The following is a 261921-nucleotide window of genomic DNA, read 5'->3' as shown; positions in this document are numbered from 1 at the left end:
GAAATAACAGGACAAACAAAACCCAGAAAATTGCAGGGCTGTTGAGTACAAGTGTGGGGTGGGCTAGTCAATTGTACTGAATGGCATTGAGGAGTATAGTAAGAGCAGTGCTGAACAGCGTCCCCTGAATTTAGGAATCTGAGGTTATTGGTGACTGATTAGAGCCATTTTATTAGAATGGCGGAAATAAACAGCTGATTGGGGAGGGGGAGGAGTAATCGTGAGTTGAAAATTATAAATAGGAAGTATAGTCAATTCTTGCATAGTTTGCAGAAAACAAAAGCAGACTTATTTATATACAGCAAAAGCCAGGAAAAAGAGGAGGCACAAGAAAAAGACAAAATAAGACGAAGGAAAATAGAATGCACATGCCACTTAAACCTCCTTACTAAAAGTTAGAATCTCAATTTGGATCAAAAGCAATGTCACAGCTCCTCAAGAGGCTGAGGCAGGAGGATGGCTTGAGTCCAGGATTTCAAGGCTGCAATGAGCTGCATCATGCACTGCACTCCAGCCTGAGTGACAGAGAGAGACACTGTCTCTAAAAAAAGATTGCATTTTTTATCACTAGGCAATAAAGTTAGCAATTAATAACAAAAGGATAATTTTGAAAGACTAAAAATAGTAGAGATTAAAATACTGTCTTAAAATAATTTTTAGATCAAAACAGAAAATACAAATTATAATCCATTTAAAACAATAGAAAAAGCAGTATACCCATAATATACCCTATACCCTAAAGCAGTACTTACAGAAAAATTCAGAGCTCATATGCTTCATTATCATCTATGAAAAAATAGAAATAAGCCAAGTGATCAATTTATGTTTGAAAATGAACAGTATCTAGGAAAAGCTTGAGAAAATAATAAAATGAGATTAACATATAAACCCAAGCAGTGGATCTTTGAAAAGACCAATAAAATACACACACTTTTGACAAAGCCAAACAAAAAAAAGAGAAAATCTAAATATATATTACGAATGAGAAGAGAGGTGTAACTATAGATAAAATCAGCTAATAATTTTGGACATCTTGATAAAATGACTCTAAAACCGTCCTAGAAAAGTTTTCATGGGCGGTACAGTTGTATAGACTGAAAACTACTTTTTTAACTGACAAGAGTTTTGATGGGTGGTACAGTTGTATAGACAGAACTAATTTTTTAATTGACAAATATCACAGAACTTCAGCGCCCAGATTATATAGACAACATCTTTCAAAACTTTAAGGAATCAATAATTTCTCTAAATGATTAGAGGCCAGGTGCAGTGGCTCACACCTGTAAGCCCAGCATTTTGGGAGGCTGAGGTGGGAGGATCGCTTGAGGCTAGGAGTTTTAAACTAGCCAACAAAGTGGGATCCTTTCTCTACAAAAAATAAAATAAAATATTAGCTGGGCACATGATTGTAGTTCCATCTACTTGAGAGGCTGAGATAGGAGGATCACTTGAGTCCAGGAGCTTGAGGCTATAGTGAGCTGTGATCACATCACTGCACTCCAGCCTGGGTGACAGAGCAATACCCCATCTCTAAAAATATAAATAAAAAAAAAGTAAATAAATAAATAAATATTTTAAAAAACTGTTAGAACAAAGACCATAGAAAATAATGGAAAACGTCTTGATTCATCCAAATAATGGAAAACATTCTTAATTCATAGTTTAACTCTTGACCTACAAGAACAGTCAGAATATTTTACAAAGGAAAAGTAACTTAGGGGAATGTGCCCGACCAGAAATTATAGTCTATTTTGAAGACATAAGAATGTATAATAATCGGCTGGGCACAGTGGCTCATGCCTGTAATCCCAGCACTTTGGGAGGCTGAGGCAGGCGGATCACGAGGTCAGGAGTTCAAGACCAGCCTGGACAACACGGTGAAACCCCGTCTCTACTAAAAATACAAAAATTAGTTGGGCGTGGTGGTACGTGCCTGTAGTTCCAGCTACGCAGGAGGCTTAGGCAGGAGAATCACTTGAACCCTGGAGGTGGAGGTTGCAGTGAGCCAAGATTGTGCCACTGCACTCCAGCTTGGGCAACAGAGTGAGACTTCGTCTCAAAAAAAAAAAAAAAAAAAGTGTAAAAATTTAATATATTTTATAAAAGTGGTGGCCGGGTGCAGGGCCCATACCTGTACTCCCAGCACTTTGGGAGGCTGAGGTGGGAGGATGGCTTGAAGACAGGAGTTCGAGACCAGTCTAGGCAGCAAAGTGGGCTTGGTGGTGTGGCTTGTAGTCCCAGCTGCTCAGGAGAATGAGGTGGGAGGATAATTTAAACTCAGGAGTGTGAAACTGCAGTGAGCTATAATAGAACTACTCCACTCCAACCTGGGCAACAGAGTGAGACTCCATCTAAAGAAAAAAAAAAGTGGCATTACAAATCAGTGGGGAAATACATGTATTATCTACTAAATTTTGTTTAAATAAAATATTATCTAGGAATAATTCAAATTATATCACACTGTATACCAAAATAAATTCTACATACATTAAAGATGTAAGTAAAATGATAAAAGCACTTAAAATATAGGTGAAGATTAATAAATCATGATTCATAAATCATCATTTGCGCAAAACTAAAGGTAGAAGCTATTAAAGATGTGAAACTATTATAAATGAAAAATTATCCTAAACAAAGTTAAAAAGTATGGATATGGATATGGAAAAATGCCCATTAATAGGATTAATATCTTTATAACTTACAAGTCAATATGAAAAATGAACACATATTTAGAAAAATCTGGCAAATGATATAAATTTACATTTTATAAAATAAGAAATAAAAACAGCCAATAAACTTTTCTTAAATATTTGTTATGCTTTCAAAGAAATGCATTATCAAATAGTGAGGTACAGTTATCTGCCTATGCTGGTACAGATTAAAAAATATAAAACACCCTTTTGGTTAAGAACTGGGGGAAAAGGACATCTTGCTAGTGGGGATCCAAACTGGCACAACTTTTCTAGGACATAATTGGGCCATAAGAATTTAAAAACCATACAAATGTTCATCTACTTTTCAAAGCAATTGCATGCCCAAGGAATTATCATGAAAGTTTGCTAAGATTTAGCTGCACAAAAATGTACATGGTAGCATTTTTTATAGTAGCGAAAACTTGAAAACAAAATCAATGTTCAGTTCTCATGGATGGTTTAAATAACAGTAGGGTCCAGGTGCAGTGGCTCACTCCTGTAATCCCAGCACTTTGGGAGGCCCAGGCAGGTGGATCACCTGAGGTCAGGAGTTTGAGACCAGCCCGGCCAACATGGCAAAACCCCGTCTCTACTAAAAATACAAAAATTAGCTGGGCATGGTGGCATGTGCCTGTAATCCCAGCTACTCTGGAGGCCAAGGCAGGAGTATCACTTGAACCCGGGAGGTGGAGGTTGCAGTGAGCTGAGATCCCTGCACTGAACTCCAGCCTGGGCGATAGAGTAAGACTCCATCTCAAATAAATAAATAAATAAATAAATAAATACCAGTAGAATAGTATGCATCCATTACAAATGATGTAGAATAGCTTTTCACCACGGGTATTCTGTAGTACACATTAATTTTGTAAATGTTACCTTATAGGAGGATCCTATGATTAGGTAAGTGTGGGATACCCAGGCGAAGTGAACCACGTTTCTCTACTGAATTTCTTTGCAGAGTCTTTATTGTGCTCCATTATGCATCACTCATATCCCAGGGGCTGACGTAGCATGCAGAATTGCACAAACTTACTTGACTATGGTCATTTTGCCCTAGTTTGTTTGTTTTTAGAGACATTATGAAAATCAGACTTTGAGAAATGACATAGAAATATGTTCACAATATATTTCTATAAAAAGCAGCTTACCCAGTATAGTCTCACTTTAAAACATGTATATGCGCTCAGAAAAAAAAAAAAAAAAGGCTAGAAGGATTTAAAGGATACTACACAAGAATGTTAACCATGATTATTTTGACACATAAGAGTAGGTATAATTTTAAATTTATACTCCTTATCTATATTATGCTAAGATTTCTACAAAAGGAGTATATGTTACACTTCTAAAAAGAGGGGAGAAAAAAGGACATGCCCAGAAGTCAATGTAAATGTGATATTTTATTCACTTATTTATTCTGCAATACCAATGCAGTCATGCATAAATGCCATATTTTAGAACAGCAATATGAAGCCCCTAGCTCTTGTATGAAAGTTAACCTGCCCAACTATGGGGTCACACCCAGAAGTCAGTTTGGGTTGATTTGGGGTGGCCTCTATGGCTGCTGCCCTGGCAAAGCAGCGAATTCTTGAGATCTCTCATCTGTTCTCTAGTTCATGTGGCCTCTGTTCACCTTGGCAATGAAACAGTTGCTTCTTGAGTTTCAACTCAAGTAAAGAGTTGAATGCAGTTTTTACTCCTGGTTTTCACTGCAAACTCAATTCTTCCTAAGTCAAATGGTATCATTTAGGGTTTTCTCAAAAGACCAACCTGTGTTAGGCCGTTCTCACATTGCATTGCTATAAAGAAATACCTGAGACTGGGTAATTTATAAAGAAAAGATATAATTGGCTCAGGGTCTGCAGGCTGTACAGGAAGCATGGTGCTGGCATCTGCTCAGAAACTTTTTTTTTTTTTTTTGAGATGAGTCTTGATCTGTCGCCCAGACTGGAGTGCAGTGGTGCGATCTCAGCTCACTGCCACCTCCACCTCACGGGTGCAAGCAATTCTCCTGTCTCAGCCTCCCAACAACTGGGTTACAGGCGCCCACCACTACATCTGGCTAATTTTTGTATTTTTTAGTAGAGACAGGATTTCGCCACGTTAGCTAGACTGGTCTCAAACTCCTGACCTCAGGTGACACTCCTGCCTCGGCCTCCCAAAGTGCTGGGATTACAGACGTGAGCCACCATGCCCGGCCAGAAAACTATCAATCATGGTGGAAGGCAAAGGGGGAGCAGCCACATCACATGGCCAGAGCAGGCACCACAGAGAGGGGAGAGATGCTACACTATTTTTTTCTGAGAAGGAGTTTTGCTCTTGCCACCCAGACTGGAGTGCAATGGCATGGTCTTGGCTCACTGCAGCCTCCACCTCCCAAGTTCAAGTGATTCTCAGACTGCCTCAGCCTCCTGAGTAGCTAGGATTACAGGCATCCACCACCATGCCCGGATAATTTTTGTATTCTTAGTAGAGACGGGGTTTTGCCATGTTGGCCTGGCTAGTCTCAAACTCCTGACCTCAGGTGTGATCCTTCTGCCTCAGCCTCCCAAAGTCCTGAGATTACAGGCATGAGCCACCACGCCTGGCCAACTACACACGTTTAAACAACCAGATCTCATGAGAGCTCACTAACCATCACGAGAACACCATGGAGGGGATGGTGCTAAACCATTCTTGAAGCATCCACTCCTGTGATCCAATCACTTCCCACCAGGCCCCACCTCCCTCACTGGGAATTATAATTCAACATGAGATTTGGGTGTGGACACAGATTCAAATCATATCATGACCCATGTTCAAATCCTAGCTGGGTACCAGGTCCAAGCAAGTTATTTAATTTCTCTGAGACTCAGTTTGTGTGGATATGTGTGTGTAATATCCCATAGCATTGTTGTGAAGAGTAAATCAATAAAATACATAAACTGTTAGCTCCATGCCCCTACACAAGGCTAACAGTTTTGAAACACCAGGGGTCTTTTCATTTCTCACATTGAGTGAATATGGCCCTCAATGAATAGTAACAGTTTCAACCCACTTTTTCTTTCTTGAATGGGTGCAGTTTTCTTACATCAGCCTTTGCTTATAGAAATGAGTGTTGGTGTCTGAAGACTACAGCCCCAAGTGAAATCTGGCCTACAGTCTGGTTTTGTAGGGCTAGTGAACTAAGAATGTTTTTATATTTTTAAATGGTTGAAGAAATAAAAATATTTTTAAATAAAAAGATATCTTATGTATTTGTCAAATACATAAAGATTACATGAAATTCAAATTTCGGTGTTCACAAAGTTTTATTGGAATGCAGCTCTTCTTATACACTTACTGCCTGTGGCTGCAGTCACACACACAAATTTTTGGCTCTCAAAGTCTAAAACATTTACTGTCTGGTCCTTTGCAGAAAACAAACAACAACAAAAAACAAAAGGAAAACTAACCTCAGCTCTCGGCAATCTATTATATAAGTGTTTCTTGAAGGCCAGCATTAAAAAGAAGAAAGTTTCTGCTTCCCAGAAATGGAAACAAAGATAAGAAAGATGTTGCTCATTGGATTGCATTTTTTTTTAAAGTATACAAAATAATGTTTTTTGAAGGCTTAATTTTTGAAATCTCAGCCAGGCATGGTGACTCACACCTGTAATCCCCGCACTTTGGGAGGCTGCGGTGGGAGGATCAGTTGAGCCCAGGAGTTCAAAACCAGCCTGGGCAACAGAGCAAGACTCTGTCTCTTAATAAAAATAAATCTCCATTTCCATCACATTTCTTCAACTCCTACGAATTCTGTGATAGGTTTGGGTTCACAAACCTTGGCACAGCTAAGATTGCATGTTTCCTTTTGTATTCTCTGCCTGCCTGTTGGTTAGGAGCCACCACATTGACTGTTAAAATGTTTTTATTATTAAGCTTTTAGGTTGGTTATCTCCATTTTAAAATAATTTTTTATTTGCTTTTGTTCTAAGTTCTCATGATTTTTGTTTTTGTATTTTGCTTCTGTACTGATTGATATTTAATCAGCAGTACTGTAGGATTTATTTTTTTTCTGTCATTAGCCTCCCCTATTTAGTGATTTATAGACAAACACCTGAGAAGACCCTGTGATTCTTTTGTAATGCGAGGATTCTGGTGAAGTGTGGTCGTCTTTACCTTCTCATTTACCTGTAGGTAGGTAAGATGGTCCATACTAATGGCAGGTATTCTGTTTAACACTGCAAAAGGCATCCCCAGGAACAGGGATGTACAGTCCCTTAGGCAGAGCCACTGTAGAAAGATTACTTTTTTCTCCTTTCACCTACGGTAATGAGTATTTTGGTAGAGACTGCAATCGCTGCCAGCTTTGGCTGCATAAATCAGGCTTATGCTGAGTTTAAATAATTGGAGGGCAAATCTAGCACACCATTTATTCCATTATGCTTTTTCTATAAAAGCAAAAAATCTTCCCCCCGCAGGACAGAGTCTCGCTCTGTCACCGAGGCTGGAGTGCAATGGTGCGATCTCCCCTCACTGCAACCTCCGCCTCCCGGGGTCAAGTGATTCTCGGGCCTCCGCCTCCTGAGTATCTGGGATTACAGACATATGCCACCACGCCCAGCTAATTTTTTTTTTTTTTTTTTTTTTTGATATTTTTAGTAGAGACAGGGTTTCACCATGTTGTCCAGGCTGGTCTCCAACTGCTTACCTCAAGTGATCTGCCAGCCTCGGCTTCCCAAAGTGCCTGATTACAGGCATGAGCCACCGCGCCCGGCCAGTAAAAAAGTCTTTATTAAACCCAACTAACTCTAAACAAAGCAGTACACATGAGAAGAGGACATAAGGGGCTGGAGCCACTGAAGTACAAGTGGTACCTCTCTACTGTGTTTTGAGTGCTGATAATCACCACCAAACCCAACTTGATTGGCTTATTTTGAGCGAAACCTTTATGTCATTTTCAGGCTGTCTCAGGCAGAAAAACCACACTCCTTGGAGACTCAGATATGCAGGTTTTCTTCTGATGCCAGCTCTAAACAGCCATATTTACCCACTGTTAGAGCAAGTTTCCTTTCTGTTCATCCTAGGAAAAGCCTTACAGTCTTGTATCTTTGCATTTTTACTAGCTGTCATCTATCCAATGTTGCAGAATTTCCATTTTCCTAAAGCAGCCGGATTCCAGCTCTTCCTAACTCACTGCAGCCCCTCCAGTTTTGGAGCCTCTTCTTGGAGGAGTCTTCTTCCTTAACGGCTCCGAGGGATTTTATACCCCTGCCTAGGCCACTCTTCACTGTTTTGCATATTTAAATCAATTTGACAAATCAGAAGCGTTCTAAAATAGGGATCTTCCCATAGAGGAAGTGCTAAATTGTTTGTAGTTTCTTCAAGCTTTTTTGTTTTGTTTTGTTTCCTAGGATGTATTTAGTAATTTCATTATATCATGTTTATGCTGTCCAAGATTCCAACTACCCTCCACATATTTAGGGGAGCCACGGATAAGTGCATGTTAAATGACTCGTTTCTCCGTCTTTCTGAGTTGAGATCCACACTGATGTGCAATTTGTTGTTCCTAAGTGCATTAGATAATGGCTAAAAATATGTTTTCTTTTTCTATAGAAATCAAAGTAACTTTTTAAAAGCTTGCAATCACCTTCTGTGTTTCTACATTGGTGTTAAGGCAATCAGCTTTGGGCATACTAAAAAATCGTTTTCTGTTATCACCTCCCATTGAAATGCCAATTGGCCTCCAAGGAATTTACCTGAACAAACCAACTTTTATGCATGTTTCATTTGTGTTTATTTTTATTATCAAAATATATCGTTTGTATTTGCTTCAATTCAGAATCCTATGATGGAATGTCTCAACATTTGAATACTTGCTTTTTAAGTGTTCTCCAATTTGAACATCTGAGATTTTTATATATTCTCCAAAAGGCATTTTTGAATGAGACTGCCTAAAGTTTACTTTTGAAATTGGCATTTAGTTAACTTTCCTAGTGCTTTTGCTTTCCTTCAGTCTGACCCCACTCCAGTGCAATTTGCAAAAAAAATTTTTTTTAGATCCTGCATAGAGAGCAAAAACAATTTGCAATCTTAATGATGATAATGTATACATGAACCCAAGGAAAAAATAAACCCAAGGCATTTTTGGGGAACCATACTAAGTAGACAATGTTGCTCATTGTAAAAAGTTAGGATGAGTCTTTCATCTTCTAAGGATAACGAGATAGAGTAAGGCTGAAGTAGGAGACAGTAAGTTGTAGAGCTTTTCACGAGAAACTATTATACTTCAGAGAAATGACGTATAAAGTTCAAAGGATTATATGCATTTACTCAGATGATGAATCATTGATGTTAACCATGGCAGACTGAAACTGTTTTTTTTTTTTGCTAATTATTATTTATCTTTGGTAAATAAAATGTACATATTAATGGTGTATACAGCATGATGTTTTGAAATATGGATACACTGTGGAATGACTAAATCTATTAATTTTTAGAACAAAGGGCCGGGTTCCGTGGCTCACACCTGTAATACTAGCACTTTGGGAGGCCGAGGCAGGTGGATCACCTGAGGTCAGGAGTTCAAGACCAGCCTGGCCAACATGGTGAAATGCTGTCTCTACTAAAAATGCAAACAAAAATTAGCCAGGCATGGTGACAGGAGCCTGTAATCCCAGTTACTTGGGAGGCTGAGGCTGGAGAATAGCTTGAACCCAGGAAGTAGAGGTTGCAGTGACCTGAGATTTCACCGACCTGAGATTTCACCATCGCACTCCAGCCTGGGTGACAAGAGCGAAACTCCATCTCAAAAAAAAAAAAAAGAAAAAAAGGCCGGGTGCGATGGCTCATGCCTGTAATCCCAGCACTTTGGGAGGCCGAGGCGGGCAGATCGCCTGAGGTCAGGAGTTCGAGACCAGCCTGATCAACATGGAGAAACCTCATCTCTACTAAAAATACAAAATTAGCTGGGCGTAGTGGTGCATGCCTGTAATCCCAGCTACTCGGGAGGCTGAGGCAGGAGAATCACTTGAACCTGTGAAGCAGAGGTTGCAGTAAGCTGAGATCGTGTCATTGCACTCCAGCCTGGGCAACAGGAGTGAAACACCGTCTCAAAAAAAAAAAAATTATTTTAGAACAAAAATTCAGCCACTTACTCTTCTGGGCTCCCGTTGCACACAACATTATAAAATTAAAGCAATCTGTTTACTCTTGTCTTTTCCTCTAGGCTCTTGGTTTCTTTTTATCTTTTGAGACAGGGACTTGCACTGTTGCCCAGGCTGGAGGCCATGTGTTGGAGTTGGAGGCAGCACTCATATGGCAGCCCATGAAGGAGAGAGACCAAGACTCCTTCCATGCTAGGGGTTGCAGACACTCTGCGGGAGCAGGATAGACCCTCCACCCAAAATTTGGTTCAGGTGTCAAGATGATGCCACACACATACACTGAGGAGACAGCAATGTTTGCTCCTTAAGTAAGGAGTTTTCTGGGGACAGCAGGGCAGGCCTCCCAAGTGTGTCCAAAATGTCAAGGAAAATAAAGAATTGCATAGAGAGAGAAAGAAAGAAAACAAGGAAAATAAAGGAGAGCAGTGGCGCTGAGCATGGCTCACTGTAGCTTCGACCTCTCGGGCTCAAGCAATCCTCCTACCTCAGCCTCCCAAGTGGGACTACAAGTGTGCGCCATCAGGCATGGTTATTTTTAAAATTTTTTGTAGAGACAAGGTGTCACTCTATTGTCCAGGCTGGTCTCAAACTCCTGGGCTCAAGTGATCCTCCCACTTTAGCCTCCCAAAGTTCTGGGATTCCAGGTGTGAGCCACTGCACTCGGCCCAGTTTCTTGACTGTGTTGCTGATCTCAGTGTACTGTGGCTACTCCTCTCTCTCTAAGGACTCCATATGCTGTCTCCCCCCAGACACTCAGACTGGCCCATCGATGTTGGGAAAGAGAATGTTTTTGTCTGCTACATTTGCTGAGTTGTTTTTTTTGTTTGTTTGTTTTTTTTTTGAGACGGAGTCTTGCTCTGTCCTCCAGGCTGGAGTGCAGTGGCGCAATCTCGGCTCACTGCAAGCTCTGCCTCCCGGGTTCACGCCATTCTCTTGCCTCAGCCTCCTGAGTAGCTGGGACTACAGGCGCCCGCCAACACGCCCGGCTAATTTTTTGTATTTTTAGTAGAGACGGGGTTTCACCATGTTAGCCAGGATGGTCTTGATCTCCTGACCTCGTGATCCGCCCGCCTCGGCCTCCCAAAGTGCTGGGATTACAGGCTTGAGCCACCGCGCCCGGCCTGCTGAGTTGTACTATGTAAGTCTGGAACTGCAAATGGCCATCTTTTGGCACAGAAAACTGTGTGCACAGGAGAAAAAAAGGGCAACATACAGAGAGGAGGAGAACTGACACATGGAACCAGCGTGAGCCTGGAAGGCAGTATTTGAAGTCTTGAATACAGCTGTTCCCGGAGCCCACTGTCATCCCTGGACATCCCAGTTATGTTTTTGTTTTATTTATTATTATTATTTTTTGAGAGATGGAGTCTCATTCTGTCACCCAGGCTGGAGTGCAATGGTGCAATCTCAGCTCACTGCAACCTCTGCCTCCTGGGTTGAAGCAATTCTCCAGCCTCAGCTTCCCAAATAGCTGGTATTACAGGTGCACACCACCACACCCAGCTAATTTTTGTATTTTTAGTATAAGACGGGGTTTCACCAGGTTGGCCATGCTGGGTTCGAACTCCTGACCTCAGGTGATCTGTCTGCTTTAGCCTCCCAAAGTGCTGGGATTACAGGTGTGAGCCACTGTGCCCAGCCCAGTTATGTTTTTAAGTACATGTCCTTTTTCTGCTTAAGCTAGTGTGTTAGACTTCAGTAACTTTCAAGCACAAATCCTGTCACAAATTTGGTATAAATTTCTACCACAAAGTTGGTGGAAAAGTGTTTGTCAAAATAACAAACCAAACGATTATTTCAAATCTCTGATTTCACATTTTAAAAAAATCAATTTTTTTCTTTTTAGTTATTTATTTATTTTTGGAGACAAGGTTTGGCTCTGTTGGCTAGGCTAGAGTGAAGTAGCGCAATCATATCTCACTGCAGCCTCAAACGCCTAGGCTCAAGCAACTCTCCTGCTTCAGCCTCCCTAGTAACTAGGACTACAGGTATGAGCCACCATGCTCAGCTGATTTTGTATTCTTACTGTAGAAAAGGGGTCTTGTTATGTTGCCCAGACTGGTCTCAAATTCCTGGCCTCAAGCAATCCTCCCATCTGGGCATTTGAAACTGCTGGGATTATAGGCATGAGCCACCGTGCCCTGCCAGATATCACATTTTTTTAGGTTGTGGTATCTAATTTATCTATGGCAAGTCAAACAAAAATTGTAGTTTCATTGACCAATAGTCATTTTTGACCATTTTTCTAGAATATAATGTGGGGTGGGGGACTTAGCAATTGTAATGAACCTTGGATTTCTCCCCCCAGACTATTTTGTTCCTTTTAATAGAACGGAATTGTTTTAAATTATTTATACCTATTCTGCTAATTAAGCTAAATTTTCCTCCCTCCCTCCCTCCCTCCCTCCCTCCCTCCCTCCCTCCTCCCTTCCCTTCCCTCCCCTCCCCTCCCCTCCCTTCCCCTCCCCTTCCCTTCCCTTCCTTCTGACATAATCTCGCTCTGTCACCCAGGCTGGAGTGCAGTGTCATGATCTCAGCTCACTGCAACCTCTGCCGCCCAGGCTCAAGCAATTCTCCTGCCTCAGTCTCCTGAGCTGGGACTACAAGTGCCTACCACCACGCCCGGCTAATATATATATATATTTTTTTGTATTTTTAGTAGAGATGGGGTTTCACTATGTTGGCCAGGCTGGTCTCGAACTCCTGACCTTAAGTGATCCGCCCGCCTCGGCCTCCCAAAGTGCTGGGATTACAGGCGTGACCCCCAAGCCCGACCACAACATTTTCATTGTTTAAATTTTTAATCTGTTTTCAAGTAGATTGCCTAAGAGCCAACTGGTAAGAAAAAACAGTCAACATTTTCTACTATTAATTCACATATTGATAACATCTGTTCACTTTTACAGATTTCCATTTTTCTTTTCTTGCTCTGCCACCCAGGCTGGAGTGCAGTGGCACAATCACAGCTCACTGCAGCCTCAGCCTCCTGAGCTCAAGATCTTCCCACCTCAGCATCCTGATAGCTGGCACTACAGGTGTGTGCCACCGTGCCTGGCTAATTTTTTCTTTTTTTTGTAGACACGGGATCTCACTATGTTGCCCAGGCTGGTCTTGCACTACTGTGCTCAAGTGACTCTCCTGCCTCAGCCTCCCAAAGCTCTGGGATTACAGGCATGAGCCACAGCACCCAAACTACAAGTTAAAAAAAAAAATTTTTTTTTTTTAAGCAGCCACTTTGTTCTCTAAGTTACTTAATTTTTTTCAGTCAGAGATGCTACTTTGTCTATTTATCAACACTTCCATTTTCTCTCTCTATCTCTGTCTTCCTTTGTTTTTCCCTTCCTTCCTTCCTTTTTTTTTTCTTTTTCCTTTTTTTTTTTTTTTTTTAGACGGGAGTCTCACTCTGTCGCCCAGGCTGGAGTGCAATGGCACCATCTCGGCTCACTGCAACCCCTGCCTTCAGGGTTCAAATGATTTTCCTGCCTTAGCCTCCTGAGTAGCTGGGATTACAGGCATGTGCCACCATGCCTGGCTAATTATTGTATTTTTAGTAGAGACGGGTTTCACTATGTTGGCCAGTCCGGTCAACACTTATGTATTCATTGTCTCTTAATGTCAAATGACTATATATATATTTTCTACTCAATATAATTCATAAATTCACACAACATGACTATATTCTAAGTCTCAGAGCATGGCATATTCTTTGGATGTACACACAAAATTTATGCCTCCAGCAACCAATCCCAATCCCAGTTTTTCAACAGTTTATGATTTTCCATGCATCTCACAGGTTGCTACGGTATTCTCACTTTAAATTCCTCAATATTTTGTTTCTGAAAAGTCACACATTTGGCATTGAGGAGCAAGGAAGAGAATGTGAAGAGAATATCACAACATGAAAAGAGGAACGGTGCGCCATGATTCCAGATTAATGCAAAGAACAGTCAACCAGCAAAGTCCGTGGGAACAAGCCTTTGGGGTCCACTTCTGCCCTCTGACAGGTTCATCAGCCTTTTGTCATGCTCACTGAGACAGAACTCAGCTCTCTCTTTATTCTCCTCCACTGTGTTCACCTCTATCCAAATCTGACAGATATTGTACTCCATGGTAATACAACCTCTCTATACAGAGCTGTTATCCATTTGGAGTCTATGGCACAGGCTGGAGGTAGGAGGACAGATAACGAACAGAATCTCTCCACCTGGGCCCCCTGAGTTCAAAGGCTTCAGGCTTATTTTTGTAAACTGAATCCAACCTTATACAGAGTAGATTTATATTTCCACATTCTGATAAGAAAGACAAAAAGAAACAGAATTAACTTTCTGATCTCCATCAGGAGACACATGGTAATTAATTCGTTAATCTCAGCATTCTTCTTCCCTGGTTTATATAGTCAGAGAGGAATGATTTGTAAGACTAGACTTTGGCTCTAACCTCACAACAACTATGGGTTATGATCAGCTGAGAAAATTGTTCTCCTCCCTCTACAATGATGACAAATGAGTCATTTAGAATTTTAAAGGCAAGGATATTTTCTAGAGGATTTTTGGGTCTGGGTTTTTGCTTACTCTATATTAAAAGAGCCTTATGATGACTCCCAGGAAATAGTATCAACAAAAGATATTCCGTATAATACACTACTCCAAACTTTCCTCTTTAATGCCAAGAACCATAATGAAGATTTATGATTGTCATCACGGCTGTGCAACCATGCAGTCACACAGGGCCCAGCACAGGCCTTTCTGAACATGAAACCCTGTCTCTACTAAAAATACAAAATTAGCTGGGGGTGGTGGCAGGTGCCTGTAATCCTAGTTACTTGGGAGGCTGAGGCAGGAGAATTGCTTGAGCCTGGGAGGCAGAGGTTGCAGTGAGCTGAGATGGTGCCACTGCACTCCAGCCTGGGCGAGAGAGCAAGACTCCGTCTCAAAAATAAATAAATAATAAAAATAAATAAATAAATATAATAAAATAAAATAGCTCTGCTCCCCCACATTTCTTCTTAATCCGTCTGCCACAAACCAAAGTGATCACTGATCTAGTTTTTGTCACTATAAATTAGTATGCATTTCCTAGAATTGTAGGTATATGAAATGAAACAGCATATTCTGTTTTGGGGGGTGGAAGGGTCTGACTTCTCTTACTGAGCATAATTATTTGAGAGTATCCATGCAATATTCCATTGCATGAATTTACGATAGCTTGCTTATCTCGTCATCTATTAACAGATATTTGGGTTGTTTTCATTTAGGGGTTAACAAATAAAGCTTCTATGAACATCCACGTAAAAATCTTGGCACAGAATTATGCATTCAATTCTCTTGAGTAAATACCTAGGAATAGAAAAAGCTGTATCCTACGATGGGTGTATATTTCACTTTTTAAGGAACTGGCAAATTGTTTTCCAAAATGATTGTATGTATCATTTTACATTCCTACCAACCTTGTATGAGAGTTCCAGTTCCTTCACATCCTTTTCAACACTTGGTACTATTAATCTTTTACAGCTTAGACATTTTAGGGAGTGTGTAGTAATATTGCATTATGGTTTAAATTTGCATTTTTCTAATGACTAATGATGTTGAGTACTTCTTATTGTGTTTATTTGTCATCTGCGTATCTTCTTTGGTGAATTTTCTGTTGAAAATTTTTGCTCACTTAAAAATTGTGTTATTTTCTAAATTATTGAGTTTTGAGAGTACTTTATATATTCTGGATACAGATACATGCTCTGAAACTATTTTCTACCAGTCGGTAGCTCTTTTTTTTAAATTATTATTCTTAATAGTGTCTTTCAATGAGCAGAAGTTTACTTAATTTTGATGAAATACAATTGAACAATCTATTTTATGAATTGTGCTTTTGACATCATATCTAAGAAATCTTTGCAAAGCCAAGGTCACAAAAACTTTCCCGTTTCCTTCTAGGAGTTTTATAGTTTGGTTTCTACATTTAGGTCTATGATCTGAATTATTATTATTGCTTAGAGATGGGATCTTACTATGTTGTCCAGGCTGGAGTGCAATGGCTATTCACAGGCATGATCATAACACAAGATAGCTTCAAACTCCTGAGCTCAAGCCATCCTCCTACCTCAGACTCCCAAGTAGCTGGGAATATAGGCACCTGTCACCACGCCTGGCTTGAGTTAGTTTACACATGTTGCAAAATTTGGATTGAAGCTCATTTTTTTTACATATGGATATCCAGTTGTTCCAGATGAAAAGACTGTCATTTCTCCACTAAATTGTTTTGGCAGTTTTTTTGAAAATTAGTTCTTCACAGGTGTGTGTATCTGTTTCTGGACTCTTTTTTTTTTTTTTTAGACAGTGTCTCAATTGGTTGTCCAGGCTGGAGTGCAATGGCATGATCTTGGCTCACTGCAACCTCCGCTCACTGCCTCCTCCTCCCAGGCTCAAGCAATCCTACTTCCTCAGTCTCACAAGTAGCTGGGACCACAGGCATGTGCCACCATGCCTGGCTAATTCTTGTAGTTTTTGGTAGAGACAGGGTTTTTCCATATTGCCCAGGCTGATCTCAAAACTGCTGGGCTCAAGTGATTCACCTGCCTTGGCCTCCCATAGTACTGGTATTACAGGCATGAGCCATCGTGCCTGGCCTGGACTGTTGGTTCTGTTCTATTATCTATTTTTATTCCAATACCCTTGGTATATTGATTACTTGAGTTTTTACTAATAATTCTTGAAATCTGATAGTGTTAGTCCTCCAACGTTGATTCTTTTTCAAAGTTGTTTTGAATACTCTAGGACTTTTGAATTTCTGTATCAATTTTGGAATCAGCTTGTTGATTTCTGTAACAATGCATGCTAGGATTTTGATTGGATTGCGTTGAATCTAGAGATCATCTTGAGAGAATTGATATCTTAACAGCATTGAGTTTCTGATTTATGAGCAAGGTGTCTCTCTCCATTTACTTAGGTCTTTAATTTCTCTCAATGTTTTGTAGGTTTTGGTGTATAAGTTTTTCCTATCTTTTGTTAGGTTTGTTCCTAATAATTTCATGTTTTTTATGCCATTGCAAATAATATTGTTTTTTATTTTCAATTTCTGATTGTTTATTGCTAGTCTATAGACATACAGTTAATTTTTGTATATTGACCTTGTATCCCACAAAGTCAGTCAACTCACTTATTGGTTCTAGTAGGGTTTTTATAGGTTTCATCAGTTTTTCTACATGAGTTGTTATTAGTTTTTTACTACCTTATTTTATTGAGTTGATGATGTATACTAGAGCATACCATTAAAAAAAAAAAACCCTGAAACTAACTCATATTTACTTAGGTCTTTTTAAATTTCTCTCATGTCATTTAAAAAAAAAAAAGATGGCTTTGTCCCTTCTTTTCCTGAAATGGATTTTTTTTTTCCCTTGCCTGTCACACTGCCTAGAATCTTCATCATTGAAAGTGAGCACCTTGGCAGGGCGCAGTGGCTCATGCCTGTAATCCCAGCACTTTGGGAGGCCGAGGCGAGTGGATCACGAGGTCAGGAGATTGAGACCATCCTGGCTAACATGGTGAAACCCCGTCTCTACTAAAAGTACAAAAAATCAGCTGGGTGCGGTGGTGGGTGCCTGTAGTCCCAGCTATTCAGGAGGCTGAGGCAGGAGAATGGCATGAACCCAGGAGGCGGAGTTTACAGTGAGCCGAGATCATGCCACTGCACTCCAGCCTGGGTGATAGAGCAAGACTCTGTCTCAAAAAAAAAAAAAATAAAAGAAGTGAACATCTTTGTCTTGTTCCTAAGAAAAAAATTTTCAAATTTTCACCATCAAGTATGATGGTACTTATAGGATTTCATGAATGGACTACTAGAAATGAGCTCATATGAGTTAGTTTTTTTATGGTATGCTCCAGTGTACACTATCAATTCAGTAAAATAAATCAGTGAACAACTAATAATCTGTGGTTGGTTGAATCCCCAGTTGCAGAACCCATAGATACAGAGGGCCAACTGGATCTCCCTCATCAAAGATATGGAGGGCAGACAGCTGAGAGGTGAGGCCAGCTGGACTTCCTGGTTTGAGTGAGGACTTGGGGAACTTTCCTGTCTTACAAGAGGATTGTAAAACACACCAATCAGGAATTTTCCAGTCTTACAAGAGGTTTGTAAAATGCACCAATCAGCGCTCTACAAAATGCGCCAATCAGCACTGTAAAACGCATCCATCAGCGGTCTGTAAAATGCACCAGTCAGCAGGATTCTAAAAGTAGCCAATGGTGGAGAGGACTGAAAAAAGGTCATTCTGATAGCACAGAAACAGGACATGGGCGGGGACAAATAAGGGAATAAAAGGTGACCACTTCAGCCAGCAGCTGCAACCCAGTCGGGTCCCCTTCCACGCTGTGGAAGCTTTGTTCTTTCGCTCTTCACAATAAACCTTGCTGATGCTCGCGCGTTAGATCTGCGCCATCTTTAAGAGCTGTAACACTCACCTTTAATAGCTGTAACACTCATCGCGAAGGTCCACGGCTTCATTCTTGAAGTCAGCGAGACCATGAACCCACCGGCAGGAACCAACTGCAGACACACAGCTACCTCCTTCATTGCGTGTTGTACAATGTCACCTTATAGGGGATATCATATATATCTCTTAAAACTTAATCTGAAAAAGTCCCTAGTAGAAAACAGTGGGCACAGGACATTAATAGGCAATTCAGAGAAGAAACATAAATGATCAAGAAACATAAATACAGGCTCAACCTTACTAATAAAAAGTTTAAATTAAGCAAAAATAAAGTACCATTTTTATCAGAGTATGAAAATGAAAAAGGTTGGTAATATCCGATATATGGGAGCATATTTATTACAATATTTCTGCACTACTGAAATAAGAAAGTGGCTTAACAACAATGCGCATTTCTCTTTTTTTTAATACTGCCAGTGTGAGTAGTCCAGATAAATTTGGACTGTTTCTCAAGTGGGTAACTTGCCCTGGGCCCCATGACTCAGTGCCCCTCCCCCTCCTTTGCAGACTTTGTGCTCTGTATCAGGCAGTCCTCCAGGGGTGACCTGGCTGTCTCCTTCTAGGGCTTTGAGGACTTTTGCTGCACAATGCCAACGGGCTCTATCAATTGATGGCTCTATCTTGCAGCTAGCTCAGGCTATGTAGCTAAGTTCTGGACATGAGCTAAAGTAATGTGTGCCTCTTGCAGATCATGCTCTTAGAAGTGGTCACGGTCTCCCTTTGTCCCTCTTTTTTTTTTTTTTTTTTAAAGAGACAGGGTCTTGCCATCTTGCTCAGGCTGGTCTTGAACTCCTGGCCTCGTGATCCTCCTACCTCAGCCTCCGGAATAGCTGGGATTACAGGCATAAGCTACAGTGCCAGCTTTTTATTCCTTTAGATGGTTTGGATACAGATATGCTGGCAAGAACTAAAGCAGTCATCTTGGACTATGAGAGGGAACACACAGGTTCCTGAGGAGAGCAGAGCAACCAACAGAAGTTGAGAGAGGAGTCGGCCTATCAGCCCCAGCATGCTTATGTTCTGTTAATAATAAACTTCTATCTTGTATACATTATATTTTGGTCTTTGTTACAGTAGAAGAAATCTGTACCCTAATTTGGGGGCATACTGGAGAAGCAGTATCTTACCCACAAGGAAGTTAATTACAAAAGTAGGAACTGCTTATGTAATAACTCCAACAACTCAAAAAGCCAAGGTAGTTTGATATTTGATAGCAAGGCATGATGGTATTTTCTAAGAAAAAAAAAATGCATTGGACCTGGTTATTCAGTCTCACCTCTGTCATTTACCAACAGTAAGAACTTGAGCCCGGGCGTGGTGACTCAGGCTTGTAATCTCAGCACTTTGGGAGGCTGAGGCAGGAGGATAGCTTGAGGCCAGGAGTTTGAGGCTAGCCTGGGTAACCAAAGCAATAAACAGTCTTAAAGAAAAAGAATAAAAAAAAGAACTTGAAAGACTCAACATTAAGTCCCTGTTTCTCCACCAACAGTACAAAGTTGTTATATATGACAATGTAGACTTAAATACTTACAAAGCAAAAAAAAAAAAAAAAAATCTCCTTTAGGGGCCGGGTGGTGGCTCACGCCTGTAATCCCGGCACTTTGGGAGGCTGAGGCGGGCGGATCACCTGAGGTCAGGAGTTCAATACCAGCCTGGCAAACATAGTGAAACCCCGTCTCTACTAAAAATACAAAAAATTAGCTGGGCGTGGTGGTGCGCACCTGTAATCCCAGCTACTTGGGAGGCTGAGGTAGGAGAATCGCTTGAACCCAGGAGGAGGTTGCAGTGAACCGAGTTTGCACCATTGCACTCCAGCCTGGGCAACGAGAGCAAGACTCTGTCTCAAAAAAACAAAAAACTTATCAAATAACTTCTTTCCATGATTTCTGACTGAAAAGAAGGGGATGGCCTAAATCACTCAGAAGGTCCCTCCTAAATCTAATAACTCATCTCTGATAGTACAGAATTTCACACTGTCAGAGATCACTGGGACTAAAATTCTAGGCTGGGTGCAGTGCCTCACACCTGCAATCCCAGCACTTTGGGAGGCTGAGAGAGGATTGTTTGAGGCTGGTTTGAGACAAGCCTAGGCAATATACTAACACCTCATCTCTTTTTTAGAATAAATTCTAAGTAATATGAAAGGAATGTAAAACTTACCATTCTATCATAACATTCATTGGGCAGCTTCTCCCAAATCTTTCCTTCACTGGAATTCATTAACCCACTCCTTAAATTTGGCAGAAATGGTCAAGTGGCCCTCTTGGCACCCTTTCCCCTCAACCTTCACTCTAAACGCATGACCCTGAATGCCAAGAGCGTGTAACATTGTCCTCAGGCAAAAGGCAATTAAAGTTTACTAACAAAAGCATGGTCAGACAGGTAAGGTACTATTTGTGGAAGGAGAACATCTTTCAGGTGTTTCTGACCTACCTAAAAATAACTAACCTACGTTGCAGCCTCTCTGATAAAGGCAGGGCCAGGGCCAGGGCCAGAGCTGTTTTTAGGTTGCCCTCAGCTTCACCAAGTCCTCTTAGCACAGCTTAGAATGAAGCTAACCAGAGGAGCCCTGCTCTCTCTCTTTGGGATTATACAAAGCTGGCTTTTTTTGAAAATATCTAAATCTTCCAGCCAATCACCAGTCATTTATTTTGCAGCAATAAACAGTTATAATTCAACATTAAAAAATAAATAGAATCCTCCATACCTAACTTTTTTGGTGGAAATAAAAAGCCCAAATTGTCAACATAGTCATATCTCCCAAATGTGCAAATTCTATTAATTATAAATTTTCCAAATTATGTATCAATATAAAATGAGATAGAATATCTTTAAAGAAGCTCATCTGACTTATATTTGAATTTAACAAGGTAACAAGATCTATAAAAATAACTATCAGCACTCCCCAATGCTCAGTCTGCAGGTATTGGCATCCTTTGAACTATTTATCAATAGACTACAAAATAGTTAATTTCTACTTTCACTTTATTTAGAATTCTCAGACCTGGGTGTATAAAATTCACAGTACATTTTTCAAGATTTAAAATATGAGAAGATACATAAACATTAATAATGTACTCACGTTATGTGTCCCAATAGGCCCTGATCTCATTTACTCCTCTCAACTCTGTGAATTAGGTATGATTCTCATTTCACCAATGATGAGACTATCAAGTAACTTGTAAGTCTGCCTGACTCAAAAATATATTTTAAAAAAATTATATAGTAGCTTAATGTAAGGAGTAATAAGTGAAAATTGGCTATTGGGCATGTTAGCAAACTTAGTGTTTAAACCTAAAAACAGTTAACCTATGTTGCAGCCTCTCTGATGAATACTCGGCCTTGTAACTTGGGTTCTTTAAATGGTTTAAACCTTTTTGTTTTGAGACCGAGTCTTTCTCTGTCTCCCAGGCTGGACTGCAGTGGCGGGATCTCAGCTCACTGCAAGCTCTGTCCCCCGGGTTCATGCCATTCTCCTGCCTCAGCCTCCCAAGTAGCTGGGATTACAGGCGCCCGCCACCATGCCTGGCTAATTTTTTGTTTTTTTTTAGTAGAGACGGAGTTTCACCATGTTAGCCAGGATGGTCTCCATCTCCTGACCTTGTGATCCGCCTGCCTCGGCCTCCCAAAATGCTGGGATTACAGGCGTGAGCCACCGCGCCCAGCCTAAACCATTTTTTCATGAGTGTTTATTGCTTCTATTAGACTGTGATTTCACTGCAGGCAGACAAAGGACTAAATTTTCTACCCTTTTGAACACTAATAGACTGCTGAACACTATTTTGTAAATGTGGGTACTCGACAGACTGGTTTTTAGTAAATCTGAAAACCAAAATGACTCTTAATAAGGTTCAGAGTATAAAAAATAGTTCTCACTTAAAATAACATACACCAAAAGAATATGAAAATATTGATTTATTATCAACGAAGTAGGATTTTCCACAAAGTTTTTTTCAATTACACACACACAAGCACACACAACAGCAGAATGAAATTACATTTTTTCACAGCTAAAGGTTTATACTCCAAAGAAAATAGGCATGTGTCCAAAAGACAATTAGAAAGCAAAAAATCTTTCCTTTTACTTTGAAATATGGAAAACCTTTTAACGGAGACTCTTCCCAGGCAAACCAATGAAGATTTAGGCATAGAAAATGCTTGTCACCTTAAGGTTTTTAAATATAACTGTATTCACCAAATCAAGTTTTTACTAGAAGTTTTTACGATTTCTATGTAATTAAAAATCAACTTTTGACCAGGTGCAGTGGCTCACGCCTATAATCCCAGCACTTTGGGAGGCCGAGGTGGGTGGATCATGAGGGCAGGAGTTCGAGACCAGCCTGGCCAATATGCTGAAACCCCATCTCTACTAAAAGCATAAAAAATTAGCCGAGTGTGGTGGCACGCGCCTGTTGTCCCAGTTACTCGGGAGGCTGAGGCAGGAGAATCGCTTGAACCCGGGAGGCGGAGGTTGCAGTGAGCCAAGATCACACCACTGCACTCCAGCCTGGGCAACAGAGTGAGACTCCATCTCAAACAAACAAACAAAAAAACTTTTGCAGAAAATAAAGTTTTAAGTGGCTGAGCCTATGTGCTAGACTTACTACTATTTAATATGCTAAAATAATTTATTCTTCACAGCTCAAAATTCAATGTAAAGCCAAATATTAATTTTGTCCACTAGAGAAATTAAATGTTTACAAACAAAGTATGGAACAGTTGTTGGCCTATGTAAATTGAAATGTAATTGACCATTTTATTTTCAAACATGCTTAATCTTCACGTTTCTTTTTCACATTGATACTCATTTTGCAGAGAAATAAGATGACTGGTACTAATTTAGACAATAAACAAACTACACCAAGCACATTTTAGTAAAGATATTTTGGTGGAAAGCAAGGTAATTAACAATGAAAACATTTGGTAATATCCATTTACTAATATGTTACCAAGTTCTTCAATGTTTACATGACTTGCTCATACTAGTAAAAATGTCATTTTAAAATATTTTCATACTTCATGCATTGGAGTTAGTTTAAGAAGGGAAGGCTTTTTTAAAATTTTTATAAAGAAGAAAACACCTTTTTAAAGAGAAAATGTCTAAGTGAGAGGACATAAACTTATGGTTCATTATTTTTTGACCTAATAAGAATATAAATTTCAATGGCTACGTAAGAATATACAAAACCCAAACTGAAAGCAATTCTTCAATTTATTCAGGCAAGCAAGTAAAAAAAATAATTTTATCATTACTGGCACAGATCCAATCCACTGTTCAAAGACATGACTTTGGACTGTCTATTTTCCTATAAGATTTATTTTTTAAAAGAAGAGAATTTGTTTGACTCTACTAATTAGTATAACTTAGAGATAAACAAATGATTTTCCCATTTAATTCTTTTGCGGTGTAAGAAAACAGTTTTAGATTTTCTAAGATAATGGGTACATCAACATTGTAAGACAGGCCCTATAGGCTTAAGTTCTAAAAACATTATGGTTTTAAAGAAATCAATGCTTTTCCGTCACTCTTTACATAACACTGAGAAATTTCAAATATAAATTGTAGAAACCAGTATATGAAATTTTAAGAAAAATCTTACTAAAAATAATTATAAAAATGCTTTTAGAAATGTAAGATGTAAAATACAATTGACTTTAAATAAAATAAAAAAAAGCAACCCCTGCCCCCACACTTTACAAGGTTATTCTTTAAAAACGCTTGTCACCTAATTTTATTCTCAATCTTTTGTTTGTATTTTGCATTATCTAGTGGCCACCTTGTAGCATTTCAAAGCAGTTCTGCTACTATTTTTGAACCCCAGTGCTTTTTTCCCTTGAAATAACAATAAAATTACAGCATCAAGTTTCATAAAACTTTCTTTTAAAGGCCCATAAAATTCCATTTCCTACTGGAGATAAGGTAATCTGTTTTAAGAGGAAGAAATGAATAGATCTGTCATAAATTATTACTATACATTAGACATTTTCATGTCAATTTTTAAAAATTAAATATAACACTGGGAGAAACTAGGACTCAGGCTCTAGAGTCATCTTTAGGCTCTAAAAGTAATTAAAGTTACTCTTCAATTAAAGCTCAGGGCTACCATATAAGTAACTTCTTGTGATTCACCCCTCTTCCACTGTACCTTTGATTTGTAATATTAAGTACCTTTTAACATGAGAACTCAATGACTCATGGTCAGAGTGCCAAGGACTCAAGTTCAACCAAGACTGAAGAAGACTTAACTTTTACTATCAGATGATATTTTGGAAAGGTCATTATGGTTTCCATTATCAACCTATTTGTATTTAAAAGCAGGTTTCTAAAAATCACTGCTTTTTGTTTTAATGAATCTCCTAACTTTTATTCAGTTGAGCCATACTTATAAACAGAATTTAACAAAAAAAATTCCCAAGTTCGCTCTCTTTACTTTTATTAAGAAGGTTGAGTGAATGTAATACGGCGCCGCCGCCTTAGGAAAGCCTTTAAATTCCATCTGTTTGGTTCCAGCATATGAGGGCCATTGTAGACAAACAAAACTGTCATCTTTTCAGAATAAGGAAGATTTTGCAGGAGCTGTAAGTATTAAAACAAATTGTCATATAAGCTATATACTGAGAAGTATAGTTTTCCAACCTTACATGTGTACAGTCAAATGTATGATTTTATTTGTAATATTAATAAAACTCTTTTTTCCACTCTGTTGCCCAGGCCGGAGTACAGAGGTGCGATCTCAGCTCGGTGCAACCTCCACCACCCAGATTCAAGAGATTCTCGTGCCTCAGCCAGCCTCTAGAATAGCTAGGTTTACAGGCATGCACCACCAGGCCCAGCTAATTTTTTGTATTTTTAGTAGAGACGGGGTTTCACCATGTTGGCCAGGCTGGTCTCGAACTCCTGACCTCAGGTGATCCGCCCGCCTTGGCCTCCCAAAGTGCTGAGATCACAGGTGTGAGCCACTACGCCCAGCCAATAAGACTCTTAAGAAGCTCTTAAACACCTCTATATAAACCTTGCCAGACTGTAATTCTTACCTAAATTAGCATACCTGTAGCCTGGCCTAAGGAACAATCAAAATAAGGAATAATCGAGCCCTCTAGATTCACAGGATAACTGGGATAATTCAACTTCCTTGGCAGACCTTGGAAAAGAGTATGTCCTCCATAATTTTCCTAGGGTAGATACTTTCACTTTTTATTTATAAACACTTTTCAAGCAACTTCTTTGATAGCCTGGTATCCTGAAAAGTGTGTAACAGGGACATTTGTAGGCTAAAGTATTTGGCAAGCAGTAGGGTATTAACAGATGTGACTATTCCACAAGACTATATGCTGAAAAAAAGAAGACAGATGACACTATTTAATAAAAATTTGAATGTAGGATGGGCAAAAACATTTTTTTTTTTTTTTTTTTTTGGAACAAGGTCTCATTCTGTCACCCAGGCTGCAGTGCAGTGGTGTGATCTCGGCTCACTGAAACCTCCGCCTCCCGGGCTCAAGCAATCCTCATGCCTCAGCCTCCCAAGTAGCTGGGACTATAGGCACATGCTGCCACATCCAGCTAATTTTTGCCTTTTTTTTTGTAGAGATAGGGTTTTGCCATGTTGCCCAGGCTGGTCTTGAACTCCTGGGCTCAAATGATCCACCTGCCTTGGCCTTAAAAAGTAGTGGGATTACAGGTGTGAGCCAGTGCACCTGGCCAAAATTTTTCATGAGTACTTAAAACGGAAAAAATCTGGTTAAATTAAAAACGTATCTTTGAATATATATGCTTTGTAATTTACAACACTAGATTTAGCAAAAGAAAATTTCCCATTGCAATCGTTCTAGATTACAAAAAATTATCTACAAAGATAATTCTGTTTTTATCAGAATTAACCTGTGAGTAGAAGATGTTGGGATACTTAAATTTCCCCTGGGCCAGCATAGTGCTAGTGGCAAATAAAGAGGAAGGGCAGTATATGACAAGAGAGGCTTTTTTGGGAAAATGAAGAGCCAGAGTCTTAAGGGTTGTATTCCCCACTCATCTTTTAGTGCTGCAAGAGTACCTTTTCTAGAAGAGGAATGAGAAAATCTCAATTTTAGAACATAATAATATGCCTCCTACATTTCTTCCTCTGATTAAGCATGACACTGGAACTTGTCCCTTTAATAATGTAAATATTACTGTTAACCTTTTAAATTCCTTTTTTGGGAGTGTTCCTGCTAATATGTACCTGTTGGGACAAAAACTGTATGATTAAGCCACAGGGGATTTCTGAGTATATGACCACTTTTAGGTTATTTTTTACCTACCTTTGGTGTTATGAAAAAGTATTGAGATGTATTTTCTTTACAGGCAGTATTTACAACCATTTCAAACACTCTCCGTTCATTGATTGGGTCCATTCCCTAAACAATGGCAATAATAATGATTACATTTATTCCTATTACAGGATATAAGAAGATCCAAGTAACAGAACAATCACCATACCTGATTGATTTCATCAACTACTCTGAATGGACATCTATTTAGCTCCTGAAGTGCCATCAAGTATAACATGGTAGAAACACTTCTTTCACCTCCACTTTGATGATGAGGAGTTAATTCATGCAGTTGAGTACTACTGCGAAATTTAACTCTAATTCGAATTCCATATTTATCATAATCTTCCTATAAAACATTTAAAAAGTGATGAAAAATGAGATTCTCCTGGTAATGTCATTCTATTATTTGAAAATGGATTGAATTAACTGAGTAAGAGTAAAGAACTCAAAATTTAGTGACACTAGTTTAAATATGTAACAATAAATATATATGTATTTTTAAAAATAATAAATATTAAGCAACCAGTTACTATCTAAAAGCTTTAAGGGTTTTCAAGGATCTATTTAGATAAGGAAACTATTCAGATTAAATTAACATTTTCCTCCTCTATACCATTCTATTCAAGTTTAGTGGGCTTCCCCAAGAGTTTTTAGAAATTACTGAGCGAGGAACTCTGTCCTGGAAAGGCACTATCTATTCTAGTTCCAAAGTGCTAGGTTCTTCAACTGTAGGTGAAAGCATTTAGAACATAATGAAGTGTCATGCTCTCTTGTGCTACAGAAGCAGCTGTGTATGGTAACTGCAGAGGGCCAAGAATCCCCCTAACTTCTTCAGTTGGTTAAGAAGGGAAAAACAAGGCAGGAATTACTTTGAAAACTTAAGTCATACATACACGCAATACTCAGCAAAAAGCAAGCCTGGCACATAATAGGTGCTCAATAAATATTTGTTGTAATGAGTACATTAGTGTCTTATAAATGTTGCCAAAACTGAGGATGCTCTAAGGTTTATTTACTATTCTTATTGATGGCATTTCTATGTCAGGTTCAGATTTACCTTAAAAATGAGATACATAACTTACTAATTAGGCCGGGTGTGGTGGCTCATGCCTATAATCCCAGCAATTTGGGAGGCCGAGGGGGGTGATCACTTCAGGTCAGGAGTTTGAGACCAGCCTGGCCAACATGGGGAAATCCCATCTCTACTAAAAATACAAAAATTAGTCGGGCATGGTGGCAGGCATCTGTAATCCCAGCTACTTGGGAGTCTGAGGCAGAAGAATAGCTTGAATTCAGGAGGTGGAGGTTGCAGTGAGCCAAGATAGCGCCATTGCACTCCAGTCTGGGTGACAGAGCGAGACTTTGTCTCAAAAAACCGAAACAAAAAACATGAAACTTACTAATTAAAGGTTATCTATTAACTGAATAGAGCTTTAAGGTCTAAGATAGTACTGACCAAGAGAAAGATACAATGCAACCCACATACGTAATTTTCAATTTTCTAGTAGTTACTTCTTTTTTTGAGACAGAGTCTCTGTCTCACTCTGTTGCCCGGGCTGGTCTCAAACTCCTGAATTCAAGTGATCCTCCTGCCTTGGCCTCCCAAAGTGGGATTAGGCATAAGCCACAGCACCTGGCCTTTGCCTGTCTTAAAGAAAAATTAATTTTAGCCCAAATTGCAATGCATAAACTTATAGCACAAGAAATTAGTAGCAAATTTCCCAATATTTTCATTCTCATAAATTCTTAAATTCTTTTTTTTTTTTTTTTTTGAGACAAGGTCTGGTTTTGTTGCCCAGGCTGGAGTACAGTGGCACCATTTTGGCTCACTGGAACCTCCACCTTCCAGGCTCAAGCCATCCTTGCACTTCAGCCTCCAGAGCAGCTGGACCACAGGTGCATACCACCACACCCAGCTAATTTTTGTATTTTTACAGAGATGTGGTTTTGCCATGTTGCCCAGGCTGGTCTCAAACCCATGGGCTCAAGCTATCTGCCTGCCTCGGCCTCACAAAGTGCTGAGATTACAGGCATGAGCCACCACACCTGACTATGAATTCTTAAATTTTTTATAAAAAAAAAAGACACTGATAATATACTATATTTCAAACTAACCTGTTTACGGAGTCTTCTAACTCCAGCTGTGGTAGCTTTATAATGTATTTATTCAATACAACTGAATAACCATTACTCAGATGTATAAAAAGAGCTATAAGGTATTAGTCACTAATTCCAAACATAACCAAAAAAAAAAAAAAAAAAAAAGGTGACCCTAATGGAATCCCATAGGTGGTTTTCTCCTTTCTTTCAACATTTTGGTAAACAACACTTTTCACAGATATAACTCGAAAGTAAATAAATAATTAATATGGACTTTAAGCATATAATTAAACTTGCCAGAAACATATTTCAAATGCAATTTTACCTCATTTTCTGTATGGAGATCAACTTCACCAGCACACTGCATGGAACTAAAAAAATTGCTGAATTTTTCATTAATTTTTTCTACCAGCTCTTTCAAAGGATTAAGCCACCTTTCTTTTACCTACAAATAAAGGCAACATAAAAACACAATTTAAAAGCAGTATCACTATATTCTGACACAAAATTTTATGTAAATTTTCTATCAGTATCGGTCTGGGCATAACACACTTCTCTTAGAAGCATGTCATCTCATTTTCCATTATTCTACATTCCCATTTCATTAATAATCACATGATAAAAAGTAAAGATTAAAAACTAAAAAATTACCTGTGAAATGTTTTCCCTGTATTGATCTAGTTCAACCTTCTTTCCCTTTAGTTCCTCAGTTAACTGCTCTATTTCTTCTTCTCTTTTTGTATATTCCTGAACAATCTGGCAGGGGAAGAAAAAACTTCTTTAAGATAAATCTACCAAAGGATAAAACTATATACAATTTTGCAATGATTAAAACATTAACTGAAAATGCCAATTGTGCTACACTGGTTGTATGCAAATAATATATGTTCTTATTACATACTGAAAGTGACATTTTTTATCTTTGAAAAAATAGACATTGCAGTATTTCAGGTTAGCCCAACTATTCTTTTTATAAAGAAAAGGCACAGAACATTGTGTTCCTTAGGAAGAATCTATTTAAAATTCTAATAGATTCAGAATCTGGCATTTAAAGCACATTGTTCCTGCTGTCTAGCTTATTATTACCAAGAGCTCTAGTACAGAGTGGGAGGCAAGTACTGGAGGGAACTCTGCGTGTGTATGTGTGTGTATGGGGAGGGTGGTAGTGGTGGTTGGATGCAGAATGGGAATAGAGAAACAGGCATACTGTAGGATTCAGTCCCGTGAAGCAGGAAGCTCTTGATCTTTCTTCAGTTAATAAAGCATCAATTTCATCCAATGTGTTTGGAAGGTCTTGGAAAACCTAAAGAAAAAAATTGCCTGTCATTATAGATACAATGAAAACAGTTCCATTCAAATAGTTAAAAGGAAAATAATCTGCTGAATAAGTTATCTACTATCTGTTCAACAGCATGCTGGCACACAAGGATACAAAGGAATAATAAACAGGGTAATTTGCCTTCGAAAGCTTGTACTTTAAAGAAAACAAAATGTATGTACTGGATAACACTTTAAGGCAATGTATTGATGTTGAGTATTAAAACAAGCAGTACATAAATAGGCTAGGGAATTTAGAGAAAAGGTATCAGTTCATGCTATAGGAGAGTTAAGAGAATTCAAAGGCCTAGAATTCATTTCCGGGCCTTAAAGCAAATGGCGAGGGCGGAGCAAGGCAGAGGGAAGATAGGAGCTTGAGAAAAAAGAATGAGTACTGCATACCATGGGGAGTGAGGAGTTGTGTCCATTTGGAATGGTGGGTACTTGCTGAATTGGTAGAATGGGTCCAGAATATGTGGGGCATTGAAAGAGAGCAAGAAGTTAGAACTTTATACTGCACTTATGAAGAACTAAAAAAGCATCCTGAGAATCTAATTACTTTGACAGTTGAATTTCACCCGAATACTATCTTCTGAGTCCATGCCATGGGGACAAATTAGAACAGATACTTTTTTTTTGAGGGGAGGCAATCAGTACATTGTTTGGCCTAGCACAACCTGCAAAGGCTATATACTACACGGTACAAAATGAATCCTGAAACCCTGAAAAAGATCTTGACATATTAATCTAATATCTTAAACTTATTATTTTAACCTCTTAGAAAGCAGTTCAACCTCTATAGACCTTCAAATATTCCTTTGTTGAATCTCTGACTTACTGAGATTTAAGCTCATGTGTCCAACATTTATTTACTCGATATCCTCACTTGACTCTAATAGGCATCTTAAATTTAAGATGGTGAAACAGAATCTGGACTTCACCCACCTTCCCTACCACTTTAAGCAACCATGTTTCTCCTTCAATCTTCTCCATTCCAGTAAATGGCACTGTAATTTGTTCAGGTGAAAAATTTAGGGGTTCTCTCTCTCATCCTTCATGTCAAATCCATCAGCAAGTCTTGCTGGCTCTGTCACTAAAAGATATCTAAGATCTGTCAACTTCTCCCTCTCTCTCTTCAGTGCTATCACCCTAATTCATGCCATTATGTATCTCTTGCATGGTCCAAAGAAATGACCTTCTAAATGGTTTCACTGCTTCCATTCTTGTATCCCTACTTTATCCTCCATTTGGAAGAAGAGAAGTTAGAGTGCTCGTTCATAAAAGTAGTAACGTCATTTTTCTGTTTAAGATCCTCCACTGGAGTCCATCCCAAAAGAATATAACCTTAATTCCTTGTATAGTCTACAAGCCCTACATAATCTTGGCTTCTGCCTTCTTCTCTGCTTGGGTAATTTTTAACCCTAATGAGATTCCTTTTATTCTGAAACATCCCAAATATACTTCTGTCTTGGGCGTTGTCTGAGCTGTTTTCTCTGTCTGGAATACTTTTCCTTGACATCTTCACTTGACTATCTGTTCTCTTCATTCAGGACTGTTATAAAATGGTATCTTTTCAAAGGAGGCTTCCCTGACCAAGTTCCCATCCATGTCACTCCATCCCCTCACCCTGTTTTATTTTTCTTAGCATTTCTTGCTATCTGACATTATCTGATTTTTGATTTGTGTTTTCATCTACCCAACCTTCCAGACTAGAATATAAGTTTCAGCTGAGAAGGAAGTATGTCTGTCTTGTACAATGCTTGACATATAAGAGGTAATTAATACATTTTAATGAATATCTTCTAATTTTGATTCAAAAACAGTATGACTTATCAAGAATAGAATCATGCTTTTTCTGAAAGAAAAAATTAGTACAGATTGTACTTATATTTGTAACAACACAATGTATTCTGAAGACATTCTACTGTTTTTAGAAACAAGCTTCTCAATTTGTTTTAAAGATATCTACTGAGCTCCTAGTATGTATCCAAATAGTCGAATCCATTCTCTGGGATTTGTGTGTCTGATATCATAAAATAAATCAATTGAGGATTTGAAAATTATAATCCATTAATATTTTTCCAGTTGTTTATATCTGTAGTAGCCATTTCATTATCTATTGAAATAGATGGCATTTGAAATGAAGAATTTTAAAGACACACCAATTCTAGATATTTTAAAACTTATTTTCTAATTTCATTTTGACATTATTCTGAATAGGTATGAAGGCAAAGTATCATCCCCACTTGTCACAGAGGTATATAATTAACGGTGGAATGTGACTAAAGGGCAGCATCTCCTAATTTTACTGAGTGGTATGTCAGCATAAAAAATATAATGGAAATAAGACCTCTTTTTTCCTTTTCTTACTGGCAGATGTTAGCCCTAAATATTCAGCTCCTACTGAACCCTAAACACCCCAATTTCCAGGGAAACATTTTCATTTTCCCTTTATTTTTAAAATATCCTATTTATTATTTCTGATATACCAATTACTGGTACAATGTTTCCATGAAAAACTGTATATGTTCCAACTGTACCCGTTAAAAGGCATTTGTATTGGAAGAATAAATGTTATAGTACCAATAACATTGATCTGTTAAGTGACATTATTTTATATATATATATTCAGTTTAAAAATGTGGAAAAACTCCCTATTTTTTACGACACATCATGTTTTTTCACGGCCTGTTACAATGCCTAAGATCCTATAATCTTAAAAATATGTTAAATATGGCAATTGTAGCATTATATACTTTTTATACTTACTGTCTGGTATTCTTGAGGAAGAGTCTGCTCTGCACCCAGGTTACATACTTGCCTAGCTCTCTTCATAAGTTCCTTGCATTTCTGCAATAATCTCTGTCTATTTTCATCCAATTCAATGAAATGTTGCTATTAAAAAAATTTATTTTGAAAATTTGAATGTTACTGTTAAAGCAGAGGAATGTTTTATTAAACTACCACATATTAAATACATTGTTGAATTCTGATTATAATGATAATCAAATTATCTGAAACCCTTATCTTAAATAATGACTCTTTCTATTATAAAGGTTAAATTTGAACTTAAACTTTTTTTTTTTTTTGAGACGGAGTCTCGCTCTGTCACCCAGGCTGGAGTGCAGTGGCGCAGTCTCGGCTCACTGCAAGCTCCGCCCCCCGGGTACACGCCATTCTCCTGCCTCAGCCTCTCCGAGTAGCTGGGACTACAGGCACCCACCATCACGCCCGGCTAATTTTTTTGTATTTTTAGTAGAGACGGTGTTTCACCGTGGTCTCGATCTCCTGACCTCGTGATCCGCCCGCCTCGGCCTCCCAAAGTGCTGGGATTACAAGTGTGAGCCACTGTGCCCGGCCGAACTTAAACTTTAAAATACATCAGCACATCAACAACCTGGCATTTCTCTAATCCATAAGAGGTGTAAAATTTAAATTTTACCGCCTTTTTCTGAAAGTGTAGCTTAGCTCCATGTAATTATATTTTATTTATTTATTTATTTATTTATTTATTTATTTTTTTGAGACAGGCTTGCTCTGTCACCCAGGCTGGAGTGCAGTGACATGACGTGATCTCAGCTCACTGCAACCTCCGCCTCCCAGATTCAAGTGATTATCACGCCTCAGCCTCCCGAGTAGCTGAGATTACAGATGTGTACCACCATGCCTGGCTAATTTTTGTGTTTTTAGTAGAGCCAAGGTTTCACCATGTTGGGCAGGCTGGTCTCCAACTCCTGGCCTCAAGTGATCCATCCGCCTTGGGCTCTCAAAAGTGCTGGGATTACAGGCGTGAGCCACCAGGCCCGGTCATGTAATTATATTATAATCAGATTTGAGATACACAGTACACAGGCTTCATATCAGAAAACTCAGCACTCAAATGTAGTTAGAACCTTTAAATCACGCTTGATAGTTTTCCAAGTACCTTCCATATAGTTATTTATTCATGGACCTATTCATTCCTTCACCAAATAATTACTGAGAACCTATTAAATGCCAGTATTATAATCTGCATTGGTCACAGAAAGGTGAATAAGGAGAAAGAGACACAGAATCATTATCATAACAGAAACAGGTACTCTTTACTGAATGCTTATGTGCTAGGCCCTTGGCTAGGTGCTTCGCATACATGATTCCCTTTATTTCTCACAAACACTGCACAGTAATATTATCGTCATTTAGTGCATGGAAAAAAAAAAAAAAAAAAAGAGACTGAAAGGAATTAAGTAACTTGCCCAAGCCCACACATTTACTTAGAGACTGTCATGATTCAGATCCCTGTCTGCTTACAGGACACATGCTCTTTTCATTACAGCATGGCACCTCTCAGCAGGAGCAGATTATGTAGGGAAGGTCAGAGTGGTCACAGAAGCTATGACAACTTAACAGCCTTAAATGACAAGAAATAAGGAACAGCAGCAGATGACATTCCAAGGATAGGTGATTATGAATTTTAAGGCATATGAGCCTCAAAGACCTGCTTATTTAAGAAACAAGTAATCTAATGTGGTTGGAGGAGAGGAATTTGTAAGGATGTAAAAAGATCAGAGTTGGTAAAATGGACAAGGGCCAGACTGCAAAAATTTCAGATGTAACAGGGAAGGTATCTCATCTACTAAATGTCTTCTGTAGGTCAAGCACTGTTACAACCACTATCCTGTTAATTGTTCTAATCCCAATTATGATCTTAAATAAAAGGGTTATCTCTATTTGTAGATGTGGCTCAGACACATTAAGAAACTTGCCCAAGGTTATGGAACTAGCAGATTTCTGAGAAATAAAACAGGTCTGGTTTGCTCTTTTCACTAACCCTCAAACTCTGGTTGGCACAAAAAACAGTTGGGGGTGGGGGATCTGGAATGGCCTAAGCACATTCCAGATCTATTTGATTAGTATCTCTGGGGCTGAGGTCTGGACACCTGTATTATTAAGGGGGCCCTCAGGTGACTTTTACGCACACGGGTTTGATGGCAAATAAACTAAACCAAGACAATAGTTATGAAAAGTAAAAGGATATATACTGGACCAAACTGAAAATACAAGCAATCCTTTATACTAACCACTTAGTACTATGGTTTCCTTGAATAAATTCCTCAGTCCCTATAGCTTGAGAGAAATAAAAGAAAATGTTAAAGACTCCCAATCACCCCTACTCTGCTAAGGACCATTGTAATCAGGCAAATGCAAAACAAGAAACAGCTGGATAGAAACTAAATACTCCTAATTTCTTCTATTCCTGATTCCTGTTCCTCTGGACTTTGCTAAAATAAAGTATTAGACCATTATGGAAAAGAAATATCAATGAGTTGATAATTTGAAGCTCTGGACTTAGAAAGACAAAACCTCATTTAATAGTTTCTGTTTGGTGGCATATGTGTAATAAAATATTTAACTGAGAAAATATTCTATAAATACGTGTTTGTGATACAGATCTTCACACAGCACCTGTTTTGCTTTTTGTTTTTAAAACCACAATTCTTGCTGAGCTTTTTAAGGGTGGAAGTGGGAAGGCATATATAATTATATCAGATAATGCTGTAAAGTCAGACTAGCGAAAAGGCTTTATCTACATTTCTGCTTAGAGTCTAGCCTTTAATAGTTAATAGAGAATAGAAAACACTCCATCTGTTTAAGAGATGAGTGAAATGTACAAAATATCCCCCACTAACATCTCAAAAAAGATTACTTTGTAGTTATATACCCTAGAAAAAATTTGTAAGTATTATCTTTTTTTCTAAAATTCTTTTTGTGAAAATTCACTTGTCACGGAAATTGTACAGAAATACCTCGACATTGAACAAGAAAAAGCTTTTCTAAGAAGGCCCTCTTGTGGAAGAAGTAAGAATTATTCACAGAATTTCTTATGAAAACCGTATATGTTAAAACTGTTATTTTAGTAACAGTTCATTAGAATAAGAATCAAATAAAATGAAAACCATTTTCTATATGAATAAAATTAAGTCCTAGGTATCAACTTTTACTAAAACATTAGCTGTAAATTAACACATTTCTTCCTCAATTTTCCCTTAATAAAATGTCATTCCAATTTAGTTCATTTCAAATTCAAATGTTAACCATTTGTTTTAGTTACCAGACAGAATACACACTTAAAAATATAAAATTCATTCATTTTTTTAGAAAGTCAACTTTAAATTTTAATGTAATACTAGAAATTTAGAATAATAATCTTAACTTTTAATACACAAGACCATAAATTCTACTTAATCATAAACAATAAAATAATGGGAATAATACTATTTCCTTGTAAAATGTTTTCTTCAAAATTATACACATCTCATTTAAGTAAAAAAAAAAAAAGTCTCCTATGAAACAGTTCTTTTTTGAGGGAGTGGCAAGCAGGTAGGCAGAAGAGAGGTCAAATGAAAAGCACAGAACTCCTAAATTTGGTATTAGAATAAGCAAATAAATGTAACAACTTTCCATTTTTATAACTAATATTAATTCTGATGTAAATTTATACTTTTAAAGGAAACACTGGCTTCATGCTAAGCAGCACACTAGGCATTCTGATGTATATCATTAAACTGAATATCATAATATCCCTCCAAATTAGGTATCATACTTATGGCTGCAGATAATGATTAAGCTTGGAGTGGTTAGGAAACCTGCCCATGGTCAAAAACAAAATAACAGAAATTTTTATCGACCTCTGTATTTGGATTCACACACAGCTTACTAACTTGTCCTAAAAATAGTCCATAAGTTAGTGACATTACCAAAGAGAGGCTTCCCACCATCTGCCTTTCTCAGGGGGTTTTATAGGTCTGTTGCCCTATTTACCTTCCAAAAATCTGAGAAAGTATCAAACTCCATGGTGGTTAGTTACCTCTAAGTCCCCTCATAAATACAATCTCCACTGAAATTCTGTGTCAATCTTCTTTTGTGAATTTATTTTCATGACAGAAAAAAGGACAAAACCAAGTGGTAGCAACAGTTCCTCAGAGCAACCTGCCATGTGTTCAAAGGGACAAGTAGGAAAAAAAAATTTCTCTTTGGTTCAAATGAAGCTGCATAGCAGGAACAGATTAGATAAAATCATGTGCAGGTAAATGGCAGCAAACATGAGAAGAAAACAAGAGTAGGTAAAAGAGAAAGTGAACTACCATACACCTATTCTACTACGTACTTTTAGTCATCATTCTTGACTCTTTCAAACGTGTGGCTAATGACTATGATCAGACAGCAACAAACATTTATTAAGCATGCACAAGAAGAAATGAAAGAACCTTACAAAAGGGCTGGTAAAGCATTTATAAATGAAAAGCATTTAAAATTTTTATTTTATTTTATTTTTTTTAGAGATAAGGTCTTACAATGTTGCCCAGGATGGACTTGAACTCCTGGACTCAAGTGATCCTCCTATCTCAGCCTCCAAAGTAGTTGGGACAATAGGTACACTCAGATCATTTAAGAACTTTCAAATCAACATATGAATAAGAAAAACAGAGTGGTGTAAAATATTGCTGAGGAAATGCAAAATAAAGTCAGAGGTAGTATTAAGGTTACTTATGTGTGTCAAAGAAGAGTTCTGGTCTTAAAAGCAGCAACAGACTCAGAATGAAAAAGGTGAACGAACAATACGGGAAAGATACAGAGGTTATGAACAATGGTAGGAACACTGGAACAGCCAACCAAGGTAAAAAAGGCTAGAAGTTGGAAGTAGACATTAGAAGACTACTGTAAAGCTTTGGATGATGTATAATATTATAAAGCTGTAGATTTCTGCAGCAGAATATAAAAATGAGCACAATTTTTTTTTCTGGCAGTTAAATGAGTGCAAAATTCGTAAAGAGTGAGGCCACAGCTATTAGGACTTAATGTCTAGACAGGGCGGTAGCCATGATAGTTAGAAAGAGGTGAATTAGTAATGTGGTAATGTCTAAATTGGGCAAAGGGCAAGGAAAAGGAACAAGAACAAAAAGAGAATCAAAATGTGCTAAGTAAAGTTTCTCCAGTTAATTTTAAAATTATGCAAATGGCTGGGCATGGTGGCACATGCCTGTAATCCCAGTACTTTAGGAGGCAGAGGTGGGAAGATTGCTTGAGGTTAGGAGTTTGAGACCAGCCAGGGCAACATAGTGAGAACTATCTCTACAAATACAAAATAATTAGCCAGGTGTGTGGCATGCACCTGTAGTCCTAAATACCAGGAAAGGCTGAGGCAGGAGGATTGCTTGAGCCAAGGATTTTCAGGCTGCAGGAAGCTGTTGACCGTGCCACCGCACCTCAGCCTGGGTAAGACAGTAAGATCCCGTTCTCAAGGAAACAAAACAAAACAGCAAATGTGTTGAGAAATTATGCACTATTAAAATATAATCAAAATAATACATAACGAGTTACGTTGGCTATTTGTGCTTTCTGAATAACCAAAATGCAGTCAACTACAGGAATTTTAACTTTAAATTTGAAAGTGGCTGTCTTGGTAAAAAAAAAAAAAAAAAAAAAAAAAAAAAATTAGTAATTCACTGATTAAAAACAAAACCCCCTCCCCCAAAACTTTCCTACTTTCCAGAAACACAGCAGTCAGCTCTACTCAAAACAGTATTTCTTGGCCAGGTGTAGTGGCTCACACCTGTAATCCTAGCACTTTGGGAGGCCGAGGCGGGTGGATCATTTGATGTCAGGAGTTTGAGGCCAGGCATGGTGAAACACCATCTCTACTAAAAATGCAAAAATTAGCCGATTAGCCGGGTGTGGTGGCGCTCGCCTGTAGTCCCAGCTACTTAGGAGGCTGAGGCAGGAGAATCGCTTGAACCCAGGAGACCGAGGTTGCAGTGAGCTGAGATCATGCCACTGCACTCCAGCCTGGGTGACAGAGCAAGACTGTCTCCAAAAAAAAAAAAACCGCAAAACACAGTATTTATCCTATTTACTAATAAAATGGATCAGGAGAGAACACCCTGCCAACTTGTACTAATCTCAGTCCATCTATAAGGGCTACTGGAAGAGTATCTCTCACTGTGTCAAGTGTGGGTTAAAGTTTAAGAGCATACTTACTCCAAAGCCATTGATTTCATACTTCTGTAAACATGACACAAACAAATAATTTTCTTCAATTCTCATCAATACTGATGTAAAACTTCAGGCACCAGAATCAAATATTGTATTGTTGATATGGTTTGGCTGTGTCCCCACCCAAATCTCATCTTGAATTCCCACGTGTTGTGGCAGGGACCTGGTGAGAGGCAACTGAATCATGGGGGCAGGTCCTTCCTGTGCTGTTCTCATGATAGTAAGTCTCACGAGATCTGATGGTTCTATAAGGGGGAGTTTCCCTGTACAAGCTCTCTCTTTGCCTGCCACCATCCATTTAAGATGTGACTTGCTCCTCCTTGTCTTCCGCCATGATTGTGAGGCCTCCCCCGCCATATGGAACTGTAAGTCCATTAAACCTCTTTCTTTTGTGAACTGCCCAGTCTAGGGTATGTCTTTATCAGCAGCATGAAAACGGACTAATACAATTGTGTTATTGGATATGACACACAATATGACTACACATATTAATAGTATCTGCCTGATAGGTCAACTTCTTCATGAAACCTCTTTTATAACAACATTTCCTATATGGAACAACCACATTCATAAGCTCAATCAATGAAGTAACTTCAGTATGGACTCTACAATTACTTACCAATAGAACAGATGAAAAAGTAGCAGATGACATTCCCCACATGCCCAGGAAATAAGCCCTGATGAGGCTCTCCTCTGGTAGCTAGTTCAGTTTCTTCACTCCCCACTCCCATTTGGGACTTACCTTTGATTGCTTTTTGCTGGACACTGACTACCTATTTAGAATACTATTGCCATTCATTCTGCCATCCTTTCCTTCCTTTGTTCTTGGTGAAGGTGGGGAGTTGGGGAGAGGACTTTCCTGTCTTCCACATCTCTGGCTTTTGCCCAGTCCTAGCATATCAAACCTAATCTTCAGCTTCGTTTGGCTATGTGTGTTTGTGCCTGCATGCTCCTAGTTGCTTATCTGCTAGCAAAACTGTTTTTCTTAAGTCAAAGGGTTTGAAGAGGTTGGCTTCAGAATAATAAAGCTGCTCCTTTACTCTGATCTAACGTTTCCATTCACCTGTGCAGTCCTATGTCTACATTTCCCAAAATCTACCCTCTGTGGATGCTTTCCACGAAAAGGCACTCCTATATAGCTCACATTTATGTAACAAATACATTTATGCAGTTAAGTTACGGTGAATCATGTACATAACCCTGCTGGAGAGTGACAGACCCTGGTGAAGTAGAAGAATAGATGGGGAAGGGTAAAAACAGACTCTGAATACATGAATAGGTTTAAAAATCTACAACAAATATGGCAAGGGTTAACATTTGTTAAAGAGGGGTAGTGGACACATGGATGTTATGTTACTCTTCATATTCTTGTATGTGTTTAAAGTTACGTAATAAAAATACTAGTAAAAAGACAAGTGAAATAAATGATAAAACTCTAACTTAATTTTTTTTGTAACTCATTTCAGTTTTCTTCCCTAACTTTTGGGGTGTAACCAAGGAATCATAAACAGCAATATTTAAAGGAGACAACTTGATGAATTCTGACAAATATACACACCTGTAAAGCTATTACCATGAAGATAATAAACATATCTATCACCTTCAAAAGTTCTGAAATTATATAGCGTACGCTCTCTTTTGGTCTGGTTTCTTCCACTCAGCTTCACTGAGATTCATTTATGTGTGTATCAGTAATTCATTTCTTATTGTGGCAGAGTAATATTCCACATACCATAATTTGTTGAATCATTCAGGTGTTGCTGGGCATTAACCTCCATGTTTTTTGTTGCTGTTTTTTTTTTTTTTTTTTTTTTTTTTAAGACAGGGTCTTGCTCTACTGCCTAGGCTAGAGTGCAGTGACATGATCACTGCTCACTGAAGCCTCAACCTCCCAGGCTCAAGTGATTCTCCAACCTCAGCCTCTCGAGTAGCTGGGACTACAGGCATTCACCATCGTGCCTGGCAAATTTTTAATTTTTTGTAGAAACAGGGTCTTGCTATGTTGCCCAGGCTGGTCTCAAACTCCTGGGCATGATTCTCCCGCCTTGGCCTCCTAAAGTGCTGGCATTATAGGCATGAGCCACTGCACTTAGCCTTAATTCCAGTTTTTAGCTATTACAAAGACAGCTGTTACACATTTGTGTACCAGTCTTTCATAGACATATCCTTTCATTTCATGTTAGGTATATGTTTAGCCCTTAAACTCCCAAATGATTTTCCACAGTGATTATATACATTTTAAATTCCCACCAGCAGTGTTTGACAGTTCCAGTTGCTCCAAATTCTCAGCAATTTAGGATGATCAGTCTTTTAAAATTTTAGCAATTCTAGTGAGTCTATGGTGTAACTCATGCCTTTAATATAAACTTCCCTATGGACTAATAAGGTTGGGCATCTTTTTTTTTATATATATATATATATTTTCTTTTCTACCCAAGATCAGTAAAGTCAGGTTGGGCATCTTTTCACGTGCTTATTTACTATTCATATACTTCCTTTAGTATGGTGAAATTCTTTGCCCATTTTTTCACTGGGTTGTTGGTCTTCTTTGTATTGATAGTTGAAATTAGTTTTATAGCATCCATCAGGGGTCAGCAAACTTTAAAGGCCAGTAAGGAAATTAGGCTTTGAGGGCCATATAAAGTCTCTGTCACATTACACACACACACATAGACACACACACACTCTCTCTCTCTTTAAAAAATATGAAAACTATTCTTAGCTCACAGGGACTTTACAAAAACAAGACCTTGGGCTAGATTTGGCCCACAGGCATAGTCCTCTTGGTCTAGATACAAGTCCTCTGTGAGGTGTATTGCAAATATATTCTCCCAGTTTGTAGCTTGCCTTTTTGTAACAGCATCTACCGAAAACAAGTTACTCATTGTGATGAATGCAATGATTCTTTTTCTAATTTGTGCTTTTTCTATTTTATCTAAGAAATCCTTGCCAAAACTAAGGTCACTAAGATTTTCTCTTACATTTTCTTCAAGAAGTTTTATAATTTTAGCTCTTACATTTAAGTCTGTGACTCATTTGTATATGATACGAGGTAAGGGTATGGTTCATTTTTTACATATGACCATATGACTATGCAATTGTTCCAGCACTATTTGTTACAAAGATTACTCTTTCCCGATTGAAATCCCTGGGCATCTTTGTCAAAAAAAAAAAACAAAACAACTGACCATAAATATGTGGATGTATTTCTAGATTCTCTATTCGGTTCCATTGATCCATATATATCTACTTTTATACAGATACAATGTCTTGATTGTTGTAACATCATAATAAATTTTAAAATCAGTGGGAGTCCTGAAACTTATTATTCAAAGTTGTTTTTGCTCTTCTAAGTCCATTGCATTTTAGAATAAGTCAATTTCTATAATCCGGCTGGGAGTTTTATTGAATTTATAGATTTGGAAGAGAAATGACATTTTAAGAAATCCTGAATTTTTGATCCATGAACACAATGTATTTAATTTCTCTCAGCAAAGTTGTCTCTCATCAAAGTTTCATAGTTTTCAGGATACAAGTCTTTTAAATATATTTATTTATTTTTTTCCTTTCTTTTTTTGGGACTGAGTCTTACTCTGTCACCCAGGCTGGAGTGCAGTGACATGATCTCGGCTCACTGCAACCTCTGCCTTCTGGGTTCAAGTGATCCTCTTGTCTCAGCCTCCCGAGTAGCTGGGATTACAGGCGTGTACCACCATGCCCAGCTAATTTTTGTATTTTTAGTAGAGACAGGGTTTCGCCATGTTGGCTAGGCTGGTCTTGAACTCCTGACCTCTGATTATCTGGCCACCTTGGCCTCCCAAAGCCTTTCTTTTTAATGACAGGGTTTTATCCCCTCGTCCAGGAGGCTGAAGTGCAGTGGTGAAATCACAGCTCATGGCAGCCTTGACCTTCCGAGCTCAAGCCATCCTCCAGCCTCGGCCTCCCAAAGTGCTAGGATTATAGGTATGAGCCACCATGACCAGCCAGGTATTTCATTTTTGATGCTATTGTAAATAGCACTGTTTTAAAATTGCAATTGCCAATTGTTCATTGTTTGTAGGTGGGGCTGCAATGAATTTCTATATATTGAACTTATCTCCTACAATCTTGCTAAATTTTCATTGATGGTTCTAGTAGCATTTTTGTAGATTCCTTAAGATTTTCCATAGAGATGATCATGTTTGGAGGTTTTTTTTTACATTCAATACATGTAATTTTTCTAGCCTTACTGCACTGACTAGAACTTCCAGTACAATGTGGACTAGAAGTGGTGAGGGTGGGCATTTTCCTTGTCCCCAATCGTAAGGGGACAGTTTTCCACCAAGATTGATATGAGCTGTTGGTTTTCAGATATCCTTTATCAGAATGATGAAGTCTTCGATTCCTAGTTGCAAAAAGTTTTTATAATGAAGGGATGCTGAATTTTGACATTTTTCTGTATATATTGAAATGATCATCTAGTTTTTCAGTTTTGGTCTGTTAATATGGTGAATTATATTGATGAATATCCAAATATTAAACCAACCTTATATATCTGAGATAAAACTTAATTGGTTACAATGTATTACTTTTTACATATTGTTGGATTTGACCTGCTAACATTATATTAAGAATTTTTGGGTCTATGTTCATGATAGGTATTAGTCTGTAGTTCTCTTGTCTTTAGTATCAGGTAATGCTGGCCTCATATAATGCTTCAAGAAGTATTCTCTCCTCTTCACCTTCTGGAAAATCTTAAGTAGAACTGGTATTAATTCTTTTTTTTTTTTTTTTTGAGACAGGGTCTCACTCTGTCGCCCAGGCTGAAGTACACTAGTCCAATCACACCTTAGTGTAGCCTTGACCTCCCAGGCTCAACTGAGCCTTCCACCTCAACCTCCTGAGTAGCTAGCTGAGATTACAGGTGCATTCCATCATGCCTGGATAATTTTTGTATTTTTTGTAGAGACAGGGTTTTGCCACGTTGCCCAGACTGGTCTTGAACTCCTGACTCAAGGGCTCCACCTGCCTCGGCCTCCCAAAGTGCTGGGATTACAGTGTGAGCCACTACACTCAGCTGGGATTAATTCTTTCATAAATGCTTGGTAGAATTAACCAGTGAAGATTTTGGGACTGAAGTTCTCTTAGTGGTAAAATTTTGAATCGGAAATTCAATTTTTAAAATAAATATAAGGTTAGTCTAGTTACGTATTATCTTCTTGAGTGACCTTTGGTAGTTTTGTGTCTTTTAAGAAATGTGTCCATTTCATCAAAGTTGTCAAATTTATTGGCATGAGGTTTTTAATCATATTCTCTTAATATCCTTTAATGTCTATAGGATCTGTAGTGTTATTCTGTCATGCTCCCTGCACTGTGGTGTGGAAACTCTTTCCAAGCAGTAAGATGAGGGAATCATAGGGCTCACTTTGTTTTCTACCCCTTCTCTCAAGGATCACTGTCCTGTGCTGCCCGTTGTCCAATGTCTGAAAACCTCTATTTGACATAGTCACATCTTTTAGTGGTTTCAAGTGAGACAGTAAATATGGTTCCGGTTACTTCATCATCACTAAGAATGGAAGCTTTACTTTTTATAATGAAAAATTTCAAACATATACAAAAGTAGAGAGAATGGTATAAACTTTCACATATCTATTATCCAGCTTCAACAATTATCAAATCATAACCAATATTGTTTCATGTATACTCTCTTCCTAAATGGCCCTCTCTCTGGAATATTTTGAAGCAACCCCAGACAGCCTATCCTTTCCTTCGTAAATATTGTGGAAATGTATGTTTAAAAGACAAAGACTTAAAAAAAAACCCCATAACCATAATACCACTATCAAACCTAAAAATATTATCAATAAATTCTATTATCAAGTACTGAGTCAGTATTCAAATCTCCCTTTTTTCTACCTTTTAAAAGTAGTTGATTTGTTTAAATCAGAATCAAAATAAGGTGTACACATTATATTTGGTTAATACATTTCTTAAGTCCTTTTAAACTTTTAGGTTTCCCCTTCCATTTTTCCTTGAAAGTATTTTAGAAACTGTACTGTCTAATAAAATAGAAACTAGTCATGTGTGGCTATAAAGCACTAAAATGTGGCTAAAGCGACTGAGAAACTGAATTTTAAATTCGAACCTAAATTTAAAATTAAAAACTGATACTTGTTCCTAGCTATTGGAAAATGGAACAGCTTGGGTATGTGAACCTAACTTTTTCAACTATCAGTTTGAGAAAATCAAAATACAGATCAAGTATTTCTGATGAAAATTTACTATCTGACTTGAGATGTGTTTTAAGTATAAAGTATTTTGAAGACTATGAGATACAAAATAGCTTATTAGTAAATTTTCAATATTGCTTATAAGTTGAAATGACAATATTTTGGATATACTGGGTAAAATATATTATTGTAATTCATTTAACTCATTTCTTTTTGCTTTTTAAAATCTGGCTACTACAAAGTTACATGTAGGCTGGGTGCGGTGGCTCACGCCTATAAACCCAGCCTTTGGGAGGCTGAGGTGGGTGGATAACCTGAGGTCAGGAGTTTGAGACCAGCCTGGCCAACAAAGTGAAACCCCGTCTCTATCAAAAATACAAAAAAATTAGCAGGGCATAGTGGTATGCCTGTAGTCCCAGCTACTTGGGAGGCTGAGGCAGGAAAATCGCTTGAACTCAGAAGGCGGAGGTTGCAGTGAGCTGAGACTGCACTCCAGCCTGGGCGACAGAGTGAAGACTCTGTCTCAAAAAAAAAAAAAAAGTTACATGTAGAACTTAAACACTGTATTTCTACTGGACAGTGCTGAAGTAAATTATTTGTCCTACAGAGTTCCTTATATTCTAGGTTTTGCTGACTGTATTCCTCAGTGTCATTTAATATATTTCTTCCTGTCCTGAATTTATTGTAACCTGGTAATTTTAAACCAGTGGTTCTCAACCGGGGGTACTTTTGCTCCCCAGGGGGCAAATGTCTGGAGACATTTTTGATTGTAACAACTGGGGGGAAGTATGTGTGTGTGTATACTACTGACATCTAACAGGCAGGGGCTAGGGATGCTGTTAAACATTCTAAAAAGCACAAAAAAATTTATCCACTCTAAAATGTCAATAATGCTGAGGTGAGAAACCCTGTTGTAGCGACTTAGACTGCAATTTGATTTTTTTAATAAGACTATTTGATATGGTTTGGCTCTGTGTCCCAACCCAAATCTCATGTTGAACCGTAATTCCCAATGTTGGGGGAGGAATCTAGTGGGAGGTGACTGGCTCATGAGGGTGGATTTCCTCCTTGCTGATCTCATGATATTGAGTTCTCACAAGATCTGGTTGTTTAAAAGTGTGCAGCACGTCCCCCCTTCTCTCTCTCGCGCCGCCATGGTAAGACGTGCCTGATTCCTCTTCACCTTCCCTATGATTTTAAGTTTCCTGAGGCCTCCCGGCCATGCATCTTGTACAGCCTGAAGAACTGTGATTCAATTAAACCCTTTCTTTATAAATTACCCAGTCTCAGGTAGTTCTTTATAGAAGTGTGAGAATGTACTAATACAGAAAATTGATACAAGAGAAGTGGCAGCATTGCTGTAAAGATACCTGAAAATGTGGAAACAACTTTGGAACTGGGTAATAAGCAGAGGTTGGACAGTTTGGAGGGCTCAGAAGAAGACAGGAAGATGAGGGAAAGTTTGGAACTTCGAGACTTGTTGAGCGGTTGTGATCAAAATGCTGACAAGGATATGGACAGTGAAGTCCAGGTTGAGGTGGTCTCAGATGGAGATGAGGAACTTATTGGAAACTGGAGTAAAGGTCACTCTTGCTATGTTTTAGCAAAGAGACTGGCAGCACTGTGACCCTGCTCAAGAGATCTGTGGAACTCTGAACTTGAGAGAGATGATTTAGGGCATCCAGTGGAAGAAATTTCTAGGCAGCAAAGCATTCAAGGTGTGGCCTGGCTGCTTCTAACAGCCTATGCTCATTTGCATAAACAAAAATGACCTGAAACTAGAACTTTAAAAGGAAAGCAGAGCATGAAAGTTTGGAAAACTTGCAGCCCAACCATGCAGTAGAAAAGAAAAACTCATTTCCCGGAGAAGGAATTCAAGGCTGCAGAAACTTGCAGAAGTAAAGAAGAGCCAAACGTTAATAGCCAAGACAATGGGGAAAATGCCTCCAGGGCATGTCAGAAGCAGCCCCTCCCATCACAGGCCTGGTGGTCTAGGAGGGAAAACTTGTTTCTTGGGCCAGGTCCAGTGCCCTGCTGCTCTGTGCAGCCTTAGGGCATGGTGCCCTACATCCTAGCCACTCCAGGTGTGGCTAAAAGGGGCCGAGATACAGCTCGGGCCATTACTTCAGGGGGTGTAAGCCCCAAGCCTTGGCAGTTTCCACAAGGTGCTGGTCCTGTGGGTGTGCAGAAGGCAAGAGTTGAGGTTTGGGGGAGACTCTGCTTAGGTTTCAAAGGATGTATGGAAATGCCTGGATGTCCAGGCAGAAGTCTGCTGCAGGGGCTAGGCCCTCATGGAGAACCCCTACTAGGGCAGTATGGAAGGCAAATGTGGGGTTGCAGCCCCCACACAGAGTCCCCACTGGGGCACTGCCTAGTGGAGCTGTGAGAAGAGGGCCACCATCCTCCAGACCCCAGAATGGGAGATCCACTGACAGCTTGCACCGTGTGCCTAGAAAAGCTGCAGGCATTCAATGTCAGCCCATGAAAGCAGCTGTGGGGACTGTACCCTGCACAGCCACAGGGGTGGAGCTGCCCAAAGCCTTGGGAGCCCACTCCTTGCATCAGTGTGGCCTTGATGTGAGACATGGAGTCAAAGACTTTTTTGGGGTATTAAGACTTAAATGTTTGCCCTGCAGGGTTTCAGACATGTGTGGGGCCTGTAGTACCTTCGTTTTGGTTGATTTCTCCCTTTTTAAAAGGGGGTATTTACCCAATGCCTGCGCCCCCATTATATATTGGAAGTAACTAGCTTGTTTTTGATTTTACAGGTTCATAGGTGGAAAGGGCTTGCCTTGTCTCAGATTCAACTTGTACTTAGACTTTTGAGTTAATGCTAGAATGAGTTAAGACTTTGGGGGACTGCTGGGAGAGGCATGATTGTGTTCTGAAATATGAAAAGGACACAAGATTTCAGAAGGGCCAGGGGCAGAATGGTATGGTTGGCTCTGTGTCCCCGGCCAAATCAAATGTTGAATTGTAATTCCCAATGTTGAGGGAGGATCTTGGTGGGAGATGATTGGATAATGAGGGTGGATTCCCCTTGTAGTTCTTGTGATAGTGTGTTCTCACAAGATCTGGTTGCTTAAAAGTGTGTAGCATTTCCCCCTCATCCTCTCTCCTACTCTGCCATGGTAAGAACGTGCTTGCTTCCCCTTCACCTTACACCATAATTGTTAAGTTTCCTGAGGTCTCCCAGCCACGCTTCCTATACAGCCTGTGGAACTGAGTCAACTAAACCTCTTCATAAACTACCCAGTCTCAGGTAGTTCCTTTTAGCAGTGTGAGAAGAGATACCCTATTCCATAGTGGTGGTATGTCCTTTCATTAGGATACATGTAAATATCTGGCTATCTTTTTGTGATGCTGGAAACTAATGTAATCCGATTCATAAGCAGCTGCAAAGTAGTAACAGCCTAATTCCTTTCTTGTTTATAAATTACTTCTTTAAAGATAAACTTCTCTTCATCATGTATTTGTTATTTTCAGGATAAATGCAAAATTCTCTATTTAACCATTTTTCAAAGTCACAAGCCAGTTTCCCAGTATCCTCCAAAGTGACCAATATTATTTTATTTTAGCATCATTATAAACTTGTGCATTTAGACATATTTTCAGGATAAATGCAAAATTCTCTATTTAACCATTTTTCAAAGTCATGAGCCAGTTCCCCAGTATCCTCCAAAGTGACCAATATTATTTTATTTTAGCATCATTATAAACTTGTGCATTTAGACATTTTTGATAAGTTTCCATCTATTATCTCTTCATGTATGGCGGGTAAACGATTCTTCATGTAGGCTCCTGGGTCCTGTTGATAACCAAGTCATCTCTGATAATTTCTTTGACTTTTGTTATGACAAGATGATCATGGCTAATCTTATATAAACATTTCTTCTCCTGGACCTGAAATCAGCCATATCTCCAATGGGCCACTTTGGTGGAAAATAGTATTTAGAAGTCATAATCTAGGTCTTTTTAGTAGACAAAGCTAGGAAATGTTTGTTTTTTTTGAGAAAACACATTGTGAGTTTATTCTGATATTTACATTCAAATTAAAAGCTTTAAGGTTTTATTACTTATCTTCTTTTATATCTGAATCCCTTTTCTCTTATGCTGAAAAACTGTAATTACATTAACGTAACTACTTATTTGCTTTACTCTATAATATTTTCAGAATAACATTACAAATATTAACATTATGATTACTGAAAACAGTACATGATTTTTTTTTGCAATTTTTTTTTGCCCTTAGAATCATTACAGTGTTTTATAGTCATTTGGAATAATTTTTCTCTGTTAGGCTATGTTGCTAACTCAAAACAAAGTTAGATGCATTTGTTTCATTGTGCTTTTACTAAGCTTGTCTTTTTGGAAAATTTCATTTAATTTTGCTGGCAGATGGTTCCAAAGTGGAAAAAATATAAGATCTATTTAGATGAGTGTAGCTTTTAACCTTGTCTTTTCCTACCCCCAGTTTAAAAAAAAAAAAAAAAAAGATTCTGGTTTATCATTGTAATTTTTAAATAAGCCAACATAAAGGCATAGTAATCACTTTCCCTGATCCTTTCCTTGATAATAACATACTAGAAAGTTTTCTCTCCTTTCTTTTTTAGACCTAAGAATATATATATCACTGCATAGCGGCATATTGAGATATTTAAGCTTTTTAAAATTTGTATTTCCATTTGCCTGGTACACCTTTGCTCATCCATTTACTTAAGTTTTCAAATTCGCTCATTTGAAGTGTACAATTCAATGACTGTTAGTAAATTTACATAGCTATGTAAACATCACCACAGTCCAATTTTACATTTCCATCACCCAAAAAGATCCCTTGCAGCCATCCATCCTTTTATTTTAAAGCTTTCTCAATCTCTTTCTTTCAGATGTACCTTTCACATTCTGCACAGTGTTGGAATTTACTTCCAAAAAATATTTTAATAGGTGAATTATATCCATTTGCATTTAATAATATGACTGATGTTTGGCCTTAGCTCTGCCACTGTTTTATGTCATATTTGTTTTTATGTCTCTTATATCTGTAAATAAAATATCTAGTCTTTAGTTATGTGATTTTCTTGCCCTGCCAGTCTCTTGTTTTTGTATATCTTTTTGGTATTTAGGAAGGCTTTTATTTTTATTCTAAAGTTTATTATTATGCAAATATCTTATATAATATCCTTATGTCCTTAATAGTTTTGGGGGATACTATCTATTGGCTCCCTACTATAAATAATTTTGATTATATCTCCCTTATTTTCCTCTCCCAAAACCTCTAATTTGAAGTAATAACTTTTTATTTCCTGAAAATACCTATAGGACAATCAGTAAATATATTCTATTTTACTTGCATTATTTCCCTTCTTGCATTTTCAGAGAAATATGCTTTAGTTACATTGTCAGACTTATAACCATAGAATATATATTTTATGATCTCCTTTATCATGTAGCTCTAGTTCTCTTCAGTAAGAAGTTTTGTTCTGCAAAGGAGTTTCAGTTAGAGAGTTCACAGGGCTAGATCACCCCAGCACTATCTAACCTTTCTGAAGTCTATAAAGTTGCCTCCCAGTTTTAGCTGCTCTCAAATTGATCTCTAAGTGTTCTACAACTAACGAGACCTTTAGAGATGATCAGGATGCTGGCAGTCTGATACTTGGATTCTCTGAGCCCTCCCTTGCTGATACCATGCTAGTCTTGATGCTGCTGATTTATTTTACCTACTTGTATTCTGGAGTTCACAGGTGTTATAAAATAAAGAATTTGACTGGGCTTTGTTGCTGGTTCCTCTAAAGTTCTTGGAATTGAGCAATAGGAAAGTCTGTATTACTCATGAGCCCCTTAGATCACTCCTGAGTTAATGCTAAGAATATGACTCAGGATGGGGGTAGAAAATGCCACAAAGATCAACTGTATGATTTGAGCAATATACATGTATTTGAGCCACATGATTTTAGTCCAAATTCCCAAACTCCAAGGAAGAGGGCTGATGATCAAGCTCAACCACATGGCCAACGATTCAATCAACCATGTCTATATAATGAAACGCCAATAAGAAACCTGAGTACTGAAGCTTGGTAGAGCCTACTGGTTAGTGAACCAGGAGATGTGTGAGGAGGGTGATGTACCCTAATTGCACATGAAAAGAGTAAAGAAACTTTTGAGTTTAGGACCCTCCAAGAAGTTGGTTGCCCTGTGTCTCTTAATTTTGCTAGCCCTGATTGTATCTTTTATAATAAAATTATAATCGTTAAGAATAGTGTTTTCTCGAATTCTGAGTTGTTTTATCAAATTATTGAACCTGAGTGGGGGTCATAGGAATTCTTGAATGTGTAGCTAGTTGGTCAGAAATACAAGTGACCTGGAGACCCCTAAACTTGAAGACAGTGTCTGAAGTAAAGGTGGTCTTTTTGGGAACCAAGCCCCTATGGTATACAGTTTGATAGTGACTCAGGATGGTTAGCGTCAGAATAGTACTGCAGTACGCCCATATGGATATCTTGAAACTTAGCTTTGTTATACGTGTTGTCCATAGGTTTGTTGTTATATTATTCTAGCTGCTCTTCTATTTTTGGGAAGGGATTTTGGAGATTCAACAACTATGCCACTGTCACTACCATCTTATTGTCAGCTCTCCTTCAGGTTTTAAGTTAATATGGTGTATCACATGTTCTCCCCTCCACCTAGTATTTCTGTGTTTAACATTTCACAGTCAGATATTAACAAAAGATTAAATTGATGAAGTTACTCAACCAGTCTTAAGTATTTTAAGTATTGCTTCCTCATCAACATGATGCATTAAATTTGTAAGTTAAATAGCATAAAACAACAAACTATATATTGCTAGTGATGACACATGATATATATTTTCAAACCAGTCTGAGGTTAGAACCTCAAAATATAAAGTAAAGGCAAAAATTTTACCTCTGTAAGACGGAGTTGTGAAGATGCGGCCATATAATCTGATTCTAACTTGTTCTTCTCGGAGATCACTGTAGTATTTTGAAGAATTAAATCTACTTTTTGTATATGCAAAGAAGTACAAATCTAGGAACAAAAACCCCTAAGAGTTAATTTTTATGTTACCTATGTTTTAGAACTAAAAAATGTATAGTTTTTTAAAACAAACTTATAAACCATGAAAAAATGATTTTCCTATTGTGCCTGACATCTCTCTCAAACAGTTCTTGTAACAATTTTTTAGAAAGTGTTTTCCTTTAAGAGTCATCTGGAATACACACATTTAGCTTAATGAGTGCTTTTATCCTATTTATTATCTCTAAAGAAAATGTCAAGCAACTAAGCAAGCTGAAACTGATGATAAAGATCTCTTGCTTATATAACTAAAATGTCAAGAACCTTAATCAAAACCTTCCCTCCCTCTAAAGATTTTACTATCTTATCTACCCGCTATTTTCTTTAAAAAATGACTAAAATTGCCGGGCGTGGTGGCTCACGCTTGTAATCCCAGCACTTTGGGAGGCCGAGGCGGGCGGATCACGAGGTCAGGAGATCGAGACCACAGTGAAACCCCGTCTCTACTAAAAAATACAAAAAAATTAGCCGGGCGTGGTGGCGGGCGCCTGTAGTCCCAGCTACTCGGAGAGGCTGGGCAGGAGAATGGCGTGAACCCGGGAGGCGGAGCTTGCAGTGAGCCGAGATTGCGCCACTGCACTCCAGCCTGGGCGACAGAGCAAGACTCCGTCTCAAAAAAAAAAAAAAAAAAAAAAAAAAAAAGACTAAAATTAAAACAATACCTTACCTTTATTAGGTTTGTTAATTCGGTAACAAGTTTTGCTTTCTGAACATTTATTTCTTTGATTTTGGTACTTGCTTTTCGCTCTTCCTCTTCAAGGTTGCAAGTATCCTGTTCCATCAGCTTTAAACTGTATGACACATATAATGATGAAGAAATCAGGGTTAAACACAAGAATTGAGCCCAAATTCTTAGGTCTCCCTCAGTTTTCTGGGATATATATATTTAGCAATACTTTTCAGATATATAAACTGCTAGCTCCTAGATTAAACAATCATTTTGTGTGATCAGTCAGGATTAAAAAATATTTGTTGAGATATATTATGTGCCCCAGCATAGTCCAGGTGATGCCTGTGTTAATAGTTTAGGATCTGGAATCAGAAAAATGGCTTTGTTTCCTCTTTGCCATTCACTAATGAGCAGTTTAACTCTGGACAAGTTAACTCTTCTGAGCCTCAGTTTCCTCATCTATAAATTATAGACAATAACAGTACTTCATAGAGCTGTGGTGAAGCTTAAAAAAGGTAATACATTGTTTCCTTATGTATGCAGCGGGGGTAACACATGTAACACACTAAATACAGTGCCTGGCCCATAACCGATCAATCAATATAAGTTGTTTCTGTTGCTATTAATATTGTTTATAAAACAGCTGCTTCCCTTAAAGAGCTTAACTGGGCAGAGTTAATAGCTAAAAAACAGAAACAGAAAAACACAACACAATAATACTAAAAGTTAATAGTATGTTCTCAATTTTAAAGATGAAGAAACTAAGGCTCAGGTAAGTGAAGTAAATTGCCTAAAATCACAGATATTAAGTGTTAAGATGTGTTTGGTACCAAAGTCCATGTTCTTTCCACTACACCATGTTGCCTCCAAGAGAAAAGAACAAAGGATGGAAGCAACAATAAACAAATTCAGCGGGTGCGGTAGAGAGTGGCCAGAATAGTACAAGGAAGGGTATGTTGGGGAGGGGAAGGAGATAAGTTGGAATGGGTAGAGCAAAACAACATTTTGAATAATCATAAAAGCTTGCCTAAAGGAGAGTAGTGTTTAATTAAATTTCATGTAGTAACTGTAGAAAGTCGTTATTTTTTTTTTTTTTTTTGAGATAGGAGTCTTATTCTTTTGCCTAGGCTGGAGTGCAGCAGCACAATCTCAGCTCACTGCAACTTCTGCTTCCCAGCTCAAGCAATTCTCCTGCCTCAGCCTCCCAAGTAGCTGGGATTACAGGCGCCCACCACCATGCCTGGATAATTTTTGTATTTTTGGTAGAGACACGGTTTTACCACGTTGGCCAGGCTGGTCTCAAACTCCTGACCTCAAGTGATCCACCCACCTCGGCCTCCCAAAGTGCTGGGATTACAGGCGTGAGCCACCGCGCCTGGCCTCATAATGAATATTCTTGAATGGGGTAGGAACATGCAAAGAAAACAAATACTGCAACAGTCTTTTGGATGAATTAAATACAGAAGTGACTAGTCAGGCAGAGACCACTAACTAGGTCACCACTGCAGTAGTCCAAAGTGAACAGAAGTAGGAGATAGTAGGCTAGTAACACGTATGAAAAGTCATCTTACTGTGAAAAATCAACATTACTTTATGAGGAGAAAGTTTAGTTTTAGACAATGGGTTCAATACAGCAATTGCACAATAAAGGTCGAGCATTTTGCAGAAGGTTGAATAGGAATGAAGGAAAGGGTTAAAAAGTTTAAAAAAAAGGTTTAAAGTTGAAACAAATTCTAGGAAGCTAGACTAAATAGATATATCTTGCTTTAAACAACCAAGGCACATTACCAATTTTAAAAATAGAAGTTAATGGACAATTGTTTGCTTTAAAAAAACATAAACAACAAAGAACAAATCTTCCTAATACATTTCAAATATGACTCAATTTATAAATGTGTTTAGGAATACAAACTATATTAAGTCAAGGTAAACATACCTTATTCAAGACAATAAGCTGTTACTTATTATTAAAGATTATGTCACTAATATCTATCTTTAGTCTATAGACAAGAAGTCAGAACAACAACAACAAAAAGCTGTGGGCTGTGTTATAGTAGGATACGGAAAAAACCTTGAAACTGGAACTGTGTGCCTTTTCCCCAGACTTGATACCCTAATAGCTGTTATCCTACCTTATATATTCTGGTTTCTACAAAAGATCTAAATTCAAAATAAAAGTCACAATTGTTCTGAGAATGGGTGACTGGGTTTTCACAATAAGTCAGTAGTTTTCTGTTTAGAAAAGACTTTTGGCTGTGTGTGGTGGCTCATGCCTGTAATCCTAGCACTTTGGGAGGCCGAGGCAGGAGGACTGACTGAGGTCTGGTGTTCAAGACCAGCCTCAGCAATATAGCAAGACCCCATCTCTACAAATAAGTTGGGCATAGTGGTGCACACCTGTGGTCCCAGCTACTCAGGAGGCTGAGGCATGAGGATCGCTTGAGCCCAAGAGTTCAAAGCTGCAATGAGCTGTGATCATGCCACTGCACTCCAGCCTGGGTAACAGAGCAAGACCCTATGTCAAAAAAAAAAAAAAAAAAAAAGACATTTGACAATATTATATTTACATTTTGTACAGAATTCTGTGGAATATATAACCCATTAAGGCCAAGCAGACATAATTCTAATTGTCACAAGGAAGACTGCAACTAAATGAGTGAGATAAACCCTCAGGTGCCCAATCTATTCTGTAAAACTCAATATAACCTCTTCCTTCCCTATTACTCTCTTTCAGAACTAGAGAGAAAACAGCCTAGTTTGACAATTTTTCTGCCTAAACCTTCCCCTCCCCTCTCCTACCATTTAGAACTCAAGGGACATACTGTTTTGGATAATCATGTAGGGCAGTGGTTCTCAAAGTCTGGTCCACAGACTCCTGGGGATACCTGAAACTATTTGAGGAGTCTGTAAGTTAAAAACTATTTTCATGGTAATAACAGGACATCATTTACCTTTCTCACCATGCTGTCATTTGCAGTGATGGTGTAAAAGCAATGGAAAGTAAAAATGCTAGTGCTTTAGAATAAATCAAGGTAGTGTACCAAAACTAGTGCACCAAAGTATACTAGTCCTTAGATTCTTCACTGCTATGCATTTGAAATTTTTAAAAACGCCAAATTCCCTTAAGAATATCCTTAACGAAGCAGTAAAATTCGTAAATTTTATTAAAACTCAAAATCTTAAGTATACATATTTTTAATATTCAATGTCATGACATAGGAAGTACATAATATAGTTGTCCCCCAGTATCCATCAGGGACTGGTTTCAGGACTCCCCAAGGATTCCAAAATCCACAGATCCTTAAGTCCCTTATATAAAATGATGTAGTATTTGCATATGGCCTATGTACATCCTCCCATATATTTTATATTATCCATAGATTAGTTATAATACCTAACACAACATAAATAATATGTAAATAGTTGTTATATTGTATTGCTGAAGGAATAATTACAAGAAAAAAGTCTGTATGTGTTCCATACAGACATAACCATCCATTTTTGTCCCCATGAATATTTTTCTTTCTTCCCTCCTCCCTGCCCTGCCTAAAGAGATGAGGTCTTGCCATGTTGCCCAGGCTGGTCTCAAACTCCTGGACTCAAGTGATCCTTCTGCCTTGGCCTCACAAAGTGTTGGGGTTGCAAGTATGAGACACTCTACCTGGCCTCTTGAATATTTTTGATCTGTGGTTGGTTGAATCCATGGATGTGGAACCCACGAATATGGAGGGCAGGCTGTGCTTATTAAACATTTGTAGTATATTCAAAAGTATAAATGTTGTTTCAAGGAAAAGCACTTGTGTGACTGTTTAGGTTTGGAGTTACACTAGACATTTTTTTCATGGAATATCATTTTTATTTAAAAAATGACAAACTATAATTATTTGGACTTGGCTATTTGGTCATTTTTCTTTTTCCAAACAGGAATAAAGTGAGCTTGTCATTTCAAGGAAAATAACTGACAATATTTGTTGCCAATGATAAAGTTCAAACTTTCAAATGAAAATTAGAATTTTAGAAAATCTGTATCCACCGGCAAGCTTGACAACTTCCCAATTCTTAACAGCTTTTCTGATGGAATCAGTCATCAGTGTGATTTTTTTAAAATATTACATAATAAAATATGTCAACATTTGAAATATCTATGTGACTTGATGAACCAGTATTTTCCCAATGACCAATGCATGCTATAACTAAATCATTCATAAGTAAAAGCGCCATCTAAAGTGCAATGGATTTTAATGTAGCAGAGTACACAAGCTCACTGATACAGTTTCAGATTCCACACTGCAATTAAACTTTAATAAACTACACTTTGGCAAGTTTTGATGTAGTATTAAAGAATAATATCCACAATTATCTGAAAAGTCTAAAATACTCCTCCTTTTCCAACTGCGTATTTATGGGAAGCTGGATTTCCTTCATATACTTCAACTCAAACATCTCACCACAAACTCAATATACAGAATTAAGTAGGGAAAAACCTACTGACTTCAACTAAAGAAATCTGCAAAAATGTAAAACACCACCACTCTTCTCACTAAATGTATTTTGTCTGGAAAATAGCTATCTTTTAGTTCATTTTTATGTTAATATATAATGGGTTTGTTATTTCTAAAATAAATTACTGCCCCATCTCTACCTAAAAAAAAAAAAAATTAATTAATGAATATTTTAAACATTCTCAGTTTTAATTTCTAATATCGTAAATATCAATAAATACAATCCATGTAAACAAAACCTCTTCAAGGTCCTCATTAATTTTTAAGCATATAAAGGAGTCCAGAGACTGGAAGTACAGAAGAACTTGCAACACTCAAGAATCAGCTCCTTTTGCCCTGTGGAATAAAATTGTGTTTTATGTAGTAAGATTAAAGATTAAAGAGAAATTACTACAAAGTGCTTGTGGAAATGGTGTTGTTATTACAGTGTATAATTAATATTCTCCCATATAGTAATTTGTGCTCTCCCCGCTGAATAGGCTAAAAGATACCTTCCTAGTTTGGAACTGATTTTTTGTTCCAGTTGCCTTTTCTTGGTTTTTCTCTCAAGAAGCTCCTTCTTCTTTTGTCTAAGTTCATTGTCTTTGTGCTCCAGATGTTTGCTTGTTTCACGTAAGGCAGTCAACCCTGAATCCACTGCTTGCAATTTTCTATGAATTTCCTATAAAATATTTAAAAATTGTTAACATATTTAAAAAACTGTTTCAGTGAAAGTATTAAAAATCCAGTTAATATTCTTTTCTAACATTCAGATCAAATTAACCAACCTTTAGCTGTTCTTCTAAGTGTCTTCTCTGCTCTAGGTCCACAGTGACAGTGAGAAACTGCGCTACTTTTAGAGATGTGTTACTAGAAATAACTTTGTTTGAATAAAAAGAAGTTTTCACCACATACTTTTCTTCTGCTGTATAAATCTGTTTTAATCGGGTTTCTTGTATTACCTATAACGTAAAACAATGATTAGTGCACATCTAATATAAATTATATGTTTTAAAGTACTAAATAATTAGAAATACAGACCAAGCGAATTTTGGGAGATCAAAATATACCAGATATACATTTTTTTTTTTTTTGAGACAGGGTCTCGCTCTGTTACCCAGGCTGGAATGCAGTGGCACGAACTCAGCTTACTCCAGCCTCAACCTCCCAGGCTCAAGTGATCCTGCCACTTCAGCCTCCTGAGTAGCTGGGACTACAGGCATGTGCCACCACTCCTGGTTAATTAAAAAAAAATTTTGGAGAGTTGGAGTTTTTCCATGCTTCCTATCGGCACACTGGTCTCGAATTCTTGCCTCTGAGATTCTCCCACTTGGGTCTTCCAAAGTGCTGGGATTACAGGTGTGAGCTACTGTGTCTAGCAATTTTTTTTTAACCTATCCAACAAAATTTCAAAAAAGGTGGCCCATACAACTAGCAAAGTCAGCTGTACTTCTACACTACTATATGACTCTCCCAAGTAGTTCTGGAGCTTTGTTACATCTAAAGAAGAGATACCAGGAGAGAAGGGTGCTCAGTACATTGAACTATGTTATCTTGGGTAAGTCATTTACTCTCCCCTCCTCTCAGTTATACTGTTCAAAGATACATAATCTTATATTTAGTTCCTGTATATTTGGGAAGAATAATCAAATGAAACATTTTTCATAGATTTCAAAGCCTTTTCTTATTTTTAAATTTTTTTTAGAACTTTTCTCTCAAGAATTTATACATGGATTTCATAAACTAAAATATATTATAAATACCATAACCATACCATTATTTGATCTATTTCTGTAGATTTATAGAGTAGGCTGCTGCAATGCAGAACATTTTTAGAGGTTGTTTCCAATCTCTAAAAACCTTCAGATACTATTGTAATACTACTGTGGCTTGTTTCCTTCCAGAAGTTTATAGTCTAAGTGAAGAAGTAAGACATATTTAAGCACACTAGGTCAACAGGGCATAAATCCTAAATCCTGACTAATCTGAAAAAAAGGGATAGACTGGATGACTTTAGCCTAAGTTTCCCAAAAATGAGTTTTAAACTGGATTTGAACTGACAGAGTTAGAGAAGGAAGAGTACTTCCCATAAAAGTGACATCTCAAGCTAAAGAAGTCAGCAGACAATTTAACCAAAGGGAGAATCTTAGAAATTAATGAGAGAACAATTCCGTAAATAGGGTATACTGTTAGAGAACCTAAAATGTTAAGAGTTAATAATAAAGGAAAACATAAAGAATATATTTTTATTCTGAGGAAGAGATACAGCCATTATTGCCATTATCTAGCCATTATTGTCTCAAACAGAAGGATTGAGGATATAAAGGTAGTAAATTTCCTCAATAAAGGTTTATATCTTCTGAAAGATAGCTAAGATAATCTTTACTAGGTACTTGAAATACTTTCTGACTTGGTTTTCTTGTACATACACGTCTGAAAAGTATATCATCATAAATTATTTATATACAACATAGAACTGAGTTAGGCATTGGGACAATAAGGTATTTGATGTGTTTGAGAATTTAAAAAATACAGTATGTAAAACCAAAGAGTTTAAGATTAATGAAAACACCTGAAAAAGAAATGGGAAGAAAAGAATTTCACTTTTAATATAAATTATATGAATTCCAAAGCTATTTCTCTAGTACAAACAGCAGTGTCAAAGCTCCCTAGGTGACTTAAACAAAATGTTAAAAGTAAAGTACATGAAAATAACTCAACTTGAAGCAATGTTCAAAAAAGAAAAAAATTTCCAAATGAAGTAATTGCTCCTTTCTGCCCCAAAGTGAAGTTTAAAAAGTCCTTATCAACCTTTCTATTGTCTTTCCGCATTAGTAAAGAAGTCCCACTAATCTTCCTTTCAGAGAGAGCCCTACCTACCCCGAAAGCTTTGACAAAAATTGGTTTGGTCTATGCATATGGTCTTGTCCTCTTTTCTAAACCTCAGTGAATTAAGAAAAAAGAGTAGTATACCCACATAGAGACTTCTACTTTTGGTTTTCACAAATGATTACCATAATATGATATAATTCTAATCAAAGGCAGGCAACTTACTATAAGTAACTTGTTTTTGCAAAATGAGTTGGTAATGAGCTCTCATTTTTCTATCTTCTGTTAATGAAGTATAGTAAGCCCCCAAATGAATCATCTTAGGAATATTTATATACTGGTTAGAAATGTAAAACATATTTTTTAATAAATATTATAAGTAGCAGGTAGGTCTATAATTGGTTACCAGATGCTTATAAGCAGTAATACAGCAACTTGGTATTAATACTGGAAAAACCTGTTCCAGGAGAGATTTCCTCTCTGTTTCTGCCTGTGATAAAAGTGCATATGGTTTGGAGTCACGGAGATTGCTTTAAAGAATAAAATTCCAAACAGCACTAGCAGAATACAGAAACTAGGAGTTTCTGTGGCTGTATGTACTAGCTGAACAAATCCTATGAGGAGTGGTCATTCATATCTGAGATAATCTTAAGTACAAGTTTTAAGAAAAGGAAGGCTGACCAAAAACAGTTTTATACCCCAGCCTACCATTCTAAAGTATAATTTGTCTTAAAAATAATCTCAAATATAAGAATTTAAAAGACTAAACTATTAATACAATGTTTGAACATAGGTTTACCAAGCAAGGCAGAATCAGGTTAGTGTACCAGGTATCTCTTTTCAGGTTTTAACTACTGAATTACCCTAAATGTATTAAGTATTTATTCTAGTTAATTCCACATCACTCCTCTCATAATGTATTAGTTAACAGTCAATGTTTTATGTCATATGGAAAATAATTAATACAAAGATAATTTCTGCATGGTTAAAAACAACAGACTTACTTAAATTCTGACACGTTTTGCTTGCCTTTAGCTAAGAAGTTTTAACAAAACTACATTTTTGGTACATGATTCAGTACATAATTCACTACTTTCCTACCCGTTCAATTCTTTCTCTGGTCTTTTCAGTTCCTACAGGAACTTCATGAATATGATACTGACAGCAAAGGTAACTCATTACAGGATCAGGTGCATCAAATAATTCTCTCAAATAAGAGAAAAATCCATATTGTCTGAAAGGAAAAGTACTGATTAGATTTTTCTTCTTAAAATATCGTTAAAAAAATCTGGGAGTTGATAAGCCACCAATAAACAATAAGTAAAACATACATTATTTCAACAATGACACAGGACAAGTCTTTTTTCTTTTTTTTATATTTTAAGATCACGTATGACTTATTCACTTACCAGAAAAGCTTAAGCTTTTTATGATTACAAACTACTCTTTTTAAATTTCTTCTATTATGTTTAGAATGCTTACTTATATTCCAAGTTAAGATATTTACTTATAATTATTTTATAATTAAACTTTTTTACATTTAGTCCTTTTGGAAATTGTTTCTGCATTATGAAGTGATAATTTATCATTTCATTTTCCCAATAACTAACCAACTACTTTAGCAACTTTTATTAAATAGTTCAGTATTGTTCTGCAGACTTGAAAAATCACATCGCATCACACTCACTGTGTGCTAACTATATCATGGTCCTGTGCCTAAATTTTTCCTTATATTCGACTTAAGGAGAGATCTCAAAAGGAAATAATACAGCTTGTAATAGCTTATTTATGTAACAATAAATGTTGAATAATTCAATATTTAAATAAATCTTAATAATATTTTCAAGACTTACTTAAGTTCATTCAAAGATCTTGAAGGTGCTTTGTCTGCATATGAACTCTTGGGAGCAATAACAGCATTTACTCTTAATTTTTTATTGTCACGAACCTGAATAGGGAAAAGAAAATATTATTTTAATTACCATATATTCTCTACTGAAATGATTTAGTTACCATACTCCTACTGGCATTTGTGGGATGGATAAGAAACTCGAACACAGCATATTAGATGTTACTTAGTATAAATTTTTTTACTGTGATAATACTGTAGTTATGTGTTTTTATAAAAAGAGTCCAATTCTTTTAGAGATACATACCAAAATATTTTCAGGTAAAATAGAATGTCTGGGAATTACTTCAAAATGATACAGAAGGGAGATAGTTATGCTTACGTTATTGGCAGATTATCTTGTATTGGACTAACTTTTCTACAAACAATGATTGTAAACTCTGGCCAAAATTTTAAAAACAATTATTTTGAGGCACTGGAGAAGGACAAAATAAAGAAGTTGGAAGGGAGTTGACATCTGAAAGAATAGCACTAGGTGAGATTTGTGTTTATGTGGCTCGTGGCTTGGGGGCATTCCCCAATCTGGAGCATCAGGAATGGGGAAAGAATTCTGGTAGAAAGCTGCAGTCTTTCTGGCTGGAGGGATCATAGGATGGAAGGATGGAGTTTGGGGTGACTAGAATGACTGTAAACTGAGAGGGTAAATTCTTGGAAGAAGGGAGCTGCAAAGGGAGAAGCCTCAAAATCTGCATATAAACGCCCATCTAAATCCTTGGCTGCCCCATGAACTATGAGTGCACAGGAAAATTCCAGGCGATTGCAGGAAAGCAACAAGTGGAAGGCTAAAACAACAACAACAATCCCCACTGAATGGAGATTTTCAGTTGCTGTCCATTGCTTGAGAGACAGAGTTTGGAGTTTAAATCCAGCTAAGTTAACTGCCTTCTAGTCTCTTTGGAAGAAGATAATTGATAATTGAATCCAGTCTCTACGTTATTACCCACGATTCCAGAATATAATAAAAAATTACTGGCCGGGCACGGTGGCTCACACCTGTAACCACAGCACTTTGAGAGGCCGAGACGGGCGGATCAACTGAGGTCAGGAGTTCAAGACCAGCCTGACCAACATGGTGAAAGCCCATCTCTACTAAAAATACAAAAAAATTAGCTGGGTATGGTGTGGGGCGCCTGTAATCTCAGCTACTTGGGAGGTTGAAGCAGGAGAATTGCTTGAACCCAGGAGGCGACGGTTGCAGTGAGCCAAGATCACGCCATTGCACTCCAGCCTGGGCGACAAGAGCGAAACTGCGTCTCAAAACAAAAACAAAAACAAAAACAAAAAACAAAAAAAACACCAACTACTATGCATAAGAATAAAATGCCACCATAGTCAAGAGAAAAAGCAACTAAGAGGAACTGATTCCACAAAGGCCTAGATGTTAGAATTAGCAAAGAAGTTTAACGTAGCTATTATATATATATATATACACGTTCAAGAAAACTATGGTTCATTATCAACAGGTGGAGAATCTCAGCAGACAGAATAAAGGGAATTAAATGAAAATTCTAGAACAAAAATATGCAGTATCTGAAATGAAAAATTCACTGATGGGCTTACTGATGAAAGATCCTAAAACATTAAAAAGATAATATCACAAAAAACTTCATGCCAAACACATTAATAACTTAGATGAATTGGAAGAATTCCTTAAAAACACAATTTGCCAAATTTAAAACAAGATGAAAAAGAAGCTGAAATAGCCTTTACATGTAGTAGAGAAACTCAATTTGCTATAAAAATTCTAATGAAGAAAAGTCTATACTAAGATGTTTTCACTGATAAATTTGATAAAACAGTTAAAGAAGCAATAAACAGAAGGATGAAACACTTCCCAAGTCGTTTTATGATACCAACATAACTCTTATACCAAACTCTTGACAAAAACATTACAAAGAAGTCTATAAACCAATAACCCGCAGGAATACAAAAGCAAAAATCCTTTGTAAAATACTGGTAAACAGAATCCAGCAATGTATGAACAGTATACATGACCAAGCGGAGTTTATGCCAGGAATGCCAGACTGATGTAACAGTCAAAAATCAACTGATCTAACTTATCATATTAACAGAATAAAGTGTAAAAGCCATATGATTATCTTAGTAGATGCAGGAAACCATCTGACAAAACTTGACATCCATTTACAATAAAAATTCTCAGTAAAATAGGTAGACAAGGGAACTTCCTCAACCTAATAAAGAGCATTTGTGGAAAATCCACAGCAAACCTCATACCTAACGATTAAACATTAAGTGCTTTCCTCCTAAGGCTGGAAACAAGTAAGGGTGTCCAATCTTGTCATTTGATATAGTTTGGCTCTATGTTCCCGCCCAAATCTCATTCCAAAGTACAATCCCCACATGCTGAGGGAGGGACCTGGTGGGAGGCGAGTGGATCATGGGGGCGGTTTCCCCCATGCTGTTTCGTGATAGTGAGTTCTCACACAATCTGATGGTTTAAAAGTCTGTTGCAGTCCCCTGCCCACTCTCTCTTTCCTGCTGCCATGTAAGATGTGCCTTACTTCTTCTTTGCCTTCCGCCATGATTGTAAGCTTCTTGAGGCCTCCTCAGACATGCAGAACTGTGAGTCAATTAAATCTCTTTTGTTTATAAATTACCCAGTCTCAGTAAGTTTTTTTTGTTTTTTTTTTTTTTTTTTTTGAGATAGTGTCTCACTCTGTCACCCAGGCTGGAGTGCAGTGGCACGATCTCAGCTCGTTGCAACCTCCGCCTCCCAGATTCAAGTGATTCTCCTGTCTCAGCCTCTTGCACAGCTGGGATTACAGGTGTCTGCCACCATGCTCGGCTAATAAAGGTAGTTCTTTATAGCAGTGTGAAAATGGACTAATACATCATTTCTCTTCAACATTGCCTGGAGGTATCAGTAAATGTAATAATGCACAAGAAAGAAATAAAAGATTGGGAAAAAAAAGAAAGTAAAATGACCTATTTGCAAAAGACAGGACTTTCTACATAGAAAGTCCCATGGACTCTACAAAGCAACTATAGGCATACCTTATTTTATTGTGCTTTGCTTTACTGACTTCAAAGATATTGCGTTAAAAAACATTTTTTTTTTTTTTGGCTGGTCCAATGGTAGTGGGTAATCAGAAGTTATTAACACAGTGTCATTGAAGTTGGTATACAACCCCCCACTGCTAAATTTGACTGGTTTAAAAACAATTTTTTTAACACATTCAAAGTTTGCAGCAACCCTATATCAAAAAATTTCTAAAGTGCCATTTTTCCAATAGCATGTGCTCATCTCGTTGTGTCTCTGTGTCATATTTTGGTAATTCTCCCAACTTTTTTATTATTGTTGTATATGTTACAGTGATCTATGATCTTTGATACTGCCATTGTCACTGGAGTGCCACATATCACACCTAGGTAAGATAGTGAACTTAATCGATAAATGCTGTATATGTTCTGACTGCTCCACTGGCCATCTGTTCTCCAGTCACTCTCCCCCTCCTTGGGTCTCCCTATTCCCTGACACACGACAATACTGAAATCAGAACAATTAATAACCCTACAATGGCCTCTAAGTGTTCAGGTGAAAAGAAGAGTCACATGTTTCTCACTTTAAATCAAAAGCTAAAAATAAAGCTTAGTGAGGAAGGCAAGACAAAAGCTGAGCTAGGCGAAAGCTAGCCAAGATGTGAATACAAAGGAAGAGCTCTTGAAGGAAATTAGAAGTGCTACTCCAGTGTACGCACAAATAAGAAAGCAAAATTGCCTTATTGCTGATCTGAAGAAAAGTTTTAGTGGTCTGACTAGATGATGAAAGCAGCCACAACATCCCTTTAAGCCAAATCCTAATCCAGAGCAAGCCCTCTTTTCAATTATTTGATGGCTGAAAGAGGTGAGAGAAGAAAAGCTTGAAGCTAGCAGAGGTTGGTTCATGATGTTTAAGGGAAGAAGCCATTTCCATAACACGAAAGTGCAAGGTGAAACAGCAAATGCTGATGTAGAAGCTGCAGCAAGTTATCCAGAAGATCTAGCTAAGATCACTGATGAAGGTGGCTACACTAAAGGACAGATTTTCAACGTAGAACCAACAGCCTTCTATTGGAAAGGAATGCCATCCAGGACTTTTATAACTAGAGAAAAGAAATCAATGACTGGATTCAAAACTTTAAAGGAAAGCTGACTCTTGTTAGGGATGAATGTATCTACTGACTTTTAAGTTGAAGCCAATGTTTATTTAACCATTCCAAAAAATCCTAGGGCCCTTTACAATTATGCTAAATCTACTCTGCCCACGCTCTATAAGTTGAACAACAAAGCCTGGATGACAGCACATCTATTTACAGCATGGTTTACTGAGTATTTTAAGCCCACTGTTGAGACCTACTCCTGAGAAAAAAAGACACCTGTCCAAATATTACTGCTCACTGACAATGTACCTAGTCACCCAAGAGCTCTGATGGAGATGTACATGCAAATTAATGTTGTTTTCATGCCTGCTAACACAACATCCAATCTGCAGCCCATGGATCAAGGAGTAATTTTGACTTTCAAGTCTTATTAAGAAACACATTTCATAAGGCTATGTATGGCTGCCACAGATAATGACTCCTCTGATGGATCTGGGCAAATTAAACAAAAAGCCTTCTAAAAAAGATTCATCAGCCAGGTGTGGTGGCTCACACCTGTAATCCCAGCACTTTGGGAGGCTGAGGTGGGCAGATCACCAGAGGTCAGGAGTTTGAGACCAGCCTGGCCAACATGGTGAAACTCCATCTCTACTAAAAAATGCAAAAATCAGCTGGGTGTGGTGGCGCATACCTGTAATCCCAGCTACTCAGGAGGCTGAGGCACAAGAATTGCTTGTACCCAGGAGGTGGAGGTTGCAGTGAGCCAAGATTGTGCCATTGCACTCCAGCCTGGGCGACAGAGCAAGACCGTGTCTCCCCGCCCAAAAAAAAAAAAAGATTCATCATTCTAGATGTCATTAAGAACATTTTTGATTTATGGGAGGTCTCAAGATATCAACAATAACAGAAGTCTGAAAGAATTCCAGCCTTCAGGGATGACTCTGAGAGGTTCAAGACTTCTGTGGAAGAAGTAATGGCAGATGTGGTGGCAACAGCAAGAGAACTAGAAGTGGAGCCCAAAGATGTAACTGAATTGCTGCAATCTCATGATAAAACTTGAATGGAGGAGGAGTAGCTTCTTATGGATGAGCAAAGAAAATGGTTTCTTTACTCCTGGTGAAGATGCTGGGAACACTGTTGAGATTACAACAAATGATTTAGAATATGACATAAATTTAGGTGATAAAGTAGAGGCAGGGTTTGAAAGGACCAACTCCAATTTTGAAAGAAATTCTAGGCTGGGCACGGTGGCTCATGCCTATAATTCCAGCACTTTTGGGAGGCCATTCTGTCTGTGAGACAGAGGAAGACCCTGTCTCAAAAAAAAAAAAAAAAAAAGGAAAAAGAAATTCTGCTATGAGTAAAATGCTATCATATGCTACAGAGAAATCTTTTGTGAAAGGAAGAGTTGATCAATGTGGTAAACTTTATTGTTGTCTTATTTAAGAAATTGCCACTGCCACCCCAACCTTCAGCAACCACCACCTTGATCAGTCAGCAGCTATCAATATGGAAGCAAAATCCTCCACTACCAACAAGATTAAACTCACTGAAGGCTCACATGATTGTTAGTATTTTTTGGCAAGAAAGTGTTTTTAAAGTATGTACATTTTTTAGACATAATGCTATTCACACTTAATAGACATAAATAGTATAAACCTAACTTTTATGTATACCGGGAAGCCAAAAAGTTTGTATGACTTGCTTTATGGCAATATTTGCTTTATAAATCTGTTATATCTCTTGTATATCTGTACTAGAATTCAATGTAAATTCAATAGTGTCACAGGATATAAGGTCAATGTTTAAAAAAATCGGCATGTCTACGTACTAGCAATGTACAATTAGAAAATGCATTTTAGAAATCCATTTATGATAGTGTAAAAAATATATTTTAAAATTAGACAGTGAAATACACATTTAACAAGAGATTATACAATGAAAAAGAAAAAATGTTGAGAGACCTTAATAGAGGCATGGTGGGATGGAGGAATTTCATGGTAGCACAGATTAGTAATTCTTTTTTTTTTTTTTTTTAAAGACAGAGTCTCTGTCGCCCCGGCTGGAATGCAGTAGCGCAATCTCAGCTCACTGCAAGCTCCGCCTCTCGGGTTCACGCCATTCTCCTGCCTCAGCCTCTCCGAGTAGCTAGGACTACATGCACCCGCCACCACGCCCGGCTAATTTTTTGTATTTTTAGTAGAGACAAGGTTTCACCGTAGTCTCGATCTCCTGACCTCGTGATCTGCCCGCCTCGGCCTCCCAAAGTGCTGGGATTACAAGCGTGAGCCACTGTGCCCGGCCACAGATTAGTAATTCTTAAACTATTTTTGGAGGATTCTAGGCTTCAACAAATTACTAAATATACTGATGGTAAGGGGAGCTATGTCTTTCGCTAATACAGAAGAGAATTATAAATATGCAAAGGAGAAAGACTAGAAGGTACACCAAAGTTGGACTGCAATTGTAAGTAGTAGTGTGAATTCATGGTGCACATATTATCTGGTCTCTAGATAAATATGGAAATAAATATAGACATAAGGGTTTGCATGTTAGACTTAGAAGCAACGAGATACCAGCAGCAATGAACACACCTAGTATCCAGAGCTTGGTGTCTAAAAGAAAATAGGAGTTTTGGTTAAAGGAGTGATTGTTAAGGCCCAAAAAGATACATCAAGATGTGCCTGTAACATCTTACTATGGCAAAAAGAAAGAAGTGCTCAAAATACCATGGCAACATATCAAAATAACAGAGGAGTCAACCTGAAAAGGGTCTCACTGGCCAAATATGGGGCAATCTGAGCATTAAAATAGTAATGAATTGGCCGGGCGTGGTGGTTCACGTCTGTAATCCCAGCACTTTGGGAGGCCAAGGCGGGCAGATCACTTGAAGTCAGGAGTTCGAGACCAGCCTGGCCAACATGGTGAAACCCCGTCTTTACTAAAAATACAAAAAATTAGCCGGGCACAGTGGTGGATGCCTGTAATCCCAGCTATGCGAGAGGCTGAGGCAGAGGAATTGCTTGAACCTGGGAAGCGGAGGTCGCAGTGAGCCAAAAGCGCGCCATCGCATTCCAGCCTGGGCAACAAGAGCAAAACCTTGTCTCAAAAAAAAAAAAAAAAAGTAATGAATTAAAATACATAAAACAATTCTATGAATCTATACTGATACAACAAACAAATACATGGAAGAGAAGAAAAAGCTCTTTCTTATAGGTAGAATGCTAACTAATAAACACAGAAGGAATGACAGAGCTAGAATCATTAATGGCTCTTAAACCTACTAGGTAGGGTTTCATGAGGAAAGAATATCTGCAATCTCAAAGTTCTCCACACAAACAATTACAAAGAGAAAAAATAGTGCACACCACCCCACCCAGTTAATTTTTGTATTTGTAGCAGAGATGGGGTTTCACCACATTGGCCAGGCTGGTCTTGAACTTCTGACCTCAAGTGATCTGTCTGCCTTGGCCTCCTAAAGTGCTGGGATTAGAGGCATGAACCACCATGCCTGGCCTATTATTTGTTTTTAACTTGGTAATGATGTATTTCCTTTTAGAAGATTTTGTTTGAGTAACAAAAAGTGAGGTGATTGAAAGAAAAACAAGAAATAAATACTATAGGTAGTGCTCAGGTTTGGCAAAAATTATGATGTTGCACATAATAGTATGTAGAAATAGCAAAAATTGTGAAGATGATTTGTAATTTACTGAAGGATGAGAAATGGTACTCTAGTAGATACAATTACAGGAGAAGGTTATATAGAATAAATTTCACAATTTAAAATATACACACAAAAAGTCATAGGACAAAGTTCTGGTTCTATCTGATGAGCAGCTATGAAAAATTAATTGTTACAATACAAGAAAAAAGAATACAGGTCAAATGATCAGGAATCTATATTGTATCATCAACATATGGTTTAAATCCTTAGTGCAGAGGCAGAATGAGTTTTTGACACCAGGAAAAGTAACAGGCTAAGCTGGTCATTTGCAAAATAGAAATTATTTAATTACACTTGACTGCATGCCCTTTACAATGTATCATGTCTTAAAAGATATGCAACCTAAGCAACTTGACTTCTCCACTGAGCTCTTTCATCAGATCAATAAATCACTGATTAGGCTTAAACAGCTCTAACATACACAAATTTTTAACTTTTTGGAGTCCATTGTATAATTTTATACATCTAACCTTTTTATCCAGTCACCTTTATGTTCACATACCTTGCCAACTCCCAAACCAGAAGCAGGGCAATATAATAAAAGCCAAAGCAAGGTCAAGATTCTTTCCAAGCACTTGTGTACCAGAGAAACAGAGGACCACTTGAGCTGATTCAGAATCCTCTCCTCACTTAGACCAATTAACAAAATTCTTTAAACAAGACATACAAAAAAAATCTAAACCTAACCTTTCTTTATAAGCCTTTTAAAGAAATAGAAGACATGCAAAAGGAGTAAGAAGTCTTACAGACAATACAACATATAGCTAACCATATATATATATATATATATAAGAATGTCATACATAGCTAACAATATATTATACTACGTGTTATGTAGGTTATATAAGAATATATTACAACAATGATGAGTTAATAAGTACTGCTGTAAGTACCTTTACATTTATTAACTGACTTAATCCTTACAATCTTTTGAAGTAGATAACATTACCCTTCATTTTATAGACAAGAAAACTGAAGCATAAAACATTTAGGCAACTTGCCCAAGTTAGAAGCAATGCCAGAATTCAAATCCTGGCAGCTCAGCTACAAAGTATACATTCTTAACTACTAAGACTTACTGTCTTTCAGTGGCTTAGATTCTTGGTCAGTGGCCTTTCTCTAGCCAGATACAGGGTTCTCATTCTTTTTAAAGAAGTTTTATTTATATTAATAAGCAACATTGTACTGATTTTCCTTTCAAAGTAACACTGAGTTCATTCCAATACATTTTCAAAAAAAGGATGTCTAAGACCAAAGGTCCATCATTATGTTTTGTTTTCTTAAAACATGATAGAATTACTTACTCCCCATTAATTTCAAATGATAATTTCAAAATGTTACAGATGGAATATTATGGGCTGGTTTCCTTTTATAAAGCAAATCAACTGACCCACAATGCCATAAATAGGAAAGAAATTAGCAAAACAGTGATTTTGCATGAGAGTGAACTGGTGGTAAAATTAGCTATCACATTTTGCTCTAGTGAAGTTAAAACTTCAAGTGCTGAAAGATAAGTGTCAAGTGAATCAAAGTGTTGTGTTGGTTAGTACTTGCCTCTTTGAGGAAAACCTCCATATCTTCTTGACTTTCAAATACAAAGGCTCTTAAGTCATTTGATGGAATATGATTTTCAATATATTTGGCATTTTTATTATCTTTCATATTGATCTAAACGAACAAACAAAAAAAGGTCGAATTTCAGGAAACCCAACTGATTATTAAAACATGTTTATATTAAAATTGGATTTAGATTGTAATACTTGAGAAAAGAGAAGATAAAAAAAAGAACTTGGTATCAAAGAGTTATTTTAAAACATCTAATCCATTACCCAGAAACAAAGGCCAAGATTCGAACAGTGCATATTGATTCTGATAATATCTAAGAAATAACTTTAGTTCCTTTCTAGTCAACTCATTGAAAATATTTCAAACAGTCTAAGATTGTGACTTGAGTGTAAACATTTCTTATCTTTCCCCACACTTTTCATATTTTCTTAATCTTCAAGAGAACTTCATAGATGGAATAACTAATAGGCACAAAAACACAAAGAACTTTAAACTTCATAAAACTAATGGAAAAAAAAAACCTTGCTACGGCTTATTTGTAACTATTACTGCCCTCCAGAGAAGCATGAAGTTTGCAACATCAGAACATAATCTTATTGATCTATTTTACTTTTTTATTTTTTTGAGACAGAGTCTCTCTCTGTCACTGAGGCTGGAGTGCAATGACACGATCTCAGCTCACTGTAACCTCTGCCTCCCAGGTTCAAGCAATTCCCGTGCCTCAGCCTCCCGAGTAGCTGGGACTACAGGCAACTGTCACCATGCCCAGCTAATTTTTGTATTTTTAGTAGAGACAGGGTTTAATCATGTTGGCCAGGCTGGTCTCGAACTCCTGACCTCAAGTGATTGGCTTGCCTTGGCCTTGCAATGTGCTAGGATTACAAGCATGAGCCACTGTGCCCGACCTACTGATCTATTTTAAAAACATTAACTGGGCCAGGCGTGGTAGCACTGATAACCCCAACACTTTGGGAGGCCAAGATGGGAGGATAACACTGGAAGCCAGAAGTTTGAGAGCAGCCCAGGAAACAAAGTGAGACCCTGTCTCTAAAATAACAATAAAAAATTAGCCAGGTGTGATGGCTCTACCTGGGAGGCTGAAGTGGGAAGATCGCTTAAGCCCAGGAGTTTGAGGTTATAGTGAGGTATGATGGTGACACTGCACTCCATCCTGGGTGATAGAGTGAAACTGTCTCTAAAAAGTAAAATAAAGTAAAAATATGAATTAGACAATTCTGCAAGTGAGGCTCAATGCTATGGAAGATACTAAGACAGGTTAAGGAAAAAGCTACTTCTGGAAGTACATAATCTGTTATTTACTGCAGATGAATAACTATGTTGAAAGTAGAGCATGATAAAACTCCCATTAAGAGAAACGTAAAAATATAAAAAGTACTATCTAGGGAATTTTAGAGATCGATTATTTCCAAAACATGGAAATCAGTTTTCTTGAGAAAATAATAAAAGGGGAGGTATTTGATTATTTCCAAAACATGGAAATCAGCTTTCTTGAAAAGATAATAAAAGGGGAGGTATTTATGTACTATAATCTATTACAAAGCAAACTAGCCAAGAGCTTGGGCTCTGAGGTCAGACAGATGTCCTTTCAAATCATATGCTTGATCTTGCTCAAGTACTACCTAAATCTCAAAAGCTTTCATTACTTTCATCTGTAAGATGGACATAATAAAACAGTTTATACCTCATAGAACTAAATGTGGATTAAGAGATAATATAATTAAAACAATAGTACAGTGCTTGTCACATAAATGTTGGCCAATAGTGCTATTCTAAATTATAGAATATCATTCAGTATAGAAAAATGAGAAAACAGTTACACACAAAAGTTAAAACCACATGAAAACCATCATCCAGGCATAAACGCTATAAACAATGAGCCTATTGTTTCACAATTTGGGGCGGGAGGTACTAAATTACTTTACTGGAAGAAATGATACAAATAAAACTTATGTGGATATTTACAATAACTTATAGAAAGGGTAAAAGTAACCCCAAAATGACCACAGAAAGTCATCTTTTAAAAAAATATATAGTTATAGATAAGCCAGTTTAGGACTTAGCTCTCATGATCACATTCTCCCAGACTGTATTGTTTTTTTTTCTATTTTTTTTTGAGACAGGGTCTCACTCTGTGTTGCCCAGGCTGAGTGCAGTGGTGTGATCACGGCTCACTACGGCCTCGACCTCCCAGGCTCAAGTAATCCTCTCACCTCAGCCTCCTGAGTTGCCAGGAGTACAGGTGCATGCCACCATGCCCAGCTAATTTTTATTTTTGTAGAGACAGGGTCTCACTATGTTGCCTAGGCTGGTATCAAACTCTTGGACTCAAGTGGTCCTCCTGCATTGGCCTCCCAAAATGCTAGAATTATAGGCATGAGCCAACGTGCCTGGCCCCAGGGTGTATTTGTTAGAAATATTCTGCCACGTCAGATTCCAAAGCCTCCAGTATATATAAACTGGTTTACATGGCAATTCAATTCTTTGACGGATTTCACTTGCTCAGGAAGACTCAAGGAAGTCACACAAGTAGGGTCACTGGCCAGTTTGTGTGGTTCCAGTAGTGACTTATTTACACTTTTTCCTAAGTGTAATACACATTCACAGTTTGGAGGTTTCCCTGATATCCTTAAGGAAGATTTATTTATTTGTTTGTTTGTTTATTTATTTTTATAAGATGGAGTCTCACCCTGTCACCCAGGCTGGTGTGCAGTGGCGCAATCTTGGGTGACTGCAACCTCCGCCTCCCGGGTTCAAGCAATTCTCCAGCCTCAGCCTCCCAAGTAGCTGGGACTACAGGCACATGCCACCATGCCCAGCTAATTTTTATATTTTCTTTTTTTTTTTTTTCTTGAGACGGAGTCTAGCTCTGTCGCCAGGCTGGATTGTAGCGGTGTGATCTCAGCACACTGCAACCTCCAACTCCTTGGCTCAAGCGATTCTCCTGCCTCAGCCTCCGAGTAGCTGGGATTACAGGCGCGTGCCACCACGACCAGCTAATTTTTGTATTTTTAGTAGAGATGGGGTTTCACCATGTTGGCCAGGATGGTCTCGATCTTCTGACCTCGTGATCCACCCCCTCAGTCTCTCAAAGTGCTGATTACAGGCATGAGCCACTGTGCCCGACCTATTTTTATATTTTCAGTAGAGACGAGGTTTCACCATGTTAGCCAGGCTAGTCTTGAACTCCTGATGTTAGGTGATCCGCCCACCTCGGCCTCCCAAAGTGCTGGATTACAGGCGTGAGCCATCGTGCCCAGCCCTTAAGGAAGATTTAGACACCTTGTTGGCTCTGCAGGTTCCAGTTTCTTGGGATGTTCCCTCTGTTTGTGAGTTCAGTGAATAAAGTATTTGTCAAAGTCCTTCAAGAACTTCACAGTCATATCACAATCAAAGTAGCAAGATAGAGATAGGTAGATATAGGAGATGCAGCACTCTGTGATGATCTGGTGGTTGATGGCAGCTTTCTGCTTTATGATTTTTTAAACAAAATTTTTCCATACATCCTATTCCATAACCTATTTTATGATTTACTAACGTCATAAATTTATTTTTATATTAGTAAACAGAGACCTACAGCAACATTTTAAGGGCGGCATAATATTCCATTATAAGGATATAAAGTAACTTATTTAACCAGTCAGCATCTTCATAAATTTTCTTTTTTTGCTCCATCATTTTGCTATCATAAACACTACTGTGAGGAGTTCATATGTAAATCTTTGTACATTTCTCCAATTCTAGATTGGAATTGTTAAAAATAAATCATAGAAATAGACTACTAAATGACCATTTATATGACTAAAATTTTAAGTTTGCATATTGCTCACTTGTGTATGATGGTAGCGGCATTTCAACTAGACCTAGAAAGGTGAGTAAACTGCGTGGAAGATGTGAATGTAGGAAGGTGGCAAGAAAGGTGAAAGGTTAGTCTGAAAAGGGTAAAAATGCAGAATATATCTGTTTATCTCAAAGATTCAAATGTAATTTAAAATGGAAATATATGCCAGCTATTAATCTGACTTGGTGATATATGCCACTATTAGAAAATCAAATGACAAGAGGAGACAAATCTAATCCAGTTCTGAAGTATTATTTTGACACTGGCATTTTAGTAAAAATGTTAACAATTACACCTGCATTATAACTTTTATAAGGGTCACAATATTTTTTCTTATACTTTCTTTCACTCCTCATCAGACTAATCAAAACAATGTCTGCATCTAAAATAGAAATTCTCTTCTTGATCTAGCAAAAATATTCTAATAACACATACGTGAATAGGGGAATGTTATGAATATTAACTTTGCTAATGTAAGATACGGTAAAAAATTGAGAACTATATAAAATGATTTTTAATAAAGTATAATACAAACATGAGTTACAGAGAATAGAATTTTTCGCGAATCCTCAAAGTATGTCTTCTTTGCTAAAGAAAAAAAATTATCTAGCAAAAATAATCCTTTTGTAATCTTAGGATAAGCTTTAAGTTTGCTCTAACATATCATTACCAAAGAATGTTAGTTTTTTACTCTTTCATCCTTTTATGTGCCCCAAACTTACTATATTAAATAGTCTGGATGGCAAACATCTTAGTAAATCCATGGCCACACTTCACTAGATGATTTATTAAATATAGCTTCACCTATTCTTGATGACCCGCAATCATCAACAAAAGCTATCAAAATTTTATGATGTCAATAAAGTATTGGTTTCATTTTCAAAATCCTAAGAATGCCCGTTCTTTGTAGCAGGTGATTTTCTTGCCTATCTTAGTTTTTTTCCTTTAATCAACATATTTACAGCAGCATTCTACCTCTTCAGCAGGTTTTAATCTAATCCCTGCTATAATCTAGTAACAAGTGCCAAAAGGAACCAGCTAACCAAACTAATTTTCAACATGATTCTAGGTCAGTAAGTTGTCAGTTTGATACCTCTTTCTAGAAAAAAGCACAGGTTTTATGACAGTTATTACCCTCATTGATCAGGGGACCTTTAAAAAGCTCATGTATAGATTCAGCAGTATGCCAGATGCCACAAGTCTGATAATGTAAAACCAGGGTAATATTGGGACTAAAATGTCTTAAAACAAAAATCTACGATTACAATAATAAAACCAATACTACCAAGATGAACAAAGTTTCTTACCGTGAGCATTATGGGCTCACAGACTCGTTGTTTAAATTTGTCTCTGTTATTTCTTAGCCATAAAACAGCATCATACGTGTCACGGAATCTCTGTCTTAGCTTATCTTCCTTCTGATTCATAAGACTGTCAAAACGTACAATATGATCGTCCACACCTAAAATTGTAAAACAAAACAAACTCTTGTTTCTCTGAAAATTTTAATTAGTGAAATACTCTAATAATAATACAGAAGAATACTCTAGATCTGAAGGTTACAAACACCACTCAGCAAGTACTCCCATAGTGGAAAATATGTGACCTGAACAAATCTTTCTAAAATGTCCAAAAACCTGGGAAAACATAAGATCCTGAAACTATCAAATATAAAAAACAGGTAACCCACAAAAAAAAAAAAAACAAAAAAACCCACAAGGAAAACACTAGATTTCCTATCAAAAGACAAACAGCAGTAGGCCCTCAAAATTCTGGAAGAAAAATTAATATTTTCATTCTAGAATTGTATACACAACAAAACTAAAAAAGTGGGGAGATAATGAAATAAGAATATTTTAAAGGGTGCAAAGATTCTGAAGTTAATTCCCAAACATCTCTTCTTAGAAGGTTAACTGAAAATGTACTCCAACAAAATAAGGGTATGATGGAAGAAAATGAGACATGGAATTCAGGAATAGGTTTATAACACAGAAAAGGCACGAGAAAAATTACAAATGATAACCATGCAGGCCTCAAGAACAACCAGTTTAGATGGAAGGGGAAGGACAGAAGGCTACAGGACTCAGGAGAATGCCTGGTAAGACAGCTTTTTTTTTTCCCTCTTCAATTTAAGAAAATGCTTAAGGAAATCAAAAAAAAAATTAAAAGCTTTTTAAAAGCTATCAATGAAGGGAAATTTAATTATAATGCACAACTTGGTTCAGCCATGAGTAAGTTTAATAAACAATACTTAGTATTTCTAAACTTCTAGAATTAACCCATAAATAAAGCACATAAAACACTAAATGTTTTCGGCCTTGAAAATATAAAAACCAGAGTATAAATGAGAGAATTTAGAATGTGAGAAGGGAGGAAAGTAAAAAGCAAGGGTAGGAGGGAGTACTAGTATTTGTAGCTTATGAAGTGTGGATTGAAGCAATATTGACAATTGTTAAATGACCAAAAAAGATATGTATATTATTTATTATAATACAAATCATTATTAATAATCCCATTTGAAGAATTTATAATAGAGATGTTTTATAAGGTAAAATCTACATCTAGAGTAAATACAAAAAGATAATGTCTAAAGTTGATTAATCAAGCAATAGCTAAATAAGAATATGATATATATGGAAGGATTACTAGAAAAAATCTTCTTAAAGAGTTAAAAGTGCTTACTCTTGATTGGCTTTGGAGGTAAAAAAGGAGTTGTGCCACCCTTCTATCCTTCTAGTTCTTTTTTTTTTTTTTTGTTAGCCATACACATCTAATACTTTGATAAACATATAAAAAAATTTTTTTAAACTGATCTTAGTCATATATATTGAGCAGACAGAATATAAAATCCCTATCCAAATAATACCACAGATCTATTCACATGGTCTACAAAAAAAAACCAAAGATGAAATTGGACAGGTTTCAAGGAACTAAGCTAACAGAAGGTTACGAAGGCTAGAATAAAGAGCTTAAATTTGATATGAGTAATAGTGAGTGACTTTGTCAAGAAAATAAAGCTAGGCATTTATAGAGAATTAAATCAAGTGCCATAATCTGACAGAAGACAGTGGTCAGCTATCATGGCAAATTACAGTACATGACAGATATAGATAATTAAGGTATGAAGTTGGAAGAACTGAGTTGAGCTTCCTCAAGAAGGCAACTTGAACATTTTATAGAAATAATTACCAGAAGCAGAAGAAAGCCCAATCAACAGAGATATATCTACATTTTATAAACATTTCATTCAACTTTATGAAAACTTACTCTTTTTCTCCTTCTCTAGAGTTTCCCTCTCTCTTCGCTTATCAATTATCTCGCCTTCACATAATGCCTTTTCATCCTGAATCCGTCTCAGATCATTTGCAATGGCATCAATCTGGGGCTGAAGATTCTCGCAGTTTTCCGTGGTCTTTAGTTCATTTTGCAAATCCTCTATCATTTTGCGGGTATTATCTATTCTCCTCTGTCGGTCAAGCTCTTCATTTTGCTTTACTATTAAAGCCTGCTGAAGTTCCTCAATCTAATAAAACAAAAGTAGGTTAGTACTTGAGACTGTTTTCCTCTTGGTTTATAAGACTTTTGTAGTAATACAGTTTTTAACATACAAACAATCTAACATAGGTGTTTTCCTCACTAAAAGGTGTCCTGTGAGAATTAGACTAGCACATTACCAGTTCTACCAGACTACCTGTATCTTTGTTTTACACATTCACTAATATATCTCAAATACTTTAAGTGGTGCTCAGTATATAATTAGCACTTATTAAATATTTCCTGAATAAACGAAGTATTTTAAAAGCCCAACGGATTTCTAAATATTTACAGGAAGTACATACTATATGCCATAAGACCAAAATTAAAACAGTCATGTGGCATATGTGATACAGTTTCCATAATAAAAATGGTAATAAAGATTACAAGTCACCCTATTACAGGCTGAATATCCCCAATCCAAAAATCCCAAATCCAAAATTCTCCAAAATCTGAAATTTTTTTAGTGCTGACAACACAAATTACCCAGAACACATTATTTTTTCACTATATTAGTTGTATGTCAGTTTTTACTGTTAAGTATTTATGCGTGAATAAGTATTTAAAAATGATTGTTTATGAGTAGCATATAAATAGAGTCAGGAATGATGGTGATGCCATCAACCACAGGTGTGGCTGAGACAGTGACACCTTTATTTCCTGATGGTTCAACATACACAAACTTTGGTTCATATACAAAATCATTAAAAACATCATTTAAAATTAAATTCAGGCTATGTGTATAAAGTGTATGTGAAATATAAATGAATTTTGTGTTTGGAATTGGGTTGTATTCTCAAGATACCTCCTTATGTATATGCAAACATTCCAAAAATCTGAAAAACTCTGAAATCCAAACACTTCTGGTCTTAAGTATTTTGGATAAGAGGTACTCAACCTGTAATTTGAAACAGAAATAAACTATTTTCTTCCAATGGAAATATTTCTACCAATACTTCAGACTAATATTGTGAGATTTTAATCATCAATCTATATGCTTAGATTCTCCTTCACTTATATTCAGGGTAAATTATATTTTTAAAACCAGCTATGTAAGTTGCCACTTGATGTCAGTGAAATTTTTATCAAAACTATGGTCTACCTAAGACAGAGTAAAGATTTTCTTTAGGACACACACATATAAACAAATATACATTTATATGCCCAATTTACATTTTACAACTAGAATTTTGCATTAAAATAGATAAATTTAACACATCACATAATCTGTTTTAGCCAGCTTTATTTCCAAGTCAGATTTACTCCCTCTCCTTCCTCAGTATAAAAGTTATAACACATTCATTACTGAAAATACAGAGACTTATAACAAATAAAAATAACTTATAATCTTAATGTCCTTAAATTTTTTTTTTTTTTTGAGATGGACTCTCACTCTGTCGCCCAGGCTGGAGTCCAGTGGTGTGATCTCGGCTCCCTGCAAGCTCTGCCTCCCGGGTTCACACCATTCTCCTGCCTCAGCCTCCTGAGTAGCTGGGACTACAGGCGCCCGCCACCATGCCCAGCTAATTTTTTTGTATTTTTAGCAGAGACAGGGTTTCACCGTGTTAGCCATGATGGTCTCGATCTCCTGACCTTGTGATCCACCCGCCTCGGCCTCCCAAAGTGCTGGGATTACAGGCGTGAGCCACCGCGCCCGGCCAATGTCCTTAAATTTTACTTTTTTTTTTTTTTTTTTTTTTTTTTTGAGACAGAGTCTCACTCTATTGCCCAGGCTGGAGTGTAGTGGTGCGATCTTGGTTCACTGCAACCTGGGTTCAAGTGATTCTTGTGTCTCAGCCTCCCGAGTAGCTGGGACCACAGGCATGTGACACCATGCCTGGTTAATTTTTGTGTATTTAGTAGAACTGGGTTTTCACCATGTTTCACTAAAAATGTATTTAGTAGAACTGGGTTTTCACCATGTTTCACTAAAAATGCATTGAGAGCAGTTTCTCATTATCCCTCATGTCCTTGCAAAATAAAATTTTAACATCTTGTGCATAATATCCTGTGATATGGATATACCACATTTTATCCCATCTCCTGTTGAAATGTGGGTATTGATTTTTCCTTTCTAAAAATTTAGCTTTGGCAGTAACAAAATGCACATATCCCCAAATATATCCTCTCTCCTATAACCAACCATACAGAAGCAAGAGAAAATATATCTGAAAAAATTAAGATACATACATGTCACTGAACATTAACAACGTTCAATGGGCCTAAAAGCAGATAATAGGAAATTCAAGGGATTCAGGAAAACAAATGAGCATATCACAGATGACAATATATAATTAAGAATCACTAAACACTAAAGACGATACAGAATTAAGATTCACTAACAAATAGAACCTCTGCAATCCCAGCAAAACAGGGACCACCAAACTACTGAAAATCACTGGCCTACCATATAAAGTTGTACCAAGAGAAGGTCTTTGTCAGATATTGACCTGAAAAACTGAAAAGCAGCCCAATGATCCCTTACCTTTCAATTAAGTTTTCTGAACACTAACTCATTTGTCACCTTCATGCAAGAAACTACCATGACTAATCACATTAGTCCTACTCTGACTAATATCCACGTTTAGCTCAGGTACAGTAAGTCTAAACCTCTTAGATCACCTACCTTCACTAGGATACTGTCTCCATGCTGCTCTATATCTGCAATTTCTCTGAATGTTCCCTCTTCTTTTTTTTTTTGAGAGAGTCTCGCTCTGTCACCCAGGCTGGAGTGCAGTGGCGCGATCTCAGCTCACTGCAAGCTCCGCCTCCTGGGTTCACACCATTCTCCTGCCTCAGCCTCCCGAGTAGCTGGGACTACAGGTACCCACCACCACGCCCGGCTAATTTTTTTTATTTTTTTATTTTTAGTAGAGACAGGGTTTCACCATGTTGGCCAGGATGGTCTCGATCTCCTAACCTCATGATCTGCCCACCTCGGCCTCCCAAAGTGCTGGGATTACAGGCGTGAGTCATCACGCCCGGCCTGAATGTTCCCTCTTCTTGTTCTAATGGAAACCTGGCTATTTCTGGAAGACACTTGTTCTCCCCAGAGCCCTCTCAAGTGGTGACCTTTTCCTGCCAGAAACCATTATTTCAGGACATGGAGGTGGGGGGGGTGTTCTCATTAATCCCCACTGTACTCCTTCCTCCTTTAATTGAGCCCCACTTTGGTTCCTCTGAAGACCATGGGGTCAGACTTTGTCACCCATTACCCTTGTTGCTATGTTAACTACCTCCCTGAAAATCCTCCCCAACCTTATCCATTCAGGGATGACTTTGGCATCTGATTCACTGTCTTCCTCCTCCATCATTATATCCGTCATCATGTGACTTAAACATATCTACAGAAAATCAATCTAACTCTTTGGCCTCTGTGTTCCCTTACTTCTTCAACTTCAATCATCTTTTCCTTAACCTTTCCTAAGCCACCTGTTTACTGAACAGAGGAAGGTAGCTGAGGAGGGTTATGTTCTAGATCATAAAGCCCCCCAAATCATACCACTTCTGAAAAATGTATTTCCATAATTCTATTCTTTGGTCACTATTTCCTTTTCTTCCATTTTACTTACTCTGGTATTCCTACTCTATCTTTTGACCCCCACAAGGTTGTGCAATCCATTAACCCCACTACCTTTTTACATTTCTTTCCTTAATCAGCTGAGACTCCACAATGCAGCGCCATAACCACTCCCTTGCAAAGATCCCTTGACCTTTCTTCTTTTGTCACACTGGCCAGGAAAAAGCCCAGTTCTAATTAAACCTATCTATATACCTTCTAACTATATCTAAGCAATCGAACTAATGAAAGAAACCCTCAAAAACTGGTCTTACTTTAAATCTATGGCACAAAACTTAAACGGGCACCCAAAACTACCAGATAAACCTATTACACTTTTTCTTTTCTTTTTTTTTTTTTTTGAGATGGAGTCTCGCTGTGTCACCCAGGCTGAAGTGCAGTGGCGCGATCTCGGCTCACTGCAAGCTCCACCTCCCGGGTTCACGCCATTCTGCCTCAGCCTCCCGAGTAGCTGGGACTACAGGTGCCTGCCACCGCGCCCAGCTAATTTTTTGTATTTTTAGTACAGACAGGGTTTCACCGTGTTAGCCAGGATGGTCTCGATCTCCTGACCTCGTGATCCGCCCGCCTCGGCCTCCCAAAGTGCTGGGATTACAGGCGTGAGCCACCGCGCCCAGCCTACACTTTTTAAATAAACTTTTGCTCTCTTTCTGAGATGAGTTCATACCTTTTGCTCATTCAATCCTTTATTGCTACCTTCCTTCTACTCACTCAGCTAATGACCTTGCCTCATATTCATTCCATTAATAGAAGCTATAATTAAAGTACTCCCTCCTTCTCTTGCTTTTAAATCTATCGCTTTACCTACATCCTTACTCATTCTGCTTTACTTTGTACAATGTAAGGAGACTCCATCTAGCTACTTAAATCTAACCCCTCCAAGGCTACTCCAGAGAAATGTTTCTCAAATTACACCTTAAGAAGGTGTAATTTTTCATGAAGGACCATTAAAAACAAAAATTCCAAGCCATTACAATTCAAATTTTATTAATTACAATATACCAAAATTCTGGAAAAGTTTGGCAATTCCTTAAAAAACTGAACGCACACCTATGATATTCTACTCCTAGGAAATTATTCAAGAGAAATAAAAGCAAATGTCCATACAAAAAGCAGTAGAAGAATATCTATGGCAGATCTACTGGCAGTAGCCCAAAACTAGAAACAGTCTAAATGTCTAATACCAGGTTAGTGAATAAACAAATTGTGTGATCTCAAGAAAAATGAAAAGAAAAACATAATAAACCGAATGAAAATAAAAATAGCACATATCAAAATTTGTGGGGCACAGCTAATGCAGTGATAACAGGAAAACGTATAACGCTAAGTGTATACATAAGAGGAAAAGCATCAAATCAATAATCTATGCTTCCACCTCAAGAACCTATAAAAAATGAGCCCATCTACATCAGGCAGAAGGGGAATCATAAAGATAAGAACAGATATTAATGAAATGGAAAAGAGAGAGAAAAATCAATAAAACAAACAGCTGCTTCCTTGAAAAAAAATGAATAAAATTAGCAAATCTTTGGCAAGATTAACTAAAAAAAGAGTGGAGGGATGGGGGATAGGGGGAATTGCCAATATCAGGAATGAAATAGGGTTATCACTACAGATTCTATACATACCAAAGGATAAGAGAATTTATGCATACATAAATTTGACAACTTAGACAAAAGGACCAATTCACCTAATATGAAATAGATTATTTGACTAGTCTAATAGCTATTAAGGAAGTTGAAAACCTAATTTTAAAACTCCCTCCAAGAAGAAATCTCTATACCCAGAGTGTTTCACTTGAGAATTACACATAATGTTTAAAGTATATAAACATCAATTCTATATAATCTCTTTCAGAAAGTAGAAGAGGAAGGATCACTTCCCAATTCGTTTTATGAAACTAGTTATTATCCTAATACCAAAACTAGGCAGAGAACACAAAAAGACTACAAAACAGTATCACTCATGAATACAGATGCAAAAATCCTTTAATCCTTTAACACAGAATTCAGCAATATGTAAAAAGAATTACACACTTATACACCACAACCAAGTGGGGTTTATTTGAGGGATGCAAAATTGATTTGGTAGTCAAAAATCAATCAATATAATCCATCACTTATTAACCACCTAAAAACTTACATAATCATATCAACAGATGCAGAAAAGCATTTGACAAAATTGAGTATGTACTCAACATAAAAATTCCCAGAAACATAGGAATACATGTAAGAATTTCCTGAATCTGACAGAACATACATATTTTTTAAAAAACCTGCTATTATTACATACTGAATAACGAAAAACTGAATGCTTTCCTCCTAAGATCAAGAATAAGGTGAAGATTTCAGTGTTCACCACTCATTCAACAGAGCGCTGAAGTTGTAGCCAATGCAATAAGGCAAGAAAACTAAGTGCATACAAATCAGAAAGAAAGAAATAAAGCTGTCCCCATTTGTAGCTGACATGACTGCCTACGTAGAAACTCCCAAAATATCTACCAAAGAAGAAAGAAAAAGAAATCAAGTCAGAGGTATGAATCTAACAAAACACACAGAGGACTTGTTGCTAAAACTACATAATGCTAACGAAAGAAATAAAAAATCTAAATAAATAGAGACATACCATGTTCATAGATCAGAAGATTCAACATAGTAAAGATTTCAATTCTTCCCAAATGTTTAATGAAATTCCTATTAAAATCCCAGCAACATTTTTCTGTAGATATAGAAAAGATTTGGATGTCATCAGGAATGGTGAAGTAAGGAACTCCAGAAATCTTCTCCTCCATAAAAGTGATGAGAACAGTGACAAAAATCGTCAAAATTAACACTTTCACAGGACTCTGGAATTTAACCAAATGCTTGTAACAATATGGGAAGCTCTTATTCAAGAAAAATGGCTGAATCTCAGTAAAAACAGCAAGCTCTGTAGAATTTTGAACTTGCTTCATTCCTAAACCCCTTGTTCCATTCATGTGGCATCCTTGAAAAGCAACAGCCCACAATCATAGTGAAAACCTGCAGTCTAGCAGCCACTGGAGAGATATGAACAGGTTTGGAGCTCTAATGGCAAAAAAAAATGCAATTACTTTTGCACCAACCTAATAAATCCTCATTCTCGAGAAATGTCATTATCTGATCTACCCAGCAGTTTCCTGGGAAAACTTACTTGTATAAGGCTTGTTTGTATTTGACCTGACTCACAGCTCACCATTGCAAAACAGCCTTTTCCTTGCATGCATTTATCAAAAACAATCAGAAGCAACTGTTTAGCATCACAACTGCCTGAAGCAGATAACAGTTACAGCAAACAATAAGCTAACCAAAAATCTTAAAAGAAAAGGCTGGGGAATGAGCTTCTCCCCAAACCATATGAGGTTTTGGAAATTCCTGGGATTCTAGCAGGTCATGTGCATTAGCAGGACTGTGTGCATGCCCAGGGCTATGTACATGATCCAAAAAGACCTGAGAAGACCCTAAGTTCTCATCTCTGTTTCATTTTGAGGTTGTGTGCAAATAGGAAGTGAAGGCTGAGACAGAGTTAACCAAAGTTTTCAACAATCTTAGGAGCATTTATTCAAGAAAAATGATTGTATCTCAGTAAAGTGTGAATACTGCCTGGCTGAATGTTGAAGGCATGACCCAACATATACACAGAGATCCTCAACAAAGACTGGGAAACACATGGGTTCCAGGCATTTTAGGAAATACAGATTCAGTCATTAGCTAACCACTAAACTAACCTAGTATTGACTTCAGTAGCCACATATGACCAAGAATAAGAACTTTACAGAACTAAGAAAGTCACTAAACAAACAAACACCAACAACATATTCAATGAAACAGCAACAACAACAAGCCCTGGGGAGGGGAAAGGGACTGACTTCCAGAGTTGCTAGAGTATGTTACTTAAACCGTCCAGTTTCAACAAAAACTTGTAACACATTCAAATAAAGGAAAACGTATGGCCCACACTCAGGAAAAAAGCAGTCAACAGAAAAAGTCCCTGAGGAAGTACAGAAATGGACTTACAAGACAAACGGGCTTTAACCATTTTTCTGTTTGCCCTGAGAATACTTGCCGGCGGTGCTTACTTTCACATTGAAAATCAGTCAGATTCGGTTAAGCCTCAGAGTGTGTTTATGTAAAATTAAACGAGTGCTGGCAGTGAGCTGCATGTACTTTTTTTCTAAATAGGAAAAGGATTAAAACAGCTATTTTAAATATGTTCAATAAACTAAAAGAAACCATGTCAAAAAAAAAAAAACTAAAGGAAAGGAAGAGAACAACATCTCACTGAATATGGAGTATCAATAAAAGCACAGAAACTATAAAAAAAAGCCAAAGAGAAAAATTTAGAGTTGAAAAATGCAGTAACTGAAATGAAAGACTAATCAGAGGGTCTTAACAGCAAATTCAAACAGGCAGAAGAAAGAATAAGTGAACTTGAAGACAGGTTGATTGAAATTATCCAGCTTGAGGGACAGGAAGAAAAAAGAAATCAAGAAAAATAATCGGAGGGCCAGGCGTGGTGGCTCATGCCTGCAATCTCAGCACTTTGGGAGGCCGAGGCGGGTGGATCACCTGAGGTCAGGAGTTGGAGACCAGCCTGGCCAACATGGTGAAACCCCGTCTCTACTAAAAATACAAAAAATTAGCTGGGTGTAATGGTGGGCGCCTATAATCCCAGCTACTCAGGAGGCTGAGGTTGCAGTGAGCCAAGATTGTGCCATTGCACTCTGGCCTGGGCAACAAGAGTTAAAGTCCATCTCAGAACAACAACAAAAAAATTAACAGTCTCTGAGATTTGTGGGATACCATCAAGCATATCAAAATATGAAAGTCTCAAAAAAGAAAAGAGACAGAAAGAATATATGAAGAAATACTGAACAATGACTTCCTAACTTTGATGAAAAACATTAATCTGCACATTTAAGAAGCTCAATGAATTCCAAACAGGATAAACTCAAGGAGATTCCCAACTAGATTAGCTATAAGAAAGAGAAAACTTTATAAGTAAGAAAAAAGTGACTCATCACATACCAGAATCCTCAATAAGATTAACAACTGACTCATTAGAAACCATGGAGGCCAGAAGGCAGTGGGACGACATATTCAAAGTGCTGAAAAAAAAACCAAGAATTCTATATCCAGCAAAAACTATCCTTCAAAAACAAACAAAAACTTAAGACATTCCTAGATAAACAAAAAAACAATTTGTCACTAGCAGACCTCCCCTACAAGATACACTAAAAGGCATCTTTAAGGCTGAAATGAAAGGACCCTAGACAGTACTCTGAATCTACACAAGTAAATCAAGAGAACCAGTAAAGGTAATTAAATAGATAAATGTAAAATATAACATAAATGTATTTTGTTGTTTATAACTTTTTTTTCTTCCTATCCAATATAAAAGAACTACTGTGGTATAAACATACATATTTAGTCTTTGTCCTAGGTTCTTGGCACAGAGTTCTTAAAACCCTCGGAATTTTCTGAGTGACAGGAGTGTCTTTTATTATTCATAATAAGCCCCTTTCTGCAATATCTGGTTTTATGCTAATGAGGACAAAAACATCATGGTCCAACTATCTACTGTTTACAAGAGGCACATTTTAGATTCAAAGACACAAACAGGCTTAAAGTAAAAGGATGGAACTTTAGTCAAAAGAGAACTCTTTATTTCTCCTTTCCTAGCAAGTCAGAGGAAGTATAATACAAAAGCAACACGATCAAATAAACCAATAAAACATATCATTAAATCTAAACACAGGCTGATTATCCTTTATCCAAAATGCTTGGGACCAGAAGTGTTTTGGATTTCAAATTTTTTAAGACCTTTGAATATCTGCATTATACTTACAGGTTCAACTTCCCCAATCCAGAAATCCAAAATGCTCTAAAGTGCATTTCCTTTGAGCATCATGTCAATACACTCAAAACAGTTTTGGGTTTTGGAGCATTTTTAGATTTCATATTAGAGATATCCAACATGTCAATACTGGCAGTAAAATAATAATAATAATAATATTTTAAATAACCACAAGTCAAACTTCTGATGATACTGACATGGAAGTACAGGAAGAGAAAGTATAAGCTTGCTAATTTTTTGTTCTTAATTAGGTGGGAGAATAAAGATACTGATGAACTCTTTTGTTAGAAATGTGTCACTTAAAATTTTAAGAATATATGTACACACATATATATACATATATACATAGCTATGTATACCTGCATGTAAACCCACACATTTGTGTATGTGTATATATATACATCTATAAATTTATATATGTATATATGGAAGAAAGGAAGAAACAGGAAGAAACCTCAGCATTCTACCTTCTGCACATTATGACACATTGTAATATTCAGATTCAGAAGATAGACCGTTGAGCTCTCTCCTTTGGTTTTTAAATAGGTGACATGTGATGCTTAAGTCATATGAGTTGTAGCGTGAGTTAGCTCACTTAAAATTTTAAGATAATCACTAGGATAGGACTAAATATAACTTTCAACCTATAGAATAAAAAATAGAATGAGAAAACCTTGGTTAACAGCAACAGAAAATAGAAAGAGAGGAGGAATCAAGTAAAAAGTATAAGTAGAAAACATAACAGTAAATGTGAACTGTTTAAACTTCATCTGTTTAAACTCCTTTATTTCCTATCAAATTGAAAAAAATTTCAAAACAAAACCCAGTATTATTTACAGCACATAAACCAAAACATGGTACAGAAATAAAAACAAAGTAAGAAAGCTTTAAAATCTAGGAAGCAAAAACTGATATAATTACAAGGAAAAACAGACAAACCTATACTCATAGAAGGAGATACTGACACCTTAAAAATAACTAAATCAGGCCAGGTGCGGTGGCTCACACTTGTAATTCTAGCACTTTGGGAGGCTAACGCAGGTGAATTACTTGAGGTCAGGTGTTTGAGACCAGCCTGGTCAACATGGTGAAACTCCGTCTCTATTAAAAATACAAAAATTAGCCAGGCATGGTGGTGCATGCCTGTAGTCCCAGCTACTTGGGTGACTCAGGCAGGAGAATCACTTGAACCCGGGAGGCAGAAGCTGCAGTGAGCCAAGACTGTGCCACTGTACTCCAGCCTCGGAGATAGAGCAAGACTCCGTCTTATAACAATAACAACAACAAAAACTAAATCAAGTAGGTTAACAAAAAAGTAGACTATATGAGTATACATATATGAGTATACATAATTATAGTAAGCCTATTCTAATGTACGTATGTATATGTGTGTATACATATGTCCACACCTGAAGAAAGAATGCACATTCTTTTCAAATACATGAAGAATAGGTACAAAAATCAAATATACAATAAAAGCCAAAAAAAAGTCTCAAAAAATTCTTTAAAAAAGTCGTAAGGCCACATTTGTTGACCATAAAGCAGTATAAGTAGAACTCGACATTTTTTAAAAGCCTAAAAAATTCCATATCCATAGAAATTAAAACAATAAGAACTGCTAGGTAACCTCAAATGAATGAAAACATTTAAACAAAAATTATAATATCTTAAACTGAAACAAAGAGCCTACTAATCAACACATGTGAGATGTAGCCAAATGATGCCCAGAAAAAAATTTATATCCTACAATGCATTTATTAAAATTAGGAAAGATGAAAAATAAAAGAAACACACTTTTTACAATTCAAGAACGTTAAAAAATACTCAAAGCAGAAAGATGAATTAAGAAAGAGGAAATCATTAAATAGTCAACAAAAAATAAAGTTGATTTTTAAAAAAAATTAGTTGAAAAGACTTACAAAGTGACAAGCCCTGGCAAATATGATGAGGGGAAAAAATGGATACACAAATATCAGTGATAGGAAGAGAAGAAATATAAATGATTGAAACTGATCCAAAGAGTATTAAATTATTTACCAGGTCTGCATAAGCCTGAAAACAAAACCAGTTAAGAACAGAACAAACAATAAAATTATAGGCCAATCTCACACAGTTCAAAAAATCCTAAATACAAAATTTTATAGTTGAATACCGCAATGTATTAAAACATCAATTAAAATTTAAGGCAGGAATACAAGGGAAGTTCAACATGAGGCAATCTACCAACTTTGTATTTGTGTCTGGGAATATAGGATTAGTTTTATGTCTTTTTCTGCCTAACCCTAATAAAATAATAGGAGTAGAGTAAAAAGGGATCCATCCTATGAGGATAAAAGAAAGGGAAGAGAGATCACTAAATGGAAAGTTTAATAAATACTTAGAAGATGAAAAAACAAATAACTAATTTAGCAGTATATTATAGGAACCATAGTGTAAAGGGTGAGTGAAAAAGAAAGGGATGTGAAGAACTGATTATTCCTTCTAAAAAATAAAAACAAATAAAAACCCCAGAAATTCTTAGGACAAGGAAATGCCAAGTACAAACAACATCACATAGAATGCAATTATTCATATCTTCCTTCATACCCCAATCCCCTTCTCCCAACATACACAACCCTAAGCACGTAACACTGACAACCAAGCTGCTTCTGTGAACATTTGTGGTTAATTCTTTGGAGAAATTAAATGAGCCGCCTGGGACTTAAAGGGATAGAAAAAGGGGTGAGGCTGAAAACTAGGAGATTAACATAATGCTTCAACCACCAGAAATGCTTGAAGTTACATGTCTACCCCCAAGGCAGGTAATTTCAAAATTTAGTCTCAGAATGGTCCTGAAGAATAGAAACACACATATATTTGGGCATCTGTTAGCAAAAGAGCCCACTTTCTTACCTAATCATCCTAACATAATTTTGTCATCAGGCCCACCCACGCACGAAAAATTTGTAATCAGCCTTTTAATGCCTTACTTTTAACCATAAAGAGAACCAAAGATTCCCAGATAAACAAGGAAAGACTCCAGGAAGAAAGCAAGAAACCAAAATAAGAAAAGAAACAAAAATCTACTAAGAAAAAACAATATTATAAAGGAAAAAAACTTTAAAAACTTTTAATTTATAATCTCAGATTGAGAAGAAGCTGCACATATCAAAAACAACACGATACTACAAACTGAAACAAGATTTTTCCTTAGCAATAAATTACCTGCAGTAGGCTAAAGTTTTACAACGTTAAGTGCCTTCATTTCTAGAAATTGGAGCTATAAACCAAGATTATATCAAAACAGAGTAAAACTCAACAATAAAAATATAATAAAGATAAAAAGTTCTAGCCAGGGGCAGTGGCTCATGCCTGTAATCCCAGCACTTTGGGAAGCCGAGGCAGGTGGATAGCTTGAGCTCAGGCATTTGAGGCCAGCCTGGGCAACACGGCAAAAACCCATCTCTACAAAAATTCAAAAAAGTACCTGAGTGTGGTGGCATGCACCTGTGGCCCCAGCTACTCAGGAGGCTGAGGTGGGAGGATTATTTGAGCCTGGGAGGCAGAGGCTGCAGTGAGCCAAGATCAAGCCACTGTACTCCGACCTGGGTAACAGAGACCCTGTCTCCAAAAAAACAAAAACAAAAACAAAAACAAAAAACAAAAGATGAAAAGTTCCATAGTTTAAGTATACTTTGTCCCATTAATTTCTTTTTTTTTTTTTTTTTTTTTTTTTTATTATACTTTAGGGTTTTAGGGTACATGTGCACAATGTGCAGGTTTGTTACATATGTATCCATGTGCCATGTTGATTTCCTGCACCCATTAACTCGTCATTTAGCATTAGGTGTATCTCCTAATGCTGTCCTTCCCCCCTCCCCCCACCCCACAACAGTCCCCGGAGTGTGATGTTCCCCTTCCTGTGTCCATGAGTTCTCATTGTTCAATTCCCACCTATGAGTGAGAACATGCGGTGTTTGGTTTTTTGTCCTTGCGATAGTTTACTGAGAATGATGTTTTCCAGTTTCATCCATGTCCCTACAAAGGACACGAACTCATCATTTTTTATGGCTGCATAGTATTCCATGGTGTATATGTGCCACAGTTTCTTAATCCAGTCTATCGTTGTTGGACATTTGGGTTGGTTCCAACTCTTTGCTATTGTGAATAGTGCTGCAATAAACATACGTGTGCATGTGTCTTTATAGCAGCATGATTTATAGTCCTTTGGGTATATACCCAGTAATGGGATGGCTGGGTCAAATGGTATTTCTAGTTCGAGATCCCTGAGGAATCGCCACACTGACTTCCACAATGGTTGAACTAGTTTACAGTCCCACCAACAGTGTAAAAGTGTTCCTATTTCTCCACATCCTCTCCAGCACCTATTGTTTCCTGATTTTTTAATGATGGCCATTCTAACTGGTGTGAGATGGTATCTCACTGTGGTTTTGATTTGCATTTCTCTGATGGCCAGTGATGATGAGCATTTCTTCATGTGTTTTTTGGCTGCATAAATGTCTTCTTTTGAGAAGTGTCTGTTCATGTCCTCTGCCCACTTTTTGATGGGGTTGTTTGTTTTTTTCTTGTAAATTTGTTTGAGTTCATTGTAGATTCTGGATATTAGCCCTTTGTCAGATGAGTAGGTTGTGAAAATTTTCTCCCATTCTGTAGGTTGCCTGTTCACTCTGATGGTAGTTTCTTTTGCTGTGCAGAAGCTCTTTAGTTTAATGAGATCCCATTTGTCGATTTTTGCTTTTGTTGCCATTGCTTTTGGTGTTTTAGACATGAAGTCCTTGCCCACGCCTATGTCCTGAATGGTATTGCCTAGGTTTTCTTGTAGGATTTTAATGGTTTTAGGTCTAACATATAAGTCTTTAATCCATCTTCAATTAATTTTTGTATAAGGTGTAAGGAAGGGATCCAGTTTCAGCTTTCTACATATGGCTAGCCAGTTTTCCCAGCACCATTTATTAAATAGGGAATCCTTTCCCCATTTCTTGTTTTTGTCAGGTTTGTCAAAGATCAGATAGTTGTAGCTATGCGGCGTCATTTCTGAGGGCTCTGTTCTGTTCCATTGATCTATGTCTCTGTTGTGGTACCAGTACCATGCTGTTTTGGTTACTGTAGCCTTGTAGTATAGTTTAAAGTCAGGTAGCGTGATGCCTCCAGCTTTGTTCTTTTGGCTTAGGATTGACTTGGCGATGCGGGCTCTTTTTTGGTTCCATATGAACTTTAAAGTAGTTTTTTCCAATTCTGTGAAGAAAGTCATTGGTAGCTTGATGGGGATGGCATTGAATCTATAAATGACCTTGGGCAGTATGGCCATTTTCACGATATTGATTCTTCCAACCCATGAGCATGGAATGTTCTTCCATTTGTTTGTATCCTCTTTGATTTCATTGAGCAGTGGTTTGTAGTTCTCCTTGAAGAGGTCCTTCACATCCCTTGTAAGTTGGATTCCTAGGTATTTTATTCTCTTTGAAGCAATTGTGAATGGGAGTTCACTCATGATTTGGCTCTCTGTTTGTCTGTTATTGGTGTACAAGAATGCTTGTGATTTTTGTACATTAATTTTGTATCCTGAGACTTTGCTGAAGTTGCTAATCAGCTTAAGGAGATTTTGGGCTGAGACAATGGGGTTTTCTAGATATACAATCATGTCATCTGCAAACAGGGACAATTTGACTTCCTCTTTTCCTAGTTGAATACCCTTTATTTCCTTCTCCTGCCTGATTGCTCTGGCCAGAACTTCCAGCACTATGTTGAATAGGAGCGGTGAGAGAGGGCATCCCTGTCTTGTGCCAGTTTTCAGAGGGAATGCTTCCAGTTTTTGCCCATTCAGTATGATATTGGCTGTGGGTTTGTCATAGATAGCTCTTATTATTTTGAGATACGTCCCATCAATACCTAATTTATTGAGAGTTTTTAGCATGAAGGGTTGTTGAATTTTGTCAAAGGCCTTTTCTGCATCTATTGAGATAACCATGTGGTTTTTGTCTTTGGTTCTGTTTATATGCTGGATTACATTTATTGATTTGCGTATGTTGAACCAGCCTTGCATCCCAGGGATGAAGCCCGCTTGATCATGGTGGATAAGCTTTTTGATGTGCTGCTGGATTCGGTTTGCCAGTATTTTATTGAGGATTTTTGCATCAATGTTCATCAAGGATATTGGTCTGAAATTCTCTTTTTTGGTTATGTCTCTGCCAGGTTTTGGTATCAGGACGATGCTGGCTTCATAAAATGTGTTAGGGAGGATTCCCTCTTTTTCTATCGATTGGAATAGTTTCAGAAGGAATGGTACCAGTTCCTCCTTGTACCTCTGGTAGAATTCAGCTGTGAATCCGTCAGGTCCTGGACTCTTTTTGGTTGGTAAGCTATTGATTATTGCCACAATTTCAGAACCTGTTATTGGTCTATTCAGAGATTCAACTTCTTCCTGGTTTAGTCTTGGGAGGGTGTATTTGTCAAGGAATTTATCCATTTCTTCTAGATTTTCTAGTTTATTTGCATAGAGGTGTTTGTAGTATTCTCTGATGGTAGATTGTATTTCTGTGGGATCGGTGGTGATATCCCCTTTTTCGTTTTTTATTGCATCTATTTGATTCTTCTCTCTTTTCTTCTTTATTAGTCTTGCTAGCGGTCCATCAATTTTGTTGATCTTTTCAAAAAACCAGCTCCTGGATTCATTAATTTTTTGAAGGGTTTTTTGTGTCTCTATTTCCTTCAGTTCTGCTCTGATTTTAGTTATTTCTAGCCTTCTGCTAGCTTTTGAATGTGTTTCCTCTTGCTTTTCTAGTTCTTTTAATTGTGATGTTAGGGTGTCAATTTTGGATCTTTCCTGCTTTCTCTTGTGGGCATTTAGTGCTATAAATTTCCCTCTACACACTGCTTTGAATGTGTCCCAGAGATGCTGGTATGTTGTATCTTTGTTCTCGTTGGTTTCAAAGAACATCTTTATTTCTGCCTTCATTTCATTATGTACCCAATAGTCATTCAGGAGCAGGTTGTTCAGTTTCCATGTAGTTGACTGGTTTTGAGTGAATTTCTTAATCCTGAGTTCTAGTTTGATTGCACTGTGGTCTGAGAGACAGTTTGTTCTAATTTCTGTTCTTTTACATTTGCTGAGGAGAGCTTTACTTCCAACTATGTGGTCAATTTTGGAATAGGTGTGGTGTGGTGCTGAAAAAAATGTATATTCTGTTGACTTGGGGTGGAGAGTTCTGTAGATGTCTATTAGGTCCACTTTATGTAGAGCTGAGTTCAATTCCTGGATATCCTTGTTAACTTTCTGTCTCGTTGATCTGTCTAATGTTGACAGTGGGGTGTTAAAATCTCCCATTATTATTGTGTGGGAGTTTAAGTCCCTTTGTAGGTCACTGAGGACTTGCTTTATGAATCTGGGTGCTCCTGTGTTGGGTGCATATATATTTAGGATAGTTAGCTCTTCTTGTTGAATTGATCCCTTTACCATTATGTAATGGCCTTCTTTGTCTCTTTTGATCTTTGTTGGTTTAAAGTCTATTTTATCAGAGACTAGGATTGCAACCCCTGCCTTTTTTTGTTTTCCAGTTGCTTGATAGATCTTCCTCCATCCCTTTATTTTGAGTCTATGTGTGTCTCTGCACGTGAGATGGGTTTCCTGAATACAGCACACTGATGGGTCCTGACTCCTTATCCAGTTTGCCAGTCTGTGTCTTTTGATTGGAGCATTTAGCCCATTTACATTTAACGTTAATATTGTTGTGTGTGAATCTGATCCTGTCATTATGATGTTAGTTGGTTATTTTGCTCGTTAGTTGCTATTGTTTCTTCCTAGCCTCGATGGTCTTTACAATTTGGCATGTTTTTGCAGTGGCTGGTACCGGTTGTTCCTTTCCATGTTTAGTGCTTCCTTCAGGAGCTCTTTTAGGGCAGGCCTGGTGGTGACAAAATCACTCAGCGTTTGCTTGTCTGTGAAGTATTTTATTTCTCCTTCACTTACGAAGCTTAGTTTGGCGGGATAGCAAATTCTGGGTTGAAAATTCTTTTCTTTAAGAATGTTGAATATTGGCCCCCACTCTCTTCTGGCTTGTAGAGTTTCTGCTGAGCGATCAGCTGTTAGTCTGATGGGCTTCCCTTTGTGGGTAACCCGACCTTTCTCTCTGGCTGCCCTTAACATTTTTTCCTTCATTTCAACTTTGGCGAATCTGACAATTATGTGTCTTGGAGTTGCCCTTCTCGAGGAGTATCTTTGTGGGGTTCTCTGTATTTCCTGAATCTGAATGCTGGCCTGCCTTGCTAGATTGGGGAAGTTCTCCTGGATAATATCTTGCAGAGTGTTTTCCAACTTGGTTCCTTTCTCCCCATCATTTTCAGGTACACCAATCAGACGTAGGTTTGGTCTTTTCACATAGTCCCAAATTTCTCGGAGGCTTTGTTCATTTCTTTTTATTCTTTTTTCTCTAAGCTTCCCTTCTCTCTTCATTTCATTCATTTCATCTTCCATCAGCGATACCCTTTCTTCCAGTTGATCGCATCTGCTACTGAGGCTTCTGCAATCTTCGCGTAGTTCTCGAAACTTGGCTTTCAGCTCCATCAGCTCCTTTAAGCCCTTCTCTCCATTGGTTATTCTAGTTATCCATTCTTCTAATATTTTTTCAAAGTTTTTAACTTCTTTGCTATTGTTTTGAATTTCCTCTCGTAGCTCAGAGTAGTTTGATCGTCTGAAGCCTTCTTCTCTCAACTCATCAAAGTCATCCTCCATCCAGCTTTGTTCCGTTGCTGGTGAGGAACTGCGTTCCTTTGGAGGAGGAGAGGTGCTCTGTTTTTTAGAGTTTCCAGTTTTTTTGTTCTGTTTTTTCCCCATCTTTGTGGTTTTATCTACTTTTGGTCTTTGATGATGGTGATGTACAGATGGGTTTTTGGTGTGGATGTCCTTTCTGTTTGTTAGTTTTCCTTCTACCAGACAGGACCCTCAGCTGCAGGTCTGTTGGAGTTTACTAGAGGTCCACTCCAGACCCTGTTTGGCTGGGTGTCAGCAGCGGTGGCTGCAGAACAGCGGATTTTCGTGAGACCACAAATTCAGCTGTCTGATAGTTCGTCTGAAAGTTTTGTCTCAGAGGAGTACCCGGTTGAATGAGGTGTCAGTCTGTCCCTACTGGGGGGGGTGCCTCCCAGTTAGGCTGCTCAGGGATGAGGGACCCACTTTAGGAGGCAGTCTGTCCGTTCTCAGATCTCCAGCTGCGTGCTGGGAGAACCACTACTCTGTTCAAAGCTGTCAGTCAGACAGGGACCTTTAAGTCTGTGGAGGTTCTTGCTGAGTTTTTGTTTGTCTGTGCCCTGCCCCCAGAGGTGGAGCCTATAGAGGCAGGCAGGCCTCCTTGAGCTGTGGTGGGCTCCAGCCAGTTCGAGCTTCCTGGCTGCTTTGTTTACCTAAGCAAGCCTGGGCAATGGCGGGCGCCCCTCCCCCAGCCTCGCTGCCGCCTTGCAGCTTGATCTCAGACTGCTGTGCTAGCAATCAGCAAGACTCCGTGGGCACAGGACCCTCCGAGCCAGGTGTGGGACACAATCTCCTAGTGTGCCGTTTTCCAGGCCCGTTGGAAAAGCACAGTATTGGGGTGGGACTGACCCGATATTCCAGGTGCCGTCTGTTTCCCCTTTCTTTGACTAGGAAAGGGAGCTCCCTGACCCCTTGCGCTTCCCAGGTGAGGTAATGCCTCGCCCTGCTTCGGCTCGCGCACAGTGCGCTTCACCGACTGTCCTGCACCCACTGTTAGGCACTCCCTAGTGAGATGAAACCGGTACCTCAAGCAGAAATGCAGAAATCATCCGTCTTCTGTGTCGCTGGGGCTGGGAGCTAGAGACCGGAGCTGTTCCTATTCGGCCATGAGGGTCCTTCCTGTCCCATTAATTTCAATCATGCATAAACGTACATATGCATTTTCTACATAAGTGTTATCACTGATTTTTCAAAATAAAAGGTCTATTTCTGTGTTTTAAAAAACAACAGAATAAATCCCTTAGAGCTTAATTTTTGCTGTTAAGGTAACCAAATCCACCATTATCCTATTAAAAAACTACAGCCACTCAGCTATAAAGATCGTAAGGCACAGCTGCCAGTAGTTTTGAGAAATTTTTCACAATTGTCCTCTAAGCAACTACTATACTTCCAAATCTTACATTCCCTCGGATTAAGAAATAAGAGAATGCAGAGGATCTTGGCCATTCCCCAACAAGAATCTGTCCCATAATCCGTATTTGAAAACAAAAGTTAGAGCAAACTTTGATGTAATAAAAATTTTAGTATGAAACCTTACATGTTTATCTTTCCTTTCTATAACATCTTGCTTCTGTTTGCATTTTTGAGATGCCTCCTTAATATCTGTCGCCTGTAAAATTAAACCAGAGAGGGGGGGACAGCTAGTTAAAAACTCATGCAAGCAAATTATATGGCCCTGCCCATTCAAATATTGAGTTAACCCACAAAAATTTATTTCAAGCAAAATCCATAATTATCAACAAAATACCAAGAGTTATTTGCAAGTCTATAAAAGGTTATTCCTAATGATATTAATAAACAGTTGCAGTAATACGTATGCATGTTTTTCTCTTTACATTTATCTTCCTATTTCATCTGATCCTAAAAACAACCCTACAGGAAAATCAGGACAAATATTACTGACTGGTAGGGCTCAAAAGAGGCCAAGTAACCTGTATACATAGCTAAAAAATGGAAACTAATTATAAAAAATCAGGTCTGATTTCAAATGCAGAGCTCTATCATACCAAGTATGTTACCTCCTTGATATTTTTCATTAACACATAAAACACATACATGACATATAATAGACATCTTACACATCATTAACAACTATAATATGTAATTCAAACAGTAGAAAACAGGGTTATACAGAAAACAACATTATAGGCTAAGACTACTATTCTTGGAAAGGCTTGTTTGCAAGGTCAGTCCTTGGTTGTTGTCTGGAAATTTGGATTTTGGGAGTGTTTCTACCATTTCCTAACTGATAAGAGTGGCTCACTGTGCGTGTTTGTACAAACAATGTGGCTGATGCAGAACATCTGCTTTCCTTCTTGCATTCTGGAAGTTGAGAACGTGCAGCTAGAATGCCTAGTTGCCTGAAGCCCATAAAAACCTTGGGTGCTGAGTCTGTAATGCACTTCCCCTATAGACAGGACTTTAAAAATGTTGTCATAATTTGATGACAGAAGAATTAAACACATTCTGTGTGACTTCTCTGGGGGAGGACCCTTGGAAGCTTGTGCTTGGTTTCTTCTAGACTTTGTCCTCAGGGCATTTTCCCTTTCCTGACTGTTTTGCATCCTTTTGCTGTAATAAATTTTAGCTGTGAGCCCTCCTAGGCAATCACGTCTCTGGTGGATCTCTGATGCCAAGAGACAATAGTTTCTTCCCATAGAGGAAAACTAATTTTCTGATGCTAGTAACACTGATGTATGCAGGCTTAAATCATACATGCTAATCATGTAAGATAAAGATTACTATTACTATCCTCACCTGACTGAGGAGAATAAAACTCAGAGAGACTAAATGATTTGCTGAAGGTCAGACAGCTGAGTGAGGATTTAAAATACAGGTCTGTGTGACTCAAAAGCCTATGCCCTGTCTGTAACACTTTATCACCTGCCTGGAATTTAAAAAAAAAAAAAAAAAATTACAAGTATTGGAAAAAGTTTCCTGCTGGAACAGAACCAGCAGGAAGAAGAACAGCATGAATATTAAACAAAATTAACCACTGCGTTACTGTTGCAAGGCTATGGGTGCTAATAACTACTTTTACTATAGACTGACATAAGGTACCACTTCAGAATCCAGGATCACTTCTTTAGGAAAATAATTCTGAAACATCTTAGGCCATGCAGATTTTCACATAAATAAATTAGGCTTGTGGATGTTTGACAATGAGCCTAATTTAACAATAGCTGGGCTTCTGTTATAAATACACAAAACAAAGGGTTAAATATGTTTCCTTAATTAAGAGATTTGAAATTTATTATGTACATATTTTCCACTACAAAAGTAGTTTTACAGTAACAGAAAATTCAAGAACAAAAAAAAGCAATTACAAATCCACAACTTAACTACAACCAACCATCATTAACATAACAATGACTGCCAACTATTAGTTTCATATCCTTGAGGAAGTCGTGTTATCACTGGTATTCAGTATCTTTAACAATAAAATGAGGATACTTGTCTAGATAATATCTACAATTCCTTTTCCCCGTAACATTTAAAATGACCAATGGCAGCACTCTTTCAGAATCAGATCTAATCAAGTCCTAAAACCTTTATCTGATCTTAGTAATTGTTTAATTTTCTGGACTTGAGTGCAATAATTTTAACTCACTTCAACCTGTATTAGAATTAAGATATAGTGGAGCTTTTCCAACATGATAGTAGCAAAGTCAAACATTGTTCAACATAGTATCTGGTACAATCTAGCTCAAGAAGTCATTTTTCTGACTTTCAGGTGCCTAAAAAGAGAAAGTACAATCACATCTCGAAATCAAAGAGCTCCACATAACTTCTTTTTTACAAACAAAAGATGAAACTTATATTAGTCAAACCTGTATAAATGGCAATCTCAAATTCAGTAACAAAAAACCTGGAGTAGCATATTCACATGAGAATAAAACACAATCTTTAAAATCTTTAAAAATAGAGACGATGCCTATAAAAAAAATACTGCTAAGTTCGTAATACACTATCTCCTAAATGATCTTTCAATAGCAGAAATCATGTTTCACACAATTTTTTTCCCAGTAGCAGTGCCAGGCTAAGATCCACCCTTTACGATCACTGACACCCATCTTCAAGCACAGTGGCCAAAATCAGGGGTATACAGTAGACAAAGATTATGAATGGTTTTCTGGTTTCATAAAATTAACCTATATATAGCATAAATTCTACTGGTCTAATTACAAATAATTCTACATATTTGAGCCAATTGACAATTTATATCAGAAATTATTTTTTTGATTTATTTTTAAATTTTTATTATCACATATATTTTTTGAGATAGGGCCTCGCTCTGTCATCCACGCTGGAGAGCAGTGGCACGAGCTCAGCTCACTGCAACCTCTGCCTCGTAGTTCAAGTGATCCTCCTGCCTCAGCCTCACAAGTAGCAGGGACCTATAGGCACATACCACCATGCCTGGCTAACTTTTTTGTATTTTTCACAGAGACAGGGTTTCACCATGTTGGCCAAGCTGGTCTTGAACTCCTGAGCTCAACTGATCCGCCCGCCTCAGCCTCCCAAAGTGCTGGGATTACAGGCATGAGCCACTGTGCCCAGCCATATCAGAGGTTCTTAAGTAGGCGTCAATACCTTGACTTCAGTGCATCCATGAATCTCCAAAATCTCATGCACAATTTTGGATCTGCCTATACTGCGTTATTTTAGAAGAAGGAATTTAAACAATTCTGAAATAATCTCTAACTTCAAAATCCACCAAAGGTTAGAAGCTTTGTCATAAAAAATATCTAGTTATACTTTTAAAATACAGGGAATATTATTCTATTATCTATTCCAAAAACATCAGATTTTCTATATTGCCCTCCTTCAAAAGGGTGTATAATTATGAAGCAGATACATAATATATTCACAAAAAGAGCTCGGTGTTTCCAGGAATACCACTATGAATCCTCTTGTACCTAAAAAAAAAAATCATATTTCACTCTTCTCTCTTTATATCTTGGAAGTCCTATAAAGTAGCAACACTTCAACAGTAATAAGTATGTCCTTGAAAATCCTATGGTGGCAGAATTCCTAGTTAAAAAACTTAAGAAATGAAAGATACTGGAAAACCCTTGAAAATATTTTCAAACACCTGCAAAATATTTTTTATATTTGCTAAAATAAAATTCAGATAATCCAAAATTGAACCCAAAAAGTACCTTTTCTTTGATTTGAGCCTCCAAATTGTGACGCTCGTTTTCCATTTCTTCAATTCGACGTGTTATAGGAATCTGCCCTTCTTTAAGTTTTCTGACCTCTTCCTTCACTCGGTCACGAACTAGTTTTACTTCTTCATATTCCTGACGAACATTTTCATATTCCTTGCAAATAATTCAACAAACAGAAGTTAATGCCCTAGCTTAAACACATATACTAAAAATCAAGATACAGGCAGAAACCAAATCTAAGAAAAGATTGTTTTGACATCAAAACAGGTTTATTAATGTAAATTTGTCCTCTGGGACAACTTCAGAAATAGTAAATACCAGTGTAATGATTTAGTAACAGTCTTGATAATCACTGAGCGTTTATTTCTATCACCAGTTCAGATTCTCGGACTTCCACCCTGTTCTCTGAAACATATCCTAATGGCTACGAAAATGTGACTTACCTCTAATCTGTCAATAAAGAAGAGATACAGGGATGCATAAAGAAACAAAAGAAACTCAAGGATAAAGGGTAAAAATGAAAAAAAAAAAAAAAAGAAAAAACAAAAAACAGAACAAAATGAAAATGGGTCAAAAGAAAATAAAAAGCAGCATGTAGGTGAAAGTGATGCCTGTCATGTCATAGGAGTATTTGCTAAAACAAAATTGAGTGGCACACTAAGACAGCATTATATAAGAGTGAATGGAATGATGGTAAGAAAAGAAAAAATAAACATATGAGTAAAGAAGAAAAATGAAAAAAGGCAAATCAATCTTAGAAAAAATAAGCAAAATCAAAAGACACAGTGAGTGAAGCAGTAATAATGGACATAGGAAAAATAAAATTTAGAAAAGCCAAAGAAACGAAAATTTAAGAATCATGAAATGATGGAATAGGGAGAAGGGGGAAGACAGAACAAGAATGTCACAAATACTCTTTTCAAGCAAGTAACAATGATTTCCATTCTAACCTTGGAACAAACACTACAAAACTTTCTTACCTATTTTGTTCTACCAATTATAAAGTAATGCAATGAGGGAATTGAATCTTTAACCCAAACTGTGGTCTTAAATAATAAAATACACATCACACAGTGATTAGAAATAACAGATTAGCTTCAGGAAAATTATAAAACATATGAGTAGAAGATTACAGTTAAGACACATCAGCTACATCTGCAACTGAGGCTGATATTAGTGGCAAACGCCAAGTAAATTCTCAGTGACCTGACTGAGGACACCCAAACATTTACTTTTCTGATCATTAACATCTTTAAAAAAACAATCAAAAACTATCTGTTGAGGACTAAAATCTGGAAGAATTAAGAGCACTGTGTTAATTATTATTTATGAAACAGTAATAACTAGCACACAGCTAAGGTAATAAACTAGTAAAAGAAAGCCTGGCTCGGTGGCTCACGCCCGTAATCAGTATTTTGGGAGGCTGTGGGGGGGGGGGCGGATCACCTGAGGTCAGGAGTTCAAGACCAGCCTGGCCAACATGGTGAGACCCTGTCTCTACTAAAAATACAAAATAAGAGTTAGCCAGGTGTGGTGGCACATGCCTATAATCCCAACTACTGGGAGGCTGAGGCAGGAGAATCGCTTGAACCCAGGAGGCAGAGGTTGCAGTGAGCCGAGATCGTACCACTGAACTCCAAAATGGGAGACACAGCAAGACTCTGTCTCAAAAAAAAGACATGAATTTTATTATGTATAACATATAAAGCCAAAAATGAAAAAGAAGCACCTAACTTGAATACACAGTAACTAATACTTTCATCATAATTACTCTGCTACTTAAAGAAACGCCTATTTTGCCTCTAAAAATTATGACTTACCACCCATGGCCTTTTTGCTTCAAGCATCTCAATTAAATCTAAATGTCGCTTCCGTTCGTAGAACCTCTCCACATCTTGTTTATATCTTTCATTCCTCTGAACCATTTTCTGTAGATACTCAGTTTTCTCTTTGCATGAGGTCTACAATAAATATATGTTGAACAATCAGTTTGACAGAAGAATGACAACAGGTCACATCTTTTAACAATGAAAAATAAACAATGATAGCAAAATTTCACAAAAAAGAATTCACAGGAGTTCTTAAGAACTATGTAGACTCCAGCCTGGGCAACAGTGAGACCCTGTCTCAACAAAACACCTAAAACCTGTGTAAAAGCAACATTCATACCCAATTTCTGGTCTAGGGTCTACAATTTATTAGTCCTAATTGTAAAGAAGCCCTGTCACATCTGAGCCCAGGCTCTTCTTGCCCAAATACCTGCTGCATCCACTTGAAGGGTAGAAGCAATTCACTTAATATAAATGAAAGCTAAACAAAAGCTGTAAAAGTTATATACAAATGAAAAGTAGTATTACTAGGATTAGGATGTTAAATAAACACTCATGACTGAAAGGTCTTAGAAACGAGATGAAAGAAAACTAAGAATTAGCCTTTATGTTGTCAATTAATAAATACAAAGATGTACTCAGAACCTAGTAGAATATATGCTTGTATGCTTGTTTTCTTTCAGCGGATGGTCGAGAGTATCGGTGAGTGTTTCAAGTGAAAGTATTTGATTGTGTGACATACAGAAAGGTAAAAGAACAGAATATCTGAAGCTAAAATAACTATAAAAAGCTCAGAACAACTCCTTTGATTATTCACTTTGATTAAGTATAATAAAAACATTTTTTTCCCTGTCTGGTGGACAAAGGTAAAAAATAACATTTAATTACAGTAAAATACATATTATTAAGTACATAAAGTTACACTTTAAGAGAAAGCAATTGGTTACAAGATTTCTATGCTTATTTCCTGGGTGACACACCAAACCCCTGTGACACAATGTGTCTATATAACAAACCTGCACATGTACCCCTGAACCTAAAATTAAAAACAGATTTCCTTTTTTTTTTGAGACAGAGTTTCGCTCTTGTTGCCCAGGCTGGAGTGAAATGGCATGTTCTCGGCTCACTTCAACTTCCGCCTCCCAGGTTCAAACAATTCTCCTGCCTCAGCCTCCCAAGTAGCTGGGATTACAGGTGCCCACCATCACATCTGGCTAATTTTTGTATTTTTACTAGAGACAGGGTTTCACCATGTTGGCCAGGCTGGTCTCAAACTCCTGACCTCAGGTGATCCACCCGCCTTGGCCTCCTAAAGTGCTGGGATTACAGGCGTGAGACACCACATCCAGCCAGATTTCCTTTTTTTTGAGACAGGGTCTCACTCTGTCACCCAGGCTGGAATGCAGTGGTGCAATCACAGCTCACTGCAACCTTGACCTCCTTGGCTCAAGCAATCCTTCCACCTTAGCTTCCCAAGTGCTGGAAGTACAGGCATGGGCCACCATGCCTGGCTAACTTTTCTCATTTCTTTTCATGTAGAGACAGGGTCTCCCTGTTGCCCAGGCTGGTCTCGAACTCCTGAACTCAAGCGATTTTCCCGAATCAGTCTCCCAAAGTATTGGGATTGGAGGTCTGAGCCACCACACCCAGACTAAAAGATTTCTTATTATGAAAAATTTACTGTATTTATTTTAGTTGCTGGGATGTAGAAAAAAGATCCATTAAATAAAACACCTTTACAAAGGATATGCTATAAAAGTACATTTTTATGTTTATTAATGGTGAAAATAACCAACAACATTCCAAATAAATGTGTAATTCTCTTCCAAAGTTTACCCTCACGTGACTGAAAAAAATACATGAGAGAACTGGTTCAACAGAAGTGCTATATTAAATGGCACATGGTATCTCTTCTATTACTCAAAGCCTTACACAATGCCTGGACATAGTAGGTGTTTAATAGATAACTGAATCAATGAAAGAATAACTTCCTGAGATAATTTTTTTTTATAATACTGTTATTGGTTCCGTAAAAATTCAATTAGTAATATGTATTTGCTGAAATAGTCAACCTTTTTAAACTTCACATTAGATCCATTCGCACTCTGTCACTTTAACTGATATTAGCAGTACAATCCTAAGTGAAAAAAAATCACAAATACGAATTCACTCAATGAATCAATACTACTACTCTCTCTCCCATGTTTTGAGATACAGAAATCAATAAGAAACAATACAAATGAGTTGTCTATTTTAAAGTACCTCGAGCTGTTTTTCTTTCTCTCTGAAGTTTTTGAGTTTACAGTGATATCTGTGCATTTCTGGGGGACCAATTGACTTTTCAGTGGCTTCGAGGAGTTCAATTTTGCTGAGTTTAGCAAATTCTCCAACTTTGTCCTAGAGCACAAAAATTAAATATCAGCAACTATCATTCATTTACATATATCTTCAAAATGTATTTCACTCAATGCTTACACGTGTCAAGGTGAAACTCATTAAAAAAAATCTTTGAGATATAAACCTTTTGTGCATTATTCTTTAGAATAATGAAGATAAACAGGGTATAAATTGTTATCTTTTTGATCGTCTTTAAAAATTTTCTGTGCCAAGATTTCAAGGTTGAAATGTTTACATATGTATAATAAAAGTTTGGGAATAAAAGAACACATAGTCCCAAGATGAAAATGATCACTGCCTATTACATATCAGTTGAAATGTTATAGGGTTTAAAAAGAAAAAAAAGGCAATTTCAAACATCTACTTCTGGAGATAATCTGACATCAGCTGATAAGTGTTAAAATAAATAAAAACCTTTTAAAAATGTTTAAGTTTTGTTTAATTTGCACATTATGAAATCATCATTGTGTTTCTGAACAAAAAAGAAATTAGTATTAGTTAATGCCATCACTAGACAGCATTCGAAGTCAAATTTAAGAAGTAACATGACTTTAACATTTAACATACGTTATTAGCATTTTTTATGTTTAATAAACTATAACAAGATTTTATAAGGTATACTTATAAATATAGGAGTTTTATTATATCAAATATTTTCTAGACTCAAATATATCAAATATTATATATGTATAATGTATACGAACAAAAACTGACTAAAAAGTTCTTCATTAACAACATTTTAAGGGTCTACACATAGAAGCACATAGCTATCTGAGCTACTCTCTGAACTTAAAAAATAATACTTTATTTCAAAATACTCTTAGACTTTTTTACTAATTGAAATTTTCCAAATTACTATAAATTAATAACATTATACTCTAAGTGATGAAATGCTACCTTTACAAAGAACTGTAAGAGTGCTATGTTCAATTTAAATAGCAGTCATTATGATATCCCTTCTATGGCATAAAAAGGAAACACTATACACAAAATTTTCCCATCTTTACATTTATTTCTCTCATACCTGAGGGAGAAACTGGCAAAGATTCCCCACTTGAATATTTAAGGCTGCAACTTGCTCTTCCACTACTTTCTGGGTTGTAGATTTTTTGTTGATGAACCAAAAGGACTGATTTTTTGCCACATCAATCTCACGGGTGATTACAAGGTTTCCAGAAGCCTTGAACCTAATTAAAAAATAATTTAAGAATCTTTATATTCAAAATATATACATTAGTTTAGAGATAAAATTCCCAAAATTCTCTTGCATAACAGGTGCCAGATAGAATTATTATTATGATTTTTACTCCTTTTGATATTTTGGCCCCTCAAGAAGGAAACTTTGGCATTTTATTAGTCATAATACCATAATTGACCACATCAGTTACTTACTCAACATTCAAAATTATTTAAACTGTTAAAATTAAAGCAAATGTGAATACTAATTCATAAACACTACTAGAAGAGTCACATAGCTGGAGTTGTTTATCCTTTAATTATTATGCTATTCTTCAAACACATGCATTGACTGCAATTCAAAATGTTTTAGTATATTAAAGGGTAGAGCAGTTAAACCTTGAAACTCCCCCTGCTCAGAAAACACATGAATGAAAACTGACTCTTAGGCATTTCCAGAAATCAAAACTACCCATACAGGTAGCCCATGGATTCCTCACCATGTACTCCACTCTAAATTCAGAGAGGATTACATCACATAGATATAAAGGAACATTTAGCAATACAGAATCTGAAAGAAGGGTATTTACTTATTTCTCGCTTTTAGAAGTACTACTGCTCCACACCTCCCATCTATTCATCCATCTTCTTTACTGGGATTCAGCAGCACGTGGCAGAAAGATAAATTATTGGTATCCAATTGCTAAATGACAATAATAACTTATGAATGTTGTATATATAGATTATATTGTAATCAGACCACTTGAAACAGTAAGATTTTAGGACTTTAAAGGAAGTAGTTTTAAACTTTCATTTCCAGCAGAATGACTAATAAAGTACCCTTACTGATCCTCCTGCTGTAAACAACTAAAAATAATAAAATATTAAAACATCTTCATAAATGAATTTATCAGTTAGCATGAAAGTAAGGAATTCTGGCTAACATCCTAGTATAGGTGAAAACTCAGAGTGGAAAAATAAAATTGGCTTTCATCTTGAAGGCATTCACCCAATCAAGTGATCTTGAGGATTCATTTTCATGATCTGCTGATAAAGGACAAAAACAGACAAAGCCCACAGCTATCCAAGGTGGAGAGTCCAATAGAAAGCCATATCTAAGCGATATACCCTCACTGTAAGGGTAAACTAGAAATACTTCACTGCTACCACCACAAGCTGAGAATTCTGTACATTGTGATTCTGAATTGAAAGTATTCAATGGCCTCTGGCAGAAGTTAATAATTTCCTCAGCCGGAATCTATGTTATCTTAAAAGAATTAACACAGATAAAGTTCTAAGGAGAAGAGCAGCTCACTACCAACACACACACAAGAGGACAAAGCATCAAGAACACTAGCAGAAATAACATAATGCAGAATCACAAATGAAAAATATGAAAGATATTTGGATGACTAAGAAAGCCTAATATGTCTAACAAGAATTCTAGGATAGGAGACAGAGAATGGGTCAATGGCAATATTTAAAGAGATAATAAAAAAAGAATTTTCCAAAACTGATGAAAGACACCAAACCATAGGTAAGAGTGTCATTAAAACCAAGAAAAGTAAATAAAAAATAAATCCACACCTAAATATATATGAAACTAACATACTTAAAAAAAGAAATGAGTTTATAAGCATCTTCAGAAAAAGAGAATGATTACTATCAAATAAACTAAGATCAGATTCACATCAGAAGACAACGAGAAAAAGAGAATGATTACTATCAAATCAACTAAGATCAGATTCATATCAGAAGACAACAACGAGAAAAAGAGAATGATTACTATCAAATAAACTAAGATCAGATTCACGTTAGAAGACAACAATCGGGCCAGATGTGGTGGCTCACGCCTGTAATCTCAGTATTTTGGAAGGCAAAGGTGGGAGGATCACTTGAGCCTAGAAGTTCAAGACCTGTCTGAGCAACATAGTGAGACCCCATTCTTTAGAAAAAATAAAAAAATTTAAAAAGCTGGGCACGGTGGTGAGTGCCTGTAGGCTGGGGCAGGAGGATCACTTGAACCAAGGAGGTCAAGGATGCAGTGATCATGATCATGACAGGGGGAGACCCTGTCACCAAAACAAAAAAAAAAGGAAGACAACAATGATATTATACTCTGAATATGAGAAAAGAGACCTGTCAATATAGAATGTTATATCCATGAAACACATCTTTCAAGATTTAGAGCAAAATAATATCATTTTCAGATTAAAAACTGAGTGTTCCAACAGAAAACTCTCATAAAAGAAAACTTTAAAGAATATCCTTTTGGCAGAAAGTGATCCCAGAGAGAAAATCAGAAATGGAAGAAGGAGTGAAAAGCAAAACAAACAGAAATATCCGAGGTAATTCTAAACAAACATTGACAGCATAATTAATATAACTATATTAATAATAATGTTTGGAGGAGTTTTAAAAAGATAGAAATTTAAAAGCATGTAAGTTCAGAGAAGTTATTAAGAACAAAGTACTATAAAATCTTTGTTTAGCAGGAAGGCAGATATTAAGTCTGGACTCCAACAAGTATTCCTGCTAAAATTCCAGTAACCACTAAAATAAAAGAGTGCATAATTTCCAAGACAAAAGAGAAGGAAAAATGAAACAAATATCCAACAAAAACAAGAAAGAAATGCTGAAGAGTGTGAAAAATAAAAAGCAGAGAATAAGACAGTAAAAATAAGTTCAAACATATATTTGTAAATTGATTATATGCTTTACTTAAAAGACTCCAGAAAAAATAACACAGCTATATTAGTTTAAATGAGATAACAAAAGATATTAAAAACATGAAATGAATGAAAAAAGACAACTAGAAAAATACTGGGAAAAAAAAAAGCTGCTAACTATATTAATGGCAAACTAAATGGACTTTAAGGCAACAGAAATATAGAGGTCAGTACCTAACAACAGAAAGTTGAATTCACTGCCAGGCACAGTGGCTCATGCCTGCAATCCCAGCACTTTGGGGGGCCGAGGCGGGTGGATCACGAGGTCAGGAGATCGAGACCATCCTGGCTAACATAGTGAAACCCCATCTCTACTAAAAATACAAAAAATTAGCTGGGCGCAGTGTCGGGCGCCTGTAATCCCAGCTACTCGGGAGGCTGAGGCAGGAAAATGGCGTGAACCCGGGAGGCAGAGCCTGCAGTGAGCCGAGATCATGCCACTGTACTCCAGCCTGGGCGACTAAGCGAGAAGATAAACAATTTTAGTCTTAGATGCAACTAATAATGTCTTAGAAATACATAAGGCGAAAATTGACAGGACAAGGAAAATTAACAAATCTTAACAGAGGAATAGTGTAATATACCTTTGTCAGTAATTAAGGTATCAATCTGACAACTGAAATCAGCAAAAATATAGAAGATTTGACAATATAGCTAATAAACTTGCACTAATGCACAAATACAGAACACTGCAGGTATCTACAAAAGAAAACTTATTCTTTTAGCCAAAGAACAATTACAAAAGTTCATTACAAAAAGAAAGACATTTCAAAGGATAAGTAACATAAAACCAGTATCTCTATATATTTAACTGCACTACAATCAAAGTAGAAATCAATACTAAAAAACAAGAAAATCACTACATTAGAATTAGAAACAACTTCTAATTATGAACTCATAAAGAAAATATTCAGAACTGAAAAACAGTAAATACTATATACTAAAATTTAAGAGATGGAGCTAAAGCAGTAAGTGGGACATTTTTAACCTTAACTGTTCATATTAGGGTAAACGAAAGACTAAAAATTAGTGCAATAAATATCCATTTCAAAAAAATGAGAATCAGTAAAGGTAAGAATAGAAATTAATGAAATAGGAAACCATGATATACGACAAATGCAAAAGTCAGTTCATTGAAAAAAACTACTAAAATTGACAAATCAATTTTTAGAAGACATACTGTTTTATATAAAACAATACATATATAGTAAACTCATATAAGAGGATGGTATTCATGTCAATAACATCTAAAACTAAGAAAAATGGGAAAATCCTTTACGAAGTATTAAATAACCACAGTAATCCAAGAATAAACAGAAAAATCTAAGCAACCAATTACTATAAATACATAAAATGAGTAGTTAGAAAAAAAATTATAACAGTATAGTTAGAAAAAAAAAGCCAGATTTTTTTTTGCAAGACACCCTATAATACACATCAGATTATTTAAAACAGTAAGCTTAACCAAACATTCAAACCACAAATATCTTTCACAAACAAAATACGGATGTAAAAATTCTAAATAAAATACTGGAAAACCAATCTAGCAATGCATCAAAAAAACTATGACCAAACTGGGTTATTCTAAGAATGCAAAATTGAGCAAACATCAGGGAATTAATTAATTCTTCAACTTAAATGATATGACCAACTCAATAAATACTGATAACAAACTCTTTGTTCTCAATTTACTTGACCTATCAGCAGTTATCAGACACAGGTGATAGACAACTGACTCCTCCTGAAGTTGTTCCAAGTACTGGTTTCCAAGTACTGTATTCTTCTGACTCACTAGCCAACTCTCAGTTTCCTTTCCTAGTTTTCCCTATGTTCAATCTCTAAATGGTACACTGTAGCAGAAATGTTCTTAGAACTCTTCTTTCCTTTATTTATCTCTGCTTCATTGGTGATTTAATCCATCATAATACTAATGATTTCCCAAATGTGTTTATCTTCAGCCCAGACATCTCCAGGAATGACAGGTTCATATATCTAACTGCCCACTAAAAACATTTCTACCTGAATCTCAGACCTTTTTGTGTGTGTGTGGAGATGGAGTCTCGCTATGTTGCCCAGGTTGGTAGAATTCCTGAGTTCAAGCAATCCTCCCACCTCTGCCTAAGTGCTGGGATTACAGGTATGAGCCACCATGCCCAGCTCTGCCTGAGTATCTACTAGGCATCTCAAACTTTACCATGTTTGATTCTGAAAAGTTCCTTTTTTAAAAAAACATTTTAACATCTCTGAAACCGGGATGCACATTTCAAACTATCTGTGCTAGTTTAATTTTAATTGGAAGCTACAAGTGGTGGCATCTTAGTTCAATGATGTATGAGCTACTCCCAAAACCTTCTGCAGTAGGTCTATCTACCTCACTTAATGGAAACTCTACCCTTAATCATGCCAGACACCTTGGAGTCCTCCCTGATATCTTGCTCCTTCTCCCATACCCAGCATATAATTCATAAGCAAATCATAAGCTACTATCATCTCTCATAGGGTTGTCCTACAAGTCACTTAACTGATATTCTTGCTTTTGCCTTTGCTCTCTTAAAGTTTACTTTCCACACAGCAACCCAATCTGGTTAAACTTTTTAAGTTACATCACATCATTCCTCTGCTAAAAACCAGGCGGCTTCACAGCTTATGCAAAATAAATGCCAAGTCCTTACAATGAATACAGGCTTGACTTCCTGGTATTTTCACAGCTTATCTTTTACTATTCTCCTTCTTTAATGTGATCCAGTCACTGTGGGTACCATTTTAGAGCCTTAGCATTTGCAAATCTCTATACCTGAAATATTATTTCCCCAATTATCTCCATGCTCATTACCTTCCCTCCTTCAGGTCTTTGCTTAAATCCTATCTTCTCAGTGAGATCTTTCCTGATCAGGCTATTTAAAAACTGTAAAACTCCACTCTGTCACTCCTATCCTCCTTTTCTGTTTATTTTTCTATGTAGCACTTATCACCACCTAACATAATATATATTTTACTTATCTAACTGTCCCTCCTTATGCCCCTAACTATAAATTCCATGAGGGAAGAATATCCCCAGTGTATAGGTACTCAATAAATATTTGGAAAATGACTACATAAATACATGCCAGAGATTATTCTACCCACCATTCTACTCAAGGAAAACATGGCCAGTTAGTACACTTGTTTAATGGCAATAATTTCAACAACTAATGATGAGCTGTTTTACATTTGGTACTCTCAAGGCCATGTGAACCTTTGTGGAAAAAGTGCTTGACGTTTATATACTTAAATTTTATTTATGTGTAGGGTGTTAGGTAAAGCTCTAAACTTATCTTTAAAATATTAACTTTAAAGTTATATAAGATAATAAGATAATTATCACAGCTCAATTTGAATAATTTACAGTATGATACTGTGATACACAGGTTGAGTATCCCTAGTCCAAAAATCCGAAATGCTCCAAAATCCAAAACTTCTTGTGTGCCAACATGACATTCAATGGTAATGGTCATTGGGGTGTTTCATATTTCAGATTTTCAGATTGGGGATGTTGAACCGATAAGTATAATGCAAATATTCTAAACTCAAAACAAATCCAAAATCCAAAACACTTCTGGTACCCAAGCATTGCAGATAAGGGATACTTAACCTGTATTAAGAAATATGTAGGCCGGGTACGGTGGCTCACGCCTGTAATCCCAGCACTTTGGGAGGCCAAGGAGGGTGGATAACTTGAGGTCAGGAGTTCAAGACCAGCCTGGCCAACATGGCGAAACCCCGTCTCTACTAAAAATACAAAAATTAGCCAGGTGTGGTGGTGGGTGCTTGTAATCTCAGCTACTTGGAAGGCTGAAGTGGAAGAATCAATTCAGCTCGGGAGACAGAGGTTGCAGTGAGCCGAGATGGCGCCACTGCACTCCAGCCTGGGCGACAGTGACACTCCGTCTCAAAAAGAAAAAAAAAAAAAGTATTTAATCTCTGTCCTCAATTCCTGACGCAGAACTCCTAATCCCTTGGAATTTCCTAGGTGACAAGTGTGTCTTTTTCTAATGAGGCAACTCTTGGTGGGCTCCTGGATGTGGGCTGGTCACCAGAAAGATAAAGCCGTGAATAGAAACTTAGAACCTTCAGCCCCACCAACCTATCCCCCATCCTCTGGGAAGGGAAGCAGGGCTAGAGATTGAGTTTCTTATATCCATGTGATGAAGCCTCCATAAAATTCCCTGAACCATGGGTTTCAGAGAGCTCTTAGATTGAGGAACACATCCATATGCTGGGAAAGTGGGGAAAGAAGTTCCTGCACTCCGGACCCTTCCAGACCTCGCCCTGTATTTTGCTAATCATCTGCACCTTCTGTAGTATCCTTTATAATACATGGGTAAACCTAAGTGTTTCCCATCCTAGCAAATAACTGAACCAAGAAAGGGGTCCTGAGAACCTCAATTTACAGCTGGTTAGTCAGAAGTACAGGGCACAACCTAAGACTTACAAATGGCATATAAAGTGGAGGGCAGTCCTGTGTGACTGAGCCCCTAAACTATGGGTCCTGCACTAATTTTTGGTGTCAGAATTGAACTGAATTGCAGGGTGTGGGGAAAAAACCCCACACATCTGGTGTAGAAGTGTTCTGTGCTGTGTTGAGTTTGAGAATAGCAAAAACAAGTTTGGTTTTACCTATCTCTTAAAATATCCCACACTTAATTAAACTGCCACTTTTATAATAAGTTCTCATGTACATTTAGATCTGTTCCTGGTTTCTACATTTTGCTCCTCTCATCTTCTATACTAGTATCACACTTATTTTAAATCAACAACTTTACAGTATACTTCAACATGTGGTAGACAAAAATCTTATTTACAACTTCGCTTTTTCAAAATCTCCTTGGGTTTTCTGGCATATTTATTCTTCAAGATGAAGTTTGGAATCAACTTGTAAACTTACCTGTTGAGACTCTCATTGTAATTGTATCAAATGTATGTATTAATTTACAAAGGATTGACTTTTTTTGTTTTTATTTTTTTGCAGAGTCTCACTCTGTCACCCAGGCTGGAGTGCGGCAGCACAATCACGGCTCACTACATCCTCTACCTCCCCAGGCTCAGGTGATCCTCTCACCTCAGTTTCCTTAGTAGCTAGGACTACAGGTGCGCAGCCAGGCCTGGCTAATTTTGTATTTTTTTGGAGAGATGGGGTTTTGCCATGTTGCTCAGGCTGGTCTCCAACTGCAGGACTCAAGCAATCACTTGCCTTGGCCTCCCATAGTGCTGGATTACATGCATGAGCCACTGCACCTGGTCTGACATGTTAATAATGACATTAACTTTATGTTTCTAGGAACATATCACGTGTCTCCATTTCTTCAGGTCTTGATTTTATACTCATCAATAAAATTCTATCATTATATTTTAATAAGTTGGGTATTTCAAAATTTATTTTCTTTTTACTTCCATGTGTATCTTTCTCATCTCTATATAAATAAAAATTTTCTGAGTAATTTTTTATAAAAGATCGTTTCCTCATCTCATATCAAATAGTAGGGCTATCAGATAATCTTTAAAGGCTTTTCAGCTCAAAAATGCCACAACTTTCCACTAATATTCCAAAAGCAATAGTCTCTAAAAATCACCTAAACAATAGGCATATTTATGTGTAAAGGATTAAAATTATATATACCAAGGATGGTCAACTGGTTTCATCATAAACATCAACTCTAGTCTATCAAAAATAGTTGCCAAGAATGGCCAATTGAGAATATCCAAGCTCAAGGGAAAAGCATACCATGATGAATTACTGGTGTCATAAGGGAGAAGATAAAAAATGGTAACAGAAGTACCAAGTCCTGTCATACATGAGATTCACCAAACTATTAATAGTAGTTATTTACAGAATTAGGAATGATGGCAAGAAGGCTTTTATTTTCAACATTATACACTTCTACATTGTTTGCATTTTTTAAAAACAAGCAAGTATTACTTTCAAGATCAGCAAAAAAAAAAAAAACCCAGATACTTTAAATTTGTGAAAAATATTGCAACTTCATCACGACTACTTAATAGTAGTATAGTTCTATTTCATTACCTGCTATAAACGTATCATTTCCTTGATAATTTTTTTAAAATAAAATTTCCACAAGTTTTTTTGGGGGGTGGGGGGAGGGGCAGAGTCTAGCTGTCTCCCAGGCTGGAGTGCAGTGGCGCCATCTCGGCTCACTGCAACCTTTGCCTCCCAGGTTCCAGCAATTCTCCTGCCTCAGACTCCCCAGGAGCTGGGATTACAGGCATGTGCCACCATGCCTGGATAATTTTTCTATTTTTAGTAGAGACGGGGCTTCCTCATGTTGGCCAGGCTGGTCTCCAACTCCTGATCTCAGGTGATCTGCCCGCCTCGGCCTCCCCAAAGTGCTCGGATTACAGGCATGAACCACCATGGCTGGCCTATAATTGAAGTTTTAAAAATATATTTTTTAAACCCCTTACTTATCTGGATTAAGTATTCTTTAAGTATTATTTCCAATATTTATGCCATAATACTATATTAATACCCTTTTCTAATCATCACGAAAACATGAATATAAACTAAGAATTTTATAGGAAAAAGGAATTTTAGCACTTTTAACACTTACAATTCAATTTCAACCATGCCTCTAGAACATCCTCTCTTCACAAAAAACCCAACCTAAGACGAAAAAAAGAAAAAGTGAGCTGTGTAATGACATTCCCAGGTTAACAATCAGAGATTTAGCAGTCATTATTATTTGTCAAATCAAGATTTTTTTCAGGTACCACTTCTATGTTCGCTCCTGTCACTTTCTAAGGTATCCCTCCCAGATCTGGGTTCCTCCACTGTTCCCTCCCAAAAATAACAATAATAATAATATTAGGTAAAATTTATTGAACTCCTATGCACTCCATAGCCTCTTACAAACCTCGTGACAAAGCCAGTAAGTGCCAGAAAAAGGATCTGAACCCAGGAAATCTGGCTCCAGAGCCTGTGTACTTGTCCACTATATTAAACACCCAGAGAGAAGAGAAAATGCCTGTGGGAAAACAGGTCCTATAGTATAACCACTAAGCACTCAAACCTTCTTATTACCATTGAAGACTTCCTACAGTCGCGCAGGTTAAATATTAACAATCACGCTAATATTACCTACCCTGTTAATGATGTAATTACCACCAATCATCGTTTTAAAAGGAGCAATATATTTGAAATTTACGTGATAAAACAGACAACTCTGTGCTAGTTTCTATATGCTTATGAGTCTAAGCCCCAAAACAAAGTCTGAGCCTAAAAAAATCAGACTGGATCTTAAATCAGGCTATAAATAAGTGATAAATATTAAAAAAGGTAGAAAATATACCTTACAAATAGTAATCTTTTTAATAGTGATAATGACAGTGATGACAACAGCTAACATTTATCAAGCATTTACTATATACTGTTGTGCTAAGCACTAAACATGTATTTTCTCATTTAATACTCATAAGCAACCTTGAAGTATACATTCATTTTATAGACGATAAAGCTGAGTCCCAGAAAGATGAAAAAAAAAAACAAAAAAAAGCCTTATCTTGTAACCACCAAGTATAGCCTAATGCTTAAAAGTACAGGTTTTAACATCTACTATCTAGGTTCAAATCTCAACTCCACCACATACAAGTTGTCAGACATTGGACAGTTACTTAACCTCTCTGTTTCCTCACAGGAAAACCAAGGACATCTATGTAGGAATGTTATCTCTCATTAGCTTGCAAGAATTAAAATACTTGGTACCAATGAGGAGGAAAAAAAAAATCAGGAGGCAGTTCTTATTATAAAGTATCCATACAGATGGTGTTGATTATGTTTTTGTTAAATTTTTATATTAGCGTTTAAACAAAAATACATTAAATATTCTTGCTGAGAACTTGGGCATCCCATAAATACATCTGTGTACCCAAAGGCCTGCAATCGGTCATCTAGGAAACACTGCACTCCATAGCCTCCCTTAAAAATCCTATCACTCAAGGATGAGAAGAGATGTGTTTTCATGACAAAAATCAACATGAGAAAGTTAGTGAAAACTGTTATAGCCAATTAATTCCTACGGTACAGCCCCTGAAGTACAATCCAACAGACCATTACAAAGAGATAGGGATTAAATGATCTGACAATTAAAAAACTATATATCAATATTCATAAAAATCTGAGTTGGTCCTTGGATGCTATCTGTTCAAACTCTCTCATCTTTGAAATGAAGAAAAACTGAAGTCCAGATAATTGCTCAAGGTCACAAGGGTAGTTATTAACAGAGAAAAGTATCTTCTACCTGATAAATGTCTTTCATATAGCACTAAACACACACACACACACACACACACACGCACACACATTTTAAATAATTTATAATCTTAAGGGGAATTTGCTTCCATTTTGTAACCGTCCATTAAATTTTAATTTTTTTTTATTATTTCTATCTTAACAGCATTGTGGTCAGGATATGGTCTACGTGGTGTCCATTTTTCGAAATTTTTTGATACTTGCTTTATGACTCAGTATACAATTAACTTTTAGAAATGTTAACTTGTGCTTGAAAAGAATGCATACTCTCCAGTTGTTGAGTGCACTTTTTATAATATGTCCATTAGTTCAAGCTTAACTTCATTGTTCAAATCTTTTGTAGTCTAATTTTTTTATCTGACTGATCTATTATCGATAGCTCTCCCAGTATGATTATGGATATGTTAACTGCTTGTTAGCATTCTGCAGATTTTGCCTATATATTTTGGAGCTAGATTATAATGTGAATTTGAGTTGGGAATTGAATTATCTTCTAGTGAATTAAAACTTTCGTCAGTGTTTAATGACCACTATTATCTCTAAAAATACTTTTTGCTCTGAAGTCTGTTTTTCCTAGTATTAATCCAGCTACACCTACTTTCTTTTGTATATTTGCCTGGCATGTATTTTTTTTCATCCTTTCACTCTCAACTTTTCTGTAGCACTTTATTTTAAATATGCTTATTAAAAACAAAAGAGAACTAAACATGGTTTCATTTCTCCATTCTAACAGACTTTATAATTTAATGAGAGTTTAGTTTAGATCATTTATAATCATTGTTATTGTATCTGCACATATTTTTACCATCTTATTTTTTGATTTTCATTTTATTTATTTTTCTTGAGACAGAGTCTCACTCTTGTTGTCCAGGCTGGAGTGCAATGGCGCAATCTTGGCTCACTACAACCTCTGCCTCCTGGGTTCAAGCAATTCTCCTGCTTCAGCCTCCCAAGTAGCTGGGATTACAGGCACCCGCCACCATGCCTGGCTAATTTTTGCAGTTTTAGTAGAGGCGGGGTTTCACCATGTTGGCCAGGCTGGTCTGGAACTCCTGACCATGGCCTCCCAAAGTGCTGGGATTACAGGCGTGAGCTACAGCACCCAGCCAATATTTTGTCATTTTTAATGATCTCATTTTTTGTATGTGTTTCTTATCTCCTCCTCCTCCTCCTTTCTCAAGACTCCTTCTGGATTGTTCGGGCAGTATTTTTCCATCCCCCACTCTCATGAATATGGTTAAGTGCCCTACGCAGGTGTATCATTTTTATCTTTTACACTGTATTTTTACTGTACCTTTTTTATATCTAGAGATGTTTACATAAGTACAATGTAGGCTACTGTGTTACAATTGTCCACAGTATTCAGCACAGTAACATGCTCTACAGGAGTGTAGTCTAGGAGCAATAGGCTATACCATATAGCCTAAGTGGATAGTAGGCTATACCATCTAGGTGTAAGTACTCTCTATTATGTTCACACAATGACAAAATTGTCTAATGATGCATTTTCTCAGAATATATCCCCATCATTAAGCAACATATGACTGGATTTTGTTTCTGCCCTTTGTAAGTTTACTTCACTGTTCCACAAGCCAAGTGATGCATTAAAAAAAAGACCTATTACATTATTTCTAGCATTTTAGGTGTAAGAGACTTGGAGAATCCTCTAGTATTATGGTCCAAAATACTTCTAGAAATGAAAATCTCCTTCCAGCTTCTCTACCTGCCAAATTTATTCCTTATATTCACACACAATTAAGTTTGCTATACTCAAGGAACTGAGGTGTAGAAATTGATGTTACTAAAAGCAAGTAATAGTTTTGAATTTTCTTAAAAAGTAATTATGTTAACTCACCTTATCCGCTCGTCCCATGAAAGCAGGTTTCCCAGCTAAACCAAGGCAAATGGCACACACAATGCTCGACTTCCCTGTTCCATTGGCTCCAACGATCATATTCAAGTGGGGTCCAGGAGATACTTCACAAATATCATATGTTCTGAATTATAAAAAGATGAAATAATTAAGGAGAGATACAAAACCGCTTTTCCTTGCTTTACATTATCTACGAGCTTCCTCAAATTCCTTTAAAAACTAGCTAACCTTACAAATTTAATGTTTTTTTATAGGTTTTTAATAAACTACTTTAGAAAGAAAATCTACCAATAGAAGAAATGAAAAGGCAGTAATGCATAACTAAAGAATATAATTTCATATACTTTTTTCAAAAGTCTGCTGAAAAAAGTGAAGTTTGATACCTTGTTTTTTTTTAATAATTACAAAACACTGGACATTATATCAAAGATACTACACAAAGTAACTTTGAAACAAATTTTATAGGAGAGGCCATGGCTTACCTTGAATCCGTGAATTTTACATTCATATTTCTTTTAAATTATAATGCTTAATGGTTATTCATATTTTAATATTTCAAACAATCTAAGCAGATTTTTAATTACAAAACTGAAGATATATCTCAACCCAAAGGTTTCATTTTATTAACTTTCAAAAATTATTTTCCAAGCCAGGCACCATGGTATGTGCCTATAGTCCCAGCTATGAAGGGAGGCTGAGGCCAGAGGACCACTTGAGCTTAGGAGGTCAAGGCCAGCCTAGGCATCATAGAGAGACACTGCCCCACAAAACAAACAAGTTGAAAGCTGTCTAGCACTCTAATTACAGTTAGCATCTAATCTTTATTAGTTGCTAGGGACAGTTATGACAAAAATGTGAAGCAAACTCTGACTCAGACATTCTTTTAACTTGCCTTTGAATACTCTGAATTTGAACCCATAAAAAGTGTCCTTTGTCCACAGCATTTCACTTAGCTCTCAGGTAGCTGCCAACTAATTCCTCATGAATAAATGCTTAGCCTGCTATTCACCTGCTAAGTATATAAATAACCAAGCACACACATTAATATTTTAAGAAATTAATGATTTTGAAATGTCAGGTGGTAATAAAAATACAGGTGGCAAAGAAGTATTTTCTGGCAGGTCTGCTAATCCCACACCTCTACACAGCATCTACTACTTTATCTTTTTAGCTGTTTTGTTCTGCTAGCAGCTGGGTCTCAAAAGAGCCCTTTATAATGGTTACAATAAAACTAGTTTGGGAACTTCAGACATGTAGGAAATCACCTGACATGGAACTTCTTACTCTCAACACATGAAACTCCATTGGATTTCCTGTTGTGAAATCTCTGTGTGAATGTTATACTAAAACAATGATGAAACTGGTATTTACGAAAACAGAACAGGGAAAAGCATGAGAATTTCTGGCCTATAAAATATGCATCGATATTACAAATAGGGACAGTTGCCAAAAACAAAGCCTCTGCATTTTTTTTTTCTTTTTGGTAGGGGTTGGGGGGGGATTTTTCTTGCCTTCAGCTACCCAAATCGAGTCTGTGCACTGTTTAAAATCATTCTTCTGACTCTACGATGTATTTATTGGGAATTCCCTTACCATGAGTTTCCTTTCCTCTGAGCTCCCTCTGAAAGAGCTATTGGTAAAGACCCACCCTCTTATCATTCCATATACTTCACGAGGTATCTCATGTATTCTCTATGGCCTCAAGATTCCTTTTTTCTCCAAGTCTTTGCATACCATCTACATGCTGAAAGTAGTCCAGATGACCTCTATATGCAATGATCACCTCAACAACGCTATTTGAACGTCCCACAACAGTCAATTTAAACTCAACACATTTAAAACGAAACCCACCAGCTTTCCCATCCAAAACCACTCTTGTGATCTCTTAGTGAATGGTATTATCATTTATCCCATTGCCCAAATCAGAAACCTAGGCATTAGTTTTGCATCATCTTTGGTTCTTTCATCTCTTTTGACTCCACCCAAACCACCACTCCATCATCCAATCAATCACCAAGTAATGCTGGTAGAATTGTAAATGTGATGTCACTTGCTAAAAAAGACAAATTAAGGAAAAACCCATCACAGCCGAGTTTCATCTTTTTCTACTTTTTATCTCCTTTCCCTATTCTCTCTTCAGATCTCTAAATTCTACCTATAATGTACTTCTTTCAGTTTTGTGACTATAATTCCTTATTTCTCTGAAGTCTTTGCATACGTTATTCCCTCAGCCTCCAAGTGTCTTCCTCCACTCCTAACTCCATTTGACTTGGTTCACTCACTACGCTCTTCCAGGCCATTTAAATTCTCTGACTACCCATCTTATTTCCTTGCTAATTCTCTAAGCCCACCTTTCTCTACCTCATGCCTAAAACTCAAAATCCCCTCATTAAAAGAAACAATATCTCACCAACCTCTGCACTTCCAGCTACCTTCTCTTTCTTCTCTTTGCATCCAAGTTTTACTTTCTCACCCTCATTCATTCTTCTATGGCCTGCAAAGTTTTCTGCTTCCACCGCTTCATTAAAAGGTCAAAGGTTTCCCAATTGCTAAATGCAGTGGGCTCTTTTCAGTCCCGCTATCTGACTTCAATGTAGCAGGTGATATTTTTGAAACATTCTTTTCCCTTGGCTTCTTTGATAATTGTCTCCCAATGTTTTCATCTTACTTCCCTGAATAGTTCCTTCTGACTTTTGAGTCCTTCTTCAGTTCACCCTTAAATGTAGGTATTCTCCCAAGACTCTGTACACGGTCTTCTAGTCCTTCAATTTATAATTCCTATTGGGCAATCATAACCAGTTCGGCAACTTCATCAATCACCTGTATGCATGACTCCCAAATCTCTCATCTGTTCATATTTTCCTCTAAGCTCTAGACTCTTACATTCTGCCTATAGAACATCTCTCTTAGATGCCCCAAAGGAAACTTTAAGTCACAGGATCTAAGAGGCATTTATTATTCTCCTCAAACTGCTCCCTCTTCTGAATAGCACCTGACCAATCAGCTAAGGCTCTTACACTTGGGAAAAAATGCTGCTTCCTTCCTTTCCTCCATGCCTCACAATTATTCTGTTGCTGGATCCTGTCAAATCTCATTCCTTCAAACTCTGATCATCTCTTGCCTTCGTATTGTCTTTTTGCTTCCAATCTTGCACCCTTTCTAAATCATCCTCTACAGTGCTTCCAGAATAACATAAAACACATGTCATTCCCTGTTGAAAACACACCGTGGCTGCCTACAGGATGATGCCGGAACTTCTTAGCATAGTGAACATACAAGCCCCTCAATGGTTGCTTACCCTTTGTCCAAATACTCACTCACATCCTATATTCTTGCCTTACTAAAATACTTGACGCTTTCTAAATATACCAAACTATTTCAGACAGTTCCTTCTGTCTTCAATGCTCTTCACTTCTTTCAAGACTTTCCTATCTTCTTAGGCGGGTGCAGTGGCTCATGCCTGTAATCCCAGAACTTTGGGAGGCCGAGGTGAGTTGCTGGAGCCCAGAAGTTCGAGACTAGCCTGGGCAACATGGTGAAACCCCATCTCTACAAAAAAAAATTTTAAAACATTAGCCAGGTATGGTACGCGCCTATAGGCCGAGCTACTTGAAGGGCTGAGGTAGAGGATCACTTGAGAAGGGGAGGTCCAGGCTTCACTGATCCCTGATCATGCCACCGAGCTCCAGCGTGGGCAATAGAGCAAGACCAAAGACTTTCATATCTTCTTTACAAAGCCCTTTCTCATACTCGTAGACAAAACTAACCACTTCATCCTTTGTGAAGGATCCTGATATATATGTTGTTATGGTATCTAACTCATTTGATTACATTTATCTTTCCTGATCTGGATTCAAATAGCAATGCAACTACATAACAGCTGTGTAAAACTGGGCAAAATAACCTACTGAGCTGCTTTCAGCAATGGAAATTATCAAGATAGAGTTGTTATGAAGAAAGAATGAGTGCACTGTGTACCTGGCACACAATAGGTGCTTGAAAACAAAAAAAGTAGTATTATTACAATTCTGTTATCCTTATGCCACTATGTGCAAGCTTAAAAAAGACTTCCAGCCGGACACGGTGGCTCACGCCTGTAATCCCAGCACTACAGGAGGCCGAGGCGGGCAGATCATCTGAGGACAAAAGTTCCAGATCGGCCGGGCGCGGTGGCTCACGCTTGTAATCCCAGCACTTTGGGAGGCCGAGGCGGGCGGATCACGAGGTCAGGAGATCGAGACCACGGTGAAACCCCGTCTCTACTAAAAATACAAAAATTTAGCCGGGCGTGGTGGCGGGCGCCTGTAGTCCCAGCTACTCGGAGAGGCTGAGGCAGGAGAATGGCGTGAACCCGGGAGGCGGAGCTTGCAGTGAGCCGAGATTGCGCCACTGCACTCCAGCCTGGGTGACAGAGCGAGACTCCGTCTCAAAAAAAAAAAAAAAAGAAAAAAGAAAAGAAAAGTTCCAGATCAGCCTGGTCAACACGGCGAAACCCCGTGTCTACTAAAAATACAAAAAAAATAGCTGGGCGTGGTGGCGGGTGCCTGTAATCCCAGCTACTCGGGAGGCTGAGGCAGGAGAATGGCGTGAACCCGGGAGACGGAGCTTGCAGTGAGCCGAGATTACGCCACTGCGCTCCAGCCTGGGCGACAGAGCGAGACTCCATCTCAAAAAAAAAAAAAAGAAAAAGAAAGAAACTGGGAGGCGGAGGTTGCAGTGAGCCGAGATTGAGCCACTACCCTCCAGCTCGGACGACAGTATGAGACTCCGTCTCAAAAGCAAAAATTAGCCAGGCGTGGTGGCGCGCGCCTGTAGTCCCAGCTACTCCGGAGGCTGACCGAGGAGAATCACTTGAAACTGAGAGGTGGAAGTTGCAGTGGGCTGAGATCGCGCCACAGCACTCCAACCAGCGTGGGCTACAAGAGCGAAACTCCGTCTCAAAAAAAAAAAAAAAAAAAAAGACCTGGAACAAATGAACTGGGAGGGGCTAGGCAAATACATGATATATTTAAAACCTACTAAATTCTAAAGTGATAACTAGTTGTCTGAAGGGGAGAGGGAGGAACCAGGGAAAAAAGCTGGGTTTAGAGGGGCCAAGGGTTTGTAGGGAGGTCCAACAATTGCCACTAAGGGTTTATTTTTTTTTGTACCTGTAACCTCCCATCCCGAACAACCTTGACCGTCTTATCTGCTCCTCTCTGGCAAATGCCTACCCTAAGAATCCGCCACAGCATCACTACCACGCCGAATTAACTGTTGCCTCCTCTTAAGTTCCCGGGGACAATACTTTGTGAACTCCAGACCAGGGCCACTATGGATCGCGACTCCCAGCGGGCAGAGACCTACTCCCTCGTACAACCACTACCTGCTACGTGACGCCTTTGGAAAACCTTGCTGGACTAAATTTAAAAACCACATCACACAAAGCACACATCTCCTACATCATACACGTCAATCTCCACAGCCTACGTAGAAAAATCCTCAAGGGAACCCCGGCACGAATTTAAGGCCAGACCCACAAGCCAGGTACACACCCACACGCCCACGCCCGCGCGCTGCCGGCGCCCCGGGGCCTGCTGGCCAAGCACACCTCCACACCCGCGGCGCGGCCTCCGGGCAACTTACAGGAAGTTCTCCATCGAGATGCGGACGATAGAGCCTTCCACGAAAGGCCCGGACGACTGCAACAGCGGCAGCTGCAGGGCCGAATTCTTCCTCTTGCTCGGGACCTCCGACGAAGGGTCTCTCGGGAGAGCTCTCTTGGAAGCCTGGGGGCTTGAAGTTGACCTCTTCTTGCTCGGAGTCGCCATCCTGGCTTCCTCAGCGCCCCACAGCGACTTCCGTTCCCACAGTCCGGCAGCCCAGACGCCCAAGCGCCCACGCGCCCCGCTCCCGCGCGAACTGCCGCGAACTGGTACCGCGCGCTCGCTCCCGCGATCTCGCGCCGCGCCTGCGCAGTTCAGGTCCGGCAGCGACAACAGGCCGGCCCCGCCCCTCCCGCGCTCCGCGGCGCCGTGCGAGGCCCAGACTGAGGGCAAAACAGCAGGCAGGACTGGGTGGAGACCTCCGGGGACGTGGCAACGGGAGTTTGTTCTCCATATATTTCGGCATTCAGTTCCCTTTTTTTTTTTAAACTCAGGAAAAAATGTCAATTGCATTTAGTATTTTGAAAGCCACTTTATTGCTTCCCGAGCCTCAGTCATGTGTGGTGGGAGGCTGCTGTGGGTGGCACCTGGGGCGTCCACGGCCGCCAAGGCGGGGGGGACGTCAGGCCCTGCTTGCTCCCACCTCTTCCAGGTACCTGTCTGAGAGCTCCTGGGCACGCCCGTCCTTGGCTCTTCGTCCTCTTGGTTTTCTTCCCTGTTGCTTCAAATCAGGTTCCTGTCTCAAAAACCCGAAAAAGAAAACCTCCCAAATGACTCTGTGCCTGACGCTCCGTTAAGGCATCGTGCTAGGCGTTCTCAAACTCGTGAAACGACTACACTGCACAGGTTATCCTCATTGCTTCTCTTCCCCTTGCCTCCTAATTCTCTGGTTAAACTTCCGCCCCCGGAGGTTTCTAGAAATCCCTGAGCTAGAATGCACTGCCTATTAAGAGGCTGTTCTGCTTCCGTCTGCTCACATTCATCTAGTAAGCTCTCTCGTTAAAGAGGAGGCAGCGCACCGAGGCCTGTCTAGATCTGCTTTCATTCAACTAATAATGAATGTCTAATCTACAAGAAACTGGAGCCGTGGCAGTTTAGGAGCCTGCCAAGGTTGCATCCCTGGGAGCTTATTTTCTATTGTGGGAGACAGGAAAAGAACAAGTGAATCAACTGTGAAATTAAATAATTCAAACTTAAAGCTGTTGAAACTTTAAATTATTCTGAGCCTTGCGAAGAATGTGGCTATGGAGTCTGAGTCCCATGGCGTACGGCTGCAATGTCTGCCTTGTTTTTTCCTGTAAATAGGAAGACCAAACAGAGACAGAGGTAAGACCCCCTCAGATCACTACCCCTCTTCATAAATTAATATAGCTATCTTCCTTGGAATGTAGCTATCTATAACTAATCTAATCGCTGTAATTTATGAACTGCTCTTGTATTGAAAATGTACTCCTGCTGAACCTTCTCTGTTTCTGCCTGTGTAAATGAAACCTTAACTTCACTTTGGAACATTGACCCTATTTGTTTGGAGTTGGTGTTTCCAGGTGGCTGTCCTCAAGCTTTGCGTTAGAATAAACTCTATACTTAATGATATTTTCTGAATTTCACTACTTAAGGTTGACACAACAAATGATTAGGATAATTTCAGACTGTGACAGGTGTTAGGAAGAAAACAAAATGAACCTGATGGGTGGGAGGTACGGAAGGCCTCTTAGAGGTGGTGATGTTTAAGATAAACCCTGAAGGACAAGAAGAAACTGTGTGACTAATCTGAGAAAAGAGCACCCCAGGCAAAATAATTTTGCTTGAACACACCAGTAAGGACAAAAGCTCTGAGGTGGGAAGGCCAGTGTGGCTGCAGAGCAGTGAACAAGGTTTTAGCAGAACCTTGTCCATCGTGGAAAAGCCTGAATTTTATTTTTAAAGCAATGGGAAACCATTGCAAAGTTTTAAGCAGGAGAGGGCCATGATCTGATTAAAGTTTTTAAATTTTTTAATTTTTTATTTGATTTTTTTGAGACAGAGTCTCACCCAGTCGCCCAGGCTGGAGTGCAGTAGTGCCACCTCAGCTCACTGTAACCTGTACTTCCCTGGTTCAAGCGGTTCTTCTGCCTCAGCCTTCCGAGTAGCTGAGATTACAGGTGCACGCCACCACGCCTGGCTAATTTTTGTATTTTTAGTAGAGACGAGGTTTCACGATTTTGGCCAGGCTGGTCTATAACCCCTGACCTCAAGTGATTCGCCCACCTCGGCCTCCCGAAGTGCTGGCACTACAGGCATGAGCCACTGTGCCTGGCCTTAAAGTTTTTAAATAATCATTCTGGTTGCTGTGTGGAAAATGGATTAGAGGGGACCAAATGTGGAAGTGGAAGGCCACTTAGCTATTGCAGTAGAACCCTGATTCCTGACTCCTAGACCAAAGCGCCTTTCCCAGGTCTCTGCTTCTTCCTCTCACACAAGGACTCCACTCCAGAGAAAAGAGTAAGTAAAAAGCATGTGAACTTGTCGTAGTTACTGGAAATTTTCTTAAATGCAAATGAAAATGAGAGAGACAGAAAGGAAAAATTACTGAAAAAATTCAGACTGCAGAAGCAGCCTACCTGAAAAGTCACAGCAACAGGCAAAAAATAAAACAACCCTGGGAAAACCTCAGGTTGCACCTGGACAGATAGACAGCTTTAAGCACAGATAAGCAAGCACAGGAGTGGGAAAGTCTCGACTTCATACTTATACAATGGGCCCCAGTAAAAACTGTGGGACTTAGTAAGTACATTCCTTTTCCTTTAGGCACACTAAGAGGGAAGCTAGACGCTTATGCAGGGAGGGTGGGGGGGATGCCTGCAGCTGCAAGGAAATGTCTGGGAACAGACACAGAAACTTAAGCGACACAAAGCAGCACAGAGCTGCACAAACTAAAAGCCTGCTTATGTGATCAAGGAATTGGGTAAAGGCTGTTAGAAACTATGCCCTATGCCGATAGCACACCTGGTCCCAACTAAATCTTCAGGCCCTGGGAAGATGAGACACCCCCTCCTCAGTAGTCCATTTATAAAAACCCTGACGTTTTTTCTACAACTTGGCAGTCCACTCAGACTCCCCTCTCTAATGCAGAGAGCTTATTTTCTTTCTTCACTTATTAAACTTTTGCTCCAACCCCACCTTTGTGTCCACGTTCCTTAATTTTCTTGGACGTAAGGACAAAGAACCCAGGGTAGTAGTTCAGACAATGAGAAACTGCTACGTTGAGGTGCATTGGTGAGACTGCAACAAAAATAAAGAATAATTTTTAAACTATTCAAATGGCGGTCAGTAACGAAAAAACTCAGTGCTCAGGAGGGCACAATACTGTCCTTCCCTGAGTCGCTAGCATGAATTTTTTGAAAAGTAAAGGCTCTGCTTCAAGAGCTGTAGAAAAGTCCGATTGTTTGATGAAGTTATTACGTTTAGGGGAATCTACCCTGATGAACAAATAAGAATTATAGACATTAGTAATGGGAGCTGAGGGCAGGGAGCTAGTCATCATTTTTGTACAATGATCAGTCCTTTTTTTTCCTTCCCTTTTTTGGCGATCAATAGCAACGTTTATTTCCTAGATCCCCCAGGAGAGGGGCAAAGAGCCAAGAAACCCCGCATTGTAAGACTTGCAGCCTCTGAAGTAGCTGTGTGAATAGCATGATTAAATAATTTCAGATTTTCTATGTCTTCTTGAGTCAGTTTTAATAGGTTGTGCTTTTCAAGTAATTTGTCCTTTTCATCTAAGTTGTCAAATTTATTACATGAAGTTATGTGTTAATATCCATTAACATTTGCAGCATCTGTAGTGGTGCTTCCTCTTTCACACCTGATACTGGTAAATTGTTCATTTCTTCCTCTCATTTCTTTATTAATCTAGTAGAGGTTACATATGTTATATTAATCTTTTTAAAGGAACAACTTGTTGATTTTTGCTATTGTTGGCTTTTGATTTCATAATTTCTACTTATCTTTGTAATTAACTTTCTGTTAAAGTTTAATTTGTTCTTTCCCCTCCAGCTTTTTAAAAGTTGTTCTTTCCCCCTCAGCTTTTTAAAAATTATTTTTTGAATATATATATTTGTACATATTAATGGGGTACATGTGCAATTTTGTTACATGTGTATGATATGTAATGATTAAGTCAGGGTATTTACAATGTCTATGTGATGGGTCCCTTTCAAGTCTTCTAGCTATTTTGAAAAATACAACAGATAATTGTTATCTATAGTCACTCTACTGTTCTATCAAACATTAGAATGTGTTCCTTCTATGTGATTAGTCTTTAGTGAACTAATCAAATTGTGTTTCTAAACTTGAAATTTTAGAATGAGTCCCTGAACTTGTGATGACTTCACAAATGTAGACACTCTACAAGTTTTAAATAGCTACTCAGTCATGCTGTAACACCATCCTTTTAAAAAGGAAATGTTATTGGTTTTAGCTCTGATTACCATAGCAACACATGTTAAACGCAGAAAATTTGGGAAAACACACAGAAAAACAAACATGCAAAGGAAAAACTTATAATTCCTCTACCCAGACTAATCATTGTTAAAATTTTGGTGTATGTTTTGGCATCTTTTTTTCTTGCATACTTTTACATATGGTCTGTGCCTTTTGTTTTAAAAATGGATGATTCTGCACAAATTGTACTATATATACCATATTTACCCCTTTCCCCACTTAATATATTATGAATAACTTTCCATGCCATTAACTATTTTTCTGTGATATAGTTTTAAGTAATCACATAGTATTCCATTAAACAAATGTACCATTCTTGATTTAAATAGTTCTCATTTGTTGGATTCTGTATGACTGGAAGTTAGCATAACCAAAGATACTCTGGCAAACTATACTAGCTCAGTGCTTTTTAACACTTTGAAAATTTCACGCACCTATCAGAGTATACACATTATCTTGCCACATCTCGATTACTTAATTCCACTTTTGCAAACCATCTTGAAAGAGGTGATTTTTAAAAGGCAGAGATTTTTGGAAGTAGAATATCAACCTGAATTTGATGCTAATTAACAAGTGAGCCACAGCAGAGCCAATGCTACTTTTCAGGGCTTAAAGTCAGTCATCAGCTAATAGACATGGCAAAGCAATTGTATTTAACTTTCTACTGACCAAGGAGTAAGTAACCAGGGCCATTTTGAGTGACAGCCTTCCAATTCTGCAGGAACTTTGAAAACTGACACAAATAAAAAGTTGACAGAAATGGGCAGGGTCAAGGATTATACGTATATTTCACCTCACTATCACAATACACTGTTTTAATATATTTGGGTTGGGCTGCTGTAAGAAAATACCATAGACTGTGTAGCTTATAAAAATGGAAATTTATTTCTAGCAGTTCTAGAGCTGGAGAGGTCCGAGATGAACCAGCAGATTTGGTGTCTGGTGAGGGCTTACATCCTCATAGACAGTGCCTTCTCAGTGTGTCCTCCCATGGTGGAGAGGAAGAACTCTCGTCTCTGTAGCCTCCTGTAAGGGCACTGATCCTATTTATAGGGGCTCTGCCCTCATGACCTAATCACTTCCCAAAGCCCCCACCTCCTAATACCATCATAATGGGGGTTAAGTTTCAACATATAAATTTTGAAGGGATGCAAACATTCAGACCATAACAACTATCTTCTATGTTCTCTTTTTTGGCCTCACTCCAAGCTTTTGATAATGGTGCCACAAGAAATTGGAACAAGATGCATGTAATAGAACCCTGTGAGACCGTCTCTAACTGAGGGCATATTACTTTTGCTTTTGGCAAATTCATAAAGTAAATAAGTGAAACTTCATGGCCTGAAAGGGAGGAAAGAAGGCAGATACTGAAACTCAAGTCCTTGGTACCTAGGACCAAGTCCCATTCCATCCCTCCAAACACCGAGCAAAACCACACACTTTCTAATCAATCTTGTTAAAGAATTAGTGGAACAGATCTAGGCAGGGATTAGGGGTCTGAGGAAAACCAGTGCCCCTCCCACGGGGAAAACTAAAACCCCATACAGCAGGCTTCTGCTGGAGATACGAATACCTTCTAAAGTTTTTCATTTTTAAACATTTGTTTCAAACATCATACAAAAGTTTAAAATGATCAAAATGTCTGCTGCTTCTTACTGTAGTAGTATTAACATTGGAACTGTATAGTAGTAGCTGTAGAATTGGTAGTAATAGCTAATACAACAGCATTTACCACATACCAACTATGGTTCTAAGCACCTTTACTGATCTCATTTCTATGTGCTGGATCAATGTCTCGACAGACTGGCCTCTTTCTAAAATTTCTATTTATTGGGTGCAAAAACTGACGGAAAGATTCAAAAAAATAATCAGAATTAATGTAACATTTCAAGTGTTCTTTGTGATGTGTTAAAATAGAGAGCCTAAAGATGAATGGGCCTTCATCTCTTTCAAGGATGTAAAATGAGAAAACAGTATTAAATTGTTCCAGAAGAACTGACCTTCAGTTTCAGAAAGATCATGAATGAGTTGCTAAAGCACTGTGTAATCTCCTTTCCTGGAAGTCTGTGCTTATTGAACTTACAGTCCTTCTTGCCCAGGGAAGGCCAGGAACGTAAGCAGAGCCCTGGGAGGACTTTGGGAGTGGGCGAGTGTTTCTTCTCCTACCCCGTTACTTACCAAAGGAAAGAAAATTGGTAGTTGTCAGAACTGTGGTAAAACTTCAGAAACCAGCTACCTAAATTATAAAATGAGTCTTTTGGTATCAGTCTCCTAGAGTGGCACTTTCATCCTAGCATTGTTCTAACAAGCTGGGATGCTGCCAAACTCCCCCAGAAATGGGCTGGTTTTAAGTTCTCATTTCCCCTCCTTTCATTAGTAGATATAACTTTTTTTTAGAAGTAAAATTATTTTTGTATTTTTGTTATTATTTTAGGAAATTTGAATATCCAAAAAGCACAGAGCAGAAACCAATCACCATTCATCCACATTCCTACAATCAAAAAAAATTAACACATGGCAATTTGACATATCTTCTAGTTTTTTTTCTTTCCTATTATCTACTTTTTAAAAAATTACATGTGGGGCCGGGCACAGTGGCTCATGCCTGTAATCCCAGCACTTTGGGAGGCAGGCAGATCACTTGAGGCAAGGAGTTCAAGACCAGCCTGGCCAACATGGTGAAACCCTGTCTCTACTGAAATTACAAAAAGATTACCTGGGCGTGGTGGTGTGTGCCTATGGTCTCAGCTACTTAGGAGGCTGAGGCATGAGAATTGCTTGAACCCAGAAGGTGGAGGTTGCAGTGAGCCGAGACTGTGCCATTGCACTCCAGCCTGGGCAACAGAGCAAGACTCTGCTTCAAAATAAAAAATAAATTACATGTGAAACATATGATTACATTCCCTTTTTAAAAGTGAGAATAATACAAATAAAATTAGTGTGCATTTGACGTTTATCTCTCTCAGTCTTGTTGCTTTATCCTCCAGAGTTAACTACTCATATGCACTTGTGCAGTGTATAATGTCCTTTCAGGCCATCTTTGTATTTTACATGCATTTTTTTCTATAGAGAATATGTAATAATAGTTTGAGTGCAAATGTATTACATAAACAATATATTAAATACATACATAAATGTATTAATATAAAAATGCACTAAGAATAGTTATACAATTTGATTTTATATTAAAAAGTAGGCCGGGCGCGGTGGCTCACGCTTGTAATCCCAGCACTTTGGGAGGCCGAGGCGGGCGGATCACGAGGTCAGGAGATCGAGACCACAGTGAAACCCCGTCTCTACTAAAAATACAAAAAATTAGCCGGGCGTGGTGGCGGGCGCCTGTAGTCCCAGCTACTCGGAGAGGCTGAGGCAGGAGAATGGCGTGAACCCGGGAGGCGGAGCTTGCAGTGAGCCGAGACTGCGCCACTGCACTCCAGCCTGGGTGACAGAGCAAGACTCCGTCTCAAAAAAAAAAAAAAAAAAAAAAAAAAAAAAAAAAAAGTATATATTTTGAAATGTGTCCATGTTGATACATATAAATCTAGTTCCCTTTTATTGCTGTAGAACTTTTATATGAGTATATGACACTTTATCCATTAGTCTACTGATTTGACATATAGATTGCTTCCAGTTTTTCATTTTTACAGTGTTTCAGGGATATGTCTTTATGTACATGTGCAAGCATTTCTCTAGGATAGATACCAAAGTTTAGAATTGCTAGACTGTATACCACACTTACTACTCTCTTTCAGTTTCTTGATATTGTGGATATTATTGCTTGTGGCAAATTTCTTGGTTACTGATAATTTGAGAATTATGTCAGTACAGGCTTGACTCAGTGGCTCATGCCTGTAATCTTAGTACTTTGGGAGGCCAAGGAGGGTGAATCGCTTGAGCCCAGGATTTGGAGTCCAGCCTGGGTAACATGGCAAAACCTCGTCTCTACTAAAAATGCAAAAACTGTGGCTGGGCACGGTGGCTCACACCTGTAATCCCAGCACTTAGGGAGGCAGAGACCCGAGGATAGCCTGAGCCCAGGAGTTTGAGACCTGCCTGGGCAATACAGCAAGACCCATTCTCCACAAAAAGGAAAAAAACAAAAACTGAGGAAGGAGGATCACCTGAGCCTGGGGAGGTTGAGGCTGCAGTGGGCCATGATGGCACCACTACACTCTAGCCTGGGTGACACAGCAATACCTGGTTTCAAAAAAAAAAAATTATATCAGAACAAAATCTTTCTCATTTCCTCTCTCTACCACTGTCTTTAGTTCATCTCTCTCTTTCTCCCCGTCTCTCTCGCTTCCTCTCTCTACCATTGTATTTAGTTGGTCTCTCTCTCTCTCTGCGTGTATGTGTGTGTCTCTGTCTCTCTTGCCCTCCCATGCACCTGCACATACACCTACAGACACACATATCTCCTTCACAGTGTCCTCTCTTTCCTCCACCATGTTTTGGTTCTATGGGGACTGAAGCTTATATAATTTTTGAAGTATCCTCTGAAAAAATACAAAATTACAAATACAAATTCTGATTATTCAGAATGGGAGAAAATCTCACAGTCTCAGCACTGTTGACATTTGGGGTTAGCTAGAGTTCTTTGTTGGGGGAGGTGAGGCACTGTCGTGTGCATTGGAGGATGTTCAACAGCGTCCCTGACCTCTACTCACTAGATGTCAGTAGCACCTCCCTTATTTTGACAACCCAAAATGTCCCAGATATTTCCAAATGTCCCTTAAGAGGCAAAATTGCCCTCAGTTGAGAACCATTGCTCTAATTCTACCTATTCTTTTGGAGTATAGAAAAAGAACACTCTCCAGTTCCTCTTATGAGTCTAACTTTGTCTAAAATCAGATAAGGAAATTAAAATAAATGAAAATGTTCTGTTAATCTTACTTTATGAACATATGTGAAAATATCCAGCAATGTCCAAAAAAAGCAAATATAACATGACCCGAGTTCACTGGAGGAATTCAAGGTTGATTAAATACAAGTAAGTCAAATCAATTAATGTAATTCTTCATATGAAAAGATTAAAAGAGAAAGATTAAAGGAGAAAAAGCATTCAATAATTTTCTTTTTTTAAATCAAGGCTATTATATACATAATATATATATTCAGAATGGGAGAAGGAGTTGGAGTCCAGCCTGGGCAACATGGCAAAAATATATATATTATATATATTATATAATAACACGCATTACTTATACTATAAATATATATTATTTCAACAGCCTTTGAGGTACAAGTAGCTTTTTATTACATGCAAGTATTGTACAGTGGTGACATCTGAGATTTTAGTGCACTCATCACCCGAGTAGTGTACATTGTATCCAATACGCAGTTTGTCACCAGGCTGGAGTGCAGTGGCAAGATCTCAGCTCACTGTAGCCTCAACCTCCTGGGCTTAAGTAATCCTCCCACCTCAGCCCCCCAAATAGCTAGGACTACAGGCTTGCGCCACCACACCCGGCTAATTTTTTTGTATTTTTTGTAGAGACGGGGTTTTGCCATGTTGCCCAGGCTGATCTCCAGTTCCTAAGTTCAAGCGATCTGCCTGCCTCAGCCTCCCAAAATGCTAAGATTACAGGCGTGAGCCACTGTGCCCAGCCGATCTGCAGCTTTTTATCCCTCACCGATCTCCCACTCTCCTCTTTCTGAGTCTCCAAAGTTCATGTTACCACTCTGCATGCTTTTGCATACCCATAGCTTAGCTCCCACTTATAAGTGAGAACGCTCTGTATTTGATTTTCCATTCCTGGGTTACTTCACTTATAATAATGGCCTCCAGCTTCATCCAAGTTGCTGCAAAAGACATTATTTTGTTCTTATGCTGAATAGTATTCCATGGTGTATACATACCACATTTTATTTTTCCACTTATTGATTGATGGACACTTAGGTTGATTTCGTATCTTTGCAATTGTGAACATTCAATAATTTTCAACACACATTCATGGTTAATATTTCTAGGAAACTATGCATAGAAGAAAACTTTCTTTAACCAATAAAAGGCAACTTCAAAAACATTCAGTAAACTCATATTCAGTGATGAATTTTTTAGAAATATTCTCTTTAGTTTAAGAACATTAAGGACGATACTATCACTACATCTGTTGAGGACTGCATTGAATATCTTAGCCTGCCAAATAAATGAAGAACATAGGATAAAAGAGTTGAAAAGGAAAACCCAGGCCTGGCGCGGTAGCTCACACCTGTAACCTTACACTTTGGGAGGCCAAGGTAGGCGGATCACCTGAGGTCAGGAGTTTGAGACCAGCCTGGCCAACGTGGCAGAGCCACATCTCTGCTAAAAATATATTTATTAGCCGGGCACAGTGACATGCGCCTGTAATCTCAGCTACTTGGGAGGCTGAGTCAGGAGAACTGCTTGAACCCAGGAGGTGGAGGTTGCAGTAAGCCAAGATCTCACCACTGCACTCCAGCCTGGACGACAAAGCGAGACTCTGTCTCAAAAAAAGGAAAACCCAAAACTTGTCTTGCTAAGAAGTCAGATCTAATAGCAAAAGAAAATTGTGGTAAGCAGAATGATGCTCCCCGCAAAGTTGTCCACATCCTAATCTTCTAAACTTATGAATTTTCAGATTGATCTGCATCATTTAAAACAAACAGAAGCATAGTATATGGAATATTAGATAATTCCTATGAATCTGTAAAAAAAAAAAACACAAAACAAAAAGCAAAAAAACTCAAATAACCCAGTAGGCAAATAGACAAAATAAGCATTTTTGCCCAAGGTGAAATGTGAATGGTCATGGAATATATGGAAATATATTCAATTTCATTAATACTTAAATGCAAATTAAAACCTCCATGAAATACATTTTCACAATTATGAGACAGGCAAAAATTAAAAAGTTGGACACTAGCAAGTTTTGGCACTTCGGTATATTGGTAATGGTAGTGTGGATTAGTACAGCCAGTGGGAAACAGTTTTTTATCGTTTGGTAAGGTGTACATACCTTACAAATCAGCAATGTATACACTAGATACATAACCTAAAGAAATTATTTCACATAGGTACCTGGGTACCTATAAAAGTGTATTTTAGCACAATGATTCACAGTAGCAAAAATCTAGAAACAACTCAAATATTTATCAACAGTAGAAAGGATTCATAAACTGCAGTATAATCATTTGATGAAATGCCATATCATAGTGAAAATTAACTACAGCTAGAAATTCAACATAACTGAATCTCAAAAACATAAGCAAAAAAAGATGAGTTATAGATGAATATATATACAATGATTTTATCTGAACGTTTTTTAAAAACCAACACTAAACATTGTATTGTTAGGGTGCATATATAAGAGTTAGGACTACATAAGAAGTTTAAAAAAAGATTAACATGAATTTTAAGAACGTGCTTACCTCTCTGGCAGAGGAAAGGGTATGTGATTGGGGAGTAGTACACAGCTTCTAAATTGTTGGTAATGTTCTGTTTCTCATGCTGTATCAATGTTACATGAGTGCTCATTTGATTACTATTCCTTAAAATATATATACATTTTACCTACACACTTTTACAGTTATGTTTCATGTAAAAAGTAAAACATTTTCAATGGGAAAAAAAGAAAATCTTTAATGTATCTATGTAATTTACCATATTAATGGATCAAAGGGAGGAAATAATTATCTCAATATATGCAAATAAACCTGATAAAGTTGAATGTCTATTTGTAGTAAACTCTTAGAAAACAAGGAATGAGACTGAAGTTTCTTAACTTGATAAGTGCTATATATCAAAAACCTAGAGCATGCATTATAATTAATGAAGATACTTTGCATTCATTCTAATTAAGATCCAAAGAAAGGTATCACTGTCCTCACTACTGACAATCCTAGATAATGCTCTAACATGAGAAAAATCATTAAGAGATTTAAAGATTCTTTGCTGGTTTTTCTCTGCTCACACTTACATATCTCTTGTTCGTCCCTCAACCTGCTCTATGCCCTGGGAGCCTGATTTCTTTGGCCAGTCACATCTAGGCTTGCTTGCCCCTCTGACTGATTGGCTGGTGGGAGACTCTAGCAGGAGACTGGAGGGTGGTTGCATTTTGGTAGTGGCTGAGTTCTACCTCCTATGGCCACAGTCCCCATTACACAACACTTTTTCCACGGCTACAACTCTTCCTGGGCTTGGTAACAACTTCCTTGACTCTTCAGGGCTACCTTCTAACTGCCACATAAAATGCAAATAAAAAACAAGACATGAGAATAGCCTGGAATTCTCAACTCACATCGGAAACTGAGAGCGCTCATAGAATGTTTGAAGCCCCAATAATAGGCTTTTAGGGTAGGGGTCTCCTTTGCATAATATCTAATGCCTGAGATGCTTGCACAAATTATTCTTTCCCTTTTAGATGTTTTTTTTTAAATTTAATGTTCTTTATATTTTCCTTCCTTTTTATTTTCTTTAGATTTTGTGTTCTTTTTCTAATGTTTTGAGTTGGATGCTTGTCTGAATAATTTTCTTTTTTCTGTTTTAATTTTTTTTATTATACTTTAAGTCCTAGGGTACATGTGCACAACGTGCAAGTTTGATACATAGGTATACATGTGCCATATTGGTTTGTTGCACCCATCAACTCATATTTACATTAGGTATTTCTCCTAATGCTATTCCTCCCCAGCCCCCCACCCACTGGCAGGCCCCGGTATGTGATGTTCCCTGCCCTGTGTGCAAGTGATCTCATTGTTCAGTTGCCACCTATGAGTGAGAACATGCAGTGTTTGGTTTTGTGTCCTTGTGTACTTTACTGAGAATGATGGTTTCCAGCTTCATCCATGTCCCTGCAAAGGACATGAAATCATCCTTTTTTATGGCTGCATAGTATTCTATGGTGTGTATGTGCCACATTTTCTTTATCCAGTCTATCATTGAAAGACATTTGGGTTGGTTCCAAGTCTTTGCTATTGTGAACAGTGCCACAATAAACATACGTATGCATGTGTCTTTATAGTAGCATGATTTATAATCCTTTGGGTATATACCTAATAAGATTGCTGGGTCAAATGGTAATTCTAGTTCTAGCTCCTTGAGGAATCACCACACTGTCTTCCACAATGGTTGAACAAATTTACAGTCCCACCAACAGTGCAAAAGTGTTCCTATTTCTCCACATCCTCTCCAGCATCTGTTGTTTCCTGACTTTTTAATGATTGCCATTCTAAGTGGTGTGAGATGGTATCTCATTGTGGTTTTGATTTGCATTTTTCTGATGACCAGGGATGATGAGCATTTTTTCATGTGGCTGCTGGCTGCACAGATGTCTTCTTTTAAGAAGTGTCTGTTTATATCCTTTGCCCACTTTTTGATAGGGTTGTTTTTTTCTTCTAAATTCGTTTAAGTTCTTTGTAGATTCTAGATATTAGCCCTTTGTCAGATGGGTAGATTGCAAAAATTTTCTCCCATTCTGCAGGTTACCTGTTCACTCTGACGGTAGTTTCTTTTGCTATGCAGAAGCTCTTTAGTTTAATTAGATCCCATTTGTCAATTTTGGCTTTTGTTGCCATTGCTTTTGGTGTTTTAGACATGAAGTCCTCGCCCATGCCTATGTCCTGAATGGTACTGCCTAGGTTTTCTTATAGGGTTTTTATGGTTTTAGGTCTAACATTTAAGTCTTTAATCCATCTTGAATTAATTTTTGTACAAGGTGTAAGGAAGGGATCCAGTTTCAGCTTTCTACATATGGCTAGCCAGTTTTACCAACACCATTTATTGAATAGGGAATCCTTTCCCCATTTCTTGGTTATATCAGGTTTATCAAAGTTCAGATGGTTGTAAATGTGTGGTGTTATTTCTGAGGCCTCTGTTCTGTTCCACTGATCTGTATCTCTGTTTTGGTACCAGTACCATGCTGTTTTTGTTACTGTAGCTTGTAGTATAGTTTGAGGTCGGGAAGCGTGATGCCTCCAGGTTTGTTCTTTTGGCTTAGGATTGACTTGGCAATGCGGGCTCTTTTTTGGTTCCATATGAACTTTAAAGTAGTTTTTTCCAATTCTGTGAAGAAAGTCATTGGTAGCTTGATGGGGTTGGCATTGAATCTATGTATTACTTTGGGTAGTATGGCCATTTTCACAATATTAATTTTTCCTATTCATGAGCATGGAATATTCTTCCATTTGTTTGTGTCCTCTTATTTCGTTGAGCAGTGGTTTGTAGTTCTCCTTGAAGAGGTCCTTTACGTCCCTTGTAAGTTGGATTCCTAGGTATTTTATTCTCTTTGTAGCAATTGTGAATGGGAGTTCACTCACTATTTGGCTCTCTGTCTGTTAATGGTGTATAGAAATGCTTGTGAAATGGTGTGTAGGAATGCTTGCGATTTTTGGACATTGATTTTGTATCCTGAGACTTTGCTGAAGTTGCTTATCAGCTTAAGGATATTTTGGGCTGAGACAATGGGGTTTTCTCAATATACAGTCATGTCATCTGCAAACAGGGACAATTTGACTCCCTCATTTCCTAATTGAGTACCCTTTATCTCTTTCTCTTGCCTGATTACCCTGGCCAGAACTTCCAACACTGTGTTGAATAGGAATGGTGAGAGAGGGCATCCTTGGCTTCTGCTGGATTTCAAAGGGAATGCTTCCAGTTTTTGCCCATTCAGTATGATACTGGCTGTGGGTTTGTAATAAATAGCTCTTATTATTTTGAGGTATGTCACATGAATACCTAGTTTGTTGAGAGTTTTTAGCATAAAGCGGTGTCGAATTTTATTGAAGGCCTTTTCTGTATCTATTGAGATAATCATGTGGTTTTTGTCATTGTTTCTGTTTATACGATGGATTACGTTTATTAATTTGCGTATGTTGAACCAGCCTTGCATCCCAGTGACGAAGCCAACTTGATCGTGGTGGATAAGCTTTTTGATGTGCTGCTGGAGTCGGTTTGCCAGTATTTTATTGAGGATTTTTGCATTGATGTTTCTCAGGGATATTACTCTAAAATTCTCTTTTTTTGTTGTGTCTCTGCCAGGCTTTCGTATCAGGATGATGTTGCCCTCATAAAATGAGTTAAGGAGGATTCCCTCTTTTTCTGTTGATTGGAATAGTTTCAGAAGGAATGGTACCAGCTCCTCTTTGTACCTCTGGTAGAATTTGGCTGTGAATCCGTTTGGTCTTGGGCTTTCTTTGATTGGTAGGCTATTAATTATTGCCTCAATTTCAGAGCCTGTTACTGGTCTATTCAGAGATTCCACTTCTTCCTCGTTTAGTCTTGGGAGGGCATATGTGTCCAGGAATTTACCCATTTCTTCTTGAGTTTCTAGTTTATTTGCATAGAGGTGTTTATAGTATTCTCTGATGGTAGTTTGTATTTCTGTGGGATTGGTGGTGATATCCCCTTTATCATTTTTTATTGCGTCTATTTGATTTTTCTGTCTTTTCTTGTTTATTAGTCTTGCTAGAGGTCTATCAATCTTGTTGATCTTTTCAAAAAACCAGCTCCTGGATTCATTGATTTTTTGAAGGGTTTATTGTGTCTCTATCTCCTTCAGTTCTGCTCTGATCTTAGTTGTTTCTTGCCTTCTGCTAGATTTTGAATTTGTTTACTCTTCCTTGTCTAGTTCTTTTAATTGTGATGTTAGGGTATCAATTTTAGATCTTTCCTGCTTTCTCTTGTGGGCATTTAGTGCTATAAATTTCCCTCTACACACTGCTTTAAATGTGTCTCAGAGATTATGATACGTTGTGTCTTTGTTCTCACTGGTTTTAAGGAAGATCTTTATTTCTGCCTTCATTTTGTTACTTACACAGTAGTCATTTAGGAGCAAGTTGTTCAGTTTCCATGTAGTTATGCGGTTTTGAGTGAGTTTCTTAATCCTGAGTTCTAATTTGATTGCATTGTGGTCTGAGAGACAGTTTGTTGTCATTTCTGTTGTTTTACATTTGCTGAGGAGTGCTTTACTTCCAATTATGTGGTCAGTTTTAGAATAAGTGCGGTGTGGTGCTGAGAAGAATGTATATTCTGTTGATTTGGAGTGGAGAGTTCTGTAGGTATCTGTTAGGTCTGCTTGTTTCAGAGCTGAGTTCAAGTCGTGGATATCCTTTTTTAACCTTCTGTCTCATTGATCTGTCTAATACTGACAATGTGTTGTTAAATTCTCCCATTATTATTGTGTGGGAGTCTAAGTCTCTTTGTAGGTCTCTAAGGACTTGCTTTATGAATATGGTAGTTCCTGTATTGGGTGCATATATGTATAGGATAGTTAGCTCTTCTTGTTGAATTGATCCCTTTACCATTATGTAATGGCCTTCTTTGCTTCTTTTGATCTTTGTTGGTTTAAAGTCTGTTTTATCAGAGACTAGGATTGCAACCCCTGGTTTTGTTTGCTTTTGATTTGCTTGGTAAATTTTCCTCTATCCCTTTATTTTGAGCCTATGTGCAACTTTGCATGTGAGATGGGTCTCCTGAACACAGCACACTGATGTCTTGACTCTTTATCCAGTTTTCCAGTCTGTGTCTTTTTATTATTATTATTATTATTATTATACTTTAACTTTTAGGGTACATGTGCACAATGTGGAGGTTTCTTACATAAGTATACATGTGCCATGTTGGTGTGCTGCACCCATTAACTCGTCATTTAGCATTAGGTATATCTCCTAATGCTGTCCCTCCCCCGTCCCCCCACCCCACAACAGTCCCCGGAGTGTGATGTTCCCTTCCTCTGTCCATGTGTTCTCATTGTTCAATTCCCACCTATGAGTGAGAACATGTGGTGTTTGGTTTTTTGTCCTTGCAATAGTTTACTGAGAATGATGGTTTCCAGTTTCATCCATGTCCCTACAAAGGACATGAACTCATCATTTTTTATGGCTGCATAGTATTCCATGGTGGATATGTGCCACATTTTCTTAATCCAGTCTATCGTTGTTGGACATTTGGGTTGGTTCCAGGTCTTTGCTATCGTGAACAGTGCCGCAGTAAACATACGTGTGCATGTGTCTTTATAGCAGCATTATTTATAGTCCTTTGGGTATATACCCAGTAATGGGATGGCTGGGTCAAATGGCATTTCTACTTCTAGATCCCTGAGGAATCGCCACACTGACTTCCACAATGGATGAAATAGTTTGCAGTCCCACCAACAGTGTAAAAGTGTTCCTATTTCTCCACATCCTCTCCAGCACCTGTTGTTTCCTGACTTTTTAATGATGGCCATTCTAACTGGTGTGAGATGGTATCTCATTGTGGTTTTGATTTGCATTTCTCTGATGGCCAGTGATGATGAGCATTTTTTCATGTGTTTTTTGGCTGCATAAATGTCTTCTTTTGAGAAGTGTGTGTTCATGTCCTTCGCCCACTTTTTGATGGGGTTGTTTGTTTTTTTCTTGTAAATTTGTTTGAGTTCAGTGTAGATTCTGGATATTAGCCCTTTGTCAGATGAGTAGGTTGTGAAAATTTTCTCCCATTCTGTAGGTTGCCTGTTCACTCTGATGATAGTTTCTTTTGCTGTGCAGAAGCTCTTTAGTTTAATTAGATCCCATTTGTCAATTTTGGCTTTTGTTGCCATTGCTTTTGGTGTTTTAGACATGAAGTCCTTGCCCATGCCTGTGTCCTGAATGGTATTGCCTAGGTTTTCTTTTAGGGTTTTTATGGTTTTAGGTCTAACATTTAAGTCTTTAATCCATCTTGAATTAATTTTTGTATAAGGTGTAAGGAAGGGATCCAGTTTCAGCTTTCTACATATGGCTAGCCAGTTTTCCCAGCACCATTTATTAAATAGGGAATCCTTTTCCCATTGCTTGTTTTTGTGAGGTTTGTCAAAGATCAGATAGTTGTAGATATGCGGCATTATTTCTGAGGGCTCTGTTCTGTTCCGTTGATCTACGTCTCTGTTGTGGTGCCAGTACCATACTGTTTTGGTTACTGTAGCCTTGTAGTATAGTTTGAAGTCCTGTAGCATGATGCCTCCAGCTTTGTTCTTTTGGCTTAGGATTGACTTGGCGATGCAGGCTCTTTTTTTGGTTCCATATGAACTTTAAAGTAGTTTTTTCCAATTCTGTGAAGAAAGTCATTGGTAGCTTGATGGGGATGGCATTGAATCTATAAATTACCTTGGGCAGTATAGCCATTTTCACGATATTGATTCTTCCAACCCATGAGCATGGAATGTTCTTCCATTTGTTTGTATCCTCTTTTATTTCATTGAGCAGTGGTTTGTAGTTCTCCTTGAAGAGGTCCTTCACATCCCTTGTCAGTTGGATTCCTAGGTATTTTATTCTCTTTGAAGCAATTGTGAATGTGAGTTCACTCATAATTTGGCTCTCTGTTTGTCTGTGATTGGTGTACAAGAATGCCTGTGATTTTTGTACATTGATTTTGTATCCTGAGACTTTGCTGAAGTTGCTTATCAGCTTAAGGAGATTTTGGGCTGAGACAATGGGGTTTTCTAGATATACAATCATATCATCTGCAAACAGGGACAATTTGACTTCCTCTTTTCCTAATTGAATACCCTTTATTTCCTTCTTCTGCCTGATTGCCCTGGCCAGAACTTCCAGCACTATGTTGAATAGGAGTGGTGAGAGAGGGCATCCCTGTCTTGTGCCAGTTTTCAAAGGGAACGCTTCCAGTTTTTGCCCATTCAGTATGATATTGGCTGTGGGTTTGTCATAGATAGCTATTATTTTGAGATACGTCCCATCGATACCTAATTTATTGAGAGTTTTTAGCATGAAGGGTTGTTGAATTTTGTCAAAGGCCTTTTCTGCATCTATTGAGATAATCATGTGGTTTTTGTCTTTGGTTCTGTTTATATGCTGGATTACATTTATTGATTTGCGTATGTTGAACCAGCCTTGCATCCCAGGGATGAAGCCCACTTGATCATGGTGGATAAGCTTTTTGATGTGCTGCTGGATTCGATTTGCCAGTATTTTATTGAGGATTTTTGCATCAATGTTCATCAAGGATATTGGTCTGAAATTCTCTTTTTTGGTTGTGTCTCTGCCCGGCTTTGGTATCAGGATGATGCTGGCCTCATAAAATGTGTTAGGGAGGATTCCCCCTTATTCTATCGATTGGAATAGTTTCAGAAGGAATGCTACCAGTTCCTCCTTGTACCTCTGGTAGAATTCAGCTGTGAATCCATCTGGTCCTGGACTCTTTTTGGTTGGTAAGCTATTGATTATTGCCACAATTTCAGAGCCTGTTATTGGTCTATTCAGAGTTTCAGCTTCTTCCTGGTTTAGTCTTGGGAGGGTGTATTTGTCGAGGAATTTATCCATTTCTTCTAGATTTTCTAGTTTATTTGCATAGAGGTGTTTGTAATATTCTCTGATGGTAGATTGTATTTCTGTGGGATTGGTGGTGATATCCCCTTTATCATTTTTTATTGCATCTATTTGATTCTTCTCTCTTTTCTTCTTTATTAGTCTTGCTAGCGGTCTATCAATTTTGTTGATCTTTTCAAAAAACCAGCTCCTGGATTCATTAATTTTTTGAAGGGTTTTTTGTGTCTCTATTTCCTTCAGTTCTGCTCTGATTTTAGTTATTTCTTGCCTTCTGCTAGCTTTTGAATGTGTTTGCTCTTGCTTTTCTAGTTCTTTTAATTGTGATGTTAGGGTGTCAATTTTGGATCTTTCCTGCTTTCTCTTGTGGGCATTTAGTGCTATAAATTTCCCACTACACACTGCTTTGAGTGTGTCCCAGAGATTCTGGTATGTTGTGTCTTTGTTCTCATCGGTTTCAAAGAACATCTTTATTTCTGCCTTCATTTCGTTATGTACCCAGTAGTCATTCAGGAGCAGGTTGTTCAGTTTCCATGTAGTTGAGCTGTTTTGAGTGAGTTTCTTGATCCTGAGTTCTAGTTTGATTGCACTGTGGTCTGAGAGACAGTTTGTTATAATTTCTGTTCTTTTACATTTGCTGAGGAGAGCTTCCAACTATGTGGTCAATTTTGGAATAGGTGTGGTGTGGTGCTGAAAAAAATTTATATTCTGTTGATTTGGGATGGAGAGTTCTCTAGATGTCTATTAGGTCTGCTTGGTGCAGAGCTGAGTTCAATTCCTGGGTATCCTTGTTAACTTTCTGTCTCGTTGATCTGTCTAATGTTGACAGTGGGGTGTTAAAATCTCCCATTATTATTGTGTGGGAGTTTAAGTCTCTTTGTAGGTCCCTTATGACTTGCTTTATGAATCTGGATACTCCTGTGTTGGGTGCATATATATTTAGGATAGTTAGCTCTTCTTGTTGAATTGATCCCTTTACCATTCTGTAAAGGCCTTCTTTGTCTCTTTTGATCTTTGTTGGTTTAAAGTCTATTTTATCAGAGACTGGGATTGCAACCCTTGCCTTTTTTTTGTTTTCCATTTGCTTGGTAGATCTTCCTCCATCCCTTTATTTTGAGTCTATGTGTGTCTCTGCACATGAGATGGGTTTCCTGAATACAGCACACTGATGGGTCTTGACTCCTTATCCAATTTGCCAGTCTGTGTCTTTTAATTGGAGCATTTAGTCCATTTACATTTAAAGTTAATATTGTTATGTGTGAATCTGATCCTGTCATTATGATGTTAGTTGGTTATTTTGCTCGTTAGTTGATGCAGTTTCTTCCTAGCTTCGATGGTCTTTACAATTTGGCATGTTTTTGCAGTGGCTGGTACTGGTTGTTCCTTTCCATGTTTAGTGCTTCCTTTTGGAGCTCTTGTAGAGCAGGCCTGGTCGTGACAAAATCACTCAGCATTTGCTTGTCTGTAAAGTATTTTATTTCTCCTTCACTTATGAAGCTTAGTTTGGCTGGATATGAAATTCTGGGTTGAAAATTCTTTTCTTTAAGAATGTTGAATATCGGCCCCCACTCTCTTCTGGCTTGTAGAGTTTCTGCCGAGAGATCAGCTGTTAGTCTGATGGGCTTCCCTTTGTGGGTAACCCGACCTTTCTCTGTGGCCGCCCTTAACATTTTTTCCTTCATTTCAACTTTGGTGAATCTGACAATTATGTGTCTTGGAGTTGCTCTTCTCGAGGAGTATCTTTGTGGCGTTCTCTGTATTTCCTGAATCTGAATGCTGGCCTGCCTTGCTAGATTGGGGAAGTTCTCCTGGATAATATCTTGCAGAGTGTTTTCCAACTTGGTTCCTTTCTCCCCGTCAGTTTCAGGTGCACCAATCAAATGTAGGTTTGGTCTTTTCACATAGTCCCATATTTCTTGGAGGCTTTGTTCGTTTCTTTTTATTCTTTTTTCTCTAAACTTCTCTTCTCGCTTCATTTCATTCATTTTATCTTCCATCACTGATACCCTTTCTTCCAGTTGATCGCATCGGCTACCGAGGCTTCTGCAATCTTCACGTAGTTCTCGAAACTTGGCTTTCAGCTCCATCAGCTCCTTTAAGCCCTTCTCTGCATTGGTTATCTTAGTTATACATTCATCTATTTTTTTTCAAAGTTTTCAACTTCTTTGCCATTGGTTTGAATTTCCTCCCGTAGCTCGAAGTAGCTTGATTGTCTGAAGCCTTCTTCTCTCAACTCATCAAAGTCATTCTCCGTCCAGCTTTGTTCCATTGCCAGTGAGGAAGTGTGTTCCTTTGGAGGAGGAGAGGTGCTCTGCTTTTTAGAATTTCCAGTTTTTCTGCTCTGTTTTTTCCCCATCTTTGTGGTTTTATCTACTTTTGGTCTTTGATGATGGTGATGTACAGATGGGTTGTTGGTGTGGGTGTCCTTTCTGTTTGTTAGTTTTCCTTATAACAGACAGGACCCTCAGCTGAAGGTCTGTTGGAGTTTGCTAGAGGTCCACTCCAGACCCTGTTTTGCTGGGTGGCAGCAGTGGTGGCTGCAGAACAGTGGATTTTTGTGGACCGCAAATTCAGCTGTCTGATTGTTCCTCTGGAAGTTTTGTCTCAGAGGAGTACCTGGCCGAGTGAGGTGTCAGTTTGTCCCTACTGGGGGGTGCCTCCCAGTTAGGCTGCTCAGGGGTCAGGGACCCACTTTAGGAGGCAGTCTGTCTGTTCTCAGATCTCCAGCTGCATGCTGGGAGAACCGCTACTCTCTTCAAAGCTGTCAGACAGGGACATTTAAGACTGCAGAGGTTCCTGCTGTCTTTTTGTTTGTCTGTGCCCTGCCCCCAGAGGTGGAGCCTACAGAGGCAGGCAGGCCTCCTTGAGCTGTGGTGGGCTCCACCCAGTTCAAGCTTCCTGGCTGCTTTGTTTACTTAAGCAAGCCTGGGCAATGGCAGGCGCCCCTCTCCCAGCCTTGCTGCCGCCTTGCAGTTTGATCTCAGACTGCTGTGCTAGCAATCAGTGAGACTCCGTGGGCGTAGGACCCTCCGAGCCAGGTGCAGGACACAATCTCCTGGTGTGCCATTTTCCAAGCCCGTTGGAAAAGCGCAGTATTAAGGTGGGAGTGACCCGATTTTCCAGGTGCCGTCTGTCACCCCTTTCTTTGACTAGGAAAGGGAACTCCCTGACCCCTTGCACTTCCAGAGTGAGGCAATGCCTCGCCCTGCTTCGGCTCATGCACGGTGTGCTGCACTGACTGTCCTGCACCCACTGTTTGGCACTCCCTAGTGAGATTAACCCGGTACCTCAGATGGAAATGCAGAAATCACCCGTCTTCTGCATCGCTCATGCTGGGAGCTGTAGACCGGAGCTGTTCCTATTCTGCCATCTTGGCTCCCCAGTCTGTGTCTTTTAACTGGGGCATTCAGCCCATTTACATTTAAGGTTAATATTATGTGTGAATTTGATCCTGTCATTATGATGTTTACTGGTTATTGTGCCCGTTAATTGATGCAGTTTCTTCATAGCATCGATGGTCTTTACAATTTGGCATGGTTTTTCAGTGGCTTGTACCAGTTTCTTTCTATGTTTAGTGCTTCCTTCAGGAGCTCTTATATGACAGGCCTGGTGGTGACAAAATCTCTCAACATTTGCTTGTCTGTAAAGGATTTTATTTCTCCTTCACTTATGAAGCTTAGTTTGGCTGGATATGAAATTCTGGGTTGAAAATTCTTTTCTTTAAGAATGTTGAATATTGGCCCCCACTCTCTTCTGGCTTGTAGGGTTTCTGCCGAGAGATCCGCTGTTTGTTTGATGGGCTTCCCTTTGTGGGTAACCTGAGCTTTCCCTCTGGCTGCCCTTAACACTTTTTCCTTCATTTCAACCTTAGAGAGTCTGCCAATTATGTGTCTTGGAGTTGCTCTTCTCAAGGAGTATCTTTGTGGTGTTCTCTGTATTTCCTGAATTTGAATGTTGGCCTGTCTTGCTAGGTTGAGGAAGTTCTCCTGGATAATATCCTGAAGAGTGTTTTCCAACTTGGTTCCATTCTCCCCATCACTTTCAGGTACACCAATCAAATGTAGATTTGGTCTTTTGACATAGTCCCATATTTCTTGGAGGCTTTGTTCATTTCCTTTTACTCTTTTTTCTCTAACCTTGTCTTCTTGCTTTATTTCATTAATTTGATCTTCAATCACTGATACCCTTTCTTCCACTTGATTGAATTAGCTCTTGCAGCTTCTGCATGTGTCACGAAGTTCCCGTGCCATGGTTTTCATCTCCATCGGATCATTTAAGATCTTCTTTACACTGTTTATTCTAGTTAGCCATTCGTCTAATCTTTTTTCAAGGTTTTTAACTTCTTTGTGATGAGTTCGAACATCCTCCTTTAGCTCCAAGAAGTTTGTTATTACCGACCTTCTGAAGCCTTCTTCTATCAGCTCGTCAAAGTCATTCTCGGTCCAGCTTTGTTCCGTTGCTGGTGAGGAGCTGTGATCATTTGGAGGAGAAGAGGTGCTCTGATTTTTAGAATTTTCAGCTTTTCTGCTGTTTTCTCCCCATCTTTATGATTTTATCTACCTATGGTCTTTTATGTTGGTGACCTACAGATGGGGTTTTGGTGTAGTTGACCTTTTTGTTGATGTTGATGCTATTCTTTTCTGTTTGTTAGTTTTCGTCTAACAGTCAGGTCCCTCAGCTGCAGGTGTGTTGGAGTTTGCTGGAGGTCCACTCCAGACGCTGTTTGCCTGGGTATCAGCAGCGGAGGCTGCAGAACAGCAAATGTTGCTGTCTGATCCTTCCTCTGGAGGTTTCGTCTCAGAGGGGTACACAGCTGTGTGAGGTGTCAGTCTGCCCCTATTGGGGGGTGCCTTCCAGATAGGCTACTGGGAGGTCAGGGACCCACTTGAGGAGGCAGTCTGCCCATTCTCCGATCTCTAACTCTATGCTGGGAGAACCACTACTCTCTTTAAAGCTATCAGACAGGACATTTAAGTCTGCAGAGGTTTCTGCTGCCTTTTGTTCAGCTATGCCCTGCCCCCAGAGGTGGAGTCTACAGAGGCAGGCAGGCCTCCTTGAGCTATGGTGGGCTCCACCCAGTTCGAGCTTCCTGGCTGCTTTGTTTACCTACTCAAGCCTCAGCAATGGCAGGCGCCCCTTCCCTTGCCTCACTGCCACTTTGCAGTTGGATCTCAGACTGCTGTACTAGCAATGAGTGAGGCTCCGTGGGCGTGGGACCCTCCGAGCCAGGCACGGGATATAATCTCCTGGTGTGCCATTTGCTAAGACCATTGGAAAAGCACAGTATTAGGGTGGGAGTGTCCTGATTTTCTAGGTGCTGTCTGTCACAGTTTTGCTTGGCTATGAAAGGGAATTCCCTGACCCCTTGCGCTTTCCAGGTGAGGCGATGTCTTGCCCTGCTTCGGCTCACCCTCAGTGCGCTGCACCCACTGTCCTGCACCCACTGTCCGACACTCCCCAGTGAGATGAATCTGGTACGTCAGTTGGAAATGCAGAAATCACCCGTATTCTGCATCGCTCATGCTGGGAGCTATAGACTGGAGCTGTTCCTATTCAGCCATCTTGGACAGATTTGGTCTTTTCACAGAGTCCCATATTTCTTGGGGCTTTGTTCATTTCTTTTCACTCTTTTTTCTCTAATCTTGTCTTCTTGCTTTATTTCATTGAGTTGATCTTCAATCTCTGGTATCCTTTCTTCCACTTGATTGATTCGGCTATTGATACTTGTGTATGCTTCACAAAGTTCTTGTCCTGTGTTTTTCAGCTCCGTCAGGTCATTCATGTTTTTCTCTAAACTGGTTATTCTAGTTCACAATTTGTCTAACCTTTTTTCAAGGTTCTTAGCTTCCTTGCATTGGGTTAGAACATCCTCCTTTAGCTGGGGGGAGTTTGTTATTACACACCTTCTGAAGCCTACTTCTGTCAACTCGTCAAACTCGTTCTCCGTACAGTTTTTTTCCCTTGCTGGTGAGGAGTTGTGATCCTTTGGAGGAGAAGAGGTATTCTGGGTTTTGGAATTTTCAGCCTTTTTGTGTTGGTTTCTCCCCATCTTCATAGATTTATCTACCTTTGGTCTTTGAAGTTGGTGACCTTCGGCTGGGGTCTCTGAATGGACGTCCTTTTTGTTGATGTTGATACTATTCCTTTCTGTTTGTTAGTTTTCCTTGTAATAGTCAGTCCCCTCTGCTGCAGGTATGCTGGAGTTTGCTGGAGTTCTGCTCCAGAACCTGTCTGCTTGGGTATCACCAACGGAGGCTGTGGAACAGCAAAGATTGCTGCCTGTTCCTTCCTCTGGAAGCTTCGTCCCAGAGGGGCACCTGCCAGATGCCAGCCAGAGCTTTCCTGTTTGAGGTGTCTGTTGGCCCCTACTGGGAGGTGTCTCCCAGTCAGGATACACGGGGGTCATGGACCCACTTGAGGAGGCAGGCTTTCCCTTATCAGAGCTCGAATGCTATCCTGGGAGATCCACTGCTCTCTTCAGAGCTTACAGGTAGGGACGTTTAAGTCTGCTGAAGTTGCACCCACAACCACCCCTTCCCCAACGTGCTCTGTCCCAGGGAGGTGGGGGTTTTATCTATAAGTCCCTGACTGGGGCTGTTGCCTTTTTTTCAGAGATGCCCTGCTCAGAGAGGAGGGAATCTAGAGAGGCAGTCTGGCTGCAGTGGGCTTGCTGAGCTGCGGTGGGCTCCGCCCAGTTCAAACTTCTGGGCAGCTTTCTTTACACTGTGAAGGTAAAACTGCCTACCTAAGCCTGAGCAATGGCAGACGCCCCTCCTCCCACCAAGCTGGAGCATCCCAGGTCGAGCTCATACTGCTGTGCTGGTGCAAGAATTTCAAGCTAGGGGATCTCAGTTTGCTGGGCTCTGTGGGGGCGGGACCTGCTGAGCCAGACCACTTGGCTCCCTGGCTTCAGCCCCCTTTCCAGGGGAGTGTCTCACTGGCATTCCAGGCACCACTGGGGTATGAAAAAAAAAACTCCTGCGACTAGCTTGGTGTCTGCCAAATGGCCACCTGGTTTTGTGCTGTAAACCCAGGGCCCTGGTGGTGTAGGGTGTAGGTACTGGAGGGAATCTCCTGGTCTGCAGGTTGTGAAGAACATGGGAAAAGCGCAGTATCTGGGCCTGAGTGCATGGTACAGTCCCTAATGGCTTTCCTTGGCTAGGAGAGGCAGTTCCCCAATGCCTTGCACTTTCCTGGTGAGGTGATGCCCCACCCTGCTTCTGTTCCCCCAACTTTGACTGCACCCACTGTCCAACCAGTCCCAGTGAGATGACTCAGGTGCCTAAGTTGGAAATGCAGAAAGCACTTGCCTTCTGTATTGATCTCAGTGGGAGCTACAGACCGGAGCTGTTCCTATTCGGCCATCTTGCCAGCAAAAATACCATGATTTCTTTCTTATCTGAAAATGACATTATTTTGTCCTCATTCTGGTTGAATATTATTTCCTCTCAACATTTTAAGGCTTTTATTTTCCTGTCTTCTCACTTGCTTCATTATTGATGGGTTAGATTTTGTTTAATTTTCATTCATTTGTAGTTCATCTGTCTTTTCATTTTGGTTGCATTTTTCTCTTTGATTTTGGTATTCCATAATTTCATAATGTGTTTAGGTATAGATTTATTTTTATTTATATTGCTCAGAATTTACTGAACTTCATGATTTTGAACATTTTTATCTATAATCAATTCTGAAACAGTCTCAAATATTCTCCCTTTGAGCATTATCTCTCCCCCTTTCTCTTTTTCTGTCACTGATTTCAGTACATTGACTCTCATTCCTATTCTTTTTCATATTTTCCATTTCTTCATCTCTCTGTGCTGTACTCTGCTTTATTACCTTGTATTCCAGTTCATCATTCTCTTTCTATTAGATATGCCTCATTGCTTGTTTGCCTTTCACACTGAATTTTAAATTTTTGACTATTATTTATTATATGCAGAAGTTCTATTCGGTTTTTAAAAAAATCTACCTGCTTTTTGCTGAGTGCAGTGCCATGCGCCTATAGTCCCAGCTACTGAAAGGCTGAGGCAGGAGGATCACTTAAGCCCAGAGTTTCAGGCTATAGTGCACATGATTGTGCCTATGGATAGCCGCTGTACTCCAGTCTGGGCAACATAGTAAGACTGTCTCTCAAAACAAAAACAAAAATGAAAACAAAAACTATCTGCATTTTCATAGAGTATTGGCTTCGTTATATCTTTTTCTCTAATCATTTTTAAAAATACTTATTTTAAAGTGTCTACAAACAATTTTCATCTTATGAAGTCTTGGGTATATAATTCTGTTTCTTAGCAGCTGATTTTTGCTGTTAGTGGATTCTTTCACTAAATGTTCTGTAGTTTTGGATTGTGAGTCTTTCTTTAGTGCAGTTTTATATGTGTGAACTGTGCACAGCCTAGGTTGAGTACACAGTCCCCTAAAGAATTTTATATTAATTTCAACCAGGTGCTCCAAGAATATCACTGGCCAGGGACATATTCTCACATTCAACTTTGAGCTTGTGGATTCCCAGATCATGAGGGCAGGGTAATTTTGCACTCTAAATTTGTGTAACGTAATTAGCAATTCTCAAGGAAGAACTCCTATCCCCCATGCCACAGTCTAAATGGAGAAGAGTTGGCATCCTACCAATCTCCCTGTGCTGAAGGAAGATCTCTGTTTTTATTTTATTGTCTGGATTTACCCTTTTAGTAAAAATGTAGCTCTTCAAGAGTCTTGGGCTTATTTGTGAAGTCTCTGTTCTATCCTCCCTACCCTTGGCAGGCTCTTTTCTGATCCCTTTATGGTTTAAGAGCCTAAGCCCCCAGGTTACAAAGACTGACAACCTCCCTCCAGGTAGCTATAGCATCAGCTTATGTACTTATGTCTCTGCTTTTCAGTTCTCTTTTTCAAAGCAGAGGAGGGGTTGCAGAGGGTGTCTGGACATTTCCCTTACTTTTTTACCAGCTTAGGTATTCATTTACAATAAAGGTCATCAAATTTCACCAAGAATTTTTAAATGTTTTGTCCTGTGTGTGTGTACACATGTGTATAGGGGAATGGGGCAGCATTTAGATAATTTATTTTGCCACATAGAATACCTTCATGTTCTTAAGCATATATATCTTGCCATGTTTGTTAATTTTTTGAATAAGCAATATGTTTATATGATATCGATAGGTATACATTGTGATGTTTCACTCACCTGCCTTTATGTATCTGTTTTCCATTTCCCCCCACCCTTTCTTGCCATATTTTTTTTATAGCCAATGGGGCTTCTGATTTGGGTTTGAATTCACCATGTATTTTTAAATATACAAGTATTCACGGTGCAGCCTGGTTCGTTTATGAAATGTTAGAGGCCGGGATTATCTGGGGAGAGTAATGTTGGGACAAATATATTAAAATGACCAATGAAATTGTGATGGGTCAAAGAGCACCATTATATTCCTTGTGATTTTTGAAACCTACATGCATGTTTATACTAAATTAAATGCTTTTTACTAAGCATTTATTTAATCCAGAAATCTTTGTTGAGTATGCTAGGCAGTGGGGGTACAAAACTGAGTAAGTGAGCATGCTTGAGGAGATAAACAAGAAGTTAAGTTTAGCAATGGTACATTTTGCTAGGGGCAAGTGGGATTTTGCTAGGGGCAAGTGGAGTGGGAAGAACACAGGGGAAAGCATTACCCAGCCACTAGTCAAAATGAGTTGTACTGTGAGTAATAAAGAAAAAGATGGTAAAATGACAAGATTATGTTTGCTTTATCCTTAAGATGGCACTATAAACTCACAATTCCTTTGTAGAAAAAGAATACATAAAAATCACCATGATTTATCTGAAATTTCACTGAAACCTTATAAACTAGAATGGCTTTTGTGTGTCTGAGACTGTTATAGGTGCTTATATTATTCTCATTTAATCTTTGCAGCAACCCTAAGAAGCAGGAATAAGTCTTTGCCCCATTTTGCAGACTAAGAAAAGGAGTCAGCGAGGGTGTAAGTGACTTGCCTTCAGTCACATAGCTTGTAAGTGGCAGACCCGAGATTTAAATGGACAGCGTAAATCCAGAAACAGTGTCCTTGATCACTGTGCTGTATTACCTCTTTATAGTAATCCATATGTTGAAAATGCAGTGTCATTAGAATTATTAGTTACAAAAACTCAGGGTTGTTTTTTTTTTTTTCCAGTTCTGGTTAAATCACACAAGTCCCTGGCATGAGACTAAAAAGTCACAGAGCCCAGGTCTTAGCCCTCAGACTGTGAGAGAAGACATGAAGGCATCAGGGACATTGTGCGAGTGGGCGCTGCTGCTTTCCACTGCTTTCCCTAGGCTGCAGCCAAGAGGCTGCCTCTGCCCTGCCAGGTCAGATTCCCCCCAGAGGCCCTCCCATAGCACCCTGGGCATATGGCCATTTTGTACTTAGCACTCCGAACTGTGTTGACTGGTTTATCTGTCTCTCTTCCTCACTAATCTGTGAGCATTTTTGTAACCTCCATGCTCTGTGCAATGCCTGGAGCATAGATTTCTCAAGAAATCTTTGTTGAACCTTTTCTTCCTCTGTATTAAACCAGTCCCTGCATCACAGGCACTATTTTCTCAGTATTCAGTCCTTCACTCCCTTCTATACACAAATAATCTCCATCCTAGACAGGAAATTATAGAAGAGAAGGCAATCTGTGTGAGAAAGCAATTTCTATTTGAAGCACTTGTGTGTTTAGGTGCTGCTGAGAATTGGAATAAAAGCCAACACTGGGCTTAAATTGTTAAGCAGTATCTGTTAGCTAACATTTCTTCTCCCTGGGCATTTCTAAACCTGAGAAACCTATACTGTGCTTACTATCCTTCCATATATTCATCCATGTGAAATATAGTTAAAATAAAGGTGAAATATAGTTGAAATGAATGCCAAGGGCAACCTGGAAAGGGAAAAGAAGCATCAAACAATTGAATTTTGTCAAAGAAGCATAAATGAGGTAAGGTGAGTTAAGCAGCTCACTTTCCACCTCCTTTTTTTCCTCTTAGATTAACTTCAGGTTGTTTCTTAGCAACAACTGGTAAGAATTACCTCCTTTTCTGCCCTAAGCCAATAACCAGTACCCCAACCCCCACCTCTTTTCCCCCAGTTTCCAAAGTTGGCATCCCTAGTAGGATTCCCAGTTTAGCAATCTTAGAGGCAATTTTGGTAGCCAATAAATCCTCTTGAAAGAGGGAAACTTGGAATCTTTGCCTAGAATGTAAATTGACATTGAGGATGGAGCTGGTAGGAGAGCTGGCATGTTGAGGAGGTGAACTTGTAAGGATAAGAACACAGGTGTGTCAGCGAAACAGACCCTTTGAACAATGTCTGAAAATAGTATTCAACAGATGTTAGCTGTGATTATTACTATGGATTTATGTCACCAGCAAGGAGGCTGGTGAATGACTTTAATCACTCACCACATATTATAACCCCCTTACTAGGTACCAGATACTATGTTGAGTCCTGAATATACCATCTTCACTCCTTAATTCAGCAAATATAACTGTAGCTCTGAACAGGAATAATGCTTTGGAGGAATTATGATGCCTGGCCTAGCATGCAGCTGAATAGGTCAACATCTTGAAATCTTCCTTCCCCAATGTTTCAGCTCTGTTTAGGGATTGATCTCCTCCACTATAGGCCATTAATCATAAATAGAATTTGATTTGCAAAATTTTGTTTTATTATAAAATTTTATTTTCTCCATAAACTTCAGAATATTTATTTTGTGTAGCTGAGAATTTTTTGTTTTCTTTGCATTCAGGAAGATAATGCTCTTAATAGATTAATTTATAAGTTTGGACACTCTTGAGTGGGAAACCTTCTCAACTTCAAGAAAACAATGGACTTTTAGCTACACAAAATAGTTAAGAGGTATGAGCCTTTGAATCAGACCAGACTCTTAAATTCCTCCTTTTAACAGATACAAAATCTCGAGTAATTTCTTCACTCTTTTGAGACTCTGTTTCCTTATCTGTGAAAGAGCTAAAATATTTCCATCTCACAGAAGTGGGAAAGACATTCATTCATTCAAGTATTTTTTTGTTGCACACTTACTATACCAGACACTTTCTGGGTACTGAGAATACAAAAGTAAACAAAACAGCAAGAAATGTTGTACTCTATGTTAGGATATAGAGTTTACATTCTAATGAGATAAAAAATTGAGATTGTCTATGTGAAATAAAGCATGCTATAAAAATTATTGTATCAGTGGAGAAAATAGAGGTAAGGGAAAATTAAGAGAAAAAAGTAATAATTATTATATTAATGTATAGAGTGCTTATGTCACTAATAAAAAGGCTTAAGCATTTTGTTGTGGCAGAGTAGAGATCCAAATTAGAATCTGCAGTTATGTAGTGAAGATACTCTGATAAAGACAAATAATGTAGAAATGAGTTAATTGCTAGTGAAAAGATTTTCAAATTATTTTTATTAGGTAATTTTATAATTTCATAGCAGCTGTTAGGATACACAAACATTATATATACAATTGTCTAAACAAGTAAATAAAAAGCAGTTTAGTATATCTGCTTGAATTCATATTATTCAAAATCTTACCAAAATATTTATTATAAAAATCAGTAAAATTGTTTAACACATTTATAAAAATTGCTGGGTATGTATACATAAACATTTTAAGCTTGCTTTACAAAAAAGAGTTCAATTTCTATCCATGTGCTCATAGTGACTTCAAAGGTAGTTCAAAGGGGGAATAAAGAAGGTAGCATTGCCTTGTAATACAGCATTAATTCCGACTTACCCTTGGACATTCATGAAAGATTCTTTGTTATCACATATGGTGAAAATATTAAAAATTAATACTCCATTTCTATGAATAAAACATAGAAAATAAGACTATTTTTCCAGACTAACTCATTAGCATGAAAGACTGCATTCATTCTGCAGATATTACTGACACCCCATATTATTTACTTTAAAAATATTTATGATACTTAAAATTCAAAAGGAAACCCGCAAGACCTATTTTTCTCCCAATACATTCACTGAATGCAGATTTAAATGAGCACATCTCATTTTGATTGTGCCCTTTATTTGTGTACTTTAAAATGACTACAATATAGTACATTTGTATTTTTAACTGGTACCAAAATTAAGATGAATGATCTATGCAAAAACAGTAGCCTGTATTTCTAGTAACAGTTGTCATATGCAAAAAGAAAAGAAAAGCCCTGAGTCAGTATGTTTTTGCAAAAGTAATGAAGGAGGGTGCTCTAAAGTCATTTTATAAACTTATAAAATTGTTAAGACTGTCCAGTACTCATTTGCTTTGTTTTCATTTTGATTGAAGAGAGGTATGGTTTTTGTCTAGTTAATCCAATTCAGATCACTTCTTAATACTCAATTTCATTTAAGTCCTCAGAATATCCTGATGATTGTTGAGTTGTATCTTCCATTTCTGTCAGGAAAGACAAATATACAATAACAGTATTTTTATTATAGAAAAATATTTAATTTGTATTTTTGTAGTTTGAGACAGTATTGCAAAGTGCATTTTCAGTCAAGCTTATATGATTGGGAAAAAATATTACCTCCACAGGGTCCTGCCTGAAATTTAACATCATCAATGGCAATATCACTTCTTATCGATACTCCTCGAATGGCTTCAAAAATTATCTGAAAGAATAATATGTTTGAATTTAGAAATAGAATCATCCTGATAATACAGTGCTGGTCAGGGCAGATCCAGGCTTTGTAGATATGAAAACTTAGATTGCTCTTGAGGATCCCTTTAAGGAAAAGGATACCAAATTACAAATTGAAATCTAGGTATTAAAGAGAATATTTATTTGGAATTTAAAGAAACACAATAAATTACTGAAGCCTTGAAGATTCAGGTCCCTGTCTTCTGAGATCTCTTTAGGCAATTTCCCAGAAATGCTTGCCTAGATGTGCTTCTTGGTGGTAACCTGGTTTCCTCTTCTCAGTTGGAACACTCTTCTCCCAGCATCCCCCAGCACTCACACAGGGTCTGTGAAAGTGAGGGGCTCAGAAACTTAAATTTCCTTTAGCACTCCATAAGTCTACCTTTGATACTGCTACTAGGTGGAAAAATTTAATATGACTGATGATACCCATGTATGAACAGAAAAACGTAATAATGAAGTTTACCAAAGATAATGGTTCACTTATGTTAAATACCATGACATCAAAGACACAGCTCAGGCAGAAGAGAGAATCAGTTTTATAACTTCAGATTCTGAGAAGAAAATAACTGATCAGATATTGTGGTTGTAGGAAAAATAGATAACCAGCTCTAAGGCTGTCCCAACAATGGTTAATAAATTACTGAATATTCCAGGGAGGCCCATGGGTAATGAAAGTTGTTCAGAAGACACATTTGCTCTATTCATTTTATAAGCAAATGAGTCTTCATTGGAGTAGTTTATAATTTAAACAAAGAAAGCCCTTAAACAAATTTTATTTAAACCCTCCCTAAAATTAAAGAATATGAAATAATATGTTTATAAAGTTATGAAATTAATGTTTCAAAGATGCTTTAATGATGGACTGGTGGCAAAATACTGTTAATAAAAATTCTAAGGATCCAACTCGTGATGGTGGATTTTAGGTGTCAGCTTGACTGGGTTAAGGGATACCCACATCACTGGTAAAGCATTATTTCTTTTTTTTTTATTTATTATTTATTTATTTATTTATTTTTTAATTATACTTTAGGTTTTAGGGTACATGTGCACAATGTGCAGGTTTGTTACATATGTATCCATGTGCCATGTTGATTTCCTGCACCCATTAGCTCGTCATTTAGCATTAGGTATATCTCCTAATGCTGTCCCCGCCGCCCCCGCCCCCACCCACAACAGTACCCGGAATGTGATGTTCCCCTTCCTGTGTCCATGAGTTCTCATTGTTCAATTCCCACCTATGAGTGAGAACATGCGGTGTTTGGTTTTTTGTCCTTGCGGTAAAGCATTATTTCTCAGTATGTATGTGAGGGTGTTTCTGAAAGAGATTGGCGTTTGAATTGGTGGACTGAGAAAGGAAGATCTGTCCTCACCCAATGTGAGTGGGGACCATCAAATTGGTTGAGGATGCAGATAGAACAAAAAGGCAGAGGAGAAGCAAGTTTGCTCTCTCTTCTGTAACTGGGACACCCGTCTGCTTCTGCCCTTGGACATCAGAACTCTAGGTTCCCTAGTCTTCAGACTTCTGGAATTGTACCAGTGGCACCCTAGGTTCTCAGGCCTTTGGCTGCAGACTAATAGTTATACCATCAGCTTCTCTAGTTCTCAGGCCTTGGGATTTGGACTGAGCTATGGTACCAGCTTTCCTGGTTCTCCAGCTTGTATATAGCAATGGGACATCTCAGCCTTCATAATTATATGAGCCAATTTCCATAATACATCCCCTTTCATATCTCTCTCTCTCTCTCTCTCTCTCTCACCTTCTGTGTCTGTCTCTTTCTCCTCTACTGGTTCAGTTTCTCTGGAGAACCCTGATTAATACACAACACTAAATAATCCAAATAAATGGCAAGAAGAGGGGAAAAAAATGTCCTAACACGTCTAGATAGAAGGACACCTGAGTGCGGATAATAAGCATTTTGGTTCTCTGAACAGCAATATAATCTGTTTTTTTTGGCCTTCAAGTCTGTAATGAAAAGAGTAATAAACAAAATTACCTGAAGGAATTATATTCTGAATAGTCTATGATTTGGCCAAACACTTGATTTTATACAACTTTCTCCTCTGAATTTTCTTAATACAGTAGTGATCACCATTTTATAGTACTATGATTTCCCCCTTGTATTATAAATATGTAATAGTATCTCTTCTTTTTCTACATTGACAATAGGATTAAGCTGACTTATCTTTGCACTTTAAGACTAACCAAATCTATCCAAATCAAATAGCTACTGAACAAATACTTATTTAGATAATAAACATAACAAATGTAGGATTAAATAAGATAATATATGTCCTTGGTTCCCAAAGTGTGTGCTGAGGTGCCCCAGGGTGCCCAAGTACATTCACAGGGTGCTGTGGATAGTTTGAAATTTTAAGGGAAACACGGCAATATTCAATACTTAGCAGACAGCATGTGAGCTGCTAGCTCAATGTCATTCAAAGTTTTAACATGGGATTGACCTGTATTCCTTTTGATAACGTATCTTCATAGAGCTGAGTTTTTTGGTAGCTGCTGCAATTAAAAGGAAGCATTGTGTAGAAATCAATGTGGAACATAAAATAAGGGTAGTGTATCCAATCTGATTCCAAGGTTTGGGAAGTTTGTGCCCAACAGGTATATACATTCTATTAGTACATAATTTTGGTTAAGAATTAGATAAAATTGTAATTTTTATTTTAAGTATTTTTTCAGATGGCTACTAAGTTGTTAGAACATAAATACTTAAGTTGTTTGAATCCAAATACTTAATATATGAAGCTGTTAGGTGTTTCTTTTGGTCTTGCGGCACCAAGAAAAAATTACTACGGGCATCATAAACAAGAAAATTTGGAGACCTGAGTCTTTTTTTTTTTTTTTTTGAGACAGAGTCTTGCTCTCAGGCTGGAGTGCAGTGGTGTGATCTCAGCTCACTGCAACCTCTGCCTCCTGGGCTCAAGTGATCCTCCTGCCTCAGGTGCCCCAGTAGCTGGGGCTACAGGCATGCACCACCACACCTGGCTAATTTTTGTATTTTTAGAGGAGACAGGGTTTTGCCATGCTGCCCAGGCTGGTCTCAAACTCCTGGGCTCAAGAAATCCCCTCACTTCAGCCTCCCAAAGTGCTGGGATTATAGGTATAAGCCACCACACCCAGCCAACCTGAGTCTTAGCTGAGTATGCAGTGCATAGAAATTCCTAGTAACTGTTAGGCAGTATAATTAATATGACTGATGTAAATATTTCAGTGAGCTGGGAATTTGTATAACACTTTACTTCAATGGCATCAAAATCTAAGAAACCAAGGAGGAAAAGTCATGAAAGTGGGGGAGGAGGGGTAATCAGGGAATCCAAAGGAAATAGAATGATTTTGTGCTTTTGATCAATAGTGAGTCAGTTTCTGCTTAGCACTAATAAATCCGTTAGGAAGGAGCATGATTAAAAATTTGCCGTTTGATGCATTTCTTTTTCCCACAGGGATAATCTAATGAGTGGAATGCCTTTAGGAGGCCACCCATATATTTTCCCCATAGGATCTCAAATGACAGTAGTACTATCACACTCTAAATACCATCTCTACCTGCCCACCCCCATTCATGCTGTACAGATTTACTTCCCTAACTCTGTTCTCTTCCCTGAACTCATCTCATATCCTATTATTTACTTACAACCATTTGGATTTCTAATAGACATTTCTAATAGACACACACTGCCCTCACTCCAGGTCTGCTCTGTCTCAAGTCTTCCTCATCTCAATAAATGATATCTCAATTCATTTTAGCAATTGCTCATGCTAAAAGCTTTGGAGTCATCTTGATGTCTCCCTTTCCCTCAGACTCCACATTCTATACATAAGAAGTCTCGTGGGCTTCTGATGACATCTCCTCACCTCTGCTGCATAGCCTGAGCCATCACTCCTCTTGCCAGGGCTACTCCAGCAGCCCCCAAAGTCTCCTTGTCCCATTGCAGTATACTTTACACACAGTAGCTGGAGTGATCATTTCAAAATCAGATAATATTACCTTAAAGCTGTATAATGGCTTCTTACTGCTTTTGGAACAAATTTCAAACTCTTTATCACACCTTCTAAGGATTTTCATGATTATCAATATTTCTTTGACTTCACCACTTGATCAACTTGACTACTTCTTCCTCTTTTCCCTCCTCTTCTTCTTAATATTATTTTTAATTAATAAATCACAATTTTATACCTTTATGGGGTACAATGTGATATACATAGATATACATACACACACACACACACACACACAAAATGTGGGATTATTAACTCAAGCTAATTAACATATCCATCACCTCACTTATTTATCACTTTTTGTGGTAAGATGTGAAATTTACTCTCTTATTTTGAAATATACAATACGTTATTAACTATAGTCATCCTCTGTTCAACAAATCTCAAAAACATATTCCTCTTGTCTATCTGAAACTTTGTAGCCTTTGACCAACAACTCCCCATTCCCTGCTTCTGCTTCCTCCAGCCTCTGGTAACCATCATTCTACTCTCTACTTCCATGAGCTCAGCTTGACTTCTTCATAGCACTTATTATCTGATGTTTCTCTCTCTCTCTCTCCATATATATTTGTTGTTTGGCTTTTTTTTTTTTTTTTTTAGATACAGGGTCTCAATATGTTGCCAGGCTGATCTCAAACTCCTGGCCTCAAGCAATCCTCCCACCTCAGCCTCCCAAAGTGCTGGGATTACAGATGTGAGCCACTGTGCCTGGCCTTGGCTTGCATTTTCTACCTCCTCCCCACTAGAATGTAAATTCCAAACAAATAAGAACTTCATATATTACATTCATTGTAGTATCTTCAGCACCTAGAATAGTAAATGGACAACACATAATTATTGAGATATTTTGGTCTCAAACAACAGGAGCTGGATGCCTGATGTAGCTGTTGAGAATACCAGTTCTGCCATGGTGATATGAATTAGTGACTAGGGAGACTTAGGTGAGAATATATTGTTAGAACAGTGTTAATATCTTATTTTGATACTTTAAAGTTTATAAAACCCTTTCACATACATAATCTCCTTTGACTGTCTAACTGGCAATGTCAGCACAGCTGACTAGGAATTATTACCCCATTTTGAGAATGTATAAACTCTCTCAGAGAGTAAAAGATATCTCCAAAATCATGCAGTGCTTGTGACCATCAGGCCAATGAGGATTATTTTCGAACTTCTATGGTGGGAGGCAGTGTAGAACAGTGGCTTAGGGATACAAACTTTGGAACCATGCAGATCTGGTTCTCATTCAGCCACTTATCAGCCAGACATTTACTTTTCCCCACCTGTAAAATGGGGAAATAGGATCACTTGAAAGAACTTACAGCTCTTAGCACTGTAAGTGCCTGGCATGTAGCAGATGGCTGATCTATGTGCACATGAGTGTATCTATTTTATTAGACACTAGGATGTTTTGGAGCAACTAGTTCAGCCTGGTCTCCCTGCCATCATTTGGATTCCTGAGGGAATCACTAACCCAGAGGAGATTCTTATCTGTTCCATTCTAAGCCAAGGGGGAGGATTCTAGAGTCTTCTTCCCAGACTGTGAGCTGGAAGTCTCCAGGGCTATTCTGCATCATTTGAAGAGCCCTAAATGCCATTTCAGATGCCACACTACTCTTTACTCAAAAAACATTTCAAATAACTACCACCCCAGTAAGTCTATTATATGCAAGGCCATGTGCCTGATCCCCAAGGCCTAGATGCTGAGAAGTTACCTGTCCCCAGAACTCAAATCTTAGAGCACTTGTGCATCAGTATCGCTTGAGAGTTAAACAAAAAATCAATGCTTAGGTGTCACCCCCAAAGATTTAGATTCATTTAGTCTAGCATAGAGATTCTTTATCTTTAGCATGCATCAGATTCATCTGGAGGGCTTATTAAAACAGATTTCTGGGGTCCCCAAATCCTCAGTTTCTGATTCATTCGTTTTAAAGTAGGACCTGAGAATTTGCATTTTAAGTGAATTTGCATTTCAGGTATTGCTGATGCTGCTGGTACCTGGACCAAACTTTGAGAACCATTTGAATACAGAAGGAGTACCCCAATAACCTAACAAAATTAATCCACCATCTCTGAATAATGATCAATTATATTAGTAAGTTTGTGAGCCATCCACTTTCTTCTTTTGAACAGACATTAAATCAGTATAAAATTATTCCCGAAGCTACCTGTTATTCTTTGCCAAATGTCTAGATGTTTATACATGTTGGGATAATGGGCCTTTCCCAGATAGTGGCTCATCTTCCCTGTCATTTGCTCTTTAACAATGTAGCACCTTTGACTGCACTGCAACTTGGCCGTCTGAGCTTCCGCAATTCCTTCCCATTTATATCTGTAGAAAATTATTTTTGGTCGTAGGTTGGTGCAAAATAAAACCCTTAATTTGGATATCTCTTCCCAGGAAGATCTGGGTTTAGACAAGGCAGCCAGTGGTGAAAGACGCAGAGTGCTGGTCCAGGAGGTTTATCAGCCAGAAGTAAGAATGAGTAGGAAGGTGTGCCTTTAGTTGGAGGTCACACTTTTGAGAATTCTACAGAGCAATTTTAAGAACATTCAGAAATCTGAAGGTTATCTCCCACAGCTTTCTGGAGCTTTGGCTCATGGTAGGCAGGTAAAATCTGGCTCTCAGAAGGCAGGTGTGGTTCTCCAGGCTAGACTGGCTTTTCAGCCCCTACCTACTAGAATTTAAAAGGATGTTTCTATTGCTGCCCAGATTCCTTTATGATAGAGAACATCTAGATGGACATCTTCTATAGCACATGAGAGGACCTGGGGGAGACCCAGGACTGAGGATCAAGTCTCTCAGTTTCTTTTGCATCAATGCAGTGATGGAGGCAGAGGCATTAAAAAAAAAATAAAACTTACTCTGGACCATACTCACTGTTAAATAGAGGCTTAAGGCAAAAGCTCTTAGATGTTTGTGGGTAATGATGCAGTAAAAGATGCAGCTGCAACTAATTAGGTAATACCATATTTAGAAGAAAAGACTTCGTTTTGGAGATTTGCATGATACATAGAAATATACTTGACACCCATAATGTATCAAGACAAAAATAGATATACTTTTATCATAGAACAGCAAGAAAATCACTTTATGCATAAATTCTCAAAGCTTTCTCTCCCTGTCACTGCTTAGATTTAATCAATGTATAGCCTAATTATGTTTACTCCCTCTTAATCCTGCCTTTATCTATGACCCTGAAAAAGAATAAAATATTCTGTTTGGTAGCAGAGTAAGAAAGAACATCAGAAGCTCCTACACGTTTTCCATTGCTTAGTTCTTATCTCTGTTGGCTTACCTGATGTTGCCTCTCACAGCTGTATTCAATCAGTGCTCGTAGCCAGGAAATGCTCTGTTCACCTCTTCGCCTCCATAAGAGGGACTCCTCACTGTCTTCTTCCTTTTTCAGATAAACACTCAGCAGGCCAGTGCCCCCTCCATACATGTGGTAGAAAAAGGTCAAGCAGTGTTTTCCGGAGACTCCTCGCAGAGGCCTGGACAAGAGGCGTGCTTTTTGTCCATACACCATGTGGGAGGCCTCAATGTACATGTAGTAGCCTTGAGGTGAATGCAAAAGCAGGTATTGTTAAAAAGGACACAAATTACATTTTCTCCTTCCATAATGTTCTTTCAGAGTGTCAAGTCAAGATGATCTGACTAAAAGTACTGATAAAGGGTTTTATAATTTTGAAGAATACATATTATCTAAGGAGAATGAATAAGTTACAAAAATGAGACCAGCAAAATGATTTCTTAAATTTAATGATTTATAATTCAGAGGTAATTAATATACCAGTATTATGCCACTGATACAGTGATTAACACACCAGAATTTATATTACTCGTTCATGGACAGTATTCTAAAGCTTCCAGACATTGGTTTGGGGGGAGAGAGAGAGAGAGAGAGAGTGGGTTTTATACTCAGGTAGATCTGGTAGACTCTAATATTTGTCTTTGTGATTCTGGCCTAATGAATAATCTCTGAACTTACATTCATCATTTTAAGATAAGGATTAATACCTGTGCTACAGAATTGTGAGAATTAAATAACATAATGACATATGCTCACATTTCATGCATATTCCATTATTTGTTTCCTGTCCTGCTCAATTCCTAAAATTTTTTGTGGCACTTATTTTTAGTTTTGAAAACATATTCTGTAATTTTTTTTATATAATCCAATCTTTATTTAAAAATCTAATCTGCCAGTTTAGCGTTTTCCACCAACTCGGGGAGCTGAAACTTTCACAGGCTTCACAAACTTTTGCTTAGGTGCTGCCTTTGTAGGTGCCTTAGCAGCAGCCATTGCAGTCTTTTTAGATGCTTGCTTAGCCTTTTTTGCCTCCTTAGCAGCCCTGATAGCTTGTTCTCATTGAGCCTTTCTAACTTCAGGTTTCTGATTCCTCTTGGCCATTACATCAGCAAGAGATGCACCAGTAATGGCCCTCTGGAATTTGACTGCTGGGCGGGTTCTTCTCTTTTGAATTTCTTCTGACTCTCCCTTTTTGTGCTTCCTTCTGTAGAGGACAGTCCAGTTTATCTGCCGAGGATTCCTCTTGGAAAGGAACGCCGACTTGCATTTTGCATTAAGAAACTGGAAAACCTTCCTGTCGGTCCTGGTGTAGCACCTCTCGTGTCCGGGGTAGATCTTGTACCCGCTAAAACTGCACAGCTCGACCTTCATGGCGACAGCTCCATGGGAAGAGAAAAGATGGTGAAGAGCCATATTCTGTAATATTTTAAAATTGCCTTTCCAATTTCCTTTTCTATTTTATTTCTATTTTTAAATTTACTGGTTTCAGGCAGAAACAGGATTAATCGGCATGTAGATAAGGCAGTGGTGTGCTGCAGCCAACTTCCAGGGGCTTCCAATAGTCCATTGTATGCATCCTCTCCCAGCTCCAAGTGACTTCACATTGGTAGCCGGAACTGGGCCATGATGGGAGTATTTAAACTACAGAAATTAGACACGTATACAAGTCAGTACATCCTTCCCAAAGAGAGCCAGTTGGTGTTAAACAATCACTATCATGTCACTGAAGTAAAACTATATATGAATAGTAATGCAAGAGATATTTTCTAGAGTAATTCACTGGTAATATAATTCTGTGCATCTGAGGCCCATTTTAAAAAAGGCCCTGAACTCTTTCATCAGTAGTTATTAACCTTTGATCACTTGATAAAAAGTTTAGACCTCCTCTATTTGAAAAGTACACAAAGAAAGTTTGCATGCAACTTTGTTGCCTTGTTTGGTGTTACATTTGTGTTTGGAATGGATGTATGTGTCTCCCCAAATTCATATGTTGAAGCCCTAACCCTCGTGTGATAGTAATTGGAGATGGGGCACTGGGGAGCTAATTAGGGCTAGATGAGGTCATGAGGCTGAAGCCCTCCTGATGACAATAGTGCCCTTATAAGAAGAGATAGCAGGGAGCTTGTTCTCTCTCTCTTCAGGCGCATACACCAAGAAACGCCATTTGAGCACACAGCAAGATGGTGCCTGTCTGCAAACCAGGAAAAGAGCACTCACAGGAACTGAAACAGCTGGCACCTTGATGTTGGACTTTCCAGCCTCCACAACTGTAAGAGGTAAATTTCTGTTGTTTAAACCAGCTAGTCTATGATATTTTGTTATGGCAGCCAAAGCAAACACCAACATTTGCCAATTTTGATTTATATTTTATATATGATGTAAAAAGTAATCTTTACAAAGTATCATGTGTCTCATTATTTCATGCAGAAATTGGTGACCAAATCAAGGGGAAAAATGAGATCTCAAATAATACATGAAAATGAAATGGTTTCTTTATAGTTTGAAGTTTAATCAATGAACTTTAATTAATCATTTCAAAAAAATATGGCGATTGAGATATCCAAACAAGAATTGGTTGGAAGTCCCCTCTATGTGCCTGAGAGGCCTTTCTCCATTTTCTTTTTCTTATTTCTACAAACACAAATCTGAGAAGTTCTATAAGCTTATTAAAACAGTGGGAGAAAGCATCATTGGTCTTAATAAATTGTGTGCACTGTGCAACCGCTTCCCCCAGTGTTTTACTCTATAAAGTTCTGACCCTGCAAAACTGGGCTGACTCATAGGATATGGCCTGCATCAACCAGTCACATATAAGGAATGATGCTGCCCCAAAGAAGCAAAATCAGAGCAGAGTTCTGTGTCTGTCACTTCAGGTTGCCTGTTAACAAGGCATGGTGCCACCAAAGGCTCCACTGGCTGGGGATTCCTGAATGCAGTGAACAAGTAGAAATCAAAACCTCCTTTAGGATACTCTAAAGACTACATATATTTCAGCCCAGTTCAAAAGTAAATTTTAATTAGAAGGCTAATTGGTTTAAATAAGAAATTGAAATTGTGGGAGTGTCTTTGATCTGGTATGTTACATTTGACATCCAGTCAACTTCAACTTTTCATCTCATTGGCAGTAGTTTTATCCAAATGCATGCTTAAGGGAAATGGCATAGCTGCCAACTTTCCCATGACCTGCTTAAAAATGATAGCAAAAAAACCTGTCAGTGTTCTGGAGTGCTCACCAATGACATCCTCATTACGAACTCCAGTGGTCAGTTTTCAGTCTTTGTCATTTTTGTACCATCAGTAACATTGGACATAGTGGTTTACCACTTCAGAAAGTAGAATTACATTCTTACCTTGGCTTGCAAGACACTGTATTCTCCTGCTTTTTCTCCTTCCTCACTGGTCACTCCTTTGCAGTTCACTTTTTTCCCAATTCCACGTTCTGTTTCCTGACCTTTTGACCCTGGAGTGCCCCAAGGTCCAGTTTTTACTTCACTATTCTCACTTCCTTGATGATCTCATCTATGTTTCAGGGCTTTAAATACCAAATATGTTGTTATATCTCAAATTTACATTTTCAACCTTTTTGCTGAAATCTAGACTTGTTCAAACTGTCTAATGGACATCTCCACTTACTGTCAGGTAGACATCTTACAATGAACATATTCAAAACTCAACTGCCTAACAGCCTGAAGTAGACTGAATGTCCAGTCGTTGACACCCAAAACCTGTGGGTCGCACACCACTACTCTCTTTCTCTGATTCTCCACATCAAGGCTATCAGGAACTCCCACTGGCTCTACCTTTAAAATATATCCAGAATCGAGGGGTGGAGCCAAGACAGCTGAATAGGAACAGCTCTGGTCTACAGCTCCCAGTGTGAGTGACGCAGAAGATGAGTGATTTCTGCATTTCCATCTGAGGTACCGGGTTCATCTCACTAGGGAGTGCCAGACAGTGGGTGCAGGACAGTGGGTGTAGCGCACCATGCACGAGCCAAAGTAGGGCAAGGCATTGCCTCACTCAGGAAGCGCAAGGGGTCAGGGAGTTCCCTTTCCTAGTCAAAGGGTTGACAGACGGCACCTGGAAAATTGGATAATTCCCACCCTAATACTGCGCTTTTCCGACGGGCTTAAAAAACGGCACACCAGGAGATTATACCCCACATCTGGCTAGGAGGGTCCTGTGCCCATGGAGTCTCACTGATTGCTAGCACAGCAGTCTGAGATCAAACTGCGAGGCGGCAGCGAGGCTGGGGTAGGGGCGCCCGCCGTCTCCCAGGCTTGCTTAGGTAAACAAAGCAGCCAGGAAGCTCAAATTGGGTGGAGCCCACCACAGCTCAAGGAGGCCTGCCTGCCTCTGTAGGCTCCACCTCTGGGGACAGGGCACAGACACAGAGACAACAGTAACCTCTGCAGACTTAAATGTCCCTGTCTGACAGCTTTGAAGAGAGTAGTGGTTCTTCCACCACGCAGCTAGAGATCTGAGAACGAGCAGACTGCCTCCTCAAGTGGGTCCCTGACCCTTGACCCCCGAGCAGCCTAACTGTGAGGCACCCCCCAGTAGGGGCAGACTGACACCTCACACGGCCGGGTACTCCTCTAAGACAAAACTTCCAGAGGAATGATCAGACAGCAGCATTCGCGATTCACGAAAATCCGCTGTTCTGCAGGTACCACTGCTGATACTCAGGCAAACAGGGTCTGGAGTGGACCTCTAGCAAACTCCAACAGACCTGCAGCTGAGGGTCTTGTCTGTTAGAAGGAAAACTAACAAACAGAAAGGACATCCACACCAAAAACCCATCTGTACATCACCATCATCAAAGACGAAAAGTAGATCAAACCCCAAAGATGAGGAAAAAACAGAGCAGAAAAACTGGAAACTATAAAAAGCAAAGCACCTCTCCTCCTCCAAAGGAACACAGTTCCTCACCAGCAATGGAACAAAGCTGGACGGAGAATGACTTTGACGAGTTGAGAGAAGAAGGCTTCAGATGATCAAACTACTCCAAGCTACAGGAGGAAATTCAAATCAAAGGCAAAGAAGTTAAAAACTTTGAAAAAAATTTAGACGAATGTATAACTAGAATAACCAATACAGAGAAGTGCTTAAAGGAGCTGATGGAGCTGAAAGCCAAGGCTTGAGAACTATGTGAAGAATGCAGAAGCCTCAGTAGCCGATGTGATCAACTAGAAGAAAGGGTATCAGCGATGGAAGATGAAATGAATGAAATGAAGCAAGAAGGGAAGTTTAGAGAAAAAAGAAAAAAAGGAAACGAAAAAAGCCTCCAAGAAATATGGGACTATGTGAAAAGACCAAATCTACGTCTGATTGGTGTACCTGAAACTGACGGGGAGAATGGAACCAAGTTGGAAAATACTCTGCAGGATATTATCCAGGAAAACTTCCCCAATCTAGCAAGGCAGGCCAACATTCAGATTCAGGAAATGCAGAGAATGCCACAAAGATACTCCTTGAGAAGAGCAACCCCAAGACACATAATTGTCAGATTCACCAAAGTGGAAATGAAGGAAAAAATGTTAAGGGCAACCAGAGAGAAAGGTCAGGTTACCCACAAAGGGAAGCCCAGCAGACTAACAGTTGATCTCTCAGCAGAAACTCTACAAGCCAGGAGAGAGTGGGAGCCGATATTCAACATTCTTAAAGAAAAGAATTTTCAACCCAGAATTTCATATCCAGCCAAACTAAGCTTCATAAGTGAAGGAGAAATAAAATCCTTTACAGACAAGCAAATGCCGAGAGATGTTGTCACCACCAGGCCTGCCCTACAAGAGCTCCTGAAGGAAGTACTAAACATGGAAAGGAACAACTGGTACCAGCCACTGCAAAATCATGCCAAATTGTGAAGACCATCAAGGCTAGGAAGAAACTGCATCAACTAATGAGCAAAATAACCAGCTAACATCATAATGACAGGATCAAATTCACACATAACAATATTAACCTTAAATGTAAATGCACTAAGTGCTCCAATTAAAAGACACAGACTGGCAAATTGGATAAAGAGTCAAGACCCATCAGTGTGCTGTATTCAGGAGACCCATCTCATGTGCACAGACACACACAGGCTCAAAATAAAAGGATGGAGGAAGATCTACCAAGCAAATGGAAAACAAAAAAAGGCAGGAGTTGCAATCCTAGTCTCTGATAAAACAGATTTTAAACCAACAAAGATCAAAAGAGACAAAGAAGGCCATTATGTAATGGTAAAGGGATCAATTCAACAAGAAGAGCTAACTATCCTAAATATACATGCACCCAATACAGGAGCACCCAGATTCATAAAGCAAGTCCTGAGTGACCTACAAAGAGACTTAGACTCCCACACAATAATAATGGGAGACTTTAACACCCCACTGTCACCATTAGACAGATCAACGAGACAGAAAGTTAACAAGGATACCCAGGAATTGAACTCAGCTCTGCACCAAGCAGACCTAATAGACATCTACAGAACTCTCCACCCCAAATCAGCAGAATATACATTTTTTTCAGCACCACACCACACCTATTCCAAAATTGACCACATAGTTGGAAGTAAAGCTCTCCTCAGCAAATGTAAAAGAAGAGAAATTATAACAAACTGTCTCTCAGACCGCAGTGCAATCAAACTAGAACTCAGGATCAAGAAACTCACTCAAAACAGCTCAACTACATGGAAACTGAACAACCTGCTCCTGAACGACTACTGGGTACATAAAGAAATGAAGGCAGAAATAAAGATGTTCTTTGAAACCGACGAGAACAAAGACACAACATACCAGAATCTCTGGGACACATTCAAAGCAGTGTGTAGAGGGAAATTTATAGCACTAAATGCCCACAAGAGAAAGCAGGAAAGATCCAAAATTGACACCCTAACATCACAATTAAAAGAACTAGAAAAGCAAGAGCAAACACATTCAAAAGCTAGCAGAAGGCAAGAAATAACTAAAATCAGAGCAGAACTGAAGGAAATAGAGACACAAAAAACCCTTCAAAAAATTAATGAATCTAGGAGCTGGTTTTTTGAAAGGATCAACAAAAATTGATAGACTGCTAGCAAGACTAATAAAGAAGAAAAGAGAGAAGAATCAAATACACGCAATAAAAAATGGTAAAGGGCATATCACCTCCGATCCCACAGAAGTACAAACTACCATCAGAGAATACTACAAACACCTCTACACAAATAAACTAGAAAATCTAGAAGACATGGATAAATTCCTTGACAAATACACCCTCCCAAGACTAAACCAGGAAGAAGTTGAATCTCTGAATAGACCAATGACAGGCTCTGAAATTGTGGCAATAATCAATAGCTTACCAACCAAAAAGAGTCCAGGACCAGATGGATTCACAGCTGAATTCTACCAGAGGTACAAGGAGGAACTGGTACCATTCCTTCTGAAACTATTCCAATCGATAGAAAAAGAGGGAATCCTCCCTAACTCATTTTATGATGCCAGCATCATCTTGATACCAAAGCCAGGCAGAGGGACAACCAAAAAAGAGAATTTTTGACCAATATCCTTGATGAACATTGATGCAGAAATCCTCAATAAAATACTGGCAAATCGAATCCAGCAGCACATCAAAAAGCTTATCCACCATGATCAAGTGGGCTTCATCCCTGGGATGCAAGGCTGGGTCACCATATGCAAATCAATAAATGTAATCCAGCATATAAACAGAACCAAAGACAAAAACCACATGATTATCTCAATAGATGCAGAAAAGGCCTTTGACAAAATTCAACAACGCTTCATGCTAAAAACTCTCAATACATTAGGTATCGATGGGACGTATCTCAAAATCATAAGAGCTATCTATGACAAACCCACAGCCAATATCATACTGAATGGGAAAAAACTGGAAGCGTTCCCTTTGAAAACTGGTACAAGACAGGGATGCCCTCTCTCACCACTCGTATTCAGCATAGTGTTGGAAGTTCTGGCCAGGGCAATTAGGCAGGAGAAGGAAATAAAGGGTATTCAGTTAGGAAAAGAGGAAGTCAAATTGTCCCTGTTTGCAGATGACATGATTGTATATCTAGAAAACCCCATTGTCTCAGCCTAAAATCTCCTTAAGCCGATAAGCAACTTCAGCAAAGTCTCAGGATACAAAATCAATGTACAAAAATCACAAGCATTCTCATACACCAACAACAGACAAACAGAGAGCCAAATTATGAGTGAACTCCCATTCACAATTGCTTCAAAGAGAATAAAATACCTAGGAATCCAACTTACAAGGACATGAAGGACCTCTTCAAGGAGAACTACAAACCACTGCTCAATGAAATAAAAGAGGATACAAACAAATGGTAGAACATTCCATGCTCATGGATAGCAAGAATCAATATCATGAAAATGGCCATACTGCCCAAGGTAATATATAGATTCAGTGCCATCCCCATCAAGCTACCAATGACTTTCTTCACAGAATTGGAAAAAACTGCTTTAAAATTCATATGGAACCAAAAAAGAGCCTGCATCGCCAAGTCAATCCTAAGCCAAAAGAACAAAGCTGGAGGCATCACGCTACCTGACTTCCAACTATACTACAAGGCTACAGTACCCAAAACAGCATGGTACTGGCACCAAAACAGAGATATAGACCAATGGAACAGAACAGAGCCCTCAGAAATAATGCCGCATATCTACAACGATCTGATCTTTGACAAACCTGACAAAAACAAGCAATGGGGAAAGGATTCCCTATTTAATAAATGGTGCTGGGAAAACTGGCTAGCCATACGTAGAAAGCTGAAACTGGATCCCTTCCTTACACCTTATACAAAAATTAATTCAAGATAGATTAAAGACTTACATGTTAGACCTAAAACCATAAAAACCCTAGAAGAATACCTAGGCATTACCTTTCAGGACATAGGCATGGGCAAGGACTTCATGTCTAAAACACCAAAAGCAATGGCAACAAAAGCCAAAATTGACAAATGGGATCTAATTAAACTAAAGAGCTTCTGCACAGCAAAAGAAACTACCATCAGAGTGAACAGGCAACCTACAAAATGGGAGAAAATTTTCACAACCTACTCATCTGACAAAGGGCTAATATCCAGAATCTACAATGAACTCAAACAAATTTACAAGAAAAAAACAAACAACCCCATCAAAAAGTGGGTGAAGGACATGAACACACACTTCTCAAAAGAAGACATTTATGTAGCCAAAAAACACATTAAAAAATGCTCATCATCGCCGGGCGCGGTGGCTCACGCTTGTAATCCCAGCACTTTGGGAGGCCAAGGCGGGTGGATCACGAGGTCAGGAGATCGAGACCACAGTGAAACCCCGTCTCTATTAAAAATACAAAAAATTAGCCTGGCGTGGTGGCGGGTGCCCATAGACCCAGCTACTCGGAGAGGCTGAGGCAGGAGAATGGCGTGAACCCGGGAGGCAGAGCTTGCAGTGAGCCAAGATCGCGCCACTGCACTCCAGCCTGGGCGACAGAGCAAGACTCCGTCTCAAAAAAAAAAAAAAAAAAAAAAAAAAAAATGCTCATCATCACTGGCCATCAGAGAAATGCAAATCAAAACCACAATGAGATACCATCTCACACCAATTAGAATGGCCATCATTAAAAAATCAGGAAACAACAGGTGCTGGAGAGGATGTGGAGAAATAGGAACACTTTTACACTGTTGGTGGGACTGTAAACTAGTTCAACCATTGTGGAAGTCAGTGTGGTGCGATCCCTCAGGGATCTAGAAGTACAAATGCCATTTGACCCAGCCATCCCATTACTGGGTATATACCCAGAGGACTATAAATAATGCTGCTATAAAGACACATGCACACGTATGTTTATTGCGGCACTATTCATGATAGCAAAGACCTGGAACCAACCCAAATGTCCAACAACGATAGACTGGATTAAGAAAATGTGGCACATATCCACCATGGAATACTATGCAGCCATAAAAAATGATGAGTTCATGTCCTTTGTAGGGACATGGATCAAACTGGAAATCATGATTCTCAGTAAACTATCGCAAGGACAAAAATCCAAACACCACATGTTCTCAGTCGCAGGTGGGAATTGAACAATGAGAACACATGGACACAGGAAGGGGAACATCACACTCTGGGGACTGTTGTGGGGTGGTTGGAGTGGGGAGGGATAGCATTAGGAGATATACCTAATACTAAATGATGAGTTAATGGGTGCAGCACACCAACATGGCACATGTATACATACGTAACAAACCTGCACATTGTGCACATGTACCCTAAAACTTAAAGTATAATAATAATAAAATAAAAATATATCCAGAATCCAGTCACTTCTCTTCTTACCGCCTCCACTGCTATCACCCTGGTCCAAGCTGCTATCATTTCTCGCTTGGATTAATGCAAGAGCCTCCCAACTACTCTGTCTGCTTCTACTCTGGTCCCCTGCAATCTCATCTCCAAATTGTATTCATAGTGCTCCTTCTAAAGCAAAAGCAAAATCATACCATTCATTTAAAACCTTCCATTGGCTTAGCATTTCAGAGTGAAAACTGAAGTCCTTACAATTGGCTTTAGAACCCTATACAATCTCCCACCTATTCTCTTACCTGTCTCATTCCTACTGGCTTTCTCCTCACTGTGTTGCTTGGCCACACTGGCCTTTGTATTTTTCCTGGAATATGGCAGGTATCCTGCTGCCTCAAGGCCTTTGCATGTGCTAAGTCTGGCTCTTCCTCTAGATATTCTCAGGTCTCACTCTCTTACCTCCTTCAAGTCTTTGCTCAGATGTTACCTTTTCTATTAGACCTGTTCTGACTATACTATTCCAAATTGCAATCCCTCTTCCCTGGCACTCCTCATTCCCTATACCCTAATTTATGTTTTCCATAGTTAACTGCCTCTCAACGTATTGTATAATTTTCTTATTTTTATGTTTGCGTGTCTCTTTCCTTTAGAACTCAAAAGGGCAGAGACTTTTTTCTTGTTTAGGTCACTGCCACGTTCCCAGGTCCTAGAACAGTGCTTGGAACATAGTAGATGCTCATTAATATCTGTTGAATGGATGAATGAATGCATTTTTTCCCACAGCTCTAAGCACAAACCAATTTGACCATTTCTAGGGCACGTGGCTCCACCGTAGTCACTCCAAATGTGTGAAGTTCTTGGCGATGAGATATGCACTTGACCATGATGCTCCAAGGCAAACTAGAGCAAATCCAAGTTTTGATAAAATTAAAGTCTTATCAAAGCAAATCATCTCAGTCAAGTTCTACACTATCTGAAGTATTTTTTAGATGAACACATAAGATAATTCTTTGAGTTCATTACCTTCATTTTTTCACTGGCAAGCAGATTGGTCCACAAGAAGCACAAGGGAGTTTTGCACATTCAGTGATGAAAGGAACCTTTTTCTTTTGTGCATATTTTCTTTAACATTTTCTAACTTAGGTCAATATAAACAATACAGATATACATAATCCTAACAGAAGGGTGTGTTTAATTCCATGGAAAGAGAAATCAAGGCATGAAAATGACCATAGTATATCACCTAACTATGTACAAAGGAATCCGATGCTATCCTACACATAAGTTAGTAGCATGGTAGATGGAAACAATACCCTAATACATTTAACTTAAAAAAAATTCCTCCCAAGAGTAATTTTTAAGATAAGAAACAAATTTTCACACCTGGCTTTGGAGCTCTGAAAAGGCCCACTTGAATCCTAGGTAAAGGACCTTAGCTATAGATGAAATTCTCAATAGGGGGGAAAAGCTTCTCTGAAAGATGCTGTCACTGGGAAAGTGGAAAGTAGAGACTAAGGGCCCTGAAACATTAAGTCTTTTCAAAATGGAGGGGAAGCAATGAATTCGTCATGAGAGAGACGACCTAAGAATTGTCTTTTGTTTAGTGATGATGGTTGTGCATTCCTACTGGTAACAGTACAAGTCTTGACCAGGATTATTCTGAGTTCCTGGAAGAGAGAAAACCTCTTAATTATCCCCAGGATCATTTGATTGACTTCTTTCTTTCATGGGCACAATGGACTAATTCATTTAGTTTGTGAGGGTGAAGCATTAGTCTGGTTGCCCAGTTCTTCCCAACAGCTTTGGACTCTAACTAAATCAGGGATGGCTTGCACAGCTTCCTCTAACCATCTGTTCTTTGGACCACACACATCTCTACAGATGTGACTCCTGAAGTCTACTATGCTTTCAGTTTATGTGCCCCTGGGCCACAGGTATCAGGCTGAAACTATTCATTAAGGTTTCCAGTTCCAGAAACCTTTGTATTTAGTACCATAAAATATGAGGAGGAGGTTCCAAGATGGCCGAATAGGAACAGCTCCAGTCTACAGCTCCCAGCATGAGTGACACAGAAGATGGGTGATTTCTGCATTTCCAACTGAGGTACTGGGTTCATCTCACTGGGGCTTATTGGACAGTGGGTGCAGCCCACGGAGTGTGAGCTGAAGCAGGGTGGGGCATTGCCTCACCCAGGAAGTGCAAGGGCTCGGAGAATTCCCTTTCCTAGACAAGGGAAGCCATGACAAGGGAAGCCTGGAAAATCAGGACACTCCCACTCTAATACTGCGCGTTTCCAACAGTCTTAGCAAACGGCACACCAGGAGATTATATCCCGCGCCTGGCTCAGAGAGTCCCACACCCACACAGCCTCACTCACTGCTAACACAGCAGTCTGGGATCTGCAAGGTGGATCTCAGAGGGTCCCACACTGCAAGGCGGCAGCGAGGCTGGGGAAGGGGCGTCTGCTATTGCTGAGGCTTGAGTAGGTAAACAAAGCAGCCAGGAAGGTCCAACTGGGTGGAGCCCACCACAGCTCAAGGAGGCCTGCCTCCCTCTGTAGACTCCACCTCTGGGGGCAGGGCATAGCTGAACAAAAGGCAGCAGAAACTTCTGCAGACTTAAACGTCCCTGTCTGACAGCTTTGAAGAGAGTAGTCGTTCTCCCAGCACAGAGTTTGAGAACGGACAGACTGCCTCCTCCAGTGGGTCCCTGATCCCCAAGTAGCCTAACTGGGAGACACCTCCCAGTAGGGGCCGACTGACACTTCATACAGCCGGGTGCCCCTCTGAGACAAAGCTTCCAGAGGAAGGATCAGTCAGCAACATCTGCCATTCTGCAATATTTGCTGTTTTGCATCCTCCGCTGCTGATACCCAGGCAAACAGGGTCTGGAGTGGACCTCCAGCAAACTCCAGCAGACCTGCAGCTGAGGGTCCTGACTATGAGAAGGAAAACTAACAAACAGAAAGGACATCCACACCAAAACCCCATCTGTACGTCACCATCATCAAAGACCAAAGGCAGATAAAACCACAAAGATGGGGAGAAACCAGAGCAGAAAAGCTGAAAATTCTAAAAATCATCTATTCCAAAGGAACGCAGCTCCTCACCAGCAACGGAACAAAGCTGGATGGAGAATGACTATGACGAATTGAGAGAAGAAGGCTTCAGATGATCGGTAATAACAAACTTCTCCAAGCTGAAGGCGGATGTTTGAACCCATCGCAAAGAAGCTAAAAACCTTGAAAAAAGATTAGACGAATGGCTAACTAGAATAAACACTGTAGAGAAGACCTTAAATGACCTGATGGAGCTGAAAATCATGGCACGAGAACTATGTATTGCATGTACAAGCTTCAGTAGCCAATTCGATCAAATTGAAGAAAGGGTATCAGTGATTGAAGATAAAATTAATGAAATGAAGCGAGAAGAGAAGTTTAGAGAAAAAAAGAGTAAAAAGAAACGCACAAAGCCTCCAAGAAATATGGGACTATGTCAGAAGACCAAATCTACATTTGATTGGTGTACCTGAAAGTAATGGGAAGAATTGAACCAAGTTGGAAAACACTCTTCAGGATATTATCCAGGAGAACTTCCCCAACCTACCAAGGCAAGCCAACATAGAAATTCAGGAAATACAGAGAATGCCACAAAGATACTCCTCGAGAAGAGCAACTCCAAGACACATAATTGTCAGATTCACCAAAGTGGAAATGAAGGAAAAAATGTTAAGGGCAGCCAGAAAGGTCAGGTTACCCACAAAGGGAAGCCCATCAGACTAACAGCTGATCTCTCGGCCGAAACTCTACAAGCCAGAAGAGAGTGGGGGCCAATATTCAACATTCTTAAAGAAAAGAATTTTCAACCCAGAATTTCATATCCAGCCAAACTAAGCTTCATAAGTGAAGGAGAAATAAAATCCTTTACAGACAAACAAATGCTGAGAGATTTTGTCACCACCAGGGCTGTCTTACAAGAGCTCCTGAAGGAAGCACTAAACATGAAAAGGAACAACCAGTACCAGCCACTGCAAAAACATGCCAAATTGCAAAGACCATCAATGCTAGGAAGAAACTGCATCAACTAACAAGCAAAATAACCAGCTAACATCATGACAGGATCAAATTCACACATAACAATATTAAGCTAAAATGTAAATGGGCTAAATGCTCCAATTAAAAGACACAGACTGGCAAATTGGATAAAGAGTCAAGACCCATCAGTGTGCTGTGTTCAGGAGACCCATCTCACGTGCACAGACACACATAGGCTCAGAATAAAGGGATGGAGGAAGAGCTGCCAAGCACATGGAAAACAAAAAAAAGGCAGGGGTTGCAATCCTAGTCTCTTGATAAAACATACTTTAAACCAACAAAGATCAAAAGAGACAAAGAAGGCCATTACATAATGGTAAAGGGATCAATTCAACAAGCGCTAACTATCCTAAATATATATGCACCCAATACAGGAACATCCAGATTCATAAAGCAAGTCCTTAGAGACCTACAAAGAGACCTAGACTCACACACAATAATAATGGGAGACTTTAACACTCCACTGTCAACATTAGACAGATCAACGAGACAGAAAGTTAACAAGGATATCCAGGAATTGAATTCAGCTCTGCACCAAGCAGACCTAATAGATATCTGCAGAACTCTCCACCCCAAATCAACAGAATATACATTCTTCTCAGCACCACATCGCACTTATTCCAAAATTGACCACAAAGTTGGAAGTAAACCATTCCTCAGCAAAGGTAAAAGAACAGAAATTATAACAAACTGTCCCTCAGACCACAGTGCAGTCAAACTAGAACTCAGGATTAAGAAACTCACTCAAAACTGCTCAACTACATGGAAACTGAACAACCTGCTCCTGAATGACTACTGGGTAAGTAACGAAATGAAGGCAGAAATAAAGATGTTCTCTGAAACCAACGAGAACAAAGACACAACATACCAGAATCTCTGGCACACATTTAAAGCAGTGTGTAGAGGGAAATTTATAGCACTAAATGCCCACAAGAGAAAGCAGGAAAGATCTAAAATTGACACTCTAACATCACAATTAAAAGAACTAGAGAAGCAAGAGCAAACACATTCAAAAGCTAGTGGAAGGTAAGAAATAACTAACATCAGAGCAGAACTGAAGGAGATAGAGGCACGAAAGACCCTTCAAAAAATCAATGAATTCAGGAGCTGGTTTTTTGAAAAGATCAACAAAATTGATAGACCTCTAGCAAGATTAATAAACAAGAAAACAGAGAAGAATCAAATCGATGCAATAAAAAATGATAAAGGGTATATCACCACGGATCTCGCAGGAATACAAACTACAATCAAAGAATACTATAAACACCTCTAGGCAAATAAACTAGAAAATCGAAAATCTAGAAGAAATGGATAAATTCCTCAACACATATGCCCTCCCAAGACTAAACCAGGAAGAGATTGAATCCCTGAATAGAGCAATAACAGACTCTGAAATTGAGGCAATAATTAATAGCCTACCAACCAAAAAAAGTCCAGGAACAGATGGATTCACAGCCGAATTCTACCAGAGGTACAAGGAGGAGCTGGTACCATTCCTTCTGAAAGTATTCCAATCAACAGAAAAAGAGGGAATCCTCCCTAACTCATTTTATGAGGCCAACATCACCCTGATACCAAAGCCTGGCAGAGACACAACAGAAAAGAGAATTTTAGACCAGTATCCCTGATGAACATCAGTGCAAAAATCCTCGATAAAATACTGGCAAACTGAATCCAGCAGCACATAATAAAGCTTATCCACCATGATCAAGTTGGCTTCCTCCCTGAGATGCAAGGCTGGTTCAGCATACACAAATCAATAATCGTAATCCATCATATAAACAGAACCAAAGACAAAAACCACATGATTATCTCAATAGACGCAGAAAAGGCCTTTGACAAAATTCAGCAGCCATTCATGCTAAAAACTCTTAATAAACTAGGTATTGATGGGATGTATCTCAAAATAATAAGAGCTATTTATGACAAACCTACAGCCAGTATCATACTGAATGGGCAAAACCTGGAAAAATTCCCTTTGAAAACTGGCATAAGACAGGGATGCCCTCTCTCACCACTCCTATTCAGCATAGTGTTGGAAGTTCTGGCCAGGGCAGTTAGGTAAGAGATAGAAATAAAGGGTATTCAATTAGGAAAAGAGGAAGTCACATTGTGCCTGTTTGCAGCTGACATGATTGTATATTTAGAAAACCCCATCATCTCAGACCAAAATCTCCTTAAGCTGATAAGCAACTTCAGCAAAGTCTCAGGTTACAAAATCAATGTACAAAAATCACAAGCATTCCTGTACACCAATAAGACAGAGAGCCAAATCATGAGTGAACTCCCATTCACAATCGCTTCAAAGAGAATAAAATACCTAGGAATCCATCTTGCAAGAGATGTGAAGGACCTCTTCAAGGAGGACTACAAACCACTGCTCAGCGAAATAAAAGTGGACACAAACAAATGGAAGGACATTCCATGCTCATGGATAGGAAGAATCAATATTGTGAAAATGGCCATACTGCCCAAGGTAATTTATAGATTCAATGCCATCCCCATCAAGCTACCAATGACTTTCTTCACAGAAGTGGAAAAAACTACTTTAAAGTTCATATGGAACCAAAAAAGAGCCCGAATTGCCAACACAATCCTAAGCCAAAGAACAAAGCTGGAGGCATCATGCTACCTGACTTCAAACTGTACTACATGGCTACAGTAACCAAAACAGCATGGTTCTGGTACCAAAACAGAGATATAGACCAATGGAACAGAACAGAGCCCTCAGAAATAATACCACACATCTACACCCATCTGATCTTTGACAAACCTGACAAAAACAAGAAATGAGGAAAGGTTTCCCTGTTTAATAAATAGTGCTGGGAAAACTGGCTAGCCATACGTAGAAAGCTGAAACTGGATCCCTTCCTTACACCTTATACAAAAATTAATTCAGGATGGATTAAAAACTTAAATGTTAGACCTAAAACCATAAAAACCCTAGAAGAAAACCTAGGCAATACCATTCAGAACATAGGCATGGGCAAGGACTTCATATCTAAAACCCCAAAAGCAATGGCAACAAAAGCCAAAATTGACAAATGGGATCTAATTAAACTAAAGAGCTTCTGCACAGCAAAAGAAACTACCATCAGAGTGAACAGGCAACCTACAGAATGGGAGAAAATTTTTACCATCTTCCCATATGACAAAGGGCTAATATCCAGAATCTACAAAGAACTTAAAATAAGTTAACAAGAAAAAAATGAAACAACCCCATCAAAAAGTGGGCAAAGGATATGAACAGACACTTCTCAAAAGAATACATTTATGCAACCAACAGACACATGAAAAAATACTCATCATCACTGGCCATCAGAGAAATGCAAATCAAAACCACAATGAGCTATCATCTCACACCAGTTAGAATGGCCATCATTAAAAAGTCAGGAAACAACAGGTGCTGGAGAGGATGTGGAGAAATAGGAACACTTTTATCCTGTTGGTGGTTCTGTAAACTAGTTCAACCATTGTGGAAGACAGTGTGGCAATTCCTCAAGGATCTAGAAGTAGAAATACCGTTTGACCGAGCCATCCCATTACTGGGTATATACCCAAAGGATTATAAAGCATGCTGCTATAAAGACACCTGCACACGTATGTTTCTTTTGGCACTATTCACAATAGCAAAGACTTGGAACCAACCCAAATGTTCATCAATGATAGACTGGATTAAGAAAATGTGGCACATATACAGCATGGAATACTATGCAGCCATGAAAAAGGATGAGTTCATGTGCTTTGTAGGGACATGGATGAAGCTGGAAACCATCATTCTCAGCAAACTATCGCAAGGACCAAAAACCAAACACTGCATGTTCTCACGCATAGGTGGGAATTGAACATTGAGAACACTTGGACACAGGGTGGGCAACATCACACACTGGGGCCTGTCATGGGGTGGGGAGAGGAAGAAAGGATAGCGTTAGGAGATATACCTAATGTAAATGACGAGTTAATAGGTGCAGCACACCAACATGGCACATGTATACATATGTAAGAAAGCTGCACGTTGTGCACACGTACCCTAGAACTTAAAGTATCATAATAATAAAAAAAGATATATACCAAAAAAATATGAAAGGAAGTCTCCTATGTTGCTTGTTGTATAATTGTGCTGCTTTTGGAAGAGAGGAGTGACATCAAGGGGAATATAAGTCCCCACTACTTTTCTTGAATAATTTTGGTCCTTGTAAATATCCTTCATGATATAGTTTATATTCTAAGCACACACAGTAGTCCTCCTGATCCTTAGTGTATGTGTTCCAAGACCCCTAGTGGAGCCTGAAGCCACAGATAATACCAAGCCGTGTATAGACTACGTTTGTTCCTATACACATATACCTGTGATAAATTTTGTTATAAATTAGATGCTGTAAGTGATTAACAACAATAACTCACAATAAAATAGAACAATTATAACAATACTCTGGTGCACAATTTAAAACTTATAAATTGGCCAGTTCTGGAATTTCCCATTTAATATTTTCAGACTACATTGACTGAGAGTAACTGAAACTCTCAGTTGGAAAGTGAATCTGTGGATAAGGGAGGACTACTTTATGTCTATTCCATAAAGCAATACCTATGTAGAGCAATCTAGACAAACATCTTACCGAAACATAATTTTAACAGACTTATCAATGAATCAGAGTATGCCCCTTTGATACACAAACCAGTCATTCCTTTTGATGACAAATATTTTTTCTTCTTGACTTGCATATGACACTTGCTTTCTCCAGAAAAGATCAGAACTTCACGGAGAGCCACTGTGCCTCACATGTGTTTGGAAAGCAGAGAAAAGCCCTGTTTGTTGACAAGTTTTACCACATTACAGCTTCAAGCACTGTCTGTCTCAGGAAACAAAAGCTCTGGATGGGAGCCAGGAAGCCCCAGTATTGAAGCTTCAGACCAGCTCACATGTTCTTGCACATGAAGGATTCCAGTCTGTGGAAGGGATTATTAACTGGAGAAAATAAATTACATTCTCTCTGTGGGTCATTGTTTAACATTCAAGACGGGGGTTCCAGTGGATCTGTTGAGAGATCAGGGTCCCATCTGTTCTTTGCACAGCAACTGTGATGTGTTGAGACACACAGACACACGCCACATACATAATTCTGGACTGTGAAGCAGCTGTTCCTCCAGTCTCGTGGCTCTTTTGCTGGATAGGGAAGGAGCCTGTGTGGAATGGACAGCTAGCTGCATTCATTAGCTGGAAAAGAATTCTTAAAAATCAGGGAAAGAAGATACCAATATTTTGTGAAGAACAACTGTAGAAGGTTTTGCTCTAAAATTTCTCTTTACTATACTTTTAAGTGATTTTAAAAGACTGTCATAAATGAGGAGTTATTGTTTAATGGGTACGGAGTTTCAGTTTTGGGAAATGAAAAAAAAGCTCTGGAGATGGATGGTGGTGATGGTTACACAATGATGTGAATAGACTCAGTGCCACTGAATTAGACCCTTAAAAATGGTTAAAGTATGCTATGTGCATTTTACCACCAATTTTTTAAAAAGCTTGTCACAGAAGCCTTCTCTGTATAAGTAGAATCTGGCAATGTCAGAAACTAACATAATAAGAAATAAGCTATGGAAAGATTGAAGGATATAGGAGACTTTAATAATCTGGAGCTAATTCCTCAGATAGTTACAAACCCACTGGATAGCATTCCTACATGTCTGAATATAAACTCAAAATTCTTAAAAGACAGGGACTTGAAATAAACTGGAACTAACAAAGACAGAGTTGTGATATTCTTTTGTCTTATAGCAAACTTTTATAGATAAATTTCATTATTTAATAATGTGTTATTAATATTTCACTCACACAAGAAGTTGTGTTCTTGGAAATGAAGAAGACTTCTACCTTTACTTAGTAGCATATTGGAAGAGAATTTATTTGCCTGAAATATGGAAGATTTATTGGAATATTTAACTGTACTACATAAGAAAGTGTTGGTGTTTCTTTCTCTGGAAATTGTTACATGATGCAGGGTTGCTTTTCTGGAATAGTAGGATCAGGGAGGGAGGACTGAATGACTTCTAGTCTATTCACTGGGGGAGTCAGTGGGATAGGAAATAGTTGAAGACATTTTCTCACTAACGTGGATAATTACTCTTGGCTTATATATTCTAGTGTCATTTGGCTACAAAATCCCTGTAAGCCCTAGGTCAACTAAAACTAATGTTTACAAGGAATTCTGACAGCATAGTATCATATAAACGTTAATAAAATTATAATGGTCAGTACCACCTTGGGAACTTTGTTAAGACTTGTATTTATTGTCTCATAAATACTGTAGTCTCAAGTTCCACAACCCCCACTGGATGCCTGAAATTGTGGATAGTAACAAACCATATATATATGTATGTATGTGTGTGTGTATATACATATATATATACATATAGGTGTATGTATATATATATGTATGTGTATATATATGTATGTATATATATATACACACACACACATACATACACTGCTTTTTTTCTATACTATATACTTATAATAAAGTTTAATTCACAAGTTAGGAACAGTAAGAGATAAAAAACAATAACTAATAATAAAATAGAACAATTATAACAATATATTGTAATAAGAGTTATGTGCATGTGGTCTTTTCTCTCTCTCTCCAAATATCTTACTGTACTGTACTCACCATTCTTGTGCCAACGTGAGATAATAAAATGCATTCGTGATGAGATAAAGTGGGACGAATGACCCAGGCATTGTAAAGTAGCCTTAAGCTACTATTGACTTTCTAAGGATACGTCAGAAGGAGCAGCATCTGATTTGGGTGATCCTGGATGAATGAGCCATGACGATGTGGATGGTTGGATGTCAGGAGAAGATGATGTCAATGTTTGGGGATCCTCAATAGTTGAAGGTTTTTGTTTTGTTTTGTTTTGTTTTTGCCAAAAACTTTTGGAAGAGCATTGTAATAGAATGTTATTGTCTCTTTCTTTTTAACTCATTAAAGTGTTGCCACAGATGTTGTAATCCTTTGATCATACCGGTGACTTTAATGCTGCATTCCATCCTAGGATCATATTCCATAATTTTGTCCTTTGATGTCTGTGCAATTTGAAACACTTTGGCAAATTTCAGTTAATACCCACACAGCTGGTTTTGCTTCAGTTTCTTCATCTTTCCTTTCCTTTGTAGATAACATGTTCTTCCAATTCCTCATTTGGTAATGCTTGAAAACCTTCAATATGTTCTTCCATTTCTTCATCAAGTATGTTGGCAAATCCTCGACCAACTTATCTTGCCGTGTGAATGATTTTCCTAACTTCTTCATCAATTTCCAGAAAGCCTTTAAAATCATTCACAACTTTACTCCATAAGTTCTTCCAGCAGACATTTGCAGTTTCTGGTTTTAATTTGTCCATTGCAGCTTTGATGAATGTTAACTGAATATGTAATAGTGAATGATTTCCAGAACAGATTACATCCAGATTAGGGTCTATATCAATTGCTGATCAAATGTGATCAAACACAAGGCAGGTGTATGTAGCCTTGACAAACTGAATGATGGTAAAAGGCTGAAGCAATGAGGTTGTGTTCAGAGGCAAAAACACAACCTGAACATTTTCATTTCATTTTTTATAGCAGACAGATTTAGGATGGCTAGGAGCATTGTCTCTTATTAACAGGACTTTAAATTCCAACTCTTTGTCTTCCAAGTAATTTTTTTTTATTGCTGGGATAATACATTGGTGGAACCATTTCATAATCAAGATGACTGTCTCCCATGCTTTCTGATTATGTTGCCAGAACATGGGCAGTTAATTTTTGTTTTTAAGAGTACTGGGTTCTTCGCTTTGTACACTATCCTGGCTTTATCATATTCCCTGAAGCATTGCCATATGGTACCAGAGTTCATCTGTCGTTCCATGTTTTATGCCTTGGTGCCTCCTTTGCACTTTTATGAATGCAGGTTTTATCTTCTTCCAGAAGACTTGAAGATTTGCTCTAGATGGCATCCTTTCTAATTATTTCTTCAACTCTGCTAGAAAGATAGCAGAACCTTCTTCATCACTAGATGCAACCTCTTCAGTATTTTTTATGTTTGTCAGTCCAAACCTATTTTCGAATCTATGTAACCATCCCTTACTTGCAGTAAATGGCTTGGTGTCACTTGTTTCAGGGGATCCCTTGCTGAAGTCTTCATATAGTCTCAATGCTTTCTGTTGCAACATTTTGTCATCAATTGGAACACGTTTTCTTTTCATGTCTACCACCCACAAATTTAATGCCTTTTTCATGTTCACTAAATACTTATCATGTACTATGGCCATAACTTTTGCAGTTTGACGTGCAACAGCAAAACTAGCACAAATTTCTCACAATGTCACAGATAGAAGGTGATAGGGTGTGGCTGTGTCCCCACCCAAATCTCACCTTGAATTGTAATAATCCCCATGTGTCAAAGATGGGGCCAGGTGGAGAGAATTGAATCATGAGGGCGGTTATCGTGGTAATGAGTAAGTCTCATGAGATCTGCTCGTTTAATAAATGGGAGTTCCCATGCACAAGCTCTCTTGCCTTGCCGCCACGTTAGGAAATCCTTTTGTACTTCCTTCATCTTCTGCCATTATTACGAGGCTTCCCCAGCCTTGTGGAACTGTGAGTCCATTAAACCTCCTTTCCTTTATAAATTATCAAGTCTCAAGTATGTATTTATTAGCAGAGTGAGAAGAGACTAATACAGAAGGTTTCATTGTTAATGTAGTCCTTAGCAAACTTTTAGCATACAATTGTTTTTCCTTATCAAGTCGAGAACTTTCACCTTTTCACTTAAAGGAAGCACTTTATGGTTTCTCTTTCGCATATCTGAATTGCTAGAAACACTATGCTTGTGCTTTGGGCCAATAGGAAGTAAAATGAAGGTGACAAACACAAGCACTGTGGTACTAGAACATCTGATAATGGAGATGGCTATTAAGTGACTCATGGTCAGAGAGCATAGACAGTATGGATGATGGTAGTGAAATGGGTGATTCACATGCTGGGTAGGATGAAGGATGGGGATGGACAAGTGTGAGATTTCATAACACTACTCAGAACTGCACTCAATTTAAGACTTTTGAATTACTTATTTCTGGAATTTTCCATTTACTATTTTCAGACCACGGTTTTTTGCCCTCAGAGAGCAAGATCACAGATAAGAGGGGACTACTGTAAGTAGCATCTATGTCAGGAAACTCTGTTTGTGCCAGGATAGAGCTACTCAAGTAAATGGCGGCAGGAAATAGTTTGTCAAATCCTGCAGCATCCCTCCCACTTTGATGCAAGTCACTATCCATCTGTTACACATACCTTTATTATGTTATTAAATAGGAGCCAGGTGGTGCGGCTGGATTTGGTTGGTTGGTTTGCTTTTTGGTCTTTATTGTTGTTCTACTAGAATGACTTGTTCTACAAATGTTTCCCAAACTTTAGTCATACAAAAGTTTTTGTGATTTTTTTTTGCCTATCCGTATTTGTACTATTATTCATTTAATGTTTTTCTTTAGATTCCATTTTTAGTACATTTATTCAAATAGGAAACTTCATATTAGCATGAAAATAGACAGCTAGCTGTAAACCTGTGAAATAATGGTTTTGATGTACTGGTTATATATTTTTCTTGTACATGAATATTACTAACAAATTAGAAAAATATTCATGTACTTGCCACTTGAATTACCTGGTGGTAAATGTAATGTAATCTGTGTAATACTGGCCTAAGGTTCCAACAGAATTTTTGGTTTCTACTAACTCATTTTACTTGTACTCATATGTCATAATTTTGTATTTTATAAAAGCACAAAAGACAAAACAATGAGTCCAGGAAAATACTCCAGAGGTAAACATCAGAATTTGTAAAAGATTCACTAATTGTAAAAATAATAATACCATTCAATTCAGTGGAGCTTATAATAATACCATTCAGTTCAGTGGAGCTTACATATTATTCTTTTCACAAATACAATCTCAGTTAATCATCAGAGCCACACTGTGAGATTAGCAGTTGTCAGTCTGTTTATGCTACTATAGCAAAATACCTAAGATTAGGTAATTTATAAAGAACAGAAACTTATTTCCCACAGTTTTGGAGGCTAGTAAGTCCAAGATCAAGGTGCCGACAAGTTTGCTTGTCTAACAAGGGCTGCATCTTCCAGAGGAGAGGAACGCTATGTCTTCACATGGTGGATGGCATAAAGGCAAGAGAGTCGAATGCTGCGTGAAACCTCTTTTACAAAGGCCTCAATCCCATTCGCAAGGGAGGAGCCCTCATTGCCTAATCATCACCTGTTGAGGGTCCTGTCTCTTAATTCCGTTACACTGGCCATTAAGTTTCAACACCTGAAATTTGGAGGAGACACATTCAAATCATAGCAGCAGGTCACTGATTGTTATCTTTATTTTACATATGAGGAAACTGAGGCTCAGCGAAGTCATGTAATTATTCCCCAGGTTATGCAGGCAGCAAATGGCAGAGGCAGCTCATTGTTTGGTCTTTCCACACCATGCTGTACTCTAGAATTTGGAAAGGTTTATTGCATCACCAGTTAGTAAGTCAGGAACTATAGCTCCCTTGGAATTGCTACATATGATGATGTATTGATTCTGAAAGACACAAAATAAACTGACGTATTTATAGTGTGGCTTTTCTGAGCTTCTCTTTTTATTTAATGGATCCATATTGACTGACCAGCTAATGTAGTTGTCTGTAAAACAGCTTTGTAGGCCTCTCCCCTTTCTTTTTCCTCCCTGTATATGTTGTTTCAAGTATAGAAGACAGGCTTTAAGAATAGGAAGTGAAAAGGCAGAATTCAATCTACAAATACAGGTATATCTTCAGAAAGTCCCAGAGTGCACCGCATTCATTCAAAAAGAATCATTACCACCAATACCAAACAAATACCCTGTGGTCATCAAGGAGAAAAATACTGTGCTCCTAGCTAAGTCTTTGAGTTTATTACTTTACTAATGTATAGCATAGAAAGTTCAGCCATTTTGGTATCTGGTATTACTTTATTGCCTATATATGAAAAGGAGACATAGAAAAGGTTGTTAGGACTAAATGCAATAAATGAGCAAGACAGTCTATAGGAGGTCTCCTTTTCAAATGTAATATGATCATTGCTTAAATTGTACATCTAATTACAGGCAAGCTTCTCGTTGCTATCTCAGGATCCAAGCAGACAATAGTTAATACTCCCTTGAATGGGTTTTATTCAGTGTTTTAATATTTTAAATGTGTATGCTGCCTTAGCTGATCTAGAAGATTCGATCTACCTCCAGATCTATGAACTTGAGTCACTTAAAATTTTCTTATTATTTTAGAATATATCCTCTATGGAAAAGAAATTTCAGTGACATCAATGTAAGAAATACTACATTTATAATCTAGATTACTTTCCAAAAAACCTTTGGGTGATTATCAAAGTGGTTTCTCTGATAACTGAACAAAAAAGACAAGTAAATTACTTTGTTCCTGTGATGGTTGACAAAGAGTCTTTGCTTGACTGAACTTCAGTCAGGCTCCTAAACCTTCTCCTAGGCCTATCTTTGTACTTGTAAAATCCAGTGTTAGCAGGAACCCTAATAAGTTATTTTAGCAAGAACCCCCTACCCTCAATATCTGATCACCCTCAATATAAGGATCCTCATCCTCTATCATCCTCTGGGTGATGTCCAATCAATCACCATGCCTGTCCTCAGCAAGAATCCTGTTAGGTTGGTTTAGCCAGAACCTCCCTCACCCTTGATGTTACCTCTTAGTCATTTTTCATTCACTGACCCTCAACCAACTACTTGACTATAAATTCCCACTTGCCTGCACTTTGTTCAAAGTTGAGCCCAACCTCTCTTCCCTACTGCAAAATCCCATTGCAGTGGTCCCTATAACTATCAAAATGGTACTGAATCAAGCCTGGCTTACTGTGCTTTAACAAGTATCATTACATAATTTTTTCTTTAACATAGTTGGATGTCACCAATATTTATTACTCAAGATGAGGACTTATAAAGGGAAAGAAGTAGAAAATTCTGTGGTCTCTTAGGCAGTTTAAAGCCAAAGGCAATATAAATATGAATTTTTATACTCTTCCCCTCCTACCCCTTGTCAAAGAGCAACATACCGTGGAATAAGGTAATCTTAGATACAGCAAGGCCTTGGGCAGAACAGTTAGAACATATCAACAGAAGAATATGTTGTAAGAGGCCAGAGACACAAATATCTCATTCAGAGCACTATGACTGGTTGGCTTGCAGTGCAGAAGAAAGAGAGTATATTTTGAGTATAATAATCATGTTCTTAACTAAATAATGCTGAAAAATAAAATACCAAAGACATCCCCTCTGTTAAGTAACTTGTAGCAGAGCTATACTCTGCTGAGAAAAATTAGAAAAAAAGACAATTTTTTTAAAAAGAAAACACCTGTTTTGAAGTTATCAGAGAGATTTCCAAACAGCAAGGACATGACGGATCAAGATCTAAGAAAAAATGGAAGGTCAGTGAAATGAGCTCAGTATTCTTCAAGATGCTTTCCGCCTTGGGGGACTTGCCTGTTCAGTTGAGATGCTATTCAGAGAACAGCTGCCAAGTGGCAGAGAAACCAACATATCTCACTGGGTTGGGAAGGCAATAACCGAATTTCAGGGCTACCAAAGCAGACAAAACATTCAGGGACAAGTTTTTTGAGAAAAGGGAGGTATGAAAAAGTGATCCCATCACTTGGCAATCTTCTAAGGCATTTGTGAAATTCTTAAATTACGGAGTGCAAGAGGACAAGAAACCAAATGCAAAACAAAGTGGGATTTTCAGCAATCTCATCAGCTGAAGAGACAAAAATTGAAGTTTAGTACATAGTAAGGAGGAAAGTCCGTAGGTAAATCCAAGAGTATATTTTTGGAGGGTATATCCTAGGTTTAGGGTAGAAGCAGAAGTAGGCTAGCAAAATAGAACTACAACATTACCTCAAGTTAGTTCTGATTGGACTGGGGTGACTTGCTCTATTCTAGTTGTCTACTAGAGAATAGGTTGAATTCTCTCTAGAGGGAAATACCATCACCCCAGGATTCTATAATTTTTCACTGACAAGTCCATTATTCAGTCAAATTCACCAGATAGTATCAAGAAACAGGACCAGAGGGGATTGGAATGGGGTAACAGATGATAGAAACAGAACCACAAGTGGCCCACATATGGAGTTATCACAGAAGTACTGTAAATAATTATGATTAATAATATGAGCATTTAGTTATATGTTTAAGAAAATAGATAAGACAGAATTTCACCAACAAACTCAAATCTATTCAAAAGCAAAAAAATCAGGGGGAGGAATATGGAACCTTCGAAATGGTGGAGTAAGGACTTCAGAAAATCTCCTCCGTAAAAGCAATGAGAACACTTGCAAAAGAACTGTCACAATCAACTTTTTCAGAATTCTGGAAATTAACCAAAGGCTTTTGACAATCCAAGAGTGCTTTTTCCAAGCACTGTTTGCTTGACTGAACTTCAGTCAGGCTCCTAAACTTCCTAAAAATGACTGAATTTTGCTAAGAACAGTGACCTTTTTTCTTGCCCTAATTCCATCTCCATCTCTTCTACTCTACAAAAGATGTGAAAGCCAAGAGCTTTCTAACTATCTGTTTTAAAAAGCAGTAGCTTAGCAGCCACTGGAAGATACAGAACAGATTTGGAGCTCCCTAAAAGCCCCATCTCTAGAGAAATGGCATTATTTAACCTGTCTAGCAGCTTCTGAAAAGCTTCATTCTCAGGGCTTGCCTTTATTTAACCTGATTGAAGTAAATCTTACTCTGTATGAACAACTGTATCCACATGGCATTTATCAAAAACAATCAGTTAATTGTTTAACATTGCAGCTGCCTGAGGTGGCATTGACAATTGAAGCTAACAAAAGGCTGACCAAAAATAAAAGAAAAAAATTGGGGAATGAGATATCTGTAGGGAGCTTTACAAAGCTCTAATATATTTCTGGAAATCTGAAAGGCCATGCAAATATAAAGAGCTGTACACATCCCCAGAAAAAGAAAAAAAACTGAAAATGTCCTAATCTATCACCTCTGGCTGACCTTTAGGCTCTTCATGAGCAAGAAATGGAGGCTAAGACAAAGTTGTAAACTTCTCGCTAGAGCACTGAAGACATGCCCCAACACAAACACAGAACCTGCTGTGTTCTGGGGGATCTATTGGTTTAATGCATTTAAGGAAAATCTCTGTTCAACAATTAGTTGACTGTTAAGCTAACAGAGCAAAGCCATACACAACAAAGAATATAGACTCTACAGAATTAGTCTAGGAAAGTCACTAAGCAAACATACAGCAACAGTGACAGCAAAAACAAAAACAGCAATAACAAAAAAACTATGGGGAGAAGAAGAATCTGTAAAACTGTATTATTCAAAATGTCCAGTTTTCAACAAAAATTATGAGACACACAAAGAAATAGGAAACTATTGCCCATACACAGGATAAAAAGCAGTCAATAGAAGTTATCCCTGAGGAAGTCAAGACATTGGACTTACTATACAAAGACTTTAAGTCAACTATTACAAATATGTTTAAAGAATTAATGAAAGCCATTTATAAATAAAGTATGAGAATGATGACTCAATGCATAGAGAGTATCATTAATAATACTACAAATTATAAGTAAGAACCACATAGGAATTATGGATTTGAAAAGTATAATGAAATAAAATATTCATGAGAGGGGCTCAGCAGCAGATTGGAACTGGCAGAAGAAAGAATCACTAAACTTGAAGGCAGGTCAATGAGATTATCCAATCTGAAGAACATAAAGAAAAAAAGATAAAAGAAAAAATGAACAGAGACTCAGAGACCCTTGAGACACCATCAAGTGTACCAACATGTGCATAGTGGAGGTCCCAGAAGGGAAGAGAGAGAGAAAGGGGAAGAAAGGACATTTGAAAAGTTAATAGCCAAAACCTTTCCAAACCTGAATTTTAAAAAATATAAGTCTATACATTCAAGAAAGTCAAAGAACTTCAACTAGGAAAATTCAAGGAGTCACTACTAGAAAAATTACATTTAACTGTTACAAGCTAAAGACAATGAGCAAATCTTTTTAATTAATAAAATTTTTTCTTTGCTAATCAGCTGACTTTAGGGTGAGAATCTTGAAAGCAAGAGAAAAGTGACTCATTATATACAAGAGAACCTCAATAAGATTAACAGCAAACTCCTCATCAGAAACTATAAAGGCCAGAAGATAGTGAGATGACATATATAAAAGTGTTGAAAGAAAACTAAGAATTCTATATGCAGGAAATCTACCCTTCAAAAACAAAGGAGAACTTATGATACTCTCAAATAAATAAAACTAAATCACTAGCTACTAAAGGAAGTCCTTCAGGCTAAAAGCAAAGTGTACTAGATAGTAACTCAAATTTGTATGAAGAAATAAAAAGTACCAATAAAGATAAATGTGTAGGTAAATATAAAGAACAGAATAAGTATATTTTTATTTCTCTTATCTTCTGATTTAAAAGACAACCAACTGCATAAAGCAATAATTATAAAACTGTGTCAATGGGCTTGTAACACAAAAAGGTGCCATATTCATGATAGAATAATGGAAGGAAGAAATGAAGCATAGTTTTTGTATGCTATGAAATTAAGTTAATATGAACTAGATTATCTTAAGTTATTAATTGAGGGCGGGGAGTGGTGGCTCATGCCTAAATCCCAGCACTTTGGCAGGCCGAGGTGAGAGGATGGCTTGAGCCCAGGAGTTTGAGACTAGCCTGGACAACATGTGAGACCCTACTTCTTTCTAAAAAAAAAATCAATTGTTTTGATCACCTCTGAGCGTTCTGGCTAAGATCAAGTGTATTATCTGTTCTTATAAGTTTAATATCTGATATGTCCTCTATCTGAGGATACTATATTAAATGGGTTTTTGGAGCAGGGAGATGGGATAGGAGCTTACTCTGTCCACTCCAGGCATCGACCTGGTATTGCAGTACCTCCAGGAATGGTGCACTCCCTTTGGGGAATAATAACGTTTTTAAAAATTACTTGTAAAAATATTTTTTAAAGATGTTAATTGAAATCCCTAGGGCAACCACTAAGAAAATAACTTAGAAATATATAGTAAAATAAAACAAGAGAATTAAAATGGTATATTAGAAAATATCTATTTAACATGAAAAACAGTAATAGAATAAAGGAACAAAAAGAAGATGTAATACATACAGAAAACAAATTCCGCAATGCAAACATAAATTCTACCTTATTAATAATAATGTTAATTGTAAATTGTAATTGTTAACACTCTGATCAAATAGTAGAGATTGGTAGAATGAATTGAAAAAATGATCCAACTATATGTTGTCTCCAAGAGACACACTTTAGATTCAAATATACAAATAAGTTGAAACTGAAAGATTGGAAAATGATATACCATTCATGCAGTTCCCGAAAGAGAACTGGAGTGGCTACAATAATATCAGACAAAATGGACATGAGATGCCACCTCCCACTTGGGATGACTATAATAAAAAAGAGAAAGTGAGAAATGTTGACAAGGATATGGAGAAACTGAAACCCTAATACACTGCTAGTGGGAATGTAAAATGGTACAGCCACTTTGAAAAAGTTTGGCAATTATTAAATAGTTAAGTATAGAGTTACCATACGATCCAACAGTTCCATTCCCTGGTTTATACCTTAAAGAAAATGAAAACATATGTCCACAGAAAAACTTGTTCACAAATAAAATAGCATCATTATTATAATAGCCAAAAAATGAAAGCAATCCAAATGTTCATCAATTGATAAATGTATAAACCTTGAAAACCTTGTCTTAGTGAAAGAAGCCAGATACAGAAGACCACACATTGTATGATCTGATTTATATGAAAGGTCTAGATGGGCAAATCTATATAGACAGAAAGTAGATTAGTAGTTGTCTGGGGGTGGGGTAAAGAGGGAAGAGATAGGGAAAGGGAATGGGAGTGACTGCTAATGGGTATGGAGTTTCTTTTGAGGTGATAAAAAATGTTCTAGAATTAGATAGTGGTAAGCATTACACAGCTTCATGAGTATATTTAAAACCAATGAATTATATACTTAAAAAAATGAATTATTTGGAATGCAAATTCCATCTCAAAACTATTTAAAAATGAACAAATGGAAATTCTAGAATTGAAAAATAGAATTACAGAAATTAAAAGTCAGTTAATGGGTTTAATAACATACTGAACATCGCTAAGATTCAAAAAACTTTTTTTAATTGGCCAATAGAAAATATCCAAACTAAAGAACTGAGAACAAAAAGAAAGAAAATATTTGTAAGAGAGCATGAAGGATATATAATGCATAGTAAGAACTTTTAATGTACATATAATTGGAGTCTCAGAAAGATAGGAGAGACAATTAGGCAGGGGCAATATTTGACAAGATAAAGATCAAGAAATTTTGAAAACTAGTGAAAGATCTCAGCTCAAAGATTAAAGAAATTTAATGAAACCCAAGCAGAATAACTACAAAGAAGACTACACACATGCATGTTGATATAGTTTGGATATTTGTCCTCTGAAATCTCATGTTGAAATGTGATCCCCAGTGTTGGAGGTGTGACCTAGTGGGAGGTGTTTGGGTCATGGGAGTGGATCCCTCATGAATGGCTTGGTGCCATGCCCTTCATGATTAGTGAGTTTTTGCTCTATTAGTTCATGTAAGAACTGGTTGTTTAAAGAGCCTAGCACCTCCTCCCTGCCTCCCTCTTGCTCTGTCTCACCATGTTGACATGCCTGCTCTGCGTTTGCCTTCCTCTACGAGTAAAATCTTCCTGAGACTTTACCAGAAGCTGAGCTCACGTTGGTGCCATGCTGTTAGAGCCTGCAGAACCATGAGCCAAATAAAACACTTCTCTTTATAAATTACCCCATCTCAGATTATTCCTTTACACTAATGCAAAGCGGACAACTACATATCATACTAAAACGCTGAAAATCAAACATGAGGAGAAAATATTAAATGCACCCAGAGGAAAATAGTACTTTCAAAACCAAAAACAAAAAACAATTTTAGGACTGACATCTGACTTCTCAATGGATATGATGGAAGCCAGAATTCATTTGAATTACATCTTTAAATAAATGGCTGATAAGGAAATAATTGTTCACCTAGAATTCTATTCCCAGAAAAACTATCCTTCAAATGTAAAGGAAAAAGACATTCCCAGACAAACAAAAACTGAAATAAATCATCAGCAGCAGACATGCACCAAAAATAAAATGAAACAAAACAAAAATAAAAAGCTAGATACAGAAGAAAATTATTCTAGCAAAAGAAAAACACTTCCCACAAAAGAAAATAATTCAAGAGATAAACATGGAAATGTAGAAAGGAATGAAGATGAATGGGGAAATATGTGAATAAATATAGAATACTTCTTAGGATTTAAAAAATATATAAATAAAATATAAAGCAAATACTAGGGTAGTTATAAAAATAATACAACTATCGTAATGTTAGTTGTGGGCTAAAGAAAAAAACCACAACTAGTAAAGGAATATAAACAATAAGAACTCAACAACAACAAAAAGCGTATATTGAAATCTGGCAAGATGGCCAAATAGGAACAGCTCTGGTCTGCAGCTCCTAGCAAGACCTATGCAGAAGGCCAGTGATTTTTGTATTTCCAACCGAGTGGTGCCTGGAACCCCAGCAGGACAGAACCGTTCACTTTCCTGGAAAGGGGGCTGAAGCCAGGGAGCCAAGTGGTCTCATTCAGTGGGTCCCACTCCCACGGAACCCAGCAAGCTAAGAAACACTGGCTTGAAATTCTCAATGCCAGCACAGCAATCTGAAGTTGACCTGGGATGATGGAGTTTGGTGTGAGAGGAGCATCCGCCATTACTGAGGCTTGTGTAGGCAGTTTTTCCCTGACAGTGCTAAGGAGGCCAGGAAGTACAGACTAGGCAGAACTCACCACAGTGTGGCAAAGTGGTTGTGGCCAGACTGCATCTCTAGATTACTCCTCACTGGGCAGGATCTCTGCAAGAAAGGCAGCAGCTTATAGATAAAACTCCCATCTCCCTGGGACAGAGCCCCTGGGGGAAGGGGTGGCTGTGGGTGCAGCTTCAGTGGACTTAAATGTCCCTCCCTGCTGGCTCTGAAGAGAGCAGTGGATCCTGACAGGGAAGATTCTCCCAGCACAGTGCTCAAGCTCTGCTAAGGGACAGACTACCTTCTCAAGTGGGTCCCTGACTCCCATGCCTCCTGACTGGGAGAGACCTCCCAGCAGGGGCGGACAGACACCTCTTATAGGAGAGCTCTGGCTGGCATCTGGCAGGTGGCCTCTGGGACAAAGCTTCCAGAGAAGGGAGCAGTCAGCATTCTTTGCTGTTCTGCTGCCTCCAGTGGTGATGCCCAGGCAAACAGGGTCTGGAATGGACCTCCAGCAAACTGCAGCAGACCTGCAGAAGAGGGGCCTGTTAGAAGAAAAACTAACAGAAAACAATAATATCAACATCAACACAAAGGACCCCCACACAAAAACCCCATCCAAAAGTCATCAACCTCAAAGATCAAAGGTAGAGAAATCCATGAAGATGAGTAAAAACCAGCACAAAAAATGCTGAAAATTCCAAAAATCACAATGCTGCTGCTTCTCTAAATGATCACAACTCTTCTCCAGCAAGGGCACAAAATTGGATGGAGAATGAGTTTGACAAATTGACAGAAGTTGGCTTCAGAAAATAGGTAATAACAAACTCCTCTGAGGTAAAGGAGCATGTTCTAACCCAATGCAAGGAAGCTGAGAACCTTGATAAAAGGTTACAGGAACTGCTAACTAGAATAACCAGTTTAAAGAAGAACATAAATGACCTGATGGAGCTGAAAAACACAGCATGAGAACTTTGTGAAGCATACACAAGTATCAATAGCCAAATCAATCAAGCAGAAGAAAGAATATCAGAAATTGAAGATCGACTTAATGAAATAAGGCATGAAGACAAGATTAGAGAAAAAAAATGAAAAGGAACGATCAAAGCCTCCAAGAAATATGGGACTGTGTGAAAAGACCAAACCTATGACTGATTGGTGTACCTGAAAGTGAGGGGAAGAATGGAACCAAGTTGGAAAACATACTTCATGATATTATCCAGGAGAACTTCCCCAACCTAGCAAGACAGGCCAACATTCAAATTCAGGAAATACAGAAAACACCACTAAGATACTCCATGAGAAGAGCAACATGAAGACACATAATCATCAGATTCTCCAAGGCTGAAATGAAAGAAAAATTGTTAAGGGCAGCCACAGAGAAAGGTCAGGTTTCTGAGAAAGGGAAGCCCATCAGACCAACGGCAGATCTCTCTGCAGAAACTGTACAAGCCAGAAGAGAGTAGGGACCAATATTCAACATTCTTAAAGAAAAGAATTTTCAACCCAGAATTTCATATCCAGCCAAACTAAGCTTCATAAGCGAAGGAGAATTCAAATCCTTTACAGACAAGCAAATGCTGAAGGATTTTGTAACCACCAGGACCGCCCTACAAGAGCTCCTGAAGGAAGCACTAAATATGGAAAGGAAAAACCAGTACCAGCCACTGCAAATACATACCAAATTGTAAAGAACATCGACACTATGAAGAAACTACATCAAGTAAAGGGCAAAATAACCAGCTACCATCATAATGACAGAATCAAATTCACACATAACAATATTAATCTTAAATGTAAAAGGGCTAAATGCCCCAATTAAAAGACACAGACTGGCAAATTGGATAGAGTCAAGATCCATCGGTGTGCTGTATTCAGGAGACTCATCTCACATGCAAAGACACACATAGGCTCAAAATAAAAGGATGGAGGAATATTTACCAAGCAAATGCAAAGAAAAAAAAAGCAAGGGTTACAATCCTAGTCTCTGATAAAATAGACTTTAAACCAACAAAGATCAAAACAGACAAAGAAGGCCATTACATAATGGTAAAGGGATCAATGCAACAAGAAGAGCTAACTATCCTAAATATATATGCACCTAATACAGGAGTACCCAGATTCATAAAGCAAGTTCTTAAAGACATACAAAGAGACTTAGACTCACACACAATAATAGTGGAAGACTTTAACACCCCATTGTCAGTATTAGATCAATGAGACAGAAAATTAACAAGGATATCCAGGACTTGAACTCAGCTCTGGACCAAGCAGACCTAATAGATATCTACAGAACTCTCCACCCCAAATCAGGAGAATATACATTCTTCTCAGCAACACATCGCACTTATTCTAAAATTGACCACATAATTGGAAGTAAAACACTCCTCAGTAAATGCAAAACAATGGAAATCATAACAAACAGTCTCTCAGACCGCAGTGCAATCAAATTAGGACTCAGGATTAGGAAACCCACTCAAAACTGCACATCTACATGGAAACTGAACAACCTGCTCCTGAATGACTACTGGGTACATAATGAAATGAAGGCAGAAATAAAGATGTGTTTTGAAACCAATGAGAACAAAGACACAATGTACCAGAATCTCTGGGACACAGCCAAAACAGTGTTAGAGGGAAATTTATAGCACTAAATGCCCACAGGAGAAAGCAGGAAAGATCTAAAATTGACACCCTAACATCACAATTAAAAGAACTAGACAAGCAAGAGCAAACAAATTCAAAAGCTAGAAGACAAGAAATAACGAAGATCAGAGCAGAGCTGAAGGAGATGGAGACATGAAAGGCCCTTCAAAAAATCAATGAATCCAGGAGCTGTTTTTTTAAAAAGATCAGTAAAATAGACCACTAGCCAGACTAATAAAAAAGAAAAGAGAGAAGAATCAAATAGATGCAATAAAAAATGATAAAGGGAATATCACAACTGATCCTACAGAAATAAAAACTACCATCAGAGAATACTATGAACACCTCTACGAAAATAAACTAGAAAATCTAGAAGAAATGGATAAATTCCTGGACACATACACCCTCCCAAGACTAAATCAGGAAGAAGTAGAATCCCTGAATAGACCAATAGCAAGTTCTGAAATTAAGGCAGTAATTAATAGCCTACCAACCAAAAAAAGCCCAGGACCAGATGGATTCACAGCCAAATTCTACCAGAGGTACAAGGAGGAGCTGGTACCATTCCTTCTGAAACTATTCCAAACAATAGAAAAAGACTTCTCCCTAACTCATTTTATGAGGCCAGCGTCATTCTGACACCAAAACCTGGCAGAGACAACAAAAAAAGAAAATTTCAGGCCAATGTCCGTGATGAACATCAATGCAAAAATCCTCAGTAAAATACTGACAAACCGAATCCAGCAGCACATCAAAAAGCTTATCCACCACAATCAAGTCGGCTTCATCCCTGGGATACAAGGCTGGTTCGACATACACAAATCAGTAAATGTAGTCCATCACATAAACAGAACCAATGGCAAAAACCACATTATTATCTCAATAAATGCAGAAAAGGCCTTTGATAAAATTCAACACCACTTCATGCTAAAAACTCAATAAACTAGGTGTTCATGTGAGATACCTCAAAATAATGAGAGCTATTTATGACAAACCCATAGCCAATATCATACTGAATGGGGAAAAGCTGGAAGCATTCCCTTTGAAAACTGGCAAAGACAAGGATACCCTCTCTCACCATTACTATTCAACATAGTATTGGAAGTTCTGTCCAGGGCAATCAGGCAAGAGAAAGAAATAAAAGGTACTCAAACAGGAAGAGAGGAAGTCAAATTGTCTCTGTTTGCAGATGACATGATTGTATATTTAGAAAACCCCATTGTCTCAGCCCAAAAACTCCTTAAGCTGATAATCAACTTCAGCAAAGTCTCTGGATACAAAATCAATGTGCAAAAATCACAAGCATCCCTATACACCAATAATAGACAAGCAGAGAGCCAAATCATGAGTGAAATTCTCATTCACAATTGCTACAAAGAAAATAAAATACCGAGGAATACAACTTACAAGGGATGTGAAGGACCTCTTCGAAAAGAACTACAAACCACTGCTCAAGAAAATAAGAGAGGACACAAACAAATGGAAAAAAAATTCCATGCTTATCAATAGGAAGAATCAATATCATGAAAATGGCCATACTGCCCAAGGTAATTTATAGATTCAATGCTATTCCCGTCAAGCTACCATTGACTTTCTTCACAGAATTAGAAAAAACTACTTTAAATTTCATATGGAACCAAAAAAGAGCCTGTATAGCCAAGACTATCCTGAGCAAAAAGAACAAAGCTGGAGGCATCACGTTACCTGACTTCAGACTATACTACAAGGCTACAGTAACCAAAACAGCATGGTACTGGTGCCAAAACAGATATATAGACCAATGGAATAGAACAGGGGCCTCAGAAATAACACCACACATCTACAACCATCTGATCTTTGACAAACCTGATAAAAACAAGCAATGGGGAAAGGATTCTCTATGTAATAAATGTTGCTGGGAAAACTGAGTAGCCATATGCAGAAAACTGAAACTGGACCCCTTCCTTACACCTTATATAAAATTAACTCAAGTTAGATTAAAGACTGAAATATAAAACCTAAAACCATAAAAACCATGAAGAAAACCTAGGCAATGCCATTCAGGACGTAGGCATGGGCAAAGACTTCATGACTAAAATATCAAAAGCAATTGCAGCAAAAGCCAAAATTGACAAATGTGATCTAATTAAAGAGCTTCTGCACAGCAAAAGAAACTGCCATCAGAGTATTCCTACAGAATAGGAGAAAATTTTTGCAATCTATCAATCTGACAAAGGTCTAATATTTAGAATGTACAGTGAACTTAAACAAATTTACAAGAAAAAACCAACCCCATCAAAATGTGGCTGAAGGATATGAACAGACACTTCTCAAAAGAAGACATTTATGCAGCCGACAAACATGAAAAAAGGCTGATCATCACTGGTCATGAGAGAAATGCAAATCAAAACCACCATGAGATACCATCTCATGCCAGTTAGAATGGCGATCATTAAAAAGTCAGAAAACAACAGATGTGGAGAGAGGATGTAGAAAAACAGGAATGCTTTTACACTGTGTAAATGAGTTCAACCGTTGTGGGACACAGTGTGGCAATTCTTCAAGGATCTAGAACCAGAAATACCATTTGACCCAACAATCCCATTACTGGGTATATACCCAAAGGATTATAAATCATTCTACTGTAAAGGCACATGCACGTGTATGTTTACTGCAGCACTATTTACAATAGCAAAGACTTGGAACCAACCCAAATGCCCATCGATGATAGACTGGATAAAGAAAATGTGGCACATATACCCCATGGAATACTATGCAGCCATAAAAAAGAATGAGTTCATGTCCTTTGGAGGGACATGGATGAAGCTGGAAAGCATCGTTCTCAGCAGACTAACACAGGAACAGAAAACCAAACACTGCATGTTCTCACTCATAAGTGGGAGTTGAACAATGATAACACATGGACACAGGGAGGGGAGCATCACACACCGGGACCTGTTGGGGGGTGGGGGGAAAAGGAAGGGAAAACATTAGGACAAATACCTGATGCATACAGGGCTTAAAACCTAGATGTTGGGGTGATAGGTCCAGCAAAGCACCATCGCACATGTATACCTATGTAACAAACCTGCATGTTCTGCACTTGTATCCCAGAACTTAATGTAAAAAAAAAAAAAAAAGAATATTTTATCCATTTATCCTTTTTTTCTTGCATTTTTAGGTGTTTTGTAGCCAGAGTGCACAGTGATCTCTAGTGTTTTTTTTTCTTTTGGTAGAAAAAGAGGTCTATAATTCATTTATTTTTCTTCATCTTTCTACACACTGTACCCATTCTGGCTGGAATTTTGTAGGAGCATATATCTTCTGGCTAGGAGTTTGAAATGTAATATTGAATTTATGCACTAGATTTTAAAGTTGTTTTTTTTTTTTTTTTCATTTGTAGAAAGGAATGCCTTAGTTATGTTCCTAATTTTAAGGGACTCTATGCCTTATTTTATTTTATTTTATTTATTTATTTATTTTGAGACGGAGTCTTGCTCTATCACCCAGGCTGGAGTGCAGTGGTGTGATCTCGGCTCACTGCAAGCTCTGCCTCCCGGGTTCACGCCATTCTCCTGCCTCAGCCTCCCAAGTAGCTGGGACTACAGGCACCCGCCACCACGCCCAGCTAATTTTTTGTTGTTGTTGTTGTATTTTTAGTAGAGACGAGGTTTCACCGTGTTAGCCAGGATGGTCTCGATCTCCTGACCTTGTGATCCGCCCGCCTTGGCCTCCCAAAGTGCTGGGATTACAAGCGTGAGCCACCACACCCAGCCCCACCTCATTTTAGTATTGTTATGTTTGCTAGAGATAGATCTCCAATGTCTTAGTTATAGGTAATTTTGATAAAGTTGGTGGGTACATTTAATTTTAAGTGAATACATTTTTTACAATAACATCTTAACCAATGTTTCCTTTGATAAGTGTTCTTAGTCTCAAGGTTGTAAGTTGATAATCTTTGGAAATATTAAAACAAAACTGTCAATACTGCACAAAAAAAGCCTATATTTTAGACTCTACTTTGTTGGTAATCCTGGGTGACAATATTCTACATGCCAGCCTAGTCACTTACAGTTCTTTGAAAGCTGCCACACCGTTTAATGGCTCCATACTTCACACCAGCCATTCCCTCATCCTGGAATGCTTCCTTCCTCCCTACCATTCTTGATGAACTCACACTCATCCTTAAAGATACCCACAAGGAGAGCCAGCTGTGTAGTTTCATTATTTCTAGGACATAACCCTTATTACTTTACTTATTATAACTCTGGGGCAATTATTTGATGTATAATTCATCTTAGGTATTCAGGAAATATGGAATAGAACAAGATCCTAGGGATCCTGGACTATATACCATTTCTGATTGCTTTCAGTTATGAGAGGTTTAATTCTTATGTACATGTAGCTTCTGATGCTGGTTGTTTTAACAAATAAGTGAATGTTTTAGAGGAACCTTTGTTTGTTTATGCATCAATTTTTGAATGGGTAACTGCCATGGTTTGGATGTATCCCCCAAAACTCATGAGTTGGAAACTTGATTCCCCAATGCAGCGGTGTTGAAAGGTAGGGCTTAATGGGAGATGTTTGGGTCATGGGGGCACTGCCCTTATTAATGGATTAATGCCATTATCATGGGAGTAGGTACCTTATTAAAGGATGAGTTTGGTTCCCTCTTGCTCTTTGCCTAACCCTCTCTCTGCCCCTTCCACCATGGGATGATGTAGCAAGAAGGCTCTCACTAGATGTCAGAACATTGATCTGAGACTTTCCAGCCCCCAGAACTGTAAGGATATAAGTTTCCGTTCTATATAAATTGCTCAGTCTCAGGCATTCTGTTATAGCAGCACAAAATGGATTGAGACAATAACCCTTGTCACATTGCAATCTGAGTGCCAATACATCAGCCACATTGAGCTCACACCATTAGAGGCTAGGACAAAGGAAAACCACTATTTTTTGGGGTTTAGGATACATAATAAGTGTGTGGGCTACAGCCCTGGGGTTACACTTATAACATTGTTATACAGACACTAGAAATAGATCAGAAAAAGCTTAGATGTTTTCTGCTGGATCAATTTCTAGGAATGTTCCCAAATACCAATCATTGTATTTTCTAAGAGAAGACACTCTGCTTTGGTGTGAAGGGTCTTTGGTTTATGAAAAACTGTGCTTTTCACATATAAGTTGTCACAGCTGTTCCAGGTCATGTGTGGTCTCTTAGTAGCATGTAGGTTCGGAAACCTTAGTGAGGCAGTGTAGGCAGAATATATAGCCATTAGAACCAGACAAATGTGAGATTAAGTCTCTGCTCTACCAGTTACTGCTGCGTGGCCCTGGAAAGGCACTTAACTTCCCTAAGCTTCAGTTTCCTCCTCCAAAATGTGGGAACTTTCACTTACCTTACAGGTTGTGGAAAGGATGTTGAGGTCCCTAGCACAGTGCCTACACATGGTAAATGTCCAACATAGTAGTGCCCCCTTTATCTACGTTTTTGCCTTCCATGGTTTCGGTTACCCACAGTCAGCTGTGGCCCAAAAATATTAAATGGAAAGTTCCAGAAATAAACAATTCATAAGTTTTAAACTATGTGCTGTTGTGAGTAGCATGATGAAATCTTCCACTGTTCCACTCTGTCCCAAGCAGAACACAAATCATCTCTTTGTCCAATGTGTCCATGCTGTCTACACTCTCTGCCTGTGAGTCACTTAGTAGCCATCTTGGTTATCAGACTGACTGTCACAGTATCACAGTTCTTGTGTCCAAGTAACCTTTATTTTACTTAATTATGGCCCCAAAGTGCAAGAGTAGTGATGCTGACAATTTAGATATGGCAAAGAGAAGCCATAAAGTGCTTCAAGTGAAAAGGTGAAAGGTTGTGACTTAACAAGGAAAGGACAAATCTGAGGTTGCTAAGATCTACAGTAGGAGCAAATCTTCTGTGAAATTGAGAACAATATATTGTAATTATTCTATTATTGGTCATTGTTAGTGTCTTATTATGCCTAATTTATAGATTAAGCTTTATTATAGATATGTATGTATGGGGAAAAATATATTGTATATAGGGTTTAATACTGCCTTTGGTTTCAAGCATCCACTAGGCATCTAGGAACATATGCCCTGCAGATAAGGGGGAACTACTGTAAATAATCACTGATATTATATTTCCCTAGAAAATCAGTTATTAAAGTAATTTCAAGAACAAGAACAAAACACCTTCAACCTAATGCTCTATTTGTAGGTACCCTGGGCACAGTGTAGCAAAACTTGTTTTTCTTATTTACATTGTTGTACATGTGAATAAAAAGATATAAGTGGTAAAAGATTTAGTTAGAAAAGTGGAAGGTGTCTTGAGAAATTTTTGAAAACCTATATTGAAGCAAATGAAACAGAGAATAAAGAAGGCAGACCCTAGAAAAACTTTACTTTAAAAATCAGAATTTTCTATGTTGTGCACCAGATAATTTTATTTAATGTGTCAAATATTCACTCAAAATAAATGTTGAACACACTAAGTTTATGCATTCAAAATTTTCCACAATATATTCATATAATAACATGCACTCTATTTTTGCTGTGAAGTATCACCCGAGGCAGCTGAAGCATCTTTCAAAATTTTTAAGAAGACAAAGCAAACACAACCAAATTATTTTCTTTAGACAAAGCAATACTATGTTAGCTAAAGTGTGTCCACATAACCCAGAAATAATGTAAATACAGGAGTAGAATTAGGAGCAATTTAATATCTACTATATGTGCTTTTGTTAGATTTTCATAGACTGTGTATTTATAAGGAGAAGGTAAGACATGGTCTACCAATCAAGCAAGCTCAGACTATAACATTATTTTAGCATAATGACATGAGGAGCAGGACAGGGCTTGGCTGTCAGCCATTTAACTTAAGAGTTTACCCTGTTCCTTCAGTGTTCAACCCATTGCCCTAAATCCTGGGAGTGGGTTCAATTGTGTCTTCTCCAAAGAGGTATGTTGAAGCCCTAACCCACGTACTAGAATGTGACTGTATTTGGAGATAGAACCTTTTAGGAGGTAATTAAGTCAAAATGGGATTGTTAGGGTGGGCTGTAATTCATTATGACTGGTGAACCTACAAGAAGATACATATCGGGGGTGCACTGACACAGAGGAAAGGCCATGTGAAGCAAGAAGGCAGCCATCTGCAAGCCAAGGAGAGAAATTTCAGAAGGAACCAACCCTACCGACATCTTGATCTTGGACTTTCAGCCACCAGAACTGTGAGAAAATAAATTTCTAATGTTTAAGCCACCCTGTCTGGGATATTTTGTTATGGCAGCCCTGGCAAACTACAGTAGTTCCCCCTTATCTTTGAGGGATATGTTCTAAGATCCCTGGTGGATGCCTGAAACTGCTGAAACTACTGAACCGTATGTATACTATGTATTTTTTCCTATACATACATACTTATGATGAAGTTTAATTTATAAATTAGGCCAAGTAAGAGATTAACAAGGAATAATAAAATAAGACAATTATAACAATATGCTAGCATCACTACCCTTACGCTTTGCCATTTTTCAGTAGAATAAGGGTTTCTTGAACACAAGCAAGGTTTTATCAGGCTACTCAGAACGTTGCTCTTTCTCTTATACTCATCTAATCCATCATGAAATTCTGTGGCTTGGCTTTCAAAATATATCCAGGATTTGACCACTTATCACCACCCTCATTGCTAATACACAGTTCAATCCATGATTGCTGGTCAAATGTGCCATCATAGTCAAATCCACTATCAGTCAAATTTACCATCACAGCTCACCTGGGTTATGTGCGGTAGCCTCTAACAGGGCTCTTTGATTTCACCCTTGCTTCATTTCCACCCCCAGTCTTTCTTCAACACAGTAGCCAGAGCAATCCTTATAAAACTAGATCAGATCACTTCTCTCCTAAGTTCAACACTCTCCAGTGACTTTCCATTTGAGGTAAAGTAAAATCCAAAGTCCTGGCTGGGTGCGGTGGGTCATGCCTGTAATCCCAGCACTTTGGAAGGCTAAGGTGGATGGATCACCTGAGGTCAGGAGTTCAAGACCAGTCTGACCAACATGGCAAAACCCTGTATCTGCTAAAAAATACAAAAATTAGTGGGCATGGTGGTGGGCACCTGTAATCCCAGCTACTCAGGAGGCTGAGGCAGGGAGAATTGCTTGAACCCAGTAGGTGGAAGTTGCAGTGAGCTGAGATCACGCCACTGCACTCCAGCCTGGGCAACACAGCAAGACTCTATCTTGGAAAAAAAAAATTCAAAGTCCTTCTAATTAATTACAAGGTCCTCCATGATCTGGCCTACCATTATTTCTCTGGGTCATTTCCTAGCACTCTCTCCCTAGCTCACCACGCTATAGCTAAAGCAGTCGCCTTGCTGTTCCTAGGACACACTGAGCATGCTTTCACTTATGGGGCTTTGCAATGGCTGTCCCCTCTACCTGGAACATTGCTTTCCAGATATGCTCTTGGTGAGCTACCTCAACTCTTTTCAAGGTTACCTTCTCAATGGGCTTCGTTGTGACTCTTCTATTTACATTAGTTAACTCCACCTACATTCTCCTCTCGATTCCCTAACTCCCTCACCTGCTCCATTTTTATTTCTGTAGCAATTATCACCTTTTAAAATAGTGCATAATTCATGTATACATATGTAACAAACCTGCACATTGTGCACATGTACCCTAAAACTTAAAGTATAATAATAATAAAATTAAAAAGTAAAATACAATAGTGCATAGTTATAATTAAGCTTAATATTTCTTGTCAGTCTCCTCTACTAGAAGTTCCATGAGGGTAAATCTTGTCTGTTTTGTTCATCTGTGTTTCACAAGTGCTTAAAACAGTACCTGGCACATAGTAGACACTCAACAGCTATTTGCTGAATGAAGGAATAAATGAATAATACAGCAATAATTAATTGTCATATGCCAGGTCTTATTCTAAGTATGTTTTATATCGTGTTTCATTTAAACCTCACCACAGTCTGTGAGGTAGGTATTAATTATTCTTAATACAAAGATAAAGAAAATAGGCTTAGAGAGGTTAAAGGTAGAACTGAGATTTGAACCCAGGCAGTCTAATCCCAAAGCCTCTCAGTTTTTAAATTCAACCATCCTATGAAAATAGGAAAATAGGTAAGTGGTTATGATTAAATTCAAGTGGTTATGATTAAATTCAACCATCCTATGAAAATAGGAAAATAGGTAAGTGGTTATGATTATTCTCATTTTCTAGATGACAGAACCGAGACTTAGAGATTTTAAGTAACTTTCTCAAGGTGAATGGGAACCTTACCTAGTGAATGGGAAACCTTAGGTTGTCCTGATGCCCTAAGTTCATGGGTGTGTTATAACCTGGCCTGGTGATCCTCCTTGCCCTTTTCAGGGACTCTTTCCCTTCAGTGCTATTTTTCTAGGTCTTCTCTTCCATGTCTAAGGCATTCCACAGTCTTCGTTACCCACAGAATTCCCTGTAGTAGTCTACCACAACATAGTTCTCTTTGGTTGTACCTCTTACTAGATCTCTTACTGCTATATCTGACAAAAGGAAGAAAAACTATCAACCTTCTCTCAAGAAAAACACACATACACATAACATCTAGACTACAATAGACTCTAGCTAAAACTGATTAATTCTTGACTTCAGTCCTCTTGCAATAAAAAGATACCTTTTTACCATCCCATTTTCTAGGGTCTCACTAATTAATTGGTTAGTTATTATTAAATGTGTCAGTGAAGGCTTATAGATTCATTTATTCATTTGTGCATTCATTCCATAGGCAATTTTGAGCACCTATTTTGTATAAGACAGAATACTAAATTTTGTGAGGAATTAAAAATGACTATAGTCATTGTACTATGCCCTCAAGACATTTCCAGTCAGAGCCAATGAGATTCAGTTTGGGTATTTTTGTCTGAGTTTTCACTTTCCACTAGATTCAATGTTGAAAGGCCATGAGACTGCAGTTGCTACAGCCACTGTGTTGCCATGACAGGAGATCCTGTCTAGATTGGAGCCCACCCAGAAAAACCAGCTCAAAGAGACAGAAAGAGGGAGAGAGAGAAACTGGCTCCTGAGGACACAGTTTTAATCCCTGCATCAAGCTGTGCCTGAAGCTAACCCCACAGTAGTCTTTTTCTGTAACAAAGTCCGAAGAAGGATTTTCTTTTCACTTAAGTCAGTTTGAGTTGTATTTTCTGTTATAAGCTTTTAGAATAGTCCTAATACATATAGGCCTTTCTAGTAATATTTTTAACATCCTGATCTCTTTCCAAAGATAGCTTCATACATAAGGAGCCACCTTAGCATCCTTCACTCAATGCTCAAAGTGAGCATCTGGTCTGCCTTTGGGCCAATGCTAAATCTCTTCAACAGCATCCTTTACCAAAGCAACATTGTCCCAGAATCTGCTGAAGCAGCAAGAAAAAAGAGTTCAGCAGTAGGACCAAGCTGCATATCTTCTTAGGCAAGAGTGCATCACTATTGAGGCTAAATGGACACTCACTGGCAAGGTGGCTGGAAACAACTGTTCTAGAAAGAACCCAAGGAAAAATTTCCAGGAGGAACCCAAACAGAAAATCTATGTAGGTTGTATTCTGTAGTGCAAGTACTAAGGGAAGGGGGTGGTCTCAGAGGGTTAGCCAGTGAGTACATTGGCAGAAATGGTAAGATGCGGAGGCTCCTGAAAGAGCCAGCATTTAGACATCTGTCATAACAAAGGACATTCAATAGCTAAGAGAGCACTTTAAATAGCACCAAATATTTTTAAAGTTCCTTTCTTTTAATCCATCTTCCACCTTCCCTGATTAAAAAATCATGAAGATGAGGGGCAGGAGAGGAGGTGAAACAAAGAAAATGAAAGAATAGATGGTTTCTTCCTTTATCCTTCCCAACTATGAGTCAGGCCCAAGCTGAGGGAAGGAGAGAAGATTCAGTTGAACGAGAAATGGAAGTTTTGATTTGAACTGGACTTCTGACATACCTGAATATCTAATTGTTCTAATATCTCAACAGGACTGGGAAGCTAAGGGATTTGCCAAGGCATGGGGAAAAGAGGATCTTTATGTTTGAAGAGTGATAGAAAAAATTAAGCTGTTCATTGTTACATTCTACCATGCTTAGCCAATTAAACAAACAGGTTTTGCTGGAGGTGGTTCTGTGGTATTATTCCATAGGCTTATCTTGAGTTAGACCAAGTTTGTCCAAACTGCAGCCCACAGGCTGCATGTGGCCCAGAACAGCTTTGAATATGGCCTAACACAAATTTGTAAACTTTCTTAAAACATTATGAGAATTTTTTTTGCAATTTTTTTTTTAGCTCATCATCTATCATTAGTGTTAGTGTATTTTGTATATGGCCCAAGACAATTCTTCTTCTTCCAATGTGGCCCAGAGAAGTCAAAAGATTGAATACCCTGAGTTAGACCATAAGAAACAGCACAATGCAAATTACCCTCATATTTACTATCATAATGGTTTCTCTAGGAGAATTCATGCGGAAATATCTCTATGAGTTTAGTATCAGGGCTAGTTCTGCTTCTCTGGACCAAGTGTTGTGCTTTTATTCAGTTAGTATACCAAATGAAATGGGGGTGTGAGTGAGAAAGATCCATTCTATGGAAGGTACTTTTTAATTTATTATTATTTTTTTTTGAGACAGGGCCTTGCTCTGTCACCCAAGTTGGGTACAATGGCATGAACATGGTTCACTATAGCCCTGACCTTCTGGGCTCAAGCAGTCCTTCTGCCTCAGCATTCCAAGTAGCTGTGACCACAGGTGCACGCCACCACAACTGGCTAAATTAAAAAAAAAAATTTTCAAGATAGAGTCTCACTATGTTGTCTAGGCTGGTCTTGAACTCCTGGGCTCAAGTAATCCTCTCACCTTGGCCTCCCAAAGTGCTGGGATTATAGGAGTGAGCCACCACACATGGCCTACGGGACATATTTTGTCACTGACAATGTTTACAATTGCTGATACGTGTTGGTAATATGAAGTAGATCACCTCTTACTCTGTTTTATTGCAGTTTGTACGTTTTCTACAGAAAATGCACCCCATTATTGCCTACAGTCCACCCACGTGGACTGCTGATTCTGTGAATCATGTTTTACAGATGAGTTTTGGCTACTGAAAGCTTGGAGTCAAACCTGTATGCCTCTTCCTTTGTCTACCAATATATTTTGTATATTAGGCCTCGGCCCTGGCTCCAATTTAGATTCCCATTTTTTCCCCTACTTTGTCCCTCTCTTTGACCTTTTAACATACTTCTATTCTTTGTGTGCATAACTTTGTAAGCCCTGTTAGATCCTTGTTGCAGCAATGTACATAAGCAATGTAATAAACAGAAAGGATGATATTCAATGCCCATATTGAATCATCTTGTGTGTGTAGAATCACAAGTGCATTTCATTCTAGACACAAGACATAATTTTGCACATCTCAAAATGCAGTAAACGATTCCTAGAATGCTATTTTAGAAGCTTTCCTTAGGAAACAGCACCATGTGGCATAACTCACCTACCCCAGTAGTGTGATCTCCCTTTGGTCCTGTGTAGGAAGTGGGAGTTTCTCCCCTCCTCCTGTGCCAGCTGCTCCGGTTTCTTTTCTCCTGAGTAAATGTACATTCATCTTGCTCGAAAGTACACTCTCCAGGTGGAGGTGGAAGTTTCTCTGCAAGAAAATAGCAGATGTTGCAATCGCTGAGACTCTTTCAATGACTCTGTGTTGCTAGCAGCCCACTTTGCATGTATGAATGTTGTCTGGCCATATGCCATGCGATGGAGAGGCAGCCCCCATTGGTGGCCCACCTACACGGAGCCACTGCTTCCAGCTATAGGCTGCACTCCACTGCAGGTCCTGCCACAGACGTAGAGAACAATCAGATATACAGATCTAAAATACTGGGCTACTTTGAGAAAAAAACTTTCTCTGACTTGTGAATTTTTATGAATTTCTTTTTATAAAGCTCTGGAAATTTGAGGTATATTGCCTTTACGAAAATATGGAAAATAATAAAACTACATAATGCAGGCACTTTCTTCAGAAATCCTGGATGAGTGAAGGGTAGCCTCATAGCAACTCCACGGTTGCTTTGTGGGTGGGGGATAATGTGAGAGTGCTAAATGGACTCCTGGAGGCATAGCTGTGTGGAACAAATGACTTCATTTCTCTGTGCCTTAGAGTTCTTATCTGTAATGTGGGAATATTGATGGTAGTCATTTCACGGGTCTGTGAGGATTAAATGAGATGGTGTATGTAAAGTAATAATTTTGAATGTGAAGTTCTCAATAATTAAATTTTAGAACTTATTTTGCCACCCAGAGGTTTATTTTCCTTTTCCCAAATCCAATGTTTATGTCTTTCAATGCTATCTTCAATAACATTCATAATTATTAGAATGGTGCTTCCTCCCAATTTATTGGGGACTTCTCCTTCGACTAAACTTGGTTGTACCTCCGTATATCTAGATTCTTAGCAAATTTTCCTAATAAGTAGCTTGTTTCATATGTCTCTTTTGTGATCATTGTTTTACTTCATTTTATTTTACATACAGTACTAGTTAATGAAACCTCATTCTTTCTTCTATGCCTTGAGTGGAACGATTGTTATCTGGGTTGTCCTTGCAGTGCCTGGCAAATTAAGGGACTAAGAACAAATTGCCTTTTAATCAAATAAACATGGAGATTATTCTCGAGTGCCAGACTGATACCACGATTTGCCTGTGTGTCAAAGAAATGGATGTCCTATGATATAGGATGCAATGGTAATTAGCAGATACAGACCAATGGTCGGGATTGAGTTATGTGCCATTTTCTCATTAGGCATAATGTATGACACATAGCTAGCTACCATGACTTTATTTTGCTGCTATCATCATTACTTGGTCTATTGTTCCACTGTCATTTAATTCACTTAGAAAATGTTTATTAAAATTTTTAAATTACATGCTTAGCAAGTATCTGTGAAATAAAAATTTCATCAATATTGCTTGAAAATCTGCATTCATATAACAAAAACAACAGTAATAGTAATAATTATAGTAGAAGATATTTGTTTTTAAAGCACTGTTTTGTGCCAGGTCTTATGCTAGGAAAATGTATATGTATTATCCCCAGTATTCAGGTAGATACCACTAGTTCCCTTCCAAATGAGGGTAAAGGGGTTAAGTCACATGTACAAAGACACGTATTACATTGGAATCATCATTTCTAAATTTCAAAGCCTGCTACACAGCTCTGCAGGAGACACTTTGTCAACAAAAGCAAAGGATGGACTAGCACAGATGAAATGTATGTGGTTCTCAGCCATACAGGAAATGTATGCATAGGCCAGAGAGACAGAGAGCTGAAATGATTGCTGTCTTACCTGAAGATGAGCAGCTTCCCAATTGTATTGTAATGTCATCCAGGGCTACAAGCCCACAGTCCCAGAAACTTTTGCATAGGCTCATGAAAACCACCTGAAATTCATAAAAATAAAGCTGTGAATTCTGTTAACTGAAAACTGGAAACTCTTAACAAGCTGGGATTCACTTAGCACAGCAAGCGAGCATAAGCAAACTACAAGCAGCTCTTCATCGTCCGTGTGAACAACAGAACATAGTGGCAAGAAGAATGGTTACCATCTGCATAAAACTCTGGAATTACTTTTATTATTATTATTAATTTTTGAGATGGAGTCTCGCTCTGTCGCCAAGGCTGGAGTGCAGTGGTACGATCTTGGCTTACTGCAACCTCTGTCTACTGGGTTCAAGTGATACTCCTGCCTCAGCCTCCTGAGTAGCTGGGATTACGGACACCCATCACCACGCCCAGCTAATTTTTGTATTTTTAGTATAGATGGGGTTTCACCATGTTGGCCAGGCTGGTCTCAAACTCCTGACCTCAGGTGATCTGCCCTCCTTGGCCTCCCAAAGTGCTGGGATTACAGTTGTGAGCCACCACACCTGGCCTAGAATTACTTAATATATTTGAGCAGAATATAATGATATATTGTGCATACTAATGCTGAAATCAGTGGCATTTCATAAAGAATTGACAGGAAGAGTGAGGAACGCAAGAAGTTAACTGGGTGACAGAGAAAAGCCCATCAGGTTTTAAACATTTTCCCCAGATAATCCACAAAGTGCATATAGACTTGATGGTTCTCTGAGCATTTTTCAAGCATTTCCAGTACAAACACTATTGATTTTTTGGAAATGACTTTCTGGCAACATGCTTCATTCACATTGTGAACAAAGTCCTGGTGATTTGCCATCTGGAGGCTTATGTTCCATTTCCAAAGACAAAGATCTATATTCCCAGTTGGTGTCACTAATAAAAGCCCTAAATGCAATTATTTTATCAATCCAAACTTTTTATTGTTGTGTGTGAAGGAAAAAACAAATCCATGCCATAAATTATTAAATCTACTGTTCCAGAGAAAGAAAAAAATCTTGAATTTCTTTCCATTAGGCAAATTTTAAAGGCTACTTTTCATATATAGGATGAGCTAAGAGATCTTTTAAAAATATTTGTATTAGATTTTCACTGTACTTGCAGATTACAAAGCTGCTTTGAATGTATCACAATGTTTAAGTAGCACAAGCTCATTTAGTCCATGTTCAATCAATCCCTCAATTACAAATCTAATTCAAACAGACAAAGGATGATATAACAGAAGTTGAAACCCAACTTACAAATAATGAGAACACTTGATTTTTTTAGGCTCTAGTTTAAAATGTTAAGTCTTAAATTTATTGTTTTATCAGTAGGGTTCTTTTGCTTTTTGATGATCAGATTCGTTAGAATATAGAATGTATTTAAAAAGAAATGTAAAGATCATGTGACAGCTTACCAGTATGCAAAATATAAAATGTCTTAATCCAAGATCTTCTGGATAATTACTAATTGTAAGATGTGTAAAGGTTTACTTACACTGTATTCATATGGCTTTCAATTATAAAAAGGATAGTTTGAACTTCTCACAATGTATAACTATGTATACATGCAAAGAACAAAACAAAACAGGGTAGATTTTTTTTCTCGTTTACTTCTGTTAATTTTCTCATGTTTATAGATTATAGAGATGATCTGAACATGTAAAATATTTTACTTGCAGAGTTTACAGCTGGGAACTTATTCCCTGTTTGTAAAGCAAAGGTCTGTGTCATCAGCCCTGAATGCGGTTATATTTTAGCAGTAACCTTTATTGTTATATGGGAAGGAATATTAATCCATCTCATAATTTACTGAATTAATTGTGGCGCAGACAGAAAAGTCTTGGCTTTATTTTAAGGGGTGTGTGGGGGCAGCTTTAAAGTCTATTTTTCACAGGTATAGTAAAAAAGTACCTTTTCAAAATGAATATGTGGTAGTGAAATGGTTCACCATCTAAATCATTACCTACACAAAACTCAAACATTTGGCATGGTAATAAATTCTAAAGAAGAGAAATATTAACATGCTTTCGTATGTTGACTATAGCATTATTTTATAGTGACCATAAAACCATACAAACAGGCAAGCAAGCAAGCAAACACCCAAAGTTTTAAAAATAGAGGAAATAAAATAACTATGGCACAATTATTTAAGAAACTGGCCATTGTCAGATCTGATAACTTGGGCATATTATTTTGTAGTACAGAAATATATTCCTCTCATAATGTGAAGTGAAAAAACTAAATAAAATAAGACAAAATAATATCTAGTTCATCTAAAAATAATAGAAAAAGCCTGGAAAATTTACCAAACTTACAACAATTATGTTAGACTAATAAAATTATAGGCATTAAACAGAATTTCTCCCTTCTTTCTATATTTATATGTGTGTGTGTGTGTATATCTATATATGTGTGTATATATGTATGTGTCTGTATATATATATATATATATATATTTTTTTTTTTTTTTTTTTTTGAGACAGAGTTTTGCTCTTGTCGCCCAGGCTAGAGTGCAATGATGCAATCTCAGCTCACTGCATCCTCCACCTCCTAGATTCAAGCAATTCTCCTGCCTCAGCCTCCCGAGTAACTGGGATTACAGGCATGTGCCACCACACCTGGCTAATTTTTGTATTTTTAGTAGAGATGGGGTTTCGCCATGTTGGCCAGGCTGGTCTTGAACACCTGACCTCAGGTGATATCCACCCGCCTGGGCCTCCCAAAGTGTTAGGATTATAGGTATGAGCCACCGCACCCAGACTTCATATTTATATTTGACACAAAGAAAAAGGAATCAGGATATTTACAATTAAGATGTGGAATAATCAGTCATTATTATTTCCTAGATGATCTTGTCTATTATGATAGCCACTAGGTACGTGTCTATTAAAATTAAATTAAAAATTCATGTATTCAGTCGCACGAGCCACATTCGAAAATGCTCAATAGCCACATGAGGCTCATGGTTAACTGAATTGGACACAGCAGGTATACAGCATTTCCTCATTACAGAAAGTTCTATTGGATAGACTTCCCTGGCTCCTTTTGGATATTCCAAATACTTCATGAATTGCCACAGTGGGTTGAATGAAATGTTAAACATGTTTTGGACAATAGCAGAAGTCTAGGTTGTTCTACCTTAGCACTTTTTCCACACTTAAAACATTAGCCAGATCATGTGTTGTTCTGTCTGATAAAAGATCCCCAAGGTTAGTCAGCTACTGACTAGGTTCAAATGACCGCCTCAAGCCCCAAATTTGCTTGGCAGTTGTCTGTCAGTATTCCAACATACAAAAGAAACACAACCAGATCAGCCTGTTTGATCTAACACACTGGATTTTCCGCCTGGCTATTAGTAATGCTGATCATGTCAGTGCTTATTTTGGGGCTGCCATTTTACATTTTGTATGCTCCTTGAGGTGGAGAGGTTATTTTAGGGTAGTTGGTGACTGGACAAGCGGATGAGTGGGCCTGGTTGGGGCAGGACAAAGAATAAGTCAAACATCTTGTCCTGCTCTTAAGTACTTACCCTCTGGGTCCAGTTAAGAACGTGACAAGAAGGGAATTAGTCATAGTCTAAATTCTTGAGGGGATTAACTTCTTATTTATAGATCTTTCCTAAAAACAGTGTTTATTTCATTGTAGGCAGTACTTCGAAGCAAGTGGAACATCTCTAAGACTGGAAAAAATCTTAGCTTAAATGTATATTAATATCTATTTAAGAGGGTACCATACCCTCTTAAATATCAAATATTAAATATTAAATTAAAAATTATATTAATTATATAATTAAATTAATTATAGGCTCACACCTATAATCCCAGCACTTTGAGAGGCTGAGACAGTAGGATCACTTGAGGCCAGGAGTTCAAGATCAACCTGGGCAGCATAGAGAGGCTTCATCTCTACAAAAGAATTTTAAAAATTAGCTGTGTGCACTTGTAGTCCAGCTACTTGAAAGGCTGAGGCGGGAAGCTCTCTTGAACCCAGGAGTTGGAGGCTGCAGTGAGGCATGATCATGCCACTGTACTCCAGCCTAGATGACAGAGTGAGACCCTGTCTCTCAAAAACAGTTAATTAAAAAAAAGAGGGGGAAAGAAGATGAGGGGCCAAGTAAAGTGATATCCCTTAGAAAGGAATTCCTGATTTTATGCAAATCTCTTAAAAGTTAGGAACAAATTAAATTTATGTAAATCAATGTCTCCATCTACTCAAGATCCCAGTCCTTAGGTCCTAATAATACTTTAAAATGTTTGTCTTGATGGAGAATAGTCATAGCTGAGGAAATCTGCCTAGACTAACTGGAAACACAAATAGGCAATGAATGGAGAGCTGTAAAAACATATTTGCAAATAAATAATTTTAAATACAGTCAAGGAAGGATCAACAATATTACTTAACTTACTCTCTACTGTACTAAAAATACATAGTATACATGCTTTTTAAAATCCACAACAGAGTATTGCTACCTCAGCACTACTGACTTTTTGGGCTGGATAATTCTTTGTTATGGAGAACTGCCCTGTGCGTTGTAGGATGTTTAGCAGCAACTGTAACCTCCACTCATTAGATGCCAGCATCACTGCCAAGTCGTGACAATCAAAAATTTCTTCAGACATTGCCAAATGTCCATTGGCGGAAAGTCTCCCTGAGAACTACTGGTCAAGAGTAGTAGAAAACTGTTGTGTGGATTATAAAACCTCACTTACTAAATTCCTGTTATGTGCAGTCCTTGTGCTAGGCACTTTCAGAGCTGGATTTTTTTTTTTTTTTTTTTTTGAGACAGAGTCTAACTCTGTGCCCAGGCTGGAGTACAGTGGTATGATCTTGGCTTACTGCAACCTCAACCTCCCGGGCTCAAGTGATCCCCCTGCTTCAGGCTCCCAAATAGTTGGGACTACAGGCATGCACCACCACACCCGGCTAATTTTTGTATTTTTTTTTAGAGACAGGGTTTCACCTTGTTGCCCAGGCTGGCCTCGAACTCCTGGGCTCAAGCGATCTGCCTGCCTTGGCCTCCCAGAGTGCTGGGATTACAGGATAAGTCATTGTGACCAAATCTGTTACCTGATTTTTGGATTCACTGTCGATTTCAACCTATTTATTCTCTCCACTCAGAACAAGTCTGTTCTAAAAATGGACTAGATTTAGTTTTCTCTTCCTCTACACATCACCAGGTGATTGTTCTAACAAGCAATGAAATATGGGCCAGCCACGGTGGCTCACACCTATAATCCCAGCACTTTGGGAGGTCAAGGCAGGCACATCACTTGAGGTCAGGAGTTCAAAACCAGCCTGGCCAACATGGCAAAACCTTGTCTCTACATAAATACAAAAATTAGCTGGGCATGGTTGGCTCACACCTGTAGTCCCAGCTAATCAGGAGGCTGAGGCAGGAGAGTCACTTGAACCCAGGAGGCAGAGGTTGCAGTGAGCCAAGATGGTGCTACTTCACTCCAGCCTACGTGACAGAGCAAGACTCTGTCTCAAAAAAAAGAAAGAAAGAAATATCTTCAAGCCCTAGAAACCAAAGGTAAAGGAGCAGAAATGCAAAGCCGATGGACTAATACCCAAACTGAATAATCATCCCCTGGATTATCAAGGATTTATTGTTCCAATTTCCTGCTTTAGAAAACTGTAATTATTAAAGGGCAATAGAATCTCCTCATTTTCATATTTTTCCCTTTCAAAAAACCAATGATCTGCTCTCTAGAAACAACATAATGACAGGCAGCAGAACCTAAAAGGCCACTGAGCAAATGCTCCTCATAGTATATAATTTTAAGTCTCTTCTAAAGTTTTTTTTTTTTTAAGGGGGGTAGTTGATTAGGAGAGGGTCTGTGTGGAAACCTACCTACAAGGTTGTGTCAGTCAAAGGGGTCAGACTGGCCCTAGGCCTGTCAAAGTTCATAAAAGTTCCTGGTTAAAGCACCCACAAGTCTAGGTGCCATGGCTCATGCCTGTAATCTCAACACTTTGGGAGGCCAAGCCAGGCAGATTGCTGCCAGTTCGAGACCAGCCTGAGCAACATGGCGAAACCCCCTCTCTACTAAAAGTACAAAAAATTAGTTGGGCATGGTGGCACACACCTGTAGTTCCAGTTACTCAGGAGGTTTGAGGTGGCAGGATCACCTCGGCCTGGGAGGTTGAGGCTGCAGTGAGCTGTGATCACACCACTGCACTCCAGCCTGGGTGACAGAGTGAGATCCTGTCTTAAAAAAAAAAAAAAGTACCCGGAAGAAAAAGTAGAGAATCAGATATGTCAGGAATTCATGTTCTCAAACCAAATCAAGATAGGTTTTAAAATAATCAGGGTTATTGCTTTTCACTTTATGAGATGTGATAGTTTAAGAACTACCAAATATAATGAATAGAATTTTGCCAGAAAAAGGAGGAAATAAATTTTGTTGGGTGCTGTGAAATCAAATCAAATCTTTGTTATGTAGTTCAAAAGGATTGTTTGTGTTAAAGAACTAAACACTGACTGTATTAAATGTTTTTTCACTGCCTTTTAGAGTGGATTCCATGGCCTGCTTGATAGACATGGTAGGCCAGGTTGTTGGGTTAATCCACTAACTACTTTACCAATTGAATGGCCCCATTTAGGCCTATAATTAGCATGTAAATGATAACTTCCAGAAATTGCCTTCTATATTTGCATAGAAACATTTCAGTCCTGTGCCAACAATATCATAACTTACCCATGTTCACAAAATGAACCTAGTTAAGTTCTTGTTATAAGTGGTAGACCTCAACAATTTCCCAGACGGTTCGATTTTGAGTTAAATTTAACTTTTCTTCTGATGAGGTTAGAATCTTTTGAAATCATTTGCACAGATAAATTTGGTTATGACAACTACAGAGTTGGTGGCATAATTATTCACAAAATTACTATAATCCAGTCAGTGAAATTCCAGAGCCCTTCATTAAGATGCTATTGACACATCTGTAAGATATTCTATAGGATGTAATTGCATTCATTTAACTGTTTGACAATAAGTTGTAATACAGTTTTAAAAAAATTTCAATATTGAGATACTTGGCAAAATGGATGAAATTATTACAAATCCCTGAAGACAGGCTAAGTGAAGCTTTATCTAGAAAAGTAAGTGTGAGGGTTTAGCATTCTTAGAACCTAGCACTATTTTGAGAAATAGTTGCTAAATTGCAAAAGCATGCCTGCTGCAGATACTGTATTTGGTCTTCATCTCCCACAAAAGGCAGAATGACCATGTGTTTTTAAATAAGTTTTTAGCTGACCAATACTTTTTTTCTTAAAGGACCAATCTGGTTAGCTTTTTCTTTTTTAAAAGACCCATCTGATTTAATTTAACTTTTGGCTTTCACAAGTGACAGAGATCAAGCAACTTCCAGCTTTTCCCAGTGTGAAAGTCTTTCTGCTCCCAGGAGCCTTCAGGTCTGGGCTAGGGACCACACTGTGATAGAATACAGGCCTGTAGCTGAACTTTACATTGCTATTTGGATGGTAAACATCCAAATCTCTCGACTCAAAGATTTCAGAAATCTGCTTTATTTTCTGATCTTTAGGCCACTGTAAGGGGAGGGGAGGTTCCAGAAGGGACCACAGGATCAGCCATTTTTTAGAATGAGGAACAAGCCCAGAGAGCCTGTGATAGCAGCTCACACAACAGCCAGTTGCAGACTCGGGTATGAAACATTACACCCCTCCCTGATCCCTGATAGAATGTATCTCATTATACAGCCCCCTCATTTTCCCTATTTTGCTTTAGGTATCTTAAAATACGATTCTGAGAGACATGGTGCAACTCCCCAGTTAATAGCTTGGGACCAAACATTTCTTTGACTTGTGTTTACAACCAGCTTCCGGTCATTTTGCCTTACGTTTGTTGATAGAGTATTTTGGTAACTCAGCACAGGAGCCTGACTCTTACATAGATTGTGGCTGATTTTCAAAACTGGCTAATGTCAAACCAGCCATAGAATCTCCTCCTCTCCACAGCAGCTCTTCCCTCACCTCAGTCACGTCCTTCTTGCCCTTAGCCGAAGACATCACTGCCCTGCCCTGCACTGAAAATGTAGGCCCCCCCAAAAAATGCTCACAGCTTCTCTGACATCCACATCTACACCCCCATCTTCCCTTGCACCCATTTTCACTTTTCCCCCTTATTTTGAGAGCAAAGTCTGTCTGATTACAAAATTCATGTTCTTTTCATGGTGGGACAGAGAAGACTAATCCTACACAATTAATGTTGAAGATGCAAGTGGAAAATAAATGAGAAAAGCCTCTGAAAAAATGAACAGTAGACAAAGCTAAGATGACATCATTTTTAATGTTTTAGTCTCTAATTCCCCACCCTAATAATGAAGACGTTATTATATTTAATTACCCCATAAAGCTTTCATTATCACTGAAGGAAAATAGGTGCAAATGCCTTCCTGATTTTTACATGTTCTCCTCAAAAGGGCAGGTGACCATCTGGTGACTTCTGTTTTTGTTTTTTTTTTTTTCCTGAGACAGGGTCTCACTCTATTGCATGGGCTAGAGTGCAGTGGCGCAATCATGGCTCACTGCAACCTCTCCCTCCTGGATTCAAGGGATTCTCGTGTCTCAGCCTCCTGAGTAGCTGGGATTACAGGCATGTGCCACCATGCCTGGCTAATTTTTTTACTTTTAGTAGAGAATGTCAAACCAGCCATAGTATCTCCAACATGGGTCTCACCCTGTTGGCCAGGCTGGTCTTGATCTCCTGGCCTCAAGTGATCTGTCTGCCTCACCCTCCCAAAGTGCTGGGATTACAGGTGTGAGTCACTGTGCCCAGCCAGTCTGGTGATTTCTAATAGGCCTCCAGGCTGCCTGTGATTTTGTGTAAAAAAAATCAATGCTGGGGTAAACATACAATGTGATTTCTCTCTGGCCCACCTCCCATAGGGAGTTCTCCTGGTCAAACACTTCCCTGACAAATGTAATGTAATAAAATGTAAAGACCAATTTAATTGTCATGTCCAAGGATAGGCATTATAATTGGAGTCATTGTTGTGGCTCACTTGGATGGAGTTACAAAAAAGTCAGTCCTGCCAGAATATAGATTTATAGAATGCAATCCACAAAGAGCAAAAAATGAAGAATCTAGGTCTTCCTCTTGCCTCTCAAGGGCTCACTCTGCTCTAGATGAACCCCTCCTGGACCCGAAGAAGACAGCAGGCACTTTTAGCAATCCTCTGCTAATAAGAATGCTGACTTTGCCCTACCCACCTCTGAGACATAGAGGCAATTAGCCTGATTTTCATTGATTCCCAAGCCAAAGCGTAGATCCATGAGGTGAAGAAGAGCTGCAGTTTAAAGCTTACATAACTCTTACCCCTTTTTAACCCATGCCACACTTATTTAACCAACCCCTAATAACAGACAATACGGTAGTTTCCACTTTCTCAGTATTACAAATATTACTGGAATGAACGATTATAACTAAATCTTTGTGCATAACCATGGTTATTTCCTTATGATAAATCCCTAGATGTAGAATTGTTATGTCATAAAGTATGCGTGTTTGAGTGCTTTTTTTATTCATGTAATTAAATTGTTATTAAAACATTGTGCCAATTTACCCTCATATAAGAGCACATGATAATCCTTATTTCCTTGCGTCCTCACCTTTCCAGGGTAATGTTATATGTATGTGTGTGTGTGCGTGTGTGTGTGTATGTGTGTGTGTGTGTGTGTGTATTATGCATGCACACATATATGTTTATATATATACATATACAGTCATACACTGCATAATGACATTCCAGTCAATGATGGACTACATATACAATGGTAGTTCCATAAGATTATACTACCCTATTTTTACTGTACTTCTCTCTCTTTAGATATGTTTAGATACACAAATACTTACCATTGTGTTGTAACTGTTGACAGTATTTAATACAATAACATCCTGTATAGGTTTGAAGCCCAGGAGCAATAGTCTATACCATACAGTCTAGGTGTGTAGTAGGGTATACCATCTAGGTTTGTATAAATATTCTATGATGTCCTCACAAGGACAAAATTGCCTAACAAACACATTTCTTGGAATGTATCCCTGTCATTAAGTGATACATGACTGTATATACATATGTAAACACATTTGAATGTATTTATTCAATTATCAATTAAAAAATTTTTCACTTTAGAAAACATTAATATGTATGTATACATATATATTACATATATTGAAAAATAAATCTATCACTTAGACCAGAAAACATTTATATGTATATATGTACATATTATATATATTTAAAAATAAATATTTCACTTTAGACCCAAATATGTATATATGTATATATATAAATGGGTATATTTATACATGCATCTAAAGTGAGATTTTTTAATTAATAAATTGAACAATACAAACAGTATACAGTATAAATACAGCAATTAATATAAACATCATACTCCAGGGTATTATGTTTTTAAAATATTTTCATAGACAAATGTATTATTTCATTACTTTTAAGATCTCTTTGGCTAGGTGTGTTGGCTAACACTTGTAAAGCACTTTGGGAGGCCATACATGGGTGGATCGCTTGAGCCCAGGGATTTGAGACAAGATGGGTAATAGTGAGACCCCATTTCTACAAAAAATGCAAAAATTAGCTGTACATGATGGTGCACACCTGTAGTTTCAGCTACTTGGGAGGCTGAGGTGGGAGGATCACCTGACCTTGCAGAGGTCAAGGTTACAGTGAGCTATGATCACACCACTGCACTCCAGCCTGAGTGACAGAGTAAGACCCTGTCTAAAAACATAATGTCTTTGATTATAATGAGGTTGGGTGTATTTGTGCATTTATTTTCTGGTTATATTTCTTTTTTTCTGATTTGCCTGTATATATCCTATCCTGTTTCCTATTGCTTAGTTTACCTTTTGCTTATTGATTTATTAGATTTATATATTTATTTTAAATGTATTAAGACTTTGTTGCATATGTTGCAACCTTTTTTTTTCCCCCTCTGGCTTGACATTTGCCTTTCAGATTTGTTTATGTGGCATTCCTCATTTGAAGAATAAAGCAGAACCAAATGTCTTGTTTTGAAGATTGAGATGAAATGGGAGGGCCACAAATAGTAATTTATCTTTGAACATTGTATAGATACATATGTAACCTGATACTAAACAAAAAGTAAAAGCTCATGGACTGTCAGTGATGTGGTGGGATATGCCACAGGGAAGTGATTTGTGGACTCACTGGAGAGAGACTTCTACTAGAAGTTAAGTACTAAACAGATAGTGCAGAAAATATCCAGAGAAAGATATACAAGAGAAGAAGGGAAAGGTAGGGATATCTATGCAAAAGGAAATAAGGTATGTTTCCTCTGGTGAAATTAGAAAGTCTTTATTAATGTGTGAATTGTCAATTTCTAATTGCGTGAGTTGAGCTTGTAGCTCTAGAGGCCAGCAAATACTTATTTGGTCTATGAGCTCAGAAAACCAGAGGGTCCCCAGATAATCTCAATGCAAGCATCAACAAATAATGCGGCATCACCCAGAATTTGGGAAAATATTTCTTTAAAATGCAATGATTGTAAGGCTGTGAAATATTCACAAGATAGAAGTTTAGAAGTGGGGAAGGGAAGTGGTATTTTCAGGTTCATAAACAAACTTTGGAATAAATGTTTGCCTAATTAAGCTTATTAGTAAAACTATAGGGAAAGAATGCCTGGTCTGTCTTTTCAGATGTCTCCATATTGCTTGGAGAACAAATTGCTGATCCGACAATGTTCCATGAAATTACTCAGAAAAGTCATGAAAGAATGGACTGACATAAACACTATGTTCATGTAAACTATGTGTCAGCAACTACCAGTTGTACTAATCTATCTTCCCAGTAATTTTCTCATAAGTTGGCATGAAACACAGAAGGTCTCAATAAATCACTGAAAGGAAATGAAACAGAAGGAAAACAAGAGTATCTCAGCCTGCCTTACTCATATTTAAAGCAATGTAGAATTCTTAGACTCACAAATGATGCAGAGTTTAGCTTGAAAAACTCAAGAGTAGGTTCCTTTTCCATACTTAGCTCCTTATTCTTTGACATGAAAACTTATTACACTTGACAGTATAATTTTCCTTGTTCTGTGTACAAAGCCACCTTAATCTGCTCTATAATGTGTTGATTATCTTGTCAGTAATTAATGACCTTTCTATTTCTACTTTGCTCTCAGCTGCTCTGCTTTAATAATGCTGGGACATTAATATCCTGAAGCAGTTCTCTTCCAGTATTCTCACACATCATGAAATGTGATAGGAAATTCACCTCCTCTCATGTATCTTGTCTACACATTGGTTTTCTGCTTCCTTCTTGCTGTTAAATAGCCAACTATTTATAAATCTCTACAGAAACTTTCTAGACTTGCTCTTCTATTCGAATGAACTTCTAGGGCTGCCTTTAAAACTTCAGAACCGGAGGTATTTTACATGTAATCATATTTTCATTCTGTAAGGGCACAGTTAAAAAGATTTTAAAAGTGGAAATTTGAATCAAAGACTTAAATTTCAACTTTTTTTTTCCTAAAAGGAAAAGATTTTTGTAAGAGAAAATGAAGGAATAGAGAAAATTACCAACAAGAACCATGTTGCACAATGTTAAAACACAGTTTCTGCTATTAAGATGCCAAAAATATAACAGGAGGTAGAAGAGACCTAGAAGTCATTTTAAAACATGTCCTTGTTTCATAGAAAGGTGACATGACATTCTGATTTACATAGTAAATGCTAGAGTCAGGGCAACTCTTTATATTCCTGAACTAGAGCTACTTCATTACACAAATACTATTCCAACAAGTAAAACCCAAGTCAATGACTTATAAAAGATTCAAAGAGGAAGAGGCATTTGAGGTAGACATTGACAGAAGCATAGGACTTTCTTGGGTATGTATAATGATTTCTGCAACAAGATCAATGAGATATACTTTGCTGTTGATAAACGCTGAGGGAGCATTGGAGGAGGAAGGCAGAGGGCAGAAGACAAGGATTTGAGGAATGAGAAGCCACACTGGAGTGAAGACAGTAATTGAAGATACATCTTTCCAGAAGTTTGGAGGCTGAAGGAATGGGAGGGATAGGCAGCTTAAATGGGTACTGAGATGAAAGGAAGGTTTATTGTTCATTTGTGTCGAATGCAGGAGACTAACATGTATTGGCAGTATGCAAAGGACTAATGGAGATTGAAGATTTACGAGAGAGGGAATAATTTATGAAATAAGTTCCCAGAGGAGGCAGGAAGGTGAGATCAAATGCCTAGATGGGCAGGTTGGTTTTGACGAAGAGCAAGGATAATGCTTTGTTTGTCAGATTGATCACGAGATGAAGAAGGGCAGGTGAAGATTCAGAGAGGAATAGAACTGAAGGAGCTTGTGTTGGATGCCTTTAGCCTTTAGGAGATGAACCCATGAGATCACATCCCAAGAATGAGGCAGGGAGGATCAAGTTGGAAATTTGCGAGTGAAAATAGATCTGAATATCTGGGATGGGGGATGAGGAAAAGTCAACAAGAGATGAGATGCATAAAAGGCTTTCCCAGCAGAATGGAGGGGACAGTGGAGATTAGTCTTATTTTCTCCAGCTGTGCTGAGAAGACTGGGGTAAAGATGAAAGCTACCCTGGGTTTCCAGGCATTAGGAAGACCCAGGTGGAGAAGCCAGGAAGACCTGCAGGTGGGAGGGTATGACGTGGAAGCAACCGCATCGTTGACCATGATCGCAGAATGGAGGCTGGGTAAGCTGTGTTGTGGGGCAGGGAAAGGATTGGGATTTGCATGGGGGCTGGTAAAACTTGACTTAGGTTCTTGGGAATAGGAAAAGGCACAGTTTAAGAAAGGGAAGCTGTTTCAAAGGGAAGAATCACAGCTCTTGGTTTTAGTAAATACCATCATAAAAAGTTCCCAAACAGGCCAAGCATGGTGGCTCACGCCTGTAATCCCAGCACTTTGGGAGGCTGAGATGGGAGAATAACTTGAGGCCAGGAGTTTGAGACCAGCCTGAGCTACTTAGTGAGACCCTGTCTCTGCAAAAAATGAAAAATAAATTAGCTGGCTCTGCACCCCAGCTACTTGGAAAGCTAAGGTGGGAGGACTGCTTGAGCCCAGGAGGTGGAGACTGCAGTGAACAATGATCGTGCCACTGCATTCCAACCTGGGCAACAGAAACCCTGTCTCAAAAAAAAAAAAAAAAAAAATGTTCCAAATCAGACTCAGCATATACATGTCCATAAATGTCCTAATATTCACTCTAGCCAGGTATTCCTGGCTTTAAGTATTCACACTAAAATTCCTTGTAGGACAAATTGCTCAGGTGCTGTGCTGTAAGGGATTCTAGTTTATCTTATCCGTAGGCAGAAACATTTAATCTTCCTTTTTCCTTTGATGGAATTATGTTCTTCCTTACCATCAACACCTATTCATTGATAGTATAGTTTTCTGTCTTAACTATTTAGTGGGTTACTAACAGGAGAACCCACTCTGTTCCAGAAATTGCCTCAACATTAGGAATAAAAAACAAAACAAAACAAACAAACAAACAAAAAACATGGAGCCGTATTCTCCAGAAGCTTACATCTGATTTAAGGAGATAGGTAAGTAGACAATTTCAACATAATGCTCTAAGTGCTATGAAAGTAGTATGATAGTGATATGTGCTATACAAGACAAGGATTCTAGGTTAATTGCTTTGAGAAAATTGTCACCTTTTAACAAAGTTAAACTGGATTCTTTAATGTAGACCTTATCGAGAGTTTCTAATATGTTACTGTGCTTTGTGAATCTTCATGTGTGTGGAGTAGAGATCCAGTCTGCTAAGTTCCGTGAACTCATCTGACAACAGAACTCTTTTTCAATAGAATATCTCAAGGGATTTGTGCTCCATGAGACATAAGATGAGAAGGGCTGACACAAGATTCTCACCTAGTGAAAAAAATATATGTATTTATATTTTTAAAAACTGATTGGATGGGGACTTTCTCCCAAATACATAAATGACTTTGAAGTTTTTTTTTTTTCAGTCCTGTGACACAGTAAAGATACAGACTTAAAAGGATTTACCATGAAGATTTTAATGACTGCTGGGCTGATTATTAAGCCTGATCCCAGTGAAATGGAATGCCTTTAGTTATTTTCATTTATGGACTGTTTAACGATTTTTCTCCAAAAGAAATATTTAATGAACACAATATCGATTTCCTCCCAGTGCTTCTAATTAACAGAACACTGAATGATCTTTGTTAAAGGAAAGGCCAGCTTCAGGCCAGAAGGCATTGCAGGATCTAATATGTATGCTACCATGGGTGACGAAGCATAAAGATAAACTAAGGATTTGAATATATAAGGGCTAATGTTTGTGTCCATTGTTATGGAATTTGTGACAATCACTCTCCAGTCTTTCCTAATATTTGGACTTTAGGAAAAGTGTTTTGGACTGAATTGTTCTCTTTCCTCATTATCCTCCTTAATGTGTGAAAGTCTCAAGATAACTGTTATTACCTGCTCTCTTTTTCACAAAGAGGAAAAACAGATCCAGAGGACCATTTTGTGATTCATCCTTTTTCAAAATGTTTCTTAAAACATTAAAGTTTTATTATTGTAAACTGTTTATAATTGTATAAAAGCAGCCATTTCTTTAAGAAAGTATCATCTTGTTAAAATAAAGGTTTAACTGACCTGATTTTTAGTTTAAAGAACTTCACAGCAAAAATCAGGGTATAGAATTATCCAAGTATTTAAGAGATGTTGTCTATAAAACCTTATGAGGATCAGACTAAGAAAAAAACATTCATTAGTCTTTCTCTCTCTGCTCAGCTAAATTTAATAAATGATGTGTGTGGGTACTATGCTAAGAACTTTATATGATGCATTGCCTTTGATCTTTACCATATACTATGGATATATGGCTATACTCCTGGTATACCCATTTTACACATGAAAGAAAAGTAAGGCTCAGGAAGGTTACATAACTAGCTCAAACTATAATGCCATTAGTGCCAGCAAACCCACAGCCAAGTGTCTTATGCATTATGCTACATTTTCCTCTAACCCACAGCTTTCCTTTGTCTACGTTAAAGCACCTTGAATTTTGACCCCTCCTAGGAGCCAAAGTTATTTCTAAACTAGAACACCAGAAGGTTAAAAATAAAGTCCAAATTTTTTTCAGGAATCCTGAGAGTTGGGGCTGGGCTCCCCTTCTCACCTGATCCTACACTTTTGATGTTAGCCAGGCGAGGGCTGGGAGACTTTTTACACTAGGCTTAGTGGAAAAAGCATCAATTCTGGAGTCAAAAAGATCTGGATCTGCTTCTCAGTTCAGCCACTTAATAGCTGTGTAACGTTGAACAACGTCCTTAATTTTCTGCCTGAGCGTTCCTCATCTGTTAAATGGTGCTGGACTGCTTTCCTTCCTAGGGAGCTGTGTCATCAAATGAAGTGCTGGAGAGTGTTCAACAACAGCCTCTGTTGTTGGCGGCTGTGATATCACACAGAATCTGTCCATAAGGCTACTTTGCTAAAATGGTCTAAGGGAAACTCTTAGCATTGCTTCATCCCTGTAGTTTCTGCCAAAGATTAAACTACCCAGGGAAGACAGCAAGGGGTTATTAATAAGCAGCCCATTGTCCTTAAAACAGGTTGGGTAAGTGGAAATAGGAGAAAGCAAGGTAAAGCAACATCCAGAGTGGGAGGCCATCAGAAAGGCACAGGGGAGGCAGAAGGCAGGCATCAGGAGTGAGGGAAATAAGAGGAGAGAAGCTGAAAGGCTGGACTTTACAATTCTGCACAGGCTGCTGCTCACTCACCTCAGCTCTGGTCCCATGTGACAACTCATGAGAGGTGGAAATAATGTTCATGAAAGCAGGTACTGTCTTTGAGTTGGGCCCTAAAGAATCACACCTGACATGCTTTAGAAATGGGTTCAGAGGTCACAAAGCATAGGCAGGTGACACGTGTGCCAGGCTCTCAGTTTAGGCATTCGTTTCTACTAGATCATCTGGGGGACCTTAAGCTAGACTGCATTTGAAAATGTCAAGGACACTGAAAAGAAATACTTTACTTCCCTCACAGGAGTATTGTGAGAATTAAATAACAAAAGGTACCTATATCCCAAGGCAGGCTTGAAGAGCCTCATTTTCTCCAGGTGCACAAGAACAGGCCTTCCCCAAGATTGGAGAGAGACCTTGACCACCCAAAGATACCCAGCACTAAAGGGCAGCCTTCAGAGTTGACTAGATCATGATTCAGACCCCAGCTCTGCCACTTCCCAACCTTAGAAAGTCCACTCATTCATTCTTTTATTCATTCATTGACCACATAGGTACCAAACAAAATTTATTGAGCAGAATTTTACTGATGACCTACTATGCACCAGGGCACAGTGCTAGATGCTGTGGATACAGAGATGAACAAGACCGGCAAGGTCCCTGTCCTCGTGAAGGCTATATTTTCGCAGGAAAAGAGATGGACAATGAACAAGTAACAAATAAACAAATGAGATCATTTCAGATTGGGATAAATGTTATACACAAAATAAACTGGGCAAACTAATGGGGAGTAATCTGGATATGAGGAAAGCGGTTATAAACTGGGCGGCAGTCAGGAATGTTCCTTTCTGAGAGGAAGCACTTGACCTGGGACAGAAGCATGGGAGCCAGCTTGATATGGGAGTGGCTAGGGCAGGAGGCACCCCATGTGCAGAGCACTGGCCCTGGGCCAGGAAAGGCCTTGGGACTCAAGGAACAGAGAAAAGGCCCACGTAACTATGTGGACTGTGAGACCCTGTGATTGTGGCAAGAATCAAGGCAGATGAAGCCAGCAAAGTGGGCAGTGATCCAACTGTGCAGGACCTCAAAAACCACAGTATGGGATGAAGCTTTATTCTGAAGGCCATAGAACTGTTTCACACAGGGGATGGCCAAGATTTGATTTCTGTTTCAAAGAAATGATTCTGGCTGCTGCATCTCTCTCTCTCTCTCTCTCTGGAGTATAGAGAAAGGTGGAAGAGAACATCCAGCTAGGAAGATATTGAAGTCGTTTAAGTAAGAAATGATGGTGGCTTAGACTAGGGTGGTGGCTGGAGAGAGAGAAGTAGACATGTTTGATATGAATTTTAGGGGTGTCACTGAAGAGTTTTGTCTGGAATTTGGGGAAGAGTGGCAAGGAAAAAGGAAGAATCAAACTATTTAAATTTCCTGAAACTTCAGTTTCTTCACCTAAATTTGGTGTTACTGTAGCGTATTAAGGACTAAACAAGAGAGCATGTGCTGCCCAGCACAAAGTAGGTAGTTGATAAACAGCCAGCTTCTGCCTTGTTCTGACCCAGGTTGAACTCTGAACCTTCTAGAAGTTCCAGCAAGTTCATTTCAGGACCCAGTCATTAGAAATTCCAACTAATACAAAATGTATGCTAAGCTCGATAGGCTCAGAAAAATCTCTTAAACTGTCATCAGTTCGGAAGTAAAGTCAATACTGAGTTATTAAGCCAGCCACAACAGCCAATATGAAGCTTCCAGACAGACCGTGACACCTGACAAGTGTTGGCCGTATGCTTATTTGGGTGCTCTGTGACTTAAAACTCCTTTCTCAATGGCAAGAAATTTTGGAGAAACGTACTCTTTGTGGACAGAAACCACATGTGGAAAACAATAGCATAGGTTTGGGTGTCATAGCTCTGGAAAACTCTTGATCTCTGAAGCTTTGACAGGGGTTCCTGGCTTACAGGGTACACATGAGGACTGCTGATCTGACTCTAGCTTTCTGAGTCACTCGCAATGAAAAAGCTACCTAGGGGCAGGAAGACCGTTCATCTAACTCTGTTCCTGTCCAGCTGTATGGTCACAGGAACATCTCCCAGCACTTCAGGGTGGGGGACCTGGGCAGGGACACTACACAGACATATCCTTGCACAGGCCTTTGGCTACCACAAAATCTGCTGGGCTACCATGCCTGGTTTCAGTGCAGCTCAGCTGCATATGAGCCTGAAACACACGATCTTTCTTATTGCTCTCTTCTTTTTTGCGTTTATTGTGGTTATTCAGAGCTATTCTCTATGTTGGATGTTACAATACCCTGGTGCACTTTATAAAATACTGATTCCCAGGCCCCACACCAAAAGATTCTGACCTAATCAGTATAGTAGATGCACCACCCAACTGATCCTTCAGGAATGAAGGGCTTATTCTCCCAGTTGCTGAAAGTGTAGCCAGTGGACAGCACTCGGCTTGTTAATCATCTGTGGAAAGTTGCTCGGCATTTCAAGGCAATACCCTCTTCCTGAGGTAGCCAGCATCCAATGACCAATCAATATGGGACTATAAAGACAACATTGCTCTGAAACAGGACAACTCTGAAAGGCCACACCAGTTTCAGAGCTCCCTGTAGGTCAGCTGAGGCCTTCCTTGAGAATGCACTGCAGCCCGACAGCTTCCCCTGCCTGATCCTGCTTCCTTTCCTTCCCTTCCTTCTGTAGTGATCCCAAGAGCAACACTCATAAACTTCCTGCAAGTAAGTCTCCATCTCAGGGTCTGCTTTCCTTGGTTTGAGGTAACACTTGGACATCAGCATTATAAAGCTCCACAGATGATTTTTTTTTTTTTTTTTGAGATGAGGTCTCGCTCTGTCACCCAGGCTGGAGTGCAAATCTTGGCTCACTGAAACCTCCATCCACCTCCTGGGTTCAAGCAATTCTCCTGCCTCAGCCTCCCGAGTAGCTGGGACTACAGGCTTGCACCACCATGCCCGGCTAATTAAAAAAAAAAAAAAATTTTTTTTTTTTTGAGATGGAGTCTTGCTCTGTTGCCCAGGCTGGAGTACAGTGGTGTGATCTCAGCTCACTGCAAGCTCTGCCTCCCGGGTTCATGCCATTCTCCTGACTCAGCCTCCCGAGTAGCTGGGACTACATGTGCCTGCCACCACGCCCGGCTAATTTTTTGTATTTTTAGTAGAGACGGGGTTTCACCGTGTTAGCCAGGATGGTCTCGATCTCCTGACCTCATGATCCGCCCGCCTCGGCCTCCCAAAGTGCTGGGATTACAGGCGTGAGCCACTGCGCCTGGCCTTTGAAATATTTTTAAGTAGAGACGGGCTTTTACCATGTTGGCTAGGCTGGTCTCCAACTCCTGACCTCAGATGATCTGCCTGTCTCGGCTTCCCAAAGTGCTGGGATTACAGGTGTGAGCCACCATGCCTGGCCCTCCCTAGGTGATTTTAATGAGGGTGAATAACCCCTGCTCAAAAGTCAGAATGTGACAATCAGTCAACAGACAATTATTGAGCATCAACTGAGTGCCAAGTATATTGCTAGGTTTTTGGTCCCAGATGGAAAATTAAGAGAGAAATTAAGAAAACCGACTCTGATTGCAAAGCTAGTAAGTGGCAGACTTGGGGTTTAAAACTAGAGAGATTGCTGTGTCTGTTCTCCTAATCACTAAGTTATGCTTTCTCCAAGATGATGGAGGGGAAGCATAGGATGCCAGGGAACCCTAACCTGGCCATGCTGGATAGAAGTGGAGAGTGGGGTCAGAGAAGGATTCTCAGAGGAAGTGAGGTTTAAGCTGAGATCTAAATAAGAAGAATGTAGGCAGAGGCAACAGGGAATGCAATAATCTAAGGTAGGAGAGAGCAGAGTGTGTCCCAGAAACGGATTGCTCAGTGTGATTAGAATGGAAAATGCAAGATGTAAACCTGGGGAGGTGGCTGATGCTAGAGCATGCCTTTTCTCTAAAAGCAATAGGAAGCCAAAGGGTCCCTGCAGAGGAGGGTTGCAGCATGGTAACTCTACTCCTGGACAGAGACAGATTGCAGGGGAGCAAGAATGAATGGCAGGTGAGGATGGTTTTTAATTCAATTGTCAGATTCAATTTAAAGACCAATGGTTCTCATCCAAGGATAGGATGACACGTCTAGGGCCATTTGGAAATGTGTGGAAATAATTTTGGTTGTTGCAATAATCACAGATGCTAAACATCCAGTAAGGTGAGAAATGTTCTCACCACAAAGGCACAACTGTCCTCTTCAAAATGCCAAGGGGGTCCTCATAGGGAAATCATGCAATAAGCAAAGCACAGAAGGCTTAACTGTAGGAATATAAATGTTCTACACCATAACAATGTGAAAGTTCAGTAATTGTATATCTGGGAGAATTTGGGAAGTCAAGGGGGTAAGAGAGGTGAAGGGAAATGCGGGGTTGGGGGAGATTTATTCATTTTAAGATGGTGGGGTGTCAAGAGACACTGTCTAAAATTTATGGATCCAAAAATAGATGGTTTAGTGTGCTAAAGTTGTAAAGGGAACCAAGAAAAATGTTCAAAATAAAAACAAAACTAAAAATTACGAAGAAGAGAGAGAAAAGCAGAAGGAATAGTATAAGTTCCTTCTCTTTCATAGTAGGGAGTCAGCCAACACAGTTAAGGTTAATGAATCAAGAAATGGAGGTGGAAATATATTTAGAGTTATAGAAGAAGCCATCAGTGAATCAGGAAGAAAAACCATCAGAAAAACAAGAAGTGGAAGTAGAATTTTAAATATTTATGTATTTATTTGTTTTTTGAGATGGAATCTTGCTTTGTTATCCAGGCTGGAGTGCAGTGGCACGATCTTGGCTCACTGCAACCTCCACCTCCTGGGTTCAAGCGATTCTTGTGCCTCAGCCTCCTGAGTAGCTGGGACTACAGGTGTGTACCACCCAGCCTGGCTAATTTTTATATTTTTAGTGGAGATGGGGGTTTCACCATGTTGGCCAGGCTGGTCTTGAACTCCTGACCACAGGCGATATGCCTGCCTTGGCCTTCCGAAGTGCTAGGATTACAGGCATGAGCCACCACACCCAGCCAAATGAGGCGGTTAGTCTTGATGTTTATTTATTTGTTTTTAGATGGAGTCTTGCTCTATTGCCCAGGCTGGAGTGCAGTGGCGTCATCTTGGCTCACTGCAAACTCCGCCTCCTGGGTTCAGTGATTCTCCTGTCTCAGCCTCATGAGTAGCTGGGATTACAGGCACGTGCCACCATGCCCAGCTAATTTTTGTATTTTTTTAGTAGAGATGGGTTTTCGCCATGTTGGCCAGGCTGGTCTCGAACTCCTGACCTCAGGTGATCCACTCGCCTCGGCCTCCCAGAGTGTTGTGACTTCAGGTGTGAGCTACTACTCCTGGCTGGAAGCGGAATTTTGAGTTCAGCAGTAGGGACTAGTGAGGGAAACTGACTTCTCATTTTATCCCTTGTCTTAAATATATTTTTGTATGTTTATTTCTACCTGTATATGTTATATAAGTGAACTTTAGTTTCCTGCTTACCCAATGCATGCTTCTATGATGGATGTCAAATGGTTCTTTTACTCTCTGAGAAGCTATTTCTGTCTAACAGGGACCTGCCAAGAACTAAGGGCCACTCTGAGACATGTAGCCAGAGTTTTCTAGTGTTGAACTATACTGTCTTCTCATCTGCACTGGGGCTGAATCCATGACTAGTTCTTTCTGAGTGCTTTAGGAACTTCTCTGCCCCAACTGGATCTAGATCCATTTTTCCCTAAGTGGTTGTGGGGAACTGTGCAGTTGCTGGGCGGCTTGGTAGTTGGCCTCCAAAGAAGAAAAGGGCAAATTCCTAGGGGCATCTGCTAGGAGGCATGCACCAATTCAGGTATAAGCAGAGACTCACTATAAAGGAATGGGCAGATTCCTAAGCAATCCCTGTTTGTTAATAGAGGATAAAGTAGGGTGGGGGGAGATGAGTGGAGTGATGAGCAGGAGTTAGAATCCAGCATGGCCTGAATTTTAACCATCTAAACACTGGCTCAGCTGGGTCTCTATTTGCCATTATTTTTTACAGCAACTGGTAAAACTACTCCTCTGTCTTTTTATGTAGCCCTTCTGTGGGCTTTACATGACATTGCATGGTAGTTAGTTGCTTACATATCTTAATTTTCTATCATCTGTGATCTCTTCTTCTTCAAGGGTAGGATCTGAGCCTCATTCATTTTTATATTCCTTGTACTGAGCATATACCTAATAAACACTGGTTGAGTAAAGAAAACGAATGAATAAATATATAAATAAATAAATAAATCAAAGCCAAATGAATAAATAAAATGCTTATTTTATCCTCCTTTTAAAAATCAGCAAAATAGGACGTAGAGTGTAATGAAGATTCCATTACACCCGATTGTGCACCCGATTGTGGGACTCTGGTATTTGCTTGTGTGTATGTGTGTGCATGTGTGTGTGTACATGCGCGCGTGTGTGTGTATTACTATAACTACTTGTAAGAGTTAAATAATTGGTAATGGGAACTCAAGTTAGGCCTTTGGGATCCCTAAGAGGTGCAGAGAAACTTGGATTTCTCCAGGACTAATAAATCAAAGAGGAAAGTTCAATAATGCTGCTGCAAGAGTCCATCTATAAGATGACATTTATAGGAAGAAAGGCTTCTTCAAAAATTATTTGATATTGTCTAGGCAATGAGCTTAAAGAGCAAGAGTCTAAGCTAAGGGTAGAAACATGGTACCAGAAACACCTGTTTGCTTCCTCTCTCCTCCAGGGAGCTGAGCAATGTATCTCAATTTAGTTAGGTGATCAAAGACTGATAAAATCACGCAAGGAATACTTACAACACTATCTACTTAATTCACATACAAATAATAAGAAGCCGTTTCTGTAAGACTGTGGTAAAACTTAGATGCTTCTACTCTGCTAGAGGTATTAGAAATCAGTTTAACTCTTTTAGAAATCAGTAAGTCAAGGGGGTTGCCATGCCATTCCTGCCTAGCAATGGAAAATAGTTTTTCTTCTTACCTAGCAATGGAAACAAAAGATTTTCAGAGATCTTTGATTAACCATGGTAAAGTTTAATGATGTCCTGGAGGGTTTTGTAATGGACTAAAAGTAACCAGGCAACATTGTGATAAGAGTGGTGTACTAGATTTCTTTAGCAGGAAGTTATAGATGGACACAGCTATGATTCTATCCAGATGGTTGTAACCAAGAGAAGTTCGGGCTATGAATGTCTGTGCAGGTTCTACTGTTCCCACAAGTTTGCAGCTTCCCCAGGGGAGCCTGCACTTTGGGTGACTCCTGGATTTGAATGTGATAGACTGATTCATTCATTCATTCATTCATTCATTCATTCATTCAACAATGTTTATTGAGCTACCACTGTGTGAGTTATCTGTTTGAAGGATAGCACTTTCTTATTTTTCTTTGGGACCCTTTCTTACACGACAGGATACTCAAGAGATATTTGCTGATTGACTGACACAGGCTGAAACAAAATGGATTTTTCCCACACTGGTTTCATTCTGAGTTGCAATTGACAGAATTTATTGCATCTGTAAAACTTCTTTAAGTTTATGAGTTGCTAAGCTTGAGAGATTACAGCTTTCTTTTCCATTCCCCTTGCAATAAAGATCTTTTTTTATATTCTCATTTCTATCAAAATCAGATGCTGACAGTTCCCTTATGTAAATTCTCTCTGGCTAGGGCGGTGTTGGTTCTATATTTTTTAATGAGCTTCCTCATCCTGTGTTCAGCTAGAGCCTTAGGTTGTTAACCTTAAAGCCTCCATGCAGAACCAGGCTCACTGATTTCACCTTTTTAAAATACTAGCATTCCCACTAGTGTGTGTATGTGTGTTTGAGAGAGAGGGAGGGAAAGAGAAAGAGAGAGAGAGAATTATGACTAAAGTTTCAAACTAAAGGTCAGCTGTTGAACTTGAAGAACTATTCATGTACTCTCAGTCTTTGCATTAGTCTTAGGAAATTTAAGAGATAAACAAAAAGCAAACTCTCTAGGTGGCTGTGATTCAGAGACCCAGAAAACAGAAAATAACTGGAGGATTAACCTGTATGTGGCTGGGAGTAGGGTGTAAGGGTGAGGCCGTAGGCCTGAACAGAAGGAAAATAATATCTCACCAGTTGACAGTAGCTAGAGGGACATTCACAAACTAGTCCAGCAACTGAACATGGACACAGGAGAAATTGGCTCTACTGTACCTTGGTAGGCATAGGCTTCTTAAAGGTGATTTCAGCTTGCATCCAAACACCCCTTGGGGACTCCAACACAGACCAGACCTTCTCTTGAACCACATGGTTCTCTTCAAAGATGTATACTGCTAGGGTGTCACTCATTTTTAAAAATCCATAGATGGCATAATGAAAACGCAGACAATACTGCAAGTTTCCTGGCAGGGAGGGCCCATAGAGCCTTCCAATGTAGCCAGGCTGAGATGTGAACTTTGTGTTGGCTAGCAGGTAATACCCTGCAAACAAGATAAAGCATATCAGCAATGCAAAATAATCTAATCTAGATTAGCAAGTGGTAAAATATAATTAAAGTAGAACTAGACAGCAAAGACTATCAGCTATGCTTTAAATGATAGAAAGCATTTTCTAATGTCTGTGGCTTAAGTGACAGAAAATATCCATGTGCCTCTATTGAAATGATACGTCATTCAATTCTAAGTAAACTTTATAAACCAGTACAGATTTTCTATAGAATATGCCCAGATTCCAGTCATTAATTTGGATTTACACTTTTCATGAAACAAAAAGGATGAAGTCATCTTGGAGATACCAGCTGCCTGGGTCAACCATCTGACTTAGATTGTACATTCCGAGGACTGAACCGTAGTGAATGGAAGGCCCAGAACAGATTTTTCCTTATTATCTCTTTAGTGACCAATAGAGATGGTGGGATTTCAGGCTGGCCTGGCAGTCTTTGTGGAAGTTTGTATGTCTGGGCAGAGCCTACTCTTCTCTTGGTCAAATGTTAAACCTGCCCTTGAAGAGCAGGTTTTTCATCAGATGGATCGTCCCAGGTGCTGAAGATCTGTGTTCTTCCTTTATTCCTTCTAAACAACATAAAGAAAAATAAGATCAGGAACCTCCCCCTCCCACCATCCCCATGGTCAATTTAAAATGAGTTCGTGTATCCTGGAAAGCCTGGGCAGAAAAGAAAAAAATAGTAACACCTATTTTTTCTCTTTCTTTTTTCTGCTCCTCCTCCTGTCGGTTTTCTTTTGGGTGCCTCAGTCTTTGTATACGGTTTAGTTTTACCCAGTTATTTAACTCAAAAGAAGAGAAAGACATGCCAGAGCTCTCTCTTCCTCCATACACCAAGAGGCCATATGAGGACACAGGATAAGGTGGCCATCTGCAAGCTAGGAAGAGACCCCTCACCAGAAACCACCCTGATGGCACCTTGATTTTGAACTCATGGCCTCCAGAACTGTGAGGAAATAATGTCTGTTGTTTAAGCCACCCAGTCTGTGGTATTTTGTAATGGCTGCCTGAGCAGACTATTATGGGTGGCCATACAACAGCCAGAACAACCTTTTTGAAACCTAAGTTTCATCTGTGTTTCTTCTGCTTAAAACCTCTCAGTGGCTTCTCATGTCCTCTATAATAAAATTCCAAATGCTTCCTGTGGCCTGCCACACCCAGGATCTATCTCCCTCTCTGACATCATTTTCCTCCATTCCCCTCGTCACCATTCCTCCCCACGGTGCAGCCATACAGATCTTCCTATTCTGTGGCGTGACCAGCTCTTTCCAAATTCGAGGCCTTCACAGATGTTGTTACCTCTGCCTGGGTCACTCCCACTCTCCCAGCTAATGGCAGCTTCCCTCAGAGAAACCTTCCCTGAATCCTGAACCCAAATTAGATTCTTCCCTCTATTCTGTCTCAGAGCTTACTCTTCATTTCTTTCTACTGTGAAAGAAGGGGATCAGAACATGCCACCCCAAACTATGTAACTTTGGCATTTTGATTATTTTGAGGTAAAGTCACTTGAGAAATAGCAGAGGCAGGAAGGGCCCTTTGACCTCCCCTTTTCTGTTATACTTAAAAGCAGGTCATAAAATTTCCTATGAACAAGGTGTTCTCCCTGTCCCAGAAAGGGAAGAACATTCTGTCACTAAAGACTGGGAGTTGACACCAAAATGGATCTGTACAAACAAACCTGCTAACATAACCCTCATCTTCCATTGTTTCTTCCATATATTTCCTAGTCACTTTCCCACAATTTACTGCCCCTGGAAACTTAAGCCCCCTGACCCCTTTTTTTGTCTTGCTACTTCTCCACAATTTTATCATCCTTTGTTTAAAATGGTATTGAAGCTCTCAGGCCTATCTGCTTCTTTGGGTCTTCATTGTTTTTATGAAGGCTCCCAAGTGCAAGTAAAAATATTAAATAAAATTTCTATTATTTTCTTGTTAATCTGTCTTATATCACTTTAATTCTGAGGTCCAAACATGGAACCCAAGAGGGTAGAGGAAAAGTTTTTCCTCCCTGACAGCACTTACCACAACCTGTGATTATAAGTTTGTTTGTGTATATATTTGTTTAATGTTTCTCTTGCCCTTTGAAAAGATTGTCTGCCAGTGAAGGTGGGATTCATTTCAGATTCATTCACTATTGTATTCCCCAGGAGTAAATCCACTTGAATGTTTTATTACTTTGAAAATTGACAAACTGAGATTATGGTGAGTCTTTTTGTCCCTAAACAGCTCCCCATTTCATCAGTTCACTGCTCCCAGAATTCAAATGGTTCTCTAGAGATGATTTTGCAGTTAATCAGCCCAAGATCAGAATAGATTTGGTAGGGCCTTTATTTCTACAGGTTAGGCAACCTCTAAGAAAAGAATACAAAATTACAAGCACGAAATTGTGAGGGCTGTTTCGAGGCCTTTTTCAGGCTGGTAGAAGGCAGGGGCCCTGGAACCTAAGCTTCACCAGCTCCACAGTAAACTCACCTCAGTCTCCAGTATATAAATATGTGTTGAATAAGTGAATAAGACACTGAACTTGAGATCAAGCTCTTCACACTTGTCTCCACTGGGTTGGGCTCCACAAAGGCTGTCATTGAATTGATAGGTAATCCCTACACAAGGAGCACTCAGATTCCTGTTTCCAAAAGCTCCTTGTAAATATATCCATCAAGTGTCCACTCAACATTTTTTAATAGCTTTTCCCCTCATAATAGATTTTTAAAATTGTAGTAAAATATACATGGTTTAAGATTTACCATTTATCCATTTGAAAGTGCACAATTCAGCGGCATTTTGAGCATTCACAATGCTGTGCAGCCATCACCACTGTGTAGTTCCAGATCACTTTCATCACCCAAAGGCAACCCCATACTTAAACACTCTTATTCCTTCTGCCACGGCCCCTGGCAACCACTGAAACCTGCTTTTTATCTGCAGGAATATGTCTCTTCTGGAGATTTCATATAAATACAATTCAACAGATTTTTTTCCTTAAAGGTATTGCATCTAAAGTGAGTTCCAAAGTATTTTACAAGGATTTGCCTGTTTAATTAACTAGCAAATACGTTTGTTAACACGGCAACTTGAATTCCAATTTTAAAACATGGTCAAAAACAAGATTACTGATTGTCTTTGCTTCTTCACAGCTGCCTTTTTTCTTTAAGTCGATGTCTTTGCAGGTATGAAGTAGGAATGGCCAATAAAGCTTATGACTACCCAAGATGTCCCCACATAGACAGATCCCTGATTTACCTAAGCCTGTAGTGTGGTCTCCAGCCCGATACATGTTTGGTTTTACTTTCACTCGGGTCCAACCTGGACCTTCTTTATCTTGGTAAAAGTTGCAGAGATCTTGCTCAAAATTGCAGCTGGCTTCCACGGCACTGAACAGAAGTTCTGAGCAAAGGACAAGCAAAGTTAATGACAATCGGTCCCAAAGATCTCAAAGGACTACATCAACTGGTTGACAGATGTTTATATATACACATTTATACCAGGGGAGATCGAAGAAGTAAAACACAACTAAATATCTTTATCCAAAGGGGATGCTGACAGGTTAGCATCAAACCAACGTTTCAACATGACAGGAAAATTGTTCTTTTCCTTTCTAAAGGGAGGGGAGAAACAAGCACTGTTCACATTATAAAAATGAAGTACCCGACTTCAAAAGAAATTTCCTTTCACGACTGTGAACATTTATTTATATACTTCTTCACAATTCATAATTCATTCATAAAAATTTTAAAAGAAAAAAGAGAAAAGGAAGACATTTTATGGGACTCAATTTGTCTCTAAGATGAAGATTTTAGATATATTATTTTATAGAAATAATTTTCCTTTGTTGCTCAATCTCTGTGTCAGAGGCACAGCTGCTGTCTACTTTGACATCAGTAGTAGGAGCTGATCTGCTTGAAGAAAGTCATCACTCAATTTAAATTGTGCAGGTCAAAGAGTCACAGTTCTGTCATGGGTACTGCTATTGCTTTGACTTTGCCGAGTTCTGGTATTATTTACCCTGTTCTATAAATACCTCACCCCAGATGGCCTGGAGGGAACATAAAAGATTTCTGCTCTTTGAGAAGACATACAAATGGCCAACAGGTATATAGAAAAAAGTTCAACATCACTAATCAGCAGAGAAATGGAAATTAAAACTACAAGATATCATCTTAGTCAGAATGGCTATTATTAAAAAGACAAAAATTAACAGATGTTGGTGAGGATGTGGAGAAAAGGGAACTCTTACACAATGTTAGTGAGCATGTAAACTAGTACAGCCACTATGGAAAACAGTGTGGAGATTTCTCAAAAAAAAAAAAAGAAAAGAAAATCGAACTACCATTCGATCCAGCAATCCCATTACTGGGTATCTACTCAAAGGAAAAAAAATCAATATATCAAAAAGATGCTGCACTTGTAATGTTTATCTCAGCACTATTAACAGTAGCAAAGATAAGGAATCAACCTCAGCGCCCATCAGCAGATGACTGAATAAAGAAAGTATCATGGAATACTATTCATCCATAAAAACAATGAAATTATGTCTTTTGCAGCAACATGGTTGGAATTGGAGGTCATTATCTTAGGTGAAACAGATCAGACACAGAAACACAAATACTACATCTCTCACTCATAAGTGGGAGCTAAATAATGTGTACACATGGATACAGAGAGTGGAATCATAGGCAGTGGAGACTTGGGTGAGGGAGTAGGAGGGGGTATGGAAGATAGGAAATTACTTAATGAGTACAGTGTATGTTACTACAGGATGGATACCTTAAAATCCTCACTTAACGCTATGCAATCTATGCCTGTAACAAAACTGTACTTGTACCACATACATTTATACAAATAAAATGCTTCTGCTCTTTTGAGAATAACTTTTAATCCTATCAACAAGTGGCTTGTAAATCACGCTGTTCAGATTGCCCTCTTAGAACAGAGGGGATGTGACCGTAGCAGTTGGGATACATTCGGTGCAGCCATTCGGTGCTGCACAGATTCGGTGCAGAATCTGTGATTCTTGTCTGAATGCTGACACACATGTCTAACAATCTAGGACTAGGGAGAGAGGACACGTGTTGAATAACTGGAAAATTATCTCTAGGGAAACATTTGAGCTCTAGGAGCAGTGAGCCGATGAAATAGCTCACTATAAAAACATACTGTATTCTCAATTGTCAATTTCCAAAGCAAGAAAACATTCAGGTGGGCTGAAGAACTGACCCAGATTAAAGTGGATGAAAGAGGCATGACAATCAAATGCTATCAGGGATGCAAGATTCAATCTTGGTCCAGAAGAACAGATATCTATAAAGGTTGTTATTGGGGCAATTGGAAATATTGGTGTATGGACCAAAAGTAAGTTGATAATGTTGTATCAGTATTAAATTTCCTGAACTCCATAATTATCCTGTAGTTATGCTGAAGAATGTGTTTGATTATAAAATATACACTAAAATATTTAACGGTAAAGGGGATGATGTTTGCAACCTATTCTTAAATAGTAGATAAACATGGCAAAATCTTAATTTGTAGAGCTGGGTGAAGAGTATATAGGAGTTCTTTGTAGTTTTCCTGCAAATTTTATCTGAGTTTGAAATGATAGAAAATTAAAGAGCTCCAAGAAAATTAAATTTTAAAAGGTAACTGATTAACAACACATTACAAAAAAAAAGATTAGGTAAAAAGTGTTCCTATATAACTAGAACCTGATTGTATCTCAGGGGATATGCCCTAGGAAGTGCACCAGGAGCAAACCCAGATAAGCCAGACCAGAGAAGAGGAAATGAAGAGAATTCTCAATGCTCTAAGATGGGTAGATTAGCCCACACCCTGGTCTGCCTGATTCTGTCAGCACTGGGGTATATCTTTAAGCCCTGAAGATAAAGTCTGTGAAAAATGAGCAAGATGTTACATAAACACGGATCCTTTGACATTCTCCCATAGATATTTGAGACCACAGGAAACCCCATTAAAGTATTCAGTATTAGTCACCCCTCTGCTACTGGGTAATAAAAAAAAAATAAAAATCCCAAATCTACAGATGGCCATCTAACTCAGGAAATGGGGTGGCACTGCTAAGTGCCATGCACGAAGAGAACAGTACGTCAGTGAATTCCTCATCAGGAATGAATCCTCCCCCTTCCTCCTTTCTTTTCATTCTTTGTCCCAGCTAGAGAGGGTAGAAGAAGGAATGAATCTTAAAGCAGTGCTCTTGGGCGACTGCAAGAGAATCTTAACTCAGTTATTAGATGTGTGGGAGGGGGTGGAAGGTGGCATAAAAACGTGAAAGTTTACAGAAGTTTTATTCATAAGCACCAAAACTTGAAAGCAACCAAGCTATGTCCTTCAGTAGGTGAGTGGATACATAAACTGTGGTACATCCAGACAACTAAATATCACTCAGCGCTAAGAAGAAATGAGCTATCAAGCCGCAAAATGATACGGAGTAAACTTAAATACGTATTACAAAGTGCAGGAAGCCAGTCTGAAAAGGCTACATACTCTATGATTCCGACTATATGACATTCTTGAAAAGGCAAAACTATGGGGACAGTAAAAAGAATAGTAATTGCCATGGGTTGGGGGGAAGGAGAGGTGAATAGGCAAAACATAGAGAGTTTTTTGTTTGTTTTTTGTTTTTGAGACACAGTCCCACTTTGTGGCCCAGACTGAAGTGCAGTGGTGCAATCTTGGCTCACTGTAGCCTCTACCTCCTGGGTTCAACCTATCCTCCTTCTTTAGCCTCCTAAGAAGCTGGGACCATAGGCATGCACCACCATGCCTGGCTAATTTTTGTATTTTTTGTAGAGACAGGGTTTCACTGTGTTGCCCAGGATGGTCTACAACTCCTGGACTCAGGCAATCCACCCTCCTTTGCCTCCCAAAGTGCTGGGATTACAGGTATGCACCACCATGCCTGGCCTGAATATAGAAGGGGTTTTTAGGGCAATGAAAATATTCTGTATGGTACTACAATGGTAGATACATGTCATTATACATTTGTCCAAATCCATAGAGTATACAATACCACGAGTGAACCCTAATGTGAACTATGGACTCTGGAGACAGTGATGTATATGCAGGCATGGGGACTATGAGAGATCTCTGTACCTTCCTCTCAATTTTGCTGTGAACCTAAAACTACTAAAAAAAAAATGCCTATCAAAAAAACTTAAAAGTAAACAAGGATCACTTCTCTCCATGGTGATAGACTGAGTCATACAGAAAATATTTTTCTGATGATGTGATTGTCATAATGAATAGATTTGAAATGGATTTTCTTGGGCTCTTGAGGAGGTCTGATAAAAAAAAAATCTCAAAAGCATAACTCAGGGGCTAAATCTTTTTCACCTAGAGTGCTGCTTCTACCCTGAGACAGTGTCTGATTCCTGAAGATGGGGCCAGAGGTTTGTTCGTGACCTGAGTGAGTGCAGAGCCTTTGCTTCAAGCTTGTTTCAGAGGTGTTAGTAAAGGGCGGATCACAAATTTAGCTGCTGGGAAGTGTAATGATGTATTTGAAGCATAGGGAAGAATCAGAGGCAGTTGGAAGCCTCTGAGCATCTGTTAATGATCAAGAAAAAAGAAGAAAGAACTAAAGCCCCTTTAAGCAATTTACCAAAAAGCATCATAATGTAAGGTTTAGTTAATTACTTGCTTTCTGATATTTGAACTTTTTAGAAATGAGAAGCTTTGAAGATAATCTAATTAGCAGGAGTGTGTTGCAGTTTGAGAGTAGTTGGGAACATTTCTCATCCTTTCCTCTGCTCCATGGAGTTCATGGAGAGAAACTCAGCATCGGTCCCACAGATCTAAAAGGTTCATCAGCCCCTAGAGTGCTAAAAGATAGATACTGGGGGCAGTGTGTTCTCTACACTGCTAACCTTGCAAGGTAGTTTTACTTTAGCATGTGCTAGCCCAAGAGCAGGCTGAGACAGCTCAAAGCTGGCTTGGGTAGGAGAGGCAATGGGACCTGGCACCACACTGAAGACCTATGGGGAAACAAGGGCCAGAGTCACTGACTAGGCTGTGGAGACCCTTGGGGGCATTTAAGATAAGAAAGGCTGGGGCAACCTTAGCTGTAGCCTAGGCAGCAATTGGGCCTGGGTTTCCAAATAGACTAGAGGTCGGGGCAGTGTGTTGTCAGTGAATGGCCGATATTGGGATTCAGGTAGTGATTCTCTGAGAGTCATTCCCATGAGTGTTAGGATCTGCCCAGTCCCTGGGTGTGGGGTGGACCCAAGCCCAGAAAGGAGGTTGGGTCTGCATATGACAGAGCAGTAGAGCTCTCAGTTTGAGGCTGGGCTTTATGGCAGGATTCCTAGAAGTGAATGGGATCACCTCTTAGGCATTCAAAGATTTACAGACCAAAAGGAAGGCTTGCTCCCATCTTCTAAACTTTGGGACAAATGTGGTTGTGGAGGGGGAAAGTGAGGGGTCAAAGGGATGGAGAGGGAAATGGGGGATGGTCTCATGGTCCTCTGGAAGCACGGGGGGGTGGCGCAGTTCATTGGAGGGCCACATGACATTGCTGTTGAGTACCTGTGACTATGAGTTGAGTCTCAGGTCCAGGAGACTGGATTAACTCGAAACCCAACCAGATGGTGGGAACAAGATGCTTCATATGTTGATATGATTCCTGTCTCAGCCTATTAGGGAGATGAGGGAAGAAAATGCTAGATCCAGCTGGGAAAAGCAGAGACAAGAAGTCTGGAGTTAACCAAGATAAGGAAAAAATGTTGGCACCTGTTATGAAACAGAAGGTCATAAACTATTTGTGAAATGTAAGACGAAGTATGAAAATTAAAAGGCTCAGCTTCTAAAGACTCAATCTGGCTCACAGCTGCTCAATGAAAGACATAAAGCAGGCTCCAGCTGACACAATCATCAAGCTAGTGCCCTTTGCTGGTTCTCTTTAGTTGCAATCTGACCCACTGTTCTCCAGGGATGGGTGGGCATATTTTGAAAATAAAGTAAATAATATTGTCTCATGATGAAGCATTTTCTGTGTATCACATTCTGTGCTAAGGCCTTCACAGACATTAACTCATTAACCTTCCCAACAGCTCTATGAAACAGATTCTTCCATCTTGGCTATAGATATGGAAAGAGTCTCAAAGAAGTTAAATAACATGACCCATGCCAGATAGCTTGGAAGTGGCAGAATAGAGATGTGAATCTTGAGCATAACACTACGATGATGCAATTAAACCATTTAAAGCCAAGCTGGCATAGTGGGAAGTTCTGAAGATCAGTATGGAGCTTGGTTAACCGAACTGTATAAGAGCTCCTATCTGTGGAAGTTCCTGCACAAAAGGAGTCTGTACTTTGCAGACTGAGGGGTCAACAGCCCTCTTAACACATGGTCTTTGTTTTGCTGGAACTTTTCTTTTCCTTTCACCAGACAGACCACCTGTATAGTAGGAAAGAGCTCACACAAATTCTCTTTTTTTCAAAAGGAGGAGCATTTCTGAACATTACTTCTGGGTGATTCAGTTGGTTCTGTTACCTCCAGCTGCCTCTTTACCCACCCTCTGCCCAGCGCAGATATTAGATAAACACCTCTTCTACCATAGACAAAACAAGGGAATACAAATTTCAGTGTCACTGCCTAGTGATAGAGAAAAGATCTTGTCTAAAAATAATGATAAAGAGGTTGTGAAATTACTATGAATGTAATTAAAATATTAACTGATATGATTAGGGAGGAATCAAATGTAGAGACGTAAAACAATGTTGGTTTCTGTGTTCTGTCAATTTTAGAGACTCTTTTAATTTTTGATTATTGTTTGGATTAAATCATTAAAAAGTATGTAAATCTAATCTGGTTCTATCTGTTTTACAACCTTTAAAAAAATTAGAATTAGGAAAAATAGTATTCAGTTTCAGCAAATTAGTAGATTTCTGTCCAGTTTTGGAGTAACAGTTTAGCTCAAGTTGAAAATATTTTTCCATGTAAACTGTGGCTCACACCTGTAATGCCAGCACTTTGGGAGGACAAAGTGGGAGGATCCCTTGAGCTCAAGAGTTCAAGACCAGCCTGGACAACATACTGAGACCTCATCTCTACCAAAATAAACAAGCAAAAAACTAGCCAGTCTCAGCTGCTCAGAAGGCTAAGACAGGAAGATCACTTGAGCCCAGGAGTTTGAGGCTGTAGTGAGCTGTGACTTCACCACTGCACTCTAGCCTGGGTGACAAAGCGAGACCCCCAGTTACCCTTCCCCCCCAAAAAAAGAAAAAAATTTCTTAGTCCCCTGACTTGCAGAATGTATCTGAAATCATATTAAATTACGAACCAACTCTCTCTTAAGTGAAAGACCTCAAACGCCAAGTTCATAAATTACTTTCCATGCTACATAACCAAGAATAAGGGCTCACTAATAAGGCAGGGTGACCATAATGTCTCCCTTGGTCTCTCAAGGAAACAAATTCACTAAACAGTAAGGTCAATTTTATTTATCTGGGTTATCATTAATATATTATTATCCTTATTATAAAACATTTGCTTTCTAATTCACTTTGAATCAATTTGCTTACCTATTTTTCCAGAGAGTAAAAATAATCCTCTCATTTTAAACATCAAATTTATGAAATCACAAAACTGATCATGATAAAATAATTTGAGGGTTCATCTTGGAAGTGGAAAGTAATTTAATTAAGAGCACATGCTATTTAGCTAAAACTATCTAGAGATGTCTACCAAATACTAACATCTTTAAACATGAGGCCATTTATAAATTTTGGATACATACAGTTGGAAAGAGTTTTTAAACTGTATTATTCTATTCAGTAGATTGTAAGAGCTTTGTCCATCTACCCAGCCACCCATTTATGGGCCCAAGATATCCTCTAAAGAGAAAGATGGAGTGAGGGAGTGAGAATAAGTTAGTATTATTTAATTTTCTTTTCCTGGGAAGGAAAGATGAAACCTTCCTAAGATAGGACAACTGGCTGATGGTGTCAGAAACATTAGAGTCCCTCTGTGAGGGGGGGAAAAGAGAGTAATATTCCAGAAAAATGACCTTTGATTAAATAATTTTTTTAAGGATGAGAGAAAAGATATGAAAATTAAAAACAATTAAAACAAGTTCTGACCACAAACATCTATTGAAACAGGAACATCCCAAAATGCAATGACAAATAGAGAATGCTCACCTGTCTGATTCTGGCAGTGAACAGGAGAGAACGAAATATCATCCAGGGCAACATAACCTCCTTTGGGACCATTGAAAGCAACTTCAAAAATAACCTGCAGAGGAAAATGGCATGCTGTCACATGTTCACATATTTTCGGTTCGGCTTAAGTGCTCTTAATGATTTAAAATGACATGTCAATCAAAACCAGATGAAGCCAAGTTACAAGGACTCATGGAATCAGATTTCCAAATATGAGTTTGGGCAGCACCCTCCTCAACCTACAGTCTCTTTTTGGGAGAATGAAACAGCTATGATCTGAGTGTCTGTGGGACACTCACAAATTCTCAAAAGTCATACATTTACATATGAACCCCTAAGGGAATGGTAATAGAAGGTGGGGCTTTTTGGGAGGTGATTAGGTTTTGGAATGGGATTGGTGCCCTTATAAGTGAGGCCCAAGGGAGCTCATTTGCCCCTTCTGGAATTTGAAGGCACAATGAGTAGGTGCCATATGGACCAGGAAACAGGCCCTGACCAGACGCCAGATCTGCCAACACTTTGATCTAGGACTTCCCAGACTTCAGAACTGTAAGAAATACATTTGTTGTTTATAAATTACCTAGTTTATGGTATTTTGTTATAGCAGCCTGAATGGACCAAGACAGTCTCTAAAGTTGACTTTTATTGGTGGATATGCCCCTCTTCCTTGAGTGTCAGCTGAAGTGCCTATGTCATTTCTGCTAGAACTACAGAACTAATTAGCGTTATGAACTTCGATTAAAGGAAAAATCAGCTAAGAAAGCAGGCCAGGTTTTTTTTACCTCCCTGCCATCCCTGAGGAGCAAACACCCTCTGAGTTCCTTTCCTTCTTCCTATATGAACTCTACATCAAGGCCTGGACAAAGATGCAACAGTCAGAGGTGAGAACCCCAATCTCAGCATGTCCAGGTATGTTCCAATGGTTAGAAAGAACATGGGCCAATGACTTCAACTCCTTTAGTTTTGCTTTCTTCTCTACCAGCAACTTTAACTGTGAGCTCAGTCAACCACCTTCTGCCTGTGACCATGGGGGATCAGATGTCAGCACAGCCTTCACCTGTGCTGAAAAAAAACCACCCAGGTGTGCAGTCCTCTTGTGTGAGTTAATAACCTGAGAAGACGCAGCACGGAACAGGGCTTGAAATTTCAGTGCCTACAAAGGCCAGGCAGGTAGTGGAAATGCAGAAGTGGGCTTGGTATGGTGCAGCCTCTTATGAAATCGAGACAGAAACCCCTGTCTGAAAGGGCAGCTGTCACTCAACTTCATCAATGGCTGATATGTGGGAAGTCAGGCCTTTTATGGTTTGAACTGTGTCCCCCTGCATCCCTCACACACAATTCCTGTGTTGAAGTGCCAACCTCTCGTATCTCAGTATGTGACCTTATTTGGGAATAGGGTCACCGCAAATGTAATTAGTTAAGAGGAGGTCATGCTGCAGTAGAGTGAGCCTCTAATTTGAACGACTGGTGTCCTTATAAAAAGGAGAAATTTGGATGCAGACACACACACACATACACACACAGAATGCCATGTGAAAATGAAGGCAGAGAGCTACAAGCCAAGGAATGCCAAAGATTGCCAGCACACCACCAGAAATGGGAGAGAGGCATAGGACAGATTCTTGCTCACGGCCCTCAGAAGGAACAAGCCCTGCCAACACCTTGATCATGAACTTCTGGCCTCCAGAACGATGACATATGACATTTCTGTTTTTTAAGCCACCTCTTTTGTGCTACTTTGTTATGGGCAGTCCTAGCAAACAAATACGAGGCCTAATGTCTCTGTATCTAGCAAAGTATCAAGAGGATCTGACTCTGGATTTTATCTGAAATCTTTGAGTTTGTCAATGCTGGCAATTAATTCAAAAATTAAAACAAAAGTAAAACGAAAAACCCCACTCCCCAGCCAGGCAGATCACCACTGTGGACTAGATTTGACCTCTAGGCTTCTAGTTTGCAGCTTCTTCTGAATAGTTTCTTGGAAGCAGACAGAACAGAGTTCAAATCCCATTTTCATCACTTATTAGCTAGGTGGGCCTGGATATATCACTGTGTTAGTCTGTTTTCACGCTGCCAATAAAGACATACCGAGATTGGGTAATTTATACAGGAAAAAGGGTTTAATGGACTTACAGTTCCACATGGCTGGGGAAGCCTCACAATCATGGCAGAAGGCAAAGAGGAACAAATCACATCTTATGTGGATGGAAGCAGGCAAAGAGAAGAGAAGAGCGCTTATGCAGGGAAACTCATCCTTATAAAACTGTCAGAGCTTGTGAGACTTATTCACTATCACGAGAAAGGCATGGGAAAGAACTGCCCCCATGATTCAATTACCTCCCACTGGGTCCCTCTCACAACACGTGGGAATTCAAGATGAGATTTGGGTGGGGACACAGCCAAACCATATCAATCACTTAACCTCCCAGGGTCTCAGTTTTCTTATCTATAAAACACCTGTCTTGTAGGACTGTTGAGGAGATTAAATGAGATAATGTATACAAATATCCAAGCACAGAGTCAGGTACATAACAAGCTCTGAACTAATTTTCTATCTTTTTCTGAAGGTTGGTCGGCCACAGTGGCTCATGCCTGTAATTCCAGCACTTTGGGAGGCTGAGGTGGGCGGATCATTTGAGCTCAGGAGTTTGAGACCAGCCTGGGCAACATGGTGAAACCTCATCTTTACAAAAAAATACAAAAACTAGCTGGGTGTGGTGGCACAAGCCTGTAGTCCCAACTACTTGGGAGGCTGAGGTGAGAAGATTGCTTGAACCTGGGAGGCAGAGGTTGCAGTGAGCCAAGATCACTCCACTGCACTCCAGCCTGGGTGACAGAGTGAGACCCTGTTTCAAAAATAATATATATTTTTTTTTCTGCAGGTTGACTCCCTCTTGAACTTCTATTCAGGTTCCAGCCTAGTTAGCCACTAATTAGCTTGAGCAGGCCCATTCTTCTCCAGCCCTCAGTTTCTTCATTTTTTGAAAAGAAAAAGAGTTTGGACAAAATAGTTCTTAAAGTACCTTGCACCTTAACAGTAATGGTCCCATAGGGACCTGGTACCTAAACTCTCCAAAATCCAAGGGGAAGCCTAGAAGTTCGTCTTTGCCAAGGGGGAAGGGCTGTAAATGAAGGAAAAGATGTGGACTTACGAGAAGGGGCAAATTAAGATTACAAACTTAACACAGGTCCATGACATTTAGCTCTCAAGGCACCAGCTGGTAAAGAAAGTGAATGGCAAAATTTACACTGAGCTGGTGGGGCAAGAATGCTATTCTTGATCAGCATTTGCTAATCACAGCCTCTGTGCCAATGTGTTTTCTTGTTCAGACAGTCTCCAATGTTTGTTTTCCTTCTCAAAATTCACTTGAGAATGTGATGACATTAAACTCACTGATTTCTTCAGGACAACTTTCTTTTCCTGATGAGTGAGAGCAGATAACACCAGTGAATAGTTCAGACTAGTAGAGCAAAATCACATGTGTTGACCCAAAGGATGTGTATTGAGGTTTAGTAGTGTCCAGAGTTGTAACTTTTCAAGTATTGATTTTTTAAAATTCAGTAAAGTTTGATTCAGACAAACGTTGCCCAAGGAGTTTATGGTTGGATGGAAGGAGTTGGTAAAGAGAACGCTGTCAGTGTGTGTGTAGGACTCATCTGACTTTGATAGGAAACTTTTGAAGCAGTAAATGCATTTCTTTTCCTCCTCGTAACTCAAACTCACAGAAAATTTTCCACTGGGCTGCAAGAACAAATCGAGACCTGGTTGGACTTTGGGATAGGAAATAGCAAACATTCTGCAAAAGACACTGTGCTCTATCTAGAGTGTTTTTTTTTGTGGGGGGAGGGTAGGTAGGGGAGGTAAATAGGAAGGGGGTGTGGGGAGAGGCAGGCACGCCATCAGTAGATGAAACACATCAGAAACTAAGACCCAAGCCTGTTCTCTGCAGCTCTACATCAGGCTAGCAGATGGCACCACCGAAACCCATCCAGAGGAATAATCTGCTTCTCTGGCACTTTAAAGGGAACTGGAGAAGATATTGTAAAAAGCACAAAGTGAAAAGTGGGGGATATTAATAACTTGGGGTAACCGAGACTCTACTTATAGCTCCAAATCTTTATAGAAATCTTATAGTAACCATATTGCTGCACCCCCTGATTTTAGAGGTCCTATGGGGTCCTCAGACAGAGCTGGGCCTCCTTCCTCAGCTTTGGGTCAGATTTTAGTCCACGAACTTAGTTACTGAGTTCTCTGGCATTCACCAGCTGTGTGACCTAGAAAAAAATGTCCAATTTCTTGGACACTCTGTTTTCTCCTTTCTTGTCTGTAAATACGGAGATAATTTTATCTACTTGGCTGGATAGTCAGTACTGAAAGTACTTGTAGCTTCTGAAATACATACATAGATATAGACATGTATTAATGTATGTGCTTAGAAAAAGGTCGAAAAGATAGTAGAACTTTAATGTTAGTAGTCCTCCCCTTTGTGAAGTTGGCTGAGGGCATTTTAATTCATTTCATTTCTCTGAATTTTCTAATTCTTCTGCACTGAACACGTCACTTATATAACTGGAAAAAATTTTAAAATGAAGGCATCAAGCCTTGTTTCAAACTAGGGCCATAATAGCAAGTTTATTTCTGATTTTACGACATTATTTATGTTGCAAAAAAATAAATGAGTCACTTTTTTTTTTTTTTTTTTTTTTTAGAAAAACAGTTCACTCAAGGAAAACCTTCAAAACTGCTCTCAGGAAGGGTAGCTCAAGACTGAGTTTTACTTGGAGGGTTCTGATCTCCTCTTTTGAACCCTCTGTGACCACAGTGCAAGAAGGAGAGGGTCGCCAAGAACAGTTGGTTGACTGGCTTTTGCCACAGTTGTTCTCATAAAAATGACTCTTGCTAGGAAATGAAGGTGATAAAGGAGGCAGGCAAAGGGGACGCAGAGGAAGGGAGAGCAGGAGAGGGGCTGAGGATGAGAAAAAGTATGGTTGAGGCACAGCAGAAAAGACAGACTGAGTGTGAGGCTGCACAGCCTGTCCATCTCCAGCCCTGTGTATGGGTGGCATGTCTGCAGAGCGCCAACGCACGGCTGGTGCGCACCAGTACACCTACCTCCATGGGGTAAGGAGCATTGAACTCGACCTCCGCAAGATTCCAGGCAGCATTCCCTGGCCTGTCCGCTTTCCAGACTTCCTCGTAAAGGCCAGCCACATCCCGAGTGTAAAGGGAAAAGACATTGTCATTCCCCTGCTGGATCTGGTAATAAAATGACAAGCAGCCAGCCATGGGGGCCGTGGTCAATGGGGAGATGAGCTGTGCCACCTCCTGGAAGTGCTTCACATAAACCGAGTCCACATACATGTAGTGGCCTGAAAATCACACAGACAGAGCACAGCGTTAAGAGTTGGGGGTGGGGGAGGGGAAGAGGTTCAGGTGAAATGGTGTGATTCTGCATTCAAAATAATCCAGCGGGAATGGTGAGGAGGAAGTGGATGAGTTACAGCTGGCAGAGGTTTGGCCATGAGTGGATGGAGAAATGTTGCAGCTGAGAATCGGGTCCATGGGGTTCATTGCACTCTGCTAAATACAGGATGAGACCATTCCTTTTACTTTCCTTACTTTTGATTGAAGTAAAATATACATAGAGAAAAGTAGATGTGTTATCTGTCAAGTGCTTAAATTTTCACAGCTGAACACACCCATGGAAAGAAATAGAACATCACCCGAGAAGCCATTCCCTCCCAATCCTTATTTGAGTCATAAGACACAAAACATACCATCTATTCTTAAAAGGGCATGGAGAGACCCTCCTGCACATGTTTACAATTAATGCAAGATGTCACCATGTGTTTTTTGAGTGAAACTAAGATTTTGAATTCCAACTATATGGCAATTTGTGTGTTGTTAATAGCATGCAAGTCAATCGACACTGAAATTTGGAGGAGTGAATGTGTGGTACCACTCTTGGCAGGTCTTTGTGGGCTCTGGATGCAGAGGCTGGCCTCCATTAGGGGCATCTTGGTGAAACACAGAAACCATGTGGCAGAATGGAGACAGCCTTGACTTAGCATTGAAGAGAACTGAGATTGAATCCTGCTCCACTTCTTACTAGCCCTGTGACCTTGAACAAGTTTCTGAGTATGTCTGGGTCTCAATTTCCTGATCTCTAGAATGACAATCAAATACTTTCCTCATAGAGGCAATGAATATTACATGGAGTCATGTATGTAAAGTGCTTAGCGTGTGCCTGGTACATTGTAGCTGCCTAACAATTACAATGCCATTCACAATTCTAGAACCATGCTTGCCCTATAGCCTGTTTTGTATAAAGGGTAAGCTATCATTGTTAGCAATTTTGTATGAATTCATTTGAGTGATGACAGAGAAGTGCTATGCAATGAAGCTTCAACAGAATGCCCTTTTGTTTACAAGCTCAGAATAATTACAGCTTAATATCTTCATTTCCATGACATAATTTCTGGTTAAGAAGAATTCCTGGCCAGGTGCAGTGACTCATGCCTGTAATCCCAACACTTTGGGAGGCTGAGGTGGGAGCATTGCTTGAGGCCAGGAACTTGAGACCAGCCTGGGCAACATAGTGAGACCCCTGTCTCTACAGAAAAACTTTCTTAAAATTAGCTGGGCATGGTAGCATGCACCTCTGGTCTTAGCTATTGGGGAGGCTGTGGCAGGAGAATCACTTGAGCCCATGAGTTCAAGGTTGCAGTAAGCTGTGATCACACCACTGTACTCCAGCCTGGGTGATAAGCAAGACCCTGTCTCCAAAAAATAAAATAAAATAAGGCAAGAATACCTTTTCTCCATGATAAAGAGCAGAAAAAAATATTAGGAGGAGCATATGCATTTGTACACTGGACGTTTACTTTGTATCTAGCACATAGCCCGGTATATGGTGGGCCCTCAACAAATGGTTATTTAATGTACAGACATGGTCTCAGAAAGGTCCTCATCTCAACACGGCAGAGGGGAAAAATGGACAGGTCAAAGCTCACTTTCTCCTGGTGGCAAGTTGTTCAACACCCTGAATCCCCTGAATAATCTTCTTTGAATATAGTTTACCTTATCGTCTTGCCAAACCACACGACGGTGAATAAACAGAGATTACAAACTCAAATTCTCAGAGGAGGCAGCCAGATTAAGTGTACGAGTGAAGTTGATTGAGTCAGGGAGAAAATAGAGAGTGGTAAATTAGTAGAAATCATATTTCCCCCACATCAAGAAACAGAAATCAAGCTTGTCTGGAAAAATAAAAACATCTGATAGTCCTGGGCCCATATTCTTATGCGGCAATAACCGGCTTGGGGTGAGAAGCCTGGCCCCTCACCCCCGTGTTCTCCAGCCTCCCTGAGACAGCAGGGTCTACTCCAGCAGATGCCCGGCACCCAGCCCCATGCTGCAGGCTTTCCCCATCCTAGTCTGGAATTCAGGTTTTCACGGCAAATCTATCCATTTTTAAGGGATGCTTCCTTTGTGGTTTGCTAGGGCTGCTGTCACAAAATACTGCAAAGTGGGAGGCTTCAGCAACACACATGTATTGCCTCACAGTTCTGGAGTCCAGAAGTCAAGGATCAAGGTGTCAGCAGGGGTTCCTTCTCAGGGCCATGAGGGAAGGATTGGTCCTGGGCCTCTCTCCAAGCTTCTGGTGGTGTGCTGGCAATCTTTGGCATTTCTTGGCTTGAAGGTCTCTGCCTTTATCTTTACATGGCATTCTCCCTGTGTACATCTCTCTCTGTGCCCAAAGTTCCCCTTTTAACAAGGACAGTGGTCATATTGGATTGGAGGCCCACCCTACTCCAGCATGACCTCATCTTAACTAATGACATCTGCACCCATCTATGTCCAAGCAAGGTCAGATTCTAAGTCCTGGGGGTTAGGACTTAAACATTTGAATTTTGAGTGTGCACAATTCAACGCCTAACACTCCCCACCATATTTTTTTAAACTTTGTATGTGCCAAATAAACATATCTACAGTCTGGAAACCAC

At 38.6% G+C, this 261921-nt stretch overlaps 3 protein-coding genes, 1 long non-coding RNA gene and 1 other non-coding gene across 8 annotated transcripts in view; 2 read left to right on the top strand and 3 right to left on the bottom strand.

The window, feature by feature from the left end:
• Nucleotides 1-22202: 22202 nt before the first annotated feature.
• SMC5 (structural maintenance of chromosomes 5) lies at nt 22203-126615 on the bottom strand. Of its 4 annotated transcripts, XM_058445424.1 has the most exons (26): nt 126335-126389; nt 123124-124258; nt 120692-120833; nt 117140-117192; nt 107654-107816; nt 106495-106629; nt 104224-104364; nt 102395-102556; nt 98770-98841; nt 78769-79024; nt 76809-76963; nt 71631-71744; nt 62197-62291; nt 61445-61577; nt 58303-58476; nt 58027-58196; nt 53031-53154; nt 52193-52315; nt 32799-32924; nt 30432-30476; nt 29920-30015; nt 29364-29468; nt 29038-29157; nt 26779-26958; nt 26601-26696; nt 22203-24882 (listed from the first exon to the last, which is right to left on the bottom strand). In XM_058445424.1, the coding sequence occupies exons 3-26, from the start codon at nt 120788-120790 to the stop codon at nt 24742-24744; spliced, it is 3078 nt and encodes a 1025-aa protein (XP_058301407.1). In that variant the 5' UTR covers nt 120791-120833; nt 123124-124258; nt 126335-126389; the 3' UTR covers nt 22203-24741. The 4 variants fall into 4 exon arrangements, with proteins under 4 accessions (XP_058301407.1, XP_032020149.1, XP_032020150.1 ...); XM_032164258.2 differs by lacking the exon at nt 123124-124258 and having other exon boundaries at nt 126335-126615; XM_032164259.2 differs by lacking the exons at nt 30432-30476; nt 123124-124258 and having other exon boundaries at nt 126335-126615.
• A 100-nt stretch (nt 126616-126715) lies between these two features.
• On the top strand, nt 126716-169585 carry LOC131384434 (uncharacterized). The gene is made up of 4 exons (XR_009215277.1): nt 126716-127200; nt 127660-127680; nt 156262-156437; nt 169229-169585. It is a non-coding gene; the product is annotated as an uncharacterized LOC131384434 (long non-coding RNA).
• LOC116475139 (large ribosomal subunit protein eL24-like) lies at nt 167896-168536 on the bottom strand. The gene has a single exon (XM_032761216.2). It carries the CDS (start codon nt 168498-168500, stop codon nt 168144-168146), a length of 357 nt encoding a protein of 118 aa, XP_032617107.1. The 5' UTR covers nt 168501-168536; the 3' UTR covers nt 167896-168143.
• A 27721-nt stretch (nt 169586-197306) lies between the features above and the next one.
• On the top strand, nt 197307-197497 carry LOC116476076 (U2 spliceosomal RNA). The gene has a single exon (XR_004250142.1). It is a non-coding gene; the product is annotated as a U2 spliceosomal RNA (small nuclear RNA).
• An 11953-nt stretch (nt 197498-209450) lies between these two features.
• MAMDC2 (MAM domain containing 2) overlaps nt 209451-261921 on the bottom strand; it is a 146164-nt gene continuing 93693 nt past the window's right edge. Inside the window, exons 6-12 of the mRNA XM_032164257.2 lie at nt 259028-259284; nt 253894-253987; nt 245986-246129; nt 242458-242723; nt 217417-217510; nt 215573-215721; nt 209451-210280 (exon numbers count right to left, since the gene is read on the bottom strand). Of these exons, the coding sequence (XP_032020148.1) occupies nt 210227-210280; nt 215573-215721; nt 217417-217510; nt 242458-242723; nt 245986-246129; nt 253894-253987; nt 259028-259284 (1058 nt within the window). The 3' untranslated portion in view covers nt 209451-210226. The remainder of the gene's footprint in view (nt 210281-215572; nt 215722-217416; nt 217511-242457; nt 242724-245985; nt 246130-253893; nt 253988-259027; nt 259285-261921) is intronic.

This window comes from Hylobates moloch, unplaced genomic scaffold (genome assembly GCF_009828535.3).
Source record: "Hylobates moloch isolate HMO894 unplaced genomic scaffold, HMol_V3 SCAFFOLD_10, whole genome shotgun sequence".
In the NCBI taxonomy this organism is placed as follows: Eukaryota; Metazoa; Chordata; class Mammalia; order Primates; family Hylobatidae; genus Hylobates; species Hylobates moloch.
This window is presented reverse-complemented; position numbering and strand designations above follow the sequence as displayed.

Bases quoted from the DNA above. Each gene is read 5' to 3' on its own strand.
- SMC5 (XM_032164258.2), bottom strand. From the start codon at position 126,519: ATGGCGACTCCGAGCAAGAAGAGGTCAACTTCAAGCCCCCAGGCTTCC. The intron at 29,158-29,363 runs GTAATTTTTTAG...CTTTATTTGTAG, and splicing joins ACAGGGAAAACATTTCACAG to GTAAAAGAAAGGTGGCTTAA. The intron at 26,697-26,778 runs GTATGGTGATTG...GCCATTGTTTAG, and splicing joins TAGTTGATGAAATCAATCAG to GGAATGGACCCAATCAATGA.
- LOC116475139 (XM_032761216.2), bottom strand. From the start codon at position 168,500: ATGGCTCTTCACCATCTTTTCTCTTCCCATGGAGCTGTCGCCATGAAG.